The sequence below is a fragment of the Notothenia rossii genome (assembly GCF_949606895.1).
Source record: "Notothenia rossii genome assembly, chromosome: 11".
NCBI classification, from domain to species: Eukaryota; Metazoa; Chordata; class Actinopteri; order Perciformes; family Nototheniidae; genus Notothenia; species Notothenia rossii.
This window is the reverse complement of record NC_136910.1, coordinates 13394456-13624369: the sequence shown is the minus strand read 5'-3', so window position 1 is coordinate 13624369 and position 229914 is coordinate 13394456. Positions and strand designations below refer to the sequence as shown.

General features: G+C 39.9%; 16 protein-coding genes across 38 annotated transcripts in view; 8 read left to right on the top strand and 8 right to left on the bottom strand.

Moving 5' to 3' along the window:
- Positions 1-12092: 12092 nt before the first annotated feature.
- On the bottom strand, positions 12093-15141 carry fbxl15 (F-box and leucine-rich repeat protein 15). 2 transcript variants are annotated; one of them, XM_079660254.1, is made up of 5 exons: positions 14973-15141; positions 14473-14632; positions 13443-13945; positions 13121-13339; positions 12093-12978 (listed from the first exon to the last, which is right to left on the bottom strand). In XM_079660254.1, exons 1-4 carry the CDS (start codon positions 14996-14998, stop codon positions 13150-13152), a joined length of 879 nt encoding a protein of 292 aa, XP_079516380.1. In that variant the 5' UTR covers positions 14999-15141; the 3' UTR covers positions 12093-12978; positions 13121-13149. The 2 variants fall into 2 exon arrangements, with proteins under 2 accessions (XP_079516380.1, XP_079516379.1); XM_079660253.1 differs by lacking the exon at positions 14973-15141 and having other exon boundaries at positions 14473-14697.
- Positions 15142-16127: 986 nt separating this feature from the next.
- On the top strand, positions 16128-17195 carry gpx9 (glutathione peroxidase 9; the record flags this gene model as incomplete). Its single annotated transcript, XM_079660235.1, has 4 exons — positions 16128-16263; positions 16378-16471; positions 16837-16967; positions 17061-17195. Exons 1-4 carry the CDS (start codon positions 16132-16134, stop codon positions 17193-17195), a joined length of 492 nt encoding a protein of 163 aa, XP_079516361.1. The 5' UTR covers positions 16128-16131.
- A 558-nt stretch (positions 17196-17753) lies between these two features.
- Positions 17754-21406, top strand: ndufb8 (NADH:ubiquinone oxidoreductase subunit B8). Its single transcript, XM_079657402.1, has 5 exons — positions 17754-17896; positions 18139-18265; positions 18449-18548; positions 19309-19464; positions 21251-21406. Exons 1-5 carry the CDS (start codon positions 17806-17808, stop codon positions 21341-21343), a joined length of 567 nt encoding a protein of 188 aa, XP_079513528.1. The 5' UTR covers positions 17754-17805; the 3' UTR covers positions 21344-21406.
- A 240-nt stretch (positions 21407-21646) lies between these two features.
- sec31b (SEC31 homolog B, COPII coat complex component) lies at positions 21647-34020 on the top strand. 4 transcript variants are annotated; one of them, XM_079657400.1, is made up of 26 exons: positions 21647-21800; positions 22507-22727; positions 23183-23378; positions 23494-23589; positions 23823-23963; positions 24317-24459; positions 24535-24634; positions 24726-24887; positions 25202-25354; positions 25449-25679; positions 25774-25848; positions 26222-26314; positions 26402-26507; positions 26602-26780; positions 26862-26988; positions 27172-27317; positions 27695-27868; positions 27983-28135; positions 28235-28424; positions 29386-29784; positions 29869-29907; positions 30534-30592; positions 31272-31397; positions 31485-31604; positions 31733-31804; positions 32716-34020. In XM_079657400.1, exons 2-26 carry the CDS (start codon positions 22525-22527, stop codon positions 32893-32895), a joined length of 3663 nt encoding a protein of 1220 aa, XP_079513526.1. In that variant the 5' UTR covers positions 21647-21800; positions 22507-22524; the 3' UTR covers positions 32896-34020. The 4 variants fall into 4 exon arrangements, with proteins under 4 accessions (XP_079513526.1, XP_079513527.1, XP_079513524.1 ...); XM_079657401.1 differs by lacking the exon at positions 29869-29907; XM_079657398.1 differs by having other exon boundaries at positions 26222-26507.
- A 2900-nt stretch (positions 34021-36920) lies between these two features.
- scd (stearoyl-CoA desaturase (delta-9-desaturase)) lies at positions 36921-42598 on the bottom strand. The gene is made up of 6 exons (XM_079660597.1): positions 42440-42598; positions 41923-42183; positions 40633-40763; positions 40290-40495; positions 39655-39887; positions 36921-39234 (listed from the first exon to the last, which is right to left on the bottom strand). Exons 2-6 carry the CDS (start codon positions 42158-42160, stop codon positions 39035-39037), a joined length of 1008 nt encoding a protein of 335 aa, XP_079516723.1. The 5' UTR covers positions 42161-42183; positions 42440-42598; the 3' UTR covers positions 36921-39034.
- A 3336-nt stretch (positions 42599-45934) lies between these two features.
- dnajb12b (DnaJ heat shock protein family (Hsp40) member B12b) lies at positions 45935-51939 on the top strand. 2 transcript variants are annotated; one of them, XM_079660595.1, is made up of 9 exons: positions 45935-46140; positions 47789-47957; positions 49059-49204; positions 49380-49553; positions 49659-49729; positions 49898-50007; positions 50463-50635; positions 50771-50912; positions 51018-51939. In XM_079660595.1, exons 1-8 carry the CDS (start codon positions 46008-46010, stop codon positions 50890-50892), a joined length of 1098 nt encoding a protein of 365 aa, XP_079516721.1. In that variant the 5' UTR covers positions 45935-46007; the 3' UTR covers positions 50893-50912; positions 51018-51939. The 2 variants fall into 2 exon arrangements, with proteins under 2 accessions (XP_079516721.1, XP_079516722.1); XM_079660596.1 differs by having other exon boundaries at positions 50986-51939.
- Positions 51940-54764: 2825 nt separating this feature from the next.
- Positions 54765-56575, bottom strand: ddit4 (DNA-damage-inducible transcript 4). Its single transcript, XM_079656783.1, has 3 exons — positions 56420-56575; positions 55962-56182; positions 54765-55855 (listed from the first exon to the last, which is right to left on the bottom strand). The coding sequence occupies exons 2-3, from the start codon at positions 56143-56145 to the stop codon at positions 55356-55358; spliced, it is 684 nt and encodes a 227-aa protein (XP_079512909.1). The 5' UTR covers positions 56146-56182; positions 56420-56575; the 3' UTR covers positions 54765-55355.
- Positions 56576-58009: 1434 nt separating this feature from the next.
- anapc16 (anaphase promoting complex subunit 16) lies at positions 58010-60566 on the bottom strand. Its single transcript, XM_079659083.1, has 4 exons — positions 60419-60566; positions 59942-60096; positions 58690-58764; positions 58010-58592 (listed from the first exon to the last, which is right to left on the bottom strand). The coding sequence occupies exons 2-4, from the start codon at positions 60081-60083 to the stop codon at positions 58483-58485; spliced, it is 327 nt and encodes a 108-aa protein (XP_079515209.1). The 5' UTR covers positions 60084-60096; positions 60419-60566; the 3' UTR covers positions 58010-58482.
- A 2-nt stretch (positions 60567-60568) lies between these two features.
- On the top strand, positions 60569-76783 carry ascc1 (activating signal cointegrator 1 complex subunit 1). 10 transcript variants are annotated; one of them, XR_013803972.1, is made up of 13 exons: positions 60569-60978; positions 61116-61218; positions 61328-61425; positions 62636-62814; positions 62938-63071; positions 64176-64295; positions 64771-64892; positions 65432-65505; positions 68286-68890; positions 70483-71475; positions 71597-71659; positions 72313-72383; positions 76556-76783. XR_013803972.1 is itself a non-coding variant. In XM_079659082.1 (10 exons), the coding sequence occupies exons 1-9, from the start codon at positions 60849-60851 to the stop codon at positions 68400-68402; spliced, it is 1077 nt and encodes a 358-aa protein (XP_079515208.1). In that variant the 5' UTR covers positions 60569-60848; the 3' UTR covers positions 68403-68417; positions 76556-76783. The 10 variants fall into 10 exon arrangements, 2 of the variants coding, with proteins under 2 accessions (XP_079515208.1, XP_079515207.1); XR_013803974.1 differs by having other exon boundaries at positions 70483-71487; XR_013803968.1 differs by lacking the exon at positions 70483-71475 and having other exon boundaries at positions 68286-68417.
- Positions 76784-98199: 21416 nt separating this feature from the next.
- LOC307024432 (testican-2) lies at positions 98200-127565 on the top strand. The gene is made up of 9 exons (XM_079658515.1): positions 98200-98244; positions 106616-106730; positions 118201-118309; positions 118777-118891; positions 120272-120391; positions 121014-121232; positions 123980-124042; positions 125142-125279; positions 125810-127565. The coding sequence occupies exons 1-9, from the start codon at positions 98217-98219 to the stop codon at positions 125953-125955; spliced, it is 1053 nt and encodes a 350-aa protein (XP_079514641.1). The 5' UTR covers positions 98200-98216; the 3' UTR covers positions 125956-127565.
- A 1763-nt stretch (positions 127566-129328) lies between these two features.
- On the bottom strand, positions 129329-134052 carry sar1aa (secretion associated, Ras related GTPase 1Aa). The gene is made up of 7 exons (XM_079658526.1): positions 133966-134052; positions 133015-133087; positions 132705-132824; positions 132509-132574; positions 131527-131630; positions 131308-131439; positions 129329-131215 (listed from the first exon to the last, which is right to left on the bottom strand). The coding sequence occupies exons 2-7, from the start codon at positions 133070-133072 to the stop codon at positions 131099-131101; spliced, it is 597 nt and encodes a 198-aa protein (XP_079514652.1). The 5' UTR covers positions 133073-133087; positions 133966-134052; the 3' UTR covers positions 129329-131098.
- On the top strand, positions 133421-203740 carry pald1a (phosphatase domain containing paladin 1a). 8 transcript variants are annotated; one of them, XM_079658510.1, is made up of 21 exons: positions 150163-150322; positions 153776-153821; positions 159542-159730; positions 159918-160020; positions 161418-161597; positions 162036-162200; positions 162298-162458; positions 163023-163098; positions 164060-164208; positions 164347-164443; positions 164811-164915; positions 165252-165347; positions 165444-165578; positions 165847-165963; positions 166386-166565; positions 166671-166868; positions 167357-167497; positions 167618-167689; positions 171652-171792; positions 193616-193771; positions 202301-203740. In XM_079658510.1, exons 3-21 carry the CDS (start codon positions 159555-159557, stop codon positions 202448-202450), a joined length of 2598 nt encoding a protein of 865 aa, XP_079514636.1. In that variant the 5' UTR covers positions 150163-150322; positions 153776-153821; positions 159542-159554; the 3' UTR covers positions 202451-203740. The 8 variants fall into 8 exon arrangements, with proteins under 8 accessions (XP_079514640.1, XP_079514636.1, XP_079514638.1 ...); XM_079658509.1 differs by lacking the exon at positions 150163-150322 and adding an exon at positions 153405-153673; XM_079658514.1 differs by lacking the exons at positions 150163-150322; positions 153776-153821 and adding an exon at positions 133421-133436.
- On the bottom strand, positions 135293-140323 carry ppa1a (inorganic pyrophosphatase 1a). The gene is made up of 11 exons (XM_079658517.1): positions 138316-140323; positions 138069-138133; positions 137532-137585; positions 137304-137423; positions 137139-137225; positions 136925-137051; positions 136705-136832; positions 136296-136381; positions 136023-136092; positions 135736-135775; positions 135293-135642 (listed from the first exon to the last, which is right to left on the bottom strand). Exons 1-11 carry the CDS (start codon positions 138449-138451, stop codon positions 135614-135616), a joined length of 942 nt encoding a protein of 313 aa, XP_079514643.1. The 5' UTR covers positions 138452-140323; the 3' UTR covers positions 135293-135613.
- Positions 140444-143533, bottom strand: lrrc20 (leucine rich repeat containing 20). Its single transcript, XM_079658527.1, has 5 exons — positions 143284-143533; positions 142111-142199; positions 141720-141869; positions 141040-141207; positions 140444-140956 (listed from the first exon to the last, which is right to left on the bottom strand). The coding sequence occupies exons 2-5, from the start codon at positions 142178-142180 to the stop codon at positions 140832-140834; spliced, it is 513 nt and encodes a 170-aa protein (XP_079514653.1). The 5' UTR covers positions 142181-142199; positions 143284-143533; the 3' UTR covers positions 140444-140831.
- ndr2 (nodal-related 2) lies at positions 144949-148625 on the bottom strand (the record flags this gene model as incomplete). Its single annotated transcript, XM_079659900.1, has 3 exons — positions 144949-145467; positions 146010-146794; positions 148361-148625. 3 exons carry the CDS (start codon positions 148623-148625, stop codon positions 145315-145317), a joined length of 1203 nt encoding a protein of 400 aa, XP_079516026.1. The 3' UTR covers positions 144949-145314.
- Positions 203741-217893: 14153 nt separating the features above from the next.
- The window catches only part of adamts14 (ADAM metallopeptidase with thrombospondin type 1 motif, 14), a 44479-nt gene continuing 32458 nt past the window's right edge, over positions 217894-229914 (top strand). Inside the window, exons 1-2 of one of the 2 annotated variants that reach the window (XM_079658505.1) lie at positions 217894-218619; positions 219048-219487. In XM_079658505.1, coding sequence (XP_079514631.1) covers positions 218541-218619; positions 219048-219487 — 519 coding nt within the window. In that variant the 5' untranslated portion in view covers positions 217894-218540. The remainder of the gene's footprint in view (positions 218620-219047; positions 219488-229914) is intronic. The other variant, XM_079658506.1, reaches the window with a different exon arrangement.

Here is a 229914-nt window from a genome sequence, read left to right as displayed (position 1 = left end):
CTTATTCAATTTTGCTCAAAAAAAGCCATGTGCTGAAGTCTGCTCTGAAGTGGTTGAACCAGATTAAATCAGACTTTGATTCTCAGTAAGGCTTGTGCTACATGAGCCTATAGGCTGCAAAGGAATAAGTGAGGCAATACAATGCAGAAGATTGACTGATATATTACTTGCAGAGCAACCTCATCAGTAGAAAAAACCCTTATCAAGTGTTGACAATAATCTTACTAAACCCGCTACATTCCTCCCAGCTTTTTCCCCAGCTGGAAACATAAGTAAAACCTGGCTGTCATATTTCAGGAAGGGTCAGGTGAAATCTGGCCTTTCCCTGACCCCCATTACCTCTGACACTAACAAAGCAGGCTCTTAGGTAACCAGGCATGAAGAGCCTGGCAGAACTGAAGAGGCTGGAAGCGCTGGATTTCCTCAGCAGACGTCCCGCTCAGCCTTCAGCGTGATCATGTGCCAGATTATGACTCTGAATAAACTCCGCACTAAGCCTACAAATCATTTATCTCGCCGCAGGACAGGGGGCTGAAAGTGGTGAATCTGGAGCAAATTCTTTTTACAGGAAATCAAACGATTCATAAACAGAAACAAGATCAAATCAAAATATGTACTCATGATGCATTATATAACCTTACAGAAAAAAGCTTCATGTCATGCAATGTAAATCACAAAAAAAAAAATAATAAAAGAGAAAACTGCAAGGGGAAATTGAATAAGGTGATGCATAAAGGTGGGTTGAACATTGACAGTATAGCTGTGAGAGTCATTCTATATGTTCCACAGTACATGCAGCCTCACTGTCAGCGACTGGCAGTGAATATCACTGCTCCCTCCTCTGGCCCCGGGGCCACTGCACAGGGAAACAAGCAAGCACAGCACCATTTGTAGAACAAACCCCTCCCTCGGTTTGTTTATAAGCCTATTCTTTTATAATAGTATATATAAATAAGTGAAACTGTGTAATGGATCGCATTAAAAAGGCAGGCATATTGAGGCAGGATTTCAATTTGCATGCCAGATTAGCTTGCTATTGGCTGGGGCAGTGCCGTAGGGCAGCCTATTCATTAATAGGATCTAGTCTCCTCAAATCCATTAAGTCAATTGAACCCATACATAATCTGATTTCAGAGACACCATGTAAATGTTGTACTGGTACGCCTGTTCTAGGACAGGCCTTTGCACTCCCTTAAGTGCAAGTGGGGTGATGGTATTTGTAGAAGTGAGGGAGCGCCTGTAAGGAAATAAAAAGGCTAAATAAATAAATTGTAGACAATGCACACGTAAAAATACATTAAGACAAACTACAGTATGTCTGAGGTTAGATTTAAACAGACATTTCACTTTAAATGTAATGTAATGTTTGCCCAATTTAGATGTAATGTTAGGTAACTTTAAGCCAATATTATGAAACTGCTGCTGATATTTCCTTTTTTTCACGAAAGCAAACACATCTGCGATAAGGCTCAAATCTCCAACATCTCACACCAAAACAGGAACAACATGTATTCTTGATTTTGAAGATAAATGTCCCTTTAAGCCTAACCCCCAAACAATTATTATTCTTCAAACACAACAACACAAAAAAAGAGTTGAACCCAATACATTTTCTGAGTTGCCTCTGCCAATAGCAGCACACAGTTACTGTTTGTATTCTGTTACCTGTCACTGAGGATGGAGGAACGTTTCTGTGACTGCGCTGCTAACAGTAACACAGCTGGATGAGGAACAGCATATAAAACATGTTGGCACAACAAAGAAATTACAGCATGCAGCTAGGATGTTGATACTGAATGGTTATGAAAAAACAAGATTATGTTCTATGACAGTTATCCATGTATAGCTTTAGCGTTTACATCCTATGGCAACCTGTAGACAGTTCTGCACATGACAACTATAGAATGGTTAATGTCAAGTTTATATTTTAGTCATGGTTCAAGTACGGTTACACAAATTATAAAACAAAAATACTTTAATTTTGTTAGGTTATTTTTTAAATACGTTTCGAATTTAGTCTTAACTAGTGCTTAGGCAACAGAAGGCACAGTGGTACTATAACTTTTCAGGATTTTGAAGTGGGAATTTGGGATTAAAATAGGCTACGAATGTTGTTCCCGGTATAATTTCGGGATTTAGAGTAGGAGAAAACTAGTTATTGACATAGATTCTGTGCAAAGAGTACTGGTAAACATCCTAAACTCCACGTCCACGGATCGTCAGAGGCAGTGACTCCCAGCTAAGGGTGATGCGGGGTGGGGGTAAAGATGACCCAAATCCTTGCTTGTGAGGCTGGCTGGTCGGGGCTGAGGAGGGGAACACTGCTGGAGGCACTCAGAAGACAAGGCCCGACACAGGCCAGGTCATGCCTGAGCGACCCGACGAGCCCCAGATTTACACACTGTACACACCCCAGCATCTGGGCCAACAGGGAGCCACACACGCGCACACACACACACACACACACACACACACACACACACACACACACACACACACACACACACACACACACACACACACACACACACACACACACACACACACACACACACACACACACACACACACACAAGATGTGAAGAGAGGACAGGGACTCACCATGGGGAAATCTATACAGTTTATAATTGGGGGAGGCTACAGAACAGAAGAAGAGAACCATAACAAATCTACACAAGGGTGCATGAGGCTAAATGGACCTGAATGTCTAAAAGCAGACTCAAAATGTGGGACAATTTCAGGATAGGTTGTACAATGGATAAATATAGTTTATAGTGATTTTGGTAAATATTTCATTAAGAAAATAGTTTCTGCTTTCAGTTAAGCATCCCAAATGTCTGTGTTTTGGCATGCATACTGTATAAAGACGTAATCAGTGCATGTATTTGACTAGTTATAGGTAAATACTTTTAAGGAGGCAGTTAAATGTATCTCACGTGAAGACTAACAGACTTCATTTACAGTCCTGAAACTGTACTGCAGTGATTTCTATGTCAGAGGATTTGTCACCTCTGCTGTGAGGTCTTCCTGCTTTTCCAAACACACAATGGGGGAAAAATTAAATCCCTGGAGGAGGATTTAGGCACTTATATAACTCCCCAATTATAACGTTTTTTTTTTCTTCAAGAAGCCTCAGTGCACTCCCTTCTGTTTATATGACTCACAAATATCTAATACTGAACTGTGTATAATGCCAGTATGCCCACATGACTGCAGAAAAGGCTCTTTTGCTTTCTGCCCGACTGAGTCAGGCATAATAGGAGGCTTGAAAAGCTGCAAGCTTAAACCAGCGCAGTCTTGACAAAGCCTTCGTGGCTTTCTGGGAGACTGTGCATCCTAGGAAGTTGCCAAAAAACTAATTTTCAAGAGCACTCAGCATGGTCTTAAAGCTATCTAATGGAACCACACCCAGGCTGGACGTTAAATACCTCACTCCTGCATGGGCAATTTGCTGACAATGGCGGAAGAAATGACTGTAGGCTACATTTTAGAGAAAAATACGAAATAATGCAAATAACTGTACATATTAATACAATTCTACATCCATTGCCATATTAACATGTCCTCTGTAAAGAAATAAAACAAGTTAAAAATGAAAATGCACATACTTGTCATAAGTAAAATTGTCAAAAGGATGTAGATACCTCAACATAACATCCATATATGATTGTTAAACATCTAATTCCCAAAATATAGCAATTATATGCTGCTATATAAGTCTCTATTCTTCATTTTTTCTCCAAGATCTTTTACACAGGCCCAGCCAAAAATAGCATCAATGACATTGGAAGCGGATGTGTTGATAATAAAGCAGTCTAATGAACAGTTTTAAAAGGGATGCAGTTCATTCTCTCAATTTGATACATTTTAGATCTATGAAATGTAAAAAAACAAGTTGTGAAACTGGTCATCACAGTGTGCAAAGGCACGTTTTGGATTGCTATTCCACCAAATGTCCGACACCACATAATATAGTTCATTTACTAGCTATTATTATAAATTGTTAGTATGTTGGTTTTTCACCAAGAAAAGGAAGAACAAAACGTATTGTGACCCCTAACATTTCCATGCTGCCTTAGTTTAAAAGTATTTGAATGTGTCTGTCCACATACTTCTGCCATAATGTAAGCTACTATATCTCATGTTCGTTTGAACCATGGCTGGACTGGATCTTAAACTTTCTCTTATCTTCTTCGTTTTGAAAAAATAATTCAAATGACTGTTTAAGAACTCAAATGTATACTTACAAACCTGAACATTTAAATAACTTGATTGTTTGTTATGGTTTGATTAAAATAAATGAATATGATGAAAACTAATACAACTATTTTGAAAAAGGTCAATGCTTAATAAACAAACATCCTATACATTTTCTCAGTCTATAAATCAGAAATACACATGATACAGGTAAGAGTAGCTTGTAAAAAGAATTTCTGGTATTTGCCTTTTTAGCCTTCTACACATACTAGACATATTTTATGATAAACTACGATGCCAAGTCATGGAGAGGTCCCTGTCCCCTCAGCCTCAGACCTCCCCTTCCCCCTCTTCTTGGATTTCACCCACCTTGATGTACCTGTTTACCTGACTGTGGGTGGTCCGGCTGGTACTAAAACAAACTCCCTTCCCCCTCACATGGACAGATCCAGGAATAGCGTACCTGTTCATGCGATTTGAGGAAACGGCTGAAGCTGCATGCTTGCTGTGCAGTTTAAAGGCATGAAAAGGGTATAAAATGATCGAGGGTGGGCACATAGAGAGGAGGGGATCTTTCTGTGAAAAAGTCCCCCAGCCAGGCCTCGTGACCACCTAACCCGTGGCTTATATTCCTGACCCCATAATGTGTGTGTGGGAGGGGGGATATTATCTTTTCTCCGACAGTGCTCCCCCATATTCCCTGACCCCACAGAGACATTACAGTGGGCAAATATAAAGCAGGGCTTCATGAAGCCTGAGCTTATCTGGGCTCTGAAAGTATGTGAGACATGCCTGGGAACAAAAGGCCGTCTCTCAGCCTGGGAGCAGGCCAAGGGGATCTCTTTCAGCAGCCACAGATTGCCCTGTGTTTTCTTAATTGACAGACCCCGGCCACATTTGATAGAAATGACATGCAGCTGGCAGGCAGCCCCGGCCTTCCAGGTAGACCACCTTTCAGCAGGAAGATTGTCCTCAATCTAGTTCATAAAGAAAGTTCGATGGAGGTCTCTCAGTCTGCATCATGAGCATAACGTGCTGCGGTGGGCTCGCTGTGGATTACACCTGCGTGGGAAAAGTTGGCTATTTAAGAGTGTGGGGTCAGCTTTCCAAAGCCCTCATCTACACCAAGGGAGGATCTGGGTGGCAATTATTAAAAAATATCAAAAAACACCACCTATAAGTCTACAGAGCTAAATGTATTGATTGTATAGTAATTCATATTATGTGTATGATACATTAACCAATAGGTGCTTATAATTATTCTATATTCTATACTCTGTATGCATCACATACTTGCTTGCTATTAATAATATAAAACGTACTAGTTATACTGCTTGCATGGTTGTTGTGCACGAATGTTGCATTACTGACATATTAGCGCTGCATTGATTCATATTGAAGTATATTGCTCTGCTTATTTAGTAGCATCACAACTCTATACCATTCAGCATATTTGTTTATATGCATATTAGCTACAGTTTGCACTATCTGGGTAGATGGTAAACTGCATTTTGCTGTACTTGTAATGACCATACGTTAGAGTCTATTCTTGTGGTTGGAATACAGTTTGTAGATGAGACGACCTACAACAAGCTATAAGTTCCCATTCTGGGGAAAGCATGTCCTCAGCTGGCCACATACAGTATTGCAACATTATTTCCTTTTCCCCCCTTAAATAGCCTTGTCAGTCAATCATGAAAGATATAACCACACTTTGACTGTGTTTACACATTTTAGTGAAAAATGTGATCTTCAATGAAATTCAAAGCCATTTAGTCATTGTTTATTTCTATGATTTTTGACAGCTATTTAATTGTTTGTTAAAGATGTGTGATTTGTTTTATTCTTGTATATAAAAATAATAATATTTTTGTAAAATCTGATGTTTTGATTTATTTGTGTTATCTTTATAATGTTGTTGTATGTAACTCACTGTTGTAACTACCTAACATTGACATCCTGCCACATGACTTAATATTGTTTAATTGTGTTCATGATGTATTACACTCCTGGTGTGTGGTTTAGATTGTAAATGTATTATTTTGTTCTCAGATCTATCTTGAAAAACTAAGCTTAATCAGACCACTGGATTTAAAAAGAAGAATCACTGCATTGATAACACTTTTGCGTTATACATAAACAATCAACTCTGCAGCTGGAAAATGCTAATTAATCTAAGTCATGTGCCAATGACCACAAACAACAACACACACGCCCAAAATGCTTTTGTCACGGCACATATTTTCAAAATCTCTAGTGTACATTTAGATGTTGGGCATCCCAAAGGCCCAAACTCCACAGAGAATAAAAAAAGAGGCCATATGGCATCCATGTCTCCAGCCCCCTGTGATCCACCCAGGCTGATTTCCCATCCGGTGGAGGAAAAAGGATTTCAGGGTGCCAAACGATGTTGGTCCCCTGTGGATATTAGTGGGCCATGGAAGATAAGAAACTAGCCATCCCAGACAGCCAGCTCCATCAGCAGATAAGAGCAGGAAGGTCCCTCAGCTACACCTGAAGCTCCACTGATCCACTGCAGGTCTGATGTGCTGCCGCTATACAGCGTACCCTTAAGTTTTTCATTTATTTCGGTTCATACATTAGTTTTTTGTTAATAAAATTCCAAGGGATTTGTTTACACCATAATACATACATATGTAGGCTACATATAAGAGCATAATTAAACACTATGTTGAAACGTCTCCTAGTATATTTTGAAACAGAGGAAAATCACCAAAGAAATATATATTCCTCTACTCAAAAGGTGTACATTTAAAACATAACTTTTGAATAAAAAAACCTTTACATATTGTCTGTCTATGAGCCTCTTTTCCAAAGCAGCTATTTCAAATGTTTTAACAGTACATTTCAGCAGTGAGCACATGAACATTGCAAAATGCTTTCGGCAGCAACACAGGCCTTAATTAATCTTCCATGATCTGAAACTCTATACTCCAAGGACTCGAAAATACTCTGAAAAGGGTAAAGATATGAAAACTTAAGGTCATCTGATAACTACTGAATGAGCCATGACACAATGGACTGCAAAGAGGAAATATCAGCATTGAGCTTATGCAACAAATCATCAGGTTGGGAGAAAAGAAAATGAGGATTTAGCTCTCACATGTCGACCTGAACTAAATGAAACTGTCTTGTAGCACATCGACATGCTACATATTATTCTATGATGGGGAAGAAACTCTTCTTGAGCACAACACTGCCTAGGGAAGCTCCTGTCCCATGCTGATCCTCTCCCAGCTGCCTTTCTGCAAAGGGAACCTCTTTTTCAAAAAGGCCCAGTGAAGGCAGATGAAGATTTTTTTTTAGGCAAAGGATGGGTCTACAGATGCTGGTCGGTTAATGAAGTAACAACAAATGGGGCCGCGGGCTAATTTGGAGTGGCGTTTCCTGGCCCCTCTTGGCCCATAGAGATGTGTTTCATTTTCTCTTATCAGTGATTCAGTCATGTGGATTTACGCATGGACGCCTCTGTCTTCCCCCGATCGCTGTGCTAATGGAAACTTCGTTAATGTCATTAATAGACATGTACTAAACACATATTTTGCTGTTTGTTCTCCGTTTGTCAAATAGGAGCTTCCTCCTGTTCTGGACTGTGAAGCAGCTGAGAAGAAATTAGACAAAGGAGGCAACTTTTGCGAAATGCATCTATACATGGCTTCAAACTATATCCCAAAATAATCATATTCACACATTCCCTCTATATTCTATGATGAAAAATGTGCCAGTAAGGAGCACAATGTCTCCAAGCACTGTGCAGTGAATTCAGAGTTCTCCCTCTTTGTCCTTAATCAGATTTGAATCTCCATACAAAGTAAATGAGACAGCCTCCAGCATCCCTCAGTGTCCACTAAGCATAACAAGATGTGATCTGTGATTACGGCAGAACGCTGAACTCTGATCTCTGCTGGCTGGAGGACACAAGTTCAACACAGTTACTCACAATTTAGCAGCCCAGATCAGTCAGAGGGCAAAATGCTCCTGCCAGGACGGATCCTCGTCATGCTTATTGTATACATATTCTCTATTGGGTAAATCAGTGTGTTTATATTGCAGGCAAATTGAGCGTATAGATACAGAAATGTGGCCTCTAAGTGTTGAGGATTGGGCTGGACTCAAGCCTGGGTGTCAGAAGGCTTGAGGTCAGAGAGTGACACTGGCGGGAGGAAGGTCACATCCTCAAAAGCTGGAATAAATACTGAGGAAGTGGTGGAAAACGTTTAAAGTGGTAACGGATGAATTGTTAAAAGTTCGAAGTGAATTATTAGCTTTTTAGAATGTACATTATTTTACTTAATTATTTACGGGATATCCCAAGATTTACCTCTAATACATCTGAATAAATTATACTATAGTCACTTCACTGGCTTGATCTGTGATATTCCACAATATAATACTTACTCAAGGTTCTCTTGACCAACTAAAGAATTCATTAACGCCTTCTGCATGAGGGAGATTGCCAACTGACAAAACTGTCCAAAAAAGAATTTGAGTAACTATTGTCAATCTCAAATTATGGAAAATATGTCAAATATCATGAGAACACAGAAATGTTTATTTTCCCAAATAAGAACTGGGCCAACACATTCTTCACCAAAGCATTGAATAGTTGTGAGTCACTGGATTCTATTCATTCATAAACTATGTGAGTAACTAGCGGGGCCAGAGCTAGCTGACCGTGTGTTTCCTGTCCGGTGTGGGGCCAGTGGTAATTAGGAAGATGCTAATGGATCTGACAGTTATGAGTCCTAGAAAAGCTTCAAATGTCGCTTCAATTAGACAGCACCCTGAAGACGTCTTGTGTGGCAATGTCATTCACTCAGAGAACACAACTGCTCCTGCCCTGAATCACCACGGTGTTTTTTTTTCATTAAAGCCTCACATCCATGACACACATATGAACCCTGAAGAGGCAGATTGTTCTTGTGTTAATCAACAACTTCAAAATCTTCCTAAATTGAGACCATGTTTATTCATGCTGATGTTAAAACCCAACATTATTTCTTGCTTGGTTGATCGACATTTTGATGGCCACGCTCACAAAACCACTGTAATGTTGTCATTAGTTATGCTTCTCTGGTGGCCAAAGGACGGATCCCTAAGTCGCAGGATCCAATAAGGTTGTGTATGAATGGTTGGAGGAGATAAACTACATCAAATAAATGAAAGAAAGAATCATGCACTGATGGAAGACGGGAGGTGAAGTCTGTTAATTAAAAATATGAAAATGAACAGAATCTCTGACACAGTTTTGGGCCCATCTGAAGCTACGGTAATTCTCTCTCCACCTTATATGAACTCCTTTTAATTAAGGAAAGGTGGCCTAAACTGATTTCTGATTAGTTTCTTTAACAGGATCTGTTTTTACACATTCTGGAGTTAAATTAATATAGATAACATTAATATAGATAACTTAAAAGTGTTGGATAATTCTTTATTATTCAGTTGGCTAATGAAAACATGAAAATTGCTCCCAAAAAGTCATTAATTTCTTTGGTTTCCAACCTAAATTAGATTCTATTTACAGTTTGCCTGAGGTAAAATTGACATTGAATTCTCTTGTTTGACTGTGATGCTTTGTGACGGACGACAAGTGGTAGTTGACCTGTACATATAAGGCCAATAGCTATTTTAAAGAAGGAAAACATGCTTTAGAAACACAATATTGACATAATGCTGCTATAATATTAATAAAAGAGAGGCAACCATATTTATATGGAAAGCAACTTCCAAAAAATGTAAAAGTTGTAATTGTTTACAGTTGTATTTGTTAGCACAAACCATAATAGGTTCCACATAAAATATTAATAATGCAGGGCAGGGAATTACTTTTATAAATGAAAATAAAGAATCTAGCCCCTTTCCCATCTGAAAAACGTTCCCACAGCCCTATCTAGGACACTTAAAACAGCCATTGCAGATAATGTTATTGTACATTTCCCTACTTGTTGAAATCAAAATGTCTACCATGATAAATCTTTGTTTTTAAAAGGATTGCTATGTTTTTAATGTGAACCAGCCGCCACAACACACATGAGTGACTCTCACGATGCCTCTGCACTGCATCAGTAACTTATTCTGTCAGAGAGGACTTTAAAAGCAGCCAGAGATTAAACTCAGATTTATTCTTTGTTTTAATAAGTACAGTATATTTCACAAGCTGGGAGCTAAAACGGCATGCAGAATGAAAAAAAAGGACCAACTTTATTGTTGTGCTTGGGTATAAAATGATCAGTTGCTATTGATCAATAATTTAGACAAGTGCCAGATTATTGACAGGAAGACAAAATATGTAAGGCGGGCTATGTTTGAGAAATCCCCCCATACACTCAATCACTGGAACAGAAATTGCTCCACGGTATATAATAACGCAGCTATGTTTCTTTCCCCCCTGCAGATCAATGCTAATTGAGGTCCTATATGATGAATGGAGTCTGAAACGTTTTTAACCCGCTGACTGCTGAGCAGCAACAGGGCCAGCCACTGCACACTGAAGATGTTATTTATTCTAATTAATAAAGATGAAAGCCGTTATTTGTCTATTTCAAAAAGCCTATCTTACAGTAAATTGAAATTCTCCATGCATTATGCTACAAGGATAATATCTATCTTGCATCACGTATTATTTAAAAGAGGTCATGATGCTAACGACACTTAAGAATGAGAGGAAAAACTTGCTCATTTTTGTTTATATGAGTGTTTACTGCATGATATGATTTAAGAATTGAAATTTCAAGATTGAATTTATAACTAATGACACTGTGATGTGTCCTCGGAGGCACAGCGGTACAATATGATGATGAGCACAGCTAACAGAAGGACGCTGGTCGATCCCTGAAGCCCTCCAAACAAAACTCTCTGTTGGTGCAAACGCAGCTTTGTGGACAGCACGCAGCAGATGGGGTAAACCATGCCATCAAGTGGAAAATAGACCTGTTGTGCTGTCGCAGAGGAGAGTTACAATAGCCTGCCAATCGGACAACCAGAGGAAACTGTACCGTGGAATTTTAACAAGGGGAAGCATTCATTCTTATTGTGCATTCACTGCATCAGGTGTTAAACGATCGTAAAGCTGTTTATATTCACAATCCACCAAACCATCAAACATTAGTCTTGAACTCTTCTTCTTTAAATATTAGAAAAAGACATTCAAATTATTTTTATACACACGTGATACTGTGCTCGGACCTATTTAACATTGTAAACTACTACTTTTCTTGGATGTAGTGTTGAAGTCATGCAACCTCTCAAACAGAATTAAAATAGACACATTTCCTGACTCATTGCTGCCACCTTGTGTCACTTTGAGTCACACACAGATAAAGAGACATCTTTAGCTCCACCACTGCAATGTTTTGACAGTAACGTCTTACACTTGAAATTTTAAAAAAAAATTACAGGAGAAAGTTAAAAGTTATGGGCCATTTTTTTTCCATTTTCAACTATTAAGAAAGCTCAAATTAAAAAAGTAGGACTCATTAGTCACTATTTTCTTGTTGAAAACACAAAATCATTGCTAAAAAGAACAACTTTTTTGGTCTTTGAGAAACAACACTTACTTGGACAAATCCTAACAGGTGTTGAAAAGGGAGCCACAGTACACCTCTCTTTATAAATGTGATTATATAAGTCTATGTTTTATTTTATTTGTTACATTAAATCAGTAGAGTTGGTAGTTGTAAGCAACACAAGGCTCTGCCCACATGTTTCCTTAAAAAAAAGCTATTCTAAATTTGAAAACAAAAGAGAGCATTGGTTTTAGATTTGCTCTTTGAGGTGTTGGATTCGACATTATAGGAGAAATGGATGGATTGTGCATCCAGATGTTAAACTGAAGAAGATTTATATAGTAGTAAAATAACAACAGTCCATTCTGATGATATTTTGGAATTTAATAGTTCTTACATCCTCCATCTGCCTTGTTAGGCAACAGCAATTTAGGTACTTTTTACAAAATGAATTTCAAGTGTTAAACGGGAATGTTTCTTAATAAAAACCCATACTTAATTTTTAAAAAAAGAAATGGGTTGATTAACGGTATGGTTTTAAGGGGTACTTCACCCGCATCACCACATTTTGAAAACATTTCTCTCACAAATCTCTGCATTTAGACATGCAGATAGTTTTGGTGTTACTGAGAGCAACACAGTTTGCATTAGGAAACAGTTAAAAAGGGTTCACAGAGAAGTCTGTGGATTGTTTCTTTCTGGAAGACACTAGACAGCACCACTAACAACATTGCATTTATCTTCACTGTATTGTGGTAAAAGCAGAAGACTCAGTGGTGCAGATAATAAAAACCTGGACACCTAAAATCGTAAGTGAGAAAATGTTTTCTGCGTGATTTGGGTGAATTTATCCTTTAAACCGTCATAAACATGCAAAATGAAATGTTTAATTAAACTCAAACATTTGTAATGCTCCTAAATGAAACATAAAAGTAAACTTTGGTTAAAAAACAACAAAACAATTCACTTTACTATCTGCTTCTCTATAAAGCCACATTATGAAAACACTAAATGAAAGTGCAGTGACATCTTTTGGACGTGAGACATCAATTCTTAAAAGTACATGGCTTTCTTCAGTCTTTTCAAAGGTAGACTTATTTTCAGCTTCATCCTCAATATGCATCTTTGATCACATTCCACTGAGATTCTTTGTCAACATTATTTTTAAACTTGAGTGTAAAACATCTTGACGTTTCTTAGAACAACTCACGTGCACATGTGATGCAGCTGAGAGCGGCTGCTTTGATGAAGACACCTGAAACAAGGCAAATGCGATCACCACCAGTATCTGCTACAAATAGACTCGTTATAAATACATTGTGGGAGAATTCTAACTCAGTCTTGGATGTGAACATGTCACAAACTCATACAGTAGATATACTGTTGATATTACCTACCTGTGTTGGACGGATAGATGGCCCTTTGCCTATATCTGGAGATTGATAAAGGGAGCAAACCCCAGCACATCCTGAAGAAGCACCAGAGCCCTCTGTAGGGGCGGCTCAACATCTATCACTACATTGCGCTTCCGTAGAGGGTCCAGGCTGGACTCTGTCACATTGTGACAGTGATTCACCTTCAGGGACTGCAGCTTCGGGCAGTACTCGGCAAGAGTCCTGTGAGCACAGCATGCAGAGGATCAAGAGAGGTGGTGCATGTAACAGTGTGGGCAGGGATGGCACAAATCTGGATTACACTTGAAAATAAGAGATGATATACCTGATGGACTGGTTCCTGACCCGCAGGCAGCCTGTCAGGTCCAGCTGCTCCAGGCCCCTGCAGTTTTTGGCCACCTCCTCCACCGACTCGTCAGTGACATTGGCGTTGACTGCCAGGGATAAAGACCTCAACTTCAAGCACTTCTTGGCCATGTAGCAGATGGCGTCGTCCTTGAGCTGGCGGCAGGCCGTGATGTTGATCGACTGCAGACCCCCGCAGTGGTCCGCCAGGCTGCGCAGCGACAGGCTGTCCACCCACTCGCAGTGCGCCAGGCCGAGGTGCAGGAGGTGCATGCAGCTCAAGGACACAGCCACCAGGGAGTGACGGGTGAGACCAACACAGCTGCTCATGTCCACTCTCTGCAGGTGCTGGTTCTGGCCGATAACTGGCAGCAGCTCCTTGTCTGTCACCCAATCAGAACAACTGGAAAGACACAGGCTGTGGAGGACTTTGTTGTCCTTTAACATGGAGCAAAACGCTTCCTTGGGAACTGATGGTCCAATCTGAAAACATCACAACAGATCATTGGTGGAAGAAGTATTCACATATTTTACTTATAATATACAATAGCATAACTGCTAATACCACAGTGTAGAAATACTCTGAAGTAAAAGCCCTGCTTTCAAAACTCTTAGTTAAGTAGAAGTACAAAAGCATCGGCAACAACATATACTTAAAAGTACCAAAAGTACTGACCAAGCAGAACTGCAGAGGAACTTTATATATTATATTTCCAGAATATACTTATTTATTATTATATATTATTTTGTTCATCCAGTTTTAAAGTTTGAGAGTTTAATTACTTGATATACTGCCCAGTAGCTTAAAATGTAATAATATATCGTAATACATTAGTGGATTTTGTTTGTGTATTCATATTTTTAATATGTAAATGAAAAAGTAAACAATAAGTAAAGTTGTAAACAAAACTTAAGTAAAATTTACAATTTCTGCTTCGCATTATGTATAGAATTAGACTTCCACAACATGCTCCTCAATGTATATTTACTGTAAAAATCTCAGGACTTACCGAGGACAGATCAAAAGTCCTGCAGTTGGCCAGATACACCTGGATGAGGCTGTGGAACTGCCTGCTCACCCTCTGCAGGCTCACAAGGTGTTGCAGTGGCAGGAAGCATAAAATATGTGGAACAAGAACATCCTCCCAGGGCAAGTCCAAAATATGGCATCTGCAGAAGAAATGCAAACCGTGCTTTACAGCTGAACTTTGACACTGCATGCAACGCTCACAACACTCATATTAACCACACATAAATGTTAATAAACGTGTACTAAATTAAGAATAATTACGATAAAATAACATCGCAATAAGTAATGTTAAATCATCCTTGTCACGGTTATTTATAATCAAAGCATGCTGCCAAAAATAGGTAAATGAGAGCAACAGCCAGCTATGGTACATCCCTGTGGTTGTTGTCGCTATCACTGTTAGCTGAGAGGCTAGCTCTCCGGGGGCTACCAATCCAGCTGCTGTTTAAACACACAACTCTCTTTTTAAAAGGCACTTACGTTTGCATCTGAGCTTCTTCATCCATTCTGAGTCAACAGTGCTTTACAGAGTTTGTGATCAGTTGTTGTTCTTCACATAGATGCCAAAATAACGTATTTTCATTTAGCATCTTGAAAGCGTTTGAGGTGTAGCCCAAACCCAATGCTGCATTCAGGGGCTGTCGGAATACTTTACATTAGGATAGTAATGGCCCAAGATCTTTCCAAAAACCTTGTTGATACTAACAAAGGAACTATTAAAGGAAGATGAAAGCCAGGATTTGATATTAAAGAATGATACAACCACACATATATATTGTTATCGCTTCATTATAACCAATTTTTCATTGTGACTCCAAGTAATGCAAAGTAGTCACATTTTACGCCACCACACTTGTTAACTAAAACACCAACTGCCATCATAATTTTAAAGAGTACATGTTTGGTACGGTAGTTTACAAATACAAGTATTTTTATTAAATGTCAGAGAACTCGTATTTAGATTACTTAGATCCAATATAGTCATGGATTTGAGCGTTTACGGCAAACAAAACGCAGCAGTTGCTTTAATTTCCGGGTTTACGTCAATGGTCATGTTAAAGTAATTAACATATTTGCTATTGATACAAATATTCCTACAACATGTTTCATGGATACCTCCTAGGATCATAAATGTTTGGTCAAGTTGATTTTAAGGAACTCCTTTATTTACGAAACAACATAAGCAGCTTATTATTCTAAATAACTGCTTCCAAATCTTAGGAAGAATTAAACATACATATAAATACACTGCAGTTTTCACTTTGCAGCAACTTTAGTTATAATAAAGCTGCACAACAAATGAGAATATGAATGTACGAACAGCCCAATCGTACTCTTAATGTTGAACCCTTTTTTCTGTAAGTGTCAGTTCTAAAGAGAAAAGGATGCTGCCAAAATCATATATATTTAATTTGTAACTTCCCAATGCCAATTAGCTGTCACCACATTATCAGCCTCTTTTCCTGGGACAAGTATGCTGAACAGCTCACCTCTGCCCAGGAGAACAATGAAGTCAGTCATGCTGAACAATTGCTGACCCATGAGTTATGTTTCAGTGAATGAGATGAGCCAACAGGACAGCCGGGTGAATACTCACTCTTGACTGACTACAATCCCATATACAAGCTAAAGTACAAGCATGGAGAATAAATCAATCTATGATTTCTCTGTGGAGACCCTGGATGGACAGCAGGTTCCGCTCAGTAACTACAGGAGTAAAGTGCTTCTCGTCATCAATGTTGCTACCTTCTGAGGGTCAACAATAGAAGAGGTAATATTCTTCAAGAGCTCTGATTGATTACACGCAGATCACAAAATATCATAACACATAACCTGTGCACTCATTTTTATCAATGGCCTCTGATTTTGTGTCCGTTTCCCTTAGTACCACCGACTGAATGCACTGATGGAAATGTATGGCGACCTTAACTTTACTGTACTGGCATTCCCCAGCAACCAGTTCGGCCTTCAGTCACCTGGTGAGTACACTGAAGCTTTTGAAAAGACTCAGAAATAACACATTTTTTAACTGGTATATTATACTGTATCAACAGGAATGAGGTAGTCTTTTTTAACTGTGTACATTTCTATACATATACTGTATATACAGTCTATGACATTTACCCAACTGTCATATAGTTTTAACTAAAAAGGTTGTCACGCATATAATACTTAAAGATGTCCATTTCATGCTACTAAATACTACTCACTCACTTTTATTTTAACAGTATTTTTTTACCTTAATTTATTTCATTTATACACGTTATACAAGTTCTTTGACACAAAGTTGTGAATAAACACTTGGTTTTCATTTGTAATAACTTGTTGTACTTTGGTTTTTCAGAGGTCAATCATGAAACCCTCAACGTTCTTAAGTACGTGAGACCTGGTGGGGGGTTTGTGCCAAGGTTCCCTGTCTTTGGAAAGGTTGAGGTGAATGGGATAAATGAAGAGCCTCTTTTCACCTATCTAAAGGTAGGCTATGTGTTTTACAAAGATTCTGAATACGATTAGCTGATGACACTTAAGTGAAACAGTATTTACATACACTGTTCTTCTTCTTAACAGGAATCTTTGCCATATGTAAACCCTGTTATTGGAGATTTGAAGAAATTCTACTGGTCCCCAATAAAAGTCAATGATATACGGTGGAATTTTGAAAAATTCCTAATTACCGCAGATGGATTGCCCTTCAAAAGGTAAAGCTATAGGTCATAGACAGTGAGTAAGAAACCCAATCAGCCCTTCATTAGGCTAGACGATAGATAACTATAATAATGTAACTAATGTTTTCCCTTTACTGCAGGTATGAACTTCATTGCCCCATTCAGAATGTGGAGAAGGACATAGCAGAACTTCTCTGATTGATTTTCTTCAATTTGTCACTGGCGGCAGAGTGACGATCCCCCAGTAAATGCATTCTTGCACCTGAGCTGGATCTGATGGGAAGAGGAACGAGGGATCAGGGCTTCAGTGCATTCACTCTGAGAACAAGTTTCCTTCAGCCGCTGGAGGAGTTTTCATGTCACTGTCACACTTTGCTCTGATATGATGGTGTCTGCCACTCACACATATAAGATGAATAAAACACTATAAAATACATTTTCTAGTAGTTCCTTAAGTTGTCACTTGTGATATTAATATATTGTTGCCAGGTCAAATGGCTCACGCAGAAGTTCAATGCGTTAGAAAGAAACTTAAAGGGATGAATTAATAGCTGCTTAGTATGTATTGAAAAGTTTCCTTGTGCCGATCCGTACTTCAATTTAGCGCATGCGTACTTCTGTCTATCAGACAGCAGCAGTCCGTAAACATGGCTGGGGTTGGTTTCCGACGCTGGGCCCAGGCTCTCTCCAGGGGGAAAGGTTCTGGCCTTTCAGCCCTTTTGCCGGGATGTAGGGCAGGTCAGTAGTGTTACAGACTTCGGTCAAACTGTAAAAAGTACATTTAACTGTAAATAGGAGTCAGAGACTAAAGCATAAAGCCTCGAATCAACGTAACCTTGACATGCTAACGTTAGCCTAGGCTAGCTGAGTGGCTACCGATATTCTCTGCACAATGATTGTTGTTTCTTGATTCTTATTAGCTTACGAACTCCTTTTACTTCGACTTGGTTTATTCACATATGTAATCGTCTGTGTTTTAGCCTCTGGTGGTTCAAAGGCTGATCTGCCTAGTTCCTACCCGTTGACCCCCGAAGCGAAGGCTGCTGCTGCAAAGAAGTACAATATGAGGGTGGAGGACTATAAACCATATCCCAACCAAGGCGAGGGGTAAGCTTTATTTTAAGAGCCATGCATGGAAGTTCAAAAGTGTTGTCTTTCTGCGGTATTGAAAAGTATTGTTCAGCTCATCCATTGTTCTGTGTACGGTACCAACCATTCCCAATGCCTAATTCGCCAGTAACAAAGCAATTAAGTGTGTGGGTTGACTAACTGCCATCTTTGCTTTTGTAGCTATGGCGATTATCCAAAGCTACCAGATAAATCTCAGCAGGAGAGGGACCCCTGGTACCAGTGGGACCACCCTGACCTGAGGAGGAACTGGGGAGAGCCGGTAAGAGACTGATGACATATTGCCATCAGATACGACCTAAAACTACTTGTATAACAGACTACAAGTTATTCGAAATTGCCAAACCTAATGTGCAACATATGTTGTTTATATGTAATAATGAACATGTTTCACTTATCAAAACAAACATCACAATTGTGAACCTTTACACTTTGTTCTCTGTAAAGTGTGATGCTGCCACTGTTTGTAATCGCATGTTGCTTCTGTAAATGTGCCCCAGAAATGCAAAATATATGTTAGCTGTTACTTTGAAATCTTTTTCCAAAGTATATATTGTGGTGATCTGCAGGACTAACACACTCAAATTAAATAATAAATAATATACACCACACAATCTCATGCTATCAATGTACTCTAAAATGATACATTTTATAAACCAAGGAAATGGCTCCTACACGAATTGTTTACAAACTAAATATCCCTATTAATAATCTATAATTGTATGTATTGTGCATTGCTGCTGCCCTTAAGAGACTAAATACCTGCATAATATTGTGTAATTTCTGAAGAAGGTACATGCATATTTGGTCTTTACTCTGTGAAAACACTATTGTAACTTTATATTTTGACAGTTCTAGAAATAATCAAATAAAAACATGTTTCTGTGCAGTTTATCATTCATCTGTTTAGACACAATTACTTTTGGTTGTTGTCAGATCAGCTTGATTGTACAGAGGCACTACACCCTTTTACAGTTTAAGGTTGCTCTTTTGAGAACTGATTGTTCTCTGTCTATTTTTAGATGCATTGGAATTTCGACATGTTCACCAGGAACCGTGTGGATACGTCTCCCAGCTCTATGTCCTGGTCCTCCATGTGCAAAACGATGTTTGGTTTCATCGGGTTCATGATGTTCATGTTCTACGTTGGGGAGCAATTTCCATCTTACCAGCCTGTTGTAAGTAAAGTCTGTTGCTGTGATTTGTTTTTGTACTAGATACTAAGGATGCACCGAATATTCGGCCACCGAAAATTATCGGCCGAAAATGGTTTAAAAGGCCCTTTCGGCCGAAAAAATATCAGCGAATGTCAGAGAACAGGGTTACGTTGATCATACTTCGCATATTTGTCCGGGTGTTTTGATTTCAAGTGGTGGAGTAATCCCGAAGTGGTGAAAGTCTTTGCAGTTACACCCCCTCGAGAAATGTCAGCTGAACACGTTTTACAAATCGCAATCCGCGCCTCTCTCTGATATTTTTAAATATCTCCAAGCGGCAGACATGTTGGCTCTGAGCCAGCCGCGAGCATGGTCGCGCGCCGTGCTTGTCGCCGCGTTTTGATTACGTCATCACAACAACATGTTAGGTTACCAAACTTATAGGTGCATTTGTTGTTGTTGAAGGCCTGGCTGTTACAGTCTTTATTTACACTATTTTGTTGTAGGCCTACTGGCCTAGATGTTTATGCAGTTTTAAAGAACCTTGGCTTTGTTCTGAATGCACCTTCTTGTAGTTATCCTACAGAGAAAAGAAAATGCACTTGACTTGGAATTAATGTACTGTATGCATTCAAAAGTGCTGAATAAATGTGTTATGGACCCATAATAGTGATTATTATTTAAGTTAAGTTAAGTTTGGCCATAATCATGTCTTTTTCCATAATCAGGTAGCTGAACAACATTGGTAAAAAATGTCTACAATAAGAAGTAGCCAAGAATTTCCCATTCGGTGCACCCCTACTAGATACGGTGAATTGTCTATTAATCAATACTTTAAAAGTAATAATAATAATACATTTTAATTATCAAGCGCTATATCAGGTGCTCAAAGACGCTTTACGGAGGAACATTTTTGATAAAAAGTCTAATTTTAAAATCGAGCAGTAAAACAACATTTTAAAAGTGAGAAGATTCCTGGCTTTAGCTCACCACTCGCTCTTATTTAATCATTTTTCTTTCACTTTGTTATGTAACCACCTGATGTTTTACGCTTCCCAATCCAAAGTTTCAATTAACAGATGCAGTCTACACATGTAGTATAACAAGTATATAACTAACTCAAATTGCTTTCCTGTTTAAATTATCTGACATATACTGTAAAAACAACTGTTACTTAGTCCATCTTGTGTTAGATGTGTACTTATTATTCCATTATGCATTTAAGGGTTATAAACCATAACCTAACCATTTTGCTGTCCTATTTCATTTGAGCTTGGGTTGACTACCAAAACCTATTTTTATATATATATATATAATTTGATTATTTTGTCCACTTGCTTTTAGACAAACCCTCAGCACAATTGTTGGGTACATAACACGTTGTCCACCTAAGTAATAGCTCATTATAGCTAGCTTTCTGGTAATTTAGTATATGTAAAATAAAATTAATAAAGTTTTTCAGTTCAAAGAAACACTCGAGTAGAAACAATGCACAGTATGATTGTTTGAAACTAAGAAACTAACTTGTGGATATTCATTAAAATAAAGGACCCTGTTTACTGTATATGCTCTTTCCTGGCTTCTTCCATTCTCTGTTTTGCTGTTACCCCATTTCACGCAATAATACTTTTGATCAATGTGAACTAAACTGTTTAACTGTTTGAGGATAATGAAAAATATAATAGTAATTGTGTATCAGTGTTAATGTGTAAATGTATCTTCTTATCAGTGCTGTGTCACCCGTAGATGAGTGTTCCTTATGTAAAAACGTACACAACATGTATTAAAGCATTTGTCTCTCTTCCAGGCACCAAAACAGTATCCCTATAACAACCTGTACTTGGAGAACGGAGGAGATCCGGAAAAAGCACCAGAGGAAGTCGTAAATTATAAAATCTAATGACTTGATGAGTCTAACTGTGTATATATATTTCTGTCAAGAATAAAAACTCCTATGAAGTTACATTCCTCTTTGTGTTGTTGCTTTTTTGTGTATAGATTAGATTACTTTATTGTCATTACACAATGCGAGCACAGTGTAACGAAATAGTTGGCAAATAGTTCAACAATTAAATGATTTAATCTTAACTAATAAGTGACAAAGAATATCTGAAGATTAGTTCTTTGTTGTGAATGCAGGATATTTACAAAATACATATTTTCAACGGCAACCTCGGGGCTAACCAAGACCAAGACCAAATTAGAAATATCCTTGTCGGCTACCGTAGCTCAGTGACAACACGGCAAAGTACTTTGATCGGAAGCTGTTTGCGGCTAAGCTGCTAGCTTGGCTGATAAGTAGCTAGCTCCAGTTTGTTGTGGATGCCGGCAGGAAAGCTGTAATAAAGACAGTTGACGTGAGTTATTCTCAAAGACATATTTACCTTTTTGCTGCTGAGCTAAATCTTGTCTGAGACACAACGTTTCTGTTTATATGGTAACAAGGGTGGTGGCTGTTGGTTAAATTGCTTTAGCAACACCGGCTACGGTTATATACTGAAACTACCAGGCACTGTAGGCAACGTTAAGCTGTTTGATCATGACTTCTTACTTGTGTAGTGGCATGTATAATAAATTAGATTTCCTAGTGAGTGAGGCTTTGGTTGCTTCAGACATTATGTGTTACATTTGATAAAAACTAACTAAGGCTACGTGTATGAAACATAGAGGTGCGGAATGCTAACGTTAGCTAACTACATGTCATGTTAGCTTAAGTATTGAAATAACTTATTGGTTGTTCTGCGACAATTGTATGTATTATATCACAGGTAACTATGTTGAATTCATGTTGCAGTTGACCTTACATTTTGGTTATAAGACCCTGTGGAACAACTGTAAAATTTAGCTGTATCGGCAAACGTATGTTAACATTAGCCGTCAGCTTCAGGAAATAGTCGGAGACAATCTGTCAGTAAGGGTGTTACCCTGTTGGAGTTACACTAGAAGGTGTTTCAGTTGTGAAGGCAGATTGTAAGGTATTAAAACATATATTGTTAACCCACAGCAATTGTTAAGAAATACATGTTTTATACTTGATGTACTGGAGTTCCTTCATCTGTCCAGGACTTCACACTTAGCAAAATGAGGCTGAAGGAGATCCAGAGGACTGCCCACCAGGCGTGGAGTCCTGCCGAACACCACCCTATCCACCTGGCATTGGGAACATCAGCACAGCAGCTGGATGCCTCTTTTAATACCACATCAGCCCTGGAGATATTTGAGGTGGATTTCTCTGACCCATCTTTAGAGATGCAGCTCAAAGGGTCATTACCCACGTCAAACAGGTAAATTATACACAAATAAGATATTACCACTATCTATAATAACCATTGTAGAGAAGGGATGTGGCTTTTTAGAACAGAATGAAGGCCTGCCCTGTATACAGTTGGAAGCTTCAGTATTTTGTTAGTCAGGATCAAATGATTACCCTAGTAACACAGTTTATTTTTAGAAAATCACTTTCTACACATAAGACACCTATCTTCTACCTTATGCTCAGTCTTGTGTAGTTTGAAAAACAAATATGGTGTTCACCTCAATTGGAAATAATTAATGGCTGATTTCAAATGAAAACACTTAATCCTTGGTAATTTTTTTCCCATCTGTTTTATTCCTCTTTTTCTAATATTTTAGGTGGGATTTAGACAAAAATGTGAAGCAGAAGACTGCTCACCTAAACACTTACACTCTGGCTATGAATATGTTTCAAACAACTCACTATACTTTATATATTCCATAGATTTCACAGTATTGTCTGGGTGAATTATGGAATGGGAGAAGATGGTACTGGAGGGAGACTGGTTGCTGGCAGTGAAAATGGCACATTAACTGTATACAACCCAGAGGTCATAATGAGCTCCGGTGCAGAGGCAGTAATCGGACAGTCTGACAAACATACTGGACCCATCCGAGCACTCGATTTCAACCCGTTTCAGGTAAATATATGTGGTTAAATGTGTCTGTGTCATTATACGCAGTCTATACAGAAGGGATTCTTTGTTCTGGTGCTGAAGAACAAACCATTAATCCTTCTCAATTTTCCTCACACAGAGTAATCTCCTTGCTTCAGGTGCAAATGATTCAGAGATATATATCTGGGATCTGAACAACTTTAGCAGTCCAATGACACCAGGAGCGAAGACACAGGTGGGTGCAGTCAGAGATCATAGCTTTAGTGTCTGTCGGAAGAGATGAGTTTACTTACTTGTTTTGATCCTGACCAAATGTAAGATTTGAGTCAAAACAAAAAATCGAAACCGCAAATAGCCACTTTCTTCTAGTTTCTTTACCTTTGTAATTTCATGTCTGTGAGTTGTGACCGGAAGCCTCAGCCACAGTCAAGGTTGTTTGACAGTAACAGCCTTAATCTCTTCTTTCAGCCTGCTGAAGACATCAGTGTTGTGTCCTGGAACAGACAGGTACAGCACATCCTGGCCTCTGCCAACCCCAGTGGGAAAGCGGTTGTTTGGGATCTGAGAAAGAACGAGCCCATCATCAAGATCAGTGACCACAGCAACAGGGTTGGTGAATGTTTAATTCTGCCAAATCACTGCAAGAATTATTTTTGTTTTATGACTCAATCAATAAAGCCCATATACTAACATGTTTGAGATGATTGAACATGTGTATAGCTGTTATTCACAGCCCACTGGACAATAATCAATGCAGAGTCTGAGGATCTGTATCAAACAGCTGATTGGCTTTTTATGGTTCATATCACTAAGCCATACCCTCTAACTTTTGTTTATTGGCTTGCAATTAGATTGCTATAACAAACACATATAAACATTAATGATTTCTGTGCAATATCGCATATGCTCATACCATTGGAATTTAAACCTTTGTTTATCGTCTCGTTTGTTTGTGATTTCAGATGCATTATTCAGGAATGCTCTGGCACCCTGAGGTGGCCACTCAGTTGGTGTTATCCTCTGAGGATGATCGGATGCCAGTCATCCAGATGTGGGACCTCCGTTTTGCTACATCCCCTCTTAAAGTCTTTGAGAACCACACAAGGTGAGGCTTTAACAGTTTGTGGTATTTTAAGTTGTGTAGTTGTCATGTTATGTCATAACCGTATGCTTGTTACAGGGGAATTCTGTCCATGTCCTGGAGCCAGGCGGACCCCGAGCTCCTGCTGAGTAGTGCTAAAGACAACAGGATCCTCTGCTGGAATCCAAACACTGGAGAGGTAGATGCTTCCTCCATGTAATGCATGAATGACCTTGCCTCATTATTGTGACTGCTTTTGGATTCTTATATGTAACTTTTCTTCATTTCAGGTTATTTACGAGCTTCCAACAACAAACCAGTGGTGTTTCGATATCCAGTGGTGCCCCAGGAATCCGGCCCTGCTGTCAGCTGCCTCATTCGATGGGAGGATCACCGTGTACTCTGTGATGGGAGGGAGTCTGAAGGCTCAGCAGCAAAGCACAGCTGATACGGTTAGTGGCTCTTCTTATATGCGATTTATTTAATCCTAGGACGTGTGCTGCACTGCAATGTTTGTCCACAAGATGGTGCTGGTGTGCAAGGATTGATAACGAGGAATGAACAATATTATAACAACACATTTAAATGACTAGTAGACATATTTAAATGTGTTTCTTTTGTATGATTTATGTCAACAATTTTACATTTGAGGATCCTAAAAAGTTTTAAAACTGTTTTCTTCCTGTCAATCAACTTTGTGTTTCAGCTCTACAGGACAGAGTTGTGAAGTGCTTGTGTTAACATTTCACTTTTTTTTTTTTTACAGATATCTTCCTCATTTGATGCAATGGATCCCTTTGGCACAGGGCAGGTGCTTCCTCCCCTGCAGGTTCCTCAGCCTGTAGTGCAGGACACCATTGTCTCCCCTTTGAAGAAGCCCCCTAAGTGGGTGCGCAGGCCAGTGGGGGCTTCCTTTGCTGTAAGTGAAAAATAAAATATTTCTAACCAGGTGTTAAAACAGCATTTGTTTTTCCCCTTCATGGCTGATCTGGTGTTTTTTTTTTTTCTTTCAGTTCGGTGGAAAGCTGGTAACCTTTGAGAATCCGAAGCCGGCTCCCGTGCAGAGCCCCCAGCCTGTCCCCAGACAAGTGTTTGTGAGCCAGGTTACCACGGAGACAGAGTTGCTCCAGCGCTCCAGGGAGCTGCAGGCGGCGCTGCAGTCGGGCTCCTTCAACAGCTACTGCCAGGCCAAGATCCAGAGCGCCAAGTCCGACGCTGAGCAGGACATATGGAAGTTCCTTCTGGTGGGCCCTCCCCTCCCCCTGATATTGTGACACTACATTAATCTGTCAGATGTGTCCAATGTTTTTTAGGCATATTCACTTTCTGTGTTTACAGGTCAACTTCGAGGATGAAGCCCGTGTTAAATTCCTCAGACTTTTGGGATTCAGCAAAGATGAGTTGGAGAGGAAGGTATGCTGCCTCTTCGAGCTGCAACTATTCATTGATTCAATAAATGATTGGAGTATTTTGTCATAAAATAATTGGCCGAACATTTTGATTTCAGTCCCTGAAATATATAGAGCCTTTCTTGCTTTCCTTAGTTTTCTATCATATTAAAAACTAAAGGGACTGAGATGGATATTTTTCATATTATTTGGCATTTTAAACACCAACTGTTAAACTAGAAAATATTCTGCAGATTTATTGATAATGAAAACAATCATTATTTGCATCCTCGATTACTAAATGTAGCTTTAAGATGACATGTGCCATATATTTTATAAATGGTCATGTGACCCTTATCTGATGTCTTAGCTGTAAAAATGTTGTTGTGTTTATTCAGATTTCAAAATGCCTTGGGAAGAGTTTCCAGCACAACGGGCACGGAGTAGATGCCAAAGATCTGGCACAAAAGATGCAGCAGCTCTCCACTGAGGTCGGAAAGTCTGCACAGACAATGTTTATTTTCAAATATTATTATTTTTTGCAAAACTCTAAAAATTACCATTTGTTGTATTTCCAGAGGGCCAATGAAGGTGATGCTGCAACCCCTAGTTCTGTTTCACCGGCAGACTTCTTCAGTCAGACCCCAAAGGAAAACTCCAACTTCCAGATCCCTGTATCATGTGGTAAAGCCCGTCATCTGCTCACACAATTAATTACACGACTTACACATATCTCTGTTTGGATATCTTTCAATAACCTTTTTCGTTTGGTTTGAAGACACTGATGGTCTGATAAGCCAGGCTCTGCTGGTGGGTAACTTTGAGGGCGCTGTGGATCTGTGTCTGAATGACGGCCGCTACGCTGAAGCCATCCTGCTGTCCATCAGCGGAGGGGAAGAGCTGCTCAAGAAAACCCAGCAAAAATACCTAAGCAACCAAAAGAACAGCATCTCAATGGTAAGAGTATGTCCGATGAATTCAGTTTCAGTGGGTGCAATCACAGGGGAGACGTTTAAATAAATCTGTCCCAAACTGCAGCTCATATCATCGGTGGTGACCCAGAACTGGAGTGACATCGTGCAGAGCTGTGAGTTGGACAACTGGAAGGAGGCTCTCGCTGCACTGCTGACCTACGCTCACCCTGAAGATTTTGCCCGTCTGTGTGGTAAGTTACTCACCAATGTAGAGGCATAATCATCCTGCTGTCTCACTTTCAGAGTAGTAGTACCAACTCAGGAGTACTTGTTAAACTTGTTGAATAGCATTTATGGTTGTACAGATCCTCCCTGTTCTAAATGCAGCCTTCCCTCTGCCTGGCATTGTTTAAATCTGAAATTCTTCCTGGTAGATACCCTGGGTGGCAGGTTGGAGCATGAGAGGACAGAGAAGCGCTGCCTGCAAGCCTGTCTGTGCTACATCTGCTCTGGGAACATTGAAAAGCTGGTGGAGTGCTGGGCCCTGCACAGAGACTGCGCCTCCCCTCTCGGCCTGGAGGTATAACCTTTAGTTAAGGATTTCCATACGTGTAGCATATACAAAGTATTCTAACTACACTGTTGCACTAAGCATAGACATGTGTGCAGGAAAGTGAAGTCTTATTCTTCTGTGTAACCACATCTGGAAATGATCAACAGGTGTAAAAGAATATTAACCTAGTTAAAAAAGATTTCATGTTAATTATTGTATCATGCAAAGACATGCAAGATGATGACTTGGGTTGCTTTTGGTGACATGCTGAGTTTATTATTAACCCTTTTAGGACCGTTTTTATTAGGTGTACGAGCAACACACCATTGTAGCCTTAAGGTAAGAGCACTTAAGAATGTTGCCGTCACATTAACATGTTTTTTTTCCTTTTGTGTATTTTTCAGGATCTGGTGGAAAAAGTGATGATGCTGCGTAAATCAATTGAACGCCTCCGTAACAGCGAGGTGGTCGTGCAGAGCCCCATCCTGGCCGAGAAGCTGACCTGCTACGCCGGCATCCTGGCTGCAGAGGGCAGTCTGGCCACCGCCATGACCTACCTGCCGGAGAACTCAGACCAGGTAAGACACAGAGCAAGTAACCTCATTCCCAAACCCCAAATTCAAAGTTTGACTCTGTTGTTAGATTCTGAAAAATACCCTTTTGCACAATTTTTTCTCCCCCCCCCCCCACAGGCTGGGATTACGATGCTTAGAGACAGGCTTTTCCACGCTCAAGAAGAGGCCGCCGGTGGACAGCAGCCTCCAAACTCCTTCAACAGAGCCAATGTGTCCACAGCCAAGCCCACTCCTGCTGCTCAGGCCCCCGCACCAAAAGCACAAATGATGGTATAAATGAATTTGCAATTTGCGAGCGTCTTCCCTATGCAATTAAGGATGATTGCACTTTTATTTGAAACATATTGTTATGTCTTCCCCCAACTCTAGAGTCAGTACCAGCCCCCTGCCCCTCCCCAGGCCCCCCAGCAGCAGCAGCCTCCGATGCCGTCGTTTTATACTCCACAAACGCCAACCAACTCCGGGCCTGGCCTCCCGCCTTTTTCTCACGTCCCACCGCCCAGCTCCACCCGCCCTGCCTCGAGGCCTCCCTACCCCCAACAACCTGCTCCCGCTCCAGGTTAGTCACAATGATGGAATGTATCAACCTGAATACAATACCTTTACAAATTTCTGATGGAGAATTTATTTATCAATTGGCCACTCCTTGCCTAGGTTTATGTTGCTCTGTCTGTAGAGACAGCAAACATTTAGCCTAGGGGTTAGACCTCCCTATTGTATGGAGATTAGTCTGTTTCCCAGGCTCTCTTCATTAGCCGTGTTAAGAGAATGCCTCCTTATACTTCTTGAATATGCTTAATGCTAGGTTGTAAACATTCTGTCCTTTTAGATTATATGTGTCAAAGGGTGAATCTTATCAGGCCGAGCTCTTCTGGAGCCTGTTTCTCTGCAGGAAACCGAACTGGTTTAGTTTTTCTGATGGAATGTTTTGATTACCGGCTTTCTGAGATTGGAGCCATTTAGGGGACAGAAGATCAGCGGTTGTGTCACTACAATGTGTCTTGGTCAATGCTTTCCAATAATCAGTGTGCTCCTCGTCTTCTGGTTCTTTGTCTAGAGAATTTCCTCACAATTTTATACCACTCGATATCTGGAAAATCGATACAACATTAGGGGAATAACATTTATTTGACATTCTAAAGGGAGAGAAAAATATAGCAAGACTGTAACAACTGAGCAACTAGTAGAGAATAACAGAATGACTGCAATAAATATAATCCATCATTTCAATTTGTTTACTTTAATGCAAACAGACAGTAAAAAAACAATATATGCAAGGATTGAATGAGATGTGTCTGTGTGTGTGTTTTAACACTTGTGGAGAGAAAAAAAAAGAGAGACATGGTCAAACTGTCAGCAGTTTATCAGTAGTGTGTTAAATGAGTTTCAAACCATTTCAAATATTCTGAAACTATATGTCTTGATGCAGTTTTTACACTACTTTAGGGTCTACATTGACTCTCTGTACTCTACTTTCAGTTATTTTAAGCTTATTTTTTGATGTAACTGTCCTTCCCCAGGTTTCCTTCCTCATCAGCCATTCCAGCCTCAGCGTATGCCGGGCGGCGGGCCCTCAAGCTTCCCTCCTCCTGGTCCTTCTATGCCAGCTGCTAACCTATCAGGACCCCAACTATCGCCTCCGTCATCGGCCCCCAGAGGCCTGCCCCCCATGCCCAGCCCCGGGGTGCCACCGACAAGCTTCATGCCATCTACCTCTTTACCCTCGGGCCCCATTTCACCCAGCTCCCAGCCCGGGGCCCAAGTCCCCATGTACCCAGGAGGTCTCCACAACCAGGGGCCTGCACCCCCCATGGCACCTGGTCCCTATGCCCCTCTTGGATCGGGGTACCCACAAGGAGGCCCCGGAGCTCCTGCTGTAAAGCCCTTCTCGGCCCCTCCTGTGGCCCCTCCTCCTACAGGTACATGTTGGTCCCTCATAGAGACACATGATGGATCTGTTGCTGAGGGTCATGGTTAATCTGTAAACCTCATTTGACCTGCAGGATTCTTTCCCTGGCTGAATTCCCAGTCTGAATATCAAGGTGACAGAGTTAGGGATGGATGTGGAACAAGAGTGCATCGAAATATACACTTGAGTGACCAGAAAAACACAAAAACCCTGCATTCCTTTTATATTAAATTGCACTGAGTACACAGGGTTAATGATTTTTTTTTTCTGGTCACTCCGTGCATATCGGATGGTGTTTGCTTGTGCTGCTGTATGCTTGAGGGAAACATAGTGACCTCATTTATTTGTATTGATGTCAGTTTAGGATGCAGCCAACAAAAAAAAGATTTTCCAGGCTCAAACAAAACAGGCTTAGGGGGTTTAGTCATTACATTGTTATTAGTGGAGACATTTTACAACAATGTTAAACAATGTATACAGAAGCTACACACACAAAATATATAAATGGAATTGTTTTAATTACCCAGCGTCGGTTTGTTGTTAATGTTAGGTGATTATGAGGCTGCTGCCTGAACATTGGCCCATGAGTTGTTTCTGCATAAATGGCTGAAATCTGTGGCTTATTGACATGTGTTTGCCATGTAGACTAACTCAAAATAGCTCAAAGGAATTGTCTTGTGCTGACAGTCTTTTACTGCTTGAGTGTCAGCACAGTAATTGCCTCAAGTAAATTACATTCTTACTCATCCTCTGACGTAGGGCCCCATGAAGGCTGGAATGACCCGCCGGCAGTACGAGGCGGACCCAGGAAGAAGAAGGTACTTTATTTATAACTCTGAAGATATTAATTTAGGTCATTTTTTTCACAGTCTGTAGTTTCTGTGATTGCTTATAATAGTATGCTTTCCTTGAATAAGTGTTCCAGTCTACAACTATTTCGTCAAATCAAGTTGTATACCCTTTAAAACTATAGAATAAAGAACATAACCAATAGTTTTTTATCTATGTCAAAGTCTCTGTTTGTTGACTTTTCACAACAATAATATATATAAAATAAATCATTATTTATTTATTTACATTTAGTTCACCTGAGTTACTCCACAACCATTCCACTTATCCATAGTATTCCTCAGGGTGCAAGAACCACAGTTTCAGAATCACAGCTCTGATGGGAAGCTTTAAATAATTCAACCAATTTAAAGTATTGTTTATTCTTAAAGCTACACTTATGAATATTTGATCATGAATATGGAATTAAATGACTAGGTGTAATATGAAAGTGATTGCCTGAGTGACAAACCCTTAGAGGTGCTCATTAACATCATTCAGAGTGCGGCTGTTTACAGCAAACAAGCTGTGATAATTCCACCACCTGTTCAACCCCATAAAGCAGACCGACAGTTAGCAACAAGCTAACTACAAGCTAACTGAAGTTCAAAATCAAGCCCATTTGTGCTATAGTTCCTCCACCTCTTAAGTGTCTTACTGTGTCTGCAGGTCCCTGAAAACTACACACCACCAGCCCCCATCACAGCCCCAGTGATGGGATTCCCAGTGGAGGCCCCTCAGCCCCGCGACCACGCCCAAGTCCCCCCCGGAGCCCCCCAGGAGCCAAGCGTGCAGGTTAGTGAGTGTGACAATTAGCTGTTACCCGAATTCTCACCTGGAAAACCCGTCAACTCCTCGTACTTGTGTCCTTGTTTTCCTCAGCTCCTCCAGCAGCTGCCGGCAGAGCGGGTGGAGCAGAAAGAAATCCCCGCTGAACACATGGTGCTCAGGTCCACCTTCGACAGCCTGGTGCAGCGCTGCCAGCTCGCGGCAGGAGACCCGGTGAGTGGAGCTGTGTGTGTGTGGATGCATCTAAGTGTTGCTGTGTTTTTAATAAAGTTTTTATTGAATAAAAAATCATATTTGGGTCTTGTTTGACTATAAATGGATAACAATGCTTTCTTTCTCAGCAAACAAAGAGGAAACTTGATGACGCAGGCAAACGCTTGGGATACCTGTATGACAAACTGAGGGAGCAGTCGGTAAGGAATGATTACATACACAAGGTTAACTGAAAGGACAACCCAGACAGGCTGTTATTTAAAATATTTCTAAACTCTAGAGATAATCCTCTTGGTATTTTAGAATTTAAAGAAAATAACCGTTTATTAAAAATCTCATGACAAGAGCTGTTGGTTGTCGCTAAAAGCCACCCCTTAGAAGGATATGATACTCCTGTGCAGTAAAAAAAATGTATAATGGATATTGTCTTTGATCCATTATTGTAAATCAATGAATCACTATTAATATTTCAGAGTTCCTGCCGTATTTTAAATGGATGCAAAATGAAGGATGGTCGACTAATGACAGAAGAAACCATAAAACCTTTTTGTATATTTATAGTCACGACACATCAGCGGTGACACAGTAAAAAGCAGCAATTGACCACATTGTATGTTTGCTATGTAGATATCAACCAGAAAATCCGATTGCAATGCGAGGGGAGTTTTTACAAGTCGCGAAAAGTCAAACAAACAGCCCAGTGAGTCACAATCAGGTGCTGATGTGTTTGAAAAAAACACTAGTTCTTTACCAGTTTGAAACACCTCTGCTAACCAATTTACTTGCAGAAAAATGCTTAAGAGTTGTCAGAACATCTGTGAAATAATATTGATTTCTATTTCTGAGTAATAATGTGAACTACTGAAGCACACCGACTGCCCTTAACGGACAAAAGGTTTTCTGCTGAACTAACCGTCTTGATAATCTTGTAAGTATTTCATTTAAAGTGTATTCAACAGAAAGGCAAAACAAACTCAAGTTCTGGACAAGTAAGCCATTTAAAGATGCCTACATGAACACTCAGACCTTATTATGCATATTAGTACCATTTCCTGACATTTCATAAACCTAGGATGCCACATAGTAACATGTAATATTTGTTGTCTCTTAGCTCTCTCACAGCATCCTGAACGGGCTCCACGAGATCAGCCGCTGCGTGGCGAGCCAGAACTACCGGCGGGGCCTGGAGGTCCACACCCAGGTGGTCAGCAGCAGCAACTTCAGCGAGATCTCCGCCTTCATGCCCATCCTCAAAGTGCTCATGACCATCGCCAACAAGCTGGGCGTCTAAACCCTGGAGGTGGGGGGGGCACCAACCAGACTTCAGTGTTACCATATTGTTATATATGTATGTATTTATTTCTTTATGACATGCTTTGATAATGAGAATAATACTTACTGATGATACTGCAGATTGTGGTCTTCATCACTCCATACATATTCCTTCCTGAAGGCTGATTTGGGCGGCGAGGTGGATTTTTGTAGAGATTTGTCGATGTTGCTGTGGTAATTTTACGATCAAAAATGAATGTATTCTAAAAGTTGTGATTCTGTGTAAATTCAAAAGTTGATGTAATATACAAAGTTTGAATCAAGGCGGTGTTTGTACAAGTAGTCGCATTTTCATAATTCACATTACACTACGTGCATATTTCTCATTGAATCATTTCTGATAGGATACATGCAGTGCTCCAGGAATAAATGTGGGCTGCACTCACATCTATCCTGTCGGTGTAGTTTGTACAAGGGAGAAAACACACCGATATTCTTTTTACCGGGTCAATTAACAACAAGCATCAAGGAAACGCTGTAACTTAAATACTGATTGTTCTCTTCATCTGCTGTAACTGATTTTGTCCGGTTGATTGTGCCATGACGGGCTGTTTTTGGCCAAAGCACTGCAGCAGACTGCCATATGGTGATTGTCAAGATGCTTTTTTATCTTGTGTTTATCTCCATTTTTTTTTGTCAACCAGGCCCTTTTAGCACTGTTATTTCTGATAGCTTGTGTGAAAGATTGATTCTCTATATAATTTCTTCAGTGTGCTTAGTTTACATAGCAGCTCATAAACTAGAATTACATTAATTTTTGTCGAACTGCATATGAATTGACATAGGTGCTTCACCCTCTGTTATAGATGCTTTTACTCCACTTTTTACCCAGGCTAAGTCTTATCCTTTTGTTCTTAGTTGTTTATTAGATCATACAATGATACCAACAATGAACTAACGGTTAAAACATGATATTTTAAGGATTGTAGCTGGAAGTAAAGCTGGATAGTTTGGTTTATCATGGCAGCAGAAGGCAGTAAAGTGCCTCTGTGCTCATTTTGGTTGCACAGATATTTATACAATCCATGTTGCTTACTTTACTCATGTCGGTATCTTTTTCAAATAAAACTTCACTTCAAAGGTTTTCAGATTGATTTCTTCAAACATGATAGTATCCATTTACCAGAGGTTGAGAAAATAATGTTTTATGAATTCATCGTTAGTCAATAACAAATATAATGTTGGACATATTGACATACAAGATAATGAAAATGAAGTGAATAAACATACATTTATTTGAAAGCTTTAGTTTCTTGAGATGTTACACACAAAACAGAATGAATATACAAAAAGAATATGAACAATTGTTATGGATTAAACTGCCAAACAGTGTACTAATTATTTAAAATATGGACTTATTACATTCAAAAGTAATATAACTTCTTTTGTTGTTCATTTTGCTTTATTAACTTTTTAATGCAAGAATCAGCATTTTAACATTTCAGTATTGTTGTTTTTGTTAATATCCTGCAATGTCCATGTTTGAACGGTAGATGGCTCTCTGTTTAATAAGCAGCAATGCATTTTTTTTATTTCCTGCTTCACCACTGCAACATGGATGGTATGCTTACTTACTAGTACTACCAGCACTTAGTAAATGCTTCTGCATCAAAACCAACAGGTAAGCAACTTCAGCTGAAAATATATGTTCCCATTCTCACCAAACGTACTGAAATGCACCACAATATGCTCTTACTTCAGAGGGGTGTGTCACTTCTCATTCATTTAGTTCACTGTTGAGGATTGTATATCATATGACATTCTACAAGCCAGCACAGGTGGTGCATGCGCCCTTCCCGCCATTGGCCAATGAGCATCACTCTGAGCCAGGTCCTCGCTGCTGATTGGCCGCCCATTGTCAGACGCTTTGCGCTCACGTGAGCTTCGTGGCGTTAAATATTTTTGGGGTTTTGAACGGCAGTAACCTCACCGTCATGTCCGTCTGGGGTGATATTTCAGTAATGCGACTTCCCCGCACATCACACCACTCCGCCGCGGCGCCCTGAGTCATGCTCTGCGCTTCCTTTATTGGACGCTGTGGCCTCAGGAGGTAAATAAGGCTTCAATGTGCTGAGTGTATACTTACCCTGACCTAGTAATACAGTACAGCTGTGATGCTGCCAACACTTACCCCCATTGGATGTTGACCTACTTCATTATCCAGCTACATTTAAATTAAAATCAGAAAGGTTGTTTCCAACACAAATAAAAATGTACTTGAAAGTCCTGCATTCAAAATGTTACTCAAGTAAAAGTACAATAGTATTAGCATCATAATAAACTTAAAGTACCAAAAGTAAAAGTACTCATTATGCAGATTGTTCCATTTCAGAATAATATTTATTATATGTTTTGATTATAATTATTAAGACATGAATGTGTTTATCTAAGCTGGTAAAGGTGCAGCTAGTTTTAATTTTGGTGTAACCTGCAGGGTAGCTTGTGAATTTACTCCAGGTGTAATTAAAGTGCTATTTAAGTGCTGATTATATCTTATATCATTAATCCAAATGTGTAAACTAACTAAAGGTATAACATAAATCAAGTGGAGTAAAAGTACACAATTTAACCCTGAATTGTAGTGAAGTAGAAGTACAAAGTAGCAACAAATTAAAATACTCAAGTAAAGTACCATATAATTGTACTGAAGTACAGTGCTAAAATAAATGCATTTAGTTATTTTACTCCACTGGGGTCAATGCCATACATTTATATATTATAGGGTTGTTTTTGTAAAAGTGGAGAGTAAGGAGTATTTTTTCCATTGTGTTGGTCCTAATGCTGAAGTTAGTCAAGTACAAAAGGATGGAGCGGATTGAAAGGAAGGCCTCTGTTATTTCCTGCCTATTATTCACTTGGGAATGTTTTGTTCCTACCACTAACTACTCAACACTTCCGGTTTGCGTCTGATGGAAGTGTGAAAGTCAAATATACCCCAACTTTTTAATACTGCAGTCCTTTTTCCTGTAGACAAATAAAGCCCTCAGCAGATGTGTGAAATGGTTTACACAGGGCAGAGAGGAATGTAGGACCAGTGTGCTGACCAGAGGCCAGTTTGTATTACATCAGACCATCTCAGCCTGTTTGCTTGTGTTGAGTTTGTGGAGGTTACAAAATGTCATTTTTGTTAAGCAAAGTTCCCCAATGCTGAAACAATCGGTCATTTAAATAAGGAGGTGATCATTTAGGTCAATTATAAAGCCAAAAAAGCCCTACACTCTCAAACCAGAGGATTTTCTTTCTGTTATATAATTGTTACTTGATTATCTTGTTTTGCACTGCTTTGGTTCGTTTTGTTTTACCTCGTTTCTGACATTTTATAGATTCAACATTGAATGCATACAGCTATCATCTGCACCCTTCACACCTTGAAAAAGTAATTAGATCCATTATTTAAGTTAAGTAGTTATACAGCAATGTAAACTTATCCTGCTACAGGTACAAGTCCTAAGGAGTCACTGTCAAATTGTACTTAAAGTATTCAAAGTAAACGTATCCCCCTAAAATCCATGTGATTGCTTAATAAATGTATTTTGTGCAATAACATGCTGGTTAATTGGTGGATTGATATGCCACACCTTTGCTTAATAACATGGATTTGAACTAACTTTTGCACAAAATGTAAGATAAATAAGCCTGTTGTGTACTAATGTTATTTACATCTTTAATCTCAGGCTGTGTAGACTGGGAGGGAATGTGTTTATATTTTAGTGTGTTGCAGTTACATTCCAAAACAAATGCAAATGTGTTCCTGCTCGAACTTCCAAATCAATGGAGCATTGTGTCACTCCACTGAACAAATAGGACACACCTCTTATTATAATATATGGTTTTCTGTTTTATAAGAGCGGTTTCCAAAGTATTCTTCAAATATTTTAAATAATCATATGAAAAAGTAGCTTTACAGGTATACTAATTCAACAATTGTTCTGCTGATTCATATCAGAAAGACAATAAGAGAGAAAAAAAGAAGATCAACAACTGTTAATGGAATTACGTGTATTGAAAATATCGTGAACTTTTATTTCAGAATAGAATACAGTTGAAATGTGACATTATCATTCAGACTGAAAACCTTTTGAAGCTTCTGGGCAGCAGGAGTTGTTGGCATGGCTGTGATATTGTCGGGTTTCGTTAAGTGCTCTGAAGATGCTTTAACATCCCTCATGACAGGAGCACCTCCGTTTACAGAGATGCCGTCACGGGTTGGATCGAGTTGGCACATCAGGGCCCATTTGTTGCAAGTTAAATCAAATGATTGAACATTTGCACTGGGCGTTAGAAATTGTGTCTTCTAATCTAAACCTCTATTTGCGTTTACAGCACTTTGATGTTGTCATTCTACCCTTTGCCTAACGTAAATGTGTTTTCAGAATAAAAACAACGTTCCATCGGGGGCTTCAGCCTGTAAACATGGACCTCTGTTAGATTTGTTATGAGCCTTTTTGTCTTCACTGACGGGACGTGAAGAAGATCAGGAATGGATGCAAGTCATAAGGCATTAGGTTGTTTCCTGACTCTTAGGGAAAAATTAAATAGGTGCTTCAATTTGATATATTTGTTTGCCAAATCTTGGCGTGCATTAAACAGGTTCAAGTTAAAACATTTTGGAAACAAAATGTAGCCAATAAAAGGGAAAAATAAAAAAAATAAAAAAGGTAACAAAAGCATTCCGCACACCAGAATTGAAAATGAGCATTAACATCAATGCATCAGAAATGTTGCAATGACAATTAGCTTTGTAGGACATCAAAGGGAAACCAGACCCCGTCTCAGAAATCACCACGGCAACAGTTCTGATGATCCAAAAAGCGATGCAGCTCCACAGTACGTTACAAAAATAGACAAAGCTCTGCCATTACAGTCACCGATAAAACACCTTACCACAACACCTACTACAGTATATTATCATGCATGGGTGGCATGTTGTTTTGTAACACCAGAACTGTCACATGTAGACTGGCTGCTACATCGACCAATGAGATCGCTGCTGCATATGTTTCTGACCAAAATAGGGGCGTGTTGGATAAAAAGAGGAAGCAAAGCCACTGATGCCACAATTTTACAAAACTTCCACAATGATGTTGAGTGAAGAAGCAATATCGACTCAGGTGTGCTCTATTGGACCGTTGAGATTGTTATAAATAACAATTTATAACAATTGGCACTATGATATATTCATTAAAAAAAAACACAAAAAGTTGCTTAAACATAGCATGGTTCTAAGTACATTTATCGTTACGATTCAATGGCAGTTTTAATATGATAAATGTCTCACTTATATTGTCTTTCTCGATCCAATTACTGTACAGACTAAATACAGTAGGTTTTAATCTTTGACTTTCCACAGATTTGGTTTTCTGCATCAGAAAACCAGGTTACGCACTGCAACTCACTGCATGACTCTGCTGTCAGTATAGTTATAATAAGGTCTGGGTTCCCTCACTCTTCCATCATGTGCCATATTTCATTAAAGCAAGCTGCTTTTTAGCAAATACGGTTCAAAATCTCATCCCTTTTTCTTCCAGATCTTTAAAGCGCTCAAAAAGTTAGCTAACTGTATTATCAGAACGGTAAAAACTGTCTGTACACTGCAGTACAGAAAACAGCCACCAATCAGTATCTTATCGGTTGAAACATTGTAACTCCATATTTTCAGTGCTCCACGTCTTGTCTATTTTTGATTAATATTTGAGTAATACTTACATAAAAATTATCGGCTACATGACTGATCCTGAATGAAGGATGCACACCAAAGTGGCAAAAACAGCAGAGAATGAAGTTGAAAATGTATCTACTTCAAATCTAAAACATCTTTGCAAGACCTTGGTCTGACTGAACAATAGAAACCAAGGCCAAGAGCTTAGCGAAAGGTGTTTTTTTTTTTATATCCATCTTGAACAATTTGTTAAGTTACAGCTACAAAAACCACAAAAACAAGCAAAATGTGGTCAGGGCCCTCATGACGATGACCTATTATCCTCAAAGGATGAGAAATGTATAGCTGTCAAAGGACTGTGAAGCTTCTTCTTCTTCTTCTTCTTCTTCTTCTTTTTTTCGGTTGTTCTGCCTTCGAAGCTGACCGTGACTCGACGATCCTAGCCACTCCGGGGGCTTCCGTCTCCGGTGCGCTGTATCCGGGACGCCACCACCTCGTGGGACACCCTCTTGCGGTCTTTGGCCAGGCCCAAGAAGCACATGGTGTCGATGAAACCAGTGGTAATGTTCCATTTGATGCCAAACTCACTGGTTGCATAGTCAAAGGGGAACGTGTGGTGGTAGTTGTGGAATCCCTCTCCTGTAAGGTAAAGGAAACCGTGGTGAATAAACAAAACTAAATAAAGCTAATACTGAATGATGTTGAAGGAGTTGTGTTGTTTTGTTAGCTAGAAGGATAACTTTAGCCCAGTCTAAGTGAAGTCAGACTTCCTTTGCGCATTCTTCACATCATTCCATAATTTTTAAAAAGGGATTTTAAAGATGCCATTACTGTTAGACCAGTGACTCTGACTGACAGGTGTGTATCAGTAACAAGAGCATATATTACCTCTAAACCGCTAAATGTAGTGGTGTAATTTACAGTAACAATACATCAAAGTGTAAATTACAAACTAGTAAAGTATTATTATAAATCATGAGTCCAACCTAATTTCCTGTCTTGTTCTTGAGTTATGTTTTCTTTTGTCACACAGAGTACAGGTTCATGCGTAATACATACCTAGCGCACTGAATGCAACAAACTTGTTCTCCCTGGGGTTGATGTGGTGATCATAGGGCCTGTTTCCCCACATGTGAGCCGCGCTGTTCACCAGCCAGGTGGCATTCAGGACCAAGGTGTACCTTAGGAGAGCGGGGACGAAGTAGGCCACCCACAGAGACTCTCCCCACAGGTACCAAGGCACAAACATGGGGACGAAGAAGCACATGAGCAGCACAGAAGCCTTGTAATACCTGTTGAGAAGATTTGAGAGTGGGCGGAGAGCAGAATGAATGGAGTTGTTTATACAGCACAACATAGACATTAACCACACCAATGTTCTTCCTTTCAGACGTGAGACTGTACTTTGACTCAAAATGTCAGTTTGCTTTGAGGCCAACCTTGAGTCAATCTCAATGTGCGCGAAAGACATGTGGGTAATTAAACGAGTTAAACCAGAATAACTACAGACAGACACATGTCTGCAGCAGAGGTGGGCACATTGTAGTTGAGAGTTTAATTGTGATTTGTTTGCTCTGCATTTGATATATTTCCCAAACATAATACTGTTTGTTTTCTTTCCCCACTGCCTTCCAGATGAGTAAAGGTGACTTATTTTTGATGACAAAAATCCATAATTGACAGAAGCTACTTACTTCCTTTGAAACATTACAACTTTGTCGGCCAACAGGTCATGGACTTCCAGCTTGCGTCCCTTCTCGATGACATCAGGGTGTTTGCGGACCATCAGCCAGCCAATGTGAGAGAAGAAGAAACCCCGGACGGCGTTGTGAGGGTCAGCATCCGTCTCGGAATATTTGTGGTGAACCCTGTGGTCTCGAGCCCACTCATAGATATCATTCTGCGGGTTCAAGTAAACACAGAGATTACATACACTGTGGACAACACCTGGCACTTAGGCAGTAGTGAAAACTGCTATTATCACAATGCTAAGTGTGTGCTTGCTTGTGTTTGTGCAGATCTGTTAGATGTAGGTACCTGAAATGCCATTGAGTTCGCAACACCAAGAAAGATCTTTAGAGGTAATGAGGCCTTGTAGGATCTGTGACTCCAGAGGCGATGAGCTCCTGCAGTAACTCCTAAAGCACTTATCACAAAACAAAGTAGGGCTGTGGGGAGAAATGCAAAAACAAATCAGTACTACTAATTGAAATACTGCACAATGTTATGTCAACGCATCATCTATTTTCTATTCAAAGCTAGTAGGATGACCCTGCAACAAGTGTTATATTGTGAGTGAGTCACCTATGTTTCATCGTTATATCATTGCAACTGCAGAGGAGATAATCCCCTTTAACAGAGAAGAAGCTGAAATAATCATCGTAAGGCATTTTCTCTTTTTAAAAAAAAGGCAGCATACTTGTGAATGTGTGCAAAGATGATCTTCACAATACAATACATCAAATTGGTTTTCCTGAGGATCATATAAATGTGCCCTTGCCTTAACGGGTTTTTTGTAGTTGTACAAGAGCTTGGATAACCATGAAGTGAGCATGTGCAAGCGCCACTCTCTGGGGATGCAATCACATTACATCAGATGATGACTGGGTGGATAAAACCATTTGATGATTGCATGTCTCTAAGACTGGAAATCTAGTCATAAGGGCTGCCTCTATGGTTTTGATTAATCAGAACACACGCACACAAGCGAAGCATTTGATACAATGTTTCAAGCTATAAAGCAGCATGCAGTTTGCTTGAGTACAATTTATTTGTACTTTCTGTACTTTGACTTGAGGTGAGACCGTGACACATATTGTCTGGACAGTTGAGCTGACTTTTGTGAAGCAAACAGCATAAAAACATTCAGAAGTATAGTTTGCCTGACTTTGTCTATTTGAGTCTGTAGATTTGTCTTGAATTCACTTGATTTAGATGCCTCATTTGCATATTTCACAACGAATTATTTAAGAAATCAACTCAAGGCTGCTCCCAACCCTTACTTAAAGAAAACGTCATAGTTTGTCTGTCAATTAGTCTATGTTCCTGACAAGCACCTGCATTACAATCTGCAGCTTCAAAAGGCATGCTGTGACATAAAATCTCTGGTGATGTATGCCTTGATCTATAATCCCACTACATGCAGGCTACTGGGAGGAGCGTGCACAGATCTATCCAGCCTGAGCCACCTTATTGAATGCACCAGCGGTGACATAACATTTGTGGGCCTGTGTACACTATGTACCCTACTAACCGGAAGAAAAAAAAAGTCACTTTCAACACTCAGCCAGCACAGAAATCATGTAACAGGTAGATTGTTTTACTCACACCAAAGCAAGGTCAAAGTAGATGCTGAGGGGACGAGGCACATGCCGTACACGGCTCCTATATGCAACAGAGTCATCATAAAGACATTTTTCCATACGATGACCGAGGGAGGTTTGGGGCCTTCTTTCTCTTTGTATGTGTGGTCAAACACGTCTTCTCTGGGGGCCTCTGGAAGAACATTTCCGTTGCTCGCCTTGTGCTGCTGCTGTTTCTTCTCCAACGCCTCCGCCTCCGTCATTGTGTCTGCGTTTTGGTGTTGTTCTGAGCGGTAAACAAATAAATGGGACAAATTCGTAAATTCCGTGTTTTTGTGATGAGCCCACGGCAAGTTATGTTATTTAATCTGTCGTTCGTTAGCCCCGGTAGGCTAGCAGGCGCCGCTGGTGAGGAAGAGGATGGTCATGTAACGTTGATGCTGCTGCAGCTGCTGACTTTTCACTGGAAGACGACATTTGCTGCGTTGCGTAACACAACAATTACACCTGTAGAACAAATAAAAGGAAGGTAAATTACTCACCAAAATAGAAGAAGAAGAAGAGTAGAAAAAGAGGGTGCGGTTGTGTTTGGGAGATGTAGCTGATAGAACTACAGTAACCCAGAAAGGGAGAGTGAACGTTAGCTCCGCAGCAAACGAATCAATAAGAGCTGGAGTTCGAGGTGCGACTGGCCAATCAGCGCTCGGATGCCGCCTCAAGCTCGGGTTCTGATTGGCTGACTGATCATCTGCTGTTCACCTTTTATTCATTCTCTTGCCAGATGTACCTCATCTGGAGAGCTGCAGCTACTGTCTAGACCTGTATTGAATTAACTGCACACATATTTCCATTCACGCGTGGATTAACGATATGGACAAGGTACCAGTGTGATACGAGCAGAATTACGAGTTGTTAAAAACAAGTTTATGTAGGCCTACACCAATCGGCAGAGGACCCCCGCCCACCCACGCTGGGAAATACGGGCTGCTTGTTCTGGCATGCCATCAACTCCCTCTCATAATGAAACACATAGGGAAACTAGTAAAAACATGCAAGTTAATCAATATCAAAGCCCGTAAAAAACACCCAAATATTCGTTGAAAACAGCACGTTAGAGTAGTTCAACTCACTATATTGAGTGCCAAAAATATAATAATGTATTTAGGAATATCAGATTTAGATTAGCGAATTTGAATGTAGGAGATGGTCCAGTGGAGCAGTGGATCCATATTCTAAATGGGTTGACAAATCCATGATTTTTTATTATCATGACCTACATTAAACATTAATGTAGAAATTCAAAGTTATCAGACAGCCTCCATCTAGTGGAGAAATCATGTGGCACAGGGTTCGAAGATAAAGTTAGAAATATCTTTGACATTCAACTTCAAAAACATTCTCAAATCACAAACGACGTGTTTTTATAGACCTTTTAATATTTAATATGATCCAAAATAAATATGCAGAAGGATTATTTTCCTACCTCGTCTGTGTAGTATAACCCAGGGCCGAATTTACCATATACATTGGGGGGGGGACATTCCCCCCAATATTCAGATACGCTTAAGTGTTTGGGAGGAAGTTGGTGGTCTTTTGATTTAGATTGAGCGGCAAGCTAGTGCGAGTCGTCACTGTAAAACAAAAGGGCAATAAAGTGTTCCTGTTTCTACTGAAATTGCGTGGCACAGACCTTTCTATGGATTGAAATGCTTTAATATGATAGTGGTTATAGTTGTACTTTATTCATCCCTAATATCTGCAATTACAAACAATGAAACAAGAAAAGCTAAACAAAATAGGGCAATGTAATACAATGCACAATTAGACATTATGGTAAAACACTTTAACCTGTTAAGCCCCAAGCCTGTTTTTCAGGTCTCAGGCTCGAAAATAACATTCCCAGAACAAATGACTATATCTTCACTTCTAAAAGGGGTAAATTAATCATCTTTTTTCTCAAAGCAATGATAAACCTGTGAGTTGGATGTAGAAAAAAGTCAGAATCAATATAGATGTTTTTATTTTAAAGTAAATTCAGATTGAACATAGTAAAACAATGTAAATTATAGTTTCCATCCAAAGAAAACCCATGACTTATAGTGAAAACCACCCTTGAATGATGGGATCTGAGACTAAAAGCTTTAGGAATCCAAACTATAACATATAAGTACCCTGTATCAAGATTGATGCAAAACAAGTGAAATTTGACCTTTTCAGAGAGGTTTAGTAAAAAAACAAAACACTTTTGGGGTCATTTGGGTGTATTTGCAATATCTCTGGAACCCATCGGTCGATGAGCCGTACACATGCTGTGTTTTTTGTGTAGCTGTGTTTTTTTTGTAGCTGTGTTTTTTGTGTAGCTGTGTCTTTAGTTGTAAAATTATGCGCTCGTTTCCCCGCTGCGAGGCTCCAGCGCTAACAGTTCACGAGCGTGCTCCACTAGCACCCAGATATAAGGCGCTGTTATTAAAGAGGTGGAGGGAGAGACCTTGTTTGATCTATGTAAACAAGTATTTCCAAGGAGGCACACCTTTATGATAATTATAGTTATACAAAATAAGAGAATAACAGGTATGAAATAATTCCAACTCATACTATAGGACAGTAACACAAAAATACAGTTTAAAAGGGGAGTGATCTGTAAAATATGCATAAAGAAAAATAACATCTGTTTACAGTTCTGTTTCATATGGGTGTCGAGAGATGTATACTCTCTTCATTTTGCTCTCAAAGTGCATCAGATTGATGCATTTAAAGGTGGGGTAGGTAATTTTGGAGAAACCAGCTCGAGTGCGCTAGAATTTGAAAATACACAGCCGGAAAAAATGTGCTACTTCCTTACAGAGCCCCTCCTCCAACACACAGGAACGCGCACATGACCAATGAGGGCACGAGATAAGTTTGTGCACAGATAGAAGGCTGACAGGCAGGTCCATCCAGTTATTTTAGCCGGGCCGGCTAAATTGATTGGTCATACTTTTTATAGCATAAATAGTACTACGGCTTCCGCAGATTACATTTTTTAATGGATTTTTTGTCAAAGCACTTAAGATATTCATTGTTATCGGGATGTTAAGAGCATTCCATGGAATATAACAAAAAGTGTATATCAAGCCGGTTTCTCAAACTTACCTACCCCACCTTTAACTTCAACATTTAAAAAAAAAATCTTCCGGGGGGGGGGGCATGCCCCCAGACCTCCCTAGAGGATGTTAGGTCCACCACCTGCTCACACCCCCCGTCAAATTGTCCCACCCACATTGAGGATGCTTGCTACGCCCATGCCTGAGACACAGTTTCGTGAATATTTTTTTGCCCCCACGGGCGGGGGCATAGGGTTTAACAGGTTCTAAAGTATCCCATGTGTTAGTGAATTTTTATATATGTTCCTTTAGAATGGCAGGAAATTAGTATTCAAATTTTGATTTAATGTTTGGTCCCCCCTAATGTTTACTCCATGGTTACGGACCTGGTATAACCAACAGTAGACCATTAATGTGTCAAGGGATTTTGTGTAGCACTCATAGCACTACACTAATGTTAGTGTATTTTTTTGCACAATAAATATTCACCAAAATCATCCAAAAGCATATTTCTACATAAGAAGTATAGTGTAACCAGCATGAGACCATTTATGTGTGAAGTGATTTTGGGCACAACTCAGTGGTGACTATCTATAACAGTGGAATAATTGAGTATTTCCACAAAATAAAAATCATAAACAAAATTCATGAATGTTATTTGGTAGTAGTAGAAGTGTATACTTGATTTTTAAGTGATTTGGTAGCACTTTACTGTAATGACTGATCTGAAGGGTAGAATAAATAATCTTTCTAATTTTACCAAACTGTTTTCTTGTTTTTATAGGCCTATTATTTGTTAAAGCCTGTAATTATGTTGTGTTATTTATCTAATGTGTCCTTGGGTTTATTAATTGTTCTTGTGGTTAATATGCCTTAATGTATAATTTTCAATCAATACAAAACATTTATATATATATATATATATATTAAAAAAGCTTAATGATCCATTTGCAGCATCCTCATGACGCCATCAGCAGGCGCCTGTATTTACTTCAGGTCCAGTTAGCTCGCTGCTGCTGCTGCTGCAATGGAGGTAAACAGGGACGAAGCGGAGCGCTGCATCGACATTGCAACTGCGGCGTTAAGCAACGAGCAGCCGGAGAAGGCGCAGAGGTTCCTGGAGAAGGCGCAGAGACTCTTCCCGACAGAGAAAGCGAAGGGTGAGTTTTAAGATGGCCGATGTAAAGGGCGCTTCAGCCGGGGAGGACCGCATCATCATCACCACCTGCAGCATCACCTGCTTCTCGGGTCTGCTGCAGCCGGGCCTTTGATAGCTAACGAGCTAGCTGCTTTACTTTGTTATAATGTCGCAAACGCTTACTCTAGCTATTATATGTTATGGAATATTATGTACACCTACTCACCATGTAACATATATGCTAAGTGTCATATGTTTTCAGTTGCTTTTTATTAGATACCTTAGGAAGTCTGGGATTGGTTTAAGTCAGTTTTATATTATCACTCACTGTTAATGGTTAAAATATACATTATGCCATAGACCCACCCATTACAGCAACTAAGACATACCATAATACTCACATAAAAGAAATAGCAAATATGAAACAGCACAGTGATAGGCCTGAACATGACATACATTGGGCCAAATACTCAGCCCTCAACTAAACACACACAAATGGCAGTAAATCCTTAATACATGTTAATTACCCGCAAACAACTTGGGTTATAGTCATGTTATAGTACAGGTTTAGTGTATCCCATGTACGGCTGATCAAAATTGTCAAGCAGTGTGTTTAAAAAATGTTTTGATACATGTAGGTACTGTAGGTGTATGAGAGAATTGGATATAAGTCTGAGAGATTTGGCTTATGAGTCAAATAAACTTACAGTGTACTACTGAGTTTATATGACAGCTTTTATTGAGATTTCTACCTCTTCTTTTAATGTCTGACATATTTCCTGTGTTTATAACACCAACAGTTATACCCTATTCAATCATCACACCAATACGCATACTGTAAATTAATGTTATAAAATAGCTCCAAGGCGTTTCTTGGGGACCTTAAATGCTGCACCACCGTTAATTCTCAGGTTATGACTGTCACATAAATGTTTGTTTCTATATGTAGACATTTGGTCAAAGATAGTGTAATATTTGAGGTTTATTATGAATATGACATGAAATATGATTGAAATCCTTTGCAATTTTAATGAGAATGTTGTCCTATTGCTTTTCAAATTGAAACGGATAATAGAGTTAAACTATTCAAACTGATTAGTGGAATGACAGAAAAATAGTCGGCATCTATTTTAATAATCCATTAATTGTTAAAGTAATATTTCATGCAAAGTCGCAGGATTTAGTTTTTTAAACCTCTTAAACATGGAGAATTCATGCTTTTCTCAATTTTATACCACTTTATACTGAATATCTTTGTGTTTGAGTTGACAAAAGAAACAAGACATCACCTTGAACTTGAGAAACTAGGATGGAGTTTTTGCATTATTTTCTGACATTTTATATACCAAAAGATTAATTTTAGAATGCAATAGGCAGATAAACTGATAATTGAAATAATCAGTAGTCGCTCCAATAGATAATAAAAACAGATATTGGTACGTTTCCAAAAGGGACCACTACTGACTGACCATATTGTATTAAGGCTCTTGCAGTATAAAACTGTTCGAGTAACCTGAAAATCAATCCAACAAACACGCCTTGTATTACAGCGTATGTTATTTGGAAAATGTTGACTTCAAGTGTTAGCCTTCAGCTGTGCCCTTTCAGCTCCCATGTTGAGTTCTTGCCTGAATATCTTTTAACATTTCCTGTTCTTGAATCCCTTCTAGTACTGCTGGAGATGATAGCAAAGAATGGCTTCACACCTAGAGGTGGTCACTCAGACTTTAATGGACAATCAGGTCCTCGACAGCGGCAGCCAAACAGTGACGATACCAGACCTGAAGCAAAGCCCTCAGAAAAATCCTACACAGCAGACCAGTTGGATTCTGTGAGGAGGTAAGACGGATAATCATGTACATCTGGTATTTATTTAAAGGTCCCATGTCATGCTTTTCCGGTTATTACCCGTCCCTTTGTGTGTTATTTAGCTTTTTATGCATGTAAACGGTCTGCAAAGTCACAAACCCTCAAAGTGCACCCTGTAGCGAGTAAAACTCTAAAGCAGAAAATACCTGTCTATGCTGCCCCAGAACGCCTCGTTGGACATTTTTCTTTTTCTTCTTCCTGGGTCGTAGTGACGTAAGGGGCTAAGTGACGTAACGGCTACGGACTTCCTCACACACACACACACACACACACACACACACACACACACACACACACACACACACACACACACACACACACACACACACACACACACACACACACACACACACACACACACACACACACACACACACACAGCCTTATCTTTTCTCAGCCGCAGCTCCGCGGATTTCTCAGCCTGAACTCAGCCTGAGCACACACACAAACTCACAGACAGGCTACGAGTTTGTGTGTGTGTGTGTGTGTGTGTGTGTGTGTGTGTGCTCAGGCTGAGTTCAGGCTGAGTTTCGCGTTGTCTCGCTGTCTCGCAGACCCCACGCAGCAACCAGGAAATGACACCAGTAATCCAGCTCACACTGTCCGCTCCAGCAGCGAGTCCTGCAACGTCCCGCCAACACGGCACCCAGACCCCACGCAGCATTCTCATCTGTTTGTCATTACTCGTGTCATTTTCTGGTTGCTAACGCCATTCTAACACATAATAACTGATGTTCCGGTGTAACGGTGGACTCATCAAAACAGAGTGGGAGAGCTGACCAATCCGAGCACATTGGGCTCATAGGGAGGGGGCGGGCGGCAGGAGCTCCAGCAAGCCGTTTAGGACAGAGAGTGAATACACATACTATACAGAGATGCTGTATGAGAAACCAATGTGAGTTTGGAACATTGAACAATGTAAATCTATTCTAGTAGACCTCAACAATGGAATTATGATCAGTAGAAAGGCCCATGACATGGGACCTTTCAATACTTTATTTAAGACATGTTTGATATATTGTTAGCATTGATGCTGCACCTTTGACTGAGACTCATGTGCTCTCTACACAGGATAAAACAATGTAAAGACTTCTATCAAATTCTCGGGGTCCAGGCGGACGCTTCAGAGGATGAACTCAAAAGATCGTACAGAAAACTTGCTTTGAAATTCCACCCAGACAAGAATCACGCTCCAGGTGCTACGGAGGCTTTTAAAGGTGACAAGCATGACTTTTCATTCATACGGAAAAGGTATAGTTCCACATGAAAACAATTAAATGAAATACATGTCATGCAGAAATCCTAATCAAACGCTATAAACATGGATACACAATGTGTCTTTTCACCCTGTTTTGTGATGCTCAAACAAAGGTCTTAATTCATTTCCAACAGCTATTGGGAATGCGTATGCTGTTCTGAGTAATGCAAGCAAAAGACGACAGTACGATCAATGTGGCGAAGAGAAGACAAATCCTTCAAGCAGCGGCCCAGAGAATGAAAACTTTGAGCCGGATATTTCCCCTGAGGACCTCTTCAACATGTTCTTCGGAGGAGGTTACCCCTCAAGTTAGTGCCACTGCTTTCTGCTTTTACGCCAAGCTGTAAGAATATTTGATTGTAACACTTGTCATGATGTGTTTGTTAAGTGCTACGTGTGCTGCTTTAATCTAGGCAGTGCTAGCATGTATGCTAATGGGCGGATGCGTAACCAAAGGCGAGACAGAAGGGAGCGACCGCGCGAGGTGAGTTACATTTGAGCATCACAGCTCATAATGTAAAGCTTTTGGTAAACAGCACGAGAAGACATTGAGTTATTAGTAGTTTGACTTTAATTCATTTACCAATATTCAACTGTCTTTCAGAGATATTCAAACCTGTGAGGTCTTGACACTGAGATGTTTTCATTGCAGGGAGGCTTCGCTCTGTTCGTGCAGGTCATGCCCATCCTCATCCTGGTTATTGTGTCCGCCCTCAGTCAGATCATGGTCAACAGCCCCCCCTACAGCCTCAGCTACAGGCCGTGAGTGTGATCCTTTTATCTGAAGGCCTGCCAAATTAGGATGTTAAATAACAAAGAATCTATTGATTTAGAACAAATATCATCAAGTGGATTTCATACTTGTTATATGTTATTGCTCTGTTTGCACAAGCCAGATAGCAAAGAATGATGTCACAGAAAAAGTACTTATACATCCATGGCATTTGCTGGTGTTTTGCTTCTAAGCAGATCCATTATATCGACTTTTCAGTTTCTTATTCTTCCAAATAATCCCAGTCTTCTTCTGCTTTTGAAAGGTTTGCCGGCTCTATTTGTCCAGCCTCCCTCCATGTTGTCTGCCTTTGTGTTTTCGATGCACTTCTGTGAGCCATTATCAGCCATGACTCATGTTAACAACAAGAGACCATGCCATGTCATGTTTGCGTGCTGAGTTGGGTCGTCTAATCTGTTCCACACTTTGTGCTGTCTTCACGCAGGTCTGCAGGCTACACACAGAAGAGGCTGACGATGAGCCTGAAGGTGCCATATTATGTGGGGGAGCATTTCTCCAGGGAGATCACTGGACTGAATCTGAAGAACTTGGAGCGGACGGTGGAGGATGATTTTATTTCCAACCTTCGCAACAATTGCTGGAAGGAGAAGCAACAGAGTATGTTTGCCAATAAAAACAAATGATTTCTTTATTTAGGAATGCATTTCGATTGTTGTTTCTGCCATAATCAGTTCTGGGAAAATGATTAAAGACATATTACCCCTCATTAATTGTTTTTGTTGTTTCCTGCAGAGGAAGGAATGCTTTACAGAGCTCGCTATTTTGGAGACAACGATCTGTACCAAAGAGCACAGAGGGCTCGCACGCCGAGCTGCGCCAAGCTGTCAGAGATCACAGCTTCATTACATGGTTGATGCTGCTATAATCATCAACAGTAAGCTCTTTCACATTTTCTCTCCTTAATTAACACAATTTGTGACGACTGCCTGCATGTTTTGTTTGATTAGTAAATGTTTATTCTTGTCCTTCTCTACTGTAGGTTTCCAGAATTAACACATAAGTTGATTGGCTGTAAATAGAGGCTTTCTGGAGACTGATGATGTCTCGACAAGCAACAAAAACCAGCACCAATCTGCATCGAATCCCCCCACACAAACTGGTTTGAAGCCATGTGTGTGGATTTTAGTCTGTGAATCTAAAAGATATTATAAATATAATGTTTTGAAATGGAACAAATAACTTAAAATAGCTTGTCATCCTGACAAGAATGAGGTTTGGGAAACATCCAAGCCCCCGTTATGAGCCATGAAGTTAGCAGAGGTCACTTTATTGTTTATGCAAGAATGCAGTATGAAGCCAGAGCTTAGTGAGGTTACATATAGTCGTGCAGTAGGGATGTTATTTATGTAACAGTTTATTAGATACCACTTCCTCTTTTATTTTACAGAGCAGGGACGAAGGAGGGTTTATTGTTTTGTCTTAAAATGCAATTTCTGAAACTATGCAGGAATAATGTGAAACCTCTGATGAATATACACTCATGTCCAAGCTTTTTCAGACACTTTAACACCTCAGATTTGTCATCTTTGTCTATGTGTGTGTGCGTGTGTGTGTTAGTGTGTGTGCGAGAGATAACAAGGAAATGTCCCTTTTTATGTTTTGCCTATTTATCTGTCATATGGGTAAAATGTCATGCTTCAACTTAATGGCACTTCACAATAAAAGCCAAGGGAATGAGAGATGTGCCTACCCACAGAGTGGGACTTTGACAGGTTTTAAGTATTATGTCTCTTGATGAACATCAACTGTGGGGAAAAAGCAATTTTTATCACACCTTTTGTTTATATTATGCTATTTATGCTTTGTATTATTTATTAGACTAAGAAAATAATGCAAATCTTGCTCACTTTTCCACAATGTTTTTACTCCCAGATGAAAATAAATATGAATGCTTAAAACGTGTTGGAAGTCATGCATCGCTCTGAGCAGAATAAACACAAAGACTAAAGGTCAGTCAGCACATTCAGCTCGTAAATTCTGCGGGGCCGCTGACTAGGGGCCTTTGTCATTTCTCTAATTTCTAATCCTCGGTCCTCCGGTAGTGACCCGGAAATGGATTTCAGTATGCCATGTTGAAGGACATCTAATTTCTCTAAATGCACTTCGAGGATCGAGGGCCCTGGGAACGGGAAACATGGCTCTGTGTACGTACACATTTTGGGGGACGTGTAACGAGAGAAGCGCAGGAAATACAGAGTCAGATTCTACTCAGCTGTTATTGGTAGATGTTGCTCCTCTGCTTTTTATTTTTGGCTTGCCAGAAATGTAACTTTATCAAGAAACATACACCATTATCCCTCACTTAAACTCAGGGCCGTCCCTCCCTACAGGTAGATCACGCAGACTGCGTGGGCCTGGGGCCTCATCTTGCGGAGGCAGCCTCAACTGAGGCGCAAATGCGGCGCACCTATGCGCTGCAATTAGTGTGGCGCGGCACGGTTTAGCACCACCCCCCCCCCCCGCGCGTCGACGCTCGCGAAACAGAGGGCCTCATCATTTAACTGTGTGGGGCCTCAAGTTGGCCAGGGACGGCCCTGCTTAAACTGATATCTTAGTATTCTGGTATAGTTTGCCAACTGAAAGTCATTTCTGCATTATATAAAACCAATGTTCCATAGTAGCCTGAATCTGGATCTAAAATTGCTAATGGAAGCCCTTTAAATTGTTAGTTTAGGCCTTGTAACTAGTTCACCAGCACTTGGTATGACTTGCTTGAAGTGAATAGATCTGCACTTTCCTTGTTGTTCGGAGTTTCAACATCTATGGTTTTTGCACTTATTGTAAGTTGAGTATGATCCTTTTATCTGAAGGCCTGCCAAAAAAGGACTGTTGTTCTGCAAAACAATCTATTGTTTTAGAACAAATATTATCAAGTGGATTTCATACTTGTTATATGTTATTGCTCTTTTTGCACAAGCCAGATAGCAAAGATTGATGTCGTCACTGTAAAAGTAGACATACATACAGTGGGGAAAAAAAGTATTTAGTCAGCCACCAATTGTGCATGTTCTCCCACTTAAAAAGATGAGAGAGGTCTGTAATTTTCATCCTAGGTATACCTCAACTATGAGAGACAAAATGAGAAAGAAAAAAAATCTAGAAAATCACATTGTCTGATTTTTAAAGAATTTATTTGCAAATTATGGTGGAAAATAAGTATTTGGTCAATAACAAAAGTTCATCTCAATACTTTGTTATATACCCTTTGTTGGCAATGACAGAGGTCAAATATTTTCTGTAAGTCTTCACAAGGTTTTCACACACTGTTGCTGGTATTTTGGCCCATTCCTCCATGCAGATCTCCTCTAGAGCAGTGATGTTTTGGGGCTGTCGCTGGGCAACGCAGACTTTCAACTCCCTCCGAAGATTTTCTATGGGGTTGAGATCTGGAGACTGGCTAGGCCACTCCAGGACCTTGAAATGCTTCTTACGAAGCCACTCCTTCGTTGCCCGGGCGGTGTGTTTGGGATCATTGTCATGCTGAAAGACCCAGCCACGTTTCATCTTCAATGCCCTTGCTGATGGAAGGAGGTTGTCACTCAAAATCTCACGATACATGGCCCCATTCATTCTTTCCTTTACACGGATCAGTCGTCCTGGTCCCTTTGCAGAAAAACAGCCCCAAAGCATGATGTTTCACAGTAGGTATGGTGTTCTTTGGATGCAACTCAGCATTCTTTCTCCTCCAAACACGTCTAATTGAGTTTTTACCAAAAAGTTCTATATTGGTTTCATCTGACCATATGACATTCTCCCAATCCTCTTCTGGATCATCTAAATGCTCTCTAGCAAACTTCAGACGGGCCTGGACATGTACTGGCTTAAGCAGGGGGACACGTCTGGCACTGCAGGATTTGAGTCCCTGGCGGCGTAGTGTGTTACTGATGGTAGCCTTTGTTACTTTGGTCCCAGCTCTCTGCAGGTCATTGACTAGGTCCCCCTGTGTGGTTCTGGGATTTTTGCTTACCGTTCTTGTGATCACTTTGACCCCACGGGGTGAGATTTTGCGTGGAGCCCAGATCGAGGGAGATTATCAGTGGTCTTGTATGTCTTCCATTTTCTAATAATTGCTCCCACAATTCTTCACACCAAGCTGCTTACCTATTGCAGATTCAGTCTTCCCAGCCTGGTGCAGGTCTACAATTTTGTTTCTGGTGTCCTTTGACAGCTCTTTGGTCTTGGCCATAGTGGAGTTTGGAGTGTGACTGTTTGAGGTTGTGGACAGGTGTCTTTTATAATGATAACGAGTTCAAACAGGTGCCATTAATACAGTTAACAAGTGGAGGAGAGAGGAGGCTCTTAAAGAAGTTACAGGTCTGTGAGAGCCAGAAATCTTGTTGGTAGGTGACCAAATACTTATTTTCCACCATAATTTGCAAATAAAGTCTTTAAAAATCAGACAATGTGATTTGCTGGATTTTTTTCTCCTCATTTTGTCTCTCATAGTTGAGGTATAGCTAGGATGAAAATGACAGGCCTCTCATCTTTTTAAGTGGGAGAACTTGCACAATTGGCGGCTGACTAAATACTTTTTTGCCTCACTGTACATGGCGATTGCAGGTTTGCTCTTAAGTAGATCCATTATATTGACTTTTCAGTTTCCAAATAATAATGTTCAGAATTCGAACATATATGGTTTGGTCGCTTTGGCTAAAAGTGTCAGCCATATGAAATGTAATGGAGGGCTTTGATAAGTTTCATAAAGTAAGACAACAGGAAAAGAGAATTGTTAAAAAAAATAATTTATTTGCAGTCGTGAAAGTACAAAAACAGTGCAATGTTATGAGTATTTGAATGTCAAATAAATAAAGTTGAAAGCAGGACAGGTCCACACAAATACAAGATCAAGTTACATTTGAGATCGCAGAGAAACTGCACAATGCAAGTGCTGGTAAGCCTTTACTCTGGAATTCAAGCAGTCACTAGGGTTCCTAATGATTTGCCTTGCGTACAATTCATCACTTGGTGTACATTACAATTAATTAGCATGTATAAAAAGAAAAAAAACACAATGGTCTTCAGTGACTTTAATCATAGCTAGCTGCCATTGTACGTTTCAATAGAAACTGAGGTACGCACTTTAATACTCGCAAAATGACTTTCTTAACCACATATGATGGTTAAACATCGTATGTTTAGAAAAAAAAAAACTGCTTCAGGTACCATAAACTTCCTTACAGTAGAACAATAGGCTACATCTGGTCAATGTCCATCCTTCTGAAGGCATCATAAACATGGAGTTATAATAATAAGGCCCTTCTGTAAGCTTAACTGGGCGCTTTTAAAAAAACAAAACATCGACAGTCCCTTACATTTCTTAACATTCCTCAATGAGCAGCTCTTCAGAACAATAAAGTTTCTTCTTGATCACCCGGAAACCAGTGCTAAGTTTAATAGCTCGTCTCACTACTGGAGTGGAAGGAGACTTTGTGCTAAAAAGTCCTTGGATCTTAGGCCACAGCCCACCTGACTCAAGCCTCAACACCAGAGTCAGCTCAAAGGTGGGGACAAGGTAAGGGTCCACAGATAACTGAGCCATACTCTCACACACGGCCCCTTGCTCCACACAAAGGTCGATGAGAGCCCCTCTTAAGCCGCAGGGCTCACTAGCTGCCAGGTGAAGGAGCTCTTGTCCGATGTGTTCCAGAAGTTTCTCAGGGATCAGCAGTTTGGAGCACCTCAAGGCACAGTCAGAGTCTTTGGCTTCTTTCAGGCTTCCTGCAATAAGGTCCACTACTTCTTTCAGAATGGTCTCCTCCATTGGATCATAAAACAGGTCTTCATTGCAAGGAGACAGGTCACCGCATACATCTGACCCTGTTGGCAAACAACAATGGGGTAAGAAATGGGAACATGAGAAAAAAAAAAAAAGGGACTAGAGATAATTTGAATGAGTGTAAGAAAAATTGCAGCTGTTGTTTACCTGATTCTGAGAGATCACTCCTGCTGCCATTGTTGGACCCAGACTCAATACTGCTGTTGTTGGCAGATGTGCTGAAATCAGCCAATCTTTGCACAAGTTTGCCCCAGGACAGCCTCCTAGGACTGCTGTCCACTGGGGACGGGGGTGAGCAGCCGATATCAGTGGGTGAAGAGAGAGCAGGCATCTTTGCAGAATTCAGTATCAGCTGCTTCCGTGGTCAGCTGTTAGTGAGGAGACAAAGACAACAGATAAGCACTCAAACTCGAGCGAAAATACACAACTCGAAAGTTAAATAAAGGATAATTTAACCCACAAGTAACATGCGTTGTCAGTGATTGTTAAGGTTGAATGACAAGTTTACAGAGTGACAGATCTTTGTTAACGGTAGCTAGCAACTGTTAAACTGTTTAAATTTTAAACCAAGCCGACAAAATAATCAACGGTGACATAGTACTTACAGGTTATTTGACAACGGTGCCGTTGAAGTCCGTTGTCGATGTTTTAGGAGGGTATTTGAAGGCTTATTGTCTGCAAAAATAACCATCTGGTAACTTCTATGCACTATACTTCCTCATTCAAAGACCAGCTGCCGAGCTCTGCGGTTTATCCTCGCAACAATGGTTATATACAGGCTGCTAGGCCACGCCCATTTACATCCAGCCAGCCAATCAAAAAGAGAGGCACGGCTTCGGATCTGTATCTTGCCTGGTAACATGCCAGCAGAGAAGAAAGAAAAACAAGAGGAGGAGAAGGGGGGCTAGGGTGATGAATAGCAGATCCCAGTGTTGTGGAAATATACAGGGACATGCCTGGGCTTGCAAGGATAACATAATATTTTTCTTTATTCAATATCCTTTATAAGCATATACAAATGAAACACATCCAGTGCATGTATCGATCGCATTGAATAAAATCCATGCAGGCTGGTCTGGTTGAGTGTTGCAGTGAACATTACGTCACCTGTTTTGCTAAAGCATTACATCAGAATTTTGTATCTACCACTGAGAGGTGCAAACAACACACATTCAGCTGCAAAATACAAAACTAGTAGCTGATGATAATATGCTGATAAATGAATTTTATATGCAAATATGTGCATCTTCTTTCATTTGGCCTCATATAAAACAACAATGAAAACATGCAGAGTAATAGGGATGCAGCATAAGAATAGCTTACTCTGTGCTATTTCATTATTCCTCTATGTCACAAAATGTGTTCTGATGTTATCAAAGAGGTTTATGGCTTACAAAAACAATGCATGGGACTGACTTTTTAAAGATGAGTAAATTAGGGCATACAAGCCAGGTTGAAACTCAAGCTAATTCAAAGAAAACTTGTAGGGGTTCAAAGGAGAAACTGCTGCTGTTGTTCCTGTCTGCCAGGGCCGCACTGTACATGACGCAGTCAATGTTTGCTTAAAGATTTTACATTTTTGGAAAGAAGCCAGTTTCTGTTCTTTTACCAAAGTGGGGCGGACTGTGTAAAGTCTGGGAGGAACTTAAAGACGTAAACATGTGAAGGTACAGAATGTTCTGAGGGGGAAGTGATGAATTAAGAGTCATCGAGAAGTTTAATCAGTATAAAGAAATGTTTGTTCCTTTTACATACACAAAGATTTCAGACTGAAGTTGAAGTCTTCAGATGCTCATGTAAAGCCAGGAAATAGTTTGAGCAAACAACTTGTAAAGTAAATTCCTAAAAAGTGTTATGTACAAAATAGTTGAACCCTTGGAAGGGAGCTGCAGATATGGGTGTGTCTTAATGTCCAGGGCTGGCCTTAGCGGCAAGAACAGTACATTATGTTCGTCCCCACCCCATCATTGTTTGAGAACATCCATTCACTGGGGAAAACACCACCCTTTCTTTGCTCTCATTTGAGCAAAAACTGACAAAGGCTAAATCAGTTGGTTTCTGACTTTGGCTCAACAAATCTAAAGCTGTGCATTTTGAACATATAAAAGCACAACGATTTAGTTTCTACTCATCAGGAACTAACTCAGCAAAGTGGGTTAGGAACAAACTATACAAAAAAAACACAAGACAAAGAATATCCAAGTATGACTTTATTTACAAGCCCTCTTTGTTTTTGCTCCAAGTGTTGTTGGAGCGAGCAGCGACGAGGAGAAGGCAGGCAGCAGGTTTTAGATTTATGAGCTACAGTGCAGCCATGTAGAAATACAATGCCTCACTTCAAGGGAAAAATAATAACTCTTGTAACACCGATGCCGAAAGCAAATTGGATTGACAAAACAACTTTATTAGCCTAAAAAAGTTTTTTTGTTTGGCTTGTCAGTAATAAGTGGTTTCTTATAGTATGGGTAAAATATAACAGGTTGTTTAAAAAAAACACTCATACAATAGGTAAAGTTAAATAATAAAACTCACATTCAGTATCTCCAGATAATAGTCCACAGTTATAATATGAAATAAATCATTAAGAATTAATATAATTTATGAACTGAAATAAACCATCTCTTTTTATTTGGCTAATTTATTAATCAAGGCATCTGGGTCTCTTTATTTAAGACGGCGTGAATCCCAATAGCTGTTCAATTGGTTTGTACCGCCACTCATCTGCTTCCAGCTCCTCCACCAAGCTCGCAAGTTTCTCCAGTCGAGACATTTGTTGATCTGGAAGAACACATAATTGTTACTTTATTAGTGTACCAATTTGTTAATGGATCAAGACAAATGCACATATTTTTTATAAACACAGTTACTGACTTACCACGTTTGACCTGTTTAAGTGTGGAGGCGACTTGGTAGCTGAATACAGACTCGCATAAAAATCTGTCAGTGCCATCTAAAAGGGAACACAAAAAATAAAGAAGTTTTATGCTTGTGAAGACAGAATTGAAGCTCAGCTGATAGTTCACTGATGTGAGAAAAAGAGAAGTTCAGGTTAAATATTTTGAATTATCAGCATTCAGAGGTTTTAAATAAACAAAGAGGAAAAGCAGGAGCAATTTGGCAAATCAAACCATTGGTATTATTGTATTTCGAGCTATAGAGGCAGTGAAGTGAGGAGCTTTTACGATACAATCCAATACACAAATCCCACGTCAGTGGCATTGGCAATGAGGCTAATGATAAAAACATTACCAATACCTCACTTTGACAATTAATATTTCACAGCACTTTATGGGAATTCAGTAAAATAAGATGACAAATGATGTGTGCTATGACTATGTGACAAGGGTAACTTCGTCACTGTGGACTGACGGCTTCGGGCCTTGTAGTGAGTTGTAGTTGTCAGTGATGAATAAATGCCCACACCGGGTTTGTATTTGGACGTTCTGCCTCTGCCTCCTTACTTGGTCGGGCCGCTCAACTTCACAGACTATACTAAAGCCCTACATTGATAATGTATTATTAATAATTCATGTTTTACATGAGGCTAATGCATTGATGAAAAACAAACTATGTTTCTTTCTAAAAGATAAATACAAGCCAACCTTACAAAATTGCAGGTAATTTTGACTTTTCCATCTGCCTCAACGGCTAGAATAGAAAAAGTTCTGTATGCTACATGTCTTAAAAAAGTTATCAAATTTGGTATTGGTTCAGCTTTTTAGTTTTAGTTGTTGAAGTTAAGAGCTGCATTTATTATACTTGTGTTGTTACAGCTGGATAAAAGAGGCTTCTTGGAATCTGGCATTGTCCCGAGAAAATACTTTGGCACGTATGCATATATATCATTCCGTTAACAGATGCTGAGAACTGATAGTACAAATTGCACAAGACTCAAATCCCAGTTGTTTTTGACACAACACGCCCCAACATATTTGGCCCAGGTTCATCAATGCAGCCTCATATGTTAACTATATCTCACTGTATGAGCCCCTGCCTTGTTGGAAAATGAGAGATAGGTAAAGACAGATGAATTTAACAGTGGGATTTCAATAAATCAAAACTGTATTACAGACTCAGCGTTCAGATAAAAGACAATACATAAATTACATACACAGCATTTATCTCACCTTCCATCATTTCCCCTGCACCTTTAGGATAAGTGTACAGGACTTTTCTTGGAGGGATGAGCTCTGAAGCACTGAACCCAGAGCCGGTCACCGAGCTGCCGCTGACCCCTCCCGCAGAGGAGGACGAGGAAGATGCTGCCATTGCCTCAGAAAACCTTCAAAAACACATCAAGAAAATAAACTGTTATGCCACTGTAGCTGTGGTTACCACACATATCATTTGTTGAACACAGGTATGGACTGCTACCGTTATCACCATAGCCACACATGCCTGACATAGCTAAACTCTGTAGGTTCTCTAATCTAAATAGAAATGGTACAATCAAATATCAATGTATTAACTGCGACAACTATGCTAGGTGGCTAGCAAGAAAGCTAACTATTCTTGTTGCACTGATGTAGGCAACTGTCATTTACCATGAATACTATTGAATAAAACACAGCAATAACAACCATATTTAAAACAATAAAACTTACTGCCGATGTTTCAGTTATGAATGTGTTTCGTCTTTGATTCCGTGCAGTTGGTTCTGTTGTTTGTTAAGATCTGTTGCCACTACTTTACGGCAAGGAGAGCACTTTACGTTTATGCTACGGCATTCGTGCCTATGATTTAACAGTGATGTGGATGGTTCGCCTGCATGATTTCTCAGGAGTGATTGTTAATTTCTGTTTGTAGATCTACTAAACGCCAACCCAGGACCCTGTCTGCCGAACAGCACATAAACCAATGTGTCAACTCACTAGTTAAGTTATTCCGTGGCAAAATAAGTGTTTTTAAAACAAAATAAGCTTATTTACTTGGCTGCTAACTTGAGCATTTAGCTCACTTTATAGCGAGCAGTTCTGAGGTTTACTTAGGTTGTTGGGTTAGCTTAGGTTGAGCTAACGTTAGCTGCTTTACATTATGGACGTTTTACGACCAGCTCTTATCAATATAAATGGGAGAATATACCGGAGGAATGTCACTAAGGACTCTAAGGAGGAACATTATGAGGAAGAAGAAGAAGAAGATGTGTCTTACGTGGGGCCTCCAGGTAATTGAATCCTGTCACTGGTAGCAACTGTTTTTTAGTCACAGACAGTGCTGTCAGCCTGTGGCCACAATTACCTGTCAAAGACACAATCATATATAAATGTATGTAATATAAATGTGTGTTTTCAACTTGGTTAGAGAGTGAATACCTCGAAGAAGATGAAGCCTGTGACACAAAGTTAATTGAACAGACTGATAAAGGATACCGCTGTGCCATTGAAGTCCCAAGTGTTCTTTACAAGTGAGTTGTTATCAACAACATGCACATGTTTGGATTGTTGTGTATCATCCCTAATTTGAAAAGCACAAGAAGTTTTGTTTATAAGCAGCATAATGTTTTTGTTCTGCAGATACATCATTGGAAAAAAAGGAGAGACACGGAGACGCCTGGAGTCTGACACAAAGACATCTATCAGCATCCCAAAACAAGGAGTGGAGGGAGAGATTGGTGAGAATTAATAATATAATAGTGCTGCTCGATTATGTCAAATCATAATCTCGATTATTTGGGTCAATAATTGATATCACGATTATCCATTTTCTTGGAAAACATCAATTTATTGGAAAATATTTTTTTGAACAGTATGTTTGATTACCCTGCACTTTAAGTATAACTCAGCTGAAAAACCAATATAAAAAGAATTAATAAAATAAAATAAATAATACAAAAATAATCGTTTTATTTCGATTACGTTGTTTTCGTAATCGTTGCAAGCCATAATCGTAATTGCGATTAAAATACGATTAATTGAGCAACTACACTGAACAAAAATATAAATGCAACACTTTTGTTTTTGCTCCCATTTTTCATGAGATGAACTCAAAGATCTAAAACATTTTCTACATACACAAAATAGCCATTTCTCTCAAATATTGTTCACAAATCTGAAAAAATCTGTGATAGTGAGCACTTCTCCTTTGCCGAGATAATCCATCCCACCTCACAGGTGTGGCATATCAAGATGCTGATTAGACAGCATGATTATTGCACAGGTGTGCCTTAGGCTGGCCGCAATAAAAGGCCACTCTGAAACGTGCATTTTTGCTTTATTGGGGGGGTCTGGGGGGGTCCGAAAACCAGTCAGTATCTGGTGTGAGGGTTAGGGTTAGGGTAATGTTGTGAATCGAGTGGCCTGTGTTCATCGTCCATAACATACGCCTGCCCATACCATAACCCCACCACCACCACCATGGGCCACTCGATTCACAACATTACCCTAACCCTAACCCTAACCCTAATCCTAACCCTCACACCAGATACTGACTGGTTTTCGGACCCCCCAGACCCCCCCAATAAAGCAAAAATGCACGTTTCAGAGTGGCCTTTTATTGTGGCCAGCCTAAGGCACACCTGTGCAATAATCATGCTGTCTAATCAGCATCTTGATATGCCACACCTGTGAGGTGGGATGGATTAACTCGGCAAAGGAGAAGTGCTCACTATCACAGATTTTTTCAGATTTGTGAACAATATTTGAGAGAAATAGTTATTTTGTGTATGTAGAAAATGTTTTAGATCTTTGAGTTCATCTCATGAAAAATGGGAGCAAAAACAAAAGTGTTGCGTTTATATTTTTATTCAGTGTATATAATAAAACATTAGAGAGCACTTTCTGAAACAAAAATATTTTCTTTAATTTACTTTCTCTGCCTGACAGTTATCACAGGTTCCCATAAAGCTGCAGTCTCATCTGCAGTCACACGTGTTGAGCTCCTTGTTGAGAGTTACCGGAAGAAGCAACCTTTCACACATTTCCTGTCATTCCCTTTGAGTAATCCCAAAATCCAAGAAGGATTCCTGACCTTTAAAGACGAGGTGTTGAAGCAGTGCTCACAGGTACTGTAGAAGGAAACCTACATGTTGCAATGATGAGGGGCAAGGGCGGTGTCTTGTCTAAGATCAGCACATTATATCCTCAATACATTCTGTATTTACAAATCTTTTTTAATTTGTGTGTAGGATCATGGAGTTGAGGGGAGCATCTTTCAGAACCCTGCAAAGCTTCACATGACAATCGGCACCCTTGCTCTGTTAAATGAGACAGAAGTGAGAAAAGCATGTGAACACCTCCAACAGTGTCAACACTTTATCCGGTAAGGGCCAAACAAGTTGTGTGACTGTGACAACACCAAAAATCACAGTTATTTTGGAATACTGTTGGGAAACAAAACAACATATACTGCTTTAAGGCCTAATCTAGGAACAGATTATATTTAAAATGTTGTTAACAAAGCCCATTTAAACTAGCAATGAGCTGATCCTACACACACAAGTATTGTTGCTGCAACCAAAGCCTGAAATAAGTTGTTCCTTTTATGCCATAGAAACAAACGCACATGAAACACAAATAGTGAACCACACTGTTGTACTTGGTGTCCCTTCTTTACTAACAAAGTGTGGACTGTAGTTTATTTTTTGTCAAACCTGAATATACCATTTTGCTGCTGTTAATACTTACTAGGGCACCAAATCCATAGCAGAAAATAGTCCCCAACAAATATGGTGTGTACTGTAGGGCTGCTCAATTAATCGTATTTTAATCGCAATTACGACTTTGGCTTGCAACGATTATGAAAACAACATAATCGAAATAAAACGATTATTTTTTTATTTTCTTTATTATTATTTATTTAAAAATATATATATATATTATTTTTTGTATTGGTTTTTCAATTGAATTATACTTAAAGATCAGGGTAATCAACTGTTAAAAACATACTAAGCCTTTTTTCTTTCAATAAATTGATGTTTTTTAAAGTAAATGGATAATCGTTTTTAATAATCGTGATATCAATTATTGACCCAAATAATCGAGGTTATGATTTTGGCCATAATCGAGCAGCCCTAGTGTACTGTAACATATGCTTAATCTACTTGGCCGACCTGTTATAAGAAATAATGGAACCTTAAAGAAGAAAGAAAGTGTACATTTGTGACCCATTTTTAAGTATTCGTATCTTAGTAGTAACAAAGGGAATCTGGGCAACAGAATGGTTGGAGCAGATTACATAATAATTATTAGATTAGTTAGAATAACAAGTGAACTCGCATAACCAACACAAATAGTAGATTAGATTCCAACACAGTATTACAAATAGACCATTGTATTCCAGTTTATTGCTTGCTCAACATTTAGGGTCTGAAAAATGTGCCAGGTGCGTCACAATTCTTTTTTTTTTTTTGCTGTTCGCCATCAGGGACATCACAGAAGGAAACCCTCTGGCGTTGGAGGTGACGGGCATAGAGTACATGAATGATGACCCGGGCATGGTGGATGTATTGTATGCCAAAGTCAACGCGAAAGACAAATCTGACAAGTAAGTGGATCAATAACAAACCCTATGGAGAAAATAATATTTGTCATCAAATAATGTATTTTTATTTTTATAACAAAGAGATGGACATACAATCAACCATTCAGCAATGAATTAAAGTAATACAAAACATATGTATTATATATATTGTATAACATATTTTTCTCTTATATTACAAAAAGTACACGTTTATTTTTTTACACACATCCACACACATCCCACAACCTATGCTAAAGACAGAAAAATAAATGATATAGAAATACGTACTCATATACTGCATTATTACATACATACATATCTGTCTGCAGTAAAAAACATGAAATGTAAATGTTTCTGATACAAGACACATTTTATTCAACTTCAAAGAAGCTGAAAAATGAACGGAGCCAGATGCAATAAATACAAATATCCTGTGAAAAAATAAATACATGGACAAAATTGACACGTCATATTTTTTTAATGTATTTCTGCTCTTCAGGTTGCAGCTGATCGCGGACCGGCTGGTGGAGCACTTTGTCTCCGCAGGGTTGATGGTGAGAGAGTGGGACAGAGTGAAGCTGCACGGCACCGTCATTAACACTCTGTTCAGAAAGGACTCAGGTAGAGACATTACATGCGAGCAGTATATTTGCCAGTAGTTGTTGATCTGTTGTGTGACCACATTGATAGCTCTTCCCCTCACCCTATTTGCCAATGTCCCCTGGAGTGGAGTGACGAAAACGCTGAATCCTTCAACAACTGCAACAACAAATTCCTTAATATACCCGACAGGCAGCCAGATCTCTGTTTGGCTACAGCTCTGTTGACGTGCGCCAAGCGGCCGTGTTTTCCAAGTATTTGGACAATGGCTTCATTCAGTTTGGCCATGGATAAAGACCAGCCCCAGTTCTCAAATTTGTACTGAGCTGACCAACAACACAGCACAAGGGAGGGGGGCCTGTCACTGCTGATCGTGTTTGCCAGACGATTAACATTCAGTGTTTATTTCTTCTCCTTAGTCCCTGTGTCACAACTGAATGCCCTTGATTGTCACCTTGTTATTGCTACACTGTAGCAGCAACTTAATGACATAAGTTATTTGTTTTCTTTGTTCAGTGCTGCACTGTTTAGCTTGTCTTTTACACTCTGGTGTTTTTCAGTCGAAGAAGCGGGCGGCCCAGGGAGACAAACCATGAGTGAACGAGAAGCTTTTGATGCCAGAAACATATTAAAGGTTAGAGGAAACTCACTCCTTCCTGCACCTTCAAATACTGCAGCATTAGAAACATCCAGACCTGTGCTCACTGCTTCACTGATGTCAATACCAGATGCCATTACACATGGAGATTTAGAAGGGTGTTTTTATAGGCCCGATGAAAGATTGCCTGTCAATAGTCCAGATATTCAACCCCAAAAGGAACATTTCATGATAAAAAAAAACACAGTTCTTCTTGCATTTCATTGGTGCCACGTTTGACTACAGCAAAAACTGTAACAAAAAAAATAAGTTTAGGTAAGGTTTACTTAAAAATGCACATGTTTGGGAAGTAGTGAACTGGATAAATGAGGCTTGGATTATTTGTGTGTGAGAGTTGGTAAGCGGTTGTTTTGCTGTTGTTTTGAAGACAGCTCCCATTTACTACAGCAATCATTTTCCTAATGTTTTTGGATCCTTCGTTCACCGTTCAGGTATGCATGAGAAACAAGGTTTTATTCTCAAATTCAAGGTAATGTGGGATGAGAACTTGATCGTTTTGGCAGTAAAGTACTCTTCAAAAGACATTTAGATAAAATAATTGTGGTTCAATTCGTAAAAAAGTGGGTAAAGTAAACTTCTGAATGCTTTATTTAGACCTTGCGCCATACAACTGTTGCAACACTGTGCTAACATTCAACACACTGTTTGAATGTTTTTAACGGCTGTTGACATTTCAACTGCTTCTGGAGTTGAATTTGGATATGAGAGCTTATTAATAGGCCTTTCAAAAAGAGGGATTATGGTTTTTGAAGGGGGGACATTTGAATACCACTCTAGCATGCACAAAGGGTAATAGAGTTCATTTTAGGGCCGACTCACTCCTACCCATCGTAATGATGTTTTGATTTCAGGCTGGTATTAAATGATTATGGTCCCAGGTCAGCTGCAAAATGTAATTAGCTCACCTGATATACTTAGAAGCCAGTTAGTGTCCCTATTTCAAATACATTTTTTAGTTTTTAAATCTCCAGTCCTGTTATCTTCAATATATGATACTCAGTTTTAGTTGGAACATTTATATAGTAAGGCCTATATAAATGTTTATTTACAGCAGACGTTTTGACTTGATACTGTAGCAAAAGCACAGGTGTTACAAATAAAGGCTCTGTTATGTTCTACAATAAGCTGTGACAGTGATCAAGCATTCACAATACAAAGACCCTGAACCTGATGAAGCTAAGTGGAAATCAGCCATCTTTTATTTCTTGTTGTGGGTTTTTGTCCTCTGGTGTGGAACAGGAAACATCGTATTGCATAGATGTGTATAAACATGTGAAGAAGTGATCAAAAATTGTCTCGGCTACACGTGTATATTTATACTGCTCTTCTCAAAACAAATGTACAAAGTGTGTGTGCCTGTGCTTATAATAATAATAATACATTTTATTTATATAGCGCTTTTCATAACTCAAAGACGCTTTACAGTATGAGTATAGGAGCCAATTAACATCTGTGGGTATAAAGGTAGGAACCTATGTTTGGTGGGAGGGTGAGAGGTTCCGCCGGAAGGCCATACAGTTTTTGACCACACACGGAGAGCACACACACACGGAGCACACACACACGGAGCACACACACACGGAGCACACACACACGGAGCACACACACACGGACAAACAAAAACACGGGATTACAAGCAAAGCAAAGGTATTGTGTAAACGGTAATATCGTGTGGTGAATACTGAAAGAAGCAAGTAAAATGGATACCAGTAAAATGGAAATAAATGGACTGTTTCAAACTGGAAACTTTGTTTCTGACCTTTCTTCGGCAGCAAACTTGTCTGCGTCAATTACACCCACCAAGCGGATCCTCAGAGGCTTAAAGCGTTGGCTTAGCCTCTACAATGAGGGAGGGTAGACAAACAAGCACAGGCAAACAAATAAATATAGTCAAATAAACAAAAAATAATAATGATGTGCCGTCATTGTGCTCATGTGTCAATCTTTCCTTTTTGTTTTCTTTTAATGCCATCAACCTACCAGGGACTGCAGATGGAAATTAGCTTTATTGGCTAAATCTGCCACATTTACAAGATGGACTCAAAGGCTCATGTTCATTAATGTGCATTGTCCTTTCTTAAAAAAAATATAAACAATAGTTATAATGCAGCTTACAATTACAAAAATTGTCAGAAAGATTTGTTACATGTTTCCCTTTGTATGTTTTCAGATGTTTATTCCCTCAGTACTGGCTTAAGAAACCAAGCTAAAATATAAGGTGCTAAAAAATGTATTAGGTGGAGAGATGTACTGCTCCAGAGTATATTGATTAAAGCTGTTATGTGAAAGAAGAAGAGCGTTCCTTTTTAAAGCTCAAAGAGGAGGGTTTGGATTGATTTTTATTTTATTTTGTGAGCAGCACTTGTGGTTTCTTTGTGTGTGACGACGACTGAAATGTGACACCCAGTTGAATCTGCAGATAAAAACAGCTTCAAAATCACCTTCCCTCCACTGTGGTGCAGACAGCATGTTTGTTTGAATTTCAAAACCCTTCATTTTAAATTCTCTGAAAATGACACAAGGGTGCTGCTTACCACTCTCACTTGCACAGTAACCATGGTAACGCCATGTTTGTGAGTGACAGAGTTTAACGAGTAAGGTCGACTCTTCAAGCAAAGTGCTTACTATCTAAATCATTGAGAGTTGGGATTACTTTTTTTTAAATCTGGGAATATGGTTTTATAATGGTGTTGAGGCTTTGTATTGTATACGTTTATATTTCATAATTTGAAGACGTTTTCTGTTTTTCATTACAGAAATTTGGTGCTTATCGTTTTGGAGAGTTTGGGTTGAATACGGTGCTGCTGTCCCAGAGATATTCCTCAGACTGTACGGGCTACTACACCTCTGCAGGGAGCGCCAACTTCTCATGAGCTTCTACACCAGGGGTGGGGAACCTTTTTCCTCTCAAGGGCCATTTACATTTTTACAACATCCTCCGAGGGCCGTACAAATTATTGGCCTCTGCTTAAAAATACTAAAATAATGGCCCATTCATTTGGCCTTTCTTTCATGCTGTGCAAAGAAAAAGCAACCTCTTAATCCAGATATTTTACCAAGACTCACGCATGCATGCACGTGCACGGCTGTGGCATGACCACCAAAACAGAAAGATATGGACACAAGATGCGTGCAAATGTATTTAGTTTCCTATCCATGTGAACATGATTTAAGTGTGTGTGTGGTGGGGGGGGGGGGGGGGAACCTAACCTCTTCTAGGGAAGAAAAAAAAAATCTTCCCTGGGGAGCATGCCCCCATTTTTTTTAAATGTTGAAGTCAAAAGCATCAATCTGGTGCACTAAGAGAGCAACATGAAGAGATTTATGGATACCTCTCTCAACACCCATATGAAACAGAACTGTAAGCAGATTTATTTTTCTTTATGAATACTTTACAAATCACTCCCCTTTCAAACTGTATTCTTTCTTGTTTATTAATAACAACTTTTTTTTTTACTGTCATATAGTATTTTATACCTGTTTACTTTATTCTCTTATTTTTTTATAACTATAATGATCATATAAAGATGTGCCTTTACCTCACTGGTTGTAGAAAAAGCTTATATTCGTTAGCATAGCTTGCTAACCAGATGCTAATAACAACAAAGTTATTGACAGTATGATCAGTATGACAGATGAACAGATCGCCACTGGGCTTACAACTAAGACACAGCCACGCAAAAACTGCTGCATGTGTACGGCTCCTTATGGGTACTGCAATTTGTGAAAGTGCCGGAGCGACGTTCTGGTGCTCTCCAGCAGAACTGCACCCCTTTCAGAGACGAGACATAGACCACGTTAGGCACGTGTTGTGTTCAAGGACCCTGACCTTGGCCAGGAAAAACAGGCACTCGCTTGTTTAATTTGTTTGCGGTCTAAATTTCTTTAATTGTTTTCTTTTTTGCGTGTGTTTATAAATTACCTCGAGGGCCGTACCAATTGGTCTCGCGTGCCGTATACGGCCCGGGGGTTCCCCACCCCTGTTCTACACGGACGAGCATTTTCTGAGGTGGGAAATTCAAAATTCAAAACCTTTTTGGTTAGCTGAAGCTGTTATAATGGCAGTGTCCAGTAGGTGGCAGCAAATATCTTTTTTTGTTTCTCCAAGTGCCTCCTTCCACCTATCTATTTGAATCAAATTATTTGTTTCCTAAAACTCTATGGGAGCAATTTATGCAGGAAAAACTAAAATGATCACTAGTTCAGAATGATTGAAATGATCAAGCATTTAGATATGAAAAATGCTCTCAAATTATTTGAAAGGCTCGATAGTCAAATCTTTTATTTGGTTTTCTTCAGGGAGTTTGAGGCAAATGACATCAAAGTAAACGATAAATGGGTTTTTCAATGGATCAGACGATCAAAAAGAAACATGACAAAAGCAGAAATCAACATAAAAAAAATCTCTGTCTTGACCATTGTATGTATGAGGATTTGTTCTTCACAATGGATAGTTTTTATTTAGTATCACTGTACCAGTAGAATAATGTTACCTTGTGGGCAAAACTGTTATCATAGAGGAGGAGATGATGCCTTTGTGTGTGTGAATTTGGACTGTTGAAGATCTAAAGCAGCAAAATGTTTGTTCAAATAGTCGTGGATCCGGTTATATTAACAGGGCTATCAGGGTAGATTTTTGTAAAGCTGGGACCAATTTCTATAAAAGGGACATTTTGTTAAACATAGTGCTTAATGTAACCAATTACATTTCCCCAGGTATTGCACATAAGGACCATTTTGAGAAACAGAGGCAGATATTGTACTTTTTACTCCACTACATTCGTTGTGTGGGAATAGTGACTTTGCATTGTCATATTTTACATACACAACTGATTTAAGAATGTACATACAATTAAATATTGTTATTGAGGAAACCAGCCAGCAGTATATTAAGTAAAACTTAGCTCCACCTTGAGTAGCTATGCTGCTAACACACTAGTCTACATTTCACAGACAATGCTTCATTTACATTTTGGAGCCATGACATCAGGACTTCTTTAAACTTACCTAAAGGATCTTCTTCCGGTTTGAACTTTTACTTGTCGTCACCTGGTAAGTATCAACATCCAAATACAGTGTTACCCTACTTTCTGTCAAAATGTGCCTACATGTCCATTTTTGTGAGATTATTGCCTGGTACATCTTGTATACATCCAGTTTGAAAGTCAGTTCTAATGGCAGTTTCTGAATAATGGGAGGATTCCTGCTGCGCCGTGACAGCTGCTATAGCTGGTCAAAGTTTTTTTCAACCGCTTTTCAGCCAATCATTTTGAGAAACTCAGAAAGTTTCAAAGTAAACACCGTGTGCCAAACTAGAAAACTTTCATAGCTGTTCTGAAAGGTTCTGTTTTCACACTGATCATAAGCAAGTTCTACCGATTTCCTTTCATCTCTCTGCCTCATGAATGTGCTAATGCGTCACTGACATGATTTATTGCACCAGGTTTTTTTTCTTCCTCCATCTTTCTTATCAGTGCCCTCCCCTGACGAAGCCACAACCTTGTTCCCACTCCCGTCTGTCGAATGTGTCAGCGAATACAGACATCGGACACAGAGCCTCTTGCTCTCCACGTCAGAGTTTTTTTTTTTTCAGCCTTCCCCTCAGCTGCCGATGTGCTCTGCTTGGCATGCAGAAGGGCGATCGCAGCGCAGCCAAAGTTACACTGATGGAAAGTGAGGGTGCTTTTTGTTTGTCAGCTCTGCCATCCCATGCTGTCCACCCTCCCCTGTCCCCCTGGAGCCATGTCAACAGACGCCATTAGAAAGGGACATGCAAATTGAGTCAGCCAGCAGAGCCGTCCGCGCACTTACTGTGCCACTGTCTGGGTCTAAAATGTATCTTTCTAGACTCAAGGGAGGCACCTAATTATCCACTTCCTGTCTCCTGGGAGCATGCTTGTTAGTGGGTCAGGAGTACACATCCAGCATAACGCCACTCTCTCTCAGGTAACAGATACGGTGAGGATTCTACCAATAGTATTGCTCATAAACACACAGAGAGGGAGAGAAGAGGATTTGTAAGTTAATAGAATTCATTGAGAATATGCATTCTTGTTTCTTTTGGCAGGGACATGATTTAGGATGTGCTGGCCAGATGTCTTCACTAATGATCACACTGAAAACCCTGGAGGTAACATCCTACATCGGACATATTCCATTTGACAGATTTCTATATAAGATGTTTGGGGTTTCTGTTTATTTAAATCACCATGCTTGTGTTTTGATGCATTTGAGTAGGAATATATCGGACGAGGGGTGCGATAGCTGATTACTTCTCAATAATAGTGAATATTTCCTCAATTTCTTTATAACAATCATTTAGTACTATAATATGTGAAATGGAACATAGTCAAAATGAGCATTTAATGACAAAATTAACAATTTATGAACTGTTCATAACTCACATAGTCAAATTATGAGCATATGATGACATTTTTAAACAACATGCTAATTGGCACCGATTAAAACTTCTCATAGACATAATTTAAATTATTACAGCTTTTGTTTTTACTATTTTGTCATTCATTAGGTTTTAATTACAACACGTATATCTGCATTATACCTACAATCATTGAAGGGGTAAAGCAACGTTTTTAAATCCCTTGTTTTGTCGAATTAACAGCCTAAAACCCATAGAAATTTCAATCTACGACGATATAGCCTACAACAGAACAATGAAAGATTCTTACATTTGAGAGGCTTCCTTAGTTGATAATATACATTTAAGTCACATACAATGAATGTAACAAAATAGTACATACACTTTTTGTTTGTTTTCCACAGATGTATCTTTGTTGGGGGGTAAAAGCATTGACTTAACCAAATCATGCTGCTACCGTATGTTGTCTGTGTGGGTGAGTTTGCTTACGCACTGCCCGACGAGTACATATTTTTTCTGTCCCCGCCACATTGCTCACCCTAATTAGTCATCTCCGTGCTTCCTGCTGTGGGAACGTCCCACCGGACCCTTGAGATGTCGAGACTAGCATACCTCCCTTTCAATAAGACAGATTAATGAGACCTCTGTGTCTGTTTGTGTTCCTGCATACCTTTTTCCTCTGTGGATCTGCATCCTTATTTTTGAAAGATCTGAGGAGACACGGGAGCTGGCTTTCAATTAAAATGTTAACTAAGGATCAAGTTACTTTTTCAGCATCTGTGTATGTTTTTGTTTACATGCATTCATAAGTCAAATAGTCTTTATGAGTAGAAGAAGGCTAAAGGCACAGAAAACAAGCCCTTGCAAAGTACAACCAGTTACTCACATTACTATTTTTCCCTCATGTTAAAGGAAGAGAAATAAAGGGCAGCCATTTTGAAACAAGTGAAAGCAAAGCAATCTCCTAGGTGAGCCCTGTTAAACTTACAGTGAACCTTTTATAATGAGAATTCACACGTGTTGTTAACGGAAATCTTGTGTAACCTCAACCAAGCATTGTTTAGGCCTCCATCTAATTTGCATATTGAATTTCATTCAAGTTCTAAATGAGCCTTTTTTATGCAAAAGCTGTTGGAAATAGGTCTTACTTGATCAATATCAACCTTTTTTTCTGCACATTTAGCTTTTCGGTTCTCATAACGGGTGTTTCAAAACGTTCATTCAGAGCGCTGGAAAAAATATATATGTTTGACAGACGTGACCTTTTTTAAAAGAGTAGATATATTCGATTTGTTAGCTCTGAGTAATAGCCCTCATGAAATCGATTGAGCTCTCTAAAGCACGAGGGTTGATCAGGTTCATAGAATATTAAAATCCAAATCCAATTAACTGAAAGTGTGAGTTTGACAGCAGGAAGCTGCTCAGATGACATTTCAGTAGGTAGCTTTGTATTCCTGGTGTCATGTTTTCACCTGAACAAGCTTGAATCCTTAGATGATTTAAAGGAGATCTTTTGATGGATCAAACCCGTCTATCCAGGAGAAGTTACAAAGGTGCTATATTACTCGTCCCGCTCGACAAAGCATGCACATCTTTCAAATTGGATATTGTTAGTGGTGATATACGCCAGCCCGCCTCCCTTTGATTGTGCTCTCATGTTGGATGTGACTCCAGCTGAGTGTCAGTGCCGTTTGAATGTCACACTAATCATTCTGTCACTAATGGGCATGAGCGGTCCTGATGGACAGCCAGGGTGAGAGTATTTGAAATGTCTAATGTGCGTCTCCTGCGAGGAGGCAGGTGATCCCTGCTGCAGCCCTTTATCATTCAGAGTGCAGCTGTCCACGTCTGTTGATGCTGGAGGCATTCACACAGGAGCAGAGGCACAAAGCCCAGTGTGTTTGAACAGCAGGTAGTCATTCAGAGCTGTTGTTTACTCCCTGTACACTTTGCACAACAACACATTTCCATTATCCCTTCATCTCTGTTACTTTGTCCTGATAATTGTCTGATGAATAAATGTCAGAAAATATTGAAATATGACCAACAATTCAGCATAACCGTAGATGAAATGTTAAAAATGCTTGTTTAGTTTATTCGTTTTGTTGCAATGTTTATTGTCATATCTAATATGTTATTTCCAGTTGTATACTTCTGAAAATGTTTTTTTAAGTTTGTTGCACAGAAACATATTGTTATCTGGAAACAAAACACCACCACACCACACTTAAGCAGGTCGGCATATTAGCGTCATTACACTTATTTAGGCACTGCACTTCAGAAACTACAAGGAAAAAATGTCACTAAGAGCTGCAATTTCTCGTATTTGAGGAGCTGGAACTAGTTAATATTTGACATGTTTACTTTACACATTTATTACATGATTAACTTTTTAATTAAATTAGAGTCATTAGGGAGTGAATACATTTCCCAATAACACTTAAAATAAGTGTATTTAGTATTGCCAACTTAAAGGGGACCTATCATGCAAAATGCACTTTTGTACGTCTTTTTATACATGAATATGTTTCCCCGGTGTGTCAGGGAACTCACCAAGTGTCAGGAAACACAACCCTCTCTTTTCCTCCATACCCAAATCTCTAAAAACGGGGCTGCAACGGATCTGATACAGACTGATCCAGATTTGAAATTGTTCTGACGTCAGAAACGGGGTGCTCCGCCTATATGGACAACTCTCCTCCTATCAGGGGAATGAGAGGTTGCGTGGCATGGTAACAACATGGTAAATGACGCTCGTGCCTCAGCCCCCTCCTTTGCAGGGGGGCGTGGTCAGCTGCAGCTCGTTTGCCACAGAATCAGCCCTTGTGAAGACAGGGCTGGAATAGAGCGAAATGAGGGATGGCTAAAATGCATGATCTGTTTGGTATTTTGAAAGAAAAACTTCACAGACATGTTTTATATAGGTATGGCCCTACAATATATTATTCAAATATAGCATGATTGGTCCACTTTAAGGATTGATGAGGTTGGATGAGGATCTTTGTTTAAATTTGAAATTATTCAAGTGAAGAAATGAAAGCAGCATTACTTGATTTTCTGTCAGCTTGGGGGCAAAACAAGCTGTAAACCGAACGTATCACAACTACGATATTATAGAGAATTTGTTAGCTACATTTCCGAATAAGTATAGAGGGAGAAGCATTTCCATTCTTCTGGAGTCTTGTTTCTGGCCTTTTCTCACCTTACAAATACAAGTCCAATATCCCTCTCTTTTTATCTCAGATTTTAACTCCTCCAAAACTCAACACACTGGCTCTTTAGCAGCTAAACGCTCCATACCTTCACCAGCTAGTCGCTAACACCTTGATCGATGCAGGTTTAATATGCAGACATTGAGCTTCACTGCTGTAAACTCACTCTGTCGGATACTGTAAACAAATCCTTTGTTTTCTCCATCCCCTCCAAAGTCTTTCAGATCCAGTCACACAGCCCTTAATGCTGTTATTTATTGGTAGGATGTAGAGTAGCGAAACTGATGGGGATTTGTCATTTCTAGTGACTAGTATAAGCTGGATATGCAGACTGAAAATAAATAATCTTTGAGACTGAGTGTCAGGGTTCAGAATATTTGCCAGCTTCTGTCTTTTGTGTTCATTTAATTGAAAAGTTGCTACGCTCTGTTCCACCCATGCTGCAGCAGCCTGCAGTGAAAAACAGCACCTACCCTGCTTTCCCTGCAAATGCAAACTACTGTCAGACTGCTCTCAACTAACTCTGCACTTATAATAGCTGTGTGACCCAGTTTGAGTTCAATTGAATTAGATCTATACGCGTTTAAAGCAGCTCCACTTACAGCTGTAAGTCACTCGAGATTACTTATTAAATGCCTACCGCTGTGGTTTATTCTTTCCTGAACTTTCAAAATCACTTATTTTGATGGTTCTCCCACCCAGGAACGTGCTTTCAGGCTCCATTTTCTCTTTATGCACCGTCACTTTGCAGTGGTAACCCCGTTCACAGAAGTAACTGCAAACAAGCACTGGGGGCTGATGTAGAAGAAATTCAGAAGCAGAAAGGGGTTTGTTTTATTGTGTCATCAATGTTTAATGCATTTTGGTACAGGCTTGTGCTTAAAAATAACAACATACAGATGGAACATACTCAAGTTAATTACAAAAAATAATATAAAGCATATGACTCGATGCATCAAAGAATCTTAACACACTGAGATGTATAAAGTTGTACTAATTCTATTGTGTGTATTAGTGTTTGTATTTGCCTTAATACTGTTACTAATTATTTGAAAGCTGTCATCTAACCCCTTCTGTCATTAGTCAGATTATTCAATACATTCATAGAGAGAAATCACTCAACAATATCGGATTTATCGTTTTAGCCATTTATCAAACACGTCAAACCTTCATTTGTTGCAGCTTTTCAACTGTGAGGATTATCCGCTTTAGTTTGATTTATATCATTGAAAATTGAAATGTTTTGGGTATTGGAATGTTGGTCAGGCAACACGGCCAAATATGGCTCCTTGGATAATTTCCCCTGTTTTCTGACATTTCATAGACTAAATAACATATTGTTCTATCAGTCAACACAGTTACTGTAGATTAAAAATAACCATAACTTCAAGTCCTAGTATAGTAAATATGAAACCCTGATTTCTTGTTGTTGCAGGTCATGGATGAACACGGCAGCAGCATGAAGCAACTCTGTCGGGAGCGAAGCATTGTGGGAAACACCAGATGATGAACATGAATGGACTTACAACAGCGTGTCTTTGCATCCTAGCTGATTTTTTCAGTTGGAAAATGAACATTTGTTGGGGTTATGTTTTCCTTCATGCTGGAAAAGGTGCTCCATTTGAACATTCTGGAAGGAATAAATAAATGTGCAAAGCATCCACCCTTGGCATGTTGCAATTAATTGTTGTAGTTCCAGAAGCGATCCTGGCGGAGTTGTTACATCACGTGAGAATATGTACAGCCTCGATAAGCAGCGGAGGCTTATTCGTAAGACACAGAAGGCATGTGTTTACATTTGTACACAGCTAATATTTATAGATAAGCAAACCCCTCTACGTGTTTCTACAAGCTGTCATGTCTGATGTTATTCAAATTAAGCTTTCCTCCCCCCGACTCCTTTTGTGTAAACTGATTTATGCTTGGTGAACAGGATAGATAAGTTTTATCAACATCGTCCTAGAGAGATACACAGCGAACTGATGACATCAGTTAATCCCCTTAAAGGCACTCTTCCACAGCGTAGCTCTGATATGTACAACAAGATATTGAACTGGTTAAGTGTAGCTGCTTGCACTTTTAACACAAGATTAGGGGACTGTTATATCATGTGAGAATATGTACACACTTGTTTTACTGAATAAGGTAGCTGATTAAGAGCATCTGAATTGGTCAGTGATTTAAGGTCTGCTGTAGAGCTCTCTGTTTCTGTAGAAGGGAGAAACTGTCAATCAATCAGAGTTCTGTAGGCAGGAAAAATTAAGTTTTTTTTCTTCTTTCGTAGCTACATTCATGACAAATGGTTTCAAAAACTACAGTGTAGCTGAGCTAAACACGTTTTTGAATTTGACCTGTCTTTAGCACTATTCTCACCAATGAACGGTCAGTACTGATAACATATTTCAATTTTTAAACATCACGATTAATCGTCAATATCTCCATATGGCCAAACCCCTACTTAATATCATTGCATCTGAGGTTTTTCCCCACTGTCATCAACATTAAGAGGCACAAATAGTCACTGAGCATTTTGAAAAGTGAATCTATTTGATTCAAGTAAATTAATTGTGCACAATCAAAAAACAACAATCAAAAGTTGTTACTTAAAGAGATGGAGGGGAGCAGATCACAGCTGAAATGATTTCTCTTGTAGAGACATTGATCTCTGACTGACAATTCACTCTGATCAGTGAAGCACGAAATGTCCTTTTTGCCTGTACCTAATGTTCTGTATCACTGGTCCTGGTCCCTCCTTTAGATATTGATGGAGCAGAAAAAAGCCGTCTGCAAATTTAAAAAATAAAAATCCTTTGAGTCTTCTCATCCCTACAACTTAGCATCTTAAAAGATGAACCACACAGCTTTCATCAACTTGTTTTCCATTTGCTGTTGCTGTTTATGTGGGTTTTTCTCAGGAGACCAGAGTCCCACTCCTAACAACATCTCTGCTTTCAAACCCTCTTCAAAAGCTAATGAAGCAAAGCGGAACACAGTCCTTTTTAAATGCTTCCCAACTCAGCTGTGTGACCAGTCATCTGCAGCACATTCATTCTGATCATGACATGACTGATGGCGACCTCTTGATTAACACATCATGTCCGACACCTCGTGCTGGTGATGTGCACAGCTGGCTGATGCATGCGGGACATTTCTCCTGCTGCCCTCTGCCTCTGGAGCTGTGCACACTCAGGAAATCCTGCATGTGCCACATCGGCTGTTCTGATGCCAGAGTCAGTCGGGCAAGCTAATCAGCATCACAGGAACACGATCATGCCCCCGGCTACTCTGCCTCGGCCAATGTTGGTAACTTTAAACTCCAAAGAATCTGAGCAGAGCGCCGGATTACGTTTATCTTCATGGGGATGAAATTGAGAGCGGAGGGAGAGAGGGCATGGGGAGTTTATGGAACAGCAGGAATAATGTGGGTGGACTAAAAATGATGTGCAGGTACAGCTTAACTAGTTTAAAAGTAAAGGTATCATCAACGCAGCATTTATAGCACATTTAACCTCTTTAATCCATCCTAGTTTTGTGCAAAGAATCATTGTTCAAACCATGAAAGGTTATTTAAAATGGTAGTCAATGAGTCAAGGGTTTGGATATTAAATAGGCAAATGTCATACAGATTTACATGGAAATCAGTAAGTGTAAAAAACATGCAAAAGACATGAGTTTTCTGATTCAAATTTCTCAAATATTCCTTTATTTCTACAGTAATCTTGAGGCCTTGAAGAGCTTCCCTGTGTCAATACATCCAGTGTTAAGACCTTCTGCTAGCTGCCACCACTAGCAGCTCTGTCGATATGTCCTTCAACTAAAAAGTCACCAGCCATAGTTTTCGCCCAAGATGGTTGACTTGAAATTTGCCATGAAGGTCAAGTGTTTCTGCTGTTGTGTGTGTGTGGGGGAAAGCATGAACACGTGGATGCATGCGTATGTGTGGTTGTAGTTCTGCAAATTCCCACTTGTTCTAATCTCGGTTTAATCCAATTACCACACAGTGTTACATAGGTCAGTACACTCGTGTAGAAAAAACGGCATAGATTGCTTGTGTAGTTGGGGGAATAGGGAGTTCAAAGGGGCTCATTTTTGCCCCGAGGCCCTCTGTTAATCTGACCAGGGAATTGAATAGTGTTTTGAACCTTTCATTGAACAGAACAAGACAATTCAAGGCATTTCCTTGGGCTTCAGGAAATTGTTTTCTAATTAGCATTTTCTGACCGTTGATAGATCAAATGATTAATCAAAAAAATAGTAGCAGATACATTTGTAGCAACAAAAAAAAATTAATTGAGGTGGAATGTCATTGTGTCGGGGTTGTAGGCCTACTGCTATTCTTTTTTATTTATTGGAAAAGCATGGTTCAGTCATTACTTGATCTCTAAAATGCATTTCCAAATAAAAAGGTGACATTTTAGATTGGATTATTTCAACTGTGATGTTGCTGCTGAATTACTGGAACGAAACTACTATAGATTAAAAGTGTAGCAGATAAAAAATGTAGGGTTCACATTTTGATATAGCCTACCGTAGATTAGCATAAACTAAATAAACAGAGTTGAGACACCTATCAGATACCTGATCTGGCTCACTTTAAATTGAAAGTCTAGGGAACACATTAAGAATGAAGCTAAACTAATTTGAAGCTAAATTTAACCTGATTTGCCCTGAGGCCACGTGGGAGTCCTTCACTGACCCTCAGTAATCCACAGATCCCAGTTTAGCCACTACTGCCTGTAAGGTATAAACTCAACTGCAGCGATTTCGAACATTTCTTCCAACTTTATTGTTTAATTGAGTCATTCTATAGCGCATATCAGTGAGACTTATTGGCAACTTTCCCCCAAAACATTATAACACAAACAAATTGTAATTTATCAGTTCCACAATAAACGTCTGTTCCACTTTTGCGATTGATTTGCAGCGTGACTATTCATAAGTGTGTGGGCTGCGTACAGACAAACAAAAAAGACGGTGAAGTAATGAAAGCAAGTAAGCAGAAATAAATGATTAGTGCAGGATCTAATCTCTCCTTTACTCGCTTTCTCCCTCCCTCCCCTCTCTCTCCTCTCCTCTCCTCTCCCTCTCCTCTCTCATTTACATTCAGTGTGTTGAAGCAGCAGCAGTGTTATATGTGGATCCTTGGCAGGAGGACAGAAGCAGAAAGCAGGAGATACATCCCATAGCAAACTGACTGAACAACATGGTGGTATTAAGAATCGTCCCTTGCCTGTGTCTGCTGGTGGGCTTCTCGCTCCAGGTGGACGAGAAAAGTGAGAAAGAAGCAGGGAAAGCCGGGAATTTCATGGAAGATGAGCAATGGCTGTCAACTATCTCCCAGTACGGGCGAAAGATCAAACACTGGAACCGCTTCAGAGACGTGAGTGGTGTGTTTACGGTCATGATACAGGCGTGTTTTTGTCGTAAAGGGTGCATGAGATGCTGTGTGTGGAGGTAACGCGGGTTGTTTTTTTTCTCAGGTGATTTTGCGCACAGTTGACAGTAACCCTGAAGTGCACACACACGCGATATTAGCAATTAGAGGTGCAAAAATACCCTAAACTAAAGGATTAAAATACCACTCAGGAAGGTGCGTTCAGAACGTTTGGCAAGGTGCATTGTTCTCTTTCCTACGTTCTACAATGTATTTTTTTATGGTTGAATTGATTTTTTTTTTTATGAATTGGAACTTATCATGTAAGAGTGATTGAAATATAAACCGAAAGGAAAATCTGTCACTTTCCAAGCGTTTCCAAGCTCCTTCTAGGTAACTGTGATATAGAACAGTGTTTGTAGTCATTGATCAATACCTTTTGATCTGCCATATTGCACATACAATGTTGGTCGACACCGAGGAGCTTTTAAGGCACACAGTAAGACATCAATTGTCACAAATACAAAGGAACAAACATATTTTAATCTCCCCTGGATCTGTTTGTTCTTGGCTGTAAAGACACAGCTTTGATAATGATGTTCACCCATGGCTATCCACCAGAAATAAACGGTGAATTAATTATCAAATTACAATTTTTTTACCAATGACATAAGTACAGTTTGACAACATTTAAAAGGCACCTTAGCAGATAAACAACCAGATATTTGTTTTTGGTTTATCCACTAATTTAAATACCTGATCAGGGGTACATTTGCATGGAGATATTACAGGAAACCTTCCCTCGGTGTGAGGTGAGCCATTAACGTTTAACTGAGGAGTGATGATCTACTGATGTGCAGTCTTCCATTAAATGTTGGGGGGGGGGGGGGGGGGGGGTTTATGATGGGGATCTCGTTGTTTTAACTGAGGATTGAGGATGATAATGCCGGGATGTGCGCCAGGTGTTATGTCATGCTGTCTCTAATGTATGTTGTTTCATGTGAGCATATGTGAAGCGTTTAACCATATGCTTTACATTGAGTATGTGTATCAACTGCAAGGCAAATGCACAGTAGAGATCTGATTCAAGTGCGCTATTTTTTTCTAAATGTGTCTGTAAACCTCAGTGCGTGCAACTCATTAAACGAAGGAATGACATAAAGAAACTGAATTTTATATGATAATTGAGATGCATTTAAAGTTATGCATTTATCAGGGTCAGTATCGATTCTGATACTGATGCATGTTATGGTTTGGTGCATCTGTGATTCTTGAATACATTTTCATCTCACGTTGTGTACTTCCATATCCCAGTGTTTATCTAGTAATTGTTTAGATAGTCAGGGCTCGCTTATGTATTGTGTTAAACGGTTGCAACTAACATTTTTGTTTAATGGTTTTAATCCTTTGACCATTTACTTGATTCATTATTTGGTAATAAAATACTTAGAAACAGTGAAACGTACCATTCCAGTTTCTCAGTCCAAGGTGATTGTGACCTAAGGAAATGCAGTTTAATATGATATAAAAGCTATACATCTCTATATTTAAGAGGCTTTTTCTATGATTAATCAATTGATCCTTGTCCTGTTGATCAACAAATAGAGTAGTAGAATCATTGCAGCTCTAATGCTCATTCCTGATTCTAATATCTTGATACCGATCACTGATTTAAATGGGGTGCCAGATTTGATATCCTCCAACCTCGCCTCAGCATCCACATCACAACGAGCAGAGGATGTGTGGGAGACAGAGAGCTTGGTTAGGGGTCAGGAGGTAATGTTTTTGGGTGTGTAACAGTTCCCTGGTACTGAAAGACAGAATATGTGGCTGGAATCAGGATGTGAGGGATCTCAGAGGAGGGATCAGTTAGCAACGGCTCAGATCCAAGCCTCTACCTTGACAACCAGACAGGCCATTTTATCTCACTGCTGAGAAATATCACCTCAGATAGTCTTATCAATGCCAAACAGACAGTAGCTGCACTACCTTTGACCACGCTCTGTGCTGTGCAGGAATCTGTCCAAACAGACTCCTCAGGGCACAGAAAGCTTGCGGGGAAATTTGTGATTGAATTGCAAATTTGTCTTGTCATGCAAATGTGTGTATTTGAATGTTATCTTGGCAGGATTTCTTTGGGAGAGGTCTGCCTCACCTGTATAGTTGGACCAGCACTCAACTGGCAGAGGGGGTGAACATGGTGGGGTCTGGGCTTTTTGGCGGCACAGTTTGGGCATGTTCATCCACACTGTGCTTAGAAGATTTGTTTGATCTTTCTGTAAGTTTGATATTGGCATAGACTTTATTTAAGGAGCCGATATAGACACATTGCGACATATGCAAAATGTTAGTAAATCTACCTCATGGTATTTCAAACTTACAACAGAGACATTGAATAATGCATTTTAGGGACATAAGTGCTTTTAATAAAAGATGGAAGTTGCTGGTAATTGGAGGGACCCACAGCTAAACTGGTTCTACACGATACAAGATTATAAGAAAAATCATTTCATTTTTCCACAAGTGTCTTCATCCATCTGAAGTTTCAGTCTCAGTGGATTAATTAGTTTTTTCTGCAACTGATCATTAGAGAAATCCGCTTAAATGTCAAAGTGAAAACATAGCAGTTAATCGATATCATTAAAGTTTAATTTATGTGCTGTGAATCAAGCTTGTTAAACTATTAAATATGTAACAGTTGGGGGGACTGATATTTTAAATATTCACTGTGTGTACATAAATACATAATACAAGTGAAATTATCGCAACATGTTGAGAGTGAGGCACAAATAAAGTGGCAAGTAGTAGTTAAAGTCCAAATACACAAATGATTTAATAACAGACTTCTGTAACCTAAATATGGGTCCATTAAGCTGGCAGATTAATAGCTTTGCCTAAAGACTCACCAGTAAACACATAGAGTATCTTGTTTTTTTGAATCCGTAAACTACTAGAATAATATTGAGAACAAGTTGTAGTGTTACAGGGAAGTACATTTTGTTTGTTTTAGTTTTTTGGTTACCAGCAGCCTTGTCATCACTAAGCAATCTGTCACTTTCTAAGAGTTTCAATCTTGATGATTCTACATCAGTCACACTATAAAATTGGTAGGATGGAGCCCGACTGAAATCTTAATAAGAAAGCCAACAAACCATGTTCCCAAAATGGTAAACATTTAAAGATTAAATATCATAATTCTGTTATACTTCTTGTATTTCCCTTCTTTAAGCTACTTAAGCTTTAGCTTGAAGTAAGAGGTGCACAAAATAAATGTAGTGTTGGTGTAGATTTGTCTAACACAGGTAATATAAATCCCATTCAAGTCCATGTGAAACCTGATGAGGAGATGTGATACTGTGAGCATGCCGAGCTGGATTTGTTCTGCACTGAAATGACTATTCTATGCTGTGCCAAGCAGTGAGGTGCACCATATGATATGTGAAGAGGTTTTATTTATTTACTAGTTGTCTTGGCAAACAGGTGGTGTGAAAACAGCAAGCAGGAACATTCATTTTGCATCTGAAATCACTACGTGGGCTGTGTAAAGCTGTGTAAAGCTGTGTAAAGCTGTGTAAAGCTGTGTAAAGCTGTGACGGCGGTTTGATTGATCGGACTGGTGTCTAAATTGGACCAGTGTACATATGATTACCCTGCATGGAGACGAAATGAGGAAACATTGAGAGAAAGAACAATAAGAGCAACAGCTGCAGAGGCAGGAGCTGTCAGGATTATCCTCAGCAGGTTACAGGCAGTTATACAAGCTCCATTAGGATGGGAGCCGTAATCATGGCACACTGCAAATGTCAGGACATCAAATCTCTGGATCCAGATTCCCCCGTATTCACATTGGAATAAGACGTGCCCACACACAGCAGGTTAAAAGTGTCCACAAAAGAAGCTTGGGTGTAATCAGTTGAATTTATACACTTTTTTTGACTGTATTTCTTCGTCCACTTTGCATTCTGGTGCGTTCGGGGGGATCTGCCCAGCGGGAACTCTTGTGGACAATACTATGCTGTTCATTCACGGCCAGATTCCCCCATCTCTACAGAGAGGACTCATTAATGAGCTGTGCAGCATTTAAAGCCAACCACAGAGAGCTGTTTAAGGTTTGCACCTGCTCTACTGCCTGCTACATTTTTAATGAGGGAACATTGCCTCATCATCCTCAGGTAAATTGCTACTCAGCCTCTTTGGTTTTTAAGATTAGCACGGAGAAAAAATGCAAGTCATTATCAGCTTCATGGTGTTTACGAACGATTTTGATATGTCTGGTATGATAATGTCCATACTAAGTCTCATGGCTCAGTGGACTACATATCCTAATATGAGCATTCAGATGTTATTTTAACAGCACTGCTTTGGAAAGCCTCACAGAGCTGCTAGTAGGCTGAAGACTCTTAGTCTCGTTTCAATTATGTATTGTCAACAATGGAAGAAAACACGTTCACCACTGTGCGCTAACCGCTGAATTATTCATCGACACAACGATTTGTTCCTTCCGGCCTTCATCAGGTATATATATTTGTTGTCCAAATAAATATTTTAGCAGTAAGAGAGTTTTCTCATTTTCTTTCAAGATTGCATTTCCCTCCAACGCACTTGTCATAAAAAAATTTAAATCCAAAATCAGTTATCAAACTTCCTAGATGAAGATGATGCCTTTTGAGATTACAATTTGTTGTCCAAATGCAGTCCAAAGTGTAGAGATGATCTACAAAGCAGCAAAACAAATTCTTATTTTTGAAAAGCTGTAGTAGATTATTACAATTATTGAATATTAGTCTTTGGTTGATTAACATATAAGTGCGTAATCCCAACATATAGGACAGTAAACAGGTTGGAAGAACTCGTTAAGCCGTAATAAGCAACCGGATGATAACTATGAACCAGTCATTTTGTATCCGTGCTGTTTAAGATTATGGCCCGACCACTGATGCTACATTAACACAGCTCCTCTGTGAGAGAAAAATGCAAGACCAGGGTTCATTTAGTTTTTCTGCTAAACACGATTCTCCTGCATCTTTTCTCCGAGACACTGAGCTCCTTTACTCCGCTCAAAGACACGCTGCCAGCTGTGGCTTTTTCCTCTCCTGTCATCAACCTCAGTCATTTATTAGCCTCCCACAGGATTTATGCTCCGGCACTAACAGCCAGTCTAATTACGGATATGAAAAATTAGAACAAGAGGACAGTATGCAATTGTAGAAAATGTGATAATTAGGCTTATTTCCAATTAAAAGTGAATGGTAATGCGGGGGTTGGAAATAAAGACGGGTGAAACCATAACCGTTAAATGAGCTAATAGTTATCTCCGTCGGCTCTGCTGGGTGAATCTAAATCGAAATAAACTATCTCTGGAAATATGTTCACTGCACACTAATGAGATCAAAATGGCAGAAGTGGTGCAGAGAAAACTTGTTGTTGTCCTCTTTGAATCACGATACATGTCGTTTACTTCAGGTGAAATCAAGTTTTCAAATAGGATAAACAGGATTCACATTTGAAATCTTGTTGATTTCCCAGCACGATAAGGGGTGATTCCTCATTGAGTAGAGAGGCTGTGATATGTTTTTGCTCCTATAGATAAGCTCCACTTTCTCAGAGAAGCTCAACGGCTGCGCCAAACTGCAGGAAAGCTTTTTCATAATCATGTTCCACGGCCCACAGCTCGTCTAAAAGTCCATTTCCTTTTCTCTGTCTGAGTACGAGGAAGCTACTTGTTGTGATAGGACAGCACATGTAGATGAATGTTTTTCATAATGGATGCTGGCTGCACCTACCGCTCCTGTAGCAATGACGGCCTGAATTCCATCATTTTTTTTGAGCCCTTAACTTCTCAGTGAGTCGCTGAAATGTCGGGCTGAATAATTAGCCGTTCCAAGGTTCTTCTTCTGGCTCTATTGTTCATGCATTATTTATAGTGGCATCTGCCTGAGAGTCGTCTCTGTACTGGTGGAGCTCCTCTATGCCTAGCTGAAGGCAAAGCAATACATGCTGCCACTCTGCCTCTGTACTGTCTTCATTCATGGCTGTTATGGAGGCACACCCCATACTCAATCAGTGATCCAGCTTTCAAGCAACCAAACAGAATTATATCATTACTTACAACAAGTAGAAATGGAAACTCATTCAGATGTTGGTTTTTATTGTCTTCTGGAACGCCTTTTGCTTCTGTCAATGTGGTTGCTTTGGCTTCTTGGGGTCTATTACTAACAAGTCCATCCCTAGAGTCATGCTGTTAACCTAGCTCAGAAGCAAAACAAGGAACATTAAAAGGCAGTAAAAATGTAAAAATCTGCCTCAAAGGTTGAATGTTTGAACTTTATATATATATATATAAGCCCTAGGCTAATCGTAGAGTACTATATTCGGTTTTAGCTGGTGGACTTGAGTTGTTCATATTGTGTTGAGAAAAATATACTTGACCCACCTTCACATAATCGGTAAGATTCAGATTCACTAAAACCTCTTCGAAATGTGTTTTTTCGGGTTTTAAAAACAAGATATAACACACAGTATATCCAAGCAGAAGTAAGAATCTTCATGATGAGTAACCCTCCTTTATTTATTCTCACATGGAACTTCATTCGCACCTTGACAATGAAACCCCTATCTGTTCATCTGCAATAACCTTTATTGTTATTGTTTAGAGTCACCAGGCAGAAACCTGAGTTTACCCTTCACTGGGTAAACACTTTAGAACAAGCTTCCCCAGCTGAAATCACTCTCTGTTATTTGAGTGGAAATTATTAAACCTGAATGAAAAAAAAACTGCAAACATAGCTGTGCATATATCAGCCAGGTGGAAATATATTTGGGCTGCAGAGAAGTGCTGTCATGAATACATTCAGATCTGCCTCGGGTGTTTTTATGTATGTTTTTGATAGATTCGCGTTGGGACCATAATTATGAGTTGTGCTTGACCGAGCTGCAATGAAGGCATGTTCTGAGCAAACACGGACGAAATGATCAGGAACAATAGGTGTAATAATGCAAGGTGCCCAGGTTCAACACGGCATTGATTGATTGTTTGCCTTAGGCCAGCCACAAATCACTCATTGTTGAACCAAGAGGGCAAGTACTGTAACATTTAAATCAAAAAACTTTGAGGACATAATCTTGCCTGGAGGAATTTAGCCTCTTTTCAGTCTCTTGTATTTATGATTTGGACAAGACGGCTTATTCTGTCTTTGGCTTGACTTTCTCAGAGCTTTGTAGGGAAGAGACGGACCTCCTCTCTGTCTTAACTGAGGCAGGTGTCAATGACGCGCTTGGTTGGGACTGTTATCCTGTCTGTGTTGAAGCTGAATTTAGCATGTGTGGCATGTGGTGGATATATTTTGTTTGTGTATGTGGGAGACAGAGACAGTTAATTTGTCGAGTTGGCAGAGAAATGGATACGCACCACAAAGTCATATTGAAATGACCTTAATCAAGCAAATCCTATAGCGGGGATAGGGCGCGTAGCTCAAGCGCTAATAGCTTTCTCAGTTGAAAGAACCCGACAGAATCTCATTTATGTGTGATGTAGTCCTTCCTAAAGACATAACGTGACATCTCAATGTGGCTCCTGGTGTTACTGTAATACCCCACTGCCACTGCGGGAGATAGCATTATCAGCTCCCACAACAACCCAATTTGTTCTCATTGCCGTGGCAGACGGGGGGAATTAAGTGTAATCAGCCAGCTAGCATATTTAACTTAGCTATCCCTGTGAGCTGTCTCGTGCCGATCCCTGCAGCTTTTCAACTGGGCCGGTTATCTTCATTATCTTTTCTTAACTATGCTGCTGGTCTCTAAACTCATGTGTTCGACGGTTGTGGAAGACCTCTGTGGCTTCAATGGAGTTGTTATCGGAGTCTAATTAATTTAAACAGCAGGCATAGATGCTGAAATTTGGAAACGGCTAATACAATAATGTTTGAAGGCAAAGATAGATTGTGGTAAAAAGATTTTGTAATCATTATTTTTGAGCAGATTTGCTGAACACACGTGCTGACAATGCTCTACAGCACATACAGAGCAAATAGTTACACATATGCTCAGAGCGTACAATAACATATTCTGATAAGGCCAGTTAAAACCAGAGAGATATTTTGTAATTTTGTCAATAGAAAATCAAGAAAAATCTAAAAAACTAAGACTATGTTAGTCTGTCTCTTAGACTTTCCTACTTCCTGTGGCACTCAAACTAAAAACGAATTAGTCTCTACTGAAGATATAAATCTGTCACATTTATCGTTTCATTTTTTGGAAAACTGTAATTTCCTAGAACAGCTGGGTACTGTTTATATGAAATGTTAGTAGTCGAGCAAAACCCAACATCAATTCTCGAGGACGGTTTTCAGGCCAATAATGCAAATTCAGTACGCTGTGAGGATTTTATGGCAGTAAAACAGTGTGTGCCTTCTTCTAGACGCTAGCACACACAGTTCCTGACCAATCCGAGCTTTGAATGCAAGATTAAGAATGTGAACGTTATCATCATGCTAAAAGGGCTAGCAACTTAGCTAGATGCACATATAATAGCCAAATAAAATATGGCCATTGTATCTAATATAATAAAAACCAGCAAGGCTTATTTTCTCTCAAACAAAGTAAGTTTGTCAGAGTCTATTTAGGTCGAATTCGTTTTCTTAGCCCTTACATTCAATATTGATTTCCTGTATTAGATAAGTATTCCAACACCAAAACAAAATTGAAGTCCATTCATTCTATTTAGGTATGCTGATTGCTTTTTGTGTTTGCAGGTCAATACTGATGAGACTAGCTTCTAGAAAGTTAAAATAGCACACTGGCTTTTTTTTCTTCTGTTGAGCCACATGGTACGACTTTTCTTTTTTTGGCTTCTTTACTGCGACTGTTGTGTGCAGCAGCAGCATGGCTCAGTACAGTAAAGACGGCCCTGCATAAGCTCCCTGGGGGCATCTGAGTAGCTCAACCTTAAGGTTTGGCCTCTTCTCTTTCTGCTTCTTTGTTTTACAAATGGAGGGGGGGAAAGGGGCGGGGGGATAAGATGCTGCAGAGACTCAGCCGTTCCACGGTTCTGCTTGGCTCAGCAGTGGGGTTCAACAGAATCCATTTTTATTTTTTTTACATCCGCTCCGTCCTCCTCCTCTCCAATTACTGCCTCTCTCGGAGCATGCAGTGCCTTGATTCAACTGAGGAGTCGGCTCCAGCCCGGGCTCCTGTTTGATGTGTCACTTCATCAGTAAAATGTGGAGACCACGGCTTACGGCCTCCTGTGAAAAAGGAAAAAGCTTCATTTCTGTGATGCAACTTTCTGAAATTCAGTCGTATTAGCCCAAAGCAGTAAAGCCCCTCGTCAGGAGGTTTTAATGTTTTCAGACTCTTGTTTAAGATGGAAAACAGACTGTTTTATGTTAACTACACATAAACCAGCACGCGACTTGATATAAAGACTTACTCCCTGCTAGTTAAATCATTTGCATTTTGTAGGCAGTATCCAAACACCCTAGTCAGCCTGATTATTTCTGCATTTCAGCGCAGCGCAAGTGTTTCAGATGCACGCTTGACAGTTGGCTACTCCCTGGTCCGTGCCCTTCAGTGCAGAGATGGCTGCAGAATGTGCTCCGTACTGTACTGCATTGCAGGCAGGCGTCTTACCTTGTGAAACAACATGTGTCCTTCGCGTGCGAGCCCCCGGAGCACTCCTACTCAGAAGATCAATTTTATCCAGCTCTGTGTTGCTGGGCTGCGACTTAATTCCATAACGCTCCAGTATTTTGTTGCAATTGAAACACCCCCATTTTTCCTCTGTGGGCTTTCTTATTTAATCTGTAGATGGTGATGAAAAATCTCATGCCTTTGTCATATACACACAGCACGTAATCACTTTAAACAGTCTGTTATACGATCCCGCTTCACATCAGGGACTGTCAGAGCGAATGTGGTGTAGGAATTTCAGACCTGTCACAGTTCAATAAGAGTAAATCACAGACGTAGGAAGCACATGAGTTGGTATGTGGAATCAAAGGAGATGTGGAAAATACGTCCCTACAGCTGTTTTCCTGCTTGATATCTGCCTTAAGTTTAGATGAAAATGCAATGTTTTGCCACTCTTAAGCCGGTGGGTTCAGGCCGAGACATACAGCGTCACATTGGAACACTCTAATGCATTTCTAAGTGGTTCAATCTGCGGTGGGTCTGCACCATTAGTGTCTCTCCCATTTCTCCACCGTTTTTAAAGACGGCAGGGTACGAACGGAACGAGACATTACCTTCACATCTCAGGCCCAGCACGCTAAATCGGGGGCGCCTTAACGACCAACAAAGGCTAGATGCTCTCCCGCTGCTCCCCGGTAACTACAGAGACCTGGAGAGGGGGATGTAGAATCACGACAGCATCCGCATGTGTGCCCTTTAGCAGCGATTTATAGTAGGCAGGGAGACGTGGCTAATTCGCCCACATTAATCAGCCAGAGCACATTACTGTGCAAATGATCGGCCGGGGGAATGATGAGCCGACAATGTCCTGCCAGTCAGAGAGGCAGACGCACCTCAGCGATCTGATGGGATGACACGGCCCAGGCCCAGAGCTGAGCAATCATCAGAGGAAAGCCTCTCCAAAGTCTCCGTTCATTAAGACATGACCCGGATCAGCAGTCCATCCATCAGCCTGTGTTTACCCAGCCGCAGCAGCAGAGTAAATGACTTCATGAAGCCAGATAAATGACAACAGGAGGAAATGCAAAATGTCCAGATCATCATTTAACCTCTATCTCATATCCTGCTGCTTAATGGATGTCTTCACTGCAGATATTGTCCTCAGAACATCAATAAGGAATATTGCGGGGGATGAAGCATGCACTTATTGCCCCGAGAGAGAGGGATTTCATCTGTAAACACAGCTTCTGAACTAAAACTCTTGAAATCTGTCTGCGAGGAGCAATCTGGGTTTTTGAAGATAGGATCAACAGTTTGTTTGTTATTGAGAATTTCCTGGCTCTAAATCAGCATCAAAATAAAAATAGTTATAAATGCTGATTGATGATGATTTATGATATGGAGTTGGTATGTTTCCTCATCTGAATTTGGTTGCATTTGTTGAAAGAGGGAAAGCAGGTTACAACAAACGGTACACAAAATTATGAAAGATTATATTTTTTAAGTAGCTTTTTTTGTTGTTGTGCTAAGCGAAATGTCTAACCATGTGTTATACGAGAGGTTGGTTTGAAATTCATTAACCAACTTTGAACTTAATTCGCTATTATGCTATTGGGGGTATTCCCTTATCTTTAGTGTGTTGTATAGGTTTTTGTGCATGTAAATGGTCTCAAAGGCTCAAATCTCAAGGTTCCCTCCAGAGGAGTTTCTCTCCCACACTCTCCCCCCCTGGCCTGAAACGCTAACATTGGACTCCTTTGTTTACTTCCGTAACATAATGACATCTCTATCACTTCTATTGGCTAGCGCTCCAACACATTTTAGATGTCAGGCTAACTTAACGTACACACGGTTCCGTTGCGTTGACGCTTGTCGGTGGGCTTGTCTAGCGCTTGAGGTTAACGCGACCAACAACCAATCACCTTTAATCTCCCGCCCCGGACACACAAAGCACGCGGTTTGATTGGCAAGCGTTTGTACTGACATATGATTTCATTGGCTGGCGCTTCCGTTGACGCATGAAAAGTAGAACTTTTTCTCAACTTTCACCGTGAGCAACGGAGGCAAAGCGAAGCAATGGAACCACAATGCAGTTCGGCAAAACGTGACGTCACCCCATTCAAAGTGAATGGGAAGCGTCTCTGTTGAAGCTCGCAACGGAACCGTGTGTGTGGGGCGTATAAGCGCAGGGGCGCGGGAAGGTATTTTGAGTGGGGGTACTGAGGTGCTGGACTCCAGTGAACACTATTACGGGCACTATAGAGCACGCACAAAAGCGCGAGCACCAGGGGCGCTACATTGGAATGTTCTACTGCAACACTCCCCACACGCAAACACACAGTACACCCGCGACTGTTACAATGAAGGCTCGATAATCAGCTCACGGCATATAGGCAAGGGTAAAGTGGGGAGCGGACCTCACCTCCTCTAGGGGGGTCCGGGGGCATGCTCCCCCGGGAAGATATTTTTTAAATATTGAGGTTAAAAGCATCAATCTGGTGCACTTTGAGAGCAACATTAAGAGATCTATGGATACATCTCTCAACACACAGATGAAACGCAACCGTAATCAGATGTTCTTTTTCTTTATGGATATTTTACAAATCAATCCCCTTTCAAACTGTATTCTTGTTTTACTGCCATATAGTATTTCATAACTGTTTTTCATTTATTCTCTTGTTTTTTTTATAACGATAATGATCATATGAAGGTGTGCCGCGGAAATAATCTTTTGAATAATTTGTGACCAAACCGTTTGAGACCCACTGAGATAACTTAGACTAAAGTTAACTATCTAAACCCTCAGAGAGTCAGCTCACCTGAGCCTCTCAGTCTGACAGGAGAGGACTCTCCTCCAGCTTGTTGTGGAACAAACAGCTCCTTATGTCCGTTAGTGCAGCTAGCTAACCAGATGCAAAAAGGCAGGATAACCTATTACGTGGAATCGGCTGTTAGGATATCGAATCCGTAGATAAAGAACAATTCCATAAAAAATATGCTCTGATTAGATTAGGAAACATGATGTTCTGTCGAAGAGGAGCTTATCTCATCAGATGTATGAGATTACTCTGATCGTTATCTGATATACTGTGTGTGTGTGTGTGTGTGTGTGTGTGTGTGTGTGTGTGTGTGTGTGTGTGTGTGTGTGTGTGTGTGTGTGTGTGTGTGTGTGTGTGTGTGTGTGTGTGTGTGTGTGTGTGTGTGTGTGTGTGTGTGTGTGTGTGTGTGTGTGTGTGTGTGTGTGTGTAAAAAAAAAGAATTCTTTCAAGAATTCCTTGAAATCCACCTCGGTTTTACTTCAAACATTTCCTCCATTTCACTACGCAAGTGTATGAAGGGAAAGTTAAGGATTGGCTTTGTGTGTGTGTGTGACTGTACAGATGCTGCCACATTACAGGGACAGATGAGCTGCAGTGACAGAGCGAGCGAGCAAGCTGCATTCACACGTGATGGATCATTGCAGCAGCAGGGCGAGGAGATGCAGATTCTCACGGTGACATTTATTTTACTCTGTGAGCATTTCTCCGGCAAGCTGAAGTGAGGTCGTGCTCCCTTAGCTCTCAACTCGAACACTCGGAAACCACAAGCTTCTCTTTGACATTTCTGCTTGTTTTGTTTTCTTGGGAGACAGACACTCCCTGGTATGCATTCTGCGTTCGAACATGCAGGGCAGCGTATCTGAATTGAACTTGACCTCTAAAGATTAAGCAGTGGATAAACACGTGTAAACATTACAGATGGCTCAAAGCCACTTTTTCTGATAGCAATGACACAACACGGAGTCCCTGCTGATTTAATGCTTATCCAGTATTCATTTTCTCCTAAGATGTTTATCAGACATAATCACCCTTTTGCTGAAACTAGATATGTAAACATGTGATGCTTAATCTCTAAAATACTTAAATCCTTGTAAGTTGATGTCTTGTAACACGACAGCTTACAGTTTCATTTTTTTGCAATGGAAAGAAAAGAGTATTAGACACATGACACACTCCAAACATTTTCCAATTTGATGTTGCTTGGGATGACATTGAGACAACAGGAAATATGGATAGGGATGCATGTAACAAGAGTTGGTATCATGATAGTTTCAAATGCAGAGTTTTAGATTTGTCACAAACATGAGAAATTTCGACTCAACTTGGTCTCGTCCAGCTTGAGACTTGATGCCTAAAAACCCTGATTTGGGAACTGACCACATACAACCTTGGATAATTGACTTAGTGCTTTTAAATGTTGAAAAATAATATAATAAATTACATAACCAAAACATCTCATTACCTAATGGACACTATTAGTTGCAGCTGCTGAAAGAATTAAACGGAGAAAATTAACTTTAAAATACAAAACTAGATCTCTACCAGGGGTGTTCAATGTTTTCAGACCAAGGACACCTTAGTTGAATGAGGGACCTAACATAAAACCTATATATGAATACAATTTGAAGGCCTTATATTTTTTGTTATTGTCAAATCTAGGCTTTTGAGAAAGTATCTTCCTGACTTTCTTGCCTGTCAGAGCCACCTTGACATCCTAATGTTTGTTTTTACTGCTTTTGATGTTTCTCCGTTGTGCAATCGAGTGTATTTGCTAAACCAATACTGAGTTTTTTTATTTTAAGCATCCCTTTCTGACTCACAGCAATTTCCTTACCCAGCACGACACAGACATGCAGCTAAATGGTTTAAGAGTGAGCTTACCCTGCGGCTGTCATGCAGAGCTGGGATGTGTATGAACATTTTGGTGTCAGTGCTCGGGACGGGTGTGTGTATGTGGGTGACGTTGGGGTTGGCTAGTTCAGGGTTATCGGGGGTATTTATGTCACCGGCAGACGGGGCTCAGGTCGAGGTGAGATATACGTTAACTCGGAGGAGCGCAGTCAGGCTCTCGGCCAAACGCTGTCAGCCTGATGCCAGTGAGCGGTCCAGGAGGAGCGGCGCAGCATCTGGATAGTCAAGCTCTATTAGCCTCACGGCTCTGTTTTACACCGGCTGCGATAGAGCCTTGTTGACAAATGGCAGAAGAGGTGGTGTGTGTGATATGAATCACATAACTCAGGGGACCTCCACCATGAATATCATACTCCCTTGCTCCCTGATTCCCCCCTTCCTCCCTCTGTGGCAGCAGGCTGGATGGGATTCAGAGGGACAGCATTAGCTCCCAACCTTGGTGAAGGACTAAATGCAGCCTCAGCCTGGTGTCCTTGCCGTCACACTGCTGCTGGGAGAAGATAAGCACTCCAGCCTTTAGGACACGCTGTAGGACTCCCACCGGCCCCCTGCAGCAATGCGAGCTGGGTAATTGCAGAAGCACTCCGCAAATAATTAATTAAGCAATCGTTATATCTGACACGTGACATGCTACAGTCGTTGCTTTGATAATGTGGGTGGTACTTTTGCGGGATTTTATGATACAAACATGCAGATTCTCAAGCTGATGGGAGACCAAAGCAATTATTTTCTCTCTCTTCACACTGCGGTCTCACTCTGAAGTTCAGCGTTACAGCTATAACCTTTAAAATGCTGTGTGAACACACCGATCTGAAATAAAAGATGAAGTAATTTGATCCGGCAGTGGAAGTGTTTACACTTCATATCACATTTAAAGTGTATTCTTCTCTTCTTCTCCAGCAGACTTTAAAGATAAAAAACATGGATATTGCCTCTCGTATATGTAACCCTAACCCTGGACACTTTCACTGCTACAGAGAAAATACTTAACTCTAAGAAACAGTCTCGGAGGTGAAATCTGGAGTCTTGGTGATGAATTCTTGCTCCGGCCTTTGAAATCCTTCCTCTGGCTTTTTGGCTTGTCCTTCTGCGGCCTGTAAATTGTTCATAGTGATATATTAAGTAGACAGGTATGGCTGTGTGTGCGAGTATAAGAATTAGGTTTATTTACTGGGTTGAGTTGCTGGAATAAACCATGCAGTGCTATATTTCTCTCAAACACACAGGGGCAGTGAATGATGAAACACACAGGCAGAGGCTGCCGTGGGTATTGATGTGTAATGCCCTTGGACCGGAGCCAAGACGCTGAAATGGAATGAAAGGAAAGCAGTCACTCCCCTGTTAACTCAAGGTTATACTTTAGAGGAGCTATATCTATCCGTGTTGTCAACGGTACGCTTAGTTAATGCGCTCTGTGTGTCCACTGCGACCATAAAAAACATCTAAATCACATCTGTCCGGTGACTTTGAAGATTCCCAATACTTAGCCTGTATCCTTTTCAAGGCTGATGCGCTATGTCATGGCTTATACACAACTTCTGAGCTGGCAAGAGGCTGGCATTTGGCTCTTGCTTGTAAACACTGCCACAGAATGAGCCCTTTAGTGATCGGGACGACTGCCAGCTCATAGAAGTGGCAGAGGATCATCCTCGCTTAATAGGCGCTCATAATCCTGTGAATGTCTTATGTTGTCCCCCGAGAGGAGCGAGACTAAGGCGTGTATTTGCAATCAGAATGCATTAAGACCTGACAGTTTAACTGCCGCCATTACTGTAATAACCCAACCCACTGTTTGCATGCTGAATTGCAGCAAAATGAAAAGTATTTCGTTTTTTACCACTAACAATGTCTGTCTCTTTCTTTCTCTCCTACTGCTGCTCCTCCCTGCTGCTCCTCACTGCCACAGGAAGTCGAGGTAAGTGTCTTTTTCAAATGTGTACGTTGGTACGCTGTCTTTGTTTTGATGTCTGTTTTTGGCTGATCTGAACTTCTGGCTGAACCGGTGTAAGTAACATGAGTGTACATGTTATATAACGTCAGTATGTATACATTTGACTTGGAACACAACTAGTCCTTACACACTCAATGAGTATATAATATCCTGCTTTATATTTAGTTTACTGTCAATTTGTATTGAACTTGTATATTTTCTACTTTTTAATGCTATTTTATTTCCATTTGAGATGTTTCCATTTTTAATTGTTTATTTCTAGTCTTTGATTTCTCTAATGTACAATGTCTTGTCTTTTTTGCTGCTGCAGCGCAAACATTTCACAAATTGGGATCAATAAAATACATCTTATCTTATAACTAAAAAGTGAAAACCATTATAACATAGGGACAAAAGACATCAATTGGAAGGTGCAGACCTCCGCAAAGCTGTTTCTGTAGGTCTAAAATACTGCAGGAATCTAATTGATCAACATATTCCATCCACATGTATGGCCAAATGCAACATTCTGCTTCTTAAAAAAGTGGTACGGTCCATTTATTAAAATATGTAACGGACACAATCCCTTTAACTCCTCACCCTGTGCGCAGTATTTAACAGGCCTTCGGCCAAACTTGTTCAGCTCGACTTGAGAGCTCAGTCCCGGCCGGTGTCCCCTGAGCAGAATAACACAGAGTTAAACTGAACAGACCTGATCCTCGGGGTCCTCTCTGGGCCTCGTGCCGAGCAGTAACTGCTTTATAGTTGATCCTCTCCGTCCTCACACTGAGAAATGGGTCAGAATGGATACAGCAGGGGGACGCTGTCTTTTTATTATCGTTTCAGCGCAACACCACCAGGGACTCGATCTAAAAAGCAGAGTTAGTTAGCAAATATTCCCTCTGCAACAGCGCTGCAGCTAAGATAGTCCAAGCCTTCTTATGAGATATATTTATGCTCTCAGTCTTGCCTTTTGCAGTTTTCTAAATGTTACTACAGCTACAACATCAACCTCATTTATGGAAATATCCTGACTAACTTTAAAGCTTGAGATCGATACCAATCTCATAGCATAGCATAGCAGCTGCTAAGCTTAGCATAAAGACTATAAACAGGTGAAAACAGAATATGTTGTGAAAAGAAATGCTCACAGAAATTGACTACATTTAACTTAACCTTGAGTTTAAATGATTAGTATGTTAATTATCTTTTTAAAACCTATCTGTTCAAAATAAGAGCTGAATATATTTGCTAAAATCATATTCACATTTAAACTGTAGTTCATGGCATGCAGAGAAGTTTCTGTTATCTTCCTTCATTATGAATTCTCTTCTGAATTCTCATTAAAGGGCCCCATTGTGTTGCCCAAAAGGAATTATAAAATCCATTAATGCAAATATATTTTTCTATCCAGGATGATTACATCAAAAACATGGAGGAGAACACGGGCTCTGATGAAAGTAAGTGATTTTATCTGATTGGAAAATATTTTATCTGAGGACGATGGCTGTGTGTTGTATTTTCCACCTACATCAGAGTGTATGCTGCTGTAATATATGCAGATACTTTGTAAAGACTTTTAATATTTAAATAGCTTTACTTAAATGGACAGCTCTACAGCAAAGGTAAAAAAACTTCTGTATTTCAGATTATACCGGCATAATCATTGCTAAGTGCTGTTCGCCTTTATACATCTGCTGTAGACAATGAAACAGAGCGGCGCGCATCATCCAAGTGCCGGCTTTTCTTAATTGCAGCAGCAGTCTGAGGTCATCCTGTGTGCGGTGAGCGAGGGTCTTGAGTGTCACAGGTTCTGGAGGGTGAGAACACAGTTGTGATTCAGGTCTGAGCCTTCCGTCGGATCCATTAGTTTGAAAAGCCTGCTATAATTGCCTTTGTTGCTGAGGGCTCAACTCCAAACTCCCACCAGGCTCCATTTACCTCCATGGGGTCTGTTTCTAGTTGGAGAAAAAAGATGTGGCTGTTAGAAAATCAGCTGTGGAGGAGGAATGGAGGCTATGTGATAATGGTGATCAAAGTCACATTTTCTTTTTTTATTCAACTGATATAAAAGGTGAAAGAACTGAAAAGGTGCAAACGTTTTATATCCTAAATGTTTTCAAAATAAATCACAGCATTGAGCCCAGCTATTGAAGCCTTTAACAGCGTGTCTTTTCACGGGACAATGTCGGATGCTGGTTTTAGGAAGTGTAGAGTTTGCCAGAAAACTGCTGATGTTGTGAAACCTGACTGCTGCTGTGTCACAGACTAAAGTTTAGGCCCAGCTGTGATTATATACTAATAAAGGACTGGCTTATCTAAAGATAGTTGAGTAGCACTTGAAATGTTTTGGCTCTATGAAACCTGATGTACTTATATGATTCTGTTTTCTTCAAGCTTGTATCTTCTTGGTGGAATGCACTTATTGTAAGTTGCTTTGGATAAAAGCATCAGCTAAATGCAATGTAATGTTTGAACACAGTCACTGTGAAAAGACTAACTGCCACTAGAGGATATTGAGGTAACTTGTTTTTTTAATTTAAAGTGGCCAATCTGGTTTATATAATTTCACAACTTTGCAATTCCCTTCAGCTCATTGTTTCGCTAGTGCGGCTCTCTGTTGTGAATCATTCTCATCAATGCTGTTTCAGGAGAAAAGGGCCTGTAATTTTGCCACCTGTCCAGCACCAAAAGGTAGTCAAAGTACAGTCAAATCATTCAGCAGCTAAAGAGGCAGATATTTAGGTTGTGTTAGGCAAAACAAAAGCAGAGTGCTGGCGCGTAATTAAGCAATTTGTTGTGCTTGTATGTACGTATGTATTAGGGCTGTACCCGAATATCCGAATATTCGTTCGTTGGAGTACTATTCGGGTTTCAATTTCGTTATTCGGATATTCGTTTTTTTCTTTTCATTTTTTTTTTTTTTTAAATCTCCAATATCAATGTAAGAGCATGTGCCTCTTCGGGGGGTGCTAACACTGAAGCATAAACGTTATCGTTTACTTTCTCCATCTTTATACGTAGATACGACTTTTTCTCCATTAATCTCCGTCACTTCCTGTCAACTGCGCTAACTCTCCTTCAAAATAAAAGCATGTCCATACAAAGAAGAAAGCCAAGCCAAATTACACATATACATATGCAAAGAAAGTAACACACACAATGCAATATCCTTTTCAATTTCCCCAAACACAAATTGGGTTGTTTACATTAACAAATAACTATAAAACAACAATACTGTAGAATAACAAAAAGAATGCCGTGTCGAAGCGGTTCGCTGCTGATCACTACGCACCCCCCACCCTCCGGAGCCCGAAAAATGGTATTCAGGACAGCCCTAGATGTATACAAATGTATTTCCTTATCTGGCACCTGTTAGTTTAAATTAAAATAATAATAATATCATAAAGCAAAATTCAAACTCCAATTTCTTGTATGCCGAAAGACTATATTAAAAGGACACATATTCAGAATGTTGTAGGCATAATTACTTATTATCATACTTGCGAATAGCCTAAACATATTTAAAATACACATGTCTAAAAACAGTTTGCAGTTAAGATGAACCTTTCCACACTGAACCTAACATGCAGCTGTGCAACTGAACTGTGAATTGTTAACACTTAAAAGGTAATGAAGTATGAATCATTTCACAGCTCTTGGTATAAATATAATATTCATGCATGTTATTCACACATGTTTTAGCCAATGGAGTGAGCCCTTAGGGGTTAGCAGTGTGTTCCTGCTGTAAGTTGAGTGTGTGAGGTCAGCTTCAGCACCCACACACCCTCACTTAAAAGACTTTGAAGACTCGCCCCACAGGAGAAAGATGTAAGAAGACACTCCAGACGTTATCCCACTCATCTGTTCGTACAACAGGGGGAATAGCTAATGTAATCTCAAGGAAACGCCTCGCCTGCTGTAGTGTGGGCGATGTTCATTTGAATACCATTGATTTCATCCCTGTCCTAAATCCCACTGGGGCTAATTCTGCAGAGTTAATTGATCATGGTCCTCTTTATTGTAAATGTAACCTGACAGAATAAAACTCCAACCATCTGTACCTGTAGGCTAAGAAAGTATCAAAGACCCAATGGGAGACTTCAAACACCTCCAGTGCTTTTATAAGTGAGACATCAGCTCGGCTTCAACAACAATAGGCCGCTCTAAGTGTCTTGACATCATATTTTAGCCGATAAATTAAACTTCTCTTATGCCTGGAACCAATTTATGACTGTGATTATGCTTCCACTCGTGCAACAACACGAAGAAATGATTCATAAACATTGTGTTATAAAAAGAATTGGAGGTGTTGGATCCTATTTAATTATAAGTAAATACTTTCATAGCTCCATTGGAGTGGAATAAAAGCTGCTTTAACACAGCGGCCAGCAATTAAAATGGAAGGGTATAAAAGAGTCTGCTAAGATGACAGTAATTGCAAATCCAGTTGAAACTAATTTACTTAAAGCTTGTCTCTCGCATGCTTTTAATGTTCATCAGAGCTAAATCCTTTCAGATTCAGACGGGTGCGACTATTCCTTGGCAAGTCTTTTGCGGATTTTCTTTTCTTTTGTTTTAGTCCAGAACCACTGAAGTACTTTATTAAATGCACACTCTGACCATTTGAATGTCAAATAAATTACTGAAGGCTTTAAATGGAGGATCCTGTCTAACTGGAAGCATAATGTGCTTAATATTATGTGTTAGATGGCAGCATAAGAAAATAATAATACAAAGAGATAGGACACAGGCTTATTCTAGTCCCATTTACTTTGCTGACATGATTCCAGGTGGATTTAAAACCCACTGTGGCCCTTGCACTTCCCAAATTGCAAATGCAGCATTATGTAAACAGCCAGCGACAGAGAAGGCGAGGTGAAAAACGCACTCAATCTTCAATGCAAATAAAATCTGGTGTTTAGATTTCAACTCCATATGTAGGAGTTGTATAAGAATACCGTGTGAGGGACGTGTTTGGTCTTAAGCGGTTGCCTGGAGGCAGACTTGATGAAATTACTAAACATAAGAACAATGAGAGAGGTGCACTGAAATTACACTGAAAACACGGAGCGGTGTTTCTATGGGAACTTACAGTAAACCAATTAAAACATTTATTTGAAAGTGAGTATTTGGGATGTAGGTGCACATCCAACCACCCCTAACACGTTGCTCATTATGGAGGTCTCTTTATTCTGACTAACTCTCAAAAATTGTGAAGAATAGAAGCACACTAATTTGGTTTCCTAGACAACTTAGAAGGAAAGGAAGCTAATTTTCAACCAATTGCTTTGTTACTGACATTTCAACCCACCATTATCTGTACTGTGTATATATAAACATAACACCCACATCATTTTCCAACACCTATCCTACAATATATTGACTTTTCACCTTATTATAAATCCATTATATCTGTATATCATCATTAGGCAAGGCAAGTGTATTTGCACTTTTCAACACAAGGCAGTTGAAAGTACTTTACAAAAATGAAAGGCATTAAGAGCATAAAACACATAAGAAACATTAAAAAGCAAAGATAAGAAAACATGAATAACACAGGTACATGAATAAAAGTTACAGCGCAGTGTAAGATGTGAATAGTTCAATTAAAAGTAGCGGCCAAAAGAAATTCTTCAGCCTGGATTTAAAAGTAGTAAGAGTTGTAGCGGACCTGCAGGTTTCTGGTAGCTTGCTCCAGATATTTCACAATATCCCTCGCTTAATTCTCACATTCCTCTACCCCTAGTCTTCCCGTGATATTATAGTTCTTTTGACAGTTTTCTAACCTTTTTATATTCCTTTCATCCATTTTGCATCCCCAGACAACAAATATTCCCATGTTGTACTGTTACCTGAACCCATCTTTGACCTTTAAACCACTTTTCTTCTCAATTTCAAGATTCAAGGTTCTTTATTTGTCATACGAACATAGCTACAGTGTAGTTATGTCGATGAAAATCTTAGGTCACAGGCTTCTCCAACAGTGCAACACAATAATATAGAAAAACAGAAAAATATAGTGCAAGTAAATATTAAAAAGTAAATGCAAAAAGAAAAATGGTTTAAAAAAAGTGAAGTAGTGAAATAAGAGTCTATATGCAAGCTATTGGAATGATATATTAGATAAATAGATACATAATTACTAAGTAGCAGATGAATGTTATTCCCAGAATTAGGATATTTAAACCTGTTTTAAGACTTCCCTCATGAATCTTTGGCCTTTAATCCACTTTTCTAACCACTAAAGTCTTGTTGGCATGGCATTTTTTTATACAAAGCACATTACCGCTTGGATATATGTGCAATTGAAGCCAAATTAAGATGTACACATATCAACAATCCTGCACCTGATGATATTTCCCCTACAGGTAATTATTAAACCTGCTATAAAATAATCTGAAATGATAATATTCCCAGAGGGTATACAGTATATTCCCTATAAATCAAGGGTGCTGTTAGCCAATGAGCATGTTGATATATTATATTTAAATTCAACCTCATGCATGATAATACTCAACATGAATTCGATATGCAGGTTTTGTCTCCCTGAACGAGTATATTCTGTTCAGATTCAGATCTGCATGTTCTTTTATCAAACACATACAGACGATTGTGGAGCGTTAGTACCTGTGTCTCCCCCCTGCGTGCTTTCGAGCCTCATTTGATTCTTCTTCATTTATTCAGACTGTGTTTGCTCTGCATGGGTCGCTGCACAGTCTGCAGTTGTGGTTTCTATTAACTGCGCCATAGAAAATACAACCAAAAGGCACACAAGAAGGTGATAACAGTTAAAAGTATATTACACCAATAAAAGAAATCCATACATTTTGGTTCCCTGCCCCCCATAAAGGTTTATGAACCGTGACTGGAGCTGTTGTTAACTAAATGAAATGTTAAACCTTATTCTCTGAAATAAGCCACCAAAAAATATATCCTCTCTGGAAGATACACCAGAAGAACGCCTGAGGGAAACCTGATGGGTTTCTTTGAAGAGAGCTGATGTGAGTCTGTGCTCTCTTTATCGAAAGGAAATGATAAAAATGAGAAATGCAATGACAGTTTAAGGTGATTTGGGGTTTTGTGAAATGTCTGAAATCAAAAGAGAAATAGCAGTGGCACAGTCTGGATAATGTTACACATTCTGAGGTATCATGACAGAGCAGAAGACCTGTTTGAACAGATGAAGTGAATAAAAGTCTAAATGAAAATATTTGATAGGAAATGACATTCAGCGGTATGTCTTTAGTCTTCTCTTTTTACCCACAGTGAGGGAAATTTGAGGATCTGTTTCGCAATTAAATTATGATAGACAGCATAAAAATACCAGTGACATCTCACAGGTATTGATTTGTCCTTTTATATAACAATTTACTGGTTGTCGCCTTGAATATAGGACAAGCTTTTTTGGAGCTGATACCTGTAGATATACACAAGGGCTGCTTGATTATGGCAAAAATCATAATCTCGATTATTTGGGTCAATAATTGATATCGCGATTATTAAAAACGATTATCCATTTACTTTGAAAACATAAATTTATTGGAGAATCTTTTTTGAACAGTATGTTTTTAACAGTTGACTACCCTGAACTTTAAGTATAACTCAACTGAAAAACCAATACAAATAAAAATTCATAATAATAATAAAAAAATAATCGTTATATTTCAATTACGTTGTTTATGTAATCGTTGCAAGCCATAATCGTAATTGCGATTATAATATGATTAATTGAGCAGCCCTAATATAAATACAATAAACATTTATAATCATGTGATAAAAGGCCATATTAATATATACATTAGCAGAACTTAAACAGACACTTGTGAAGATATTGAAACCCCAATGTTGAAAAGTTACTTCGGCAAAAATAATGCAACATGATTTTTCTACATCTTTCAGCAGTGATGGAACTTTTGGGTGTTTTCTTTTTTTGTATCTGTTAACTGCTACACAGTTTTAGTTCCTCCCCTCCACTGCCATGAACAACCAGGACCATTTTGGCACAACTGCTACTTACACAACTGTAATTGATATACTATATGTTTCCTGCTACTGTAATATATTGTTGAACAGTCTAAATTGTCTAGAACATTTTATATTGAGGATTATTGTGGTTCATGTCCTTTATACTGTAGATCTATACTGTACATATACTTGCTGCTGGTTATTGTTTCTATTGTTATTTTAGTTCATTTTATTTAATTATGTTTACACTTTCTCCCACCTTTAAAGATTTCAATATTTCAATTCCTGTACACTGCTGTTGCAACAAAATAATTTCCCAATTTGGAATCAGTAAAGTATCTATCTCCCTATCAAAAATGCTTAGTGCAACAAAGGCTAGCAGATAACAAGCTAGGTAGCTCAGAAGTGGTGCCAACATTCAACTCTTTATGAACTCCTGCAGTTGAGACTCACACCTGCTCTTATAGAAGAACTATTCCGAGTCCCCTACCTGTATTTCTGGTCTTCCTCAGAGTTGTCATCCACTGTATTTTCCTGCTGTAGCATCAAAGTATCACCTAGTCCCTGGATTTGCAGGAATCTGGCTGGCAGCCACCTGGTCTGTTGACCGTGTTGACTACAAAGCAGCTGCTCATAGCTGACTCAGGATTTCACAGCTTACATTTCTCTCTCCATCTGCCACTCAATCTCCAGTTTATCTGAGCTTGTGGGTCTTTCTGAGGCCTCTCAAGTGGCTTGGGACTGAGCGACATCTAGTTTGAAATTTCATTGACCAGAGGTTGATGAAGGCGGAAGACACGTTGCTATTTCCATCTCGGTCTGATATTGGGAAAAAGGTTGCCATTGAAGAGTTCAGCTCTCCAAATAGGGAGAGAGAGAAGAGGTTAGGAAGAAATGGAGACGAAGATGAAGTGTTTGTGTGAGGGAGAGAAAAAGCAAGATGGGGAGAGACAGTGATGAGTTGACAAGGGGGAAGTGAGATGTGACAAGCAGAGAGAAAGAGATGCTCAATCAGGTCTGTCAGGCTCTCTGGAAATCACACACAGCCTTCAGAGACTGCAGGCAGTGCTAGCAACCAACGCTAATGACAGCTAGGCGTCCATGTTTTTGCAGCACTGTTATGACTATAAAGTCAATGGACTCATTTGTGCACACTGCCAGAATATTTTTCATTACACATTTCACATGATTCTTAGTTCACACGCTGACAAAAGAGGATGGAAGATCGTTTTTTTTCAAATGTATATGATTATGCAACACATAATATAGCTGCCCCCGTTGCTATCAATCTGTTGAGCGGACAAAAACAGAAACATTGACTTATTTAAATGTATTATGTCAACCAATTTCAAATAGCTTTATCAGGTTAGTTGAAAGCAATAATACTAAGTTTAACCTAATATTTTTTTATTTAAACTTAATATTAGTGTTATTCAATAGTGTTTTTATTTGTCAGACAGTTTATAGATTGTTTATCTTCACAGTCATCTGTATATTTTTCTATCTTTCTTTCTATTTTGGGATGTTTCTATTTTAGAATTGTTTTATTTCTACTCTTCTAATTTGTTATTATGTGCAATGCCTTGTTTGTTTTATGCTGCTGCAAAAATGTTTTCCCAAATTGGGATTAATAAAGTACATAATTCTTAGCTTATTCTATTGATTTAAACTAACCTAATACAGTTATGACATCATACATTAAATTAAAGTGTGTGTGTGTGCCCTTCCTGTTGGAAGACAAAAGAAAAACAGCTGGAATCTGTATTCTTTTTTCAAGGAGGTGACAAAAATGGCCAATTAAAGCAAAACACTTCAGCTGTGATTGACACTTTTGGTGATATTAGTGTTGTTTTGTGCTTACAGCCGTTGATACCACCAAGGACCCGTGCCAGAATGTGAAGTGCAGCCGCCATAAGGTGTGCGTTGCCCAGGGTTACCAGAGGGCCATGTGTGTGAATCGCAAGAAAATGGAGCAGAGGTAGGTGGAGTCATAAAGTCCGAGGGGAGGCTTGTTTTGTGTGTCGCTGTTGATGAGATTTCTACGTGGTTCCGGACGGACATTTCTGTCGTGTCAACAGCTGTGCGTCCGTTAAAAGCCTTCAGTGTCTGCTTGTGAGGGCTATTGATTAAAGCCAGCAACAGGCCCAGAGAGTGTCATGAGTTAGGAGTGATGCCATTTCAGCTCGCACAGTCATGCTGAGCACTGAGTAATTAACCAGTAGGTGGGAAAACTCAACGCAGACGGTTTGGGAAGAAAATCATAGCCATCAACGTTTAATATGATAAGAAATTGAAAACCTAATTTTGAAAAGCAATCTCTCCTGAATACTAACATATTTAGCTTAGTTCAATATGTTTAATTTGTGTTGCTGAATCTGACGAAGAAAACACACAACACACATTAATTTGCAATAAAAGAGACAAAACCCAAATTAAATATACCAGTATATGGACTTACTGAAGTATACTGAATAATTGGAAGTGAACTTCTGATAAACTGCCTGAAAATGTAAACTGACTATTCACACTTAATATACCAAATAGATGTATATATTGTTGATGGTTTTCAAAATTAAATATTTCAGTGATTTTTAAATGTTGTTAAATATTCAGTAGCGATCAAACTTTCTTTAGTTGCTAATACCATGAACATCTTTATGGTCATTATTTCTCCTTGTATGGGTTTACACGTAAACACACTACAGTAATGCTCCTATTGGACACATAAGAGAGATATTAGCCTAATGGGTAACATTTAATGCCAAGGTTTCATACCTTATGATTAATTAAGGCTTGACTAATACATGACTCATCACGGTCTTATCTAATGCATGATGTATCATAAACTCCCGCAACTCACTTTTAATTAATAATGAAGCTGCTTCTACTTACTTTAATTACTTAAAAGTACATGGTTCATAAGTTTGTGAACTCATACATTTATGAGTAGGGACGGAATCATGTTTTAGATGTAACCCAGCGAAAGAGGACAATGTTTTCTCAGCTCAGTGCGTGTCAAAACTCTGGTACTCTATCGTAGTTTAAAGGCACAATTTCTAACATGTCCGCATATAAATGTACTAAAATTACAAAACACATGTTGTTGAAGTGTGTACTTAAAAGAAATCCCAAATGTTTCCAAACGTTTTCCAACACACAAAAGTCGTAATGTTAATGAAGAAACAGCCTTTTTAATTTCACCTGTAATTATTTTGTATCCCCTTAATGTCAGTGTTGAGGAGGTATGCCAGAAGCCATGATAAATCTGCTTTTAAGAGACATTTTTACAATACACTTTAAAAGTTGTTTGTTTTTAAATATATATTTTAACTGAATGAAAGATTTTAATCGTTGGAATTCTGGATCTTATATTATCAGATGAACAATCTGAGCAAAGGGTTGCTGCAGCCGAACGGCGTAGCAGAACGCAGAAAAAATTAGTTTTTGTTATCAGTTTGACTAACAATATCCCATTTTTTTTGTAGAGGAGGTTATCTCTATATATAATTTGTCTCCTAAAACCTCCTGAACCACTTGATCTTATAAGTTATCAGAGACACAAGCTGAGCAGACTTTAGTCACAACTTGGCCAGCAGCATTGAAAAACACAGACTTTATTTGTGAAACTGCTTTGATCAGCGTTTTTACTGTTTTAATGACCTGCTCTACTCTATTGTCACTAAGAAACAGCACATACATGTGAAATGCAATGTGTGCTTGACCCCCTAAATACTTTACTAAACTACCCATGCAGGGGCGGATCTAGACAAATATTCATCGGGTGGCAGGAGAATTTCAGGGGTGGCATCTCCTGGCAGAAGTATATGCTGATTTAATCGCAGTCATATCAATCAATGTTAACTTGGAAAGCCACAATATTGATATTTTAACTCAATAACATTAGGTAACATTATTGTGGGACATCAGTAAAGCCTTAAATATAAATATATAAGGTGGCACACGTAATTTAATGAATTGTAACTGAATGAGTTGGTTTAACTCTTAGACCGGCAGGGGTACCAAATATGCAGAGTGCTGCAATAAGTACATTAATTAACTGTCTCATCGATGTGTGTCTGTATGAATATGATAATATTAACAATCATATTATTCCTATCAGCTGTCAATCACTGTTATGATTCACATATTCAGTGTTATTATTAAATAAACTATATTTTTTGGAGGAGTTAATGATGAACGTTCCTCAAGATGCTTGCTCACCCTCCTTCAAATTTGAAAGACCAGTAATTACTATCATAATTCAAAAGAATCAAAGGAACAGTTCAGTGCCACACAACTTCATTGCAAACAGTTACAACCTTGACTTTACATCAGAAAGAACAAACATTAAAGAAATGACTAACTGCATCAGTTAGGGTTAAAAAAAAAAAACGTGTATTCAGCTAAAACATACATCGCTGCAGTTATTATCCAGTGGAATGCCCGTACCTACTGGCCTAGTTAAATCAAAGTGGTTACTTTTTTTTGGCTGGGCAGTGAAGTTTTACACACCGTCTTATTTGACTTTCTCAGGACTTGAAACTGTTTTTTGGGGGCAGACCCCCACAAAGAAAAAACATATATTTAAACAGTTTATTATTCTCATCAACTCATCTGTGAGCAGAGCATCAAGTTGGCATGTCTATAACAGCTGAATGTGGCGATTACCATCTTGATCAGCAACAAAACGGCACACAAACTTATTAATCAATCCATCAATGTTTATTTATATAGCCCAATATCACAAATGTTACATTTGTCTCAGTGGACTTCACAGTTTGTACAGAATATCAGTATGAAAATACGACACCCTCTGTCCTTAGACCCTCACATCGTACAAGGGAGAAAAATGGGAGAAACCTCAGGGAGAGCAACAGAGGAGGGATCCCTCTCCCAGGAAGGACAGACGTGCAATAGATGCCGTGTGTAAATTGAAAAGATAATACATTTGCAACATAGGTAGTCCAAATGTTTGGAAATGCATGTGTGTATAATAGGAAGATGAATCCACGAGGATATCCATCCAGGACTTATGATCCAGGACCACAGCCACGACTAAAGATCCAGGACTCGCGATCCATGACACAGGACCGCAGGATCATCCATGACTCCGGATCCCGGCGTATATAGACACCAAAAAGAAAGACATTTGGGGAAGCTGGGTTAATCGGAACATGAGAGTACACAGGTATAGACAGAGAGAAGGAAGAAGTAAGATGTCCCCCGACAAACTAAGCCTATATCAGCAAAACTAGGGGCTGAATCTAATCAGCCCTAACTATAAGCTTCAAAAAGGAAAGTCTTAAGCGCACTCTTAAAAACGGATAGGGTGTCTGCCGCCCAAACAAAAACTGGAAGCTGATTCCACAAAAGTGGAGCTTGATAAGAAAAGGCTCTGGCTCCCATTGTACTTTTAGAGACTCTAGGAACAACCAACAACCCTGCATTCTTGGAACGCAATGCCCTAGTAGGACAGTAGGGTATAATGAGTTCTTTAAGGTAAAATGGCGCCTGCCCATAAAGGGCTTTGTAGGCCAGAAGAAGAATTTTAAATTCTATCCTGTGTTCTATAGGGAGCCAGTGTAAGGCAGCCAGAACAGGAGTAATGCGGTCCCTTTTCCTAACTCTGGTTAATACACGAGCTGCAGCATTTTGAATCAGCTGAAGCGACTTGACTGACTTCTTGGTACACCCTGATAATAAGGAGTTACAATAATCCAGCCTTGAAGTAACAAATGCATGAACTAGTTTCTCTATATCGTTTTGAGGCAAGATATGCCTGATTTTTGCAATGTTACGTAGATGGAAGTAGGCGGTCCTTGAAATTGATTTTATGTGGGTGTTAAAGGATAAATCCTGATCAAATATAACACCAAGATTCCTTACAGTCTCACTGGAGGCCAAATTAATGCCATCCATAGTTAGTATATCTTTAGATAATTTGTTTCGTAGATTCTTCGGGCCAAGTACAATAACTTCAAAAAATTTAAGGTCATCCACGTTTTTAAGTCCTTGAGGCAGTCTTGAATTTTATTTAGATGATTAATTTCATCAGGCTTGATTGATAAATATAGTTGAGTATCATCCGCATAACAATGAAAGTTTACAGAATGATTCCTTATAATATTGCCTAACGGAAGCATATATAGTGTGAACAAAATAGGTCCAAGCACTGAGCCCTGTGGCACTCCATGGCTAACTTTGGTTTGCATGGAAGATTCATCGTTGACACGTACAAACTGAGAGCGTTCAGATAGATAAGACCTAAACCAGCCTAAAGCAGTTCCCTGCATGCCAACTAAGTGCTCTAGTCTTTGCAATAGGATATCATGGTCGATAGTATCAAATGCAGCACTAAGATCGAGCAAGACAAGAATAGAGACAAGTAGGGATGTCCCGATCACCTTTTTTTGCTCCCGATCCGATTCCGATCATTTGATTTTGACAATTTGACAATACCGATATTCCCGATCCGATCTTTATGCAATGCATTAAGAGAAAAAAAAGAAAAAAAGCATTCAAGTTGTCCCTTAAGGTTATTTTTTTATTTAAATTGGATATTCTATCCAACATGGATATAGCTTCTTTCTTTCACAGCAGCATTGGATCAGTTCAGTTGTGCAGCATTGGATCAAAACAAAATAAAGCTTATCAGTACTCTTTAGCTTACTGCTACAATTAGACACTGCGCCCTGCCCACTCTGTTGCCAGATTTGAGAGAAATAAGCAACCAGGTCTATGAAAACAAGCCCCAAAGAAGCAACACATACATGATGTTCTGTAATTTTAAACCAAAACTAAGGCCTCAGGATGACTTTAAGACTTGAACATGGTCATTTTTGTTTTTTAACATTGAATACAAAATTTAAAAAAAAGTATTTATAAAAAAATAAATAAAATTAAATCCCGATCCCCGATTTTTTTCTCCCGATTCCGATCTTTTGAAAATCACGTGATCGGCTCCGATCCCCGATCACGTGATCTGATCGGGACATCTCTAGAGACAAGTCCCTTGTCTGAGGCTATTAGAATGTCATTTGTGACTTTAACCAGAGCTGTCTCTGTACTATGTTGTGTTCTAAAGCCAGACTGAAAATCTTCAAATAAATCATAGTTTTTTATGTAATCACACAGCTGTTTTGCGACTGCTTTCTCAATAATTTTTGAGAGGAACGGAAGATTAGAAATAGGTCTATAGTTGGCTAAAACCTCTGGATCGAGGTTGTGCTTTTTAAGAAGCGGTTTTATCACTGCTACTTTGAATGATTGTGGAACATAGCCTGATAATAAAGACATATTCATAATATTTAATAAAGAAGTGCTAATTAATGGAAAAACTTCTTTTAACAGCTTAGTTGGAATCGGGTCTAAGATACACGTTGATGGTTTAGAAGAGAGAATCATTGAATTTAATTGTTCAAGGTTTATGGCTGAAAAGCATTCTAGTTTACTATCTAGTGTAATATTAGAACTTACGTTTCCGGGAGCTGTTGATAACACTATACTGATCAAAGGCAAGAGGTCATTGATTTTGTTTCTAAGAGTAACAATTTTATCGTTAAAAAAAGCACATCAAATCATTACTACTGAGTGCTATGGGAATAGAAGGCTCAATAGAGCTGTGGCTCTCTGTCAGCCTGGCTACAGTGCTGAAAATAAATCTTGCATTATTCTTATTCTCATCTATTAATGAAGAGTAGTAGGCTGCTCTCGCTTTACGTAGTGCTTTCTTATATTCATTGAGAGTAATATGCCAAATTTAAACGAGATTCTTCAAGTTTAGTGGAATGCCATATCTTTTCAAGTCGTCTCGGCTTTATTTTGCGGGTTTCGGCATTATGCCATGGAGCTAATATATGTCGTTTTATTTTCTTCTTTTTCAAAGGAGCAACAGAGTCTAATTTTATTCGCAGCGCATCTGTAGCACTATCAACAACATGATCAATTTGGGTTGGTGTACATTTTGTATAAGTTTCCTCCCTTACATGCAGACATGCTATCGAGTTAAGTATTGGTGGAATCTCTTCCTTAAATTTGGCTATAGCACTAACAGATAGGTTTCTGCTGCAGGAGCTTTTGACTAATGCTTTGTAGTGTAGTAACAGTACTTCAAAAGTTACTAAGAAATGGTCGGATAAAGCAGGATTATGCGGTTCGACTAATAGTTGCTCAATTTCAATACCATAAGTCAGAACAAGGTCGAGAGTGTGATTATAGCAGTGGGTTGGTTTATTTACACTCTGACAGAAACCAACAGAATCTAATATAGAGTTAAATGCAACAGTAAGGCTATTTTTATCATCGTCAACAAAGATTTAAGATTTAAAGCTATGGTGCGTTTTGATTCAATGCTGAGTACAGCCAAACTTGACAGTCTCTTCTCTGTCATAGTAGACCGCAAACAGTTGCGGCGCCAGAGTATTTGTGTTGGGTAATCTATGGTAGGGCTAACCCATACAGTGGTGGGGCTCAAGTCAGTATTTGCAATGTAATTACATACACGCTCCCCTTGACAGTGAAACGCCACGCGTGAGGTTTAGATTATTTCCCTGTCTCAATCCAAATGTAACTGTATGAAATAAAAAGGCACATTTGTCTTGCAGTAAATAAAAAGGGTGACCTGGAGCTAATCCTGCAATTTCCCCACAGGTGAAAGAGTTGAAAACCCAACCCCTGCAGGGGGGTCTGGGGGGATTCTCCCCCAGGAGATCTTTTGAAATACTAACATCAAATACACATTCTGGTGCTCTCTTGAGAAGAAAAATAAATAAATATATATTACTACACGACGTATTTAAAAAAAAAGGCTCGCGTCTTGCGCTGCATTCACTTGCACTCGGACATTACAGATTTTCTCTCATAAATGTCCGATGAGCCACAACTTTTCTTTCAAAACAAAGCTGCCAAATGGGGTGGCAGCTGGGGTGGCAAGGCATTTTTCTGAGGTGGCAGCTGCCACCCCGTGCCACCCCGTAGAACCGCCACTGTACCCATGTTGGTAATAGGCCAGCTTTAGAGGAGAGGTAGTCAAAAGTTATCTAGAAAAAACGTTTGGTATTTCAAAAGGTACACCTGGAATCTTCAGCAATTCAAATGCTCTTTCCCTTTTAGTTTTCTGTGTTGAAACTCACTGAAAATAATCTATCTATTCCTTCACTTCATTTATTCCACTTTGACTGAGCAAATGAGCAGGGCTGCTGTCTGAAAAGAATTAATGGAGTGAATTATTACTACCTTCAAAGACTATCTGCTGCAACAGGCGTTTATCTTTTCCAATAAAGTGCTTCATTTACAGAGTCCCTCCAGAAATGAGAGACACTGTGTGGAATAATGGGTAATAAGCAGGAACGCAACCACACTAAACCATCCCCGGCATCATTAAGTAGCGCAGCCTCCGACGTGGTACTGCAGAGCGTAATGCTCACTGAACATCAAGTCAATCACCGTGTGATAAGAAAGCAAGCAAGGGGATTTTACCAAGCAGAGGCGATTCTGGTTTTATTTACCCACATGGTAGATACAGTGGGGCGAAAAAGTATTTAGTCAGCCACCAATTGTGCAAGTTCTCCCACTTAAAAAGATGAGAGGCCTGTAATTTTCATCCTAGCTATACCTCAACTATGAGAGACAAAATGAGTAAAAAAACTCCAGAAAATCACATTGTCTGATTTTTAAATAATTTATTTGCAAATTATGGTGGAAAATAAGTATTTGGTCACCTACAAACAAACACGATTTCTGGCTCTCACAGACCTGTAACTTCTTCTTTAAGAGCCTCCTCTGTCCTCCACTTGTTAACTGTATTAAAGACACCTGTTTGAACTCGTTATCAGTATAAAAGACACCTGTCCACAACCTCAAACAGTCACACTCCAAACTCCACTATGGCCAAGACCAAAGAGTTGTCAAAGGACACCAGAAACAAAATTGTAGACCTGCACCAGGCTGGGAAGATTGAATCTGCAATAGGTAAGCAGCTTGGTGTGAAAAAATCAACTGTGGGAGCAATTATTAGAAAATGGAAGACATACAAGACCACTGATAATCTCCCTCGATCTGGGGCTCCACGCAAGATCTCACCCCGTGGGGTCAAAAGAACGGTGACCAAAAATCCCAGAACCACACGGGGGGACCTAGTCAATGACCTGCAGAGAGCTGGGACCAAAGTAACAAAGGCTACCATCAGTAACACACTACGCCGCCAGGGACTCAAATCATGCAGTGCCAGACGTGTCCCCCTGCTTAAGCCAGTACATGTCCAGGCCCGTCTGAAGTTTGCTAGAGAGCATTTAGATGATCCAGAAGAGGATTGGGAGAATGTCATATGGTCAGATGAAACCAAAATAGAACTTTTTGGTAAAAACTCAACTAGACGTGTTTGGAGGAGAAAGAATGCTGAGTTGCATCCAAAGAACACCATACCTACTGTGAAACATGGGGGTGGAAACATCATGCTTTGGGGCTGTTTTTCTGCAAAGGGACCGGGACGACTGATCCGTGTAAAGGAAAGAATGAATGGGGCCATGTATCGTGAGATTTTGAGTGACAACCTTCTTCCATCAGCAAGGGCATTGAAGATGAAACGTGGCTGGGTCTTGCAGCATGACAATGATCCCAAACACACCGCCCGGGCAACGAAGGAGTGGCTTAGCCAGTCTCCAGATCTCAACCCCATAGAAAATCTTTGGAAGGAGTTGAAAGTCTGTGTTGCCCAGCGACAGCCCCAAAACATCACTGCTCTAGAGGAGATCTGCATGGAGGAATGGGCCAAAATACCAGCAACAGTGTGTGAAAACCTTGTCAAGACTTACATAAAACGTTTGACCTCTGTCATTGCCAACAAAGGGTATATAACAAAGTATTGAGATGAACTTTTGTTATTGACTTTTGTTATTATTCCACCATAATTTGCAAATAAAGTTTTTAAAAATCAGACAATGTGATTTTCTGGATTTTATTTGTCTCCTTTTGTCTCTCATAGTTGAGGTATACCTAGGATGAAAATTACAGGCCTCTCTCATCTTTTTAATTGGGAGAACTTGCACAATTGGTGGCTGACTAAATACTTTTTTGCCCCACTGTATAAGCCTCTGAGGTGCCTTTTGCCATCCCATTACAGTGAAAGCATTCATTGAAAAAATTGTCTTGTCGAACAGTTTCCTGTTGCACTTAATTAATTTTCCAGGTTATTTTGTAGAAAGCAACTTACAATACGTCAATTTTAACTGGACAGGAAAAAGATAATGGAAGTTTATTCCTCTCAAACAAGCAACCAACAGCATGTTCAATGCTTCAGTGCCAAGGCTAGTTTTGGGTTTGGTTAAGGAAAAAAACGAGGTTGAAGTCAAGATGTTCTTTGAGTTTTTTTAAGCCTTGCAGTTACGGCGATCTCATGTTACAGCAATTCAAAACAATTCACAAACATCCACTTGGACTTCATTAGAGATCACTGTGACCTTGTATTTTGTCCCAGAACCCAATGATTCATATGCTGATTATACAATTTCACACCACTATCTAAAAGAGTAGTAGGATGAAGTGATAAAATGTTCCTGCCTCCTGACAGGTTGGTGGAGACATATAACTGTGTCAGTCATTTTAGTTTGGTTAAATGTCTTGAACACTTTTGGATGGTTTGCCGCTGGTGATCCCTGAGTTTTTCATTTTAACCTGTTTTCACGAAACTGTGCCTCAGGGCTTCTTAACATTTAACAACCTATTAATGTGTCATACCAACTTAACGGGAAGAAACTCAGCTAACTGACCATTTTTACCGAAACAAAACACAAGTCTCACAAGAAGTGTTTAAATGAGCCCTGAGCGAAAAAATGCTAACGCACTTAGCACAGAACTCATGGTAGAAATACTTTATTACTTATCTGATCTGCACAAACAAGATATCAGCTAGCAAACTGAGATTCCACAGATTATAGAGGTATTAGTATCATCACTGTGCGATCAAAACTCGCGGCAGGGGAAGCAAACCCAGACATCACACAACGTAGCTTTACGGATCAAAAACGGGAAATAGTCTTACCTTTGCTGATTTTCTGATCAAAAGTTGTGTTCAATGACATTAAAAATAAAAAAACGCTGCTGAAGGTTAATCCAATGTGTCTGTCACTTTGAAATGATGACTGATAATCCATCATTCCATTTTTGTCAAAAAAGGAGATTTCATATTAGCACTATTAGAGCTACAACCCAGCTTCGGGTTTTGGGCATTCTGGCTACGCATCACTCATTCACCAATGGGTAATGTTTAGATGGATTTTAAGAACTCCCCTCTCGATTCTATTGGCTCTAATGGGTCAAAAGAGGTGTCAATCATCAAAATCGAACGAGGGGGGCCAGAGATAGGGAAAATGCACCCAAATGACCCCAGAAGTGGGTTTTATTTTCTAAATCTCTCTAAAAAGGTAAAATGTCCTTTTTTTTGCATCAATCTTGATAAATGGTACTGATTATATATTCTTATTATATGTTCTGAATCTGAATTTACTTTCAAATAAAAAAGTTCTATGTTGATTCTGACTTTTATACATCCAACTCACAAGTTTATCATTGCTTTGAGAACAAAAGATTATTAATTTACCCCTTTTTAGAAGTGAAGTTATAGTCATTTGTTGAGACCTGAAAAACAGGCTCAGGGGTAAACAGGTTAATATGTCCAATATTCTGGTTGATGACCAAATACCTGCAATAAGGTAATGACCCCTCCATGAGCTGGAGCTTTACTTTGTGTTGCCAATTAACAAAGTTAGAATGCTAACACGCTTACATAAGGTGTTTAAAATGGTAAACATTACACCTGCTGATTTTTAGCAGGTGTTAGCATTGCCATTGTTAGCACATGTGCATGCTGACATTAGCATTTAGCAACACCAACTTGCAGACCTTCTAGCATGCTTTCTTCTTTTCACTAAATATACATTTTTCATGGACAAAATGTCACGATTTTAGTTTTGTCTGTCTTGTCATGGTTTTATTTTGAAATTCTGTTCTCCCTGCGTCTGGGTCATCCTTCCTGTGTTTGCCCTCCTGTCTCTGATTGTCTGTTTGTGTTCACCTGTTGCCCTTGTGTTTCTGCCTCCCCTGCCCAGCTGTGTCTTGTCCTGTGATTACCCTTCTGTGTATTTAGTCTTGTCTTCCCCATGTGCTCCATGTTGGTTTGTTGTATTTTCTCACTCTCCATGTTTGTCAGCTTTGTTTAAATAAAGCTCACTTTTGTTTTGAAAGCCGCTTCCCTGCATTTGAGTCCTAATATTCCCCATTCCTGACACAAAATCCCATTGACCTACATTGTATTCGAGTGGCATCCAAGTGACAGATATCCTAAAAACCTTAGAAAATATATATCTATCTTCCTTCTTGAGGTAAAAATAGATTTGTTATCTTTTCTGTGTTTTGTTACATTGTAACTTTTCCTTTTTTCCTGTCACATTCAGAGTCAAACAGTCGGGCCAGCAGGAGGCTTCTGAAAGCAGCTGCAAGCCTTGTCCTGTTACTGCCTCCTCACCTGTATGTGGCTCTGATGGACACAACTACGCCTCTGAGGTAATAGAAATGATTCTGCCCTGGACTCTCTCTTTTACATTTAACTTGGGTCATTTGACTTCTGCTTTATTACTGGATTCGGCCACCATTAAAACCCTGGAAATAAAGCGCCTGTGTCATCGTTTTAAATAATGAGGGGAGTCCAGTCAGGAGCTGTTTCCTGCTGCGCTGACATATACGTGGACGCAGCGGGGCGGGACACTTCATCACTGTTCACAGGAGGACGCTCAACATGGCCGCATGATTAATGACTAACGTTGTTTTGAGCTGCATCATCGTACGCTGTCCGCTGCCAGGACTCCTTATTGATTTATTTATAGTTTTTAATTTTGACCTTGCATGAGAAAAAAGAAATGACAGCTCATTCTTGCAGCCTTTCCCTGAGTCTCATCTGAATGAGCAATCCCTCTTTTCCTGCGGTCACCTTCATAAATATTTGAACTGCATCTCTCTGGTTCTCTTCACAGTGTAAGTTGGAGCAGCAGGCCTGCCTCGCCGGCAAAGAGCTGAGCATCATGTGCTCTGGGTTCTGCCCCTGTGCCACCGCCTCCGTCACCCTCACCACTATCGACGCAAAACGTGGCAAGTGACATTTTCCTTACCTCTTATAAATATGCATCGTTATTTTAGGGCTTCACATGTCACTGCCTGTATCCCTGTCATCTCTTTTATCCAGGTTAAATTGTACACTTTTCAGATGATACTATGCTACTCTTACAATCAGAGGTGGATAAAGTACTCGGATCCTGTAGTACTTAAGTTGCTTACTTAAGTAGAATTACAAACGTTTTAGTATCAAAATGTAATTAAAATACAAAATGTTAAAATTCTCATTCTCACAATGACCCTTTCAGTTAGAACAGAAGTATTATTATGATCCAAATGTACTTAAAGTACCAAAAGTAAAAAGTATGCAGAATGGCTCTGACACAGTGTTTATTAAAAAAAATGGTATCCTGTTTTATCACTTGTACAAGCATTTCAATCTTCTAGTCTGTCAATGTGGAGCCGTTAAAAATGACATGATCTATATGTGGTAAATACTACATTACAAATAAGCATATAATATGTTTTTTAATATGTAAAAAGTAAATAGAGTGGTAAATAAATGTGGTATGTCTTATAACATTTAAATACTCAAGTAAAGTACAAGTATGATACTTAGTGACTTTCCACCACTGCGTACAATACACAGTTTCTCCTGTATATTACATTTTAGCTTGGCAAAGATTTATTCACAGCCTCTTTGTGGCCTTTAAGTCAATCAATATACTTTTAATAAAGATGTTAAGAATCATTTAGAATTATTTTTGTTTTATTCTCCATTTCTTCAATGCATTTTCTTGTTATTCCTTGTTGTTCCTATGGTATGTTAGGCCCCCTTTAAACACAAACGGGTTCATCTCCTTATGGATAAACTTTAACAAGCCAACACACAGCATACCGTCAGTCGGATCAACCCAGTGCTGCGTGTTTGGATCAATACTCACCAATTTCAGAGATTACTGTTAGCCAAACATCTCATGTGGTTAAACTGCTCTTTCAATCATGTGGTGATTAATTATTTAGAGTGTACACTATCTATCATTGCAGTCAAACAGCATTGATTGTCCAAGCTCTCGGGCACATAAAAATGCCAATTGATCAAAGGATGAAATGTTATTCTTGTTTTTCATCTGCAGCCTGGAATACAGACTGCAAGTGGATTTCTATCGGGAAAACAGCATTTCCCGCTGATGAGTTAATTGCGAAATAATGTTTTCTTTGAGTGGCAGATCATACACTTAAAAATGACAGCAGGAACATTACACTTTGACAGCTTTACAGTGAGGGAGCGCTGTGCCTTTGATTCAGTAAGAGCAGTAGGAAGCCTCTCCGTAGGGAAGGTGAGTCAGATTGCTGTTAAATGTCTGGCAAAGTTTTGAATGCTGGGATTTCCTTTTTGTATTTCGCTCCCTTCAGCGAGCTGCACCGGCCAGGACCTGGCAGACCTGGGCGACCGCCTGAGAGACTGGTTCCAACTCCTGCATGGAAACGCAAAGCAGAATAACTCTGGCAAGCTCAGAGCTGGCACTGCTTCAGGTTAGAAACTCACAAAGCGGCTTTATACTCCGAATTACAACTCAATTGCCCATGCAAATAGATACTGTACAACTTAAAGGTCACCTATTGTGCAAAATCCACTTTTTCATGTCTTTTATACATAAACATGTCTCCCCTCTGTGTAAAGAGATTCTGAACGTGTCAGGAAGAAAGATTCGCCCACTTTTTGTCCTAATCCATTTATATAAAAACCTGTCTGAAAATGAGCTGATCAGAATTTGGCCACTTTATGATGTCATAACGATTTTTTTGTCTTGTGTAACCATTTGCCAATCACCAACCAAGGTAACCCCCCCCCCCCACCTTATCACCTGAATCTCCTCCTAGAGCACCATTGTGTTCTTTGTAACCAAATATCTCTCAGAGGGGCGTGGGGAGGGGCTCCTTATTTTCATCTAAAGTAACAGACAGAGAATCAGCACTTTTTAAACAGGGCTGAAACAGAGGGGATTATGGGATACTGCAATGCATGATCTGTTTGAAGTGTTTGGCTCCAAATACCAGAGACATGTTCTGTATATATCTGAGACCTATAATATATTGACAAAAAACAGTATAGTTTGGGACCTGTTTAAAAAGCTTGGAAAATGGTTTCTTACAGTGCTGGATAAGAGCCTTGTGGCCAGTTGCAAGGACTCCATTGGCTGGATGTTCTCCAGGCTGGACACCAACAGCGACTTGTATCTGGACCAGGCTGAGCTGGCCGCCATTAACCTGGATAAATACGAGGTCTGCATCCGACCCTTCTTCAACTCCTGCGACAGCTACAAGGATGGGAAGGTCTCTACGGCGGAGTGGTGCCTCTGCTTCTGGAGAGAAAGTAAGTGCAGGGATCTCCCCACAGTCTTTTTGGCTGGGTGAAAAGAATAGCAAGGTTATATCACAGGGAAATAGAGAGGATGCAATGATCACCTGCAATTGCTGCTGTGAAAGGGGATAAACAAACGAGTATATTCCTCTTGAAGCTCGACACCAGAGAGAACTAAGTATAAGGCTAGAATCAGGATGCTGTTTGCTTAGCGTAAAGCCTGGAAGCAGTATTGAAGGAGCTGTTTTGTCTGAAATTCAAAAGTACAACTTCAAAATAGTTTCAGCACTTTACTTCTCCTTAACACACAAGCTGCCATTTTACATTTATTGTTGTTGGAGGCTTAAACAAGGGAGCAAGTGAGCTGTTTCCCCCCTTATCTCTTATGCCTCCATATTTATCACTCAGATGTGAATGTGTGATCAATCTTTTATCAAACTCCTCTCTGCAAGAAAGAAACAATTTGCCAAAATGTTGAATTATTTCTTTATTCTGACAGGCTATTAGAACAAAGCATGATTTTTTTTTTTAGGCCTAAGCAACATCTTCAAAGGTTTTCTCTTCAACCTTCGGCAGTGTCTACAAACGTATGCTATCCATTCTGTCTATTTTCCACCTGCGCATATCAAGGTCTGACATTATTCCCAGACACGATCAGCAGCTCTCCCCTCCTGCTGGGCAAGTCCTCCTTTATCTGAGTCATCTGAAAGTCTGCCAGAATCCTTCTCAAAACGTAAAGTCCTTCTTTGCAGCCTCACTGAACGCACATAGTCCCATCGTATTGTCTCTCCCCTGGGCCAGAAAGTCTCACAGCTCTTGTTCCATCCGTCATTGATCTTCTGGTTTTGTAACTGTGCCTGAACACGGTGTTCCCTGTGGACAGTCAGTCCCTGATCGGCACAGAAGTCCAATAACAAAGCATCATTTAGTTCACATCAGGCACGCTGTTCCTTTCAATCAACCCCCTTCTTGTTTCCCTGGAAATTGATTTTTTGGTTCAACAGAAAGTGTTGTTTTTCCTCTCTGCATGAAGCGGCACACGGAAGCAACTGCAGTGCACTCAGAAAGTATTTTATTAATTTTAGTTTGAACACAAACTCCCCAAGGCCATTACTGAATCATAACCCTTTTCTTTCCATGTCATCTTATTTTTTTTACCTATTTAATTTAGATTTCTATTATTTATTTATCCCCCAACCGCCTAGTCTGTGTATATATTTGAAAGAGCGTGAAGTAGGCCTATGTATTATTGTTAGATCGTTTTTTTGCTTGTTTATTATTTTATTAAAGATTGGAAACAAAAAGTCCATAGAAATTAGGTTAATCAAGGTTGAAATCTTTCGCCTTTTGTCATGTTGCAGTCTTTAATTCAATTTGATCCTTCATCTACCTGCTCTCAAATCCCCATGACGATAGTGTAGAAGCAGAAAGAGAAATATCACATTGATATGAGTATTCAGACCCTTTGGAAATCTAGCTCAGGTGCCTCTAATTTCCCCTGATTGTCTTCAAAATGTTATTACACCTTGATTTGATCCCACCTGTGGCAAATTCAGCTGATTGGATGTGATTTGAAGAGGCAGGTGCACACACACACACACACACACACACACACGCCTTGTTGTTAAATATTTATACTCTCAGCTCACAAAGCTGCCTCATGCTGGTGCTTGAGATGAGCCAGTGTTCAGCATCAGGTTTGACCAATCATCTGACTGGGTTTTGGAGATGTTAGGTTCAACCTCTGTACTACTACTTTGTGACCTTTCATGAAATAATATGCTCAGATCTAAACGTATTCTACATGGTTGTAAAGATTCTGGTTTGAGTCAATGGTATATCTTCACAAATAAGATATTTCTCTCTTTAGAAGTATTAAATGAAAAGCGTGTTACATGTGTTAGCTGTATAGAAGCTGAAAGCATGGGTTACATGGTGAGCTGGGTTTAAAGAAATGTCAGGCAAAATTATCATAGAATTAATCTAAAAAAACATGGTGTTCTTTTGAACCCACTCTTAGAAATTAAAGCTTGCTTTTGAAGCCCTGTCCCTGACATTTCATGCGCAGTTCATGCTGTGAAAATGTGAAATTGTGAGGCGTCTCTGGATAATACCTGCACTCACAGGGCTTTTTCAGCTGGCGAATGTGCAGCATCTGCACCGCTTGACCTTTACTGAACAAATGCAGGATATCTCCGGCAGTAACCTCATTTGCACACGGACCTCTCTATTGATCAGGCATTTAACCTGCATGCAATAGATTACACTGACTGCCTAATCCATTTTTCATTACTTGCTGGTTGTATTTATAAACCATTAAGTGATAATGGCTTTATGATAATGATTTGGAACAGTACGTCGCTCTACATGTATAGAAATTATTACACTTTAACAAGTCTCGGAGATATGAGTGTGAGTTTTCTGCAAACACAATAAAAATGCTGTGAGAATGTACGAATACTGGGCAAGATTTATCGCCTTGTGGGTCAATGTATAGCGTCTCTCAGTTTCTATTTAGCTGAACCTCAAGAAGAGAGATACAGTTTCCCTGTCATTCTCTGGCTACATCATATGTTCTTTCACCAAAGCTCCCCGCGATCGATCAGGCTCAGAGGGAATGAAATATAAGACTTCTTAAACAAATCAATACAGGCAACAAAAAAAAACTGCAATTATAAAGAGCATTGACTGAGATAAAGTTTGGGGATAGCAGTTTATGTGATGGCCTGTCATCACTTTCTTGTGTTCAATTCTCACAGAGCCGCCGTGCCTCGCAGAGCTGGAGAGGATCCAAGTGCAGGAGGCGGCCAAGAAGAAGCCTGGTACGTTTTTCATCTATCAATTTAACACTGCAAGATCAAAATGTATTTCATTGTTACACAGCGCATTTGCGTAGGAACACCTTTTGGACTCGCGTCAGATCCCTTCAAAGCCACACAATGCCATAGTGTTAGCCTTAAAGTGCAACATTATGCCGGCGTGTGCCCCCGCACTCGCTCCATGTCTTTGGGTTTACGTAACACGGCCTGGAGCAGCAAGCGAGAAGCTGGAGGAGGCTCATTTAATAGATCACAAGCGCACGCCCCGGATTAGGTCCTAATCAGGCCGGGGGGGGGGGGGGGGGGGGGATTAGAGGGCAGTGCCGGCTTTAGGGAAGAGCGAGGCTAACTCCCGTTTGGCTCTCTGAGAAACCTGTATCTACCCAGCATGCCACACATCTGTGTTCACTATTCAGCCTGAAAACCAGAGATATATATTCCTCCATCCCCAAGGCCCACTCGTCTCAGTGCTGGTGTTTCTTCTAGTTTGCAAGGTAGTGGAGGGAGCTTGTTAGAGAACTTCTCTTTGGGTTTGACAAGAGTCTCCTGAGGGAGGCTGGAACAGTGGCGCTCTGTCAGCGAAGCTGTCACGACATTTTCACACGCCACTCTTGCAGCATAAGGAAACACCAACAAGCTGAATGAAATCACATCCAGCAGCATATGCATGCCTGTGTAAAACAAACAGGGACGCTTCCTCTGTCTCCCCGGTATTCTCTGCCAAATATCTACCCTGACTGATGGTTTTATCACAGGTTCACTAAGGCGTGCTGGCATTCTAGTTTATGCTGGCTCATCTCAAGCACCAGCATGAGGCAGCTTTGTAAGCTGAGAGTATAAATATTTAACAGCTGTGTGTGTGTGTGTGTGTGTGTGTGTGTGTGTGTGTGTGTGTGTGTGTGTGTGTGTGTGTGTGTGTGTGTGTGTGTGTGTGTGTGTGTGTGTGTGTGTGTGTGTGTGTGTGTGTGTGTGTGTGTGTGTGTGTGTGTGTGTGTGTGTGTGTGTGTGTGTGTGTGTGTGTGTGTGTGTGTGTGTGTGTGTGTGTGTGTGTGTGTGTGTGTGTGTGTGGGGTGTGTGTGGGGGGGGGGGGGGGTGTGTGTAGGGATGTACATTCCCAGCTGCGACGAGGACGGCTACTACAGGAAAGTGCAGTGTGACCAGAGCCGAGGGGAGTGCTGGTGTGTGGACCAGCATGGTGGAGAGATGATGGGCACCAGAATCCATGGCAACCCAGACTGTGGTAAGAGAGAGGGGGGATTAGGCAAACAGATATTTTCACAGTGTAACCAGCATGACGTCTCCTATTCTCAAAGTTATGTTCTGTCTGTTATTGAGACCCTGCGGTTGTATTTTCTTAAAAACATGAATATTTAGTTAGAAGTGCTGTGAGATTTCATCTTGTTTCCTATGCAATGTATTGTGTTTTAGGTATTCATTTTTTAAAGGGTACATACAGTATAAGGCACATTTTAAGGTTCATACTTGCATTTCTTTTTTTTTACTAGAACATGTTCCCCTGCTTTATTGTTGGAAAATCATTTTTTTTTTCTATTATACTACCTGTAAGAAAGAAAGAGGGAAGATAGCTAAAGGCTAAAAAACCAAAACTGTCTTTTTTTATTCTGCTGTAAAGTTGTGTTTTTAACATGGGGGTATAGGAATTGACTCACTTTTGAGCCAGCTTCCAGTTTGGCTTCATTTTTCAGCTCCAGAAGAAATGTTGTTAGCAGAAAATACAAAGTGATTCCTCATGTATTAATCATTTTCCAGATGAAGTGGCAGGATATTCTGGAGATTTTGGAAGTGGAGTGGGATGGGAGGATGAAGAGGAGAAGGAGGCAGACGACACCGGAGAGGAGGCAGAAGAGGAGGAAGAGGAGGAGGGCGAGGCTGACGACGGAGGATACATCTGGTAGAACTGTGTGACCCCACGCAGAGAGCCGAGTCACCGCCGCTGGCCTGAAACTCTGCAGGGACGGCTCTCTCCTCACAGAGAAAGATTTTGGGATTGGACGAGGGGAGGCATGGAGTTGTGTTTCATCCCGGGGGGGATATGTGGTGCTCGGCAGGTCCAGGGATGAGACGATGACCAGTTTTTGTCTTAGATATGTGTAATTGCTTCATTCTCTTGTCTCTGTTTTTTTTTAGCAACATAGCATTTTGTGTTGCCGTCCTTCAAAGCAGGACCCACTGACTCCTGCACCATAGGTAGTTAAAACGCATCAGAAACCCTCTCTGTCCGACCGCCATCTATGCATAGAGATTACCAGTCATTTTGTAATGTGTGAACAACTGCTTGATTATTAGAGCTGCCATCCCACTAGAACAACTAGAGATCAGACTTTAAAGGATAAGACTGACATTTTGGGGGAATGCTTGTTTGCTTTCTTGTCGAGAGTTTTAGGAAAACTTCTTGCCTCGCTAGCATTCTGTATTTGAAGTTAAAGCAATCAGATGCTAAGATTAGCTTAGCATAAAGACTGGAAATAGAGGGAAACGGTTACCTAATTTTAAAGCTAACAAAACAGACCAGCCAAAACTTCTAATGCCCACTAATCTTTTATCTCAGTGGTTTATTTCATACAATAACTACATTGTGAATATACAAATGTATATTGTTTTTAAAGTTTATGTACGGATTAAACAAACAAGATAAATCAAAGTTAATAATGGAGATTAATAGTTGCTGGCAAGCACATTTGATTAAGACAGAGCCAGGTTATCACTTTCTCCTCGGTTCAGTCTTTAGTGAATCAAACGTCACTGTTGTGTTCATTTGTTTTGGCTGCCCTTAAGAGGCCAATCATTATTGCAGCTGGTGTTTCCTGGTTGTGGATGAGTGTCCAGACAGAGTTGTATTGATCTTTTCATCTCTCTCTAAATAGATCGTGTAAAAGCATATTTCCCAAAATGTCAAACTATTCCGTTAAAGCCGTTTAATGCAATGTGATGATGTATGTCCAGACTGATTCTGTATATTAGTCCATTGGAAATGATCTGTGAAGCGAGCTTAGAGGGTTTATGGTTACTATGGTTTCCATTTGTGATAAAGATGCTCCATAGCTCATAGCAGTTTTTAAAACGTACATGCTTTAGGATGTAAGCGGATACGCTCACCTACACAGGACCTACATTTCAAATTGGTTGACTTTTATTGAGAACCTGTAGAATGTACTTAAATGGCCCAAACTGCACCTACAGTTGAAACCACTAGTTGCTGAAGTCATGTCAAAGAATGTGCCACAACTATGTTTATTATGAGTTTGCAACTTGACAAAACTGTATTTTGTGTTTATATATATATATAATTATATACAAAAAATTGTGCATTACTTGAAGTTATGTGTGTATACTTGAATTCACATTGTACTTTTTTTTCTATGAGAATATTGTTGTCATGTCTTCATTCATGCTATTGATAGACCAGACATTTGGTTGTTTTTAGTATTGCATGTTAGTAAATAAGAATGTACTTCTAGGCTGAGCACTTTACTAATAAAGGCACTGGAGCCAAAATGTATGTTGACCTCGATCTGTTCCTACTATTATCACCCGGAGAGAAATTACGTTGACACCTCAGCAGATCCACTCAAATTCAGCTAGGGTGCTAAAACTGATTCCATTTTCAGTAACGCTCCCCCAGCCATGCCTATAAATCCCAAGCTAGTTGTGTAATTATGATTATTTTGGAGAACAAAACTACTTCCTTACGACCTTTGGGTCTCCAACCTGGTGTGTGAAGCAATACATACTGAAGCTTCTCACAGCTAAGTCCAATTACAGCCTGCTATTAAATATGATTACCCAAGTATTCAATAAGGATCATTACATCATGTACAATCATGAAGCCTGCAGTGGAATAAAAACAAGAAGAAGTTGCAGCTTCCTCTCAGTTGACTCTTTAACAAGCAGATGGAGGTATTTGCTGGAGATACTCTGGAGCTCAGCTGCCACCTCATGCTAGAAGAACAAATTACAGCAGAGCGGCTGCCAGAAAGCATCCCACGTAATGACCACGATGTGAAAGACAACACTGTCAGAGGGCATGTGGATGATCAAATCTGCAAAGCATGGATATGTGCCAGTTGACCTAAGTGCATTCGTACAGTCACAGTAAAAGTCCTGGGGATATTTCCAGCAGTAAGAGCCTAAAAGTAATTTCTACACTGACAGGAAGCCAGTGAAGGACAGCAGGGACTGTGAGTAATGAGGTCACTTCTTGGAGGGTGTTGAAAGCCTGGAAGCAGCCCTCTGTGATAACTGCTGTTGGTTGATATTGCAATAAAACAAAATATAATCAAGCCTGGAGATAAAAGCATCAATGACTAAGAATGAAAGTAACATTTTAGCCAAAAATATTCCAACATTACTGAAGAACCATCCTGACTTTTACTTTAAATATGTATTTAACGTTTAATAACAGTCAATGTTAACATATTTTTGTACTTTAATTTCAATGTGAAAAAGCATGTATCAGTAACATAGAACTGGAATGCATCAGTATCTTTCAAATGTTTTAGTTTTTCTTGCTATTTTAACCAATATACCAACATAATTATTCTGTGTTTATGGTTGTCCTTTGGAGAGATTTGTTTACACGATGACATTTTAGTCAAAAGAAAAACCTGATTAAATGCATTCCGTGACAGATTAAACATGAAAAGGTGAAACGGATGAATTATCTTTATAGTCTGTGACAAAGTGTTAGCGCTAAAGAGTGACTACAAGGTGGAACTTAAAGGTCAGCTATGATGCATAATCCACTTTTTCATGTCTTTTATACATAAACATGTGTCCCCTCTGTATAGAGAGATAGGGAACGTTTCAGGAAAAAATATTCTCTCTTTTTGTCACTTTGGCCCCTTTGTGATGTCAACATTTATTTGTTGGCTTGTGCAACCAAAGCCAATAACCAACCAAGGTAACACCCGCACATTTTATCACCTGAATCTCCTCCTAAAGCAACATTTTCTGTGTTTTTCAAACCAATCACTTGGCAGAGGGGCGTGGCCAGCAGCAGCTCATTAGCATTTAAAGCTACAGACACAAGCACTTTGGAAACAGGGCTGAAACAGAGGGGTTTATGGGATGCTGCAATGATCTGTTTGGTATTTTTGAGCCAAACACCTCAGAGACATGTTTTGTATATACCTGAGACCTATAATATGTTGTTGAAAAATATAATAATAGGGGGACCTTTAAATGAAAATACACATATCTTAACAAGTGTTAACCACAGGGGTTTAATTGGGGTTATAATACAAAATGACACATGGCATGACACATGAATCCAAAACAAGGTCTGTTTTATTACAACATGTAAACAACTCCTCACTATATATGCATGTATGCATTATGTCATTCAAACTATTTGCACAGATAATTGCAGCAAATATAATTTTTAATTAATCTGCTATAAATAAATCCAGTGCTTTGTTAGTGGCGGCTAATATGCAGCTACTGTACAAACATTTACATCTGTATTATACATCATTTACAGGAGTATAGCAACGGGTACAGAACACTGTTCAAAGGGAAAGCTGTTTGTTTACATGCATTCTATACACATTAAAGACTCCCTGTAAACAAAAAAGTTGTTCTTATTATCATGGTCACAAACATCCCTGCATAAATAAATAAGCAGATCATTCAAAATGTTACTCTGTAAACATGATGCAGGAAACGGTTAATGCGAATCAAACGTTTGTTCCACATAATCCATTTCCAGCTTTTCATGTGGATACACATTTACACAGGGTGTTGTAAAGGTGTATGCATGTTTACAAAGACTCAAGCATCCAGAATAAGAATATTAATTTAGCACGTTAGCAAATGCACTCTCATATCTTTTCAGATAGTCAAAAAGTACATTACCTGCAGCACTGCTGAACCGCCTACATGCTGATTACATGCAGACAAACTGCTCAGGCTGTGGATTAAAAGGAATACATAAAAAATAATAATATATCGTTACAATTAATGGGCTCAGAATAACTTTCCTACTCTCAAATACAGGAGGAGTAAGATTGTCTCTGCGACAGTACACTTAATCATTCTACTTTATTGCTTCCAGACATTTTTAAAGCAATGTCATGACAGACTTAATCATATATTAAAGCAAGGGGAGCCACGGAATGTCATAAAAGCTCGGTGTGAACGTTTTATCTTCAAGTCAAAGATAATGAGGACTTATCTCAGTCCGACTAACACATTTCAAATTAGCTGCCTTCAACATGTAGCGTCCCTCTGGGTCAACACGTTTAGGAAAAGATGCAAAAAATAAACGAGCTATTTCCATCGAGACAGTGAAAGTGAGAAGCACATTTTCACAGCACGCTCATCAGTGAGCTGTTCAGTTTGACTCTGTTTATTCATCATCCTTGCCTTTATTTGTGGCATGGGCTGTCTCTTCCGCTTTTGGGGGATTTGATGTTATTTTGGCTCAGTGCTCAGCGGGGAAGATATCTTTTGTTGAAGTCCAATCTCTCTCCCTGCTTATCCCAAAGTTATTAGCATACATCTTTGGCTATGTGCTTTGAAGGCAGTGGCTGCATATCATTAGTTGAAACATTCTAAAACGACTCTTCTGCTTTATTTAGTTATGTATTTCAGATTCTAAACACAACCATCTTTAATCTGATAGCAGATGAGCATTAATCTACCAAACTCAATCACCACTGAGCACTTAATACCAATCCCTTCCTATTACATATCATTAGATCGGTTTGTCTATTCCTCATTAAATAATGCAACACTAATGTGTCTGTATCTACAGTCTTGCATAATGTATGTCTGCTGGATGTAACCTAATTAACATGCCATAGAGTTCGACAACTCACATTAATAACAACACAGGTGGGACAGTTCACCGTGAGCCACTTTTAAAAGTTTTTGCATAGAAACCTTTAAATCCTGAATAAAGTATTATAAAGAATACGCTTTTAACATGATCTAAGTTTGGGATGTGGTCTGATTGACACTGGCAAAGACACAAAGTCTTTGTCGTGCTTTGTGAAAAAAAAATGTGTCAAGAAAATCCCTCCTGGGTAAGCTTCAGTGTCAGTCGATGTACTGTGATAACCATCTGAAACCTTCCCCGTAGCCTTGTCTCTTCAACACACTGCACATGAAAATCTCCAGGGGCCGCGCGTTCAGCTCCTTCATAGAGACACTTCCCTGTGGAGACACACATAAAGGAGGAAGACGCCCATCAGGACACAGAGAGATCCTAGGATTTCTGTGAATTAAAATCTATGACACATGCCTACCTTTCCAGTAACCTGACCATCAAGAGCAAAAGCCCCTCTCAGTGCTCCCTCACTGATGGCCTCAGGGCGGTCGATTTTGTTCCCCAGCACCAACACTGGAGCACTGGCGATGGTTTCGTCTCCGAGAAGAGCCTGGAGAAAAGAGAGCAGCACAATCAACGTCAGTGAACACTTAGCAGGCAGTCCGGTGGAACATAGCTTGTGAAGTTAAAATCTCACATCAAGCTCAGTCTTCGATTCTGAGAGCCTGTCGTGATCCGCACAGTCCACAAGAAAGACGACTCCATTCACAGCCGGCAGGTAGTTCTTCCACACTCTTCGAGCTGTCAGCAAAGAGAAAACTGTTTGTGAAATAGCTCTCCTCGCAGCAATTGAATACGTGAGTGAATGCCCTCCACAGCTTGTGATGCAGCAATTTCATTATAAACCGGTGGAATTGAGCTGTGTCCTTGTATTGCCTCTGTGTACCATGTTAAAGTGACACAATCTTTATAAATGAGTGTATGAGGGTTATAAAGTGAATAGCTTTGAGTAAATGAACACACACAGAAGGTCTTTTTTAGGATTTTTATATATTTCTATCTTGACTACGATACAAGGAAACTATTGGTTTACAATTTTACTGTAACATATCAGAAACAGTGATTAACCGTGTAAAATAATGTATTCATCAATATCATAATCTAATAGGTAAGTACATAATTTTTTGTATGTACGTTCTCTGCAGCACTGGTTCATCCTCTGTACGCTTTATTTTAGGTTCAGTTATTCCATCAGAGCTGGTTTGAAACCCTCAAAATATCACATGTGAGAGCTGCAGGGGCTACAGAGACACCCTGTGGCAGCCATGAGAACTGTGATTGGTCAACTTGCTTCTGTTTACTCCCAACTGTTTCTGATGGCCATACAGATTATTGATAGTTAAGGCAACAAGGAAGCAATTGATTAAAAGACTCAGTAATCTTATGGTCTTTAACTGACAATAACTTGTATTATTTGATATTTCCATGACCTCACATTAATATAGTCAAGAGCTGGGACTAACAATAACAACATATACAAATTAATTCTAAAATGAATCTTAAATGACTATCAGAAAACCACCAGCTTTACGGTTTGATGTTATATCCCACCAAAATCTATTGGAGAGGTAAAATAGTACTATTTCTATAATGTGTGATCAAGTGTATGAAGATCTCACCTTGTACATGTCCGCCTAGATCAAATGTAGTAAATGTCATCCCACCAATTGACAGCTCTTCAGAAGCTTTAAGAAAAAGGAGAGAAAGATTTTATTACAGTGATTGTTACAGTGAGAACAAAATGGCTGTAAATTACAGTAAGACTCATTATACAACATTGTCACATGGCTCACTACTATCTGAATGTCTCCTTACTTGGATGCAGGGTTGGCACGTGTTGGCCAAGCCGGTCATCTTTCAACATGTGTAGGAGCGTTGTTTTGCCAGCATTGTCCAGGCCCAGGAAAACCAGCTTCCCAGACTTTTTGTACAGACCTGGAAGAAATGACCCACAAATGTAAGCAATGAAATTCAACACTACCCTGAAAGCAGCATTTTAGAAAGAAAGTCTCATGGTTATAGATAACATTGGTTTATGATTTAGGGTTATATTGACCAAGCCCTTACTGTACTTTGCACTTTAGCACCAATTGTAAACGTTTGCAAAACTGCAGACAGCACTTACCTAAGAACTGTAAAACATTACTAAACCCCCTGTAGATCCAGTCAAATAAAAACGACATCTTGACTGTGTTCGACTGAAAAAAGAGAAAAGTCAGATTAGAATCGCATAACACTCCAAAAAAAGTTAAATCTATGTTTACACTTTATCATTGAGGTATTTATTGATTTTGGTAGCTAAATCTTGAGTGCATAGTTTGTGATGCTGTATTAAAAACCCAATATTGTGAGGTTTTCTAAAATAATTTTGAGCATAAAACACAGTGTATTGTATGTTAGTAGTTAGTATACAGATATATTATTTTGTCCCGTGACAGCAGAAAAAGGCACAGGTGTGATAGATCACATTCATTAGGACAGTGCTCTATTTAGGTAGGCCGGTCCCACCTGTGTTCTTCCTGGTAGAACAAGTCAACCATGAGAAAGGTATGTTTTTCCCACACCATTACATCACACCGAGATAACGTTATATGACGACACCAAAGCTCCACTCACATAGACAAAATGTAATATTCACATGACTTCATATATCGTTCAGATCAAACTAAGCAAGTGCACCCAAACACCTGTGTACATTATCACCGTTATCGACATCCAAGTTAGCTAACAATAACCTACATTATTTAACAGCGATACTTTCCACTATATTATAAAATGGCATTTGCAACAGTGTAATGTCCTAACTACCCTGAACACTGAATGAGTTAAAGACATGTGTGTTTGTATTTAGCTTGTTTCAGTGTGCACGGTATTGACGCTTTTTAGCTAGGTAGCCATTAGCGTTAGCTTAACGTTAAACCTCCGGTCTGTTCTCCTGTGGGCCAGGTTGCCGTTCAGGGCACTACAGAATCTACTCCTCGCAGAGCCAAAGCGAACTGATGTCAAGCGCACAATATGTTGTATTGTGTGTTAACATCTAAATAATGTTATTTTACTCTAACGTTAGCTGACTTACCCCTCAGTACTGACCGTAGTATTGGTGGTCTCCTTGGAAACAGTCAGAGTTCCGCTTCTGATTATTCTTCTTCCTCCTCTTCTTCTGTGGTGTGTATGCGGTTGTTTGCAACCTTAGTTTTGGGTTTCTGCCATCTCCTGGTGTCAGGTAACTCCTACAGTGTACAGCATGCTCTCTGGTGTGTTTTTCCCTATTACACATCCATGGTTTTTCCTTTTACAAAGATACATGTTCTAATGTTTCTGGTACTTGGTAGGCCTACTGATCACCAAAACCAGTTTGAAATGTATCTATAAGCTAATATTACAATACGTTTTATAAGGCACAGTCGATATTGTCCTTTTCGTTACCTATTCATGATTGTCATTTATCCTCTTTTCTTTATCCTCTCAGATTTCTAATAACACCAACTATATTTTTGAATGGCACGTAATGTCTTCCCGCTTATTTCATGCCAATCCATTAATTTCCTTCCTTTTGATTCTGATTTAGAGACTAATATATATTTAGTTAACAGCTTTTATTGTCTGGTTTGTCCTCTTTAATACCAAGGAAAGCCTGAATGAGCAGGAATCCAAATTAATATTCTTAATACTTATATTGTGTTTATTAGTAATGTTGTATTGTAGTCATTCCTGAAGATTACTGGATGAGCCAGGCATGAAACCTTTACATAAGAACAACATTTTAATACCAGACTGTAAAAAAAAGAAGCCTACTGTTAAAAAAAGTTAAATGAAAATGCTACTTGTCTGAAAGTAAGTATGACTAAAGTATTACAAGTACTAGATGCAGAAACAACCCCTGTAACTTTTATATTATTATATATTATACTCATGCATGCATACACAAATCAGGATTTTACTGTTGTCAGTTGAATTGGAGGTCATTTTTAGCACCACACTAACAAGTAACATGTAATGTAACTAATTTGCTTTTCAGAAAGACTCCATTCCAACATTGAACCACATTTTACTTTAGCTACATTTAGAACTGAAAACTTTGATCTCGAGTAGGAACTTAAAAAGACCATCAGGCAATCACAGCAGGTATGATTTCAGGTATTGGTTGTAATACTGGCTGTAACCCTTTGAGCTGTTGTTGCACAGCTAAGGTCTCTAGTGCTTATTGAAGTATAGTGTTTAAATGCAACCTACAGAAGCACCCCATGGTGCGTATCCACTTACAGCCACAGACTTACAAAAACATTTATTTATACTGTTAAGAGGCTTTTACATGTTGGATCACTGACTACTGGAATTGCCAGCAGGCAGTAGTGTTTTTTTTATTTTTTTCAACAATCACAAGCAAAGCATTACTTATTGCTACTATCTATTTTATATCCTTATTCTCTAGGTAATCGTTCATCATGTTGACATCGACAATATGTAGGAGGCGCAATAAATACAAAATAAAATAGACAATATAGTGGGATTTATTATGGTTTATTGTGTCAAGCTTGAAACTAGATATTGAGTTACAAACACACATAAAGCTTTTTTGACAGCATCAGAAATATAAGTGTGTGAACAAAAAAGCAAGAAAATGTGACATGAAACATAAATTCGATCCATCCAGTTACCGCGCTGCGCTGTTGTGTCGAAAGAAGTGAAGTAAAGAATGATGGTTTCTGCTCAGAAGTTTCCTCTTAGTTCTCATAGTAGAACCATTGGTCGACTGGAAAAAATAAATAAAAGAAACGTATGTGATTTCCATCAAGTTAAAACATAGAGTACCTGCAATAAAACAAATAAACGTACAATCACCCACCTGAAGTTGGAATGGGATCTTCAGCTCCAAAAGCACATGCCTGTAAAAGAAAGTAGTTATAAAAGAGTGTTATTTTGAGAAATGGATAATTTTTTTGGATACATTTGTGAAATCATTTTGGGCGTGTTTTGAGTTTTTTTTTTTTCATTTTCAAGAAATCAAATGGTAACCATATTTTCAAAAAATTGGCAAGTATTTAAGTATTTGTGGGTATTTTGTTTATCATATTTATATTAGAATTTCAGTAACGAAAGGAGGTTGTATACATTTGAAAATGACAAACTTACAGATTTAACCACGGCCTCTGCATCCTCAGCAGAGCAGCAGAACGGACTATCTGAGACACCGGTGTTCGTGCTGATTCAAGGAATAAAAAAGGAATTATTTACAGAAAGTCACAAAATCATTACATTATCTGTAGTAAAAAGGTATTAAACATAGAGAGATTTGCTGCTACTTTAAAGATCAACAGATTGTCAAAAATGTTCCGGTTGATGGATTGGTCGTTTAGTCTATTCATTGTAGCTCTACTTCATAGACTGTCTGCGTTAAGCACTCACCAGTTTAACTCTCCAGCGCTGGAATTCTTAGAAATCAGTGCCTTCCAAAACTCATGGGTGTCCTTGATTGTTTTAATGGCAAAGTCCTGGAAAACATTTGTTTTTCTCACAACAATCAATAGACATCCTTTCCCCCTCCCCTTCAATATAACTGATACAAATAAAATTGATTGATTCACCAAAGAGGTTGGGCTATAGAAAAAAAGCGTCGTAACAATTTTGCCTCTGAAAATGTTTTTACGTTTGTAAATTGTTTTCGGTTGGAAGTGTCTTAATTTGAGCACACCTGATACAGAAATAATGTTACATGTATTTAAACAACATACTGTTATCAGTCATTTAAATAAAAAAAACATTTATAACAGTTTTAAAATACAACATAAGTACTGTGACAACTTAAAAGGCGTACCCTGTCCTTGAACTCCCCGTTGAAAGCAAACTGGTTTTCAGGCTTCCCATCTGGGACTTTGTATCTTTTGAACCAATCAAAAGTTGCCTCCAGGTATCCAGGCTTAAGTCGTCTTACATCTTCAATATCTGCAACAAATCGATAACAAAGCAAAACCCTGAATATTCAGCAAACCTTATTAAACTGCATATGTCCTTCTTTAATTGTTGGTTGTTCATACCGTTAAAGTCTGCAGACTCGGGGTCCTCAGTATTGATCACAATGACCTTCCAGTCTGTTTCGCCCTCATCGATCAAAGCCAGAGTTCCCAACACTTTCACTTTGATAATTTCTCCTTGAGAGCACACCTGAGAATCAAAGGCACTCTTAATAAGAAACGCTACACACCGTTCAATAAAACTCTGTCTCTTCAAAGCCCCTAATGACAGTTGTACCTTATTTCCTATGTCACATATGTCAATAGGATCGTTGTCTCCACAGCATCCTGTGTCGCTGTCCTTGTGGTTGGGATCTTCCCATGTCTGTGATAAAAGAAAGCTCAGGTTAGAAGAGCGGGGATATGGTCGGTTTTCCTGTTGTCTGAACATCCTCTTAGTTACCTGAGGAATAGCTCCATAGTTCCAGATGTAGCCTTTGTGAGGGAACACATTTGCTACATAACGGAGGTTCCCCTTCTTTATATCTTGTTTCAGTGGATTAAGAGGATCTTTGGTGGCAATCTGATTTAAAAAAAAGAAAAGAGAACATCTAATATTAGTTCCACAACGACAACAAAGTATTAGGGACTATTCATCAACTTAAGTGTACCCATTTGCAAATATGCATACCTCCATCTTTGCATTTGTCCATCTTGGAACCTCCACAACAGCATGGAAGATATTCTGCAGGATTATAAGAAATACTGTTACGTCAGGACGAATCCTTGTAAATGTGTTAAATTCATTTCAATGCCATTTTTATAGTTATGTAAGGCCGACATAATTGTGATTATACGTATTGGCAAAGTGACCTTTTTTTCAACAAGGCCCCAATGTCTGCCTGAACTAAAGTTACCTGAGGTCATTTAAGGTAGCACACTAATTATGGCCCCCAGGTGGTACTGGGAAGCCATCTTGCCATTACTGATTACTAATTCAGAATTAAAGTTTAATAGTAAAATCCCATTTTGGTAATCTGTGGTATAACGATACTTTTAAACTACAAATGGTACGTGTACAACATTTGACTTGCAACACAAGTTGATTTAGTAAACATTTAAAGGCTACAGTACAGCCCCAGCAACACAGTTCTATAATACAAATACTACAAATACAGCTCTACTTTTTAAAATAAAAACCTGCAGCATTAAGTTTGACACTGCTCACCTCTGCTTCATTTGCGTAGATGGGTATGTCATGGAAGGGAGAGATGTATTTTCCCTCAGAGTTTTCTAAGGAAAAAAGTGATTCATTTTTAGCAGAAATACAAATTCTGATGAGCTACAAATGGCCAGATCTCTTCATAAAGCTCTACTGGCTAATGCAGCCATAATAGTTTCCAGATAGCTGGCAACTATTACACTAAAAGTTTTCAACAACACAAATACTAGATGTATAAAAAAGCTGTTCTTACTGAAATACACTCTGTAGTCCAGGGTGTTGGGCCGGCCCCTCTCCTCGACAGTAACGCTCATTTCTGCTGCTGCTTTCAGAACACTGTGGGCTGCACTAATCCAGGAGTAAGAAGCTCCTGACTGACGGGCAGTCATTCAGACTGAGGCAGGAGACATGCGCATAAACCAAGAGCCCTGGCATGCATGTGACACCTGGAAGTGTACGGGCCAGCTGACAGACATGAATGTTCTTGAATTCTTATCACATCCCTTATTGGCATCTGTAGCTAACAAGCGTAAACAAACATTGGAGAGAATTACTCGGAACAATCAGCAGCTAATCCTTATTTGTTAGCACTTCTCCATGGCTGCCACATATATTCTGCCGCCTGGATGTGAAGTTTCTTTACCTTCTGTGTGTAAAGTGATTTGTTTTTAATTTCCCTCCTGTAAGCTGTGGCTCTTGAGAGCTCTTTGCAGACATAAACAGATGGAGCTGACTGCTAGCTGTAAACCAATTAACAAGGCAAGATTAGGTGTTGTGCCTATGTCGTGACTTCTTGCTTCTGGAGTATCCCCGTAACTATTTGATAACATACTTGTGGGCCTATTTCTAGAAACATAATAAAAACATTATATATATAATATTTACCTTCTTAAAAAACAGGAGGGATGGCATTTTGCTGGTGTTGAATTCAATTTTTTACGTCAGATAAAGTGCACATATTGGAGGTAATTTACATATCCGTTGTTACAGATCTTGGTAAACGAGAAATGTGTTTAAACATTCTAAACGCTCTGCAGTCTTTGCTGTAATTAACACTTTTAAATTGTGTCTGTACAGTTTGACACAATCATCATATTGCAGCCAGGCCTGAGAAACTACTAATTATGTTAATGTGTTGAAACGACATATACTCGAATCAATCATAATGCATTACATTTAATTTTATTCAAGCTACTTTTTTTTTTTTTAAATCAATTATGAATATAGTCTATAAGTATAGTGTATTTACTCCAATTATAGCTTATAATTGGAGATAATTTAATACATTTGTGTAACCAAAACTCACACAATCCAGTTCACAGAGAAGATGCCTCCTGCTTTAAGCATAACACAACTCCATACTAAAGGACTGTAGTTCTCCTCTGGTGTAGCCTATGATTAAAGCTCAGTCAGAGGGCAACATGAACAATACAAGGTCACAGCAGAGGAGTCACATGATGCTGTAATCCTCCCACCTTGCTAAATATTTCTCTTGGCTTGAAGAGTGGTCATCCTCTACTTGCATTAGAATATGTTTATTTAATCGTCTTGTATGTACCGGTACTCATTTCTGTATCCCTCTAATATCTTTATACTTCCTCCCGAATCCTTTTTTTTTGGTGCCACAACACACTCAACACAGCGAGCACAAACATCCGATTAAAGGTGATCCCGACTAGGCAGAATTGCTATTTAAGGAATTCTTCAAAAGCCTAAGCAGAATACTTTAATACTGTGGATCAGGTCTGTCACCTGTAGCCTCTCTCAAAGATGGAGAGCTTGATCACAGTTTGTATCTACTTTTTCATTGAGCTTAAATCAAGTCTGTGTTGCCTCCTGCCTACAACTTGATAACAGTGTCAGCATATTTGTATTGTCTCTTCAATTGATTTAGTTCTGTTTTATAAGTGTAGATCCCTGTGAAGGAGACTACGGGGAGGAATGTATGAGCATGTTGCTGCTGTTTTCTTTATATCTCTACAAAGAGTGGAAATAGAAGTATTGTTGTTTTTCTCCTGCTGTTATTTTGCCAAATGTATGCCTTTTTTTTTTTCTTCTAAAAGACCAACTAGTTTCACAAAATGTGATGAGTTGTTTTGATTATTGTTATTATTTGTATAAAAGTATCAATCAATCTATCGTATACATTGTTATATCATTGTATGTGGATCATGTTTTGGACTGTTGTTTCCATACAAATAAATATTGTACTGTTCAGTTTTTACCATTCTTTTCTTTTTTTACTATTTTTGGAAATAACTGTGGTTTATTTCAGGAAACAACTGCCAGATTGATCAAAATTAAGTTTTAAATCAGGGAACACTTCCGTGATTTAACAACATTCTCAGAATCTGTCATGAATTGCACAATTATAATCACAGTCTGTTTTCAGTGCATATTTTTAATTGAAAAAACCTTTTTATACTATAAAAAGTAATAAATATGTCCTTATTTAGAAGTAAACATGACAAATGGTGTATAAATATGGATTGATTTCATCTCCATACATCAACTCCAGGTCTTTGTAGCTCACAGAGGAAAAAGTAAAGGCTTCTTTGTGTGGTCGCACTGATAAAGGTCAATCAAGGAGGACGCCATGTTTAATCACACATCTCCCTTTGTTTCCTTTGAACCCATTGTGCTATATTCAGATCAATTTCATCAAGCATAATGTTTTTCATCTCCCAAGCCCAACAAAGCATCCAAATGAGGAAGTTAAAAGGCACACAGCATGCAGTCCATAGGTGAGTAAATATGATCTGACATATTTTAGGACTCGGTTTCAACATTGTTCAGAGATTGCAGAGCTGACTGAGTGTTCGAGTCCAAAGGGTTTGACTTGACGTTCAGCCACTTAATTGCTGGCATGTTGGACAACTTCTCCACTGGTATTTCTGTGGGACAAAAACACAAATAAAACGTAAGCTCAAACCATTTAATAATTACACAACTCATGGCTTTAATATAGTTGTATTACCTGTGATGCTGTTTCCCTCCAGGTTAATCCTCTCCAGTGTGGCTATTTCAGTAAGCTTATCAGGGAAGATGGAGAAGCTGTTATAAGCCAGATTGATGCTGGTCAAATGCTCCATCTCTAAGAAGGCGTCGGGCAGTTTGGAGATAAGATTTCCTCGCAGGTCAAGTTCTGCAAAAATATGTCAAGATAAGTAAATGAAGGGGTTGCTTGTCTGATCTCCTGTCACGAAATGAAGACAATCAGTCAACATTTCTGAGGTTAACCAAAAAAATAACTAAGGGGTGAATTGTTATATCAAAATGTTATTCAACAACATGTATTCTTGCTAAGCTTGGACTTTCTAGGAATTCAAGAATGCTTCCTGTTACATAAATAAAACTGGTAAGCTTAGGCTCGCTGCCTCTTTATTCCTAAACAAGTTGCTACATAAAAAATAAAAAGTTACACAAAATAACACTGCAAAAATGGTTTGAAAATTGATAACAACTTTAACTTTATTCGTAGGATAACTGCCTAACAGTAGCAACGTCTATAAAGCTTTTAGAAATCATCATTTTCTGGAAGTTGTGAATAGATCCAGAATCTAAGAAGCAAAATGTACCCCCAGCTGTCACCCATGAAAATATACAATCTTTTCTTGTAAATTGAATCATGAAATAGTTGGAGTGTATATCCATTACCTCTCAGTTGTGTGAAGTTTAAAAATAACTTGCTGGAAATGGACTTCATCTCATTTTCAGCCAGTAAGACAACGCGGACGTTGTCTGAGACGCTCTTCAGGACCCTGAACACACCATCGGGGAATGTAATGAGCTTGCAGTTTGACAGGTCTGCAGAGAAGAAGAAGATGATTGTGAGAGTACGACACATTTACACAGCAGGAGGATGGTAACAATCTATAATTTACACACACTATGGGGTTCAACGTTTTTCAAGCAGAAGAATCTAAACCTCTGTCACCACCTGCTGGTGAAAATCCAAAATAGGCATCCACTCAAATTGGGACTCAAAGCTGTTCATTTAACCAGCATAAAGACTGAGTGAGAGAAAGAGATATGTTAGGAGTCTTACCTAATGTATCGCCGCCATCCTCAACGATTGCATTAACCCTCCGGGCCACATTTGCTACTGCTTCAGCCATTCTTCTGCCGTAACGGTTCCTGAAGGAAATCATGCAACATTACACTATACTTTATGCATTGGATGTATGATGGACAAATTGTGATTACAGTAACTAATAATGACAGTTTATCATTCCAAATGAATCCAGCTTCATGCAGTTACATTAAGTGAGTATTATGATCGTGTCTTTATGTGACAAAATACAAAATGTAGCCTTATTTCATCATGTCCATTTATCACTGTAATCTATTAACACACGAAAGTAAGTCAAAATCCTTTACTCTGAGAACATATTTTCTGTAAATCTACAATAATATTTCCTGAGTGATATATCATGCATGTAGCAATACAATAATGCAAACGTACCCTTCATTGTACAAGCCTTTTAAAAATATATAATTGATGTTTTCAAAAAGTGAAGTAAAGTTGATTAGAATAAATTGCAAAGCATTACCAACTAATACTCTAATTAGTAAAAAGAGGTAAAAGATTGTATTCACGTAAAAGTGACTACTACAGTGTAAACATGCTCAGGTACAAGGCACACACAAGTATTAAGTATTATAGTATCATCACAAATTATATTTTAAGTACCAATATGCCTTTATATTAGGCTTACCTTAACCCATGATAATATCACGTTTTATTGTGGTGTCAAATTTGTAACTTAAGCTGTCAGATACATTTAGGAGGGTACAAACGTAGATTATTGCCCACAAACTGTAGTAGAGTAGAAGTAATAGTAAACTTCGAAAGTGTACTTAACTACAGAATGAAAGTTAAAACATTTAGTTACCGACACAATACAAGTGAACCCTATGACATAGTGAAAAAGCAGTATCTACTAGTCAGTGTAGTAATTATACAAATGTAATGAAGATAGAAAGTATCCCGAACATGAAGTAGCCTACTTAAAAAGGAATTATTTTCATATGACGTTAGTTAACGTTATATAACCTTTAAATTAACTTGTGGCTGAATAGTGCTATCTTTTGCAAACTGGACCTAGTCATGCACTACCGGACTGTGCGGAATGCAACTACAATCTGTTTAGTTGTAAAATCACACAGTTTATGTTTCATTTCTCGTTCATTAAAGCCACACCAGGGAGAAGCCACTTACCCAGACTAGAAGAGCTACTGTTACTGAGCCTGGCAGCTGCCTCAGCTAGCTAGCGTTAGCCACAGCAGCTAGCCCTCAGTCTAATTTGGTGAGTGTGTATTTTTAGCCCCGGAGAGGGCAATTCACCTGGATGTTGCGATATACGCTGTAAAAAGCTTTTATAAACCAAACCTCATAGTGACGTTAAACACACATTGTAAAAGGCATTGTTGCTTTGACTTAACGTTAGTAACGTAAGGAATTTGCTAGGCTACTAGCAAACAGCCGGCAAGGAAATACTTTATTCATGCGTGTCAGTGCTGCTCTAATAGGGTGCAGCAGACATGTAGCTGAGGCATGACTGTAAATGCTGATAAGGGACACAATAAGCAATACATAATAGCAATAACTCTGCTCAATTGCAGTCGTGGATATGAACTCAGTAGACCACATTGTTTTAAGTACTTTACGTTTGATTTATTTTAAAGTATTCTACTTGAGAATTTCCAGTTTCTGTTTGTAGCCTATAGCCTACGCCCAAGTATACCGGTAGGCCTACTCCTACATTCAAAGTCAAGTCAAACTTTGTAAGATACAATGTATCTTGTAGATTTCATTAAAACTTTAGTTACCAGTTACTTGAGGGATTTAGATGAAATATAAGAATAGTTGGATCCCTCTGTGAAATCCAGCAGTAAACATAATTGAAAAAATATTAAAGTTAAACCACTATTAGCACGACATTGACACATTTTTGCTACATAGTCATGCATCAAAATGAAGGCTGTAATTAAGTAATATAACATTGAAAATAGGTTACATTCTTAGAGTATGTGGTATTGCTACTTTTAACACAAACAAAAATTCAAGATTATTACCTCCACGAATTAGGATTAGGCCTAGTAATACCTATAAATAGTAATTATTATATTTTTCAGTTGGCCAATATTGGTATATTGTTAATTGTGGTCACTTGTCACCATATTGAAAGAAAATCCTGCTTTTTTTTTTTACGAGAATATTTTAGATTGAGGCATAACATAAAGAAAATGAATTAAAACTGAATTACAATTTTTCCTGAGATTAGGAAGATTAGAAAGGTAAATGTTGTTTTACCTCTGAATCCAGGTCAACAATTCCCAGGTTAGACCCCTGTTATCGTCATCATGACTCTGGCAAATTCCTGTTAAGTCAGTGTGTTTCCAAATGATTTGAATACAATGTGCTCATTGGCTTTGGATGAATGGTTCAACACTCTAACCACTTAAAGCCACTTTACAGTATTTGCTGGAAATCCCTCTCCTATACAATGCCGTATTTTGCATGGCTATGACTTGCTGTTGATGACTGAAAAAACTCTAATACTAGAAATATCAACCTCTTCTGGAGTATGCATTGACACATTGTAGTGACAGGTTAAAATAGCAGTGATGACAGGTATTGTTGATATCAGGCACCTCTGAGAAAGCTGTGCTTTTAGACTATGATATTGTACTAAAACATGATTTTTTTTTTTCACGATACGTAAGAAATATATATTTTTCTACAAAACCCCTTTCTTCACTTAACAAATGAAGCAAGTTATGTCTGAAAAAGTAACCGAATAAAATACATAATCCATGTGCAAAATGTACATAAATACAATTTCTTTAATATTTACAATAAATAATCATTCATTTATAGTTACACAAATGGTAGTGTACAATAAAAACAGTGCTGAAATATTTAACTACATTGCCATTTCATGTTTACATTGAGGAATTTGATAAGGGAAATACAATTGTACATTACATTGTAACATCTGCACACAGCTGGAAGGCTGGATACTATTGAGTTTTTATTTCAGCACATCTTAAAATGACAATGTTCCCCTTACAAACCAGAGCTCACATCACAAATTAAAATCCCTTATCTGCACATTGATCAGCTACAATCTTACAGTGCACAGTGACAAATATCAAAGAGCTTTTTCCTTCTAGCTAAGTGTTTTCTTTCGTTTTGAGACATTGTCCGTTCAGCTTCACAGGTCATGTTCAGAGGTGGTTGGAGCTCTCACTGGCAGCCACATTCTTCCACGATCATGTCTTCATGGTGTCGAAGGAGCATTTCTCCATTTTCATAGTACAGCATGCTTAATGCGCTCATTTTGGTCGGGGCACAGCAGGGAGATCCCACTTTGTCAGGGTGGTAATGTTTAAGTAAACTCTGAAAAAAAACAAAAAAACACGATTTAAATATATTATTCTGGTCTCAAAATAATGAATTTAACTTCATAAAGATACTAACTAATCGTTTTTATTCAGTTTAATTGTTCAGGTTTATGCCTGTGAGTGTTTTGTGATGGCAGCTATCACTGTATAAATCCCTTTTTATGACTGCAACTAATGGTTGTTTCCATTGTTAATTAAAAACAGAAAATGTTGCAGCTCATCTTTTTTTTTTTAAATCTTACTGACGATACTGATCTCTTAATGTTTTCTTGTCTTGTAGTCTAAAGCCTAATGCTGCACTTGTCTTGTCAGATTTACTGTTAATGTGACCTTCCAAACAGCAAAACCAGTTCCCCTTGATCTATCAGTTATCATTACAAACACTGTGGGGCATGTAAGGGACATTTTCTGGGTGATCCAGTATCTCCCATTTCAGGTCCCAAAAGGGGGAATATGTCAAAACAAGCAGTACACATCAATGTAAATCTGAGTCTAAGACAATGAATGAGAAATATTCATAGTAACACCAGCACTCACCTGCATGTAAGCATGATTTGTTGGATTCAGGTGTTCTCCCAGGGGACCAGGGCAGGGACCCTCACAGCGGTAGGCATTATATCGTTTAGGAAAAACGATCCAGGACCCCCAGCCAATTCGATTAAAGTCTACATGCATTTCCACTCTGCGACAGAGAGATTTGTCACTCCCTCCTTTGGACGCCTGCAGGCTTCTCACAGACTGTTCTCTCTGGCCCCGCTTGGTCCTGCGCCTCTTTGGCCGGCGGGCCCTTTTGATTTCAGCAGGGGACAAGAACTTGGATTGTTCAGCTGTGTGACGTAAGCTCGCTTTGGCCTTCGGGTTTTCACCAGAGCCAGTTTGTGAGAATATGACCAACAGGGCCCGGTCACTCACGTCTGACTCTCTTTTCAGGCTCGCCACAAACCCAGGCACATCAGGAAGCGTCAAGCCTCTCTTAGTTTTTACCACTCTCCTTCTTCTCAACACTCTTCTTTTTCGACTTTTCACTGCTGATTTTTGCCTCAGCCAGCTCAAGAGAGGTTTTGTAATGTTGAACACTTTCCAGTTCTGTGATGAAGTGACCAGTGATGATTCAGAGAGCAGGCCCACCAGCTGCTGCTCCTGGCAGCTTGTGTGAGAATGGCACGCCTTGCCATACTGGTGATAGACCTCCACCGTGATGTTGGAGGCATTCTGTTGCCGAGGAAGCCGGATCCTCAGCTCTGCTGCCTGAATCTGCTTGTCAGATAGAAGCGGATGGAGGTCAAAGGTCGCAACCCAGCACTTCTCCCTGAGTGTCAAACCTGATGTAGAAAAAAAGAGAAATATTTGCGTAATTATAATAAGGTCATCATTAGCAAACTTTATACAACAATCCCACCTCATTTGACAACACACACATGATTGTGCCAGTGTGCAAAATCCACCTGTTGAAGATATAAAATATAACACCGGCACGTTTCATGATGAACATTTTTAACTATTACATTCTATATTTAAATAAAGGGTAGTGATTATCTCCTTCAGTTGAAGTATTTATAATAAATCGGTTTTTAGATTGGTCTATTTATACCAATTTAACAGATAAACTGCAGAGTTTATTTTGAAAATAATAAAAATTAATACATATTTTCCTAAACTGTTAATTTCAAGGTAGCCATCTTTGGTATTTAATTTTGTAGTTAATCTATTTTAATAGAGTAATAGATTAGATTAGATCAGATCAGATTGACTTTATTGATCCCATTTTGGGAAATTGTTTGAAACTATTATATCCCTTGTTATAAGCAGTTTAGAATAAAAATGATTTTGCATTACTTTCATAAACTTTAATTGCCAATGCGAAATTATTATCCATCAGTTTCTATAATTACTGCATTGTGGCCATTAATTACGGGAAGTTATGCTATTTCTATATACCAATCCAACTCTTTTGTTTTGCAAAGTGAGTTGTAGGGAGAATAGCAAATGCTGAGTTTAATTCCCCTTGATAACCTGTACCATGACCTCGTGATTAATGTGTGTATTGATCGAGATTCAGCCAATCAAAGCTGCTTCTTAAAAATTAATCCAGTCATTGTTCTGCTGGAGAACATGTGCTGCGCCCTCATCTGTAATGGGGGTCATTGTGATTCAATGAACAGGTGTTGTTCAAATTAATCTAAAGGATTAAAGCATTTTAAACATTTAATTTGTGTATTGTCCAGTGCATTGGCCAATTTAGCTAGACTGTTGATCAAAAGTGCCAACCACTTTCATTCATCCACTCAAACCAAACCCCGAGCCGAAAACAATCATTTAACACATCCATGGCTCTCCTGGCTTCTGCATATCCTCAGTCAAACAAATAGGTAATAACTCTAACACCTAGCAGCGATGTTAAATTAGATTCAGCAGCAGGGAGGGCTGTCCTCTGTTGGCTGCCTGTGCCATTAAATCCCGAGCTCTAATCTAATCAAGCCAAGTGTGAAAAAAGAACTGAGGGAAGTTGTTGATTTGACTTAACAAGAGATTTGTATAGGGGGATGTCTGGCGAGATATCTAATCAACATCACCGATTTAAGAAAAAAGAGGTTTGCTTTGAGAATTAGACAGAAAACCGGCCTTTTCACACGCTGATCCCTGCATGGTTATTCACCCCCCGAGTGGGATGTGGATTGAAAGCCTCAGAGGTCGTCTGGCTCGCAGCTTTGACAGGACAAACCTTGAGCCAAAAAACATTAACATCCAGAGCGTCTTTAAGCTTATAAGAAACATCTGATTTCTAACACATATACAAAACCCTAGGAAACACATTTTGTGTATACATGACCTATCATTTTATCTCCCTGATCCATGTTATGCCTGCGCAATAATCAAACAAATCTTACTTTTAGCCATCACACTCTTCACGGTGTCCGCTTGCTTTGCTGCGTCTTGCTCCATAATATCCAATGGCCTGGAAAAGTTAGCCTTGAAATTCCTGTAGAGATGCATCATGTAGGTTGGCAAGTGAAACCCGGTTGTTCTATCCGTGAGGGGAAAACGCTGCAAAGGCCGCAACAAAACGTTATCTCTGTTTCTTGGAATCCCCTGAGCCAGCAGCACCAGCAGAGATGCGTGCAGCGCGACGGCCAGAGCTCCCAATGAACGCATGTTTTTCGCCGGTTAATGACAAATTCCTCTACTCGGAGATTAGGGGTGTCTTATATACCCTCACCCACCCCCTTTCATGTTTAACAAGTAGCTGAGAACATTAAAGGAAATTGACATGCGTCCTCAAGACTTGTTACCTGACAGCTCATCATCCATTCTGTTGGTAATGAGGCGCCTGGGTGCGTGTTTACAAGGAGAGGGGCTCTTTGTTTGCGCCATGTTATTTGGGCTTCTGCAGCCTGATTCCCCATCCTTGGATTAATTGTTTCAGCTATTTGCCTTACACTAATGGTTAGGCTTTAGTGTACTGAATACCGTCTGAAATGGACTATGCCAGAGAACGATTCGGCTGTTATGAGACACAGATTAATGAAACATCAACAACATTAATCAATTTTCAGGTACAATATGACCTTGTGAAAAAGTAAAGAAATAGACAGCAGTATATTTATAATGTACATACAACAAGCCTATGGGGAAAGGTTTATACTTTTAGGTAACATGATGTACAATGTACATCACTTTATTTCTCTCTATATTCTAATTTACCGAGGCTTTACTAGCCCTTGCAGTATGCTAATATTGGAACACTGGTTTGAACAGAAATGGGAAGTAAGTACCTTTTACTCAAGTACAATTTTGAGGTATTTGTACCTAACTTGAGTATGTCCATGTTATGCTACTTTGTACTTCTAGTCCCCAATCAGAGGTAAATCATGTACTTTTACTCCACTACATTTATTTTGTAACTTTAGTTACTTTACAGATTGGGATTAATGATATGAAATATAATCAACTCTTAAATCAGACTTTAGTTACACCTGGAGTAAATGCACCAGCTACAAAGCCATTAAAACTATCTGCACCTTTACCAGCTTTGATAACACTCTAATGCATCAATAATTATAATCAAAACATATATTATTCTGAGATTGACCAATCTGCAGAATGAGTACTTTTACTTTTGGTACTTTAAGTATATTGTGATGCTACTTTTGTACATTCCCCTGAATAACATTTTGATTGCAGGACTTTTACTTGTAACAGAGTATTCCTGCACTAAGGTAGTTCTACTTTTACTTGAGTACAAGATCTGAGTACTTCTCCCACCTATGGGTTTAAAGTGTCAATAAGGAATTTGGGTACTATAACTTGCTTTTTGTATGAATAATGATATGAAAGTACAAAACACCATTATAATAACTTCCTTGTTAAGTTTTAAGTAAATCATTGCTATTTTGCATATTAACATCAAATTATAATGGTTTGCTACCTTTATTTATCGTAAGCCCACTTAAAACCATCTATTTTTATATTTTATAGAAGTAAAAGAAATACCAGTCTTTTTTACCACATTTTTTATTTCATGTTTTTACAATAACGTCTCCTAAAAGGTCGTTATTAGTGACATTTCTACGTTTTGGGAGTGCATTATTTTGGTTATTGAGACTCAGAGCATCCGAGGATGACCGCAGACTGCGCATGCGCTGTCCCTTCTTGTATCCACATAGCGAAATCCTTTTCCTCGTAAATTTTCCGAGAAAGGACCAAAAAAAAAAATCATTGGATGTTGTTTTTTTCGGTAGCATAAACAGACAGACGTGCAGCTCGGTTACTTCATCTACCCCGGACAAATACTGAAAACACGTTGTCTTAAAAGCCAGACGCATTTTTGTTAAACACCGTGTGCTGAAATGGTGAGTAGCTTAAACGTTTACGGCTTGTTGCAAGAGCCACGGCAGCCGAAAAATTAACATTCATTAATATGAGTTAACATTTGTGCATGCTAGGACTCTCACAGTTTGTTTATACCTTTTGTTTATTGTGTTATATTTAGTGAATATTTGCAGCTGAGCACTTTGCTAAGCGAAGAGTATCTTGAGAAGTGTTTGTGTGGTTGATGGGGCATACATGTGCTTGGCACCCCCCACCCTCCATGCCTGTATTGTGCTCTGCATCTTGCCAATAATTTGTTCCCAGGAAGTTATCAATGATACAATGTTGGATCATCTATAACCCTCCATTTGTATCTTATATCAGGCATGCTCAGAGACACACTCATTTTTTAGATAAAAGTGTGGATATGTTTTTATTTTATTTTCAAACACACATTTCCTCACCAATGTGATGTATACAAAGTTTGGGTATGCACCACATAACTGTACTTTACCTTTGGTATTTGTAAAACATTCACAACCTAGTGCAAGCTATATGAATTTACCACTAATAATAAGGAATCTTATGGCAGCTTTTTATAAAACTGCCCAAACAACAACTTCCACACATGTATAACATTTTGCTATGCATGTTGATCCCAAACATGATTTTAAATGCTCAAAATATACAAAATAATAGCCAACAGATATGTTGTTATCAGCTCATTGGCAGAAAAATACAAGATAAGATAAGATGGATCTTTATTTATCCCCGTGGGAATCTAAAAAGCACGTTTAGTGTGACTTTTCTTTGAATGCAATGCCAAAAAGGTATATTATTCTTTGAATATGTTCTGTCACTGCAAAAATAATGCCTATAGACTTGGTCAAAGTTCATAACAAGTACCAAGACAGCCTCCCATAAGGTGTTATGTGGAATATGAAAAGTCCACAGCACACAGTTAGACAAAACAGTGTCTTCTTTGATGTATTGTAGTCCCCGCTGTTGTTTGGTTTAGCCTGTGCAGCTGGAATCTCTTCTGTTCATATCACCTTACCTCACATCCTGGGGGAAGACAGAAACTGGTTATTGTCAACCCAGAGTAGAGATCAACCCGGGAACATCACAATTAATCAAGAGTGAGGGCATGACACTGAATGAATGATGAATGGACACCTGGATCATAAATGATTAAGCTATTCATGTTTGGCTAAATGATAAGAGGCTTAACTTAAAAATATTTCCTGGTATGGCTTATCTTTTATTAAACTATTCATGGGCAGTTGTTTGGGAATATTCAGAATCAGATACAGGTTTATTACAAGGTAGGTTGACGCGTACGAGGAATTTGATTTTGTATTGTGGTGCATACATAAAAGTAACACAAAAATGTAAAACACAGATAGAAAACTATTTTCCACTGAAAGCGGAGGTTGAGTCAGATTTAGTTTTTTTTCAGTCATGTTTAAACAGCAAATATAAAACATGTTTCTTCTTTTTAAAAGTCCCATACAATTATTATAGTCTAAACTGTCAAACACCTGTTTAGAATTGAAGTAGTTGTCATGAAATAAGGCTAACATCTGCGACAGGAGAAATCTTGTTTTCTGTGTGCAATGGAAAAGTTTTACCACAAGGTGTCATATTTGGTTGTTTCACTCGAGTGGATATGTAATATCCCCAAATTGTGTTTCTTTGGGTGATCTCATTGTCATTTCATCTTCCCAGGAGCATTAGTGATGGTGGTGTACTTAAACGTGTCCCTATACTTAAAGAAAAATACAGATATAATTGAAAATAACATTCAAAAAAATCGTAATCTAACAATGATTTTCATACTTCTGCTAGCAGCTGAACTATAGCCGAGGTGAAATATTTTCCTTATATCCTTCCTTCCTGTTACTTTTACAAGGCTTTCAGCAAATTGGCTTTTTTTGAGGTGAGACAGACACCAGACCTGAGAAAGGATTAAGATAAGACAGGTGATATTAGCCGTATGCTCTTTTTTCCATTGAGCACATTAAGCAGAAAGGAAGTGTTTCATAATCTGTCACAGAACATCCTTTCCCTGCAAATCTGCTTTATCGCCATCTAATAAAAAAAAAACGGAAGGAAATAATAGGTTGAACTAAGATGATGTGTCACTTTGGAGCTTTATTTAATATCATTTAAAATATTTGTTGACATCTACTAGACTGCTTCTTGTCTCTTGATATTTGATATTTTGATCTCACAAAATCCCACAAGAAAGGGGCAGTTTATGATTTCTCAATTTCCGCATGGATTGATTAATGTTCTGCCGTTTGTGGGCCATGGGAGGGGTTCGTTTCACATTCATCGTGTTGCAAGAACATCAGAGACTTGGTGTGCGCTTCTGCAGCAGGAAGGAAGGAACAGGTGTGGCAGCTGTAGATTTAACATCCATATCTCAAAAAACCACTCACCACTTTTGCAAATCAAGATTAAAAATGCGCTTCATTTGGATGTTATCGTGTGACAGAATGTTGGTTGCACATTCTTTTGTTAGAACATATTCTCACAGGCAGCCAGTCAGACGATAAGATCGGTTTTCTGTTTACTTATTTTGATTCATAGTTGTTGTGATGTTCAGATTTGTGTGTGTTTTTCTTGCTTAATGCAACCCACAGGATGAAACGGGACACTTATTGCATGATGGGATGGTCTCACCTCAGGGTTGCGACTACAAGAGACAGAGCACACAGCCCTTTGCAGCTGAACCTCAAGCTTAAATCTAAGTGTTTGCCCAGCTGTAAGCCTGTTTGCCTTCAACATTGCATGTGTTAACCGCTAATGAATGGAGTAATTAGAGCATCGTAGTGAATTAGGCTTACGTGATGTCATCTGTGTGCAGTTGTTACTGATTGTCAGCCTGCTGGCAGCTCTACATCACATCAGTAATGGTCAACTGCTGCAGCTGATTGTAATAATTTCAATAAGTGAACGTTTAATTTATGTGTTTGAGACGGTTGTTAAAAGGTCTGCCATGTGTGGGAGGCATTGTGCTGCCAGGAGGCTCCGGTAGTGATTGGATGGTGAAATGCATGATGATTAAGCCTCTGTGGGTCCGCCCCCACATCCTCTTTACACACACACACAGTTGCACACACAAATACTGGCATGCCTGACAGCACCTCCTGCACAGGGGACGCAGGCAAAAAAAGTTACACACAAAAACAAGGGTGCATGCCATCACCCCTCTAAATCTCCGCAGACGTAGAGCTGTGTGCCCCCCTCCTCTGGCTTCTCTGCAGACTGTCTAGGATCTGTCCTCACTGGACACGTTCACTGACTCGCTCTTTAGGGACGCCTTTTATGTTTTGAGACCGCCGCCTGCTGTAGTGTGATCAACGGGAAGAGACAGACTGCCTCAGGTCAGAGAGAGCGATGTCTGACTGAGGCTGGTGCCTGCCAGAGAGCTGTTATTTTAGTTTATTTTTAACCCACTATTTCTGTCTTTTAACTGTGTTCCTCAGAGACTTGAGCATCTTTTGGATGGTGGACTGATCAGCTGAATGTCAGGTATAGTTGTGATACTTCTCTGTGGCTCGTGGTTGCTATTACTTGGACTGAAATGTAAACTGCTACCATGTGCAATTAAAAAAAAAAAAAAGGATTTCAATCCATGAAGGAATATCAAAGCTACTTTCCTCTTTGCAGAGAGGTATCCTTTCATTTAGCACTAGTTCCACCAGTAACACTAGTCATGTGTGATGTCCACAGAGCTACATGGATTACATTCTTATGGCATGTGATGCCTGCTCTCTCCTCTGAAGTGTTTACCGGCTCTCATTCCTTTACAAGAGGACGAGCGCTTGTTTGACAGGATTCTGGCTTCCAACGCCGACTTAGAAAATGCTTCTGCTCAGTCGGGATGTGTTTGCGCATACAGAAGTTTACCACTTCAGTCTGAGTGAAACATATATATTAAAATGTGTGTACATTCTGTCCAGGGAAAGGTTCTCTGAGGCAGTGACTGATACAAAATGCTGTCAGTCGGTGGGTGGTGCTGACAGAATATTGTGGTCAAGACGTTGGGGTTACAAAAAAATGTAAGCCACAGTACTTCAGCCTTGAAATCATAGGGGGATACAATTGCCAACTTGGAAGAATTAAATTACAGGCAGGGTTTTAAAAATAGATTTGCACACCCCTTTTAGCAGCTCAATGTCAAGCTGTGATGAAAGCAAGAATGTAGAAGGCTAAAGGTTATTCATGTGATTTATGTCCTATTCACTGCAGTAGCATGGTTTGTTTTTGTGTCACTCAGAGTCCCAGTCGCTGCTTTTACTCTGGGGAAAATTTGCTTTTTTTTTTTGTGTAAGTCAGTGTGTGCGATTTGTTTATCTGGACTATCTTTCTCTCAGTGGGAAAGCTTGTGTGGTTTGATCAGATCTGGAAATTGCATCCTTGAACAATGCATCACATGGCTTCCTTTTTGTCACAATCTCCTTTTGAACAGACTGTTGTGCGATTTATTTTGGAGAGAAAAAAAACAAACATCAGAGCTCTAAGTTGACACACATTCACAATGAGGTCTTTGGAACAGTTGAAGGAAAACAATAAAACGATTTTCTGCAGAGGAAGAACTGAGCTCATATCCGCGCCGCACTGATATATAGCTCAGGAACTAGCGATGTCCTGTGGAATCACGCCTGCATGTAACCCTTAACCTCATTGGTGGAATATGTGTACAGCTGCAGGGAGGAAGTTTCAGAGAGTACAACTAAGCATTTCCTATCAAGGTGTGCTGACACTTCCTCGCTCTGGGTTGTGTGACTGGGCTTTATTGAATGGTTTGGTGGTTCAGTATCCTGTGATGAGTGAGAAACTGTGAGACATTGTGTCATTGTTATAAATAAGACAAGGATTGGATTACACCAAACCTTGTATTGGCGTTTATTAGATTAGGTTCTTGAGTAACGCCGAACAGTCTTTTGCACATTCTTGCTTGCATAGGCAGTTTTCCGAAGCAACATAAGCTGATGTTTCTTATGTTGAATGCATTTAATTCTGTCCTTTTTTTTAAATGCGGTTTTGTGCGGCCAGCAGGCTTTCAGACTTTAACATTGGCAGACTGATCAAGTGGCTACAGTGGAGACCAGAAAAACCCAGGATCCTTGAATAAGATGAGCAAAGTTGCCAAGGAAATTGCATTGGATTTGGAAATGTTGTGGTCCTTGCGGCCACGCTTGTGAATCTCTCCTCCATCTTGATATTGGAGGATGTGTTGAAAGATCGCCTGGGCAAAGTGATACCCATCTCCCTTGAACCCCAGCATCTCTTGTGAATGAAGAGTGCTCTGCATCCTTCCTCGGGGCCACCAACAGATGCATCCTGCAGCTGCACACTCCTTCCTGTCTGCTCTCAGGCCCTTTTGTCTGAAGACGTTGCTAAAGCAAAGTTGGGACACCGGCAGAATTTAAATGGGGCAGCCCTGAATGGAGCAAAGCTGGCTGGCTGGCTGGCAGGAGGTTCCAATTCCCATGGTTGTTCTTTTCCCTGTGCAATCAGTGAATTTAAATATTCGTGCACTTGAATTGCTTCGACCAGCTGTTAAGGGCTTGGCTATCTGAAAAAAGCTAAGTTGAACTCAAGATCGGCTTGTTTTAGTTTGGTCCAGTTTCTCTTGTCGTTTTATTGACTTCACATGCAGTGCGACACTTCTGTTGTTGACATGTGGGGTAAACAGCGTCTCTGATGAGTTGCCTTGATTGGATCTCCAGTAGGATGTTTATGACTGAGGGCTATTTCTACTCAGGCCTCCGCCCCGGCTGCCCGCCCGCCCGTTCACTAGAGCACGCCTGCCCATGCTGAAATCAGTGTAGCTGACAGGCTGAGCTTTGGTGAAGCAGAAACTTCCGTATCTGAGTGTGTGCGTGTGTGTGTGTGTGTGTGTGTGTGTGTGTGTGTGTGCCATGGCCACGCAGCAGAGGTGACAGGCTATTAAGGTAAGTCCGAGGAGGGTTTTTCTAATAGATCAGTTTCAGTGAGCAAGCTACTGTGTGTGCTGCAGCATTTACTTTGGACGTTAAACCAAACCTTCTGTCAGGATGTTTCCGCTTTGTTTAACTCTTACAAAGAGAACTAGCACATGTGTTCAGAAATGGGAAGCTCTGGAGTGGATGAGGTGAATGGGAGAGTTTGAGTGTTTATAGCCTTCGACCGAGCCACATGAGCATGCATATTACCATGCATGACTGTGGTGGTGGCCGGGTAAAGGAAACCTACTGATTAAATGTCCTTAAAGTGACAGAGGGATACATAAGGAACGCACAGACTCTAAGCTCTGTTTTCAGTACATATAGGAAGTCAACGAGACACAGGTGTAATCTTTTATCTATAATGTTTCATTTTATACATAAACATGATACAACTGTTCATGATTGATACTTTTAAATCAGATCAGTTTTATTTTAATAGCTCAAAATGACACATTATTTTCTTAGGGCTTTACTGTCTATATATCATACAACACCCCCATCATTAGACTCTTGGTAAATTGAATAAGCAGAAACTACTCAAAAATACTATTTTATAGAGGAAAAAGGGAAGAAACCTCAGGAAAAGCAATCCCTCCCAGAAAAACAGTTTTGCCCTTTCCTTTTGCAGAGGGTTAACAAACTAAGTTTAGTGGATAAATGTGTCTTCATTCACATTTTTCTTTTGACTGATTTTGTTGTTGTTGGAGGATCTGTCTGATCTGGTTGAAAGTTAACTACTGTAAATGACAGTCAGATTTTTACGAGGGAAAACAGTTGTTGAAGCTATAAGTTGCAAAAAACAAAAAAAAATGACCTGTTCTGACGGTTCAAGGTAACATCTTGGAAACCTTTTGAGAAGCTGTAAACAGTGAATGTTTGGTATTTTTGTTTGATAAATTATAGATCTTCTGTTGACGGTTTAATAGTGATAATTCCTTTGTACTGCTTCGCTATACAGTACAAGAGTCAACTTTGTCGTCTTTGCGCGCAGCCTGTCCCTCTGGAAGGGAGCTGAACTTTGGCCATCTGGCAGCCAGATGTACCACTACTTCCTTTGGTCCCCTCCGTAGAGACTTGAAGCTCTTGCATGAATGTATCCCCAACATCATATACGAGGGAGGACGAGAAGGACGCTGTCTGAGAGCTGCAACTCCTGAAGTTTTTGCCCAATGCCAAGCGACTGGGTACTTTGAGCTCCCACAAGGGGTGTTTCCCACCGACTGGGGGTGGGCAAAAGGGCTTCAAAAGAGAGATTTCTTTTTGAATGTGATGCCAACTGCTCACACTCTTTTTCTCACACACCATGGCGGAAAACAAGCAGCAAAGAAAAGGATCTGGGAGTACAGATCGCTCCTCATCTCACACGTAAGATGTCAAATTTAAATGGATTGTGGCGCTGTGAAAGATCATTTTGGTGTTGTTTTTCTTCGGGAAGTCGCACAATCTTTGGCCAACAGAGAAGCGTCTGGTATGTGGCGAGGACTCAAATAGATTTGGGCAGCTTCAGGGAGCACGGTATCCTCGAAAACCTTCCTTTTATGGGAATTGGTTTGACTTTTTACACTGGGCTTTTTTACTCTGCAGTTATTAGTAAGGTTGTTTTTTTAAAACCATGCCTGACAAAGTAACAAGCAAATCAATACGTTGTAGCCTGTTGTGAGGAGAGAAGAGAATCTGTAGCGATTCAATAGGTCTGTGAGTGCAAGGTTGACCTGCCCACTCAGCTCCAGACGCAACAAAGAGGAGAGTAGCGGTGACTCACCCGGCACTTCTCTCCACTGAGCCTCTCTGCACAATGAGAGTCCGCTCTATTCAAAGCTGGAGATCTCACAGAGGTGCTTTGAGGCTGTCTGTCGCATCAAATACATTTTGATGTTGGATTGATTCTGAGCTTTTTGTCTGCAGCGTTACAGTATCTGTGAGTTTGTGTTTGTGGTGACATACAGTACTGTGTTTTCCTGTGTATTCCTTCTGTGTCTTCCTCTGTTTGTTTGCCCTGTGGCTGTAGGTTCCTGAGCAGCTACATGTTATAAGTGATGTTGAGGAGCAGTGTTACTTACTGATTGCTAGCTTGCCGGAAGAGTCGTTTGTTTATCTGCAGAGCTCCCTGCAAAGCTCATTGTTTATTCAGAGGAGAGGAGGATTGCTTGAAGTCTGTGGCTGGCTCGCGTGGGGGTCTGAGTGCTCAGTATCAAGCTGTATGATTAAAATAAAAATACTGTCACACTCGACTCCAATCCCAAGGGTCTATAATGGTTGATGAGATATGAAATGAATGATGGTTGTAATTTGAGTGCTGAAAACACCTTAAATGGGGACCATGAGTCATTGGATTAATGTCTGCTTGTTCTATATTTCTCTGGTATCTTATCCAGATGTTGAGATATTGTTTTCTACACAATCAAAACAATCAAACTGGACCCAAGTGATGCTTGTATATCTGACAAAGAGTTTAGGCCATGTGACATTATACACATGTTAATTGCGCAATTAAAAAAATATCAAAAATGTGCTGTTTTGTGAGTCTTTAGCCTGTGTGCTTACACATTTCAAACCTCATGAATGTGCATCATCAATGCAACAATATATTTTTTTAAAAGAACAATATAAAATATTTGTTATCGCTCATTTACTGAGACAGACTTAGACGAGAAGATTAATACCACTCATGTCTGACCACTGAATATGAAGCTATTTGTTAGCTTAGCTTAGCTCAGACTGTAAACAGGGTAAGAGCTGGTCTTGCTCTGTCTAAATATAAAACAAATCTGCCTACTGACACCTCAGCTCCTTAAAAGGTCACTCAAAAATATATATGTTTAATCTGTAGAATGGTTGAAGTCATACAATTAAGTTTTTCCTCTTTATAACAACTTAAGCTAACCGGCTGCTAGCTGTAGCTTCATATTAAGACTACAGATATGAAAGTGATTTAGTGTCTCACTATTACCCAAATTATTGTGGACTGACAGATGGATGGACATGGACTGTTTCAAACCTTAAAATGGAAAATAATTTATCTCACTTGAACACGTGTAAAAATGTACCTCCTCCATTATGCTGTAACAATGTAAATGTCCTCTGTGGGAGTAAAAAAGGTATTGCAAATCAATGCTTTAAATCATTTCAGTGTGAGACATGTGAGTGTCGTCACTCCCCAAATATACTGTATGTGTTGCCTCTGTGTGTGGGGGTTTTCTGTGTGTGTGTGAGTGTGTTAGCTTCCTGTTTCTGAGTCTGCTGCGATGTCATTCACAGCTGCTTGTGGAGCATGGGTACAACTGCCAGCGCCGCACCACAGCCTGTTGCTCCAATTGAGTGTGTCCATGGCAACGGGATGGCCGACAGCAGGCAGTCTCTTAGCATGAGCCCCTTTCAGACAGTCAACATCCACAACAACAAGGCCAAGTCCATTATCACCAACAAAGTCGCACCTGTCGTCATCACGTAAGTCCCTCCCCGAATCCGCGTTGTCACAATTGGGTGTTAATCCTCTTTGATCACTGTGGAGACATCCCCCTGTGTTTGCCCACGTTATCATCTCATTTGTCAATCCGGGCCTGGCAAATAGTAGCTGATAATTGAATTGACCTCTATTTACCATCCAGACCTGCTGTTGTTTGCTGTTTTACAGGTATAATTGCAGACAGGAATTTCAGATTCACAATGAGATCATCAAGACCAACTACAAACTGGGCCGGATATCAGCCACTCTGCCCGAGCACTACCTGGTGCAGGTAAGGACCATTTTTACCGCTCTGTTTCTGAAAGTGAAGATGTGGAGTCATCTCACTTGTCTTTGCGTCTGCTCTTTTCACATTCACATGTCCAAATTGCAGAGTGGCACAGGACAATTGTCATGCGCTGTTTTATGATCAGGGGCAGCCATTGATACAGGAATGTTGTCACCCTGCTATCAGGGCTTTGATCTGCTCTGTCACCTCTGCTGTGTCTGTTCAGGCATGAAGTGTTCTGTCACTGTTAGTCCACCGCTTCTGTTTACATGTGTATTTAGTGTGTTGGCCAGTACATCAGTAGGACCATGTCTGCATTGATTGGACATGTTTTCTTATCTGTCTTGCTACACAGGAAAATGTGTTTTCCTGTAAGAAATAATTATGTCTATTAAAAAAATATATATATCGAATCCCTTATCAACCCTTTTAAGTCATGTTTTCTTTGTGGGAAACCAGGGAAAGTAAGACATTTTTCTTTTTAAATAGTCTTGAGTGATTGCTCTTTTTAAAATGTCTATCTATAGTCGATATGGTGGTTAAGTAGAACAAAACATTAGAAATAATATTTGTTCTACTTAACCACCATATCGACTATAGATATCAAAGATGTCTTTTATCACTATTCACTTAATATTATGCTACAGAGTAATATTTAAGCAAAGGGCTTATTGTTCCATTTTCCTTTTTCAAATACCCTCCTGCATGCATATTTTAATGCAATACTCTATTGCATTAAAAATATATTGCATTTTCTAAGTAGTCATTTTGTGGTCTGTCTCTTTCAAGAAAGTGGCACAAGTAACTGTGAATGGAAGATTCAAATATAGGATTATTTGCCAGCACTTCTTTACCAATCCAGCCATTTAACTAACCTACAACAGGATCCAAAAGCAGACAGGTTATTCAAAACCCAGTTATCAGTGATGTGTATTTGTGTTTATTCAGTTATGGCAGCCTTGAGAATATTTGAATTGCTTGCACCTTTGAATTATTACTTTATTCTTGACACCAACAACTCAAGCTGAAGTCAATATTTTGAGGGATTGTGATTTACTAATCTCTCAGAGATGCAGGTGACAGGGCGGAGGTTTAACCTGTTGAGACAACAGAGTAACCAAACCGTGTCCGATTTGTTATTTGCCAACAAAAAAAAAAAAAAAGAAGGAAGTAGATTTTGGCCACTTGTTGTTTTCAGTTTGTGTAAAGGACTTAAGTAATGGGTGGAGAGGATGCAAGTCAATTTCTCAAGTAAACACTATTTTCAGATTTATCCAACCACTTAAGTGTTGACATATTTGCTCTGCAGGATTTACAAATGCTAGTGCATACTCAAGTGGAAGCTGGAGAAATGTTGTGTATGAGTCATGTGCTGAGATGAAAAATGCATTGCTTTCCAGGGGGAGTATTTCATGGTCCAGGATGTGTTCAGCAAGGCAGATGTCCTCAATACCACGGGCAGCTACGGAGCGCCCAACTTCCGCCAAGTCAAGGGATCCTACCCTCTGTACGGGATGGGTCAGCCCAGCGTGAACGGCTTCAAACAAGTTCTCCAGAGGCTGCAGGCGCAAGGACACGAGGTCACTGTTTCTTTCTTTTATAAACACAATAACAGCCGGGCAAGCTCACATTAATTTGTTGACTGGTAGATTTTATGCCCTTAACTCTCCTGAGTCGGTGCCTGTGTAGCTCTGCCTGGCCTTATTTCGAGTCATGTTGTCAGTAAATATTTGAGGAGTCAAGTGCTCAGTGGAGCCTGTGGCTGAACTGCAGACCTGAGCAAACAGAAAGTTGCGGTGATGTGTACCAGTGGAAAATGAATCTCCGCTTACAGCAGCTACAAAACTCACTATAATTAATTAAAATGGACAGAAATGATACGTCAGACTTCCCTAACTCCTGACTTATGTGCTGCGTGTCAATGTATGGCCACTGATTGTTTCCAGTTGCTTTTTAGAAGTGTTGCATTTTAGAAAGCCTTTATTTGATCTTTATCGTGTTGGGCTTTTTTCAAACAGGAGGTTATATTCTTCTGTGTAAGAGAAGAGCCGGTGGTTTTCCTGCACAAGGAAGACAACTTTGTGCCGTACACCCCCAGGAGGAAGGAAAACCTGCACGAGAACCTCCATGGCCTGGAAAAGGAAGAGCTGGTGGAGAGCCTGGAGCTCACTATCAGGAAGGAGGTGACTACATACTCAGCATCTGCATGAGTTTTTTTTTTTGGCAACAAAACAGTTTATAGCAGTATTTAAAAACAGCCCTCTCTCCATTCCTTTACAGCTCCACGACTTCTCCCAGCTCAACGAAAACATCTTCTACGTGTACAACGACATTGAGTACTTTAAAGACGAGCCGCAGAAGATCTCCATCATGAGCGAGGAGGACATCCATGTGACGGAAGAGGTCTATAAGAGGCCCATGTTCACCATGCCGACCTACAGGTTGTTTACATTGTTCCTTTATTGGCCCTTAGCTCCTCCGCTCACCTGTCAGTTAACGTGTGTGCCTGCAGTAGAATATACAGGGCGGTTTATAAATAGCGCCGCTTGTTTGTGCAGAGGCTGGTTGCCCTTCTTTTTTTGGAAGAAAGGGGGGGCGGTGAAAAAAAGTTAAAGATTGCAGCATCCTGTTTGCAATCAGATTTGTAGCATCAGCTTTATTAAGTTATCTACAGCTGCACATATTTCCAGAGCAAGAGAATATATAATCCCCCAAGGAGAGCGACTTGTTGCAGTCCAAAGAAAACAGCAGGATGTTTTATTATACGTAGTTTAAATTGCAGGTGGTGTATATTTCAAAGGGAACTTTAATGATCCCATGATTTTGATCTCTCCCATCATCCCTTGTGGATTGTGAAATGAAGTTTCCCGTATGATTTGTGAGCACTAAATGAGGGAGCTCAGCTGTTGATTCTTACTTTAGGTCGGATGTGTGTTATGGCCTACACAAGGGCAATATTGACACAACACAGGCGCAACTACCGGTAACAATCTGTTGTGTTGCAGGTACTACAGATTACCACTACCAATGGAGGGAGCCCCTTTGGAAGAAGACTTTGACGCGTTTGTTAACATACTCAGGGTAAGATCGCGTAAAAACGTCTATCATGATACACCAATTAAAACATCCTTTTTTGGTCCTGCTCCTCTTGAGAGGTTCTTGTTTTGATGTGCCATTAAAGTAATTTATGACTGGAATATTGGAGAGCATCTGGAATTTCTCACTGAGGTAAGAAGAAGGTCACAGTTTCTTTTTTTAATCCACATAAATCCTTTTGAATCTGGCCTCTCTGTGCCATTAATCACCAATAGCTGTGATGGGTAATACCAACATGGCAGAAAACCTGCAGTATGGTCATCCGCTCTGTCTGGTTTCCGTCCTGCGCTACACTCACACAGGATGTTCCTTTTCGTTTTCTTTTGCCCTTTTTTGGACTCCCTGGCAGCAGCCGGTCCAGTTCCCTGTGGTTGGAAAGTGGCTCCTTTTTTAAACCAGTGTTTGGATCAGAGCTTCACAGAGTGGCCTTATTTTTCCTTTTACTTGTCCTTCGAGACGTTTTTATGTTGAAACATTTCTGGCATGGCAATCCGTCATATGTATTTTGTATATTATTATTATCTCATCAATTATAACTTTAAGGATGTTCGCTCACTATTTTGGTGGTTTAAAAAGACTTTTAATTTAGACATACCTGAACTCTTACATTTCCATTGTATTGCGTAGCATTGATTTTGTGAAATGTACACCTCAGGAGAAAAACTACGCTAAATTATGTTAATAATTTTGCCTTTTTTTTATGTCCTTTTTTGGCGTTATGCCGACTTTCTTTCTCTCTTTTTCTTTTTCTTTCTTCATGTCCCTTTAGGGGCTCCGTAATGTTCTTTTCAATTACTTTGTGTAGCAGGTTATATGTAACCATCTGGTCCTAAAAACGTCCTCTTTCCAACCAGATTCAAGCCAGTTTAACCTCCCTAACAACCTTAATGATATACCACAGTACATCTGAGTTAGTGACAGTGTTCTTTATGTGCTCTGCTTCCAGGAGAGCCCCAGCCTGTCTCTGGGACACGATGCGTCCCGGCCGCTCCCCGCTCTGCTCTTCAGCTGCCAGGTGGGCGTCGGCAGGACCAACCTCGCCATGATCCTGGGCACGCTGGTCATGAACCGCCTGAGGGCTGACTCACAGCCGCAGTAAGAGCTTAACCATATTTGGAAAAACTTTGGAATGACATCACATAAAACCTCATCACAAATGTTTTGATGCAGCATAATGGACATGTTCTAATGCCAGGTTAGATAGGAATTCACCTTGTTTGTGTCATTTTGCAGAGTTGAGAATACAGCAGCTTCAGAGCCCAAACCACTGTTCAAGGTCATCGAGTCTCTGATCAACAAGCTGCCCAATGGAGAGCAGGTCATGGAAGAGGTAAAGCAGAAAATCAACACCACCACAACATGCGGTTTAACAAAGAAATGAGGACAACGCATCTTCTGGTCCTTAACAACAAGTCTCACACTCCTCTTTTCAGTGATATACCAGACATCTTATGTTCGGCAGTTAAGCGTTTGAAAGTCATTTGTAAATGCATAGATTAAGAATATTCCAAAGGTGGAGGAGTAATAGTTGGAAAGTTGGAAAACCTTATCAAACGCATGTTTATTTATATATCTTAAAACATTTCCGGAGAGGATCTGTTAATTAAAGATATTTTAAAGGTAGAAAGTTGGTTATTTGCATTCTATTTCTCTTTTAATGAATTGTAAGTTGTTAATGTCTTGTTTTCATCTTACAGGTTGACCAGGCTATCAACCTGTGTTCAGAAATGCACAACATAAAAGAGGCAATATATGAGAACAAGAGTAAGCTGGAAGGAATCGGAGAAGATTATCAAATTCAGGTTGGTAATGACCCCTTTTCTTGTGATTTAGCATTGCCTACATCAACCAGGCATTTCTTTTTTAAAGTACCTTGTGCAATAGATGTTCATTGATTTCCAACTGCTCCTGTTGCTCCATTTATATGCTGCTGAATAAAGTAGAAATCAAAGTCGGATTATGATCATCACGTTGATGATGACGGAAAGAAGGCCTTATCAAGGTGGGCCCTTGAGCTGTTGAAAGACTTTAAAGAACTCTCATCTGGAAATCATAGGGTTGCAACAAATAAAAAAGAGCCTTCATAGAAATAACAGTCGCAACTTTGAACAGATAATAACACGTGTGTTTGTTTTCAGGGAAGCAGTACCAAAGACTACTTTCTCTTCAGAACCATGCAGAGCTTGGAGCGCTATTTCTACTTGATTGTATTTAATGCATACCTTCACGAACAGGTACTATTTTTTTCTAAATATCCTTATTGATATGAGTGACAAAATGTACAAGCCATTAAAATAATCTGAGTTGTAACTATATGTTGCATTTTGCAGTATCCTCTCGCCTTCATGTCCAACTTCAGCCATTGGATGTGCCGCCATGCGTGGCTCTACAGGTTACTGGCCTGCATGGACCTATCACAGCTGTCCGCCTCGGCCGAGCTGGTCACCAGAGGAGCTCGCGTCCTGGTGAGGAAATCAGGCGCACACACAGAAGATTTACTATTGATTATATCTGTGTCTCTTCTCTGAATCCAAAACCAATATTGTGCCAATATTGTATCTTCAGTGTTTCTGCATACAAATGCTACTGCTACTTAAATACTGATAGAGCTCGTCACATCTCAATCTTTACTTCTCAGATATCTCACAGTCTTCCTACGCAGTTATGTAATCATCTGTATCCTCAAATGCCCTATATATTAAATGTGATGTATAACTGCTTGTTTGTGCACAGGTTGCTGATGAGTGTTTGGCTCCCGACGTGCTCAGCACAGTGAAGGAGATGAAGGCGGTCAACTTCAGACGAGTGCCCAAGATGCCTGTTTATGGAATGGCTCAGCCAACATCGGAGGTGCAGCGTCTAATCTTATCATCACATTCATGGAAAAACTCTTATTTATTTGAGACTATATCGAATCAAACACATCATTAACATCCTTCTGAGAGGATTACTTGAAATGCTTGTCTTTCTAAGTGGATTGTTTTTGGCTTACTAGGATCAAAACAAGTGAAGACTGATGGAGGAGCACTAGCAAGAGATATTCTTTGATACAATGTGAAAAAAATCAGGCTTTACAATTCCCATTTATCCCAGAAAACTGAAGCTTTGAACACAAGTTTGTAAAAAATGCAATCTTGCATTCAGGAATATCCATTAGATTATAAATAGACCTAGAAGGAGAGACTAATCATGATTTTAGCTCGCACGTTCACCTCAGGATACTGGAGCCGGACATTCAGCTCTAATCATAAACTTGCTGTGTGTGTGTGCAGGCTACCGGAGTAGTGTTGGCCCATCTGACTGATGAGAAAAGGAAGCACGGCCACGTGTTGTGGGTCAACCTGCAGGAGGAGCTGGTGCTGGAAGCAAACGGTCAGATCTTCACACCGAGGGAGCCCTCGTGCCTGGACCAGCACATTGCTGTCCCATCGTCTGACCCACAGCTGATAGAGGTACAGTGATGCTTTTTGGGAGCTTTTAAGTGCAGTTTCAATCGGAAATTGGCCTAGCAGAAGTGAAAATACTCAAATGTCCGCCCTGCCCCCCCCTGTGTGTAGAAACTGGAGACGTCTCTGAAGGAGGAGATCCTGCAAGCTCAGAAGTGGCTCGAGGTGACGCTGGAGCGGGAGAAACAGATGAAGATGTTTAAAAGTTGCCTGACGGTCCAGGAGATCTTCAACCAGCACAAGAGCTCCTACCAGGGCCTCGTCAGCAAACGCATCCCCCTGCCGGACTGCAGCCCCCCAAAGGAGGAGGTAATGATGTGAAGGAGGTGCATGATAATAACAACACGTGTGCTCACAAACATGCAGGCATGAGGAGCCGAAGTAGCTCATCGGTTCCCTTTAACGCTAAATAGACGTGACAATGAATAGGCTTTGTGCTCCCTCTAGTGGTGAATAATTTTAATGTGGGCCTTTTTAAAATATGATGATGTGCAGGTCAAGTTATTGTTCATAACAGCATATTATGTTTTATTTTCTTTATTTGATGTATTCAGTTTAGATTTACTAATAGATTGGATGGGTTTGAGTAAAATCAATCAGTCTCAGTCATGTCAATGTATTCTATGTTCACACAAATATATACATTTAAGACTTTCAGTCATGAATGTACTTTTTAATATGTTGTAGCTTTGTATTGATTTCCCTATGAAACCTAGATAAAGGTCAGCCAATTAAATGCTTTGCTAGAGTTTGAATGTGTTTTTTAATACATGAACTCTGTGTGGTCTCATCCTCAGGACTTTGATAAGCTGTTAGAGGCCATGAAGAGTTCCTTGGCTGAAGACTCACACTCAGCCTTCGTTTTTAACTGCTCCAACGGCAAAGGCAGGACCACGACCGCCATGGTCATCTCTGTTCTCACTCTGTGGCACTTTAATGTAAGACGCTTCATTGAGTTTTCCTCTATGTTAATACAGTTTTCCTTAAAACATCTTGAAGGAAAAAAATATGTTTTCATGGTCAAAAGTAACATGAACAACTGTTTTCGTGACCTGCAGGGTTTCCCAGATTTTGGTGAAGATGAGTTTGTGAGTGTTCCTGACGCCAAGTACACAAAAGGAGAATTTGAGGTAAGTACACAAAAAAACAACGCCTTCTCAAGCTGGAAACACGTATTAACAATTTACTGCTGACCTCAAAGACTGTTTCAGTCAACGAGTTAATTCCTATTGACGATAACACATAAATGAATTGGTCAATCAACACCATTTTTGGAAATCATCTTAGTCGTTTGTATTCAAATATTCCATTGTCCTTAATTTCACGATTTATTGCTATTCTTTTTCATACACGGTAGTGAATTTTATATCTTTGGCTTTAAATGAGGATCAAACTAATAAACTGCGTTATATTATAGTAGAAGCAGTAGTGTTAGTAGATAGTCCTGTATTATTTTGTAACTTCTCTGTTGATGAGGCTTGAATTTCTTTAGTTTACTCTTATTTCTTTGTTTGTTCAACTGAAATGTGCATGCTGTTGCTGTGAGCTTAAAATGCATGAACCTTCTCTGCACATTTCTCTCAGTCCTTAGAAATGAAAACTTTCATATTTTATTAACTTAGTGTGGCTGAGAATGAGACTTTTCTGAAACCCTCAGTGTTCCCCCAGTACACCTTACAACTTTATATTAAAGGGGAAATGTTCAGCGTTTTTTCCACTCTGCACCTGTGATTGAAAGCTTTGGCCAAACAAAGCGAGAAGCCAAAGCCTTTCTGCTCCGGTCTGAATAGTGTCTGTGAATTAGAGCCGCCTGGTGTTTTTCTTGGTTCAGAGTTGTGTCTGTGAATCTGTGTTTGGCCCCTGCTGGCCGTTTCCTCGGCTCCATAAAAATGGACACACACAGCCCTCTGCGGGCTCACAATGCTGCATGCCAATCACAGCAGAGCGGCCACCCGAGTTTCTGGGATACACAGAGTGGTCGCCGTGGAAACCTTGTCTGCCTCCAGTTTAACCTCTAATGGATTTGTGATGTTGCCATCCCCAGTGCATTATGTGCCAACAGCGTGTTGCCATGGCGGTGAAGTCCAAAGCACCACGTGATGGGGGGGCTGCTGTGATGTGTTGTAATCCTCTCCTAGTGTGATGTTGCATTGTGGATCCCAGTCATTGCCCTGGTTGATGGAGTATCTGCAGCACTGTTACGATGTCCATAACGTGGCTTTAAATAATACTTATTTTAGTTGGTTACTAACTAGTGAAAAAGTTAAGGATTTCTATTGAAGTTTAAGGTGTATTTTTTCTGAGGTCTTGATAGAAACTAAATACAGAGATAAAAGAGAGATTGTTCTACTATATAATACTTAAATTCATCAGGTAGTCAGGTGGACGGCTTCCAAATAAGACAATGTTGCTCTTTGCTGCTTGTTGTGTGAATAAACAACTGTTTGCCATCAACACATTTGCCATGTCAGCTTCAACATAAAATAATTGAGTGTTTGCAACTTGTTTCTGCTGCCTCCAAGTGGCCAGAAAAAAAAGGGTTTTCAATTAATCCATCCGTTTGACTTTAGGCTTCATTCAAACAAATCAGCCGTTGTGGTAATCAGGTCAGGGTTGTGCAGATTTGTGGAAATGTCACATGAATGGCCTATTTGATTGACCCATTTGATTTGAATGCCTCATCGATTGCTCAATACATGATTGGCAATGGCACACTGTGATACCCATATGTTCCCCACTGACATAGCCCAAATTCAATACCCACATTCAGTTGAATTGAATGAATGGGAAGTTCTACTCAACCGCTTACTCGTCCAGTTTGAGTCAGGAATAGCATTAATATGTTTTTTTTAATCTTTATGTGTATTTGAAGTCCAAAACATTTCCTAAAAATCCTTTTCCATAAGTAAATGTCCTTATATGCCTTATTATTCATTTGAAACCATATCAATTTAAAGTGCACACGAAATATACCGAAGAGTTCGGATTGTAAACAAACTTTTTTTTCATTGACTTATGTCATATTAAATATTCTATGGCTTATATTAAGAAATATAAGGGGAGTTAATCATTCAGAGTAACGGAAAACTTGAATAACCGTGATAAGGTGATAACATAAGATATAGCCAGTGTAAGGTCAGTCTGGGTATGAAAAAGCGTCTCTTCGTTGTGGATTGGGACTTTTAGTGAAATACAGACTAGGTAAAATAAATGTAAAGGTTTTATGCCATAACCATTACAACAGTCATTAGGTCCGCTTATTATCACCTGAAGAATATGTCAAGGATTAAAAAACTAATGTCGCAACAGGATTTAGAAAAACTTGCCCATGCTTTTATTTTCAGTAGACTCGACTACTGCAATAGTGTATTCACAGGGCTCACTAAAAAATCTATCAGAAAGCTGCAGCTGATTCAGAACGCTGCTGCTCGAGTCCTCACTGACACTAGAAAAGTGGATCACATCACTCCGGTTCTGAGATCATTACACTGGCTTTCAGTCGACCAAATAATTGATTTTAAAATACTACTGCTAGTTTTTAAATCACTAAATGGCTTAGGACCAAGGTATATAGACGACCTCCTCCATCACTATGAACCATCTAGGAGTCTCAGGTCCTCTGGGTCGAGTCTGCTCTCTGTTCCCAGAATAACAACTAAACATGGAAAAGCAGCTTTTAGTTATTATGCCCCGACAATCTGGAACAAACTGCCCGAATCGTGCACATCCACTGAAACACTTCCTATTTTCAAATCCAGACTAAAAACGCACCTATTTGCCACTGCTTTTAATTGAGCTGCTCATACTCACACTATGCCTTTTAGTCATGTATTCTGTACCTGCTGTGTTTATTTATTTATTTTATTTCATTATCTTTGCTTTTTATGCCTGTTTTTAAATGCCATTTAATAATGTATTTATGCTGTTCTTAAATGTCTTTTGTCTTTATTTTGTAAAGCACTTTGAATCGCCACATGCTGAAAAGTGCTATATAAATAAAATTGCCTTGCCTTATGCAATCTGAAAAAGGTTGTGTTTCTCAGAAGGACAGTGGTCAGGCTGCACTCTCATGCTGCAAGCCTGTAACACACGGCATAAGTTAATAAGGTTTTTTCCCTACAGCCATGTTCTGTCCTCTGATCCTCTCTTTGGTGTTCCTCCCTCTGTGCCTCCTGCTGCCCCTTATTATCTTTGTTACCATCAGTATCCAAAGAAAACCGGCTGTAGAGGGACTAACAAGCATGTCCAGTAAATTAGCCTGCCTCAGTAGACTGCCACACAGTGCTGATGGAAACGTTCCCTGTGCTAATGAACGTGCTGATACACACTCACACCAAAATCTCAATTAGGTCATTAGGTAATCAACCCAGCAGAGTGTTGCACAATGAACAGTTATCAAAGGAGCTCACAGGATGTACACTTGCCTGGTTGTTTTGAGCCGTTTTCACAGTGCTTTGATGAATATAATTGTATTGTAAGTGGAAATGGCATGATGAGGCCAGATGCTGCTGTTGCTTTAAGACAAGGCAATAAGCAACTGCCTTTTGCCTATTGCATAGTTTCATACGTAAAGACAATACATCTCTTTAATAATTCACAAATGAATATAACATACAGTACAAGAATAGAAACAAACATTCGATGCAGGTAATGTCAAATGTAATTATACTTATATTCCATATTTATTAACTGTTAAAAACAACATTTCAAGTTTGATCTCCCCACATACAAAAGCAAATTAGAATTAGAAACCTGCCAAAAGCGTAGAAACATGGACATTTTACGATTTCCAGGACCATTACGTTTTTCAGCTTTTTTCATTACATTTCGATTGGAGAGTTCAACAGATGTAAAAGAAACTTGAATCTTGTAATGTGCTTTCTTCGGAGTTTACAACTGGCAAACAATGGTGTTGCTGCACCTGCTTCTTCCTTAGGTGCATCAATCATTACACTGACATTAGGTGTTAGGCTACGTGGGAGGCAGATGTACAAGTGTTGGTGTTTTTTTTTAAAATACAGTCATATCCCAACTTTTGAAACAATCTTGAAACCTTTGTAACACACTATAACAACGTGTGTCTGCTGTGCAGGTCGTGATGCAGCTGGTGCGTCTACTCCCTGATGGCCACAGGATGAAAAGGGAGGTGGACATGGCCCTGGACTCCGTCAGCGAAACCATGACCCCCATGCACTACCATCTGCGAGAAATCATCATCTGCACATACAGACAGGTACAGAACATCTCCCTGGAGTATTCACCAACTGGTAAATTCATAGGGAAAGCAATGAAAAGATCTTCAGCATGTGAACAAATATAATAGTGAACTTTCAGAGATCAAGGTAGACAAAGAAAGTAGGGCATTTATAGATAAAAATACAAACTTCAGTGTCCATCTTTGTGATAAATATAGAATGCAATGTGTTGTGTATTCTAAGCAAAGAATCATGATGCATTCCTCTGAACTTTTCTAGACGATGTCTTAAATATTTAATGAGAAGAATAACAAACACTGCATATTTATGAATCATCCCCCTCATAGTGTGACTAAATCAGCATGCTAATGAGGATTCGGGTGCAGTTACGTTCGAGCCCAATAGATGGCGTCATGAACTTGTTGAGGTGTTTTTGTTGGATCCCAGACACATGAATGAGGGAGATTCACTGAGCTTGGAAGTGATTGTGGTGCAACATAACTTATCTCTAAAACTCAATGGGATTCCTCTGGGTCTAAATGTTAAAGAGAGAGAGAGGGGGAAAAAAAGGCAGGAGAAGACTTTACCTCTTGAAGTTTTATTAAGTGTGCCTGCTGTACAAAGTATCACTGAATCTTTATTGGCTGAATCAGCTTTCTAATAGGTCATCCTGATTGTACAACATTGCTGTTTCTTTAAGGCTTTTCTAAGGACATTTCAGATTTTTAAATACATGTGTAATGAAATGGAACTCACTCTAAGGCCTATACCAAAAAACCTCTTAAATCCCCCCAATTTCTGCTCTTCTTGCACAATTTCTTTGTCAAAACAGTAGACAGATTTGTCTTCTCCTGCCCAATGTTACCCCATTGTGACATAACTATAGTTTTTTTTAATACAAAGTTTGAAAGCACTGAGAATGTTGAACAAAAGTATACTTGAGCTTTTCATTAAAGAGCTACAGTAATGAAAGCATACTGCAACAGCTCCTATACAGTAAACACTTGGTACGTTTATACATAGATGTCTTAAAGCTTTTATGTCTTTATAGCAAATGCCCATAAGGAGAGAAAAAGCTGAATCTTTGCATGAGGGGAAAAAAGAATGAATGGCATATCTAAAAGATTATCCAGGACAAAAGAGAACAAAATGAGTAGTGGGGCTTTGAAGACTTATCTGGACAAGGTCTCTCCTGATGCTGTGGCCTCTGCAGGACCACGGCTCTGTTTTAGCCATTTGTAATGCAGACTGTAATCATTGTGCCTCTGTGCACCGTCAGCCGTTCTGAGCGCGCTGGAGGCACCCGGTCCTGTCTCCACCGTATCAATGGGCCTCATTGTCCCAGGGACCTTGTCTTTCGCCTCGATTCTCTCTCCGTCTGTCACTCTCTGATGCCAGGCTCCAGGAAAAGGCTCGCGCTGGGCTCACTTTCAAATCTATCAAGTCATTTGTTTGGTCATTGCATCTATTTTAACACAACAATTTAAACAAGTTTTGTTTTTTTAATATTCTTAGGTTAAAGTGCCTGAGCTTTATTCAAATTATTTAATTGATTTGAAGAATGGGTTCCTATGTTTGTATTTATGCCCATTTCTAACAGTAATAATAACATCGGAACCTTTAGTATTGTTTTTATACGTTTGGTTTGTATCATGAACTCCGATGAGGACACGATGCAAGTTTTTTTTGCAATTTGATGGTTGGAGGCTGTAACACAAAAGCAGCGTGTCGATGAGGAAACAAACGGCCTTTAAAAACGTAACATAAACAGCTTGGAATGTGTTTTTACAAAGATGGAAATGTGAATGTTTGAAAGACCTCAAGGACACACACGTGTTTTGGTGACAATACTTCTGTAAACAACATCGCTTATCCATTTTAAACAAACTCCACAGTTCTCAAGAGTTATTTGAAAGAGAAAAAAAATATAGTGAAAAAGGACATTATCATCCAAACAATCTGTTGTAAACATCCTTTAAAGTCTACGGACTGACGTTATGGTTCAAAATGAGCTTTTAACCATTTTAATTACAATACTGAACCTATAGGTTGTTTTTTTGCCTCATTAGACTTCATCTTTGCGATGTTGTGGTTTCCATATTTACTTGGTTATGATAATATGTTATCATAACCAATAGAAACAAAGGACCCACATTTGTAATAACCCAAAATGATGGTATAATCCTGCTATAGCGGACCCCCGGTTGGCACTTCAGTCCCCTTTCAGCCTTTTCCTTTCTGCTAGAACCGGCAGGCCAGGTGATAAACAAATCCAGATGTTGCTAGAACCCGGCAGGCGAGAGAGGGGGGAGAAAAAAGTTGGGGAAGAAGAGGGGGAAAAGTTTTACCCCCAAACTCCCTCCCTCTCTTCCCGTAGCCCTCCCTCTTCCACAGGACCCTCCTCCCCTTTGACAGTGGTTGGAAAATGTGTCTTTGATAGAGAAAAAATATATTTACACTGGGACCCGAACCATCCGCCAGCTCCCAGAGGGGCCTGGGAAGGGGGGAAGGTAGGGGGGTGGGGATGGGTTCTTCTTGAAGGGCCTGTAAATCCCTGCTGCCAACCAGGCGTGACCTCGCGTGGCAGATGCGTCCTCCAACATCAAGGCCTACGCACTGGAGAGGCTTCTTCCTCTCCTCTCTCTCCTCTCCCTCCTCTCTCCTCCTCCTCCTCCTCTTGAATCAGCTGTGGGGGCCTTTCTTTCCAACATCAAGCTGATTTGAGACTGGAAACCACCTTTAGCAATCTACACACTGGCATATACTTTGATATTTTTCGTCCCTTTCTTTGTGGGGCTTTACAGGTGTCAATGCGACACAGGCTGAATTTGTTGTAGAAGTGGAAAAGATATCGAGTTCAGCGGGGAATCAGATATTCTTTTCAGCCGATACACCAACATCATCACAATCTCTCATGTTTCACCTCCTACCCCTCTTGTTCTTAGGAGTGACCTGGTGTGCATCCAGCAACCAAAACCATCCTGATATCATTTCATTTTGGAATACTCAATCTCAGCAGGTTATTATTTTTCTCTGTTTGTCCAGTAAAATAGACAGCTCCATCATACCTACCATTGCATTTTACACCACCAGGAAGGAAATAGCACAGCCTTATCTGATCAATCCTGACTTCTCACAGGCCTGTGATCACTGCAGATCGCCGTCTTCCAGCTAGTCCATCAAGAGACTATTAATAGCAAAGAGTGCTGAGTTGTAGAAGTAGAGATTGTCACAACCGACAATCTCAGAAACCCAACGCCTAATCCCTTGTGTACGTTGAGAGTGTCATCTACTTTAGTGTCACCTCTATTTTCAAAATGGAATGCTATTTCTCCCAGGTGGGGAGAAAACTGAATCACACTGAGCCTGTGTGTGTGTGTGTGTGTGTGTGTGTGTGTGTGTGTGTGTGTGTGTGTGTGTGTGTGTGTGTGTGTGTGTGTGTGTGTGTGTGTGTGTGTGTGTGTGTGTGTGTGTGTGTGTGTGTGTGTGTGTGTGTGTGTGTGTGTGTGTGTGTGTGTGTGTGTGTGTGTGTGTGTGTGTGTGTGTGTGTGTGTGTGTGTGTGTGTGTGTGTGTGTGTGTGTGTGTGTGTGTGTGTGTGTGTGTGTGTGGAAAGGCCCTCATGGTTTGGACGGGGCAGTGGAAAAATATTTTCAGAAAGGGGAGAATGCTGTGAGCAGGTTTTGTTGAGGAAAGGTAGTAGGACGTCTTGAGGGGGAGGTGCCGCAGAGGGGGAACGACCCAGCACTGACAGCCAGATTAATTTGACTAACGAAGAAGAGCAAGGGATTAGAAAAGAGAGATCGCGAGGGTGAGCGTGAAGAAAGTGAGCAAGAGGCAGTCACGCTGGAAGGTTAAACAATCACGTCCACATTCTTAGACCTCACACTTTAATCTTAGCTACCTTCTAAGTATTCCCTTAGCTCGAGAGTCTTTGTGTCAACACGTTTCTTCTCAATTAGGATGGTCACTTCACATAAGTGGTCCAATTACGAGGTGGAGTTGGTAACAGCCAAGAGAAATATTGGCAGGAAAATGAGCCCACCTGAAGGAGAGACAGGTTCTTCTTCATGGCTCAAGTGCGTGTTGACTCCTGAAAAGAGGCTCTCATTAAGGTCCAGTGGGAGGGAGCAAAGTGGGAGAGCCAGAGGGTTGTTGTTTTTATTCATAATTTCCAGCCTCTCACATGCCAATGGCAATAGCAGTATTTGCTGTGGCTGTCTACAAATGGCTTATTTTGACCGAATACCATCTGAGCAGGTGCAAGCAGCTGAACTATGTGGACACCGTCTCTCTGTGCAATATTAGTCCAGGGAGTTGTGATGCAGTTCTACGTATGTTTGTGTGAGTGTGTGTGTAGCAGTATGCGTAAAGGTAAATAAAGCATCCCTGGGGACTTTCTTGGGGGGTGTGGTCAGCGGGAGGGGTTATACACAGCTGCTTCTAGTCAGCTGCTTTCCGACATCACGTTTATCTTAAGGCAAGTTTAAATGACTTCCAATCATATTCCAAAATGTAGTGAGAGTTTGATGCGCACACTGATGTCTGACATGATGCTTACATTCCTTGTAATGCTGATGCTTACCTCATATATTACGATATGATGATTTATGTGCCTTGTTTATGAAGTGTGAAGAATAGGTTTCACATGCAGCAGATACCAATGGCCCCAAGATCCTTGTGACAATTGAAATGATCTTTACCTACGTTTCCTATTCTCTATTATCAGGCCAATCAGAGTCCTTTTCAAAATGATGATTCAACTGTATCAATGGACCCTAAAATCCAGTGGAAGGTAAAGAGAGGGCAGGTTTTTTCTTCAAACCCGATGATTTCACTGATTAGCACAGGGGTGTCAAACTCATTTTAGCTCAGGGGCCACATGGAGGAAAATCTATTCCCAAGTGGGCCGGAGCGGTAAAATCATAGCATAATAACAAAAAAATGACGACAACTTCAGATTGTTTTCTTTGTTTAAGTTTAGTGAACTTTAGTGCAATAACAGTACAAGCACATTTAGACTTGGCGTATCAACAAAAAGCCATACAACAACATTAAGTCATATACTGGGAATGAACAAAATACAAAAACTCTTCTCAAATAACTAATTTGTCATTTTAACATATTAATCCTGTACTAACTCACCAAATGATTGAGACAAATTGAGGTAGAAACTTTTCAAGAGGGTTGAGTTACTTACTTCCTGCCTTGTAGGCTACATTACTTATTGATAAATAAAAGCTGTGCAATGCATGAACAATTTCAACAAACCTAACTTATGAACTGAAGTTACTGTCATTATTACAGTAAATCACACACTGTTCACTTTCTTTCAATCTGCACAGAAGACAATCATTTTTTAGATAACTATATCAGGGTGCAGTGTCTTATGCAGCATTTTAAGTTGGGTTACCCACTGTTGTTTTTGCTCCTGAAACCTGGCATCTTTTAGCTTTCACAAGTGCATCAATATCAGGGGTCAAAGCCTGAGTGGCAGCCAATTTCAGGATGTCATTTAAGTGCTTGTGCGTGAGCCTTGAGCGCAGCTTTGTTTTATTGATGCTCATTACAGAGAAAACTTGCTCACAAATATACGTGGTTCCAAACATGCACAACACTTTTGCAGCAAGGGCTGTCAAGTTGGGGTAACCTGGCAAAAGATACTGATAAAATGTGTCTAAGCCAGCTGCAGCAAATTTCCCCTTCAAATCTGAGTCACACTGCAAGTCTATTATTTCAAGTTGAATGTTGACGGGCAGATCAGAGGCATTCGCGGTGAATGGCGAGCAGAAAACTTTGAAGTCTTTCTCCAGTTCACCAAAAATCTGAAAGCGTTGCTCAAACTCCCGCAATAGTCCTATTAGTTTATCTTTGAACCGCTTCATGTCTGCGACATGTTGGGTATCGCACACATTTTTCAGACAAGGAAAGTGCGCTGCATCACCTCCCGCGAGCTGCGTCTCCCACAATGACAGCTTCAACTTGAACGCACATACGCTGTCATAATACTGCGTTACAACTTTGTTGCGCCCCTGCAGCATTGTGTTCAAGTTATTCAAGTGCTCTGTAACATCCACCATGAACGCAAGATCCTGCATCCATTCTTTGGACTTAAATTCTAACACTGGTCTGCCTTTTTGTTTCATGAATTGTTCAATTTCCTCTCGTAAATCAAAGAAACGCCTCAGCACAATGCCTCGGCTTAACCATCTTACCTCGGTGTGGTAAGGCAGGCCGTAGTTGTGGTCTTTATCTCTGAGAAGGTTGTCAAACTGACGGTGATTCAAGCCTCTTGATCGGATGAAATTAACAGTTTGGACGACCACCTTCATGACGTTATCCATCTTTAATGACTTGCAACACAATGCCTCCTGGTGCAAAATACAGTGAAAAGTCCAAAAATCACGTCCTCCATTTGCAGTCTGCACTTTTTCCCTGAATTTCGTCACAACACCTGCTTTTTTCCCGATCATTGAAGGCGCACCGTCTGTAGCCACGCTGACAGCGCGTGACCAGTCCACTCCGACTCTGTCCAGGGCACCCTCGAGTGTGTTGAAAATATCAGCCGCTGTCGTGGTATCCGTCATCGGCACCAACTCCACAAACTCCTCGGTTACGGTCAAAGTATCATCAACTCCGCCGATGAATATGGCCAGTTGCGCAACATCTGTAATGTCCGTGCTTTCATCAATTGCAACTGAAAACGCAATAAACGACTTAACTTTGCACTTCAATTGGCTGTCCAAATCCTCCGAAAGATCAGAAATCCTGTGTGCAACTGTGTTTCTTGTCAGGCTGATATTTTCAAAAGCTTGACGCTTTTCAGGGCACACAATCTCTGCAGCTGTCAGCATGCATGTCTTCACAAATTCACCCTCGCTAAATGATTTTGAAGCCACTGCAATTTCATTAGCAATAAGGTAGCTGGCTTTCACTGCAGCATCGCCGATTTCTCGGCTATGAGTAAACACAGACTGCTGTTTTTTCAGACCCGCCAGCAATTCCTTCACCTTTTCGCTTCTCTGTTTTCCTTTCAAGTTATCATATTTGTCGGCATGTTGAGTCTCATAGTGGCGACGAAGGTTATATTCTTTCAGCACTGAAACGTGCTGCGAACAAACCAAACACACGGGTTTCCCATTCACTTCCGTGAATAAATAGGAGGATGACCATTTTTCTTGGAAAACTCTGCACTCTGTGTCCACTTTTCTCTTTTTTGATAGCGACATTTTGGGGAGTGAGGAAGCCAAGCACGATAGACTGTAAACACAGGATTACTTCCTCAGCCCCGTTATACATAGTTTGCTCGCTTCACATAATTGCTATTGCGACACCCAGTGGACACATTTAGAACAGCAGTTTCTTTCATTGAAAAATTGCAGCTCTTTTTATTTTTTATACTTTCCAAAATCATCTCGCGGGCCGGATTAAACTTGTTCACGGGCCTGATCCGGCCCGCGGGCCGTACGTTTGACACCCCTGGATTAGCACATCGTGACCCATAGCCGGGGACTAATCAGTGAAACCAACAGGTGCACTGCAATATTACAACAATTACACACACCCCTGAATCACAATCACGTTCAGACTTCTTAGTGCTCTAACAAATGTTTAACAACCACGGCTGTGTTCAAAGTTTCAATGGCTTTGTTACTTTATACTGTAAAGCGGCACTTTGCTGCTATATACAGCTGTCTGAAGCGTTATTCACACAGCAGGCATTTCAACAGCCCATGAGATTTAAAATAATATTCCCACCTAACTCTTAACAATCAGAACTTGTGTACTGCGTACTTTTGGTAAACAACTTTCAATTTGGATTTAGTCATAACCTGAAACCTCCATATCAATTCTTGCAGCCCTTAATCTATATTCCAGGTTTATGGTACAGCTAACTAAGAAGGGACAATCTATGCAATGCAATTCAAAAAAATGACCATCAATTGAGTCAACATTGAAACAATAACCTACATGAAAATAGAATTCATGCAAGGCTGACTTATGAGACTGCGTTAGTAAGGCAAAACATATTCACAAGTATTGAATATTCTTAGGCCAATTATAAAGTTTACCCACATGTAATATGCAGTATGTGGGAATCTGATTATAAAGTGTTGCTTCTTGCTTCATCTCTAAACAAATTGAAGCTGCATCAAATGATTTTCAGTTGCCTCATTTCACATTCAGCATGAAGCAACATCCCACAGGGTCTCCTGCTCTCACCAGCTGTTGTTTTTGATTCCAGAATAAATATTCTTTTACATTTTTGTATCCAACTTGATCTACAAATCTGTGGAAAAATGTGCCGGTGTCTGGTGAAATGGCGGTTTTTTCCTGTTAAGAGCCACCTGTTAACATCAGCTTTCGTTTCACACTGGGCAGGTAGTGTTTTGTAACGTTGTGGGATCTGTTTATACGATACAGCAGGGTTTATGTTTTTTTCAGTCCAGCTCATAAAAACAATGAGCCGCTGAACAACAAGCTGCTGAGGGCTGTGAAAGCGCTGCAAGGTATCATTTAATTATAGGGAATCATTCAATTCATTTGTTTTTAAAAGCATCACCTGCTGCAGCTTTCATCTGAAAATGTGAACAGCGTGTCTAGGTCATTAGCATTAACTAGATACCTTGTTAACATTCTTCATAATTAACCCTTAATAGGAACCATTACACTTTTGAAATATTTGTACAAAAAAAAAAAACTTTTTCTATCTACAGCTTTACTTTGTCTGATATAATACATGTCTATAAAATAAATCTGTCTACTTTAATCTCATTACGTGTTTAACATAACTCCAAAACATTTTTATTTATTAATTTATTGATCAATCATGAGTTAAATGTCAACCATTTTTAATCAGCATAAAGCATTTATGCAACAGCACATTCAATTCCAACAAATAACAAAAATACAAAGAAGTCTTGCATTAAAAATGAATTAAAAGCCTTTTATTACTGCATTTTTATTTTTAAAATGTTAGTCTAGTTGAGTAACTACTGTAGATGACAGCATGGATCGAAAATCACTTCCTGTGTAGTTTTTCTTAATTAGTGTTTAATTATCTTGCATCATTATGTTGTCATTCATTTGAACTAACTGGCTAATCTCTGCCAAATGCCTGTACAGTTATTTACAAGTGTTTATTTCACACTTTTTTATTTATTTATTTTTTATTTTACCTTTATTTAACCAGGATAGGTCTCATTGAGATAAAAAAATCTCTCTTTCAAGAGATTCCTGGCCCAAGAATGGTAACAGCACAGTTTCAGACAGTTTTACAGTTACAGAGGATCAACCTCTCATGCTTCACTCTACATGCTGACCACTTTATAAAGATATGTTTTTTTCTCCCCACCTATCCCCTTTTACCCTGAATAACTGAGCTGCCCCTTGCCTGCCCTTTGCTCTGACCTCCCTCATGGCCCCCACCCCCTCTTAACCACTGGCCCCACTGGTGCTTCAGACCTCACTGAGCACAGCACAGAAGGGTTGTCATGTTCTGCCCCCTCACACTAAACCTGTCACTCCCCCAGCCCCAAAGACCAGGAATAACTACCTCCAAAACCATGCATGAGTGTTTTAACATGCCCCCAGTAGCTTGACCCATGGTGTTCCACGTATCCTGTTGAGCCCCAAATCATTTCACCAGGAAAAGGTCCACCTTTTCTTGTCTAGGTTTTCACACTAGCTAGTCACGGGCACTGAACAAGTAATTACGGGAATACAATCCCACCTGTGAAACCAGTTAAATGCCAACCATGTGCGATATGCAGGAGTCGTGACTGGGCTGTGTTGCACTTTCACAAAGCCCCACCAGGGAAGCGGTGTTTCGTACGTGAGGACAGTTGAGCAACATATGAATCCCGTGTTAACGACGGGGTAACTGTTCCTTAAGTGCAAACAACTCAGTCAGCAATTGAACATTCAGAACCATGTTGTCAAATGAGTTTTTCACTGCCACAGAGACGTCTCGCAACACAAAACCCTGGACCTAATGCGGCAACATTCTCAAAAATGTCTGACAAAAGTCAGCCACACCTAACATTCAAAGCCACCCACATCTGCTATTACCCAGCTGTGAGTAATGAATCCCTCTTGATCATATATTCGAGGCATGTGGTTGATTGTTTATAATTAGCCTAGGTAATACCCCTAAACACTGTATAACGGCAGGTGTTGTGTGTGCAAATACTCTGGCAAATTCCCAAGAATAGGATGTACCAAACAACTTCAGCTAGAGTGGAATTGAGATAGTGTCAAATAATTTAAAAAAAAATGTGATACTTCCTGTGCTTCATACTGCTGTTAGGGGAAATCCCAAACCCTCCCAGAGCAGTATGTGAGCTACTCGGCACACAATATCATCCTCCAAGGGTTTTTATTGTATTGCTTTGAGACCACACATTGAATAAAATAATCACTGTACTCTTACAATTATAATAATTATTTTGATTATATGATATATTTGCATTTTCCCTCAAATGTCACCCATTTGTTTCTTAACAAATATATAAATATAGATTTTCATATATTGCCTTCTGCATCAGGCCCATTGCTCTTCTTCTTTCTTGGAAATACTCGTTCTAATGACACAGGTTTGATATGTGCTGGCATTTAAAAACGGGTGCGTATAAATAGATTCATGGCCTTCACACATTCCAAAGATTGACAGGTGCTCAGGTGGCGAAATCCATGTGTTGCGGTTTTTATGACTTGCCCTTAGACTGGCATATCCCGAGATCACACTGCAGATAGAAATAAAGTCTAGAGTCATGCCATCAGACCTGGAAGCAGGCACGTGCACACATAGACATCAAAGTGGGTTTGAGCCCCTGCCCTTTTTCTTCCTCCAGAGAAAGTGCCCTTTTTATTTATTTTTATAAATGAATATATATCTACTGCCGTTTGCGCACAGTTTCCCTTTCCAAAAATATATGTATTAAATACAAAATTAAAATATCAGGTCGGGAGATTATACTGTGAAGTTCCGTAGCTCTCCTTCCCTCCCTCCCCTCCACGTCTCGTGCACAGCGGTGCGGACATCGGCAGTCCCTTCAGACAGACAGGTAGCAGCACCTCCCACTTTACTGTCCCATGTTATGCTGGCTTTTCTTGGCTTATTTTGAAGGCGAGTGGTGATGAACAAATTACTAAACTGCCAGTGCCTCGAGTTTACAGCTAATTAGCTAAAAGAAAATAACAAATATAGTTAACTAAGGTAGGCTACTAGCTAATGGATAAGTTAGCTCAAGGTTTAGCTAAGGCATTGTATCATGGTCATACAGGCTAATGTACTGTACTTAAGGGGAGACACTAAAGGTGAATACAGTAAAATGTGTATCTAATAACGTCATCACAATCGCCACATTGATATGCAAATTAGGCGTTAACTAGGCCTAATTAAAATGCGCTAATTTGCATGCAGTTACCAAGGCATTGCAGGTGAAAAGGATAAAACTAAAAAACACATCACCTCACAACTTCCCCAGAGAGTTACTTACGTCAAGTCAGTATTTCCCCCTGAAATGTTATGTTTAAATATGCAGATTAGCTTTAAATCTATAGATGAATTCAGACATGGTAAAACTAACACCATTTTATGTGTTTCTTGGAAGTTTTATTTCCATTAAAGTGAAAGAAAACATGGAAGCAAAATAGACCAAAATAACAAGTACATAAAAAAATGATATTTTTGCCTGTAATGTCCTTAAACAGTAACTCCATCATTTTTGATTGTTGGCTGCTCATTTAATAACTATTAATTGTACTAGTTTGTTGTCTGCTCGTGTGCATTGTGAATACTAAAGAGCATTGTATCTGTGTTAGCTGATTATTTTGTAGAATTCTGTTGAGTATTATGCAATTGCGTGAGTGTGAGGGTATTAAAAATAAATTGGTCAGTAAGTCAGAGATGTGCAACTATATTTAACTTTTTGTTTTAAAATATCTTTTTATAAATGATTATGGGAAGTGCCCTTTTTCTCACTTGAGCACCCGCCCCCCAAAATGTCTGTGCACGTCCCTGCCTGGGAGGATAATGACAATTGGCAAAATGAAACAATATCTTGGATGGGCAGAGACAGCTTTTGCTATTTAAAAATCCAAATGACTCAAAACTCAGTTCAAGACCCTTGATTTGCTGCCCACATGTCGGATTGTTGCAGTGAGTCAGGGACATCTACTGTAGTGTGGTGTTACCATAGCTGGCAGTCTCCGTGGAGGGAAACTGTCTATCCAATAAACCAGGTGAGTGTTAAGAACGGATACTTCATCTGTTCTGCTAGAGGCTATAGCAGGGGTGCTCAAACTCTTTTATTAAAGGTCCACTTGTGAACTTTATAAAAGGTCACTGGTCCGGATCAATGCCAGTAACACATTCAATACATACCAGTGTTTCCCCTACCATTGTCTTGGCGGGGCGCTGCGCCCTGCCAACGGAGCCCCGCGCCCTGCCTGAAATTACAAGGTGTTTTTTTTATTTTATTTTTTTATTAATTTTTTATTATTTAAAAAAATATATATACATAGCACCAAATTGCAACTGAAGTAATCTATCTACGGTCACGTTTCACATTGAACATGTTCTCTTTTATTAAATAAACCAAACGTCTATGTTATTTATCCAATGTGCATGTTTCAGTGCCCCACCTCTGCAAAAAAAGGCGTTAGAAGCATTAGAAAGTCAAGGTAAACTTGCGGTCTGCAATGCGTGTCGCGCTCGCGCACACAAGTAAATATATGCACGATCATTCTCACAATGCGTCAGACACAAGAAAATATACATTAATTTACATCAGAATCAGATTTTTTTTATTTTATTTAGTATAATTCTTTTTTTTATAATGGGACCACAGGGTTCGGTCCGGAGCGATTTGTAGTTCGGTCCGGAGTTTGAGAAGCCCTTGGCTATAGCAAGACTAGATGGAAAGCAACACTTGAATGGCATATTGACTTTGCCTTTGATCAACATGACTAAAGAAAAAGGCATTGAAATGAATTGCTATTGGCAACTGTTACTGTGTTGAGTGCTATGGATGGATATGTTGTTGATTGGAAAGGAAAAACAGTTATTCGCCAAAACTGAAAATGAGCAAATATAAACAACAAGACTGGAAAAAAAGATGGAATAATTGTGACAACAATATGGCAATTCAGTCTGAATTTCAGACAAGTAATATAGGAGGTCAATTTGTTAGCTTAAGTTATTTTTTTATTATAAACAACGGATCACATGACTATGTGAGAGATGTCATTCATAGTGGTTAATTCAAAGAGAATCCAATGTTCAAATAGGGAAGGTTTAGCATGTTTGTCCAGGACTGTTAGCATGGTAACCCGTTTAGCATATTGGAAATGTATTAATGGAGATTTTGTCCTGTTTGTGATGCTAAATAGAGCAAGTCATTAAATTCCGGAGGACATTTCCAGTGGGATCCACGAATGACTAATTTCCCTCCAGGGGCAAAGTGTTGGACCACAATGTAGTGTGGCAGCAAAACAGCATGGTTGCCCCGGCAGCAGCTTTGTGACTCCCTCACCAGGAAAAAAAGTCCACCATCAATACATTTGTTTTCCATTAACCCCCTGCATCAATACAAAAGGACGTTCGTGGCCAAGAGTACACATTTGATTTGAAGAACTCCGGGGGGTTTTGATTTATTTGAGGAGTTGTAGCTCGCAGTTATACCATTGTAATGTCCCAGTGTTGGGTTTGCATGCACAAGATATTTTGACAGCTCAGTAACTGATTGATTCACAGGGTCTCCATGTGCTCTGTTGCCAGGCATGTGCACGTACAGAATGTACCATAATGTATGTGGTTAATGTGGGCAGATATTCCAGTCAGTGTGTAGGCTAAGTTGATGAGCCCTTTCTCATCTTGTGGTTTTGTAATCTCTGCTCACCAGACACGTGATGCTTTTCGGCATGGGAATTGAGCATTTTCTAGTCAATAGCCTATTGACTGTTGATTATACAGTGCAAGTTCCCCATGTTTTAGGGTTAATATAAATTAGATGAACCTTAGATGTAGGGTTAATCTAAATCTATATGTTAGATTTATTCTGATAGAGATCACACCCTAGAGACTTGTTATGAGAAAGTATCTGAACTCTATGTCCAAACCAAGTTACATTTTCACATTATTTTCAAGCCCTTGGCTAGATGGATAGATCACGATATACAGTATGCAGATTGCCGCAGCTTGCCCCTTAAATCCACCTCAACCTCGGCTTCTTGATTTAATCAGCGTAGTGTGGCTGAGCGACTGGAAAAAGACAGACAGAGGATTGGAATCTGTTGAAACCATTAACATAAAGGCATCTCCGTCCCCTCCTCTCACTGGCTGCTACATGGCTTCTCTGCTCCCTTTTTTAAAAGAATGAGTTTTGGGCACCATCTTGATCCATAAAGATCAGTTCTGCAGCTTGAAGCCAGATGATATATAACTAAGATTGCTTTGTTACTGGCCAACCTGGCAGGCGGCAGACTGGGTGAGTGGATGGCTCTCAAAATAATGGCAGTGCATATACAAAAAAGCATACACGCAGTATGCTGGATCATTCAACCCAGAAGAATATATAAGAAATATGTTCATAAACTTCTATCACATATTCAAGCATCTTGCGGATGAACACACATAGGAGGAATTTCTAACACTTGATAATATATATCACCTTTCTAATGGAAGCAACATTGATATAAGAAATTCTGTTTTATAGAAGCGTATACAAAAGCTTTCACCTGCAAAGGTGGATCAAGAGATTCAACAATGCCAGGGCTAAAAATAAGCTTTTTAAAATGTTTTGAATTACCAGCTGTGAAAAATGCTGAAAATGAGCCAATTTGAAGTTGCATGGAAAACGAGAGCATTTTAATGAATCTGGTGTCCCATTTAGCATCCGTGTGAAGGCTGTACGGTTCTTTTGATGTGTTTGGAGACTGGATGTTATAAAGGCTGGTAAAAGCGGTCGGTGTTAATTAATGTTATTACCCAGATGTAAGTCCTGTATGTTGATATTATTATGTGGCAGGCGGCTAGCAAGACGCGTGGAAGAATTAATGATTCTTTTCATGTTTAGAGTAGGACTGTAAAATAATTGTGTTCATTTTGAGGGGGAAAAATAAAGTAGTTTCATGTTTTTGCCAAATGTTTGTGGTGTTCTTTGGCGTTGTTGACCTCTAGAAGCGCTATGGAGCCGTACTCATTGAGCGGCTTGCTGTTATGCTTGTGCAAGAACATCAGAACGCACAAGCCCCGAAAATGTGGGCGACACAATATAAAGTCTAGACAATAGTTTTTCAATTATTCCACCGATCTACAGGGGGCTGGAATATGCCAATAAAAAAGCAATGCACAACCAAAGACGAGGAAGAAGACTGCTAGCAAGTAAACATTGTTTACTAATAAAACAACAGGGTGCCTTTAAGGATTCAATCACTTTTAAACATGCAGCATAAAATCTTGGCAACATACCATAACATGCATGTTACTATTTGTGAGTGGAGCCGAATGTTCAAAAGTTGCAGTTTAGCACTAAGTGAACTGAGTATAAGTGAGGTTTAAAGGTCACCTATTGTGCAAAACCACTTTCTCATGTCTTTTATACATAAACATGTGTCCCCTCTGTGTAAAGAGATCTGAAAGTTTCAGGAAAAAAGATTCGCTCACTTTTTGTCCTGATCCATTTATATAAAAACCTGTCTGAAAATGAGCTGATCAGATTTTGGCCACTTTATGATGTCATAACGGTTTTCTGGCTTGTGTAACCATTAGCCAATAACCAACCAAGGTAACCCCCCCCCCCACCTTATCACCTGAATCTCCTCCTAGAGCACCATTGTGTTCTTTTCAACCAAATATCTCTGATGGGCGTGGGGAGTGTTCCTTATTTTCATCTAAAGTAACAGGGCTGAAACAGAGGGGATTATGGGATGCTACAATACACGATCTGTTTGGTATTTCAGCCAAACACTTCAGAGACATATTTTGTATATAACTGAGCCCTATAATATATTGATGAAAAACAGTATAATAGGGGACCTTTAAACTAATGAGAGTTTAGCCAAGTTTGACAGTAAAGAGCTGAGCCTGAGCAGGGACTGTGATTCCCCAAATTGGGAGTTGTACGGTTCAATAACCTTTTTTGATGCCAGCCCCGACATGTGGCATCAAAGAAAAAGCCAGAGTAATAGGTCTGAGTGAAGTTTGTCGCTTGTGAAATCCATTTTAAGTGTTTGCGAGCCTTTATGTGCCATTTAGACAAAGATCTGCAGAAAGAAACAAATGGTAAAGGAAGAATTTGAATTGATATAATTTTACTTCTTAATTTATTAAAAATATCTTGGATATAACATCTCTTTAATATGTTAGTTTTGGCATGAAAAGTAATCCTGGACGGAAAATATTTTCGGTAATCCCAGCTGGGCCCTGGTTTGTAATGAATTTAACCTGAAAATGTATACTTGACTTTGAATTCTCTGTACATTGAGTGGAGGAGCCATGTGTAGGCTGCCTGTCCCTCTAGACAGGTCGGGGTTTGGTTTAGGATTTGGGTAGGAGGTGTTCTCGCAGGATCTGATGAATGGCTGCTTGTGCAAACCTTGGTGGGAAGGGCCAATATGGATTGGCCTTTTTACCTCAGCAACCCCATCAGATGGTAATTGGCACCATATGTCAAGCAGACGGTCCTCTCTATAATGTGCACTTCTCAGTTCAGTCCTCACCCAAATGAGCCCACAGAAAGGCTGACCCTCAATACTTGTCTGCTACCATTCAGGGAATAAACTTTGGTGCCCCCTCCAAAAGCCATGCATGACTTTTCTCTACAGATGAACCCTTATTTTATAAAAACACATCAGTAGAGTACATGTAAACACCTAGAACAAAATCATACAAGTGTGTGCTGATGTTAAGTTGGTGCAAAAATATGTAAGGTCCAACATTTTCCCTTATACTGATGAAAAATACCCAAATTATTCTCATTGCATTTTATGTTGACCGAACGGTGACCTGCTACAAATAAACCTTGAATATAAATTAGCAATTTATATGTGGATGTCCTCCGTCATCTGTATTTTAATACAATAAACGATATCCCAGATCTGAGGAAGGACACATTTGCCTTGTTTTTAACAACAGTTGGCTTCTTCATTTATTTCATTTATCAGTTGATTTATGAACAACTGCCTCCCATTCTAATTCAACATGTTCAGTCAGCTAAATGGCTTTAAGTAAGAGTGTGTTAATGCAAACAGTGCCCGACACACAGCAAAGCCGTCCCAACAACTATACTGATGATGTTTTTCTCGCTTTTTATGTAAGAGGCAAAATTATTTCTCGATAGGATACTGATGCTGTCAATGTGTGTCGCACAAATGGAAAACGGTTTCTGAGAATTTCACTGCAGGACAGAAATCTTTGTTGCCCACACACCCTGATGAGCATAATGTCAGGAATGTCAGTCAATCGCCCAAACGCTGTTGATCAAATCACTGTCAGTCAGCGTGTGTGTGTGTGTGTGTGTGTGTGTGTGTGTGTGTGTGTTCAGATTTCAAATTAGACTGTTTGTATGAATGCACTTGTAATTGTTGCCTGTTCTTTGAGTGTGTGCTGTTATGACATCAGATTGAACTGTTAACCCTTTTACATCAAGGACTTGTGATTTCTCAACATGTGGAACCCTTTTAAACCAAACCTTATGACACTCAGGATTCCTGTTTACACAAGATGTGGGCACGGGTCAGGCAGTCTCATAAGTGTCTGGTGTTTATCTTTAATACACCTCCACCTGCAGGCTGCAGGCTATGACGCTTATCCTGGGATTATTGGGAATTTGAACGTGGGCTGACGTGTTTCGATTAAATGGCTGGGATTGAAACAGTTGCCTGTGGTACTTTTTGCATAACTGACAAACAGATATCGAGTGAATTTAGGGTGTTTTGCAAAATACTATAGATTTTTCTATACAAAAAACTATTTTGTTTTATGGAAAGAGATGTTGGATAGAACTGCAGTTTTGATTTTGAAGCTTTGACCTCTGTCCTTTTTCTCACTTACTTACCAAAAAGAAAAGTTTTGCTCTATAAGACATAGTCAGTAAAACCTCAAATACATCATTAGGTATATTTTAAGTATAGGGATATAACTATAAATATTTAAATGAATAGGTTGACATCTTAGTCAAAACACACATAAGTGCGCTCCATATAAAGCCACAGGGCGATTAGCTTAGCTTAGCACAAAGTCAGGCCGTTGAATTGAAACTTGTTGATTTAATAATAGTATGTTTTTTGTGCCCATCATCAAATTAGATGTAACATGTTAATTATTGAACTTGATAGATGCTACTATGTATTTAGATTTGAACCCTTAAACAGATCAGTTAGCGGTTTCCCCTTGCTTTCAGTTTGATGGCTAAGCTAATCATTTCCAGCTTTGATCCAGTTTAACATTAAACGGGTAGATATGAAATATTGCATTTTTACTTTTGACAGAAAGCTGTCGACTGTCCACTTCTCTCACTTTCACATTGTCCTTGCTCAGAGCTCTGCTCAGACACCCAGCATTCCTGGACTCTCAGCAGCGGTATGTGGTTTGTGTTTGGCCAGACTCTCATCTCACTCGGAGCCGAGGGGCGTTAATCATCACACCTTAGCGGTCGGCTGAATAATACCTTTCACCTTTAAAAGCACACAAGGAATGACCACTCACCTCTTTACGAAAGGCCAGACAAGGATGCTGTAGTCCCCACTTTTATTTTCTCTTTACAGATTACAAAATGTTTATGCCTATAAAATCAGATGGTATGTTGATTCAAAAATGTAATCCAAGCAAATCCAAAGCTTTCAAGGCAAGTCTTTTAACATGGAATCAAAGTAATATTCCCAGTTTCTTCACCACGTCTTTTGTTTTTGAAGGAATTTCTGAGAGTACAATGAGAGGCTGCTCTACCACACATATGGCGCAGTCACTTCATGTAGACAGACAGATGGCAGCCACAGAATTATGGTTCTGCAGATTGTAGAGGTGTGAATTATGTAATCGTTTCAAAGTGATCTGAACTGTGTGTTATGCGCTCAGTATGTGCGCTGACAGCTGCCAGGCTATGGCACTGTGTATTTCCAGGCTGGGGGATGAAATGCTGAAAGCCCCCTGGGGTAGCAGGGCGCACAGGGTAACCGGGTTCACCAGTGTTCACCTGCTCTGCCACTATAGTCAATATAAACTTAGAAAGATTAGAGAAAGTATAAGCTTTTTTCTTCTTCTCCTTCCTGTGAGGGTTGATAGACAACAGACAGCACATCCTTTGTTTGCATAGGTGTATTTTCTCCTCCGCTCTGCTGCAGATGCTTGGAAAACTGGGCTCCAACCACGTCTGTTTGGGAATGAACAGGAAACCCCACTCATTCCCCCTCTCTCTCTGTTGCGTCATTCAGCTCAGGAATGATCGTATTATGGAGCACTGTGCACATTTCAAATTACCCTGAGTGCTAGCCCACCTACTTGGTAAACTCTCATTATTCTCTGTGCAGCCCCCACAGTGTCCTTAATATACTTCCCTTATATGTGAGCAGATATTCATTTTAATCCATCAAAAACAAGGCCAGCCATCAGGATGCAGACAACACACTGCTGGGGAGAAAGTGTCTCAATAAATGCTGACAGTTTTTTGAGCTACACTACACCTCAGCCCCGCTTATTACTTTCCCTTAACCCCGATTGACATATTATCGAGTCCTGCACAAACCCCACACTCGGCCACGCAGCTGGATGGCAGGCCTTTTCACTTAATTTCTGGAGTTGCTCAAGGCTCTAAAGCAATCAGAACAAAAAGGAGGAGGAAAAATCAAAAAGGGAAAACATCTTGACAAGACTCGCCACATTGATGAAAGCCTGTCTGAGTTTTCATCGGTGCTTCTCACAGTGGGTAACTGAAGAGCAGCCCCAATTACCAGCCGTACTCCTAGAGAAGTGGCACGGTATAGTGCCGTGGCAGAGCTGCTTCACCACGACTTTCCATGAGCTACGTTTTAGTTTGCAGAACACATTTTTTGTTGACTAGCATTTCATAATGCTTTTGAATGACTTTGTTCACAAGCTTGACAAGCACAGGAGCTTTCCCTTCCCTCCTGTTCTGTATACAGTGAATTAGTCCTGTGAGAGTGCTATTATCCTGTCTTGAATAATAATCAACGGGATTATAAACTCAACGGATAATTGCACTCCTCTAGTGTTTCTGACTATAGGGTGCTACCATGAATTCCAGTTATTTTGTGATTATCATAAGAATAGCTGTGTAACTATAGTGTTTAGTGATTCAAAAGAGTTAAAGGGTTTTGGGAGACAGAGGGAGTAAACAACTGATATATGTAATGATGTAATGTTTATGGCTTTCCGACTCAGCTGATAATAATAGAGAAGAGATTAATGAATATGATAAGAGACCGTGTTCAAGAAAAGGACAGGAATGAATGAGCAGGATGGATATAATTCCTCTCAAAAGGCGATATCAACAAATGTCGCTGTTGAAAGGTAGTAAGTTAAGTTAAGTTAATTCATGGTTTATTACCAAACAACACGTTCTCTGATGGATGGAGCAGAGGAAAATATTTTATGACATGTTTGGAGTCCACAAGGGACACAATTATGTTGAAAATCCAGGATAAAGTGCATTTTGCATTAAACTTCTCCTTTTTAAGATCTATCTTTGCTCAAAATACAGATTTGACTAATTGTCTAAATCGTCTTTATGCATGGTTCCTCTATACAATAGAAACACTAGACATTAATTAAGATGCATATTGACATCAAGTAGCCTGAGAAAACTAACCAATATAACTACATGTTCAAAAGTTTGGAGTTCTTTGTTGTGATTTTCAAATGTAACATTCATTTTACAGATCCATTTTTGCCAACTCATTTTACCAAAAAATCCATCGGAGTTGATGTTTGGAACGACAAAACTCACCTTTTATCCTCACGATCAAATGCAAGCTTTGATTCTTTTTGTTAAATAAATGAAGCATGCTGAGCAATGTGCTACGGCAGCTCGTCACTCCTTTGAAGAAATTATGTCAAACTTGCAAAGAGGAGGAAATGCTGTTTGGCCTCGGGCGACTTTGAAAGCTTTTCAGACGTGTTAGCCATGCTGTCCCACATCTACATATTCAGGCATTATCTTCAATATGGTTGGAGAGTGGCAATGTGAATTGGTATTGATTTTTTTGTTTGCTACTGGGCCTTCAGTTTAGAGGACACAGACCCTCTGTTGGTGGAGCTGATGGCCACAGCCAGACCAAGATAAACAATGTTATGTTGGAGCCAAGCGGAAATAATGTCCATGCAGGCGGGGAGGGGGTGGGGGCATTGAGGGGATATAGGAGAAACACAGGGCAGGAATGAGGATGTTATATAAGATGAAAACACATCTGTTTGGCCATGTACTTCAGCACGTATGTCCTCCGCTTCCTCTCACAGTATGATTCACCTAGGAATAATACAACAAATATATTGATTGTTGTCCATAATATAAGTACACATTAAGATAAAAAACACAAAAATCAATATATACTAAATAATATATACAAAATAAGTCACTTCAATATCAATATCTTTATTGCAGATTGTCCATAGCAGCGGGAAAAAAAGACGGCGAAAGCCTAGCTTTTAATGCTTCACACATTACAAATCTAGAACACAGAAGCTTATTCTTATTCTTTATTATGATCCCCATTAGCACTAGCACTAGCATTGGCTATTCTTCCTAAGCTACTACGGACTTTTGATTCCATATGGGGGAAGGAAAGTGTTGTCTTGTGGCAAATTTATGTACTTTAAGAACTTTCTTTACCTCTTTTCTCAGATCAAAAGTGGTAAGACGGAGAAGGAGTGTCAGCAGCTGGTGCTGAGGAGCCTGCAGTACCTGGAGCGCTACATTTACCTCATCCTCTTCAACACGTACCTGCATCTGGAGAAAAAAGACTCTTGGCAGCGCTCATTCACTCTCTGGATGGAACAGGTACATGATCTCTGCCCTAACTCTCTATTATACTCCATCCCACATTCATCATCTTTTTTTTAATGTGAAACACTTTCATATGTCGATATAATACAGACAAAATAACTGGGAATATTATTGACAACTGAGCAGGAGATCAAATTAATAATGTGGTTTAATAGAAGACACATTATTAATTTGATCTAAAATTGAATTGGCGTGTGCCGCAATTACAATTCAATCAGATAGAAGCGTCACATTGCTGCTGCTGGACTTTCTTTAATTGCCCTTGAAAGACAAAAAGAGCTTTGCACGTTGGATCTTTCTGTATTAAATAAATCAGGAGTTTCATTGAGGTGCAAAAATATCTCCTGGTGCTCCAGGACTAATTTGACACCTTGTCCTTTGCTGCTGAACACGTTGAAGACTTGCTGATAATTCACAGCTTCATTAAAATAGTCACAGGAACAAACCGTTAATTCCCAAAAGCTCTAAGTGTTAATAACGTATTGGAAGGTAAACACGTTTTTCTTTAATATTATTTTGTACCAGTACGAACCAGTTTACCAGAGTTTCATATGGATCTCCCAGCAAGAATGTACAAGCTGGTTCTGGTTCTATTGTGGCCTGGTTCTTCACACACTGAACTTCACAATGTCTCGGCTCTGTGTTTTTGTTGGTACATTAATCTCTTGGCCAGCTGTAACCCTACAGTAAGGTGGAGAATTGATGTGCATTCCAAACAAATGAGTAGTCAGTAAGTGGTACCCAAAACACACACACACACACACACACACACACACACACACACACACACACACACACACACACACACACACACACACACACACACACACACACACACACACACACACACACACACACACACACACTCTGCAATGAAATGGTTGGTTGCAATATTTAAAACTCACATGGTGGTAGAAGTTTGGTGGGATGAAAGAATACATTGAGCTTGATAACATAAAACTGCAGCTCAACAGATTTACTTTAAATGTCATTGAATAATATCCATTATCTGGTTTTGTTTAATGTTTGTGTGCATTTGGTTTTAATTAAAAGGTTTTTTCTGTCCCTTTGTTATGCAGACCTTAGCCCTGAGGCTAAGCAACATTTCTTTAACATGTGTTTTCTTTTATTCATATCTTTATCATAGCAGCATCTTTGCAATGTCTTTTTTCTATAGGCTGAATAATGACATTTGGATTTTTGACGTCTCAAAATGACAAACTGGAGTCGATAAAACTTTTGCTAAAAGCAGTTCTAGTTCACAAATGTTCTCGTGTTATGTGCGAGGAGCCGGCGGGCTGGAGATATGGTGCCAAATGCCTCAAATATTTGAAAATCATTGATTGGAAATCTCTTCCTTCTTTGTCCTTATTGAGGTGGAATAAACTCTCTAAAGAAAAATGCGAATTCCAAAATAGACTGGAACAATAGCTGTGAAAACAATTGTCACAGAAGTATGCACGGTCAATCAGGGAATATTCTTCCTGTTATGAATAGCAAATATATGCGGTGCACCAGAGTGACTCTAATGGACCAGTTATGCAGTGAGAAAATACAAGCGTGCACACAGGGTGCTCTACTGTAGGGCAGGCAACAGAAAACACTGTTATTACAAGATAGATTTAAAAAGTCACTCTCATAATAAAAAGCAAGCCAATAAAATGCAATAAAAGCAGTACATACAAACCAAACACTTGCCCATCTTCAAGAAATTGCTTGGAAAAATGCAAATAATTAGGTCCACTTATCTGACTTGTATGGCACTTGAAGGTACAAACGCCATGAAGGAAGGGGAAAGGTTCAGGCCATTAGCAGCCAGCGCTCCAATAGCCCTGAAGGGCCATTTACTAGCCATTATATTTGAGATGTGCTCAGAGTATTTCAGGGCTAAATTGTTCTTGTTCTGTCCATGAAATTATGAGACAGCCACTTCCAGTCAACACTTCCGGCTCTTCAGTTGTTAAGAGGATATTATTGATACAGGAAGAAAAAACTCCCTGCGTTTGAAGATGATGCTAAGCTGCATATAGCTATCTGTACATTTGTGGGTGTTAGTGATTTACTTTGCATGTTGTCACTTTGTATGGACACAAGAAAACGCAGTGTCGATTGTCAAACAATTTGACTATAATTGCGTTCTAACATCAAACTTTACATTATGTTAATTTGGAATTATAAATATCATGTTTGTCCAGATGAATCTTAGCTTACACATCCATTTGTATCTAGATAGATATCAGCATTTTGAATTGTGTCCATAATTCAGTTTTCACTCCCTCACTTTTCAAATTCCCTCACGAGGGAACCTTTTGGAATTTAGCCTTCGCAGACCATTTACATGCTCAAAAACCTTTATAACACACGACAGGAAACGGAAAAGCTCAAAATGTATAATAGTGCTGCTTTCAATTGTGGTTTTCTTTAGTTTTGAGAATATTGTGGGAGTTATGTTTGATTCTGTATGTAAAGGGCAGGGGAACTAACATGTGAGCCTTTGCAGACCAATTCAAACCAATAGATTTTGAAATGTCTATGTTCTGTTTCAGATACATCTTTGTTGAAGAAGAGTCTCTCATGGGAACAGAAACCAATCAGAAATAATAGCTCTTTAAAATGACACCTATTCTGACCCTAAGCCAATGACTGTGGTTGCCACAGCGACTGTCTCCCCTCTCAGAAACTGAACAGTTCAAGTCAATTTCTACATTTTTTTGGGGTTAACCTTTTGCTTGAATTGCTCCCTATTACTTGTAGGAATAAATGGTATTTATTTGAATGGTTGGCAACATCTTTTGTGCTCAACAGTTTTGTTCCAACAGATCTCCTGTCAATCAAACAAGGGTCTGCTTTGTGACAGGTTGAAATGGTTTGTTTCCTTTCACTGCAGACAAACCACCGCCTCTGCCCAAAATTAAATACATCTGTATGTAATTATAGTAGTAGACTTTTTATCATTGTGGACTTCAGCTGTATTGATTTGGTGAAATATTGTGAAAGTCATCTACAGGCATGTATATTATATATTCTTAATATTCATTTTCAGCAGCAGCAGTGGTTTTCACTGAATGGAAAGAAACATTCTGTACAGTGAAACCTGTCACTGCAGAGAAACTTGTTTGATTGACAGCACATCTCCGGGAACACAGCGAAGTATTGAGCACAAAAGATCTCCCCAAACATACCATTAAAATAAATTGAATTTCTTCCTACAGGCAAAATGTCCTACAGTTAACCCAATTCGTTTTTAAATTAACTTAAACCTGTCAGATTCTGTGAGGGGTGGGGGGGGACAGTCGCTGTGGCAACTACCGTCTTTGGCTTAGGGTCAGCATTAGGTGTCATTTTAATGAGCTTTGTATTCTGATTGATTTCTGTGCCCATGAGAGACGGAACACATTAAGACATTATATTACATTTAGCTGAAGCTATTATCCAAAACGACAGAAAATGCACTAAACCAAAAGGATAAAAACAGAACAGCAAGAACATTAGTTTCAAATAAGCCAAACTATTTTGAAGTGCTGATGCATTAGTTTCAAATGAGCTTAACCTTTTCAAGTACTACCATTTTCTCTTTTCTTTTTCTTTTGTTAGACCTAATTACCAATGTGCGTTCGAAACAGGTGGATTTTCAGTCAGCAAAGGAAGACTTTCAGAAGTCCTGATATCTAAGTGTAGATTGTTCTATTTTGAAAAAGCAATATACAATTTTGAAAGGGCTTCAAGCATGGAAATCATTCTGCCTGTTTTGGATTATATAATGCCACGTCTTTTTTCTCTGCCTTCAAATCCTTTTTCTTCACTGCATAATGTTAAAGTGAATATCACAAATAATTCCCTCTTTGTTTTCAAAAGGAAAACTAAAGTAGGGCTACAGCATCATTTGAATAAGATTTAAAAAAATGTAATAATGTAAAGAACATGCCCTTCCAAACACTAACATCTTTAAGAAATAGCCACACATAAATATGGTGCCAGAAAGTGTGACCCACATGCTACAGTCAGTGTTGTGATGTGTTCAGTGGCCCGGTTTCAGCTGAATCTGGCAGCGGCTCAACCAATCTGACCCTAGCAACCCGAAGGCACAATCATTAGCCTATCACCATTGACCGCGGCAGGATCATTAATGACCCACTGCGACGCCAGGGGCGGCAGTTGGGGGGTCATCGCCAGCACTGGTGATGCATTTGAAGCCATGATTACACAACCTGCCAGATCTGAGCGGTACAGTCTGTCCTGCATCCTGTCCTGTGTGCCTGTGTGTGTGCATGGACTCATTTCATCTCTGCAGCGACTAAAAGCAGGAGCACAGTGTTCCCAGTCATGCGGGGCAGCAGCCTGTGCCAGCTGATACAGAGCCTCTGACCTGTTTGGTCTGTTCAGTCTGATTGTTTGACCACAGTGGCTGTTGTGTTGTTTTACTGCAGGATCAAAACCATGCAGCAATACGTCTTTGAATAAAATGCTTAAAGCCACATGTGTGCACATTAAGTAAATATTGTCCCTAGCGTCATTAGCCCACGTTGCCTCGTGGCCATGTAGTGAGATCAGAGAAGAAACATCAGAGGAGCTATTGGAATTGAAATCCATGTTTGCTAATCCAAAACGTGGCCCTTTTTACACAATGGCCAGACTTGTGTACAGTGCATACCAGGGATGCCTGCAGGAGAGGTACCCTATCAGTCACTCCAGCTGTTTTGATGTGTGGCACAGAGGCCTCCCTGTCCCCCTGCACAGGCCCGGTATGTGCTGCCTTTGAGATAGCCGACTGTGGGAAAGACCAGCGCCCCCTCGTTACGCTGCACCTCCCCAGCCGCTGCAGCAGCTAATGAGTATTGGCGTTTGTGATCTCTTCAATTCAGCATGAAAGGCATCTTTCCAACTAGAAATGTTGTCACCGCACACAAATAACTTCAAGGCCTCCTGCGATTTACCATCAAAGATCTGATCTGTTCTAATTTGTGTACAGATATATCAATTTGCTGCTTTACCATATATTGTCACCGCAGCAGCACCCTGGGTAAGAACAAGCCCCCGACAGTGATGTTATTCATTTTATTTAAGCAAGTTTAAAGTGAACGAACTGGCGAACCGTGTCTATCACAACTGGACCTTCTGTAGACATTCACACCTGATTGGTTGAAAAATATCTGATTGGTTACATTTCCTTTCCAACCCAAAACCACTGAAATGCGTAGTGCATGGACCGACAAACAAAGGGTTAGGGTTAGGGTAATGTTGTGAATCGAGTGGCCTGTGTTCATCGTCCATAACATACGCCTGCCCATACCATAACCCCACCACCACCACGGGCCACTCGATTCACAACATTACCCTAACCCTAACCCTCACACCAGATACTGACTGGTTTTCGGACTCCCCCAGACCCCCCCAATAAAGCAAAACTGCACGTTTCAGAGTGGCCTTTTATTGTGGCCAGCCTAAGGCACACCTGTGCAATAATCATGCTGTCTAATCAGCATCTTGATATGCCACACCTGTGAGGTGGGATGGATTATCTCGGCAAAGTAGAAGTGCTCACTATCACAGATTTTTTTTTTCAGATTTGTGAACAATATTTGAGAGAAATGGTTATTTTGTGTATGTAGAAAATGTTTTAGATCTTTGAGTTCATCTCATGAAAAATGGGAGCAAAAACAAAAGTGTTGCGTTTATATTTTTGTTCAGTGTATGTGAACGCCCTCTGTTCCTGAGAGATTACATGTCATATCTTTCCCTCTCCATCTCAACCTCCCCAACATCCTGTTTTCACCATGTCACATTTGTCTCATGTTTTTTGAGACCGCTGTGCTGTGGAGTAGATGAGTCAGGTTAAATATCCTGGTTAATAGCTCCAGCCCTAGTGGGAGTCCCATTCACTGACTAATGGTTCAGCCGATCCCACTGAGTTGTTCCCAGAGAGCGGTCGTACTGTACAGCAGTCATGCTGGCAGCAATCCAGGAAAACGTCAAAAGCAAACATGTTGTGCTGAAAGGTACATCAGTGTATGTGTTTATGTGTTCATTAAGCTGAACTAAGACGCCAAATAAAAGCTGGATGATTATTTGATCTTAGTTAGACCGCTGACAAGACTGAGGCCAGCTTTAAACTTGTTACGTGATATCTGTTGTACTTTTTGAATTTGCCTTGTCAGCAAGTAGCCAATCTGGAGCGCACTCTGCGGTGCCTTGTGTTTATTTCTGCACCAGGCTGGCCAGCTAGGCAATAATCATTGTTAGTGAAAGGGATATCTTGATACTATTATTCCTGTTCATTGTTCCATTATGTCCTTCTCAGCATTAAACATGACATGAAAGTGCCTTTTAAAATGAACATAATCACGATCCTTTAGTGTAAAATTAAAAATCCACCAATAATGCCCTTATTTAAACATCCCTTCCCTCGCTGAATTTTCTCACAACATGTTTCAGACTTCTTGTCAGTCTGAGACGAAGAGAGGGAGGGTAAATTGGCAATGTGTCTGAGGCCACGTTATGCTGAGTCATGCCCTGAATGTCTTCTGGGTTCTTACAAACCAGCCAACAGCTGCTGTTTCCTTTTTAAATGGGTTGTGATGAGAAAGTCAATACACAGATCGATGGATTTGACCTTACACTGTATAAGTGTGTCATATACTCTTCTATCAAATGTATTGTCTGGAAACACCAGGCAAGCATGATTTCTCAATGCCCTGTCCTTCAGGGTAAACTGTGCAAGCTGTGGCACTTCTAATGGGGTATTCAATCTTTAAAGATTTTGCTGGGAAGTCAGTGTTCCAGACTTTTCCCTTCTATTTGTTTGTATTGTTTGGCTTTATGGCCAGATGTTTCTGGTTGTCCGGGGTGCTTCCCATCAGTCCTATGGTGTTTGAAAACCTGAGCAGAGCATTAGTCAGTGTGACATGCTCTGTAACACAAACACTGAACTCTCTCTCTCTCTGGAGGGAGAGACATCTTGCCGTTTTCCACTCTCTCCTCATTCATTCAGCTATGACTGAAACAAAGACAAACAGAATAACATATACCGTTTCCATGGTGTTGTTCCCAAGTGGGCACACAAGTACAATATTCAGATATTGTGTTAAGTTTGTACACGTAGTTCCCTATATTTCAGTGGTAAACACTTAACTTGGGTCGTACATATGGATGTTCTCTTGAATATTCTCATGAATATTCTTCAATTTTGTTTATACATTCACTGCACCGCTGCTACCATAAAGAAAAATTGTTGATTCTTAAGGTCGCTATGATACATGTACAAAACATGTGTACAGCTGCTCCTTAAATAACTCATAATGATGCAAATGTCCCTATTGTGGGACTACTAAACAAGTATCTTTTGTAATCATATTATTTTATTGGGCAAACAAAATGCTATGACACACTCTTCGTGCTTGCATCTGCCATAAAACAATTAACATAAACTATGGAAGAATATTTCTAGTACCTTACTGCTGAGGGATAATGTTATCGCTCCTGCTTATTGCAGCGCAGGGTAACCTATGTATCCTGTGCAAATACTAAATAGCAATTGTCCTTTTTTTCTTTTTATCCTACTTGTTTTTCTGAAAGTAAAATAAGATGCATTTCTTTAGATTTCTTATTGGAAAAGAGCTGTAGTTGGTCGACTTTTTGCCACTAAACTTAAATAGAGCTGTGATTCCAGTGTTCAAGTGCTCTGTTGCAATTTCTAGATTAGCACCCCAACACCTTACGGGTGAAAGATTTTTGATTAAAAAAAATGAATGATAAACCATAGAACCACCATATAATTGTCAACACTGAGTCAGCAGTACCAGACAGTAAAAATGCATCATGTGACCTAAAAACCTGGCATGGTGGAGGGTGCTAATTTCATTCCCTGGGTGCTGCCAATACATGTATATTATTGTAATAAAGGAAAACATTGGAGAATTGTGAGCAACTTGGAAGCATCAGAGCCCAATATTTCCTGATTTTGGCTATCAGTTATAGGTTTTTCCCCCAAAATGCTAGATCCTACATTTTCCACGATGCAATTCAGTGGCATCTTTTGCTTAGTAAAAGTCTTTCTCCTCGGAATAACCAGTTTGTAATGCAAGTTTTCTGATTACTTGAACCTGAGCTGAGATGACCTTGATGAGATCTCCATGAACTTAACATTATTTCTGAGTCTTTAGAAAGCTTACTCCGAACTCACAGAAGACAAAAATTCATTCTTAAAGTCATTTTTGTAACCAGTAGCTCAAATTGATGTGTAAAATCAGAGGAGAGCTCCTGTACATAAAACTGGGTCACAATATCGTTGTTTTTTCACATGGTATTTTTACTAAATTGAAGGCTCTCAATACTTCTACCCCTTCTTGTTGTTTCCAAACCCTACAGTAGCTTCCTTTTGTTCCACTGTAACAGCTGCACGGAAACCATCAGATAACATGCTGAAGAAGTGGTGGTCAGAGTGTTTGTGTGGTCATGACTAACAAATAAAAAAGCCTGGCTGGCTGTGCTGCCCGTTCATTAACATTTCGTGTGTTTCTGTGGTAGGTGGCCGCCAGAGCCGGAGTTTATGACATCCTCAACCAGCTGGGCTTCTCAGAGTTTGAAAACCCGAGGGACACGCCGCTGGCCAGGCTGCGCTGCCGCTGGCAACAGCAGAACATTCAGTCACTTCCTTTCCGAGGGGAGTTCATCTGAGGGAGGATCACTGTGAACGCACCAAAACAGTACTCTGCTTTTCAGAATAAAAGACATTAACAATAGTATGCCTTTTATATTTACCCCTGTATCATGCATATCTTCACCTTATCTATTGTTTGTTTTCTTTCTTTTTTTTTCTTTCAAACAAACCTGCAATGTTAAAAACATTTTAGCCATTTCAATTTTGAGTTTAGCAGAATGTTGCTCCTATATTAGAAGTTGATATTTGTGCCTTTGCCTTTTTTCTTAATAAATGGTAGAACATAGAGTTTCAATGTACTAATATTTAGTTATCTTTTTATCTTTTTTAACATGTATTCACTTTTGAAATTGAAACAGCCCTCAAAGACTCTTGTTGGAACAAGGAGAGTTAAATGCTGTTATGGAGGAGAGGAGCAAATTCCACTGTGTTGTCAGCCAACAATTTTGGTTGTAAGTCACTGTTTGCTGTCGTGTGACCTGATATCTTGCTTGAGCCCTGTCCTTTTTGTCGAAGCACAGCTGTCATCAGGGGCTGTGCAGTTGTTCCACTTGAGCTTTTCCCATTTTGAGAGGGCTCCCTGTGTACATATGAAAGCTTTTATTTAAAAGTGTCTTTGAGTTTTCCTTTATCGGATCTTTGCAAGTTTTTTTTAGCAAGAGCAAAACACCAGAAATGTGTCAATTATTTCTACGTTTATATACTGTACACATGTCATGATACAGGTACTAACAGTACATCATGTCAGGATTTTAATGTTAGTTTCATTTGACTTTACAGCTGTTAATGTGTCTATGTATTAACTTTTATGACAAGAAGAACCATGCAATGATAACACCACTTCCTTAAGAACATAAGATGAGATATTGTCTTTGTATTCCACTCATTCTTCTTCCCTGTTAAAATCTGGCGCCTACATTAGCCACAATGCTACCTGACCACTGACCGTTTTCCCAGAGATTCATGTGTGTTATGCTTGGTAAATATTCCCTTTAACAACTGTAGCTCATGTGGCAAGTGGAAAGTGGCATCAATGGAATGAGACAAATGCTGAATGATTCACTGAATTCACAGGACAATAAAGTATAATTGCATTGCAAGCCAATCAGGGTAGCATTAGACCATCGTTTTCTTCACGTTCCAATTTTTGTTTAAAAGTCCTATAACCTTTTTGTATTATTGTTTTGATATTGTTTAATGTGTGTTTGGTTGTAAAGTAGCTCACAGTGTGCTTTAAAAAAAACATGAATCTGGCCTTAAAACCAGAAAGATAAGCCAGAAAAGAAATAAAAAACATCTTTCCTCCAGAGGCCTCTTATTAATACTTTTCTTTTGTCAATGTATCAAACATTTGCACTGTATATAATTGATTTAGACTATTTGAGAAATTTAAATGGAAATTGTGCAGGTATTCATACCTTAACGTAGCTATGCTGTCAATTTAATGTTTTTTAAATAGAAGAAATGCATTTGCCATCTTTCACTGCATGTTCCAATTATTTTCTTTTTTGGAGGTTAAAATAAAAAAATTAAAATAGATTTAACAGCCTTTGCCTGTTTTTTTTATCATTTTATTATTGACCTTCTAGTGGATGGATTTTCTGAGCATGGATATATTACACAAAACTGTCCACTATGCAATGTTTCATTGAAGTTTCCGATACAGCAACGGAGCCAAATAATTGTCTCTTCCCTCCTTGGCTTCCTGTCTTTTTCCTCCTTATCTCGGCAGCATCTTTTGCTCTAGATACGCACTGCTAAGAACCTGCTCGTATATCCGGGCGGCCTCTTTGTTTTATGTCAGCGCCAGCCTCAGAGATCAGACCAGGTTATGAGCATCAGGCAGCACGCATTTACACTAAACAGATGATTCATTGTTAGGCTGAAATCTTAACATATTCCATATACAGTAATAAAGAGCTTAGGCAGATCAAACGACTAATCTGAGTTACCTTTTGATGTGGACAGGTAGGCTCTTAATTAAAAAAAAAAAGATGGTCAATCTCACAAGAATGGAGGGCTGTGTTGGGATTAAAAGCCCCCGCACAGCACATCAGTGAAGCTCACTTGGCTTTGCTGGCCTGCTTTGAAAGGTTGATATCCCAGATCACTTCCCGTATTGTAAGTGCATAGCAGGCTTATCTTTGGGAGCACGGAAGTTGTTAAGATTTTATCACACCACAGCCTATCCTGGATTATTGTAAATGGAAACCAAGTGGTCAGGATTGAAACAATTCTTTTTATAGTTTGTTACACTTGTTTCCTTTCCACATCATCTCAGTTTATGGGGCTGCTTTATCCTTCTTTGTTAGGTGTCTGGGAGATTTATTAGATAAATGCTCTGCAACACACACTTTTATACAGCACAGTGTCTGTTTCACCACCAACAGACAAATTGGTTAAAACAACATTGGGCTATGGAGAGGGGCTATTCAGTTGCAGCATGTGGCCAACTTGACTCCGGGTCAAGATAAGCTCTGGACATGAGGACCATGCTTGGATGATATAGCGGCCCCTCGCCTTTGAAATGCTTTCCAGACTCATTGAGATACTCCCCAATGTGAAACTCAAGCTAGCGGTTCTGAAGGATCCCGAGATTACGCTGGACAAAGAGTGGCATTGAGAGGTGAGCAGCGAGAGGGGATGTAATGAACTTCATGTTAAAAGCTTCCCTCTGGAGATGAGAGAGCTGCTCAGGAGAGGAGGCATGGTGCCGGTGTGAGGGGTGTATGTGTGCACCGCCGTCCTCTTTGATTGTGTTTGTGTGGATAAAGGCAGCATTACAAACACCTCTGAGACTCATACATGCTCTCCGGGATTAAACATTATTAGCAATACGGTGAAAAATATCTTTAAAGGGATGTTCTTAAATCTAATATACATCCCTAGGCCTCAATTGACTCTGGGCAATAATAGGCAATTCCTGATAGGCCAGGTATTACACACCCGACTGAACAAGATAATGAAAAGGCTCCACTAGCAGGATAGAAAATATTGATTGAATCGATAGAGCTTTTAAATGCTTTTTTTTTTTTTTTACCTCCAAAAATATATCCAATCAAATATTCCTATTTAGATGCCCTTGTATGAAGAAAACGTGATTAATTATTTTGTATGAGCTGAAGCTGATGAAGTTAGCAGAGGCCTAATGCAGAGCCACTAATGAGTGAGTCATAAAAGTAGCAATGCCTGAACTCTGGTTGTAAATAGGGGTTTGTGTTCAGACATTGTGACGGACAACCATGATGATGGCATGCTTTACAGTAGCAGGTGTCACAGATTGTTACCATGGAAACATCACTATTTTGGTGGTTGACCTTGAGGTCTTATAAATAGGTCTGTATTTATTTTTGCCTAGCTTGCATTCCACTAACCTATGGCCCTTGGTCTCTGGCTATTTGAACAGCATTGTTGAGGAAAAAAAGGAATATTCATTTAAAACTCGAAAACTTATAACTTCCTAAAGACCTCTGACTTAACTTGAACTTGCTCTGACAGACATTAGATTTGCCTTGGACTTGAACCTTCAAAAACCAACCCCGAGTCAGACTTATGACCACCCAGTTGTATATGTATTGAAGGTAAAAAAAAAAGTGAATAACAATCTTGTAATGTACATCACATTTTGCAACAGATTCTTAAAATCTATAAATCAATTTAAGTGGTAATTGTGTTCAATCAACTCTGGTCACAGGGTTCTGACAGATATCGTCAAAAATCATCTCTCCTTCAAAACCTGATAGCCAACTGTAGGATAAGTGTATGAATTACAACATTTGATTTTACCAAATGGTGATAATGGCTAAAATGTGTTAAAGGAGTGAGTGAAAAGTAAAAATAGGATAACTTTTTTTGCTATAACATCTTTCTTGAACTCCAAAATCCAGGGTGAATATAATCTACATTTTGTGGATCAAGATGAGGCCTAAGGCTTTATGTTGTATATAAATGACCACATGGTGGCGATACTGCTGGGCCTACAACAATATATATTTAATTGTTTATTAGCTCTCATTCATAACACTCCGTTCGATGTCTCACTATGGGATGCGCCTCATCGCGGAGCAATCAGAAGCATCAATCTCATTACGCCAATTCTGATTGGCGGGTGATCTCGACGTCATCGTCAGGGAATCCACCCCCTATAAGTAGCTTGCGCCACGACGCATGCGTCATTCAAACACCTCTTCTCGCTTCAGAGCACATCTCTTTATCGGCAGCCGCGCAGCTTAACTGTCCACAGACGGAACCAAGCTATCCTAGCTAAATTCAGTCGACGGACGCTCGCGAGCTACCCTTAGATATTCTTCGAAGAGAAGATTGTTGGTACTAACACACCAGTTAGTACCACATTCGACCTCACCTTTTTTCCTTTTCTCCGGAAATCGAGAGGTAAGGTTTTGACTTCAAGCTAGCTGCACACCACGCCGCTAGCTTGTCTCCCTCGCTATCGATACCACAACGGCGAGGACGTTTTCTTCTATTCTCATACCAGAGAAGAAAATAATTAAGGAGTATTAACACACCAGTTAATACCCCTTTCGGAAATAAATCTACGCTGCCGCTTTTCTCCGGACTAAGGACGAGTTGTTAGATTTTTTCGACGGAAACTTTGCTGCTGAGAGCGGGCCCTCTCCACGCCGTCACCACGGCAGGCAAGATGGACGCCTCTCTCCCTCACACCAGAGGAGCCGGGAACTCAGTTGCAAGGCTCTGTGGCTGTGGGTTCAAAATCTCGGACACAGACACACACCAGGTCTGCTCGTCCTGCCTCGGGCTGGAACACGCCCAGGAGGCTGTCGATATCCCCGGCTCGTGCGGACATTGCTCCGGCTTGTCCCGAAAGAGCCTCCGCCGTCGGCTAGCTAGCCAAGCTAACCTGGCGAGCATGGGATCCCAGGGCACCCACCGCTAAAGTCGAACCCCGCACTGTGTCGGTCTGGGGTTCATCTACGGCGGCAGCTGCGAAGCCAAAGTCCCGCCCTGAGTCAGGCTGGAACTCGGTAGCAGCGAGAGACGTGAGATTGGGACCCCTGGCTACGCCAAGCTGGGGCTCCCAGCTGGATCTCACCATGGCCACACTCGCGGACGATATCCTTGAGTCGGAAGGCGTGGAGAACGAAGAGGATTCCTCTGAGTTCCTACTCTCCGACTCAGATGAGCAAGAAGAGGACGTCTTCATGCCACCAGCTCGGGCTTCAATGCCGGGAGCGATGGCTGCTCCCCCAGGCGACAGCACACCAGCTTCGCCATGTCTCAGCGTGGACCTGCAGGCCGTGTGCCAACGTGCTGCATCCAGGCTAGACATCTCATGGCCCGAGATGGCCAAGGAGACCTCTAGGTCCCGTTACGAGGGGAAAAATGTGCCCCAAGCAGCGAGGAGAAAGAGGCAACTCCTGCCGGTTTTTCCAGAGTTGCTGGATGAGGTGTCGGTCTCCTGGAGAGACCGGCCCTACAGTAACAAGGCCCCAATCCAGGGTGCGTCCTCCCTGGACTGTGACGGTATGGAGAGGCTCGGGCCTGCTCCGCATACCGCCAATGGAACCGCTGCTGGCAGCTCATCTCCTCCAGAGGATGACGTCTGCACCGAGCAGGAACCCCACGCTACCGTTGAAGGCGGACCGACTGCAGTCCATACTGGCGGATCGAGCCTACAAAGCCGCAGCGTTGTCCACCAGGGCCCTCAACATCTCCTCGCTGTTTTCTGAAAAAAACAGGAACCTCCAACTGTCGCACGTAAATTACCTAGAGTTTTAGCGGTGTTCCCCACCCTAAAACGGCGTATGTCTTCTCTCAGAGGACACCATGCCCTCGTGAGGATGGATAATACAACAATATCGTATGTAAACCATTAAGGAGGTTTTGCGTTCTGCCCAGTTACATGCTGGCATGCAAACTGATCTTGTAATGCCGCGGTCGCCTCCTCTCCTCGAGAGTGAGACATGCACCAGTTGTGATGAACCTCGGGACACCCCTGCTGCCCAGAGGCGTATCACCATATGCAGACTGGACTTCACATCAAATGGTTGTGAGTCAGCTGTGGGTGTGTCGCGGCTGAGCCGTTATAGATCTGTTTGCATTAAAAAGATTATGCTCATTATCAGCTGTTCTGTCAATGCGTGGTCTAATACGCACCGTTTGGCGTAGGCGTACTCGCGCACGTTTGACCTCCGGTTCCCCCGCACACATTCCCACCCCTGGCTCTGAGAACCCATCTCTGACCAGAGTGAGAGAACAGCACCACGCATTGATCCTGACAGTTCCGTGCTGACTAGGGCTGCAACAAACGACTAATTTGATAATCGATTAATCTATCGATTAATGAAACGATTAATCGATTATTCGGATCGTTAAGGTTTTAACTGTACTACTACTTATATCAATACTGCTTATCGATCTGGTCCTTTTAACGATAGTATTAACGGTTCTTTTGACAAGAAATAAGGTAAACTAACTAAACAAATTGTGAACAAAACTAACATTGCTTTTTATTTTTAATTAAATGCATAATATTTCACATCAAAAGAAACAACAATGTTTTAACAAATCATATTAAATAATGTGATGACAGAACTGTAAACAGAATAGCTGAAACTTTAACAAAATAACTCAGTTACCTCTAATCATTAACCTATGTTTTTATAACTGAGTTAACTCTGTGTGTTGCTGCTAGCATACATAACACCTGACGTGGAAACGTTACTCGTGGACGGGGCTACAGAGCTACTAGAAAGACAGTGGAACCCGGTGCATTCCTCCGTCTGAATGTGGTGCACTTTTGCTAAATGTTTAGACAAATTGCTCGTTTTACCGCCTTTATATGATAAACTGTTATTGCACTTTTGGTAACGAACATTGTCCACATCGAGACGGCTAAAGTTTAACCACACCTCGGAGCGCGTTCTCTCCGCCATCTCCTGCATGTGTGTGTAAACTCCCCCGCCCCCTCGCAAGCAGGCGGGGGAGAGATCTCTCGTCTGAATTGGGAAGATCGAAAATACATTATAGACGCATTTTGTAGTCATATTGCATATTAGAAACTGAGTTGGCGACACTAAGACTGCGATATAATGTTTATGTAGCAATAATACATATGACATATGTTTTAAATCTCTCCTGTACAGATAAAAAAGAGCGATAACGTTGGAGCTTAACGGGGTGTAGAACACATGTGATGACGTCACCAACGAATCGACGACTGAATTAGTTGCCAACTAATTTGGTAATCGATTTTAATCGATTAAGTCGATTAGTTGTTACACCCCTAGTGCTGACCTGTAATGTACTGGCAGGCGGGGAGTTATCAGTGGCTGTGCGGTCAGGCATAACAGCCCCCCCCCCCCCAGGGACATTCTGTCCGGGGCGGGGGGGACGATGTTTTCGCCCACACCCGGGGTGTCTCGTCCTATGGACCTGACCCGTAGGTGGTGAAATCTGAATACAGTGAGTCTCCCGAGGGGCGATGAGCACTGCTCAGAGTGCGAAAGTTTCCTCCACTGTGTCTCGTTGTGACTGAAAGTGGAAGATGGGGAGGAAGGATGTCCTTAAAAGAGGACACACCTCTTTTCAATGTCCCGGTGGAGTGATTCTATCATTTCCACAGGACCTAATTGGAAGCACAGGATTTTCCAGGTCACTAGTGTCCTTATGGGACTTGACAGTGGTTTCAGATGGGCTCATTCGTACCTCATTTGAGCCTCTGGGAGTAGCTGTAATGAAGCATCTGTCACTAAAGACAGTGCAATCACTGGCTCTGGCATTCGCCAAGCGAGTCAGTGACTTCATGCGCTATCTGTGCATCCTCCACGCACCTAGTTCGTCCCAGGGCAAACTAGAGTGTTGCTGAGGCCCAACCCTACCTTTATCCTAAGGTGGTTGGTTCAGATACCCCACTTGACGTTGAGGCAATTTTCTTCGCCGCTGTGTCCCCCCGGGGAACAGCAGTTGAATTTGCTATGTCTAGCCCGTGCTTATGCACTTATGTGGACAGATCAAGGGATTTTTGTGTCATAATGACTCTTTGTGTCCTGGGCTAACCTTTACAGGGATAGGCCCGTTACTAGGCGACGGTTCTCCCACCGAATGGTGGAGACCATTGCTTTGGCCTATACGTGTCGGAAATTGCGGGCACCTTTGGGTTGAGTGCTCTTTAGACTCGGGGTCTGGCTACACCCTGGGCTGTTTGCTCAAGGGTGTTTCCACCCAAGACATTTGTGCAGCGACGGGCTGGTCCTCGCCGCTCACTTTTGTCCGCCTTTACAGGCTAGACGTCTCTGCTCCCAGCCTGGCCCGAGCAGTGCTGGGCTCCCCGCTGAGTCAGAGCTCTACCTGTGATTTTCGAGGTAAGCTCGTCTGGCAATACGGGAGTTACGATTTCCCATAGTGAGACATCGAACGGAGTGTTATGAATGAGAACTATAGGTTACTTACGTAACCCCAGTTCTCAGAGTAACATGAAGTGAGATGTCTCACCAGACGGCCCTCCTTGCCATGGTGAAGCGAGAAGAGGTGCTTATTTTGAATGACGCATGCTTCGTGGCGCAAGCTACTTATAGGGGGTGGATTCCCTGACGATGACGTCGAGATCACCCGCCAATCCGAATTGGCGTAAATGAGATTGATGCTTCTGTTTGCTCCGCGATGAGGCGCATCCCATAGTGAGACATCTCAATTCATGTTACTCTGAGAACTGGGGTTACGTAAGTAACCTATAGTTATAAATATCTCATGGTCAGCTGGTTAGCAGCTCGGCTACTAAATGGACTGTGTGCTGTTTCCAATTCAAGAATCTTAAGTCTTAAAACCATTAACATCTAAGACACAGCCACACGTAAGTATGATTTGCCTTAAGTTTTATTATATTTAAAAGTGTATATAAATACAGCAAGTAAGCTCAACACTATAATAAATATGTGTGCAAAACTAAAATCATAAACTTCCACAACAGCAAAGCACTTAACTTAGACTAGCGATTAGCGTGATGCTAACGTAACATCAACATAGTTATTAAGGTGGACAGTCAATTAGCGTTATGACGTTTTTCATGATTTATATTTAGCAGAAAAACTGTAAAACTTTAGAGGAAAATGTAGGGTACGTAAATAACTGTTGTTACTCCGTTTTCACGTTTCTGTTTTCTTTATTTAAATAATTGAAAGTTAGCTTGTTTCTTTACTACTTCCTGGTGCATAGGAAAACTACGGTAGCTAAGGCTGCGGTCGGATAATCCAAAAGTCAGCTCCTAAATTATAACTCTGTCGTCTATTCCTTAACCTCTAAGTGAAACGTCACGGGGTTAAGGGATAGTGGATAGGAGAATTCAAAAGGATTTAGGAGAAGAGACTGCGATACTTTAGAGCAGTGTTACGCGAGGGAACTGCAGGGGGTACGTGGAATTCTAAAGTGACAAGTAAAACAAATAATAATCCCGTAAAAAATGATAGTGCGCGATTAGTTTCCCTAGGGAGACAATAGTCTTTGGCACAACCGCGCCAAAATCCCACAATGAAAACAGCAGCTGCTTACCTGCAGCCAGAAAAATACTGGTAGGTCTGCTCTATGGATAAATGGCTGAAACGTCCGCTTGCTCTGGATTCAGGCCAGGGTTCAGAGGAGCCCGCCGAGAAACGTAAGAAAGAGGCCAAACTGAAACCAAGGCGGTACAGTGAAACATGTATATTATTTGGATTCATTTCTACTTCTGCGGACCCACCGCAGCCTCAGTGCTTCTTTTGCGGTGAAGTCCTGGCTAATAATGCGATGAAGCCAGCGCATTTACAGAGACACCAGAGCACCAAACACTCGGGAAGTGTCGATAAAAGTGAAGAATTTTACAGACGAAAGCTGTCGGAATTTAAGTCGAGCCAGATAGTAATGATGAAAGCCACGAATGTGTCAATGAAAGCAATCCAGGCATCTTACGCCGTGTCCCTGCTTGTGGCTTTCTAGAGACTGCACCGTGCTCTGATGCTGTTGCTTTATGCTTTATGAACGTGGACAACAGAGAAACATATTCTTCATGACCAAAGTTGGAATTGAAATAAAAAATGAAAGTGAAACTTATGCTCGCCACCCTCTCCCTCCGGTCCACATTAATACAAATTATACCAATACGTATGATTGTATGAACTATGAAAAGATCTTAAAATCAATACAAATGTATTTATTATAAACTTTAGTCCTTAACACCTATCACTGTGTACATCACCATTCAAACATCTTTTAAAAGTTGAACAAACCCCACACAGCTCAGTGAAATGTTGACTTTATTTGATAATTTCAGTAAAAACTAACATTCATATTTCTCTTTTTGATTAATACATCAGTATTATAATCAAAAAGAGAAATATGAACGTTAGTTTTTTCATCAAGCGTTCAAAACAAAGCACTTTGGCAACTTACCACATACGCAAAATGCTTAATAAGCACCGTAACTTTCATGATATAATTTCTCCGTCATAATCGTTTGTTTCTGTCTTGAACGGCCGACTGTTGTGTGACGGCAAATGCATTGTGGGGCAGCATTTTATCCTCTCCTTTCGGTAAGGGGGGTCCAGTGGTTCCTAAGCTAAAGGAGGTTATAAAGGAAGTTTTAAACCTCCTTTCCTATCATAGAGAATTCGAACGGCACTTATCATGGCTGCCACTGAGGAACTTCCTGGTCATTTCACTCGGTTAGGAAGGTTCCTAAACTAAACGGACTATTCGACTTCAGCCTAAGTCCGAAAGTTCAAAAAACTAAATGGGCCTCCAGAGGCAGTATATAATTGAAATGCTGTGAATTTGGCTTTTTTGGACCCTTTTGGGTGGTTGGCAGGCGTACAAATGGTAATCTATTGGTATGGGCTATCTTCACAACTTACATTTTAAAGGTTTATCAGAAAGATGGGTGTTCAAATGCAAAATGCATCCATCCACTTTAAATATATATCAATGTCTAAAATCAAGAAAGCCGTCTTTCCGGCAAAATGAGGGATGTATCTTTTAAGGACTATAACATCAGTTGGCTATAGGTGGGGTATATAGACATATTAACACAGGCAAAAGTACATTTTACATTTGACCTAAAGAAAAAAACATTGCTGAGAAAATACCACATCATCCTCTTTAAGGTCCCATATCATGGTCATTTCTACTGATCATAATTCCATTGTTGAGGTTTACTAGAATAGATTTACATTGTTCAATGTGCCAGAATGACATTGATTTCTCATACAGCATCTCTGTATAGTATGTCTGTATTCACTCTCTGTCCTAAACGGCTTGTTGGAGCTCCTGCCCCCGCCCCCCCCCCCCCCCCCCCTATGAGCCCACTGTGCTCTGATTGGTCAGCTCGCCCACTCTGTTACAGCGGAACATCAGTGATTATATGTTACAATGGCGTTAGGAACCAGAAAAGGACACCAGTAAGACAAACAGATGTGAATGCTGCACGGCTCGCTGCTGTGAGGAGGGGACAGTGTGAGCTGTATTACTGGTGTCGTTTCCTGTTTGCTGCTTGGGGTCTGCGAGACAGCGAGACATCGCGAAACTCAGCCTGAACTCAGCCTGAGCACCATGGACGCGGGAAGGGGGGGTGTTGAGCGGGCTGCAGCACCCCCATATGCGAGGCTCCACTAGCACCCGCACCCCCAAACATGGGGCACCTACAGTGTAACGGAGCTTACACACGGCGGCGTGCGTTGAAGCTTCAACGCTTCTGCCCATTCACTTTGAATGGGGTGACGTCACGCTTTGCCGAACTGCATTGTGGGAGCAAAGTGTAGCTTTGCTCGTATTGCTCGCTTCAAAAGTAGAGCAATGTTCTACTTTTGAAGCTTCGACGGAAGCGTCAGCCAATCGAATCATATGCCAGTACAAGCTCTAGCCAATCAAACCACGTGCGTGTGTGTCCGGGGCGCGAGATTCATGTGATTGGTTGTTGGTCGAGTGTCAGACACGCCCGCCGGCAAGCTTCAACGCACACCGCCGTGTGTAAGCTCCTACGCGCGCCACAGTTTCGCCGCTGCGAGGCTCCACTAGCACCCCCCCCCCCCCCCCCAGTGCATCACAGTTTCGTCGCCGAGAGAGAGTGTGTGTGTGGTGTGTGTGTGAGGAGCTCCACGGATTGATCCATTTGGACAATTGGTCCATTGGGTCTCCAACGGGGCGTTCTGGGGCAGCATAGACAGGTATTTTCTGTATTAGAGTTTTACTCGCTACAGAGTGTACTTTGCGGGTTTGTGACTTTGCAGACCGTTTACATGCAGAAAAAGCTACATAACACACAAGGGGAAGGGTAATAACCGGAAAAATTATGACATGGGACCTTTAAAGGTAACGTTATTATATCATATTGAGCTGAGGAGTTACATTCTAACAGTCCGACCTTTGGGGTAAATATGATTTCTTGCTTTCTTGCAAAAAGAATGCATAGGCCTATGTCCGTCCATTGAAGTTAAAGACAAGAGACAAATACTGGAAGCAGGAAGAAAATAGGTTTAACTGGACGCCTGGCTCAACAATCAATTTGACTTTAATAAAGGAGACGGCTGTTTATTTCCCGTTTCAAACTTTCAAACAGTCGACATCGTTGTTAAATGCATGAACACAGTCGTACCCAAGTCTTAAACACATGTTTATTATTGTAACTATAGTGACAAAGGTCCCCTTACTTTGAAAACTGATTTTAATCTTGAAACCATAATCTTCTCCTAAATCATAACTGAACCTTAATCATATAGCGTCATCACATCTCATCTGTTTATTTTCCATCAGTGATTTGTTACAGTTTTAAAAGGCACAGAGAAATTATGATTTCCTATCAAAAAGGAGTCGGATCAGAAAAAAAAAAAAAAAAACATTGAACATCTATCTCTTGGCAGGAAAGTGAATGTGTTTTTCCTAAAATGTCAAGCTATTCCTTTAGCATTACCCCAAATAAATATTAAAAACTATAGTGTTTGTGATATGAGAAAACAAACAGACATACAACCCTTTGTGGACGTGACAAAACAAAAATAAAGAGACACATTACAGTGCTGTTGCAGCTGCATTTACAGTAAAGGCTCCCACACTCATTACAGTAATCACATTTCCAAGGAAGGTCAAGTGAGTCAAAATCCCTCCATTACCACGGGGTGGAGGACGATAATAACAACTTCTTCAAGTCGCTGGTTCTTAAGTTGGCAGACGTTTCTCTCTTCCTTCAAGCTGCCGGGCAGACTTGCAGCTGCTTTGCATCTCCCTGCATCTCGAGAGATGAACAGTCACATATTTTCTCAGCACGCTGGCATGGCTAGACCGCATTACAGCACACACTGAGGCTTCCACAACTCCATACACACTTCTTTAACTTCTCCCCATTGCTGGAAACAGGAGGGAAGACACTTTTTTTTCCTGCAGTCTACCCTCAAAGACTGGCCCAACTACTGTATAGCAGATTCAAAAGTGTCAGTTTGATTTAGACGAGTACAGTTTAAAGTAGTTTGAAGCGTCTGTGGAGTAAGGAATGGAAAATAATGGATGCTTTTATAGTGTTTATAGTTGAATAAATCACATTTCTGTAGAGGACTGGCTGTCTCAAGTGGATATTGTTCAGCTAAGTTAAAGTACTCAACAGTTGGGTTGTTTAAGAGTGTATTCAAGTTTTTTTTTTACACTCCTGTTGTGAGGAACACAAAGTTCTAATGCGAGCACTGTAGTAGAAATGTGTTCTTGTGTGTGGATGCAACCACAGCCTGTGAGTGAAGCGATTCATTTTTTAAAGGGAAAAAAATACTTATAATTGAATACTAGATGCCATATTGTGGAATGTCGCCCTGGCATTTTAGACACAAACGAAACAAAAACAACAAAAAACACTCCAAACGGTTTGCATGGAAAAATAGCATAAAACTTCTTACAAGGCCGTTAATGGTTTCCATCTCTTAATGCTGCGGTTAGTTTCCATGGCTTATTAATGCAGAACTCTGGACCAGCATCCAATCCTCTCATTGCAGCCCTGGGGGGATCATGACTGCATAAAAATCCACACCTGCTCTACATTGACCATCCTGGGAGCATGGAGCTAATTAGCCACAGAATGAGAGTATGGCGCTGCATAGGGGAGGTCGCGCAAATCAGCAGAGCCCAGACACAGTCGAGGAACTGTGGAAGCAACATAATGTCCAGTCTAGACACCTTTTCCCTAAAAAAAAGAAGTACCTTAAAGTCAAAACTCATTTCAACCCAACCCCCTTCTCCTCCTCTGAGAAGGATTCCAGAGTTGTTGGTTCAGTCTCTGCGTGGTCATGTCTAACAAAGTCTGGACTCCAGCAGCGTGAGCCGAGGCCAAAAAAAAAAAAGGTCCTGGTTGCTTGAGTAGTCATCCAAAGTTTTAACAGGCTGTCATTCCTCTGATGAAATCTACTGGAGAGTTTTCACACCTTTTCAAACTCTAATGATGGTGTTGGATTCGTTCCCTTTCTGCAAATGGAACATATGCTCACAGTGACATCTGCAGGATTAGCCCAGATTATGAATATTTGAGATGAAAACTGCATAATGTCATTAATTAGGATCATGAAAGGCTTGCTTTTGTTTATACTAGACTGTATTCAATCGACATAGAACATGATTAGTTCGTAAAAATCACATTACCTTACCTTTGAAAGCACTTGATTTGGCTGTAAATGGATGGGTTGGACTTTTTTCATATGTTCAAATAAATATGTACGTTGCACAGTGTTTTGGTAGATTTTAATTGTCCTCCAGTCAGCACTGGCTCATATAAAAAGTAACAGCATTAACATTAACTAAGCTGCAGTTGACAGTACATTAAGTGACACAAAAAAGGCAGTTTACTGAAAAAAAGACTTTCAAAAATTCTCACGTAAGTAATTCTTGACTCAAAATATTCCCTTCACCTTCGAAGGCATTGTCTAAATGGCTTGGCTTCAAATATTATAGTCTATAATAGCACAAAACGAATACAAGGAATAATAACAGCAATAACTGTTTCATTGCACTCATGAGCATTATTTTAAGATACACTTGGGAAACAAAAATTCATTTGATCTACTGTTTCTTCTTTAATATTGATTTTTTTAAAGTAATGTTCTTAATATTTGGGGATTTTGTCAAGTAAATGACATATCCCTTTGAGGTTTTTGACTGGGTTGTTGTTAGGTGTTATCAAGTATGCATATCTGTGATTCTCAACATGTGTCTAATTCCCGTCTTCAAACCAACACAAGATAATAATTTATTCGATGTTGTCCAAACAAGTCAAAGTCACGTGCATTGGAACGTTTTGACCTCTGTCATTCCTGATTTATTGCAGCGTTATCACTGACGTGTTTGTGGCCTCATGTAAACATATATGAGTTATAACCATGCATCTGGCATACATTTCACCCGTTTTAAGAGGGACTTTTTGTAAGATATTAGCTTTGGAGGTGGACAGGATGATATAACGTCTCCAGCTACTTTTCGTTTCTTTTCTTTTTTGAGCTGAGAAAAAAATTGCTTGGCTTAATATGTGGTTGTCTGGTGGAGAGAAGGCGCTCCCACTGTTGGCTGGTAGCGGCTTCAAGTTGAGCAGTGGAGAGTCCCGCAGCCGAACCATTGGTGCGTAATGGTGCACGACTGGACGGCAGATGTTTCACCACCGGGACACTCTGTCTCTGCACACTTTATCTGAACTCTTCCGACTTTTTTTCTCAGCGTAGGCGTGCGTTAACTTGCACTCCTGCCTTTAAAAAAAAAAGTTATCTGACGAAGGAAAGGGACGGAGACGGGTTGGAAAAAAAAGTGGGCTACCTCTTCAAACCGTCCTGGTTTTTACCGGGGAGAGTTGTCGTCATCAGCACCCCAGATATCCCCCCCTTAACTCCCTAAATGGATGGGACAGTCTTGGTCTATGCAGTTCAGCACAGGCCAAAAGATTGGAAACAACTTTTGAGTATCCGTCAGTTTGGCGTCTAGAGGGAAACGCTCAGAAATGCCCGGCTGCTTCGCTGCAGCTCAACTCTGAGGACCTCTCCTGCATTTGCGCTTTTTGTTCATAAGGAAGGACTTTGCTCAAAGTTTACAACAGAAAGGAAAACTCAGCGCTGAAGTGGCTGCTTTCACACTATAGCCCTCGCTATGGATTGTACGTATTTATTGATGTGCTTTTCACTCTGTCAACTTTTTTTGGATCATATTTTCGCTGCAGAAAGACATGGTGAGTTATCCACTTACTTTTTTTGCAATATATATCAATAATCTGTGCACTCAAAAGTCTAAATGTGGAGGGTCAATTATCTAAAATGATGGCCTAATTCCATTAATAGGTCCACATAATAAATCTGACAGCCTAACTGTTATGGATGAAGTCAATGCAGTGTGTTGAACTGCTTGACTCCCCTTTTTGTCTGCAGAATTATTACTCATAGCCTTCTACTTTAGTGTTTTAAAGACAAACATAATTTCATTGTACAGCTTTTAAATGCTTAATATAAAAATAAGCATGTCATAATGTTTAGTTCTGGCCTCTATAATTCAATATGCCTTTTTAGTCATTCAGCCAACTTTCCCTTATAGTCTTTTTCCATAAGAGCTTGCCATAGGTCTGTGAATGTGATTCTCACTTGACACTATCTGTCCCATCAGAAAAACTCTCTGGAAAGTTAAGTGAATATGGTCTTATCGTGCCATTCAGCACAGACTCCCAGGGCCGGTACATTTCTCACGTGGTCTCTGCTGGAAGTGGAAGTAATGGTGATGGTGATGCTGATGCTGATGCCGCCTCAGCCTTCAGCAGCAGCAGCAGCAGCAGCAGCAGCAGGAGGGTGGCCCGCAGTGCCCCCGAGATGCCCCCGGTCACCCCCGCCTCTACGCAGCACTTGTTTTTCAATGTCACTGTGTTTGGAAAAGAACTGCACCTCCGCCTGAGGGCCAACAGGAGGCTGGTGGCCCCGGGGGCTTTTGTGGAATGGCATGAGGACTTTGTGGAAAAGGCCAAGGAACATATCCACAGGGACTGTGTTTTTACTGGAGACGTCAGCGACATGCCGGAGGCCTCTGTGGCTATCAGCAACTGTGACGGACTGGTAAGTCAATGCATACTTGAAATATTAGTCTGATTGAGATAGACGCAGCTGGGGGAAAATATGCATTCCCTTCTTTTGCAGTGCCACTTAGAATTTGGAATATGTGCACCACATCTTCATATAAGACATTCTTTAAAAGTCTTTCTTTTAATATACCCTTCTTTGAAGGAACAAACATTCACACCTGTGATGGCTTAAGAGTCACTCCATGATTGTAGTTTGGTGTTTTAATGAGAGACTACCCAAACTCAAAGCCCTGCAGCATCATTTATGTTGTCATCAGTATGCACAGTTTCTTTCAAACACTCGTATTCTTGCCAAAATACTTCTCTTCTCTGTACACCAGCAAGCATATGTGGCAGTTTGCGTGTCCAGATCCTGCTCCATTGCTTAGGAGTTCCTCAGGCAGCAGATGATTGGGCTAGAATCGAGCCGGTCTAACTGAAGAAAGAGCAGAAGAAAAATGCTTAAAAACGTGCAAGCTTGAAAGGTTGTTGATGAGAAAGGAGCAGTAGGGTTGAGATATTGAATACAATGGATATAGAATCCGAGAAGTAAATCTGAATCCTTTCATTTTTCTATCTCTACGAGATAAATAGCCGAGCACATATATTTGCCAATGCATAGCATGTTGCAAGACTACAAAACGGTTCCATTTAGGTTTCGTAAGTGCAAGAAGCCTCCAAACAAACATTGAGATTAATAACAATTGTATCCATCATTTGGAGTTTCTGGCCTACTTATTAACATTAGCCCAATAGTCAGATTCTTTTTAGCTCTGTTTTTGGTCTCCACAAACTCCTGAGAAAAAAATTGCTCTATTTTGATTAAGAGCTATTTTTACTGAAGCTAGCTGTGGGTGTTTGAAGCCTGAAAGCTGCTGCAGCTCCATCCGACAATGGTGTTAATAAGATCAGCAAGAGAGCCACAACCATAAAGTTGCCTGCTTTTAAACCTAAGCTATGAGAAAAATATGCTAGAGTGTTCTGTAAAGCAAAGAGGAACGACAGTCGAGTGATACTTGTCTGCAGGTTAATCACAATGAGCAACCTCTTTCAAATTACACAGAAATTTCACCCAAGTTATTATTGAATTATTGACCAGAGAAGCTTTAAGGGTCTTTAAAGTTATTGTTGGTTTTGTAGGGGGTTTGCCTTTAGTGATAGTAGCAGAAGTCAATAAAGTGGGAAAAGGAAGGACAGGGTAACATGAATTAAAGGAAGGTGGGACGGTTTGGAAACTTTGCTAAGCCTTAGTAGTACAGAGGACTATCAACATAAATGAGCTTGAACAGATCTCTGAAGAGCTTGGAGTTTAATATTTTGTTGACCTGTATACCAAATGGCTTTTGAGGCTCTTTATTTAGCCTGAATTGAAATCAATTCCAAATTATTTGACACAATTCCAGCTCACTTCGTCTTCCAGAGCATTGCATGTCCCCACCATACCCACCAATCTATGTATTTGTCACCTTTTGTGCTCACTGTCGCTGATGGGACAGAGCAGAGCCGCTAATGGATGTTTGCAGTCGGCCAAATTAGAGTGAACTTTCAAACCCTGAGCGTGACATTTGAAGTGGCAGGTTGACCGAAGCAAGGCTACTCCTAAGCTTTTCTGAGTCAGCTCTCTTTATGTTTCTGACAGAAATGACAAGTTAAGAATGGGGTTGACGATAACCCTCTGACCCTGGAGCTTTTGTACATGAGAAATAAACACTTTGAGTTAGAAGTCCTTTTCTAAGTTATCACACACTCTGACATCTCAAGGCAAAAAAAACGATGTATTTGAATGAAGTCTATTGTTTGCAAATAGAGTTTCCACAAGCCAACAATTTCATGCTTTCTGATGCATTTGCAAGGACAGCCAAGCGTTTGATGTGGCATCAGCACAACACAATGAAAACAATAGACCTCTCAACACTTGTACTGTGTTTTGACATTGCTGTATTTTCTCGCCCTCATGCAGTAATTTCAGTTTCAACACAGATAAAAAACGTTGTCACAAAGTCATTTCTTTCTTTCTAAATGCAATGACAGTGGGTGGCGTAAAATGTTCTGCCGTGTTCTGTAATAACAATGTGAATTCTTGAAAGGCAACTGTTTGTTTATTGAAAGGCGACAGTATGTGACCTTCCAGGAATCAAGGCAAGAATGCTGCACAAGGCGTTATTATAAAGGTTGTGTTAGATATCGCTAGATCTAAAAAACAAAAAAGTTCAGATGAATCCGCTTAATGCACCTTATGTGCCTGTCAAACACAAGACAAATGTATGCCTTTTATTCAGCCAAACCTGTCATTCAAGGTATTTAAACCTAAAATAAATCAACAGTGAAACATTTTCATTGTGAAGTATTTTTATACTCACACAGCCAACTGCTATCAAACAATTTCCTTGAGTTTTCTGAAAACAGTCGAACATGGTAATGTTTACCTTCTCTATATACATACGATTTGATGTGAACAGCATGGTGTGAGGTTCAAGGCTGGCAATACAATTGTTTTATCTCTAACATCTTTTAACTGTACTTGTAATACAATCAGCATACAGAAACTGCAGTCTCATAAATTCAGATTTTTAGAAATACCAATGAAAGAGGAGGGTCTTTATGCAGCACTCAGGTCATAAGATGAATGATTGATGAAAGAAATTCATAACATGCACATTTTATTGTCATGGATGTATGATTTCAGAATTGGAAGAGATCAGGTTAAAAATACCATACATATTTACCTACAAAAATAGTTTTGGCTGACGTGAAGCCTCCTTTATCCGGATTTCGGGCAATAAAGACAATATCGATGCAAGGAGACAGTAGATCAATGATCAGCTGTTACGTCCCCACTAATGTCTAGGGGACCTGGAGACAATAACACACAACAACCAATACAAATGAGAGTCAGCGTACAGGTTAACAAAAAGGTTTATTCCTTGAACAACCTAACTGAACAGAAGTTTAACAGAAATACTCTTTGTGTGAGGAGGAGAAGAAGAAGAAGAAGAAGAAGAAGAAGAAGAAGAAGAAGAAGAAGAAGACAAAGGAGATTGTGCCAAACAAAAAAATTAAGCATAAACAAAACCAGGCCTATCTCTACATCTATCCTTTGAAACCAAAACTCAAACCCTCACTAACTAAACTACTCAGAACTGGACAAAACAGAATACAGGGGTGGCAACAATCCGCTAACCTGGTGTGTCTTAACATTAGTTACCTACGTGATGAGAAATGTACAGGGTACCCCAGACTTACCTAAATACCCCACCTCTCAACACACACACATTTATCAAAGGTTAGAACAAACAAAGTAGAATGACTTTCTTAACAAGGCAGTCAATTGCAGGCTCCTAAATCAGCAACAGGCCCAGGGTGAGAGAGAGCGAGAAGACTTCCTGGGTGCCTCCTTTATGGTCGGCCCTGGCTGCTGATAGGCCAGCTGAGGCTCAGAGGATCCAATCAGCCATCAGACTCAGGTGCACAGGCAGATACCGATCAGCTGCTGATTAGCTGTGCAGAAGACAGGGAGAAGAGAGAAACACAGGAGGGAAGGAAAACCACATAAGTACAGCCTGCCTGGCACATAACACCAGCAAATAATCAAAGAAGGTAAATCCCAGATAACATATATGGCCCTTTTCTTCAATGTTAACTTAGCATATTGTACATCTGGGACAAATGTGGAAACAGCATCATGATACAGTCAAGGGTCTAAAAAAATGTGGACTACAGATAAGACCAAAGTCTGAGATCCTTTTCTATACATTTGTAGATAAGATAAGGTATGTTCTTCCTCTGAAGCATTTCTGGAGTTTTGCTCCCTCATGGCCCTCAGTGTGTTTTGACTCGTATAGTTTGATTGGATTTTATCTTATTCCTTTCTGTAAATTAAATATTTTCCAATTAATATTGGTGACATTGAGGTCTGAGTTTCTATTCAGTTTGTCGGTAATTGTGCCTTTTCAGATGTCAATTGTCAAAGCTTTTAGAATCAGGACATGTCAGCCTTCATGTGTGGGATGGCAGCAGTAATACATAGACAGATACTGCATTTGGAAAAATATGTTTTTCTTTTTTTGTGATTAGAATGAATAGTCTCCATGCATCAAAACAACATAAACATGTCTGTGCATGCAGGCGTGTTCTGGAGGCATTTGGAGATGAACAGAGTTTGCGGTGCCTGCTTGATGTCGAGAGACTTGAAGGAGTTTTGATGAAAGAAGTGGTTTGGAAGGAGAAAGAGCATGCAGTGAGGTCACCACATACGGGACAAATCGCTTAGATAAACTGTGCCTAGATCTTTACGTGCCAACAGCAATTCATCTTCAAAATGTTTGATGTGTTTCCTTTAAGAGAACACACACATGCTGTATTGAAAAAGATGCATATCACAGTTTCCTAGAATTTCTTTTTCTCATTCCTGGAAATAAAGTGCTCACGGTTGAAGAACACACAAGCAGTCACAATGCCTAACCCTGCGATTCTAGCAACTATTTCAATACTTCTTTATATTACATGATAAGGTTTGTTATCAGTGTGTGCTCTAATCTGTGGACATTTTCACCAAGATGAATCACGTATAGCCAGGCATGACATCATCGTTAACAGATTACGTTTTCTTGCCATGTGCCAGGAGGTGCAAGATTTATGGTATTCCAAGCTCATGACAGATAAGACAGTCATACAGTAAAGCTGCAAATTAATCTGGTATCGTCTGGACTTATTTAGCCTCACAGCATTACCAGACTGTCAGCTGAGTTTGCAGATAAAGTGAATGAAAAATAGCACCAAAACAAAACACTTTCAGATGTACTCTCATACAGTTTGTGTTTGATTGACCAACAAGTCAGCGTCTGCGCTATCTTCCCCTCCGACTGTAACTCCAGTTAGATCGCAACAGCTGTGCACGCCAGGCGAGCATGAACTATTGTTGTGTAGCGATGAGTGATGGCTATGATTATACCGGTGCTGCTCGTATTAGCGCAGATGACGGGCTGATTGAATTACATGTGTGATGGAAACACGAGTGCCGGATGACCGCAGTCGGAAGAGCGCTATTTCTGTGTCCATCAGTTAAAAAGAGAGAGAGACACCTAGCAACAGTCAGCAGGCTTACTTTTTTCGGGGTGGTGGTAGGGCAGTTTTCCATCCAATTGGAGACGGAAAGTGCTTTCATAAATTGTTCTATTCATGCATGTTTGCAGAATTTCTGGTCCCAGTCCAGTATTCCAGTATCCTCTGGTGTTCCAGTTCTCCGCTGGCACCAAGGTAAAGGCACTAAATTAGGAGCTCCATCAGTGGAAGCCCAACGACTCAGCCAGTTATGTGATTTATTTCCTCTAAGTCCAATCCCTATTTGTAGCAGTTACCGCATGTCTGTCTGAACATGTGTTAGTGTGTGTGCTTATTGAAATACATACTGTGATACAGGATACCTGCAAATACCCACACACACAAATACCAACAACGAGAAGCACACTATCTTTACTGCTACTACAACAACTACTTTTACTGTCTTGTTCAAGGACGATGACATAATGGAATGGTTATTTTATTGTTCATTATTTGGACTACTTTTTTTTAAAGCTTAAAATGTCAGGAGGATTTATTATTTGAATGTTGTTAATCTTGTTTTGGTCTCTTTTTTGAAATAATGGTGTTGTAAGCCTGTTGGAGGCTGGGGAAAATGTTATTTATGCGCGACACAATGACAACCTTCATTACTTCCACTACATTTACTACTGCTGCTACTTCTACCAATACTACTACTAATTGATGCAAGAAAGAAAGGGAGAATTCGTCTTTCCAGGAAGACTGAAATAGCTCAAGCATTTATTTTTCTTAAGGTTTTCTTTGTCGCTCACTCACTGAGGAGGACGAGGTGCAAGGCCAGACCGAAACTTAGTGATAGCCAAAAATAAAAAGGTGTTAAAATGTGTAAAAAATATGGGAGATTGAGATCTGACTATGTATTATATGACCATTACTTCTAGACATTATTACTAGTACTTCTACTACTTCTGTTTTACGGCTACAACTGTTCATTCTTCTTCTAGCACTACTACCACTTCTTCTAGTGTCATTGTATTTTTATTTTATTTAACCTTTATTTAACCAGGATAGGTCTCATTGAGATTAAAAATCTCTTTTTCAAGAGAGTCCTGGCCCAAGAATGGTAACAGCACAGTTTCAGACAGTTTTACAGTTACAAACAATTAAAAAAAACACACAATCACAACACAGTCATACACCAAGTTTAGCCAAAGCATTTACAGACACAGCGGCCTGCTTCGAGGTCAGTTAAAGTTGCTTTGAGTGTACTTCTACTAATGCTACAACAACCTATTCTTGTAATAATAATACTCCCATTGCTGCTGCTACACTGCCTCCCTCCTCCCATTCCTCCCCCTAATCCCTCTCCTCATAATAATAATAACATTAATTTTCCTTTTAAACAGACTAGCTTTTCTTTGAAAACCAATTAACCGCAGCCATGTAATTTTCGACTTCTTTCAAGTAATTCAATGGAATGGCAAAATTATTATATTTTTCTAACCTTTGATATTAGTCTCATGCAGATGAGTGACGATAATTATAAGCCAAATTATCTCTTCATAATCCTTGCCGTGATCACCAGCTATGCTTGCCCTTTGTGGCCTTGCACAGTGAGATGTGAAAGCTGATGAAAAGGAACCAAGTAGTAATCCTCTGTCCACGCAAGCTGTCTCATACGATTATTTCAAACCCGCGACTCTGTGTCCAGCACCACTCAGCATTGATTACCTCCTGGTTTACTGATCCTCTTGGTTATAACACAGCATCACTGTAACCCCGGCTGTTTTATGAATATTGGATTAAGGTCAGATTTCGCATTGATTTTGTGACTTCAATTTGTACAGATAACTGTGTGACGTTAGCATTCATACCTGGATCTCAATGCATGAAAGTGGATTACCTGTACTCTCTCCCTCTCTGTGTCTCGCTTTGGGATCAACAAAGAGCGTGCCTGGAACCGAAATTACATGTTGCTGAACAATGTGCCACAAATTACAGGTTAAGCTCCTGGAATGACGGCTGGACTTTGATTTCCTTGCACGTTGCAGCTCAAGCAGGGCCTGAGGGACTTGTTCCATTTATATATTGTGTTTGTCGTTAATGCACCTTACGGGGTATCTGCTTTAAATCACACCAATTTAACACTAGCAGTGTTTTTATGACTGCGTTTTTCTAGTGATGGCTTTTTAAAAAAAAAAACTCTTATAATGGTGAATCTTATTGACCTTGTATTTGCCGGCAAAAAATACATGAGATTGAAGGGCAGTGTGCACACTAGATAGAAGAAACATTAAGAGCATTACGTCAAGAAGGCACAAACCAAAGTCTAAAGAGGCACTTAAATATTTCTGAAGTGGAGGTGCTTCTGCAGGAAGTGAGCAGCAAACAAGCAGATGGAAATATCACATTGTGGGAGTAAGCCTAGGGCGCAGAATAAGACCTACAGTACTTTGGGCCTATACATAGCCGGATCAATCACAAATTATTGGCTGGCATGGTTCCCATTTGTGCTTTTGAGTGTATGAGCAATCTGTTTCAGAAACCACAGTGTAGATGACAGAAGAACTGAATTGGTAAAACATGTTGACTCACACCTCTGAGACGCCTTTGAATATCACTATAGGCTGAAAGAAACAAGCCTTCCAGGCTAAACACAGGTTGTTAGGCTGTATTCAGTCAGAAATGAACACCTGTGACACTACTCAGGCCTTTATGACGGTAGTACAAACTAGGTTTTTTAGATTGAAAATAAATCGTAGGTTGGTTTGTTGGTACCACTTTACAATAAGACTTCCCTTAGAAAGGATTCAAAAAGGGTTTATAATTAGGTTATGAATTAGGTTGTAAACACTTTATTAATTATTAAGAACCATTTATAAACCAATCCAACATAGTTTTCATACATCAACACAGGCTCACTATTTGGCAAGATGACTAAGCCTTATATTGGCTACTTAGCGAGAATCAACTCAGTGAGCAACAGATACCAAGGATGCTGGCTGATGAAGAAGACGAAGTAAGCTAGGTAGCCAATATAAGACTTAGCAGTACAGATCAATGTGGGCTCACTATTTGGCAGGCAACCGGTCACAGTTGCCCTGTTTATCTCATGTCTTATAAAAGCTTATTAATGATTTATAAAGTGTTCACAACCTAATTAATAAATGAATTACAAACTATTCGTCAACCCTTTATAAGGGTAGTCTTATTGTAAAGTGGTACCGGTTTGTTTTACTTACATTCATTGTAAATGTTCTTTTTTCAACTACTCTGTGTTCGCTCATCTGAAACCAAAGCTTTGTCTGTAAGCACATTCATGCCAACACATTTATTTTAAATAGACACATTAACAGCAGCAACTTTTTTACACACGGCACAGCTTTCGCCTCATTTTTTACTTGCTTCAGTGTGCATGCTGCTCTGAGCAGGTGTCAGACTCCAACTGCTATTTTGCACAGCTGAAAGAAGTCTCTCTGAAATTACATCTTCAAAGATGCTCTTACTGATGTGTGCAATGTAGTGCCCCGGTGAGCTTGAGAGTTAGCTTTACTTGCTTTTGGTGTGTTGTCAGTCAAATTGCAGGATGCTTCACTGCCTCAAGTTTCTTTTAGGGAAAATATTTTCTCCACCAAAGTTGCAAATCTTCTAATAATCCCAGGTGTCTGACATCACATGGAGCAACCGGATGACGTATGCATCGCTTCACTTCTTTTTTCCTAGAAAAGCTAATCATTCTGTATGTGTGCATCACAGTGTGCAATCTGAAACTGAAAATTAAATGTTTTGTGGTGGGTGATTAGGAGGTCTGTTTTGCACCTGCTAATTGGTAGCACTGAATCCCAAAAATGTTTTTTAATTAATTCCGTGTGATGTGAAGGGAGATTTCGGCTTTGACTTTTGTTATTTATGACTCAAGGCACCGGTGAGGCGTAGATGCAGGATGTAATCTGACAAAGACTAAGTACGGTGTTAATGACCCATCAACTTGCATTACATCCCAAAAAATACAGATATGTTTATGTACATGCCTTCTGCTGCCTTGGTTACTTTTGCTTCCCTGGGTTTCGCCTCCCAGGCTACACATAGGCTTGCTAAACTGATTGAATGGTTGAATGACTTGTGAATATCCCTAATAGCAGAATCCAGAGTTACTGTTCTTTATGTGCTAGGCCCTTCCCTTAACGCTGCCTGTCTTGTGTTGTCTTTATAAATCAATACCTGTTTGTAACACTGCTGAGGGCTGAAAATACCCCAATTGCGAAGTTTTAAGATGAATATTCTATTTAAAACTAAAGATGCTATTCTTATTTATATAAGAATAGTTTAGAGTGATAAGAAACTCAAAAAAGAGGCCAGTTTTCCGATTTCCAAATCCTTTCCATATCTTAATTTCCAGTGGAATGAAGCCACAAAGACATTAACTGAAAACCCAATAGTTTTTCGTCCCCTTGTAACTTCTGACAGCAAACCTACACCCTCTCAGACCCCAGCCTTCAGCATGCAATGTACACATGTTTACATTTGGTTCCTCTGTAGGCCCTTCCAGATGCTGCTGCTCTCTCCCCTCACAGACCCGGCTTCTCTTTCCACCCTCTGCTGAAATAAGAGACCACAGAGGAAGTATTCGAGCATGTCTTACTTGGCATTTCCTGGTCAGGGGCTGGACAGATTCTTTCACTCCTCTTTGCCCTCACTGTCAAATTTCCAAACTTAAAGAGTTTACAGCGTTGGGGTTGTTAGTGCCGAGCAACAGCATGCCGAGGATTTTGAAGGGTGGTTTTTTTAGACACAATGTTCTATTTACTGCACTGTATTTAGATTTCTTTTTGCAGCTGTAAATACACACAGTGTTGCCAACGTCTTGTTGGTGTGCCTGCTGTATGAGTATAATGATAGGCTGCATAGATTTATCTTTTTCTTAGGAATATGTGAAATGAAATAAACTGCACTGTACAGTGTACTCAGGAAGAACAGTTTACTTATAAAGCTTAATGGAAACAACATTGGAAACAGAGAGAAGAAATACGTCAGCTACTTATTTGTTCATTAGAGAATGTAACAGAGTTTATGCCTTGCCTTGGTCACACTTGGGATGTGTGCTCTTGCCTAATTAACAATTATAAACTGTAACTTTAAAATCTTTTGTATTTATTTATTTTTCTATTGGACTAAGCTCTTGGTATAGTGTGCAGGAAACATGAGGGAACAATGTTCTCTGGACGGATGTTAAGATATTTTGTTGCACAATTTGAGCAGGGACAGTCTCTATCCTCTCATGACCCAAAGGCGAAATGAGGACACATAATGGATCAAAGTAAAATCTTTTTACAAAATTGTCCGATATGAAATCCACATAAAGGTTTTAAAAATGAGCCAAGA

Bases quoted from the DNA above. Each gene is read 5' to 3' on its own strand.
- ppa1a (XM_079658517.1), bottom strand. From the start codon at position 138,451: ATGACTGCCCGTCAGTCAGGAGCTTCTTACTCCTGGATTAGTGCAGCC. The intron at 137,052-137,138 runs GTACAACTGTCA...TTTGATTCTCAG, and splicing joins TATGTGACATAGGAAATAAG to GTGTGCTCTCAAGGAGAAAT. The intron at 136,833-136,924 runs GTATGAACAACC...GATTTGTTGCAG, and splicing joins CGAGTCTGCAGACTTTAACG to ATATTGAAGATGTAAGACGA.
- scd (XM_079660597.1), bottom strand. From the start codon at position 42,160: ATGACGGAGGCGGAGGCGTTGGAGAAGAAACAGCAGCAGCACAAGGCG. The intron at 40,764-41,922 runs GTGAGTAAAACA...TTCTCCCCACAG, and splicing joins TACTTTGACCTTGCTTTGGT to CCCTACTTTGTTTTGTGATA. The intron at 39,235-39,654 runs GTATGTATTACG...TTTACCTTACAG, and splicing joins TGTTGCATTCAGTGCGCTAG to GAGAGGGATTCCACAACTAC.
- ascc1 (XM_079659082.1), top strand. From the start codon at position 60,849: ATGGACGTTTTACGACCAGCTCTTATCAATATAAATGGGAGAATATAC. The intron at 60,979-61,115 runs GTAATTGAATCC...CAACTTGGTTAG, and splicing joins GTCTTACGTGGGGCCTCCAG to AGAGTGAATACCTCGAAGAA. The intron at 64,893-65,431 runs GTAGAGACATTA...GGTGTTTTTCAG, and splicing joins TCTGTTCAGAAAGGACTCAG to TCGAAGAAGCGGGCGGCCCA.
- fbxl15 (XM_079660253.1), bottom strand. From the start codon at position 14,682: ATGCAGTGTCAAAGTTCAGCTGTAAAGCACGGTTTGCATTTCTTCTGC. The intron at 13,946-14,472 runs GTAAGTCCTGAG...TGATGTTTTCAG, and splicing joins GGACTTTTGATCTGTCCTCG to ATTGGACCATCAGTTCCCAA. The intron at 13,340-13,442 runs GTATATCATCTC...CTGTGCTCACAG, and splicing joins GTCAGGAACCAGTCCATCAG to GACTCTTGCCGAGTACTGCC.
- sar1aa (XM_079658526.1), bottom strand. From the start codon at position 133,072: ATGTCGTTTTTATTTGACTGGATCTACAGGGGGTTTAGTAATGTTTTA. The intron at 132,825-133,014 runs GTAAGTGCTGTC...CATTTCTTCCAG, and splicing joins TAATGTTTTACAGTTCTTAG to GTCTGTACAAAAAGTCTGGG. The intron at 131,631-132,508 runs GTGAGATCTTCA...CTTTGCTGACAG, and splicing joins TCTAGGCGGACATGTACAAG to CTCGAAGAGTGTGGAAGAAC.
- dnajb12b (XM_079660595.1), top strand. From the start codon at position 46,008: ATGGAGGTAAACAGGGACGAAGCGGAGCGCTGCATCGACATTGCAACT. The intron at 46,141-47,788 runs GTGAGTTTTAAG...AATCCCTTCTAG, and splicing joins CCCGACAGAGAAAGCGAAGG to TACTGCTGGAGATGATAGCA. The intron at 50,008-50,462 runs GTGAGTGTGATC...GTCTTCACGCAG, and splicing joins TACAGCCTCAGCTACAGGCC to GTCTGCAGGCTACACACAGA.
- anapc16 (XM_079659083.1), bottom strand. From the start codon at position 60,083: ATGGCAGCATCTTCCTCGTCCTCCTCTGCGGGAGGGGTCAGCGGCAGC. The intron at 58,765-59,941 runs GTGAGATAAATG...GTTCCCTTTTAG, and splicing joins TGCAGGGGAAATGATGGAAG to ATGGCACTGACAGATTTTTA. The intron at 58,593-58,689 runs GTAAGTCAGTAA...GTGTTCTTCCAG, and splicing joins ACTTAAACAGGTCAAACGTG to ATCAACAAATGTCTCGACTG.
- ddit4 (XM_079656783.1), bottom strand. From the start codon at position 56,145: ATGCCTGCTCTCTCTTCACCCACTGATATCGGCTGCTCACCCCCGTCC. The intron at 55,856-55,961 runs GTAAACAACAGC...GTTTGCCAACAG, and splicing joins GAGTGATCTCTCAGAATCAG to GGTCAGATGTATGCGGTGAC.
- sec31b (XM_079657398.1), top strand. From the start codon at position 22,525: ATGAGGCTGAAGGAGATCCAGAGGACTGCCCACCAGGCGTGGAGTCCT. The intron at 24,460-24,534 runs GTGAGGCTTTAA...TGCTTGTTACAG, and splicing joins GTCTTTGAGAACCACACAAG to GGGAATTCTGTCCATGTCCT. The intron at 25,355-25,448 runs GTAAGTGAAAAA...TTTTTCTTTCAG, and splicing joins CAGTGGGGGCTTCCTTTGCT to TTCGGTGGAAAGCTGGTAAC.
- pald1a (XM_079658507.1), top strand. From the start codon at position 157,587: ATGGCGGAAAACAAGCAGCAAAGAAAAGGATCTGGGAGTACAGATCGC. The intron at 159,731-159,917 runs GTAAGTCCCTCC...GCTGTTTTACAG, and splicing joins GTCGCACCTGTCGTCATCAC to GTATAATTGCAGACAGGAAT. The intron at 166,869-167,356 runs GTAATGATGTGA...TCTCATCCTCAG, and splicing joins GCAGCCCCCCAAAGGAGGAG to GACTTTGATAAGCTGTTAGA.
- lrrc20 (XM_079658527.1), bottom strand. From the start codon at position 142,180: ATGGCTGAAGCAGTAGCAAATGTGGCCCGGAGGGTTAATGCAATCGTT. The intron at 141,870-142,110 runs GTAAGACTCCTA...TCTTCTCTGCAG, and splicing joins GGATGGCGGCGATACATTAG to ACCTGTCAAACTGCAAGCTC. The intron at 140,957-141,039 runs GTAATACAACTA...TTTGTCCCACAG, and splicing joins GGAGGGAAACAGCATCACAG to AAATACCAGTGGAGAAGTTG.
- LOC307024432 (XM_079658515.1), top strand. From the start codon at position 98,217: ATGGAGGAGAACACGGGCTCTGATGAAA. The intron at 98,245-106,615 runs GTAAGTGATTTT...TTGTGCTTACAG, and splicing joins GAACACGGGCTCTGATGAAA to CCGTTGATACCACCAAGGAC. The intron at 118,892-120,271 runs GCAAGTGACATT...CGCTCCCTTCAG, and splicing joins CACTATCGACGCAAAACGTG to CGAGCTGCACCGGCCAGGAC.
- ndufb8 (XM_079657402.1), top strand. From the start codon at position 17,806: ATGGCTGGGGTTGGTTTCCGACGCTGGGCCCAGGCTCTCTCCAGGGGG. The intron at 18,549-19,308 runs GTAAGAGACTGA...GTCTATTTTTAG, and splicing joins GGAGGAACTGGGGAGAGCCG to ATGCATTGGAATTTCGACAT. The intron at 19,465-21,250 runs GTAAGTAAAGTC...TCTCTCTTCCAG, and splicing joins TTCCATCTTACCAGCCTGTT to GCACCAAAACAGTATCCCTA.